Below are 245667 nucleotides of genomic sequence, written 5' to 3'. Positions count from 1 at the left end.
CCCAAGTGTTGGTATTACAGCTATACATTGCTGTATTAGTTAGGTTTCTCTGAATGAACTGACAGAGTGTACATGTATATTATATATGGGATTTATTAGAGTGACTTACTGACTGTGGTCCAGCTAGTCCAACAACAACTGTTACCTGGGAAGTCCAGGAATCCAGTAATTGTTCAATCTACAAAGCCGGGTGTCTTAGCTGGTCTTTAGTGTGTGTAGGAATCCTGAAGAAGTAGGCTGTAATACTAATGAAGCAGTTGTCTTAGCAGCAGGATATATGAACTTACCAGGGAGAATGGAGGCAAACAGGCAAAAGGCAAAACTTCTTTCTTCCATGTTCTTTATATAGGCTGCCACGAAGTGGGGCCCAGATGTTGGTTGAGTATTCCCGTCTCAAAGGACCGTGATAATATTTTTTTTTATTTTTTTTTATTTAAAAGGTTTTTTTTTCTCATTTTACATACCAACCAGAGTTCCACCTCCTTCTCCTCCTCAGCTCCCCCCTACCTTTTCCCACTCCACCCCTGTCCATTTCTCAGGAAGGGTAAAGCCTCCCATGGAGAGTCAACAAAGTATGGCATATCAAACAGAGGCAGGACCAAGCCCCTCCCCCGTATCAAGGCTGAGGAAGGGGCTCCAAAAAGCCAGTACATGCACTGGGGATAAATCCTGTTCCCACTGCCAGTGACCCCACAGACTGCCCAAGTCACAGAACATTCACCCACATTCAGAAAAAGGACCTCAATTTTAAGGTGAGTCTTCTTACCTCAAATGATCCAGTTAACTAAAAGTCCCACACACGTGTGCACCGCGGTTTAGGATTTTGGATAATTCCAGATGTGGTCAAGTTGCCAACAAAGAAGAGACATCACAAGCACCTTGTTGTGGGCTAATGGCTATTCTTGGCTAACAGTGATCTCCATGTAATATGTTGTAACAACCACGTGTAAAAATAATGTTCCCATTTGCCTGTCATTTTTACCTGAAAATCTATAACAGACATATAAAGTTTTGGAACACGAGAAGAACCTTTAACTAAAAGTTAGGACAGAATTGCTGAGACTAAACACACACAAAATAATCTAAAAGTGAGCTTATTTCCAGGTTAAAATTCATCAATATTAAATATTTTCACTGTGCAAATTATACTGTTAGTAAACAAAACAAAAGCTTTTAAACTTCAAGAAAATATTTGGGGTGTTACTTTTGAGAAAGACCTTAGATTCAGAACATTAATTAACTCAAATGTCAAAAAGACACAGAACCCACTTAAAATTTAAAATAATGATAATAATGATGCATGTTATAATAATGCTGTTGCAATTGTGATTGTTATTGTGTGACTGCTATGGTAAGGTTAGTGGGTAACTTTGTGGCATCGCCTTTTGTCTTAGTGTCCTCTTGCTGTGAAGAGGCACCGGGACAAAAACAACTCTTATAATGGAAAGCATCTAATTAAAGGGAATTTAATATAAAGGAAAGCACAGAAGACACTGGTGTAGCTGGAGCTCTTCCTCGTGGCCGGTGACAGAGTTTAATAATGGTTGGGAAACAATTTATTAGTTATGTATAAAGTTCAGCATAGAGTGTCATTGCAACCCCACATCCCATACCATATGTAGGCATTGACTAAGAAATAAAAACATATGTTGGTTTTGTGTCATGACATTTTGAGACTGGATCTCACATAACCCCAACTGGCCTTGACCTCACTGTGAGTGTGAGGCTGGCCTTGAGGATATGACCTTCTTGCCCACGTACACACCCCCACAACCCCAAGAAATGAGATTTGCAGTGATCTACACCTTGGATAACTTAAACATCTAGGCTTATAAGAACAAAGCAATCTTATCTTCTCTCTTATCTTTCTTTCCTCCTTCTTTCTCACATTGTCTCCTTCATAATTACCAGGATTTCAGCTTTTTGAAGTGTATTCCATCATTTCCCCTGAAACCATGTTCTAAAATTAATATCATGACTTAAGTTTCTTTGCTTAGTATTTACACAGAACAGAAAAGACCCAACTACTACACTTCTAAAAATAAAATTAAGAATCTCCCTAAACAAATCTGTACAAGACTGTGTCCTAGCTTTTTCCCCTAGTGATGAACAACTGAAAATACTCAAAATGTCCCACAACTGGATAAACAAACCGGAGTGGCCACACAATGGGATATCATTCATTAATAAAAACTAACGAATGATTGATATATGTTATGAATTAACCTCCAATTCTTTTTAGTAAATGAAAGAAGTCAGATTCAAAAAGCACAGCTGGATTCCAGAATACAGTGTAATCTGGGAAAACAAAACATAAAGATTTGAGAACAGAAGATGAGAAACCAGGTTGTGGGTGGAATGCAGAACCCAAAATCATAACCCAACCTAATTTTGAGGAGTTGATAGAACCACTTCCCACTTTGTTTGTACTGACATAAAAGCAACTCTGCTCACTGGTTAATTCAAAGACTTGCACACTGAAGGCAATGAGATTTAAAGTTTGTCATTTAAAGTTAAAAAAAAATATTTTCCTTTGTAAAGCTAGTACCAGGTACTAAACTTAGGGTCTCGTGTATGCTAGCTAAGAGCTTTACTGAGCTATATCTACAAACCGGCTTTTCTTTTTCGTTAGTAACTTTAAAGTTCCTCCCTGGCTGATTCCCAGGGTAGCTTTTCTGGAGTCACTTCCACACTTTTCAGTTTACAAATGACTTTACAGTGATATAACCAGAAAGGATAGCCAAATGCCACTTTGAATAATGAAGTTGAACTCTATTTAAGTGTGTTTTTATCTCTACTGCAACATACACAAGGTATATGAGTTTGGACATGTTCCATAATTCCACTGGCCTCAGTTGTCTGATCTCTAGAATTAAGATAAATATAGAATTATCTATTTCATGGTGTTGCTGTGAGAATAAATGCATTCATTCTTCTAGAATCCCTAAAGCAAAGGAAGGCCTGATAGGAAGTGTGCAATGTTAGGTGTTAATACTGTTATTGTCAACCATGCTTAGCAAGGCTAATTGAAAACTAGTTTGGGTCCAACATTGTTGATCCAAGAAAAGATTTTGAGCTATGCTTCTAGCACAAATAATAAAAACCCAGAGAGATATATTGGGGTCCAAGCTGAAACTAGAAAAGCAAAGCAGCCAGCCACTGGCTCTAACCTCTACCTTAGACTGAAATGGGCAATCTTACCTCTACAAATCCTCAGACTGAGAGTGAGACCTGTCTCCACCCATCTTATATTCCTCTCTAGAGCTGGGATTAAAGGTGCACACCACCACTGTCTGGCCTCTCTGGCTAACTAGTGTGGCTGCTGGGATTAAATTTGTATACCACTACTGCCTGGCCTGTATGGCTGACTAATGTAGCTACTTTGCTCTCTGATCTTCAGACAAGCTTTATTTATTAAAACACAAATAATATACCACTGTATTTCCCCTTTTGTGTCTAAAATAGAAGAAAACTGTAACTAATATAAAAATTATATGTAATAAGTACAATAACTATATATAATATATACAGGGAATAAGCACATCATCAATGTCTAGTTCATTTTCATTTGACAAATTCAGAGAAAATACTCCGTTATCTATCCTATCTTGGTGAGCCCAAAGTCTTGTACCTAATTTACTTTCTATTATAAAGCATGCATTATCAAAATTCTTTTAATGTCTCACAACCTTTTACGTTTTATATGTTTTCAGTGAGTTTCTTTTCTGAGTCTGGTAAACAAGGTAAACTATAACTATCTAATCTTCAACTCTTCAACTCCCCCAGAGACCTGAGAAGGAAATAATAGTAACCGAATAAGCAGGAAGCGCACACAAGCAACTTCTAAAAAATGTGAGAAATGACAGAAACAGCTGACCACCTGGACAGTCACCCAAAGTTCCTCTGTGATATTGGGGCATTCATCTTCAGCCTAAAGGCCTAGAATATTTGACAGATTTTTCTTGAAGCAGAATTTTTGAAGAACTATCTTACCTTGTTTGGCAGTTTGGCAGTCACTCTCTTTTGTGTCCTGCTTATTCAATTAGGACAGCTGTCATAAATAAGTTCGTTTTCTTGCCCAGTGGCTTACTTTTGCCACAAAGAAAGTAAACTTGTGGAGTTTCTTTGATGCCCATTATTTTCTCTGAAATAGATTGGTGCTGCCAGGAGCAGACAAGTTTTATTGCCCTTAAAAAGAGCCTATGTTATTAAAACATCTTAAATGTCATACTCTGTAGATCTCTGAAGTGTTTGAAGATGACCTGTCTATCTACAATATATCTTTGTTTGACCTTGAAAACATATGCAATATGACCATAAGTTTGATTGTTATAGGTGACTAATTACTAACCTGCATTTTCTTAGTATCCTATACAGTTGATATTAATAACTTTCAATACCTAGAAATTTGCATTGCATTTCTAAATGAACTGTATAAATACAATACCTTGAACAAGATTAGAAATGCATATACAGTATGTTTAAACAAAATTAATATCAAATTTGTATCAATACACAAAATTTATATACAATATACAAAAGTTCAATCCAGTGAAAAATATTTAAAACTAGTAGTTGCTTTTTTAAAAGGTAGATTCAATAATCTACTTTTTAAACCTTATATCTACATCCTGCCTTTTTTTCTTTCAGAGTAAATTCAATAATCTACCCTTTTATCCTTTCATGTCTATATCCCTCTTTTTTCTTTCCAAAACAAGAACTCTGAACCCAATCTTCTTTGTTCAACTTTCCACGTGACTGTAACCAATAACAATTTATAACCAATCTCCCTAAACAATGACAAATATCCATAACCCATTGAATGACCAAAAATCACCCACCCCATCTCTTGAGAATGTAGGCATCATATTCTTAAATTTACTTCCTGCTGTCTGGAGGTGATGGTATCTTTAGGGGATCCTGAAAAGAAAAAATTGGGTTAATTGCCAAATCCATTGAGAGGTAGCTGTATCATGTGTCCATCTCTGCATAATGGGAAAATGCAGGACTTGTCTCAAGTCCTGGCTAGATTAGTCTGTGAGGATGGATCATCTCAACTAAACACCTCGAAATTGTTCTAAACAGTTTCTAGCCCAAAGCCCCTCATTAGGTTGTGTTTTCCAGCTTAGTGGTATTATCATAGTCCTGGAGGAATCATTATTGTAGAGCCCCATTCTCCTTTTGGAGACTTTAAAGGTCACTGTTAGGTGTGCTCATGGTTCTCTATAGAAAACTTGTAGAGACTCAAACCCAAAATGTACAGAAAAGTAGATAAAATCTTTTTCTAGAATTAGTTATTACTCTATATGCTCATTAATATCATGACAAAATATTTAAAAATTATATATATATCTTATAAATTTTAAGGTAATATTATTCCTTAAGAAAAGCTGTTAAAGAGTCAATATAAAACCAAAGGATTATGAGATTAAAGACAATAAAACAATACTTAAATATTTGTTTTCTTTTGTCCCTTATCAGGTGACTCTTCTGACATGAGACAGAGATTTTGGATTTCACTTTAATAAACATGCTTGGGTTTAGGGAAGGCGAGAGCCACACTCCAACTCCAAAGTCAGCTTTAATCTTTAACTGGACAGGGATTACTAAAAGGTTCTTTGCATGTCTGTAGAGAACAATAGAAACAAATATTTGGGAAGATTTAGAAAAATTTTATCCTGTTGGAAATGTGATATACTAATAGGCCAATTTGCTCTTTTTCTTGGGATACATTTTCTGGATGATTTGTCCTTTTTCTTCAGATGTCTCATTTGTCCAGTGGTCTTTGGATTCCTTAACTGAATGCCTTTATTCTCCTGAAAATACAAAAACAAAACCATTCCCCAACCCTAATTTTGTGGAGGTCCTCTTTTGGCAAGTTATTTCTAATCAAATGAAAAACATTTGTTAGTTTTATAAGTTAGTTTAGATTAAATGACCATGCTGCTTGTTGAATTATCCTCTCTTGTAATTAAGAGGTGTCTCTTGTTCAAATCAAATCTTTATCAATTTTGATGGTATCCATAGTTTTTCTTCTCCTATGGAAACAAAAGCAAAACCTCTTCCCCACTGTCACACATTTCCTGGTTTTCACTCTGAGGTCAGTACATCTTTAAAGTATACCGGCTGATTTAATTCTGTAGTTTTCTCTACTCCCCAATGCCTCTCTGTGTTTGCTGTTTCTTTCTCATTAGCATTTAGAGAATTTAAAGTTTATTTAACATATCCTTTAGAGTTCGATTTGATTTTTCTATAACTGCCTGTCCTATAATCATGCTTAAGAGTATACCGGGTAGTATTGAATTTAAATTTCTGTCCCTAAGTATTCAAATTATCTCATTGATTAATGAAGATACACATTAGTATTTCAAAGAATGACAAAAATTGTGAAGGCTGATGGTGAATATCTGGGAAGCACTTAATACGTGTGAACAAAAAAGGGCAGCCTCATGAGCAGCAAAGTGACTATGGAGAAACAAAGGCTTACAAAATGAAGAATAAACACTTGCAATATAGTGAAATAGTACAGTGGATTACTAGACAGTGAAGCACACTCACTAGTTTTGCTTTTATATTAATGCTGGTGTATGTCACAAACAGTACAGAGAGAAGTAAGCAGTTCCCAGAAGAAAAGCTTAAATGTCTCTGTTCCTGTAAAATTCAGAGGCAGGCAAAACTAAATTGGGTTGTTAATTGATATCATAACATCGTAGAGCCAGTAAACAGAAAATCATAGAGCCATCTCTGAAAGTTTTACCCATGTTGGGTTACTTTTCAATGCATATGTATCTGAAGGCAGAGAAAAGAGGTGTAACTTTATCAGGCATATTTAAAAATAATAAAACCTCTAAAAGTGTGAATGGGGTCTAGAAAGCCACCAAGCTCCAGAAGAGAGTCCTCTGTGTTGTGGATAACAGAGATTAAAATTAATAAGGTTAATGCTCACTTACTTTTTCAACACTGAGTGGTATCAGGCTGGCTTTCACCCCTTCCTGTAAGCTTAAAAATCTCACCTTCTTCTGTACACAAAGATAAATAATCAAAGTCACAAGGTGCAGACAAAAGGTCACCAGGGAACGTATTGAGTCCTCCCAGAGGAATGTTACCTCTGACACCTAGCTACCAGGGCTACAGGATCAGGCACAAGAGAAAAGTTTGGTGTTGATAGCCAGGAGTTGTCTATCAATATTAAAGGCTTTCTTCTCACAATTGAAGCCCTTATTCCAGTTGACAAATGACACCCCACTGAAACAGAGGAAGGAATTCCTTCCACGATTCAGGATATGGCTGGAATAGAGTTTGCTCGGTCATCAGTTGGGAAATGGAAGCGATGGAGTGAGGATAAACCAAAGGAATGTACTTTATAAAGATCAGAATGAGATAGAGGCTGATATATTGCAAGTTTAGACACACGGAGCTTATCTCCTGTGTCTGAGATCTGCCCCAGACATTCCATTGCTTGTTGCTTTCTTTTAAAACTCCTGTCATGGAAATAAAATGCCAGCTGAGTGAGGACGAGCGAGACTCAAAGAGGTTAATATCCTATTTGACTGCTTCTAGAATGTATGCGGCAAGAAGAACCTCTCTAAATTCCTTCTAAATTAAGTCACTCTAAATTAATTAAAAAAAAGTTACCACCCAAGGATGCTAGGCATGAGGTAAAGGTCTAAGGCCAAATCAGAGGAATAATAAATACTGTAGCTGATAAATCTTGGCCCTCAGCAGCCTGGTGAAACTGACTTTAATTTGACCAAGAACGTATAATGGAGCTAGGATGCCAACTGGATTCTGTCTGAACACAAACCAGGAGTGACAGGTAAGAAAGACGTTCTGAAAAAGGCTTGTACCAAAGCTAGTCAGAAAAGATAGGTATTATCTCAAGAAGCACTTTCTAGACTAATGAGAGGCAGGTAGGGGAGGCTTTTCACTAGTAGGGACAAGACTGTTGCAGCTTCCCGAGAGAAGGGGGAAACAGAGCCTTTGAAAAAGCAAAGAACGGGACAGTATGTTTGCAAACTGCAAAGACTCAATTAGCATGCTTGCACTTAGTTATCTAGGCCATCAGTTAAGGTCCCAGTTTTGTCCCTAACTCATCACTGAATTGGGCCATCTCTTCATTAACTTGACTGGTATAAACTGCAACAGTGGACCACTGAAGTTGGAGACCTGGGTGAGGCTGCTCACACCCGTAACAGCCTGTCATTAGGGTCTAGATAGCATGTTACTTGTTAAACGTTTGTAAATCTCTGCTTCCTTCTGTGACATTAAGGCAACTATAAACAGGTCTATCATTTCTTTTTGCATTTATTGGTTTGTCTTATTACTTCATGCCTTTACATCCAGAACAGTTAGTGTTTCCTCTCCAGCATATGTTCCACAAAAGGCTAGCAGAAAGTATTTTGGGATCCATTCCTGGGACAGAATGAGACTAGGAGTTGACAGTTCCAGCTAGAAGCCTCTTCTGTGAAAGGCCAGTAAGGTTAAACACGTTAAAAAAGTTTTTAGAAGGTACCGTGGGGGTGGGGAAAGGCCATTCAGAGTAGGAACTACAGCTCTCCTGTAAGAATACCCTTGAATGGTGAAATGCAGAGACCATGACTTTTCCAGAAAGTGCCTTTGTGGTGGACCTTAGGACTCAAACGTCTCCAGTGCTCTCAATGAGTGAAGTGGGCTGTGTCCATTTGTAAACGGACATTAGTTCTCTTGTTTTCTTGTCGTGATAGGCAATGCATTTTAATATAAGCAACAGCAGGCATACCTGAAGACAAACGGCTTGCAACTCAGTCTCGGCGGAGGGTGAGTGGGAGATGTTGGGAGTGATGGGAATTCTATAAACTGGAGAAAGCCTGTGTTGTCTAAAGGGGACAGTGACTACTCACCTGTTGTGGGATTTCAATCCGTTTAGCCAATGACTTTTGGGGCAGCAAGCTCTCAGGTGTGGTCTTGTCTGCCTGCCTGTGGAACAATTTCTAAAGCAAGGAAAAGGATCTCTGACTCTCTTGTGCTGGCGCACTCTTGGGTGGTCAGAACAGAGCAGTGACTTCCTGTTGGTGCTCTTCGCCCCCTGGGCAGAACAACTGGACGAAGACCATTTTGTATCAGAGAGGTTTTACCCCTATTTAGGTGTAAACAAATTCTTGAAACTCTTTCCCAGTCTCTCGTGGATTCATGCTACACTCATCTTGCCGAGGACAGTAATTTAGGATTCCAAAATTTTCATTTTTCCAAAGGCCTGAAACCTTTCTTTTAAATGAAAATTTCTTGATATTTTTTAAAGGTTACCCTGGGCCAAGTTTTTTATAAAAGAATATTCATGCTGTCAGCATGAATTTGCCATAGAGTCAACAGGTTTGAACTGTGCAATTTACTCCAATATCAGAAACCTGGTCTTATAGGTGGCTCTGCTTTTATCCTCCAAGGAATTGACTAACTGCCACCCCTGGCTGAACTCTCTCTAGCCCTTGGGTATCTCGTGTTCTGTCTCCACACACTTTTGTAATTACATTTGATGTATTTCTTTCCTGCTAGACTATAAATCCATTGGAGGAGGAACTATTTCTGCATCGGTCGCTGCTGCTCAGTGCCCTGCAACTTGACTCCAACTGTCTGGGAGTTGTATAGAGGAGGATCACTGGGCAGTGCTCTTGGGAGAAGTGGAGTGAACAGATTTGGAGAGATTCAACATGGGATGTAGTCATATAGGCATATGATAAAAAATCATATGTATCATTACTTCAATAGAAAAATATCAAAATGAGTAGATATTTGAAATCTGCATTACCACTTTTCCTACAGCAAAAATGCTATTACTTAAATCCTAAAATAGAACTAGTTGACAGTGGTAATTAATTTTAGGTCTAGTTAAACAAATAACGTGCATAAGCAATACTTAATAGTTTCATAATATTTCTTCTTGATATGGTTTTGTGCTCATCACTTTATTGTTTATTAAATACTTTTTAGGATCATGTTTGTCTTAAGTTTCATGCTGAATAGATGATACTGTTTCTAATAGAAATAGCAATTAGGTGAGAGAGATGACTCTGGGCAAAAGTAATTGCTGCAAACTTTAATACCTGAGTCTAGATCCAAGCACCCATCGTATGACCATGTGTACATGTGTAACCACAATGCTCTAGGAGGAGCGAGGGTGGGTATAGGAGGATTCCTGGGAGTGCCTGGCTCAGGTTCACAGAGACCCTGTTTCAAGGAGATAAGGGAGAAACTAATAGAGCATGTCTTAATTATCCCCAAAGTAATTTTAATTACTTAATAACTGTCGCTAGCATGAACTATCCCGACCAGCAGCTTAAAGGGAAGCAGGGTTTGTGTTGATTCACAGTCCAAGTGTAGAGCCCACTCTAACTAGAAGGTCTGGAGTCTGCCGCTTGAGAGAGCTAGTCACGTGGTGTCACCAGTCAGGAAGCAGAGGATGACTATGGGTGCTGAGCTACTTTTCTCCTGTTTACACTGCCCAGGATCCATGCCCAAAGAATTGTGCTGCCAACCATAAGGGTAGGTCTTTCATCCTTGGCGGGGCATAGCATACCTAGAAACCAAGCTACTGTAGATAACTTCCACAGGTGTGCCTAGAAGCTTGTCTCCAAGGTGATTTCAGCTCATCCTGTGACGCTGACAGTCAGCGGTAATCTTCACGTAGTGTCTGTTGTTCTTCTTTGGCCTCCACATACGCATGAACGTGCGTGGACAACTGAACATACATGCATACACTCCTGTCTTTTGATAATGTATGGGCTTTTTTGTTTTGTTTTTGGTTTCATTTTCCCCAATAATGCTTCTCTGCTTAGCCTACTGCCTATACTTCAAACTTTCTTTGTTTTTCTCAGGCCCATATTTCACTGATTCTCAGTTTCAAACCAAGGTCATGACACCAATCTCCATGCATATGTATCTTCTCAACAAAGGAATTTTTACAATTACACCTTGAGATTTTACTCACCAGCAACAACGGTGTTGGTTTAACTTAAATACCGGGATCACTTCTTTTTACTTCCAAATCCTAAAGAGTAGGCGGGAAACCCCTTGTAGGCCAGCAGCTATAGCAGGCATGACTCTTGGCCATGCATACTTAACCAGTGGATGGGGAGGGAGATGAAGTATATGAATTCTGAAGACCAAAGCTTTATTGAGGTCCTGGGCATAATCCAGAGGGGTTTCTTTAGAGCTCTAATTGTTGGATTTCAGCCAAACAGATCCCAGTCTTATGGAGGGGGCCTGTGACCTTATAAGAGGTGTTTCTGGCAACATTTCACAATAGTAGGCTGGTGGCCTTGTGAGGATTGCATCTTAGCTCTCTAACGCTATTGTTTTGTGTTTGCTGGTGTTTTTTAGTAGACTAAGTGGTTACCAACCAGGTTCTTTGCATGTATAAATTAAATGTATAGGTTACCTGTGGCCACGCTCTTCGTTCCTAAACTCTCTCTAGTACATTGGGTAGAGCAGTAATGAGTTAAGTCTCCTTTTACACCCCCCCCCCAGTGCTAAAAATGCTCTGAACAACTGGTCAGAATTCGGTTTTGGTCCTTTCAACCACTAGGAAATTTCCTTGTAAGCCGACAGTGGCAGAGTTGTGGTGTTCTTACACTGAACTTTTGTTAATGCAATTAGTAATGCGCTTTGAGTGCATGACCATAAATCTTTGAATTATACAACTGGCAGAAAAATAAAGCTCTCTTTCTCAAGGAGAATGATTTAAAACTACATACTGTTTCTTTGTATGTGTGTTTGTTGTTTGGGGTTTGGTTTATTGAGACAGGGTCTCAGGTAGCCCAGTCTGGCCTCAAACTTGCTATGTAGGCGGTGCTGGCTTTGAATTCCCAATACTTCTGGACCCATCTTCTAAGTGCTAGTCTTACAGCTGTGTGCCACCGTTCCTGCCATAGAGATATTTTACCTTGTGACACTGGAGATGGATTACAAATAAGGGCCAGTTTTGAAAATAAATGGTTATGACCTGCATAACTTGACTGTTCTTTTTTGAGTTCCAGGAAAGACTATTTTCTAAACACAAACAAGCAAAATGAGTCTTCTTTCACTTGCGTGAGTTTTAGTGCAGGCCATACACGGCCTTGGACAACTGCAGCATAGACATTTTACCCTTCTTTGGGTTTTTTACTATTCTTTTCCACAGGCTGTAAGTTTCATGTGTCTGTGTTACTGGCGTCATCCATTGTCCTCACTCTCAGCACGCTGCTGCACTCAAGAGGGACATTCCTTTTCTCCTGAATTTCAAAAGCCTAATAGCAGTATTATCTGCGACTAGCAACAATAATGGAATGCATATGTCTAAAGAGGTAAACCCCTTCCTTTCCCGGGAAGTCAGTGGTCTCATTAAGTGCTTGTGTATTCTCTGTGAACATTAAAAAAAAAATCACCTAGGTTTTTATTATGAAAGGTTCAATGTTGTACATAAGTACAAGACATACTCATCTTTTAAAAATAACACTGTGTACAAAGTATGCATAGCATTTTCAAATTTAACATTTTTATTTTTATGGTAGTGTTTTCATAGACTGAACGGAACTTTTTACCAATTGTGCTTGTACAATTCTGGGTGCATAGACAAATGAGCAGAATCTGGTATTATTTGAATATGATACCAATACTCTTTGGAATTTTCTGGAATTTCGTTAAAATGTTTGTGGATGCCAAGAAGAGGTTTTGATGTTCCATTTTGTTTGTTTGTTTTTTGTTTCTGTTTTTGTTTTCCAAATCAAAATTCCCACGAACCAAAACCCGAATACTATTGTGGCAACAAAGTGACTCCTGATGACATTCCTCTGTACTCATAGATCTGTGTCTTGTTGATCATCAGAGAAGATGGGAACAAATACAGAGACCCACAACTGGACAGTGTACAGAGAGTCAGAGCCCTTGGAACACTCAATGTGAGGTGTCTCCATCAAAACCCTTCCCTCTGTGCTCAGGGAGCTCTGCGGAAGAGGAGGAAGAAAGATTTTAAGAGCCAAATGGGGTGGAAGACACCAAGGAAACAATGCTTTCCAGACGTAGCAGGACTGATGCACATGTGAACTCACAGAGCCTGTGGCAACATGCACAGAGCTTGCCCAGGTTCAACCCAGATGGAGTCTCACTGGGTGACACTTACTAGAAGCCACATCAAGGGAAGCCCATGCCCAGCACTATATGGCCAACACAAAGTGAACTCAATAGTGCTTTTGGAGATGTTTCGGTGTACTGTTTGTTTGGGCCGTTTCTTTTTTTCTCTTTCCTTCTTTCCTGCCTTTTTTTCTTCTTTCCTTCTTTCCTTCCTTCCTTTTTTAACCTAACTTGTCTTTTGCTTATCCATTCTGGTTTCTGATTTTGTATATGGGTTTCGAGTGTGTGTATGTGTGTGTGTGTGTGTTCCTTGTATTATTTTTTCTTTTTTTCTGTATATTTGTTTGGTTTGTTTCATCCTGGTTTGTTTGTTTACCTACTTGTTTTCTAAAAAGGGAGAGAGAAAAGACACAAGCAGGATTGTGGGGAGAATCTGGGAGGAGATGGGGTGATTGTGGCCAAAATATAATATATAAAACTATTTTTAATAAATAATTCCAAGTAACCACAAAGGACATTTTTGGCATTGATTTAATTTGACCATTTAAACATGACCATTGTGAAGATCTGACAGAAACAGTGCAAGTAAAAGGCCAGCACGTCTACTACCTAAATTCTCTCTTTTGTTTGCTCCTGGGACTTTTTGCTGAAACCTGTGAGTTGAGACGTGGAATTAAGCTTCATGGTCTACAGGGAATGGCATGATAATTTATTGATGTTATATGCAGCCATTGTTTTCAGCTAAGGGTTGGTGTGTTTTTGAAAGAGTGAACAACTTTGACGGACGTAGAAATACTTGCCTGTTTTATAATCCTTAAACTTTGGGATTGTGTGTCTTCGTGTGTCTCACTTTTCTTCCTCTCTTATGCCAAAGTCCAAATCACTTTCTGTATTTTTATCCCAACAGGATACCTTTGTTTTTGTTATTTAAATCTCCAATTATGTGCCTTATTTGTTTATTTTTGATGAAATTTGGATTGTATTGGGAGTGATATTATAATTATTAAATCACCAGTGATTAACGTTTAACAAAGTATAGCCAGGACATTCCTATTAAAAATTAAATTAGTACTATTTTGATATAAATCCCAACAGTTAATTCAAAAGTCAAAGATGATTATTATCACCACCCCTAATTTTGTGAACCTCAAGTCCCGGCTGCCACCACCAGTGGCCAGGGAGAGAGAAAAGCCCCGTGACTGTGGAAGGCAAAGACACTGTTTCCGTCTTGGTACTGAAATTCAGTGATGTTTCCAGACCCAGCTTTGGCTGACCTTTGTAATTTCCCCCAGGCTTTGCAGTCCTTTGCTATTGGCCTCCTCCAGGAGACATCAGGAAGCATGACTGTTTAACGAGGTGTAATTCCCACTGTGAAGACTCACTTCCGCTGTCGGTCCATCACTTACCTCAGGTCAATCTTTTCTCAGAGCTACATACTTACAATGAAGTCATCATATGCAAATGAGTCTTCAAAGAAAGAAAAAAAGCCTTTTTGCAAAATGAATGAATGTTTCCTAACTTTATGGCTTTTCACTTGATAGTTTTTCCTCCTAAAGCCAACTTAATTTGTGTCTGTTATATGTTATCATTTTTTAAAAAAAATTCATTATCCTATTATGTATAAGTGTAATATTCAGAGACATTTGTTTGATAAATAGAATTCTAGTAGCTTATAGATGATTTTGCAGGGATAGTAAAACCATAAAAAGGTAGTTGAATTATTAGCACAGAGAAAGATTTTATTTTTATTAATTTGTTTCCTACCTGAAAATCTAAATTTTATTCTACATTAGTATTTCCAGAAGCGTTTGAATAAAGAAACTATGCTAATAAGGCTAGAGCTCTACAGAACAGAAGAAAGGTTCATCTTAGGGCTTGCGTTTGCCAGACTGTACGTAGCTCTGCATAATACACCATGAATATGTTAGGAAATGCAAAACGATATATCACCTATGAGAAAATGCACTAGATAGTGACATAATTCAGATGCGCTCTATAAAAGGACACACTCAAGGACACAGAGAACATAATGGTGAGAGAAGCAGAGATATCAAGGTACCTGGATCATCTGGGCAATGAGTCATGGTAACGCAAGGGGTAAGAGGGACATAATTGGACAGGAGAGGAAGCACACCTCTTGCCTCTTTTCCTGTCAGTTTCTGAGTTGAAGACCTATAGCCGCTCTGGCCATGAGAGACAGTCATTATGCGCCAATCACTGAGGACATGTAGAAAGTATATGGGTTTAAAGTCATGGCTTTCAAGAATGCTCCTGAGCACCAACCAGGGCATAAATTCATGTTTACAGACCCGAGTAACAGAGAAACGCACCTCTGTCTCTCGGAAGAAGTTCTTCTTAGAAGCTTTCCTTTTGCTCTAAGGTGGTGTTAGTCCGAGAACTAAATGGCATGTATCGGTATTCAGTGTGTCCAATCTTTCCTAAGTGCTTCTAACAGTAGAAAAGTCCAGCCTCGAGCCATAGCCCATAACCGTACCTAGAGATTCTGACTCGCCGATTCATCAGCAGCTGCTTAATGGAGTCTTTCTGATTTTTGGAAGACTTCAATCTCCCTCCGTGGCGCGTGATGACTAGGAAGCAGTAGTGAAAGGGGGGCCCTAATGGGACTGCAGTGAGTCCCAGAGTCACTGAGCACAGCACAGTAGAAACAACGCTCATCTCCCTTCTGTTGTTTCTTTCTCGCTTTTGGATAAACAAAAGAGAATCATCTTTAGGGCATTGTGCATTCATTGAGGGGCTGTGACCTTAATCCATCAAGCCCTATACAGTTTATGCTTTGATTACCTTAAAGCCTGCCTCCCCCTATACAGTGTCCCAGACAATCAAGATCACCCCACAGTATGCCTCCTAACACCTTACAGTTACACTGGACCCAAGTCTGGGCCATCTGCTCGATAGAGTTTGGCATAGGGATTCCCCTGGAGGTAATCAGACCACAGCACAACTCCTCCCTTTTCTGCCATAATGTGAGGCCAGTTCCTAGGACTCTCCTTGAACTATTGGACAACGAAATAATTAGCAAAACTAAAATGTTAACTTTTTGATCAACTGGAGAGAAAGCCTCCTTGAAGAAGTCACCCATGTTTTTAAATAATGGAATTTATACACTTCTTACTATTAAAAGTTTATGTAGGAAAGTAATATTTGAGTTCACTTGAGGAGCACTGGGCTCAAACAAATATTTTGGAAGTAGCTGTATTGTGTTGGGAACCTGACATGTTTCCCTATTTGAGAACATTATCATATAGAAATTGTGCTTGTTTTGTGAACAAGGAAACCACCCTTGGAAGGGAGAACCACCTGTACAGGCACGCAGAGACAACATGGTAGACTTGAGACTCACATTTTACTGTTTGGGTCCCAGTTTCTACATTTCACTCTTCCAGCCCATGTCTGCATTTCCCCGTTTTCATCTAGCCGTGTTCATTCTTTCTCCTCTTCACCATCTCACATCACCTGCTAGCTTCTCACATTCGTTATTCCTCCTTGTGAGAATCTCTCTCTCCCTTTCTCTCTCAATGACTGCATTTAAAATTGCCTTTCTGGTCTTTAGCACTTCAAGTCATCCTCACCTCTCTTTAACTAATGCCTTAATTTTCTAGTTCTCGTATTCGTTTGGTTTTGATCTGTTCTCTGTACGTGGTCATTGCAAAGGGGAGTGATCTGAGCACGTTTGCTCCAAAGCATGCAATTGGCCGACAGCACAACTAATAGGAGAGCATCCCTTCAGGTGACCCGAGTCTAGTGTGATCTACCCAGAGTTCCACCTCCTGCCCATGTCCTGCACCTGCCTCTCAGTCTCACGAAGCTCCAGCTGCTGATTTTCTCAGGATCCCGAAGGCCAACAACTGATCTTACTTTTGTTGTTCCTGAGATTTCTTCTGTTCTCTTCTTGTTTCATACTCTGACCCCATTCAGGACTCTGAAGAACATTTGTTTGTAAGAAAGGCCTTTCTTGACACTCAGTGTTTAAAATAACTGTTTCTCTAATCTCTCACCCTGACTTACTGTTTTCTATAGAACTTATCCAAAACGACTTGAGATATATTTCAATATAAATTTATTCTCCTCCCCCTTTGAAAAAGCACAGGATCCCTCAGAAGAGTGTTCTTCTCTGTCTTGCTTGTGGCTATACCAAGAGCCCCAGTGCATGGCTTTAGTAGACAGCGGACATCTGTCAACTAAATAGAGGCTGTCTTTCACAAGTGGTTCAGTAATACTCAGTGAGATGTTAGCAAATTGCTCCTCTGGTCTCTGCATTATTTCTTCCTTTGTCTTCTTGAATTTCTTAGTAACATTTGAACTCTAGGAATTGATTACATACTGGCTCTGATGCAGTTTGCAAAATCCAAATAATCTTCCTGCAGTTTGTTTCAGTTTTCATCAAGGTGAGAAGTACCATAGTAGCACAAAAATGATATATAATGCTCTCTTATAGTATGTAAGTATAGCAAATACTGTGTAGCATTTCTTCCAGCAATATAATTCATTTATACTTTATAGAAGAAATCAATAAATGTCAGAGTTAGACTAATGACATATTATTAACTACTATGTGCAATCCAAGTGATTTTTAAGAAGTGTTGTTTTTGAAAGGCTCAAGAGGAAATTCTCATTCTGATTTTGTAAATGAACAAATTGGTGATGTAAAGAGAAATGGTTTGCTTCATTAAGGTCATTTACCAAAGAAAGGGGAAAATGGGTCTAAACCTTGATACTACCATGAAACAATTGTTCTTCTCTGTAGATGCTATAACTTAGTAGGAAAATGGCTCTTACTATGTAGTCTTTCCTAAAGCATCATGGTTCCCAAGTGGCTCTGAATTACCTTGCCTCCTTGCATAAGAGGAACAGGTGTTTCACCTCTGAGTCAGGTGCTCAGTGGAAAGGATGACTGGAAAGTTAGATAGCTCTTCTCCACAGGAAGGAGGCCCTTGAAGGTGCAGAGCAAATGTGTACAAAGGGTACAATGTGATTTTGATTTGGTTTTTGTTGTTTGGTTGTGTGGTATTTGAGCATTGAGAAAAGCTAGGAACCCAGTTTTCCCAATCAAGCCCGGAGCCTCGGAAAGAGCTGCTTTAATTAGAAATGCCAAACTCAGGGCGGAACCTAAGAAAGAGGCTCAGTCACCAGTTAACCACATTTCAGCTCTCTGTTTTTGTCCAAAGCAGGCTCTGTCCTTGATTTCTTTGCAAGCATAGCATTGGACAAGATACCCAGCACAGCAATAGGGTAAAAACCCCACTGAAAGGCTCATGATTGCCAGCACAAAGTAGGTATCTGGTCATTTGAGCAACTTGCCATTTTTTGAAAGCTTTGAATTTGCTGTTCTTTATGATCAAAGCTGAAATACGTGATTGTTAATTTAAAGAAGTGACTCAAAGGTGTTTGCTTGAGAATCATGCGGTATTCTGTAAAGGCAGTAGACTGGCTGCTTGTTGTCTGAGATTTCAAGGGCTTGGGTGGGTGTTTAAGAACTTTAGTCTTGACTAAGTGCCTCCAGATGGGTCTGACGATACATTATCTGTGGAGAAATCAGCCTAAATAACCTTTTCCTTTCCTATAATTCAACTCCAGAGTTGTTTTCTATCTCTGAATAATACGTTCTTTCCCACATGAACACCGAGGACAACTGAATGTACAGTTGTGTTGATAGTAGAGACTCAAATCCAAAACAATAATAATCCAAGATCTTTCTCTTGTAATGGTTTATTTGAGGCTCTTTTTAAAAAGTCTTCTAGGGCTTTTAATGCACAGTCAATTTTTTAAATTAGACACCGGCCAAGCATTAGCTCACAATCTATACTGCTAAGTACTAAAAGCTGGCCCAGCCTTCTGCCAAGAAGGATGAGCTGCGAACTGTGAGGCTTGACAACCGAAATGGTGTGAAGCGCTTAGATCACCTTGGGGGCAGCCTTGGCAAGAATGCTAATCCCTATTTCCCAGAAGGCTCCTCTCGTGTCACACAGTGGGGAAACCATTAGCAGATTCATTGCAAGAGGGCTCTGGCCACTGCTGCTCCGTGCATGCTAAATCTTGTTTTACTACACTCAGTTCTCTTTTCGGGCAAAACTGGAAGAGACCCCAGAAAAAAGATGTGTATGTCAGTCCTTTCTCCAGACACCCTGTAGGCGACGGGTAGAAGCAGACTGGAATATTGTTAATTATAATGGGATATGAAAAGCACCGTACAGAGGCTTAAATAAAATGTTGAGAGCCTGGAGGCTGATATGTGAGTTCAGCCTGATAGTGTAAGTGGACTGCAGAGATTGGAGAAAGGGCCTTTTTTTTCCTTTTCCTTTTCTTTTCCTTTCTTTCTTTCTTTTCTTCCTTTCTTTTTTTTTATAGACAGAAAGTACCTTCTGATAAAATAACAATAGCAACTACCAGTTTGCTGAGAGTTTTTTATTAGGCATCATCACAAGAACTTATGTGTTTTATCCCATGTAAGCCTCAGAGACCTATGCAATATTTGCTGCTGCTGCAATCTGTTGCATATAGTTGTGTGTGCATGTGTGTGTGTGTGTGTGTGTGTGTGTATGTGTGTGTGTGTGTGTGTGTGTGTGCATGTGTTCGCATCACTCCTGTTGCCGTATGTCAGCCAGTAGCACCTACTCAAAGGAGAAAACATCAAAAGGAAGTTGGGACAAGGAGATAAATGCTTTCATTAGATGGTGATGTTTGCTTTCATCACATGAAAGATTTTTTGTTTTAATCAGTTTCTTATTACAAAAGTAATTTTAGCATATGATTTTAAAAATATAGAACATGTGATAGAAAGAACATGTAAAGAACACGCGATAGAAAGAACATGTAAAGGACATTTGATAGGAAGAACATGTAAAGAACATGTGATAGGAAGAACATATAAAGAACATGTGATGAGAACAACATATAAAGGCCATGTGATAGGAAGAATATATAAAGGGCATGTGATAAGAGAAACATGTAAAGAACATGTGATAGGAAGAACATGTAAAGGACTTGTGATAGGAAGAGAAGATATAAAGAACATGTGATAGGAAGCCATCCCAGATCTTCAGTTGTTCTACGTCTTCTATCCTGGAAGTAATCACAACCTTAACTTCCTATGCGAAAGCACAGACATTCTTTGAACAAGTAGTACAAGTGTGTCCCTTCTTCATCCTGTGCTGTGCACACAGGAGGGCACACACTGTCTAAATCCTGATTTCTATTCGAGGTTGTTTCATATCAGTGTATTGAGCTCATTTAGATCTCGCCCATTCTTTCCCACTGTCCCATGTTTTCCAATTATGTGGTTGAACCATGGTTTATTTAACCAGACCCACTAATGATAGACATTCGGTGTCTTGCCAGTCAATAAGCAATGCTGGTTTGAATAGTCCTGACTTGAGAACATGTGGCTGTTATTACAGAAGATACTCCTTAAGGTGGAGTTTCTGTGGCTTGAAAAGGAATTTAAGCAGAGGAATGACATGAATGGCTTGGGGTTTTCGAGCTGTCAATCTGGCAGCTGTGTGAAGGAGGGAGGAACAGGGGCAATAATCTGAAGTGAGCCTGGTCAGGAGTCTCTTGATTTCTTCAGGAGCATGTCAGTGAGAGCGGCTAAGCACTCCTATAAAGAAGGGAGAAGACAGATGGGAAGAACAGGGGCTGTGAGGATGAACAAGGGAGGCACGCATAGATATAATCTACATGGGAAATAGAAAAAGACAAGATCTGAATAAATTGGGAGCATAGGGACCTTGGGAGAGGATAGAAGGGGAGGGGAGAGGCAGGGAGGAGAGCAGAGAAAAATGTAGAGCTCAATAAAAATCAATTTAAAAAAAGGTTGCTCACGACTTCAATTGCCTATATGGTTTCCATGCCTTAGGGTTCTTCCTAAGCCCTTATTCATGGCTACCTACCTGTGATCAGAATGTAGGTGTGCAAACATGCCGTCTTGGCTTTGAAGGAAAGGACCTTTTTACTATCTTGAAATTAGTAACCATTAAGAATTTAAAGAACCAAAGAGCAATGGATGAAACTCTTAAAAATATAAGAGAGAGAGAGAGAGAGAGAGAGAGAGAGAAAGAGAGAGAGAGAGAGATCCCAAAGTGAGGTGAGGGTGAAGGTATATTAGTGTCTGGGGTTTGCTCATTTCTGGTATTAGTGGGTTAAGATGTGAGCCTGTGCATCCCTAATTGCCATCTTTTTCTTTTCTTCATACCAAGAAAAGAAAAACGTATTATCTTTCTGTTTGAGGGTATCTACATTACCCTCATTAAGGCCATAATTTCTTTCATTCACTGTCCAGTCGTAATCTTAATCTCTCCTGCTTAATAAAGCTTAACCTACTTAAAGAAGCAATAACAAACTAATCCAGGCTTGACAACACATACGCATCGCGTCTGGCATTGGGAACATCTTTCACTGCCCAGCCACTGAGGGGAAAAGGGAGCCAGGGAAGGCAAAGGTTTGCAGGCGCCCTTATCTTTACAAAGGCTGCTTTTGGAATGCGCTCCTCCATGCCCCAGATTCAGAGTGCACTGCAGCCCGGGTGCCCTAGGACTGCTCGCCTTTACATAGAACAAAGCCGAGCTAGCCCTGGTGTGGTCGCTGGGCAGAACTAATGAAACATAAAAAGCGCGAAAAGACGGGCTGCCAGTCACACAGTGTGCCCTCCTGGCAGGGGACACCTGACCTTGATATGTGATCTGACAAAAACGGAAACAGCCCCAAGCGGCAGGGTCACAGCATTTTGCTGGGGAGAAGCCCAGCGGACCAGCACCCAGTGCTGCACATGGTGGTGGTGTTGGGGGGGGGGGGGGGGAGGCGGCAGGACAGGGATTGGTGTTCATTTGGGAAGCAAGAGTAGATTCTGCTGTCTTTTAGGGAAAGATTTAGGCACGTTATCAGCAGTGTGCCCTGGGCCTCTTCGAGCTTCTATTTTAACGACTCTTGTTCTGTTTATGTGGAAGAAGAAGAAAGACATTTGAAGCTGGAATCTTCCAGGTGGTGGGCCATAGCTGTTGGTGTTTAGTCCTGGATCTGCCTCTGTTTGACCCGTTTCTCCTGACTCTGGAGAACACTGGCACTCACAGCGAGTGAGTGAACACAGTAGCGGTGGGAAGCGGGCAGAGAGGCGCTTCGGGGTGCAGGGTCTCACTTTACTTCTTATTTACATGCCTGGAACGTTCTTCTCAGACAGAACTTTCCGAACAGGATTGATTTCAGGTGAGCCAAAATATTGACCTTTCTGCTCTCAGTCAGGAAGGCGGGGTCAAAGGGGCCTGGAGCGGCCTTTGCACGTGACCCGTGACCCACGTCACCATCAAGTGCTTTTCAGCGTACACCAAGATAAGGACAGCTTCCTTAGCCTCTGTATTGTAAATTCTTAGAAACTTCTACTTTTCTAGGGCATGTGTGGAGGGGTGGGGTAAGGTAGGGGTGGGTTCCAACATAGATGCTGAGCGTCCATGGAGCCAAGTCCCACACTGTTGCTTTTTAACTCTTTCCCATCTGGTCTCACTGTGTGGCCTTGAGTCATAGCCTCCCTTAGTATCGTCAGGAATCTCTGTCCATTTTTTAGGTTGTACCTTTCAGCTGGTAGCTTAAATTCCTTGTTCTTTTTTTTTCCTTTTCAACTGTAAAATTAGACAGTCATAGCTGTCTTTCAATCATATCCGTCACAAAACATATAGTTTTGTGGCAAGGACGGATGCACTTGCGCACATAGTAACATAAGCACATACCACCTGTTAGGTGTGCTGTCGGTGTGGGTCCGCTTGTCAAAAGTAAAAGTTACCGTCGGCCATCGTCGTTGAAAGCATAGAGTCGCAGATATGCGGGAGGGCCACTGCCATCACTCTTATTAAAGAATTACTTTATGTTTAAGAGTGTGTCTTTGTGTGTGTGCATGTATGTGTGCATGTGTACCAGGAGAGGCCAGAGTTGGATCTCTTTGGCGTTGGAGCCACCTGACATGAGTGCTGGGAACCAAGTTCTCCACAAAAACCATTTATGCTTTTAACTACTAAAGTATCGCTCCAGCCCCCACCATCAACATTTTGATAATTAGCATTGAAGAAAGGGGATTTTTGCTACCAACAGAGATAGGGGACTGGGTGGAGCTTTGACGATGTGTTGATAACTGTGGAGAAACGTGGGAGATAAGACTGTGTCCTGGGAAAGACTAAAATGTACAACACAAGCCCCCTAGTCATAGAGGGTGGGCACCCCCCCCCGAAGTCTTCTTCCTCTCTTTCTTTGAAGTCTCCCCTCATCAGCTCCCTGTTCTCGTTAAAGCACTTATCCAGCAGTTCTGCCAAAAAGAAAAATTAGATTATTTGCGTTTTGGGAGCCCTTTCGCGTCCATTACCAATTGAAGAAGCGGTGCCAAGGGAGCGCCGGCTCTGCAGCCTTCTGGTGGCTCCCCTTACCAAACCTTCCCGCTCTCTTTTGCATGGCGGCAGCTGCAGGGTGCGATGATTAAGAGAAAAGGTGTGCAGACGTTTAAGTTGGATAAAGTGTCAGAAACCAGAATTATTGACGTGAAAATCATGGCCCTTGAGACAGGAAAACAAAGCAATCAAGGCCGAGTTCCAGTTCATTAAGCCTTCTGTGGGCCTAGGAGTCTTGGGGTAGATGTATTGTGTAGCCGGCTTTGGCAAATGGCCCTCTCTATTTTTGTTTGCTTGTTTGTTTTCTATAACTTGTCTCAGCTTTAAAAATAGAGCAAATCTGAGCACCCCTGGGAGATGCAGAAAGCACACATGGTTTCAGTTTACGTGTCTTTCCTTCTGTACATGAGCTTAAAGGCAGATGGTGGCCATCAGAACAGAGTGGGCCCTGGGTTCTCCACGTAGAGGCCACATCTAAACTCCTGGCCTACACAGAGCAGGGATGCCAGCCTGGCAGCCAGACAGGCCTGAGTTATAGCCCCAGCTCCTTTTCCTTGCCACTAGCTGACAAAAATGATCAAGTTCAGGCTATAAATCTCACTTCTCGGGGCCCTCACCTGATAGATGAAGTGAGAGTCGCTGTGCATATGCAATTGTGTCTGTCTGAGTTAGCGGATGGCGAGAGGTCTCTTCCATTGGGCAAAACAGGTGCTGGGCAAGAGGTGGCTATTGTTCTCCTGTCTTTCTTATCATCAGCACCGAAGTCAGAGGGGCTGCTCAGGAAGACCCCAAAGACCCAATCCTGTTTCTTTCCCTCTCCCAGCTCCTGGCAGCATCCTGTTGGTGTTTCTGGTCAGATGCTAATGGTTTTGAGTTTCAGCTAAATTTTAAGTGTGTCCAAGTGCTTGCTCTTATATTCCCTGGACTCATGACTCTCCACAAGCCACCCTCTGGGGAAAGAGTCAGGCTGGGAGAGAATTCACAGACTCCCATCCTTGTCTCCTGTTCTGATCCCTCCAAAGTCCTTTCCTGCCACATCCAATCTGACTGAGGAATCTTATAAACTACAGATGCATTCAAAGGGCACTTGCTAGGGGCAGGGTAGAGGAACTGATCCTTCCCTGTGGAATGATCTCTGGGAGGGAAGGTGAAAGGGGGGCTGGCTTACACAACTGGGAAGAATGCAGCCGAATCTTGCATTGGGAGGTTCCTATTGGCAGTTTATTTTGGTTTCTGCTTTAGAAACTGCTGTGCAAAGTCAGCTACTGACAGTTTGGGTGGCTGTTTGTTGATATAAGAGGATTATAAACTCAACCAAGTTTCCCCCCAAACCTCGTCTCTGGAATTGGTCCGAAGAATAATAAAAAAAGGAAAAAGTTTCTAGTGGTCTCATCTCCCCCTTAAGATGGACTAGTTTCCCTAGAAAAGAACTCTGACTTGGTACTTGTGAGAAGACTCTGGGGAGCAGGCATGCAAAGGTGATAGATGCCAGGAGATGCTGCAGACAGGAGATGATGCTGCAGCCAAGAGATGCTGCAGGCAAGAGAAGATGCAGGCATGAGATGATGCTGCAGGCAGGAGATGATGCTGCAGGCAGAAGTGCTCACTGACACCTCTGTCAGCTCAAGCCCTGCCTTTCCTGGTGCCTGTGAACCAGGATCTCCATAGGTCAGAGGAAGGTAACTGTGATTTATCCTTGTAATGAACCTGTCAAGAAGGCATCACGAGTCAGAAAGTGACTTTATAAGCCCTGGGTCCTAATCCCTTCACAGATAGTAGATATCTTTGGTAGGAAATTTGGTTACCTTTAAAAAGAAATAGATGAAGCATTCAACTTGGTTGAGGTATCAGTTTTTAGAGGATGATTAAATAAGTGCCTGGGTGACCATCCAAGTCTGTGGGTTTCCAAAACAGTGTGCGTGTGTGTGTGTGTGTGTGTGTGTGTGTTTGATTTAAAGTAATATCATCTGCTAATGTATTGAAATGGCCTCAAATATAATTACACTTGTCTATTTGGATCCCTGTCTCTCTTTTCATCTAATGATTTCTTGCTATTAATTTAAATTCCTGGAACCAGGTAGCTATTAAAATGTCTAAGAAGTTCTGTTGGACTTGAAGAAGATGTTGGAGCCCTGGTCCTTTCTTTGTCTCCCCCTTTTTTTTTTGCTTCCTGATGGTCATAGGGTGAGGATACCCTGTCACACACTCTCACCCTACCCCTAGAGGCTATGACCAACCAAGCATAAACTGAATTCTGCAACTGCAAGCAAAACAAACCTTTTCTCATTTAAAGCTGATTCCCATTTTGTTACAGTGGTGTACAGAAACCTACTCACATAATGCTCAGTTTCTTTTGAATCTCGATAAAAGAGCTGAATTTGGGGATGACAGAAACTCTTCCCCCCCACCCACAGAGATAGAGAAGTTTAACTCCTGATGAATCAGCACACAGCTAAAATGAACAAAGGACCATTACCTAGAGAGCTGGATGTCAGGAAAAGGTCCCCTCCAGATGGAATGAGAGCCACGATTTTACACACCCCTGTGCAGACAAACCCTGTGCTCTTCGCACGTTAGAACTGATTATACAGATTCGTATGCTCTTATTCTTCCCTAACAAGGCACAATGAAACAGATATAACTACCTTCATTTTACAAACGAGGAGACAACAGTTCATCGAGGTTAAATATGTTATCCACAAGCATACAACCAAGTAGAAGTCTTTGTGTTGGACTTCCAAGGCCAGTGCCCCCACCGCTTTGCCAGCAGAAGTCAAGTTCTCTACTTCTGAGAAACCCCAAGGGTGAGATTGCCCAGGCGGAGGTGTGGCCTGAGATGGATGACATTGGCCCACTGGCTGATAACCCTGAAGAAACTACACGGCAGAAAAATAAAGGTTGAGAGAGGGGGCAGAGTGGCAGTATCTTTCTGACAGCGAAGAAAGCTGGGCCTCCTCCTCCCTCCGCCTGGCAGGCAGGCGCAGCACAGTGGTGCCCAGTGTTTGGCTGATCTGCCTCAGCGGCTGTTCCCCCAGGTCTAAGGTTGCAGAACCAGGCTCTGTTCACCTGACACTATTGAAAAGAGGAGGGAGCGGGTGTAACAGTGGCTTATCACGCGGCCCCGGAGGTCTCCGTTTCTGGCTGGGTTCTGCAGAGCACTTGGCATTCAGAGAGCCCTTGTAGAAAAACTGCCAAAATACTAGCTTTATGAAAAACTCCAAGGTAGGGTCAGGTTTTCTCTCCAAGTTCCCTCCTCTGCCTCCCCCGAGGCAGTAATCACACCGCAGGGAAACCTGAGCTCCCTTCCTTTTCGCTGCCTGCTCCCCTTTGCCTGGAAGAGACGACAGTTACTGGACAAGACTCGGGAGGAACTGCTGGGTTCTGATTTATTGCTCTTTGCTGGAGAAGTTTTGGCTTCTGAGAATTCTATTGTGTCAGAGCTGGGGTGGGATTTGAGTCTTGCTCTGAAGGGATTGAGTCTTGGTAATGAGATTAATAAGAGGCCTGGTCTGGCCTCTCAAAGAGCTATGATGTGGCAACTTACTAAGGAGACCAGAGAGGGGGCGGTTGGTGACACTGCTGCGCTCTTCTTGAGGTCCTTCAGAAACTGTATTGATGCACATGGTGGGGCAGCTCCTGAGTGCCGTGCAGGTTGGCTCTCCTGTCCTCCCCTGAGCTCCGGCTGTGTCTCACTATACCGTCAATTGTTTTATATGCACAACAGCAAGAGGTTAGCAAGGGAGAGCAGGAGAGAGTGTGTCCTTTCCTTTAGTGACAAACACCCTTGTCGACGCAGTAGCGCGGTGGCTGTGTGTTAAGCAGATGGACTAAGATTTGTGGGCACAGTGGGTGATAGTAGGAACGGACCCTAAGGTGTGGGAGAGAAAGGAGATCTAGCTCCTAATCTGCTCTCTCCAGCCCATAAATCTACTGCCAGTCTTGTTGGAGGGACCAGAAATGGGCTTCGAATGTTTAGGTTTGCGTGATCTTCCTCTGCGTGGAAACAGAGACCCCCCTCAGTGAAACTTATAATCTGTTTTTACCTGGATGTTCCAAAAGGGACTCAAACCCAGGAACGTTTTCTCTTTTGCGACGGGCGTGTAGTTCACTACCTGTCAGTAACGCTGTGGGATGAATTTCTTTCACTGCTGTCCCAAAGGCTGAAGGAAAGGACCTTATTGTAGTTTAGGTTCAAAAACTATATTTTAGTAGCCAAGAAAGAAAGGGTATCTTTCGCAAATATGTGAGAAGATGAGACAAATATTATTTTTATTTTGATCATTAAAACAATACAAATGCTTGTGTGAATGTGTGTGTAAGTATGCCTCTGTGTTTTGTGTACGTGTGTGTATACGCGTGCGTGTGTATGGAGAGCTGAGCTTGGTGTCAGGTGTCTTCGCTGACTGTTCTCCACTTGATACTTTTAAAACATTTTGGGCAGGTTGTTTTGTTTCTAGTATTGTGTGTGTGTGTGTGCATGTCATGGTGCATGTGTAGGTGTCACGTGCAGACAACCTGAGGAAGTGGGTTCTGTCCTTCCACCCTGTGGGTTCTGAACGTCTAACTCAAGCCGTCTCCTGTGGCAGCAGTGCCTTCACCCACTGAACCATCTTATTAGCGCCCCAACATATTTCTTGATTTAGTCTCTTATTAAACATGGAACTCATGCTGGTGAGCCCCAGGGACTCAACTGTCTCTGTTATCCTTTGCCCCGACTAGGGTGGCAGACCCAGGCAGCCCTGCTTAGCTTTATGTAGATGATGGAACCTGGACTCAGGTTCTCAGACTTGCATAGCAACCTCTGTGTGGACAGAGCCATCTCTCTGGTCCATACAGTGGCCTTGGCATGATAAAATGCAATTCTCCCATCAGGATTTCTGTATGTGTGGGAAAACATGCATGTTTGTAGTGGAGCTGGACTAAACTCTTGAATAGCAATTTAGCTACTAAAAATGAAATAATTTTCTAAGATGCTCCTGTTTAGGGATCAGAACAAATTTTTTTTAATGCTTCTCAAGTGGGAAAGACAGTGAAAATACTTTCAGATTAAATAAAAAAGGAGGGCCGGGAGAACACTAACAGCAAGGTATCATTTCTAAATTTTTTCTCTATACTCCGAGCTCTAGTGCTGACCAAGATGCTTCAACCGAAACATGCTGAGCCATGGAGGAGCAGGAAGTGGCCCTAGTATCCCAGTGCCCCGCTTGGGACAGCAAAGCCTGCTTGGAAGGTTTCCCACTGAATCCTGAAACGGAGTAAGACCTCAGAGGTCAAGAGCTATTTCATGATAGTATTGATAGCTCTAGATACAACTCCCAATTCGGAGCTGTTTCTCCGGGAGTATTCAGTAGCTGCTGAGTAGATCAAGTAAAATGAAATGGGAAAGTCCACCAGAGACCTGCTAGGTTAACTGTTCCAGGCTATGGGCCGGTCTGCAGCAAGAAAAACAAAAACAAACAAATGAAAACAAGATAGTTCACTGTAGCACGATTAATAAAAATCCAGAGATGGAAATTGGGGTTCAACCTGAAGGTCAGAAAAGCAAAACAGTCAACCACTGGCTCTTACTCCTACCTCAGTCTGAAATGACGATCCTGCTTTCGGGAATCCTCAGAATGAGACTGTGCCCGAGAGCTGTCTCCTCCCATTTTATAATCCTCTCCATTGCTGGGATTAAGGGTGAGTATCACTTCCGCCTGGTCTCTATGGCAAACCAGTGTGGCTACTGGGATTAAAGGTGTGTGTCACCACTGCCTGGTCTGTAAGGCTGTTGTACTCTCTGATCTTCAGGCAAACTTTATTTATTAAAATACACATGGAATATCATGACAGTCCACACCTGTTGTTTAGCTAGGTGTTTTTCTGAGTTGAGAGAGGCTGGTAAGACTTGGGAATTATCAGGCCCAGGAAGCCCCGTAAACTCAGATTATGGAGAAGCTCAGAAATTTAGGGCTTCATAAGAGCACATCTAGAGGTTATATATCGGGTAGATCATTGCTGGGGAAGGTGCCGCTGCCAGCAGTTCACATAGGGAGCTCCAGAAAGGCAGCTTAGAGGGATCATCGTCCAGGCTCAGGCGAGTTCTCCAGGGATGTAACTGCCTTTGAGCCACCTGTGCGCCCGTGAGCCCTTTCCTCCTGGCCCCTGTAAGAAGCCCCAGGACACATTGACTCACCAAGCTAGAATGGGTGGAGTTGTTTCTTTGCTCTGTCTTGAGTGTCCTGTCTGAGGTCTGAGGCAAAGTCACACACCATCGCTTCTACCATAGTGTGTTCATTCTTACTTGATAGTGCCAGCATGGAGAATTTCATCAGGATTGTTCCAAGGCGATGCTTCCCCCGCTAGAAAATACTTTTTCCTGTAGTGAATTGTATCAAATCAATTGCTTCCCTGACCTGATAGTCTAGAGAAGACACTGAAACCACTCATAATATTTCAGTTTTCATTCTTATTTTCTTATTTCTGTTGACATCTCTTTCCCCTGTGAGAACAATGGATAAAATTTGTTTTTGTCATTTTTTGTTTGTTTGTTGTTTATTTCTTTGGTCTATTTACATTCTTTTTCACAGTCTTAAGCTTGGTCCCACTTTGACTCATATTTTTTTTATTAAGTTTAACTCATAAAATCTCATATTTTACCAGTTGCTAATCTTCTGCTAGGTAGACTGATTCTGTTACACGTCAATAATGAGCTCTAAGGTTCTTCGTGTTTATGTCCTTGTAACTCTGACCTACCAGGCTGCATGGCTCCGCTGTGAGGCACCGGCCTTTCCCATCACTGCATGGATGGCTCCCTTCATCCCCTTCTGTGCTGCTTACCCGTGGGGAGAGCGCTGCTCCTCCATCCTGTTTCATTTGTATCACCTGCCAGGACGTCCGAGAGATGGCTGTCTAATGGATGTTGATGACCCGAGGGATGTTGTCGCTCAGGATTTTCTTTCTTTCCTGCTTAATATTATTCTGCTTATAGAAAACTCACCAGCTTTTGTGTTTTATTTTTTGTTTATCGAATTCTGGAAGCAAGATCGTCATTAGATAGTCCAGCATTGCCTGCAACTCATTCTATAACCTGGGCTACCCTTCAACTTATAGTCCCTCTGTTCTGGGGCCTAAGATGATTTTAAAGATCCTACACCCAGAGAGTTTACTAATCTTTGTGGTTATCCAGGGGAATGTTACTGGTTCTTCTCATAGGAATTCATCTGTTTTAGTCCTCACAGGCACCTAGCTTTGCACGTGGGTTCTGAGGATTTCAACCCAGGTTCTTGGGCTTACACAGCAAGTGCTTTTGGCCACTGAGCCGTTTCCCAAGGCCATACCTGCAGTTATTTTTAAAAATTAAAATGAAGCCCTCTTGAAACACAGTTATTGTGATCTGAAGGGATGGCATGCCTTTTGTTTGTTTGTTTTTTAAACCATCTTTTTACTGTTCCCCTCCTGTCGTTGGTCTGCCTGCCTCACGGCACCTTTGTCCCTGCTGCTCTAAGCCTATCAACTTCTGTAACTGGTTCCATCTGCTCTTTTCTTGGGGTGAGAAAAGCTCAGATGCCAGTAGCTCGTGGGCTTAAGTCTCTTGATACCCCGAGAGCTACCTCCTCTGTTGTCTTGTCTAGTCCCAAGGATGCTCCCCTTAATGGTCTTGGCTCAACATCTTTTGCCTCCTGGAGATTACGTCTCTCTCTTTTAGTGTCTGAAGAAACTGAATATAAAATCATTTTTTCTTTATTTTTAACCAAACAAGAATGCTATCTTCAAGAAATTTCACATTTTCAGAACTATTCTCTGTATCCGGGAGACACGCTAGGCCTAGAAAGCTACTTGTACTAGTAAGAAAGTGGGAAATACAAATAAAAATGAAGAATGAAAATGTATCTATAGTGTAACAAAAAATCCTTCCACAGCTAAAATGTTGATAAGCAGGCCCTGAGAGATCAGTATTTTCAAAAATAAAGGGTAAGTCTGAATTAGAGTGTAGTCAGCTGTCTAAAAGACTTGAGAGATCAGACAGATCCGAACAGTATGAAGTAGGAAATAAATCAAGTGAGACCCTAGAAATTTACTAAAGAGAAATAGGCGAAAATGCCAGCAGGGAGGTGGAAAGCATCAGGAAGCCTTGGCAGAGCAGGGATAGACTAGAGACTTGGACACAGGACATTCATCATCAGGATGACAGATGGCATCTAGGTAGAACCTCAGGACTAGAGAAGCAGGGCACTGGGGTAAGCGTCACAACAGATCACTCAATGAAGAAAAGTTCCGTGAGAATCTACTGTCCAGAAAAGGATTTGAAGAACAACCCTGCTCAGATACAAGGCTGGCTTCCTGTCTGGGTTGCTGAGTCATTGAGCTACTAGATTATGGTTTCGATATTTCTCCTGTAATAGAAGGAAGGAGGATTCAGTCCAGAAACTGGACGTGAGGATAAACCCTAGCCTGTAGCAGAAATCCGAGTTGCCCCAGGGATAGGGAGTGGAGGGGTAGGCAAGGTGCAGACAATGAGTCAGACAGGCCATTAAGCCAGATTCTGGATGCACAGCTTTTGAAATGGACACCAGTGAAGCTATTAGTCTTCACACACCCGTCCACACATGGGTACTGTCAATACGTAACCTTAAACATGTTGGCCAAATATGGCCTGCTTTTAGAAAAATCATCATTTATATTTCTTTCACAAAATAAACATAATTGCCACAATCCAAGGTAGAGAACACTCCATATGCTGAAAAACAAAGCAATAGCATTGCTCTGGTGGCTTGGTGATGTCTCAAGAATAGATAGCACATTGTGGAGAAGGTCCAGAGCCACACCAGGGAGGACTGACAGTTTTTGAACCATTAATCTGTAAACACTGTTGCATGCTTCTCAGACCATCAGTTGAGGCAAGAACTATAATTGATACAATGCAAGCATGGAACATTATTCGGTAACTTCATATGCAAATAGATCCAGTCTCCTTCCATCTAAATGTAGGCCACATTCCACAGCCAGGAGAGTCTCTTCAACTGCTGGCTCTATACATCCGCCCTCTCACTTCATAGCATCCACCGACTCCGTAATGTGCCCCGGGTTATGTCCAAATCCTTCATCCCAGTGCTTTTTGCAACTCTGATTTACTCCACCAGCTCAGTCATAGTCTCCTCTTTAACTTCTTTCTGAATGTGTCAGACAAACCTGTCTTCTACTTATGTTCAAGCTTCTGTGCTCAAGCTGTTTCCTCATGGGTATTTAATCCCTGCTGTAATTTTAAGTCTAGCTCCTTTATCCTTTCCGGCATAAAAACTTTGGCAATAACCCATGCCATGAATTTTCTTGCCTCCTTCATATCTCAATATTTTGGGCACAAATGATCATCTACCTAACATCACTCTCTCTTTCTTCTTACAGAGTCTAGATTTTATTCTGGGAAACCTTGTTGGAGTAAAGGTGGTTAATATGTCAGACAATGAGACAAGTGAATTTCTGGAAATCGAGTTCCTGGGGATCAGAGAGATGGCTCAGAGGTTAAGAGCACTGGCTGCTCTTCCAGAGGACCCAGCACTCCGTTACAGCTAATAACCACCTGTAACTTTAGTCCCATGAGATGACACCCTCTTTCAGCCTCCATGGACATTAGGCACACATGGTATGCATAGACCTACAGGAAGGCAAAACACCTATGCTTATAAAAATTATAAAATCAATGTCTTAAAAAAAAAGAAAGAAATTGGTTTCCTGATATTGGCAAAACTCTGCATTTTCTCTTGGATGTCTCCCCCCTCCACTGCTGAAACTTGGACCAGAAGTTCCAGGGGAAATAGTCATAAACAAGTCATCACTTGTTCATAAGGTAAACAAAATAATGGAAACCAAATGCTATGGATATCAGTGTGGAAAGGGAGGGGTGAGATAGTGCTACTACCATGGATCTACTCTACCGTCTTGTATTGCCTTTATATGATTAGCATTTTTATATGAAAAGGAAACTTCTACTGGATAGTTCATAGTAGGTTAGTAGGTAATCCATGCAACTTCATAAATCAAAGTCAACAACACATCATACATTATTGCTTCTCTTGTCCTTTCGGGTTGCTTAGTTTTCTCTCACCAGCTAGAGACTCCCTTATCCAGCACTACATGTGCTGGTATATCTTTCCTAGGGTCTCATGACTATTCATTCCCTTTTACACTGACGTTTCTAGCCAGTGACTGTTAGTGCAAATATTATTAGCATTAGCTGCTCAGTTTGCTAATCAATATATAATAATATGACTGATGCAAACCAAATGCTAGACATGGTACATTCAGGAAAGTTTGGGTTGTCACAATATCATTGTGACACTAAAAATCAGATCCTTTCATGTAGATTTTAAAGATATTTGCTTAAAAATCATATCAGAGTTGGCTACATTTTAGTATCTACTATCTTTATATTTTATTGTTAAAAAATACCTGTACCTTAACCAGTTAATGAAAGCTAGAATAGTTAGATCCATGATAGAGATAGCAAAACTTACAGGATACATTTAAAATTTTATCTTAGTAGGCAAGTTACCACGGAATGGATGATAGAATACCATGAGAATACTGAGAAATTAATTTTCATCACAAATTGAAAACAAGTTGGGCAGCGGTGGCACATACCTTTAATCTCAGCGCTTGGGAGACAGAGGCAGGCTGATCGCTATGAGTTCGAGGCCAACCTGGTTTACAAGAGCTAGTTACAGGACAGGCTCCAAAGTTACAGAGAAACTCTGTCTCAAAAAACAAAAAAACAAAATGAAACAAAACAACGTAAAACAATATTCTTTCTTTAACTATGAGAAAGCCAGCCTTGAAACTGAGGAAGTCAAGGAATTCCAGGATATTAGGCAACTTATCTACATAAAGTTCATCAAGAATGATGTGAACAGGAAACAGAGAAGAAAATGATCAGTCAAGACCACACTAGTAAGAACAGAGACTAACAGTAATGAGGTAATGCCATTAAGGGCATTGCTGTTGATTTTATATTGATATACAATATTGGTATTAAAGAATTGTTCAGTTACATTTTCTAGATTAATGGATTTATTTATCCTGAACCTAAATTTTTATTATATTTTAGCTAAACAAAATAACCCATTGAATTCTGTTTTATATAATTTATCAAAGTCTTTTTTTAATGCTTTAATATGTGTTCATGTTTTTTCAGTGTTTTGTTGTTTAAAAAAGTGTACATCCTCATACCACGAGAACATTTACTCAACTATATTCATAGCAGCATTATTTGTAATAGCTAGAACCTAGAAACAACCTAGATGCCCTTCAGCCGAAGAATGGATAAAGAAAGTGGGGTACATTTACACAGTAGAGTACTACTCGGTGGTAAAAAACAATGACAGTTTGCCATTTGCAGGCAAATAGATGGAACTATAAAATAAAAACATCCTGAGTGAGGTAACCCAGACCCAGAAAGAGAAACATGGTATGTGTTTGCTTATAAGTAAAGTATTTGCTTATATATAAAGCAAATGATAATCAGCCTATAGTCTGTGACCCCAGAGAAGCTAGGTAACAAAGAGAACCCTAAGAAAGACATACATGGATCCTTTCTGGAAAGGGGAAAGAGACAATAACTCTTGAGAAAATTGGGAGCGTGGTGGGGGAGGGAGGAAGAAGGAAAGGGGAGGAAAAGGGGAAAGGGGAAGTGGGGAGGAGAACATGAGGGAAGGGGATAGTTGAGAGGGGAAAGGACAGAGAGGGAGAGCAAGGAAAGATATTTTGATTGAGAGAGCCATTATGAGGCTAGCAAGAATCCTGGTGCTAGGGAAATTCCCAGGAATCCACAAGGATGACCCCAGCTAAGACCCTAAGAAGTAGTAGAGATGATACCTAAACTGGCCTTAACCTGTAATCAGATTGTTTACTATCTTAATTGTCATCATAGAAACTTCATTGAGCACCTGATGAAATCAGATGCAGAGATCCACAGTTAGCATTGGGCTGAGCTCCCAGAGTCTAATCGAAGACAGGGAGGAGCGATAATATGAGCAAAGGGGTCAAGACCACGATAGAGATACCCACAGAAACAGCTGACCTGAACTAGTGGGAGATCATTGTCTCGACACTGACAGCGGAGATCCTGCATAGGGCTAAATTAGGCCCTCTGAATATGGGTGACAGTTGTGTGACTGGGGCAGTCTGTGGGCCCACGAATGGTAGGAGGGATACCTTGCTTAGCCTAAATATACTGGGGACGCCTTTGGTCCAGCCTCAAAGTGATGTTCCATCCTTTGTTGACTCTCCATGAGATGCCTTACCCTTTCTGAGGAGTGGATGGGTGGTGGGGTGGGTGGAAGGTGGGGGAGGACCTGGAGAAGGGGAGGGAGAGGGAATTGGGACTGGTATGTAAAATGAGAAAAGATTGCTTTAAAAAATAAATAAGTAAATAAAAACAAACAAAAAATAAAACAACAACAACTACAACAAAAAGAGTGTACATCTTGACAGAGGCTGGCAGATGTCCGTAGCAAGCTGTAGGCTACCCAGGTCTACATAGTGAGATCCGGTCTCAAAGAAAACCCAAACGTGAACCAAGCAACAGCTCAACACACACAAACAAACAAAACTGCCGAGAAAGACCAACATAATATTTAGAATATTTTGGGGGCTGAAGAGATTGCTTTACGGTAAGTCACTCTTATTGTTCTTGCAGAGGACTGGGATTCCGTTCCTGGGACCCACATGGAAACTCTAATTTTCTTTAATACCATTTCCAGGAGCTCGCAGGCCCACTTTTGCATCCCAGGGCACAACGTATTCAAGTGGTGCATGTATATCAATGCCTGCATAACATTCATGCATATAAAATAAAAATAAATGTTTAAAAAAGAAATTGCCATAATAAAGGATTTAAAATGTATCTCTTCAGTTTGGGGAGTCTGACATTTAATATATAACTTTGAATTCATTGTATCAATTATATCACTCAGATGCTGAAATCAATCCCATATTTTAAATTACTCTGTGCTACAATAAGGATAATCTGTATGTTTATAATATAAATAGCTTGTAATGATGAAAATTTGAAACTCTAGAGCATATGTAACCTTGTGATTAACCTTGCAATTCCATTTTTTAAAAAAAGGTAATTGATACTAGATTGGTGATTTAAAGTGGAAAGTTAATGGAGTTTGCCTAATTTTTAAGGAGAATTAAGAAATGTAAGAACTTAAAATTCACACATGCACACACACACACACACACACACACACACACAACTCCTTATACACTCATACAATTTATTGGGGAAAGAGTTGTACTGTACTGCATACTTGTCTGGCCAAACGTTTAAAGTTCTTCAAAAGAAAATAAAATAGACTCATCTAAATGATTACGGAAATTAATTTCATCAGCTGAAGCATTAGAGTGGAATTTCATCCATTCTCCTTTCGTTGACTAATCGCTAGTTAGTAATTCTCTTGAAATTCATCGTTCTTCTTGCAAGTTGCTAGTCTTATAGGTAAAACAGATTTTCCCTGTTTGATAATGGGGTGAAACCCAATACCAGTGCTGTGTGCACACAAGCTACGCAGCTGGCCATGAGCTACAGCTCAGTCTTTTGTTAAGTGTCATTTAGAAACAGTGTCTTGCAGAATTGTCCAGCCTTGCTTCAATTTATGATTTTCTTCCCTTCCACTCCCAAGCACCTGACATTATAGTTGTGTACTCCCATGCCCAGCAATAGAAAACAAAACAAAACAAAACTTTAAGCAAGATTGAAAGGCTTAAAAAAAAGGTTTATACTAGAGAAATTTATTATGTTGGGCAATTAAATCCCATGTAATTATAAGTACTCTTAGCTCCTTGATCATCAGAAAATTGTATTTCATTTATTGAATACTTCAATAAAAAAATCCAGGACGGGGAAATTTGTGTAAATATGAGACAGAAGAAATTTCTGTGAATAGCTTGGGGCATGAGCACAGGCTTTGATGGACCCCAATGGAAATTAACAACTAGCACAAGAGGGTCTGTGTATATATAACATGGAGGCTACCCACCCATATACTACAAGCAATTTTTATGTCACACCTACAGAAAGAAGATGGGAATAAACTTTGTAGTCTCCTTTAATTAGTTCTATCTTCAGCAGATGTGGTAATTCCCAATAGATTGCAGGGGGTGTTACATCCCATATACCTTCTCCTGGCTCCATCAATTCACAGTCTAGAATACTGATGCAATGAAGATTAGCATCTTACTGCAACTGCAAAGTCACGGAGAGTAATAAATACTGTATTGAGTTTTCTAGTATATAGAAGCTATGTGTAAAAATCCTAGCAGTAGTAGAGCTTAACATTACTTTTGCCTCTGAACTTTCCTTGTTGAGAAACTGAAGAGTTTCACAGAGGGAGTGCCCCTTAATTTTGAGGGGACAGGATTATGTAGCATGAGGGCCGGCTTGATGGGGTTTCCGTCCCGCCCGGTACCCCAACAGCCGGCAAATCCCAAAGAGAAATTACACACAGGACTCCATAAGGTTATAAACTGATTGGCCCATCAGATCAGGCTCCTTATTAGTCCTTGTAACTTACATTAATCCATTATCATTATCTACGTTAGCACATGGCTCCGTACCTTTCTCAGCTGGGCAAGTTACATGTTGCCTCTTCAGTGGTCTGCGCAGGAGTGGCGAGAGAGCTTCCTGTGTCCCAGAAAACTCCCAGTCTCTTTGCTCCACCCCTACTTCCTGTCTGGCTTTCCCGCCTATACTGCCTGCCTGGCCAATCAGTGTTTTATTAAAATATGATTGACAGAATACAGACAATTCTGCCACACCAGGATTAGAATCAGGACAGGAAATCTATGCATGGGCTGACAGGGTTCCAGAATGTGAACTAATAGAGAAATGAGGCCTGTGTGTGGGTGATGGCACTTTCCCAATTTCTCTTGATCATGGTCCGTTTTCCAGTATTGATCTGAGAACCCGAGAAGGCAGCATATCTCTTGCTTTCTTTTCTTGCTTTGTTTTGTAGAGTCATGGAACTTGCTGGATGGAAACAGCAGGCATACATCATTACTTCTGTATATGCATTAAGTAATGTATGTGAGATGGGTGGTGCATGTGGGTTAAAAAGGCGGCTGGGCTAAGAGCAGCTGGGGGAGATAACTCTGATGCGGTGATAGCTGGTGGTAAGAGCAGCCAATGGCAGTTTACGTCTTTGTATTGTAAAATGAAAACAGGTCTGATCTTCACTCTGCTTCCCCAAAGCCAGCTGAGTCCTGAAGTACATTCCAAGAGAAAACTGTGGTATCTTACATTTGTAATTACTTGCAACTCATAAGCACTTTACCCTTAGTCTTTGCAATGACTATGGCCAAAGTAAGACTGTAGTTTTGTTAATAAAAAAGGGTCAGACACAACTGTATTTGAAGTTAGTCAAGCTCCTGGATTTATTCTTTTGGTTAGAATTTGAGAGGCAGCTGAAGCATCGATGTATACAATTGTGACTGGTAGGTCAGGGTTTGCTCAGTGTCAGGGGCACTGTAGGGCCAGCAAGACAGCTCAGCAGCCAAAGCGCTTGCCCCCGCACATGACAACCTGAGTTCCATCCTGAGGACCCACAGAGCGGAAGGAGAGCCCCGACTACGTCAAGTGTTCTCTGACCTCCACGTATGAGTTGTCACTAGCATGCCCAAGTTCATGCTTCCCCACACCCCTTGAATAAATAAAGAGGCAGTGTGGTCTAGTGAGAGGAGGAAGGGCCCAGGTTTTTATAGGCCCGAGCGTGTGTTCCGTTCACTGTGAGTTGGTCAAAGTAACTCGGTTTCCCCAGGTCTGTTTCCCGAGGAGAGATGAAAACAGTAGCCCCAGATGAGGTGAATCGTCGGACACAGTACCTGAAATGTAAAAAACTCCATTGATTTAAGAATTGTGCTGATCCTGGGACGTGTGTGGTGTGGCAGAGTGCTTGTCTGGAATGAGCAAGGCCGTGGGTTTGCTCTCCAGAACTACAGGAAAAACATATAAAACTCTACAGACCCCAAACTCATCTCTGAATTACCCAAGAAAAATGATTAGAAGGTATGTGGAATCCTTTCTACTCGAACTCCCTTTCCCAGTCTAGTGTATCTGGATTTGGCTTTATACCTTAGGGCATAAGGTCAGCTAACTTAAGAGCAAATGATAGTAGCACTTGGGAAACTGAGGCAGAAGACCCACAACTATGAAGCCATCTTGGAGTGTGTCACCCAACCTTGTCTTAAAAAAACAACAGAAAAGAAATGACACACTTCCTCCAGCTTAGAGATGTTTCCTTTTATTATTTTCAAGTGGCTAACAGTCATGCTGGGCATTGCTATGTTCTAGTTGTACACAGGAGACAGTGTTAGACCACGTAGATTGCAGATGACAGGAATTACGTCAATAAGAAAAGCGGAATCGATTAGAAACACTCTTTAAAGGAATGCTATTACATCTTAAGTTATAAATGTCCACAGGCTTCTGCATCTGTGCAATTCAATAACGTAATGGAGCTGGGCGAGTACAAATCACAGCCAACAGGCAGAGCCAGCTCCCTGGGTATGCCAGGGAATCAGCAGCTAGGATGCTAACCGAGCCTTTGTCTGGGTGGAGCTGCGCATGGGAGCTTGGGAGAAGGTGGGGCTGCACTGCAGCTGTGGGAACGGGTTTTTAAAAATCACCCAATGGTAGTCTGAACTGTTGTTCAGTGACTCTCCACAGTAGACTTTCAGATTACTTTCCCATAAATTTAGTTCCTGTGTCAGACTCGCTGAGTAGGTCGCATATTCCCTGAGGGCAAGTGTGGTGTCTCCTTTCTCAGTATGCACCCAGCCCCTTGCAAAGCCGCTGGATAAGGACTTAAGGGACCTGTGAGTCACAAGTGAGTAGTCACGAGATGACGTCGTGTGACTGCAGCAGACTGGCTGGGTTTGCAGTTCTGAAGAGGCCGAGACTCGAGTCCTTGAACAATCGGGAGATGTTAACGTTATTGCCCACATGTCTGAAGACAAATGGCCACTTCCCATCGTAAACTGAAAACTCCGAGTCGTAATGTTTGTGCGTTTAATTTTGTTAAATTTAGTGACTGCTGATAGGAATTAGGATCTGCCATAAAAATGGGTTTGCCTAATTTTCTTGATTGGATTTTTTTTCTTGAAAGGTGGAAAGATTTGACTTCAGTGTGGCAAATGCTTATGCAGAAACAGCTGATCATAGGGAGTAGTGCCTGCTCTCTTGGAATAGGGTGCACAAATTTTAACTTACTGCAATCTGCTCCTAGTCACTACTGATTTAGGTTGTCGCTCAGACCCCTTCTCACTGGTGGCTTATTGACCCCTGCACCAGATGAGGGCCTGGTACATGTTTTTGCTGTTGTTGTTTTAACAAAAGGACACAGAAATAAAAGAGCCTCTCTCCTCTTCCAAAGTCCCCGAGACTCTAATTGGGCCTGGTCGGGTGCTGCGGTGGCTGACCAGAGGGAATGCAATTCTGCAGTGTCGCCGAGTTGGGGGGCACAGAGCAGATGGGACTGTACCCTGAGAGCTGGAGAGAAAAATGCTACAAGAATCCAAATTCCGTTCCTGTGGAATAGTGGTCCTTCCTTGGTAAATGAAAACTAGCCTTTCCGAAGTCAGGGGCTTGTGATTACAGAACTTGGTTCCTGAAGGGGCAGAATGCAACAGGGGAGGACTGAGACCGCGCTAGGTCCAGCAGGGGAGGACTGAGACCGCGCTAGGTCCAGCAGGGGAGGACTGAGACCGCGCTAGGTCCAGCAGGGGAGGACCGAGACCGCGCTAGGTCCAGCAAGGGAGGACTGAGACCGTGCTAGGTCCAGCAGGGGAGGACCGAGACCGCGCTAGGTCCAAGCTACCTCAGGCGGCTCTCTGGTTCTTAGACGTCAGCCAATTCAATTTACTTCCATTTGGTTTCCACTTTCTAAAATACATACACTGGATGACACAATCTGTTATATTAGATTTACTCATATTTTATAGGGATATAGTACAGTGAGAGCCAAATATTGTAGACACATGAGATTTATGACCAGTAATTAATCTTGTAAAATAATGAATTGCCACCAAAAAGGGGGAAAGAACAGATTCTTTTCCCCATAGGAATGGAAATCATATCCACTCTTTTGATGGGTGAATATTTCATCTCAAACACACACACACACAGACGCACACACACACCAAACAAATAAATAAAACCCCAGAATCTAGAATATCTTATAGCACCCAGGAATCATCCCCTACCCAAACCACCTTGCAGGGTACGGCTGGCAGACCATGTTTCTCTAGCCTCACAAATCGTAGCAAAATTCAAGAGATCCTCTGCTGGTGAAACTTGATATTCTTGCCCTGGGCGAGTTGGCAGGATCTGACCGACACTCACAAACAGGCCCAGTCTGAAAGATGAAGATTCAGGATGCAGAACACCACATTTTTCTTATGATTTTATGCATATTTAGCCTTTTGGGGGAAAAAATGAGGAAAAAGTCCCTGGACTTGAAACTAAGAAAGAAGTGTAAGTGCCACCCCTTTATGATTTCTCTGTTTCTCGCTTTCTTTTGTTTTCTGATTTAAGAGGAAAGGGAACAAACAAAAATGGAGACTTTTTTTTTTTTAAATTTAAAGAAGAAATAATGGTTGTTGTTCGTTTTTTTGTTTTTAAGGAAGAAGTCCATGTAGAAACCCAGCTATATAATTTTCTTTTTGGGGGAGGGGGTGGGCAAGATCTGTAGCCCAGGCTGGGCCTGAACTCATGGCAACCTTACCACCTAGGCCTCTTTTGTGCTGGGCTTGCAAGGCGAGGGCTATCATGAGTGATAGCCATGTTTTTTTGGAACTCTATATGAAGCTACACTCCTGGTGGCAGTATGGGTCTGATGATTACCTTTTTAAAGTGTAGCTTCCTCCTTCTCTGAATTGGTTTTTCCTTGTAGCCTGTGCTTCTCTCTCTCTCTCTCTCTCTCTCTCTCTCTCTCTCTTTCTCTCTCTTTTCCTTTTGAGTTTTATGTAAAAATCTAGAGGAGTCTTTTTCTGCTGTTTTTTTTTTTCATGAAAGAAAACATTCTCTTTGCAGCGCGGAATTAAAAAAATGTGACCAATGGGCTTGTTTTCCCTTTCCTTCTTCTGAAACCAAGAAACATATTTTTCTTTCTGTACTGAGACCATCACTGAACTATCAGATAACCAGTTGGGTCCCGAAACCAAGATATTTATAGTCTGTAAATATTTTTATGGTGGCAGTGGTGAAGGGGGGGTGTGTTCTCGTCTATATACACAGAGTACTGTATGATTTTTATTTTTTAATATTTAAGAGTAAAGTCATTTTTTTCCCTGCAGTGATGACAAAGCAGTTTAAATCTTTGCTGGGAGGAATCAGGCTGATTTTTTTTTTTTAAATCACACTTGAGGATGATTGTAGATTTGCAAATTATGCAGATTATGGGTTTATAAAGGTGGACAAAATTGTACTTCAAAATTGCCCTCGTCACTTGTAGTTTAGGACATTTGGTCTCGAGAACAAAGTAATTCTGAAATAAAGAAAAAAAAATGCTTCTGTTTGTTTGTGGCCTGGGTCACGCATGCTGTCAGCCAAAGCAAGTCACACAGCCGAGGCCGATGTCACTATGGAAGGGAAGCATATTTATCCCAAATGAAGTTATTGCAAGTTCCATGATAATGGATAAGGTAAGTACCTTACATGAAAGAGCAGACAAATGGGTTAGTGCAGGGTGACTTGACCAGGAAGATCAAGGGAATATCTGTCCTTTCGTCTAGTGTGTTCTAGTCTCCATCCTACTTTCATGGTTTCAATTGTCCTCTTATTAAATAGTGTAAACTCACAATAAAGCTTTTTGATTTTTTTATTGATTTTTATTGAGCTCCATATTTTTCTCGGCTCCCCTCCCTGCCTCCCCCCTCCTCCCTCAACCCTCCCCCAAGGTCCCCATGCTCCCATTTTACTCAGGAGATCTTGTCTTTTTCTACTTTCTACTTCCCATGTAGATTAGCTCTACGTAGTCTCTCTTAGTGTCTGCATTGTTACCTAAGTTCTCTGGGATTGTGGTTTGTAGGCTGATTTTCTTTGCTTTATGTTTAAAAACCACCTATGAGTGAGCACATGTGCTAATTGTCTTTCTGTGTCTGGGTTACCTCACTCAAAATAATGTTTTATAGCTCCATCCATTTTCCTGCAAAATTCAAGTTGTTATTTTTTCTGCTGTGTAGTAAGTACTCCATTGTGTAAATGTAGCACGTTTTTCTTATCCATTCTTCGGTGGAGGGGCATTTAGCCTGTTTCCAGGTTCTGGCTATGACAAACAAAGGTGCTATGAACATAGTTCAGCACATGTCCTGGTGGCATGATTGAGCATCCTTTGGATATATACCCAAAAGTGGTATTAGTGGGTCTTGAGGAAGGTTGTTTTCTAATTTTCTGAGAAATCGCCACACTGACATCCAAAGGTATTGTACCAGCTTGCATTCCCACCAGCAATGCAGGAGTGTTCCCTTTTCCCCACAACCTCTCCAGCATACATTGTCATCAGTGTTTTTGATCTTGGCCATTCTTCCAGGTGTAAGATGGAATCTCAGAGTTGTTTTGATTTGCATTTCTATGATGGCTAAGGATGTTGAACATTTCCTTAAGTGTCTTTCAGCCATTTTAGATTCTTCTGTTAAGAGTTCTCTGTTTAGGTCTGTACTCCATCTTTTTTATTGGATTATGTTTTCTTTTGGTGTTCAATTTCTTGAGTTCTTTGTATATTTTGGAGATCAGATCTCTGTCTGATATAGTTTTAATATGTATTATTTGTGCAAGCACAAAAATAAAGGAGACAAGAGCCTAAAAGACTCTTAACACAGCCTATGAATACAAATATAAACCCTCAAGTATTATTTGGTTTTCTTAAAGTTTCTTATTCTTTTTTCTTCTGTGAATTTCAAATTTTATTTTTTTCTACAAGTATTTTTCTCCTATTTTCTGTCTTTTTCTTACCATCTTGCTTATCATCATTTTCATCATCAGTCTTACCATCATTTTCCCAATTTTTTTAATCCCTTGTTCTATTCATATGACTTTACCTTCTTGACACGTCTAGGATATTCAGCTAAAACATGGTTCTCAATGTATAAGATAAGAAAGTTCTATTAAGTTTTCCTAAGGTCCTTTCAGTTCTGAAACCTTATAATTATTTCTTTCCAAAACAACTCAGGTTTGTAAAAGACACAAGGATAGACAATGTGTGCTACAAAACAAAGTGAGGTATTTTAGTTTATATATTTTGGTTTTGTGAGACAAGGCCACGCTACAGAATTCTGCCTATCCTGAAACTCAGGATGTAGACCAGACTGGTCTTGAATTCACAGAGATCCCTTTGCTGGGATTGAAGACATCACCTATCCAACTGAAAAATGAAATATTTGTGACACTTGAAATGGTAATTGGCAAAGTATTGTGGAAATGTAGTAAAATATTACTTAACAATAAATCAGACCTATCATCTCAATTTTTATGATTTTCTGTTTTTAAATTTTCAATCTCCCTTTTCAATAGACTCTTCCTGTTACTTTTATCTTTAGTTCCTAGCTCAGGCTCTGGATATACCAGGGCTATTTTGTTTTCAAAATACATACAGAAAAACCAATTCAAGTCTACCAAAGGAGGAAAAGGGAAGGCACAACAGTCTCTAAACATTTGTCTTTACAACCACAGATAGGTGTAGCCATCATCCCTCGTCAAGGAAACTTCTCTTTGCAACAGGGGAGACCATTAAAGAGAACAACAACCAGTCCACATTCAGAACTGTGAAAGCCAGCCCCACTTTATACATCTACATGTCCATACCCAAGGCCCAGGGACCATTATAGAGGAGGGGGTGGAGGATTAGAAGAGCTGGAGGGACAGCGAGCTTTGCTTTGAGATTTTTGTCCCCTAGTAACATCAGAAGCTCTACCTGTGAAATCTGACCAACAGGATTGTCCCACTAATGTGAGCTGAACAAAGAGGACACCAGGTGTGAAGTCCATGCAGCCTCAACTCTACATGAACTATTACAGGCAACTGAGTAAAGCTTGGAATTGGAGAGGTGATCCTCCTCAAGGAAGAGTACAACAATTGGTTGCCCAGTGCCAAATGGACTCAACAGGTTACATACACACACACACACACACACACACACACACACACACACACACACACACAAATAATTGATGGCAAAAAGAGGCCATAGATTGAAAAGAGAATGGTAATAGATATAAAAGAGGGTTTAGAAGGAGAAAAGGGAAGGGGAAAATATTATAGTTAAAATACAATCTCAAACCCACATTTAACATTAGGTGGACTATGGGGAGTCTTGTAGAAGAGGGGAAGAAGGATTATGGGAGCCAATGGGGCCAAGGAGACCACAAGAAAACCCACAGAATCACTAATGTGGGCTCATAGGGGCTCACAGAGACTGAGCCGACAATCAGAGAGCCCGCATGGAACTGACCTAGGCTCTCTGCACATATGTTACAGGTGTGTAGCTTGCTCTTCTTGCGGGATGCCTAAAAAAGAGCAGGGGCTGTCTCTGACTTTGTTACCTGCTTTTGGAACCCTTTCCTCCTACTGGGTTGCCTGGTCCAGCGTTACTAGGAGAGGAGGTGTCTTACTGCAACTTGTTAAGTCCTGGCTGGCCGACAGCCATGGGAGACCTGCACTTTTCTGAAGAGAAAGGAACAGGAGTGGAAGTGAGGCAGGGGAAGGGACTGAGTGGAGAGGGGTTTGGGGAAACTGTGATCAGGCTGGGAAAAATTCATTAATTAATGCCCCCAATACAATCTCAGAAATAAACAGAAACCAAAATCATGCAAGGCACTATGTGTATGTCTTAATTGATGTTCTGCTGTTCAAACAGAATGTCATAGCCTGAGTCAGTTACAGGTTGTTGGAGTCATGGCTCTCAAGGCTTCAATATGTAAGAGCATGACACTGGCTTCTGGCACTGACTTATGATGTGACTGCCATTCATGGTATGCTGGAGAGGCAAGTGAGCTTGAGAGAGGTAGGAAAAAAAATGGGCTGAATCTTTTCTACTCAAGAACGTTATTTTTACATGAAAGCATTAATTCCTTTATAAGGATGCCACTCAAGACTTGGCCAAGTTCATAGGTTCCCGTTCTCATTGCCATCATGGTAAGTTTCTACCCATGCTTGGAAGGGCATAGTCAAGCGACAGCAGCACAGGCTCCACACTGCTGTCTCCTGTCACCTGTGGTTGGCTTAGTGAAGTTTCAGTTACCAGTTGCCAAACAGAACTGGAACATATTAAATAGAAAATCCCCAAAACAGTTTATAAGTTCGTAAATTCTGAACACCGGCGTGCTGTTCTGAATAGAATGGTGGCATCTTCAACCATCCAGTTCTGTCCTTGCCTAGGATATGACCTATTGTTTACTTTCTCCAGTGTGAGTCCATGCTATTGTACATAAACGACACTCACTCTTCACTCATTTTCTTACTTACGGCTATCAACTATCTGTGCCCCATGAGCTCTCGTTCAAGTACTACCTGTATAGTAGTCTTGTATCCAACAGCAGTGATGCTGTCTGTGTGGAAATCTCAAGCAGAAAAAAAAAATCCTCACAGGTATCATATGCACAGGTGTGGTCATTGTCTATGCAGGTTTTGGTATTACTCATTGTTTTGGGTATGTCCTGTCAGAAGTGGAACACAGTCCCGTGAAAGTCAGAAGAAACTACTGTGTTTCAGAGTTATCACCCCAAATCTGTCTGTATTTGCTGGCTGTTATAACTAGCAATCCATGACTCCAATACAGTCACCTGATTTGAAACCTGTGGTATATCAGCTTGGGTGTCTCGATTTCTTCTGTGGTTTGGGAAAGTTCTACTTCCATAATTTATCCTTGCTCCAGAATCAGTCGCAGTGAGCAAGGGAAAGGAATGCTCCCACTAGTTGGGATGGGATCAGCTTACCACTCAACAGCCTGAGAGAAGGGAATCCTTACTTATAAATGGCCTAAGACTGTTGACAGTGGTGATGCCATTATTTGTGGTGTTGGTATAGAAACTCAGGGACTTATGTTCTCTAAACAAGCATACTATTGCTGAGATACATCTACAGAGAGATTTTCTTCTGAAATTTAATACAAGGCAAATTTGCTGACTCCCTCTATTCTTATTTAACACAGTGTCTTATCATGGGAGTAGCCAAACACTTTATGATTGGATTAAATCCCACTCAAAAATAAAAAAAAATAGAACTCATGCCTGGTACTGTTATCTGGGCCAAGAACTTCTAGCTGGCTTAGATGATAGGCCTAAGTGGGGAGAGCCTAATAATATTATTCTGCTAAGGGGACACAGTAAGTTTCTCTGTGCTTTTATTTTTGTACTTATATATCAGAGAAAGTTTGTGTAGAAACTTTGTTGTAGAAGATGGTGATTGATATAGTGACCTATAGCTGGTCAAGTGCACAGAATAAGACTCCCTGGGAGCTAAGCTTTAGTTGGGACATTTGTATCACATGCATTATATATACATGTGCTATATATATATATATATATATATATATATATATGAAATTCTTAAGTAACAAAAGGAAAAAGAAAACAGTTAACAGAGTCCCCAAAACAATCTTCAAATTCAATGTGACCTCCAATTCCAGACATTATTCATAAAAACAGAGAAAATAATCCCCAAATTCAAATGAAAACATAAAAGACTCCTAAGAGACAATGTAATTCAAAGCAAAAAAGGGATGTTGGAGGCATTATAACACCCAATCTTAAATTACAGAGCCATAATACCAAAAGCAAACATGAAGAACAATGGACAAGAGGATCCAGAAATGCAGCCACATGGTTACAGATACATAACTTCTGAAAACAGGGTTGTCCAAAATGTCCACAGAAACTCTTTAAACAAGTAGTTCTGGAGAAAGCTAGAGTTCAACATATAGAAGAATGAAACTAGATTCATATCCTTTGCTCTGCACAAAAGTCAATTAAAAATGGATCAAAGAGTTGAATGTAAAAACCTGGAACTTTAAAATGTTAGAACAAAACCATATGGGGAAGATTTCAAGGTGTGGGTATAGTTAGGAACTTCCCGGTGTACCACAGGAAGTCATCTTGGGGATCAAAAAAAAATAATACATGAAAGTAAAGCTTTCTGCAAATCGAAAGAAACAGGCTAGTGCTTGGAGAGACGGTGCTCAGAGTGGGAGAAACTCCCACCAACTACACATATGTTAGGAATAATATCCAGGCTATGTAAGTAACAACACATTAGTAAACACTAGAAAAAACAAACCATCGAACCAATATAATAGGCTGTTGACAGAGGTTTCTGTCCTGCCTGGTCTCACAGCTGTTCAGTCCCAAATAAACACACAGAGGTCTACATTAACTATAAACTGGTTGGCCTATTAGCTCAGGCTTCTTATTAACTTTTATAACTTGTATCTTAACCCATTATTCTTGTCTATGTTAGCTTGGCACATGACTTGGTACCTTTATCAGCGAATCATTCTCATCTTGCTTCCTCTGTGTCTGGGTGACGGTGGCAGACTGAACCTTTCTTCTTCCCAAAAATCTTCTATTCTTATCACCCTGCCTATACTTTCTGCCTGGCTCCTGGCCAATCAGCATTTTATTAAAAACAATACAAGAGACAAATCTTTACAAAGTACAAGACCATTGTCCCACAGCAATAGGCCAAGGAATTAAATAGGCTGTCCTCTGCGGAAGAAATACAGATGTCCAGGAGATATGTGGGCCATCAGGAAAGTGTAAGAGGAAGCTGCTTCATGGTCCCACCTTATCCCAGTAGGAATGACTATCATCAAACAAACAACAAATCCCGTCAAATGTGTTAGGAACGTTTGTTTACTGTGGGCCAGTAAACTGTAAACTACTGCAGACACTGGAAGTTAACATTGATAACAAAAAAACTGAAACAGAAACTACTTCATGACTCAGCTGTACACACACTAGTGGGTATGTACCAGAAGGACTTCAGGTCACAGAGCGCAGAGACCATGAGACACCCCTTTCTTTTCTGAACTATTCACCAAGAAATGGAACCTGCCTAGGTGACCACCAACAGATGAATGCACAAAGAAAACGAGGTGAAGGTACACCATGGGATTTTTATGGAGTCATGAAAAACAGTGTAGTCATGCCATTTACGTCAACCAGAAACATTGTAAGTGAAGCCCGCCAAACCCAGAAAGGAAAATTCTACATTTTCTCTTTGTATGTGCAACTCAGACTTAAAGTAATGGGTGTGTGTACTTAAATATGTCTGTGCACAGGTAATGGGTGCATGTACTTACATATGTCTGTGCACAGGTCTTGAAACCAGAGAAGGATTATGGGACTGGAAGAAGGGAGTTTAAGGGAAACAGAAGAAATGAGAGGGTAATGAAACTCTGGAGAAGAAAAGAGGAGGAAGGGACAAAAGAGAAGGCGCCAGAGGTGGGAAGGGTGCTCAACAAGACCCAACAGCGCCTGTGCAGGAACGTGCCATAACTAACCAATTCCTGCTTATGATAATCTAAAAATATGCTTAAAGGTTTAAAAACTGGATCAAAATAAATAGTACTAAAATAAAATAAAAACTTTGGGGAGCAAAAATAACATCTTATTTTCTGTGGTTATCTGCAATCTATTTTCTTCCTATTTCATAGGTCATCTCTGCTCATAACACTGGCAATACAAAGCCAGTGCAGAAGTCCCAGCAAGGGTTTGTTAGTGACTAAAGGAAAGGGCATGGAGAAAAATAGCGATTGAGTGGACCTTCGGGGCTCTGATGTGATTCTCTCCTGAAATGACAATGGATATAAAGTAAAACAATTATCTTACAAAGAAATCTGTGAGAAAGAACAAGAGAGAAGATGAACCATGGTAGCAACCGGGCAGCCCCGTTCTCCTTGTCTCTCCAGAGGCCCCTTGCTGGCAAAAATATGAACAGTTCTTTCTGCAGAAAATCTGTTTTCCCTTTGAAATAATTAATAAATTATATTTGGTTCCCTAGGCAATGCCTCCATCAGTTTACTTATGTTCAGTTTTTGCCGTATAATAAAGTGCAAGTTGGAAATCAAGTTTCAAGTTCTAAATATCAACTTTTAATCTCATTTTTAATTACAATCAATTTCCCAGACATTGTCAAACATCAAGGAAATCCTTATAAATTATGAAGATAAGACACAGGAAAAATTATGCTTCAGAGAAAAAAATCAATATACTATATTTTTTAAAGAAAAAGTAAGATTTTGAAATAAAAAGAGAGAGACAAGAGAGATAGGAGAGGGGGTTGAACAATGGAAACCCATGAAATGAGTTGGAGGATAAGGCTGAGGGAAGAGTTAGGGAAAACCGACAGAGATGAGAAATAAAGCAAATATAGGAAAATTAGACGGTGGAGTTCAATATTTGAATAATAGCTTGGAAACCAAGCAGTAAGGAGGGGGAAATAATGTATTACTATTCGAATATTTTTAGGTATACATACATTTTCTGGTTTAAAAGGCCAGCTAGTCCCCAGAAAATCCAACGAAACAAATAGCCACACCAATATCTATTCAGTGAAATGGTAGACCTTTAATCTTCCTGGACTGAACTCAACACAGGAGCCTGACCCAATCAAAAAGAAAAAAAGGAAAAAAAATTATAATTAGAATGCTTTGACCTCCTAAAAGAAATAACTGGAAGTTAAAAGCCAGTACTTGAATAAGGGCCAAATGAAAATGAATTCAGTTTTGGCATTTACAGTGAATCAAACAACCAGTTGTGAGGGTAGATTAGGGACATTTTTATACACACACACACACACACACACACACACACAAAATCAAAGCATTTATTCTTACACTAAAACAATTTCAGTGCTTATGGAATGCCCTACACTGTGGTGAAGGTTTAAACAGGAAAGAGGAGGTGGTGAGGTTGGTGAAGGGACAATCCGAGAACAAAGATACCAAAGCCAACTCCTCAGCAGTTGCTTCTGGAGTCTTTAAAAGGGACTTTATGGGGGTGGGGAAGGAGGAGAGATGGTGGTAGAACCCAGGAATGGAAGAGACAATGGGGGATGCAGGGAATCAGCCAGAGTGGGAGCGAGCACAGGGGAGGATGGTAAAGGAAGATGACTTAGGACAAAGCCCAATGACACAGATATTTGAAAATACTATAATGAGATGCATTACTTTGTGTGTTAACTATTATTTTAAAAAATTAGAAGATGAAACCAATGTCCTACTTGGTCCAAATAAACACAGCAAATGGTAATTTGGTTGCTCAGAAGAGCATCTAGATTGAATTTATGATCTGCAAAGGTGATAATAGCTCCAGAGGAAACAAAATAAAGTGTAGGAAAGCAACGGTAGCCCTAGTTTGCTACATGACTTTGCTGTGAATAGCATGGTTGGTTGAAGTAATAAAGCCACTTAATATTGATCTAAGCATACTCAAAGGATGAACAGATGATGTGGTCAGAAAGACAGGGAAAACGAATATATTTTCATTCTGTGTAGTGAAAAAAAAATCAATGGATAGTAACTCGTACCAGTTATAGCATGCTCCATTACTGATGCTGTGGATAAGAATCTCACCATGGGCATTAGATCATACACTACTACAGCAGAAACTAAGGACATGAAGCTCTGGAAGGAAAAGGGAAGACCAAGCAAGCCAAAGGTCTGAAGAGGCGGTATAAGCACCCTAATGTGGTGACAGAGCAGAATTTGTGGTCACAGCTAAGGAACACTACGGTCTTCACAGCTGGTCTCTGCTGATGGTTCTGGTCTCTGGTAGTTTTGGAAGATGGTGAGTCAGGAGGAGAACTGGATGGAGAGGCAAAAAATTTAGGCTACTCCATCTGTGGACCTCAGCATTTCTCCCTCTTTGCCTCATGATAGAAAGAGCTTCAAAGAGCATTATAGATTTTTATTTCTGCTCCATGGGCTCCAATTTCCTCTCAATCCCTCTTTTTTTTTAAATCCAATTCTTTCTCAAATTGTACAGGAGGAGATTTGCAGAAAACTGTTTCCACCTTAATCCAGATGGCACAGTATGGATCATATCAGTTCATCTCTTGACCGTCTGGCACGTGACACATGCCTCTTAATCACATTTAATTTCTGAACACAAACGTGAATTTGTGCTTCCACAACACATAAGTCCCTGTCAACACACAGATGCGCCAGCTCTTCCAAAAGCGGGCACGTCATGCACACCTCACCCTTTGAGATTTTGGGGGTAACTGTCTTGTTTAGCCGAGCCACACTCACTGCTTCACACCCTTAAGTTTATTGATTTGGGTTTATTAAGACAAGGTATTGCTACTTAGCCTCGCTAGTATGACACTGACTATGTAGACCAGCCTGGTCTCAGACGAGTGACTGTTGTTCTGAGTCCTGGGAAGACAGGCATACACCACAACACGTGGACAGAAAGTTAGGTACAATCCACACATCTGTATGATCTAGCGGAGAAATAGGAACAAGCAAATATTGATATTTTTGTTTGCTTCAAACTATTTATGGTCATTTAACCTAGTTTTATATGTATAAAATGGTTACATCTGGTAAACTGGACAATTTATCCCTTACCTGACTTGTGTAACTGAAAAATGGTCAGTGTGGCTTCCAACTAAAACTTGACTCACCACAAAAAGTGAGCCAGGCTTGAACCAATTCACGGCCCCAGAGTTCCTTACTGGGTGAGGTCAAGTCTAGAACTGTAAATCTTTCTCCTGACCTTCCTCAGGAAGACCTAGGGTCATTTACTTAGATGACCGTGTTCTGGGAAGGGGAAATAACAAGGCTTTGGGGGACTCTCAAATTCTATTTTAAACTCTCACAAATTTTCAGTGTCCCTGAATTTCCCTGAGGTTCACCAGTGGAGGGACTTAGGAAAACTGGATGGGGTGTTTGTTTATTTGTTTGTTTGTTTGTTTCTCTGTTTTTGTCTTGAGTCAAAAGTTTGTCTTGAGTTCTGCCAACGGGATTTGGCAATCCCTTGTTTTTCCTCATGCTAATTCCCTCAGTTCTATCCTAAACAGAACAGTTGTCTTCAGGAACTCAAAGACTCCCACCTTCTGACTAATGTGTATATTTTTTTCTATTATGTTTAAAAACATTCCCCCATATTGGTCCAATGCAGTAGCTTCTAGAAACATATTTAACATTATCAACTAAAATACACCTAAAAAGTAAGAAAGTCATGACAAACTTAAAGATGGAGACAAAATGGAGCAAGCAATGAAAGTGGCCGGGGCCATGCCTTGTGACAAGTTCCCGTTTGCTCGCTGAGGGTGAACCCCAAGTCTGCCCTTGAGCACCAGCAAAAACTGCTATAGCCATAAACCACAAGATGGGTGTTTGGAAAAGGTGTGTCTGTTTCAGATGCCGAGACTGAGAAAAGTCTGTGGAGGATGCTACCTGTCGTTTATCTCAGGCATGCCACGAAGAGATTAGCGATTGTCCAAACAGTGAGAGAGACACCCATCCACAGCAGTGAAACCGAACCTACTTACATAGCTTAAATAACTGAGAATCTTCATGGCTCTCTCTTGGTCACAGTGGCGTTTGCTTCTGAAGCTACATTCGCACAAGAAAATTGAAGTATTACATGGTATTTTAGTTCAAAACTGTTGAGGGCACTGAAGAGTATGTAAGGGAAATAACATTAAAACTTTAGGTCAGATCTTGAATTTTCTCTGTTGAGCTGTTTTGATCTGGGTTTCCTCTGGAATGAGCAATATGACCTTCTGGATTTTTTTTTCCCCTGAGGAGATGGAGAACAAAAATCAAGAAAAAGGTGTTCTGATATCCGCGTGGAAACAGTTTCTCAAGTGACAGAACACAGGATTAGCTTTTAGAAGACAAAATATTTACATGTTTTTAAATACTGAATAAGTGACTATGATGAGGCTTTTTAAAGTAACAAATTGGGCCTGATAAGGACTGATCTGTGACCTTGGTGAAGATTTTCCTTATTAATTTAATTTCCCTACACAAATATAATAAGTGAACACATACTATCACATGGAGCTAGCAGAATGATCATTTACCATATTTAAAAGGAAGATTTTACATAGTTAGTATAGATAAAATGTCAAAATTGTTCTAGCCTATAGTACTACATGTGCCATTAACAATTATCAACAAGGAATAAAAACACCGTGGAAACCTTTAGTTTGAGGACATGAATATCTGATAACATAAGAGATTAAAAGAGTCTACATCAGTGAGCCAGTGAGCTAATGAAAACAAGAATCAGTGACAAATTCAACTAAATCTGTGAACAGGAACACTCAAGATTTCGAAAGTGCTAAGTATATTCTACTCTGGTCTCTGTAGTTCAGACGTGAGATCAGTCACGAGTATTCATGTTCCCTGTGGAATCCATGCGTCTGCCACCTGCTGAATGAAAACGTGACGAGCCCGCCACGAGCCACAGTTCTGTCAGCTGTGACCTACAGGAAAGACAAATCCCGCTCTAGGACATGCTTTCAAGTTTTCTGTATGCTAATAGGCATCAAAAACACAGTTAAAAAGACAGCTGATAAAACTGAAATGAAACACATTTTCAGTTCACATCACAAGACACGGTACGTAGTAACAGACTACGTACAATATATCAAAACACAGCACGAAGACAATAGAAACGGAACACATTTTATACTTAGAGGGTTCATGGAAAAGGAAATACAATGATTTAAACATGCCAGAGGAAGACAACATTGTTTGAAAGCAAAGAATTACTATTTAAAACTTTACTCTGACGCTCTTTTGCCTACTAGTATTTAATAAATAAATTGCTTGATTTTGAGGGAGAAAGAATTTTCATACACTGGAATATTTTCAAACCTTTATGGAAGGCAATTTGTGGGAACACAAACACACACACACTCACACACACAGGGGATGGGAGAGAACACAAAGGCATGCACAAGTGTTTGATTCTACTTTCTCAGTTTTAGGAATTAATGGTGTAAAATCAACTCAAGTGGTGCTTTAAAAAAAACAAGAGAAAAAGAATGGCAATGTATCCATAGGGAGCTGACTAAATATAAGGAAAGGATGTGGGATGGCATGCGAAGAAGAAGAAACGCTGAAGTGATAAGGAACGTACTAGAAAACACACTGAACATATTGAGGTTTGCATCTGTGACTACAGTATCCAACTAGCTCCACAAAGAGGGGTTGGGTGAAAGAGAGATGAGCAAGGACACACGTACATACGCATACTCTCACATTTGTGAGTAGATACATACTGACTGTAAAGCACAAAAAAAAAATGGTTAAAGTATTTAGAAGTATTGGATGTCGACTCAAAACTTGGAATTATACAAAAATAACGCGAAGAAAGAGAACAGGCTGCCTGGGGGAGGGACAAGTGAGAGCTGTTTACATAATGCTCTTTTGAAAGAACTGAAAATTTAAGCTATCTGCCTGCCGTCTTGGACATTTCACACTCCTGTTCTCACAACCTTATAGCTGGGGGTGGAGAGAGAGAAGGAGGGGAATGTCCTTTAAAGATAAGAATATAACATGCACAAATACACACACTTGACTGACAAGTGCCATTTTTTTTTAAAGGAATATTTTCATCTCTGGAAATCTACTCAAAACTCAGAAAGTTATTCAAGAAGGAATTGTTTCCAAGGAAAAGAGCTTTTCTGTCACCAGTAAATGGTGTGGACTGGGCCTTATTGGTGTGCGTCTCTGTAAACAAACACTGGGCATATATATACCTAGTTACAAAGCTCCTTAACCGAACCACCCTATAAACTTGGTTAGAGGAAAAGTTCCATTTGGTCTCCAGAATGGAATGACCGTGAGCCATGAGCCCCAACAACAGCACATTCTAATCTTAGGGATGAAAGGAAGCTAGGATATCAGGTGAAAATCCAGAAGAGTTTCAGATCCACCAAGGCTGTCATTTCTAAGTGGGAACAAGCTTAGATTCCTGAAGTGAACACCCGGGGGCGGGGTGGGGGGCAGGGGAAAGAATGTGTATAAGTAAGTGATGCCTGAGATTTTGAATACCACATGTGTGGCAGACTGTAAGCTTCCCCTCTATCCTTTTCTATCATTTACGATGAAGAAAGAGACCAGAATATCATCAAAAAGTACTCAGTCACTTTCTCTTCTTCTGGAGTCTATTTTAATATTATTAAACACATTTACATGTTAAATTCTTTTCTTGTGCATTGAACCCAGAGGTTCACCATTGTAAAAATATTTCTGGTTAAAATGGGGCGACCCAGAGGAGTAAAATTCTGAAATATTGGAGGGATACAATTGAAAGTCGTTCACAGATTTAATCCAGGATGGCAATACCTCTCTCCTATGGAGAATCCATTCACTGTTGGTTTTGCTCTCAGACTCCGTAGATCTCATAGCAAATTCCTCCAAAAATGGATTTTGACTAGAAGAGGTAAAAGAGAACTTAATCTAATTTCCTGAAAACACTGTCAAAGTAACTGAGATCCGGATGATTGCCTAGACCAACCCGGGCATAGTAGCTGCATGATTTCAGGCCGGTGCTCATTTCAACGGATGCTGATAAGTTCGTTAATCTTAGTGTGTGTCAAAGCGATGCTGGCATCTAGGGAGTTATTGAGGAAAGCATTTTTTCCTCCCTTGAATTTCAGCCTAACAAGTGCAGGAGTTTCGGTGTGTGCGTGTGAGTGTGTTGGAGGAGAGAGTGACATTTGTCAAGCTGGGGGGGGGACTATGAATGCTAAGTTGTTTCCAGTCATTGCCAAGGTTTGTGATAAAATGTCAAGGATTGGGAATGGAGAGAGGGCTCGACAGTTAAGAACACCTGTATGCTCTTCCAGAGGACCAGGGTTTCGATTCCTAGCATCCTTACGTTGGTCAGCAACTGTCCAACTCCAGTCTCTGGGGATGTGATACCCTCTTGTGGCCGTGGCAGGCATCAGGTATGCAAGCATCTGCATACATGCAAGCAAAACACCCATACATTTAAATATATATATATATATATACATTTAAATATATATTTATATGTAAATATATATACACATTTAAATAAAGGAGTCAAAAATTAGGTAAGCTGGATCAAAGTAACTGCTTCTATTATATGTCTGATCAGAAGTTTGTACTCTGTGGACAAGTGTCCTGGTTCAATTTTCTTATCAAAGAAATGGCACCAAACCCAGGTTTACTTAGTTCTCAGGCACCTGAATTTTCAGAATAGGAATGTTACTATGCAACAGTGATGTCAGTAAAATTGTTGTGGAGAAGGCAATAAATATGGCTACTCATACCCCTATTGTGTCTATGTGGTTCTTCAGGTCAAATTTCAGAGCGTATGCAGAAACTGAAGGAATAAAAAAGGGAATTGAAATAGGATAAAGTGTTAGGCTTGGGCTAGTGGCATGTATTTGTCACGCTGGCTCTTGGGTGGCGGAGGAAGAAGGATCAGAAGTTCAAGGCCAGCTTTACCAGGATGAATTCCAGGTTGGCCGGGGCTATAATACAGTCTCAAAAATAACACCAATCACCAGCCACTAAAAAGCTACTGTAATAATGTGCCTACAACATGTCTAAAGAGACAGCCATCTTGCCGCATTTAGCATTATAAGTTCTTAGCTTTCGCTCACAGGAGAAATAGACAATTTCCAATAGTAATGAATAGAGGACAGACGAGTTCACTAGAATAAAATAGGCATCACCTAGCATATTTAATGAATGCTGTCCTAAGTGTTTTTCCAAAACCAGGGCATCTAAAAGTTTAATTCAGAGCTTGGAAGGCACAAGAGGAGTAAGGATTAAAATAAAACATATATCAGTGGGCAATAAACTTTTCTTTTTGAGTATTGCAAAGTATCACACGTCTTCGTGAAATTTCTTAGGGGAAAAGTAATGTCAAGAAAACACAAGTTGTGAGGAAAGGTGAGGAGAGGAGAAACACTAAATCTTACTCCCTAAACTGAGTGTGTGGGTTTTAATTTCAGCCTTGCAGGGAAGTCCGCCTGCAGACTGAGATTAAACTTTAAAATGGGCAGAGGTGTGTCTTCACGTTAAAAAAAAAAAGTGGTTGAAGTTTAAACTCTGTTTATCAGAAGCAGCAATCCCAGCCAGGAGCTCAGGAAGCAGTGTACAGAAGGCATCTTCAGTTTCTCATCAGATTCTCTTGTAGAGCGGCTAATGGTGAGGTGAGCCCAGAGCTTCTGAGAGGACGCCTTGGGCATCAACAGCAAGGCAAGGCCCTCTCCCTCACTGTAGGTACTGTCCAGCTTGCACAATCGCTCTGTGAAAGCCTGGTGAGCATTTCTTCCTGCATGAGGCTCTCTGCATGCTGTCAGTGCTCTTTAGGACCTCAGGGAAACCCGAGCGAGCGTTTCTGGCTTTAGGACCCAGGAACTCTGAGGCAGCCTGACTTTAGAAGCTTTGGACCACAGCACCACCTACTTATAGAAGCATCCCGAGCCTTAGCTTGTCTGCATCTCCATCGGAAAGTGCGCTGGCCACATCCCTTCGGCCTCCGGGCAGTGTTCTGTCTTCCCCAGCGCGGGCAGGGTGAAACCTCAGCTGTGAAGTGGTGGTGGAGAGATCCCTGGAAGCAGCGACTGGACCCGGACGCTGTGAGGAGAGCGGTCGCGCCCCTCGCCCGGGAATCGCTCTCGCGGGCGGAGACCCAGCATCCCAGTGCTTGTGGTCGCGCTTGCCCGCCTGCGCGCTCCTGCCAGGCGCCGCCAGCCCTGAGGACCCTCGGGGTCCGCGGACCCTGCTGCAGCCAGCCAAAATCTTATAGCTGCCAAGAGCTCCCGGCGGGTGTTGGCAAACTTTTTCCGAGCCCACGTGCTGACCAAACAGCCCGGCTCGCTTTCCGAGCCTGGGATGCAGCGCCGCGCCTAGGCACTCCGTGCAGCCTGAGACACGCGCGCACGGTAGGCGATCCACACCTGGTGCCACGGCACGGGGATAGCCCACCCCGGGCGCGAAGGGCTCCAGAGCGCCCCTTTAAAGCCCTGCGCTCCGGTGCTCTTCGGACGCCCTTTCTTCCGCACAACGCCCTTTCCCCAGGGTCAGAAGCCGCTGCGCAGCAGAGGTTGCTAATTCACTGATTGTAATCACCTTCCTCTCCGAGTCGCCTGCAGCTGTGCCATCTGCCCTGCCTTAAACTGTTCCGTGGCTCGTGCCAGTGAGTTCGCGTCCTCCCGCCCTTCTTTCTTTAAACCAAGAGGCGCGAAGGTGCCGGTACCTCCTCTGGGTTCTCTCGATCCCCCACCCACCCTGCTTCTCTCTCCCCATTTCCCAGGTTCACGGCGACGGAGGGAGAGATGCTCAACGAGCCAAACTGATCATTGCAGCTACAGGGCCAGTGGTAACTGTCTCCGAATCCTCCCTAAGGAGTGCAACCCGCACTGTCTCCTCGCAGGAGCCCCACGTTTCCTCGACTTCGAGAGGCGTCTCTCCCCAGCCCGACCGTCCAGATGCGTTTTCGCCTCTTCTCTTTTGCCCTCATCATTCTGAACTGTATGGATTACAGCCAGTGCCAAGGCAACCGATGGAGACGCAATAAACGAGGTGGGTCGCTCTCGGTCGAAGGTGTGTGGGGTTCCTAAGTAGGTGGGAGTGTCGGGAGTGCTCATTCACACCTAGGCTTTTGGGACCCCAAATTTGGGGACCCTAATTCTTGTGTGGGCTACAACTGTCCACTCTCAGGGTCTCAGTGCTCCGCAGAAGGCTTTCTTCTGCCCCTAGTAGGCGCGGTGAGACTCGGAAAGAACTGGGAGCCCGGTAAATTGGGCTTTTCTCCCGCAAGCGCTCAGGGATTCATCATGTGGTCCACAGTCTGTGGCATTTCTCTTGAACTCTTCTTTGGATCATATTTCTTATGTGACATCCATTTTTTTTCTCGTTTTCTTCTTTTGTCTTTTTAATTATCTTCCTCGAAGTGCAAGAGTCTTTAATTTCCCGATCCACGTGCGCCCTAAATCCTGCCCAAGATAACTTTAGACATGGTATGGTGTGGGGGTGTGTGTTTGGGGCGTGGGCGGCGGTGTTGGGGAGGAATGGTCAAGTTGCTTGGTAGAACCTGAGTTGCTAAGAAAAAAAGCAACACTGTTCTCTTTTTCTGGAACCTGAGAAGAGATGGGAACTTAATGAATTAAGTAGCAGCTCCTGCACTGGCTTTCTCCAGGAGTTCTCCCCTGCAGCGTGAATGTTTTAAAAAATAGACCCATGTTGCCCAGTTTGTTTGCTTTCTCAAAGCAGCTATTTCGGAGAAGGGTTTTTGTCCTCAATGAAATTCACTTGAGGCTTTCTAAATGCTCACTTCTCCACCACTTGTGTGAGGGGTGAAGGCAGATGGAAGCCTCCAGAAAGATTTCAGAGAATTCGACTTTAGAGTGCTAAAGTATTTCTGTACTTCTGTCTTCCAGTCCTTCTGGGGGGCGGTGGCTAACGCAAATGCGTTTTAGAGCATGTGCCGCCAGACACAATGCAGTCTTCTGGAGGGACTTAAACGTAAACCACACAGGCATAACGATGAAGTAACAGCGTAGAGTTCTCGTACAACAGCCTTTTGTTAGCACCTGAGGAGAGTCAGTTGCTTCTGACTACCAGCTTGGTCTTTCGCGCAGTGAGATTTTGTCATGGTTTGGAGACCTTCGTTTTGTTTTTCCAGGCTATGAACGTCTCCATTTCTGGTGGGTTAAGGACTCTGGCCCTGTAGCTAGTTTTGAAGACATTTATATTATTATCATCACTATTATTGTTACTGTTGACAGTTTGAGAGGCGTTAAGCTGTTCTCATCAACTGAGGAGCTTGGCCTGTGCCCGAGCAAAGCTGTGGGTCACTGATGATGATGATGTATGACGATTCAGGAACCAGTGTTTTTAATTGTTGCTATGTATCTCTGGCTTATTAAAAAGGACACACATACTCAAGCCCATGCCTTTATCTGCTTCATTTATGACACTTGTAAAACATTATTTTCAGAGATTACTGAATATAGAAGCATTAAGAGAGAAAGTCCTTTCCAAATTGTAAGAGCTTCATGTTGATACCTGTCTTTGCAAAGTGGTTCTCCAGCTCACCCCTTCCAATGGGCTCTTTTCTCCATGCCATTATTATATTTCCAGGCATTATTTGGCAGACTTGGCGAGTTTTTATTATACTGTATTCTAAAGTGTTTGGAGAAGCCACCCCCACTGTTAAAACACTGGAGCTGTAATCAGTTTCTTTGGAAACACTAAAGTGCATCAAGTTTGCAACATCTAGAAGTATCTAAAGTTCCTTGGTACATTCTTGATTACATGAGTTACTAATTCAGCAGTGGTGTTCTGCTTCCCACTGCTGGCCCCTGTGGCTGAGTGGCCAAGAGTTAAGTACATTGTCTGAGAACTTAAATGCAGAGATGTTGCTTGGTGGAGAATGGCATTGTAGCACTCCAGCGGCCAGAAGCGATACTGCATGCTTTTACGTCTCCTATAGGGCCATCTCCTTGGCTCTCTGCCTGTACTTTTTTTTTTTTTCTTGAATATTGGAATTGGAACCTATTTTCTTTTTCAGAGCTTGCTCTAGCAAAATCACTTGTAGCCATTGCTATCTACTGTCCCAAACTCTGACATTAAAAAAACTCAAATTAGACAGTGTGCAACAGTAATTTGTGCCAAATCAACCTTGTCATTTCACAAAGTCTGAAGGCTTTTGAGTGCGTGTCGATCAGGATGGCTGTTTTAAAAATGCCCATCGAAATATGTTTCTGGCTTTCTTCTCTCCCGCAACAGATGTCTCTTCCTGAATCCCAAGTTTATGCCTAAAATAACTACAGCTTTTTTTTTTTTTTAAAGTGACCACACTATCTGTGCCAACAAAGGGCGCACTGTGTTTTTAATTAAAAGTGGAACTACTTACAGGGCTGGCTAGACAGTGCAGGGTCATAGTAGCCTTTCTGCCCCGCAAGGAAGCTTAAGGCCTGTATTGTGAGAATATTGAAACGAATAGAGATGTAACTCAAGTTGTGTTGACTTGCCCCTCTTCCCAAACTTAAGCTGGTTTTAATTGATCTCATGCCCACTGATTGATCCTACACCAATTGTCGTGCATACCAAACAATTGCCTTTTCCAAAGGAGATTGATTTAAATTAGTTTTCTTTTTCTTTTTTTTTTTCTTTTTTCTCCTGTGAATGCCTGACTACCAGCCCGACGGTTCCAGGAGTGACGGTTGACATGCTAGAGCCCATTGTGGTACCAACATTTCCCCCTTGGCCCTTTGTTTTGCATAGTGGCAGTTAAATATTACCTTCTAGGGGAAAAAAAAGTGATTACTACTTTAAAGAAAAAGGCGTCGTGGCATAAAAGATGAGTTATTTCCTTGGCTTTGTGCTGTGATGCAGGCAGCAATGGTACCAGGGTTGGTTAGGCTTGCCCCTGGGACCTGAGTTTTCTTTTTCCCTTTCTTTCTTTTTCTTTTCTGTAGCCCATCTGCAAATAATCAAACCTTCACTGTGGCACGTTCTCAGAACTCCTCTGGCACTATGTTTAGTCTGCTCCATGATCTCAGATGCTCCTTAATATCATTTTCTTAATGAAATCAAATCCCTGGCAGAGATCAGATCATTTAGTCAGTTAAAATCAATTGCATCCAGGCTGAAATGGAGAGCAAATGTATCATTTTGCCCTATGTCTTATTTCAAAAAATATCCAAAGGATTGAGAAAATAAAAATATCGACTTTGTCAACTTGGGGGCAAGACTTTGTCCCGTGAAGACCATCGTAGACTGCTGCTGGATTTTCTGCCCTTTGTTTTGTACAAGTGCATTTGATGGTCACTAATAGGGCCCAGCTGAAATAATGCTATTAATTAGGCACAAACACAGTGCTGAGAATGTATATCTATGTAGAAGGGATACACGTGCCGATATTTGGGCAGGTTGATCGGCAGCCCATGTTTGGCCTGCATGGTAAGTGTCCACACTCGTCAGCCCGTTCATCCCCCTTCACGCTGTATGAAGACCCCACTAGCTGCTGTTAGTCATTGCTGTCTGTATCTGCCTTGGGGTCTTGTAATTTATTTCTATTCTTAAACGGGGTTCCTTAGTTTTATTTATTTACTTTATGGAGTGACTGTAAGTTACATTTGGAGCCAAATGACTGAAAATGTAAAATATAACTTTATTATGGCCTTTCAGAATTTCTTGAGCTTGGAAGGCGGTGGCAACTCTTACCACTTACTTCTACTCCACGGATCCGAGTGGTGATAGCAAAGTCGGGGACGAACCTAGGAAAGATCTCAAAGTTTTTGCAAGCAGCCAGGCTTAGGGACCTGTAACTGGTGTTGCTGGTGGGAAACTCTAAGTGCTGTTGCTTGTAGCTTCTTCTCTCAGAAGCTTCCAGTTTCTTTCGTCCTTAATGTCTTGTGTTCACAAAATTACATTTGGTTTCTTCTACAAAGACGAAGTGTTTATCATAGAGTGTTGTGTTTCTGGCAGCTGGGGTTGGAAGAAAAGATAAACACTTTCTCTTTAACTGTGTAGAGATAAATTAATTAGTTTGTCATTTATAATTTAATGAAGAGATTTGGAGGTATTTGTTTTCCATAAGTACTTTTTAATAATGGCTTATTTCTTCTAGTAGCCTTTCAAAATACAAGCTAGCACATGGAGCGTATTAACCTACATTTAAAAGCTTCAAAATACATTTCATGTGCTTGCTTGCTTTCCAAAGCTCCGAAGTAGTTCAGAAAAGTTGATGTGATGTTTAACTTGCAATGCAAACAGGCTCTTTCTTCTCTTCACTCTTATTTTTCCCCATTGGTTGCTTTTGCTTCCAGCATGATTGCATCAGTTTTCTGGCCAGTGTTTTAACTGATACAAGGCAGTCAGAAGATTGCTGTGCACACACCAGCATCTTATTTGCCACTGACACTTGGAAGGGATTCAGAATAGGTGATGTTCTCCTAGTCTTCCATTTAATTCTGGCTTACTCTCTGTGCTCTGAAAAGCAACCGTGAGTAACGTCCAATATTCGCAGCAATCGCAAGTTGGAGATGGCACTTCTAATTCCTTAATGCAAAACTACCTCTTGATTTATTCAGGAGCTCGTCAGTTCATAGAGAATCTAGGTTTCTTGTCCTTTAATTTTTTTTAAATTTCAACTGACTGTCTTTAAATCTCATCTCCAGCCCCCCGTTTCTAGATATATTCACTCATCGCCCCTAGTCCAGGAAACAGAAACAGATGACAAACAATCTTTGACTAAATACTTGGTCAACACTCTGCTGAAAAGAACTGGTAAACTTTCGGATGATAATGAAGTACTTTTCAAGATGTCAGTGGGGTTATTATCCCACCCTTTCCCTATCAATAGCAAATTAAGGATTAATTTCTCGGGGAAGACAATATTATATTTTCAGTTGGAGCAAATGTACAAGATGCTAATTATGATACTAAAATGCATAGAGAACATATGTATATGCCTGTATCATAATGAAGGTACATATGCATGTGTACTTTCATGTGTGCGGAGAGCATCCAGTAGAACAGATTTGATAATGGAGATTGCACTTTTTAGAACTGAATTTCTTTCAGCCTCTGTTTTCTTGTCTTTCATTTCCTTTCATTTTCCCCTTAGGATGTAAAGATCAGTACTGTGGTTAGGGTGGTGAGAAGAGGGTGTTAATCTCCTCCAAGGCCTGTCTCACCTCTCTTCTCTCCCGTGGGACCTTTCTCTCTGCTGGACTCTTTAGGTAGGCTGCAGTGCTGCGAATCCCAAGTTTGGTTTTAAGTTATTCTTGAGTTAACACGCACAGCAACGGGCTTTGTTGGTGACCCCTCCACACATATATGTCATCACACTTAGTTCATGTTTGACCCCTCCCACTGGCCTTTCCCATTCCTTTCTGCCTTGCTAGCAACCTGCTTCTCAGAGAGTGGCCCCTTGTCTTTGTGTCCCGTGTATTCCTTTGCTTTCTCTTGTCCCACACCTCCCTCGTCACATCTCTGTCTAGTCGCCTGTCCTTCACTTGCCTCCTCTTCCTTGCCGGGCTTGGTAATCTTGTGGGCTTCCTTTCCTGGGCAGGTGGTTACAATCTGGCTTCCACTCCATCCTTTTTCTGAGAGGATGTGTTCTATTCCAGATGATTGGGCTTGGATTTTACGGTAGCTTTAGGTAAACAGCGAAGTGGTTGATGAGAAAGTTACTTTTAGAAGGAATTTTTATAACTTTATGAATCTGCTCAGGTGTTTTGCCTACAGTAGGCTTATGTACAACCTATGCAGTTTGAGCCTAGTCCCTGGAGACCAGGGATGCAGATCCCCTGAGAGTGAACTATGGATATGGACAGTTGTGAGCTGCTGTGTGGTTGCTGGGAACTGAACCCTGGTCTGCCAGAAGAGCAGCCAGTACTCACTAGCCTGGAAAGGATTTACTTGATGGCCTTTCAGACTCTGTGCTTTCCGGGTGACATCATTTTGATCCTCCATTACTCATTCTCAGGAGATATCTTTGAGGATATCTTTTGAGGAGGGTTTCTTCCTCTACCTAGTAATACCGTAACATAGAATTTGGCTCCAGTTTCCTCTCCATTCCTATTTGTCGGCTCTTCTTCAGAGCTGGTAGAACCCAGCATTATTTGCCTTTCCTCTCTCCATTTCCTTCCGATTCCTGTTTCTTCAACTCTGACTTCCAGAAGCAGCCGTCAGCTTTAGTTCTCAAGTTTTCATTCTGAGCTTCAGATTACATCACAGTCCGACTTCCCAACAGCCAGTAACACTTGGATAGATGTTTTATGTAATCTCGAGCTTGGCAACTTCCTTCCTTCCCGTGGCTCTCCCCTGGATATGTGCCTTTATTTATGTTCCTAGTTTCCACTCACGGGCTTTCTGTGTGCTGAGACTGTGAGCCTTGCTCTTGTTTTGATATTTCTGTTGCCTTCTAAAGTGTTCATTAGTTCAATAGAGTTGAAACTGTCCTTTATTATAGACCAGTAGGTTTCAGCCTTCCTAATGTTACAACCGTTTAAACTACTCTTTCAAACAGTCCCTCATGTTCTGGTGACCCCTCCCTCCAAAGCATAAAATTATTTTCACTACCACTTCGTAACTGCAATTTTGCTACTGTTATGAATACTAATGCAAATATCTGTGTTTTCTGATGGTCTTAGTAGACCCCTGTGGTGTAAGGGTCATTCGACCCCTGAAAGGTTACAACTCACAGGATGAGAACTGTTGTTGTAGAGTATGCCTTAGATATATTTATGTTTAACAGCTGTATTTTTTCTAGGTCCAAACATTCCCTATCTTGGACCTCATAGTCTCTTTATCTAACAACATCTATGCCTTCTATACTCCATCCTTTTGAGTGATAGCATGTGTGCTATCGTCAGCCACATATCTACTTAACGTTCTTTGCTCATAAACCCCAAACACTCCGGCCTCATCTTACCCACAGAGACAATGTCAACCTCTCACACATGGTAGTCAGTGTCTCCCAGCCTCCTCCCAACCCTGCAAACCCCACGTAGTTAAATTGCATCAAGCTACTTCACCTGTGTTGTGGGGTGTGGTAGGTTACCCAGCTAAAATGCCGTTGCTTCTGGGACTCCTTCGTGGAATTACCTGCTTGCCTTTCCTGAGGCCCAGTAACGTTTTCCCTGATTAATTTCTTAGCTTTTCATGCTAATCCTAAATGGTTCTTATTTTTTTTCCTTATTTTGCTGTGTGTGTTATCCCGTTTTGAGCATCTTCAGATCAGCATTATGGTATTGCCATCTTGACAATCCTTGCTGTACCCAACAGAGTTTTCCCTGCATAAACTGGCGTTAAACTAATAGATATCCAAGAGATTTCATTGTCTGGTCTTAGGAAATATTGGTGACTTAAGATGTTAATACAGTGTTTTGTACATAATTGAAGTTAGAATGCTTCACTTCCAGTTGTGGTTTCATTATTTACTGTGAATGTCTGAGCATTCTCAGCCATCACACATTGTAAGTCTTAGAAATTCACAGTATGCCAGCACCTGCCTATCACTTAAATGACAGACTTTCCTAAGTAGCTTTTGACTAGGGGACAGAGTAGGCAAATCTCTGGGACAGGCATGCCTACATTTCTAAAATCACTTCTTTTAGAGAAAGGGGCAATAATGGACTTGTATACCCTACATAATTCATGTGAATGAATAAACCATCAAGGAGAAATTAAATGACAGATATATAATGCTTAAAAGACTTGTATACTAATAATATAAATAAATCAGTGCACGAAACATTTAACCTTTACTTTTATACCTGTGACTTGGATATGATACATTCATGAAATCATAGCTCTGAGAGAGACAGGTGTGCTCATGTGTGTATGAAGCCAGGTTCTTCCAGAGATGTGAAGAGGCCAAGTAGAGTTGGATTAGGTAATTCCTTTCAGAATCCTGGCATTTCGTTGCTGTGTGGAGGTGGGCTTGCCTCACGAGGAAGATGAGCTGCTTAGTAAAATAATATGTGAGTTTTAAAGCTAGTCAGTCAAGAAGGACATGAGTAGAACCAAACCTTCTAACCCTTCTGAATTAATCATCATCTCCCCACACATGGTATAGTATGCCTTTATAGAAGTATGGTCTAAAAATAGCAGTCAATAAAGAAATGACATTAAATAAATGGAAGTTAAGGAGCCATAACTATGTTGTAGTCAAAATTTACATAACTGGTATGTTTTCACCATTCCAGTATATGAATTATAGCAACTTATTTCTGATACTAGAGCCAGAACATGTGACTATGAGTATATATACATATTCATATTTGCATTTCTCTATATACATGCATTTGTGATAGCATGTATTTTATGAATATACATACATTATAATCAGAATAACCAATAAAGAGTAGATAAACCTACCAACTTATTTCTACTTTTTTACTCTAAAATGTAGTGGAACCCATTAGAATTAGCTTTTCTTAACTTGTCATTTGAGGAAAACAAAATTTACCTGAAGCCATTCCATTTTTATGATATAGTGATAAAAAGGAATACTTATCAAAGAGAAGTTTTCTTGCTCGGCTAATTTCCATTGAGCAGAGGTGGTTAATTTGGGGTTTGAGAGAGGGGAAACAGCTTTTATATGCTTCCTGAAATTAAAAGAGATTTGTATCCTTTTGGGGGCAGGGAGAACAAACTAGACTCGACCTTTCCCAAAAGTGTCCAAGTGGTCCAGGTTTCAACTCTTTCTTTTAATAGTTTAAGAAATGTTGATTAATTGCCTAGTGGAGAAACTTTAATGAACATGGTGTCTAATGACTGCTTCAAGATGATGCACATTTTCTTTTCTAGAAGCTTTTACTTCCTGTGTGGGGTTTCAGCTGTTCATTAGGGAGTCACCTATCATAACGCTACATCAGAAGCCACATTAGATGCTGTGGGTGGCACAGTCACCTCCCTCAGAATAGTTCACCTTCCTAGTGGAAAAGCCCTCCTTAAGAGAGCACAGCTCTCTCCTTCATCTGTCTACAGAAAGACAAGAAACAGTACCCCATGTAAAGACCCAGTTCTAGTCCATGAATATGCAATACCCAGGGTGCTATCAGTTTCCACATTTTTTAGCTCTGCAGAGATGTTAGTTTGTGTGTTGGTTGCTCCCCTGGCTTGTGTCAGCTTCTGGTATGAAAAGAGCCAAACTTAAAGATGGTTGTTCCTTCCTGAAGAAGCAACATTAAAACCATCATATTTGGACTGAAAAAAATGATAGTTGATAATTTTACATAAATCTAGAGAGCTTATAAAAACATACTGAATAGAAGGGGTTTTGTTAAAACCTCAAATGATGTAATTTCATCCCAGTAACAAGGATTATATCTAATTATCTATTTCTGTCTACAGAGAGACAGTTATAGTGATGTAAATCTCTGTTTTCAGCCAATGGTATTGAGCACCAGTTACATTATGGCTGCATGCATCAGGTTATCAGTATGGAATGCTTAGAGCCAGATTTGGTATGCCTGCATTCTGGAGTGGGGTGCTTATGCTTGACCCTAGCTTTTATGTCAACACATTAAATGAGTTTTGTACCACAGTGGCTTTTGTCCCTTACCTGTTGCCACAGAAATACAGCTTGTGAATCAACCATCTCAGCAATTAAAACGTATAGACCAATAGAGGGCACACTTCGCATTCTTTTCCTGCTTTGTTCTTGCGTTCCTGTAGGGGAGTTATACCTATTTGATGCCTTGACAGCCCTGCTCTGCTTTCTCTGTTGATACTGCAATTACTGTGATGTCATGAGACAGAGGAACAGAAGCAATGAGGACCCGAAGCGTTAACTGATCCCAAGCCCCTTTGGCTTTGTTTCCTCATCTTCTCTCCAGATAGGCAGTCCAAAGCTAACCTCACAGTTTTAGCGCCTGTGATAGGGATATTGAAGTTAGACGTGGTCCTAGTTTGCAGTTAAATACTAACTTCTATACTCTCTTAGGAAAATTTCAGTTTAAAAATATTATTTAGATGTTTTCTACTAAAGTATATGCTTAAAAGTTTAAGCTGGCAATGAAGTTTGAAACTACCCCAAAGACCCCAAATTCACATTTCTCCTTAGTCTTAACAGCTGGCTCCATCACCACACATGCACATGTACCCCTCATATTTTAGTACTTACAGTAGTTATCTCATCTTCTTGAACATATAAAATTTACCTTTATCAGAAAGGATACTTTCACCATCTTGTCTAATAAAATGCATCTGAGGGTTTAAAAATCTTGTTACTTCCTTATTCTCCTCACGTGTTATCAACACCTTCCTGGTGTTCCCAGCTAGCTTTGAATGTAGAGGGGTTTGTGCGATGTCAGCATTACCCTGCGCAGTTAACCCCCACTCTTTTTTTGCTTTGCCCCATCAGGATGTTCAACCTGTTCTTCTCTCTCCATGAGGATGAATTGAATATAGTGCAGTGTCTATCCTCTGATCAAATGACACATCTGTGTGCACCCTCCAAGATAGCTCCCTTTGCGATAACTATGTTTGTTCTCAGCTGTTCCATGGTCACTCCACTGGTGGTCTTTGAATATCTGTCAGAGAGAGATTTGTTCAAGGCCCCGTTAAAAGGGGGAGAATTTCAATTAGGGCTCCCAGGTGCCCATATCTAAGTGGTATAAAATAGAATAGTCTTGGTCTTTGATATTTTTTTTCCGATGATTGACAGCGATCTAGCTTCGATCACTATCGAAGCACCAAACGGGACTCGAACCCGTGTCCTCTGGCACTAGAGCAGAGCGTGAGGCGCTCCTAGCCGCTGAGTCACGGCTCAAGCTGCTGGTCTTTGATATTTCTTATATGTGTGCTATAGACAAAAAAGTAACTTATAAAAATTAAAGCAAACTTTTGGCACTTTTTCCTGATGCTGTAAAGGCTTTCTTTCTTACATAATTATCTTTGTGTGTGTATGTACGCTCTCTTTGTGTGTGTCCATATGCTTCCGGGTCAGTTGTAGGGTACTTTGAGGGGCTCTTGGGTGTTAGTTCTGGACTATGAATGAGAGGGTGGTAGAAAACAGATGAAAGTTAGACGAATCGAATGAACGAACTTGCTCCGATTTTCTATTTCTCTAAGGATCTTGATGCCTACCTAATGGTGTAGAGGGAGTAGACCTCTTCTTCCTGGAGCCTTCCTTACACATGACGTTGCTACCCACCTTCTCCAGCAGAGCATGGTGGAGAAACCTTGCTGGGGTTAGGGGACCAACTAAGTAGGAAACAACAACAACAACAAACCGCGGGTGCCTGTCAAGTAGTCACTGGTCATTTCTCGGAGCACTTTGAGTGGGCCGGTGGAGATGAGAGTATTGTCGAGTTGTGGAAGCATGCTTGACTTCTACTGACGGCAAGTCGTGCCATAGTCAGCATGACGCCCGGATGAATCCTGCCAATTAGGAAAGGTCTTTTCCTCTTCCTTTAAGGTGCTATCTGAAAATAGCGAGAAGGCTTGACAACTACTTCTGGAAGATGAGATGCCTGCATTGGGGCTTCGGTGGGATTTACTTTCTTTCTCCTTTATGCAGAAGTCAGAGCATTAGTCTTCCATAGCTAAGGGTGACCTCAATGTGCCTCTGACTTGAATTGATTTCAGTGCTGTTCTCCAGGCTGCTGTGCATCCCACACTCACGTTTGGTTGAATTCAGAAAGAAAGGTTTGAAGAAACGGGGGGGGGGGGCAGATAGTCGAATTGGTTTTAATAATAAAATCTCGGAGTCAGTTATCGGGCTGACAGCTGAAGGCTCAGAGAAGCAGAACTCCCAGCCACTACAGAGTTCTTGCCTCTACCAGTGCTCAAACCAAAGGAGCGATCCTGTTCTCAGACGCCTCCTCAATCTGCATCCTCAGACTGTCTGCCCCAGATCATACTGCTCCTCAGACTGCATTGAGCTCCCGTCTCCTCCTGCCTTACAGTCCTCTCTCTGCCCAGCCATATCACTCCTGTCTCCACCGCCCTAGTGCTGGGTTTGAAGGCGTGGGATCCCAGGTGCTGCGATCACTTCTGTACAAGCTCTGTCTTTCTTTTAGGCAGATTTAATTCCCTGTAGTCCAGGGTGGCCTTGAACTAACAGATCCCTCTGCCGCTGTCTCCCAAGTCCTGGGATTAAAGGTGTGGGCCACCACTCCCTGGCCTGTAGTGGCTCAGCTCTGCACTCTGATCTTCAGGCAAGTTTTATTTGTTAAGAACAAACAAAATACCACTGCAATCTCCAGAGAGTGGGGCTCTTCAAGAGGAAGGAGAATGCCATTTGTTTTACTTTTTTGAATTAAATATAAAATTAAAATATTTCATAAAGAGGAAGAGAAATGTTGAAATTTATAAAACTATCCATTAATTAAAGAGGCACTTAAACACCCTGACTTTGGAATTTGCTTTTTCTAAGAAACAGGGAGCCTTATGGGAGTGCCGAATAGGTGTGTGTCCAATGCAGGATGCTTGAGGATCATTCACCCAGGACAAGTCAGAATGTGAACAACTGAATACATGTGACACCTAATAGCTACTTACATAGTACATATTAATTACAATTAATTACATATTCTTGCTTATGACTGTTTGAATTCAGATGATGAGACTCTTGCCATTTGAAACAAAGAACATGAAACAACATTGCTTCTTAGAGTATTCATCAAACGCCTATGTCATTTGTTTGGTCTTCAGTAATAAGTAATGCACCTTAATGCTTGGTCAGAGCTACTAAGAGAGGAGCCATGCTTGTCAGTGCTTATATGTCAGTGCCACCAATTTTGAAGAATTACAACCGTAACCAATAAGTTGGTACCCTATAAATATTCTCTATAATGAAGTAACTAGAATAGAAGATCAATACTTGGAAAATATTGATTAACAAACAATTTGAAGCAGCACAATGGGTTTAAAAATCTGTTTGGAGAGAGCAGTATGGGTACACCCTTTTCAGTCACTCACTGCAATCATATGCCTGATTTAGTGAAGAAGGAATTGGCATTCACTGGCGAGAAACCTCTGGCACAGTGGAGGGAGGTCTCTGTTTTCAGCCTTATTTGAAGCAATGCTTTCTTAGAGATATCATCAAAGACACATTGAATGCAAACCAGATTTTGTTTTTTAGAACATGAATTAGAGTAGGACATTTACTATGTTGGATGACTTGGGTGACTGATCCTAGAAACCAAGCAGTGACTGGGAAGGACGGGATGGATTGACTGATGAAATCTTAACTACAGAACACAGCATTTTTACTTTTTAAGGGTAAAGAACTAATTGGGGAGAATTGGGGAGAAATAGGGGGTTGGAGACGATGGATATTAGTTGGTTTTTTTTTTTAAGAAAGCCTCTTACTATATAGTCCCTTCTCACTTCAGATCCTGATTTTCCTGGTTCAGCCTTCCTAGTGTTTGTGATACCACATTGAACTTCATTAATAATCGGCTTAGCCTAAGATTACAATATGACAAAATAAGAATAGGATTTGTGCCCCTGGCTCCTCCTGTACTAAGAGACACTTCTCTCTTGACTCAAGAATAAAGCAGATTAAGTCTCCAATCTATAGCAATCTCCTGCGCTATTCTGAATATTACCCCCTTCAGAAATGTGTTGGAAGCACACATTATGATGTATTATGTCCTAGGGCTGTGGTAACCAAGTGTCATTCTGCTTGGATGAAAACACCAGAAATTTACTTTCCCACAGTTTTGGACGCTGCTTGTCTAATATGAAGACAGCAATAAGTCAGCAAGTTAAAGCTCCTGCTGAGACTCTGTGGGGTGGGGGAGAATCCCTTGTCTTTTCCTGCTTCTGGTAGCCCCAATATCCTTAGGATGGCTGATAGGATGGCACTAACCCCTGTCTCCTCCTTCACATGTCACCTTCCCTGGTTGCTCTCTTTTCTGATGAGAACAATAGAGATGCTGAATGTACTTGCACAAGCCTGTTAATCCCAGCATTTGTGAGACCCAAGAAGGGAGGACCAGGAATTCAAGGCCAGCCTGTGATACATGCTGAAACTATCTTACAACAAACTAATGACAGATAAGGAACACTGGTGTGGGAGATCCTCTGTCTATTTGTTGCTTTCATTGGTCAATGAATAAAGAAACTTCCTTGGCCTGTTGATAGGGCAGAACTTAGGTAGGCAGGGAAGACGGAACTGAATGCTGGGAGAAAGGAGGACCGAGAGAGACACCATGGATCCGTGGCCAGAGATAGACATGCTGAAACTTTGCTGGTAGGCCATAACCTTGTGGTGATATATAGATTAATAGAAATGGGTTAAATAAAGATGTAGGAGCTAGCCAATAAGAAGCTAGAGCTAATGGGCCAAGCAGCGTTTTAATTAACACAGTTTCTGTGTGGTTCTTTCAGGGCTAAGCTAGCTGGTCGACTGGGAAGAACAAGTGCCCTCCTCCTACAGAACACCAGTTATTCCATATTAGCATTCAACTTACTTTTATGTTATTAGCAAATATGAAAAAACTGTTTCCAAATTAGGTCACAATCACAGGTTCTGAAAATGAGGTATAGTTTTGGAGTACACAGTATTGCACATAACAGACTGACTGCACCAAATCCTGTAGTCCATAAACCCTACTTCATTTTCATAATAGCCGCATAGAACAGATATCATTGTGTGGTGATAACAATAACCAGTAGCATCCCTTATGCGGAGTGGCAGTGATGGAAGTCAGGTGTTTTACACACGAAACAAGAGTGACCCCAATAGCAGTCCATGGACTTGGGCAACAGTGACCTTGGGGATGGGATGCTTTAGAGAGATTCCATGCATGTTAGTGTTTGGAGTGTGCAATCTCTAGTTCCTCTCTGCTTGTGAAGTCTTAGTTAACTCCATGAATCTAAAGATTCACTCACTCATTCCTTGGTAGACTAAATCCACACATTGATTTTCCTTCTCATTGCTTATCCCTTTTCTGGTGGCTGAATATTGGGTCCAGCTCTTCCCCCCGAAGCTCACTGTCCTCTAAGAGCTGCGAGTTCCTTTTAGGGGATATTATAGCCACATCTAGATGGCCTGCCGTCAGTCTGTGGTGTTAGAGGCATCTTTTGGTCCCTATGATGATGAGCAATATCTGCCATTGGCATTAGGAAATACATGGGCCGTTCCTATTTATATGCTACATCTGCATTTCTTGTGTGGCCATCTGATTGCTTTGAGAATGTTAGGCATGAATACTTTATTTTACCCCATTTCCACCCTTCCCTTTCTCTCTGCAACTTCTGTGTCCTCTTTATTCTTGCTTCAGTTGCTGCCGTCTTCATTAGCATGTGTGTGTGCATGTATATAAATACAGCCCATTGAGTTTGTCTAATGTTGCCTGCATGTGTATTTGTTTGGGGCAGATAGACCACTTGGGATTCAGTAAACAATCAGGAGATTTGATCTAAAGAAGACTGATTCTCCCTCTCTCAGCAGCCGTTAGGTTCCTTGTGCCTCCTCATCTTAGGGTGGGACCTTTAGAGATTTACCACATCGACATGAGTGAGCCCATTGGTGGTGTTTATAGGTCTTGTTCTTAAGTTTCTGTACACTTTTTTAAATGCACAGCAAGGAAGAGGGGGAAGAGGGGTAGAGTAGTATATAAATATTCATGAAATATGTGAAAATTAAACAATGGAGAATTTTCTATACTTAATGTTCTGCCATTTTATTTTTGTTGGTTGAAATTATATAAAGCAAATACCGGGTTCATATTATCTTATGCTGTATGCCTCTGAATGCATTTTTTGTAAACATGAACTTATTTTCTGCCAGAATGTAATGCCATTCAGGTACCTAAAAATTAGTTATTCCTTGAAAATACCTGTTATTAACCATATATAATAGATTACCTCAATTGTCTCAGTTCTCTTTGTATAGCTGGCATGTATGAATCAGCAATAAAAAAACACTACCCACTCATTTATTTGGTTGAATTTTCCTAAAGACTCTTTTGAGTAATTTGTTATAATATTAATTCCTGTCAATTCTGATGGTTAATCTTGATTATCAGTTTGACAAACCTGAGAAGAGGGACCATCAGTTGAATTATCTCCATTAGATTAACTTGTGGACATAAAGAGAATCATTTTCTTGATTGCTAATTGATGTAAGGGGCCCTAGCTCACCGTGGTAAAACATTTCTGGGCAGGTGGGCCCAGGCTATACAAAAATGCTGGTTGAGCCAGCCAGAAGGAGCAGGCCAATAGGCAGTGCTCCTTGGTGGTCCCTACAGTTCCTTCTTGAAGGTTTCTTCCCTGACATCCCTCAGTGGCGAAGTGTGATGTGTCAATTGTAAGATAAAATAAGTCACTTTCTTACCCGCCTTGCTTTTGGTCATGATGTTTATAACAGAAGCAGAAAGCAAACTAGACCATTATTATTCATGTTAATCCATCTACCTGTGAGATTTCCACACATATATCACATTTCTTCAGGGTTTCTGTATTCTAGGATAGCATTTTTTGCCGTGTGTGTGTGTGTGTGTGTGTGTGTGTGTGTGTGTGTGCGCGCGCGCGCGTGTGTGCTCCATTGAAGGTCAGTTTTCCATAGAATGTTTAGCCTTTGGCTTTTGTCCACTTACTTCTCCATGTGGTTCCTTTAACTTCTTCCTTTATCTTCCACAGTTTTGGCCAACTTAAAGATTTTTTTTCCAGAAGCCTTGAGTAGATTCAGGTTTACTGTTCTGGCTAGGATACATCACAGGGGTTTCTGTGAGCTTCATGATGCCTTACACGGGGCATAGCACACATGTCTTGTGATACTAAGGACAAAGAAATGGGTTCTTGTGGTACCAGCTTGATCCCATCGTTGTCGGGTTCCCCTTAACCTCTCATCGAATGCTTTTCTTCGATTGATGATCTGTGTCTGAGTCATCCGTTTCATTAAAGATTGCAAAATAGTGTGGCTTTATATGATTCCTTCTACATGTATTAACTGAAATTCTATTAAAGCTGTTTCCTTCAGCCATAGATATTTTATTGCAAAAGAGATTCCCTAGCAAGAGTAAGCCAAAGAAACAATCTAACAAAACCAAAACCCAAATAAAACAAAATAAAGCTCTAGTTTCCCATTAGCTACTATATTTTCACAGCATGAGTTGATCTGGGTGAATCAAGGCAGCAGGTTGACTTCACAAAAGGAACATCAAATGCTTTGTGTGTGTCAGGGCACTGCTTGCCAAAGACAGAAAGTCACATCTTCTGGCTGCTTTCATCTCCTGGAACAGTAGCTGTAGAACAATTTCAGAATAGGTGTTGTGCTCACAGGGGTGAAATGCTAGCCTTCTGCAAACCCGAATTCTATTAGCCATCTTCTCATGAAGTTTTCTGTTAACTTTGAGAGAAGCCTCTAAGTGAACAGGCAGCTGCTTCATTCATCCAGGTGTGCTTTGAGGTTCATTGAATAATGATGATGATAACCCCGCCCCCCCCCCAAAAAAAACCTGTTTGGTGCAACTTAAACACCTGGAGGAAGGTTCAGAGGGAAGAGAAAAAACGTCTTGGGGATCAACTGCATGAATACAAACCATGCCACCTGACAGGAGTTGGTTTCCTTAGAACTGACGTGCATGGCAGCTAGCCAGTTAGAAATTGTGCCTGTAGCTCCTCCATGGTCGATTTTCTGCTAGATACTTTACCTTGTAGACATACAGAGAAAAGTGCTCGTGATTTTGTCTTTGGTGATTGATAGTTCTTTTCTAGTTTATAGTTGCAGCTAGTTCTTTCTGATTATAAAAATCTTTATCTGGCTAAAAACTGAACTCACTACTATTATATTATTACTGTATTATTATTATTACTATTATAATAACTCATGTCAGAACTGGTATAGAATTTAAAATAGTTTTTTTCTATCTAACAGTTAAGTCCAGATTTTCTCAAACTATTGAGAAGATTAAGTAAAGGAACCTTTTATTAATTTTGAATACATACTGTGAAAATTTAACTGTATGTTTGTCCTAAGAACCCTGTTTCCAGAGAAATAACCATACTGTTGGTATCATTTTATCGTCCATAATGTACTTTCATAGTCCGTTTTGTTTATGCCCACAGTACAGCATAGTACATACCGCAACAGCACTTTGAAAAATGGTGCTGGGAGTTGAACCCAGGGCCTCAGGTTTCTAGAGAGGCTCCCATTCCTGAGCTACATTCCAGGCTGTGTATGTTTTTAGCAGAGCAAAAGTATGACAAACTAAAGAAGCTGGTTATACCGTGAAGCAGAAAATTAAATTAGGAATGTGTATGTATTCATTTATTAAGAGAAAGAATAAATTATTTTCTTCAACCTGTACAGTATTTTTGAAGTAAGTAAAACAGATAAATGACATTTAATAACTGAGTCTAAAGACTTGAGCCATTCATGCTGCCCTTGTAAAATAATTTTGATTCTGAAAATTGTTTGCAATATACCTTCTATTTGTCAACATGTTTAGGTGTTTGGTCTTGGGACCAAATGATAAGTTTTTTTTTATACTTAGCTTTTTTAAACATACTTTCTAAAATGAGTATGACTCCCAAATCCATTAATTATTAAGAGGCAAATAGATCTATCACCACAACAAAACTACCGTAATCCTTCCACTAAGGCAATGATCACTGTTAACATTTTAGATTTCTCATCCAGTTTTTTCCTTCTCTGGCAGAAGTATATAATTCAGAAAAAGTATGACAGACATGTGTTCTTAACTATTCTAACAATTTGGAATGGCTGCACAATGAAATATTGATTATATAGTTTTAAAATCTATTTTCTGTTGAACTGCTAATGCTGAAAATTATTTTTTTAAGATTTAATTTTACCTTCATAGGGCTATCCTTTATTTTGGGAAAGTTTTTCTATGATTTTGTTAAATATATTTTTTGTTTCTTTGAGCTGGATTTCTTCTTTTTCTGGCCCTATTATTCTTAGGTTTGGTCTTTTCATGGTGTCCCGGATTTCCTGGATGTTTTGTATCTTCAACCCTTGAGATTCTCTCTTCCATCTCTTGTCTTCTTTTGTTTATGCTCGCCTCTGTAGTTCCTGTTTGTTTACCCAGATTTTTCATATCCAGAATTTTCTTGGTTTGTGTTTTCTTTATTGCCTCTATTTCAGACTTCAAGTCTTGAACTGTTTGCTTCACCTGTTTTTTTTCTTGTTTTTCTTTTGGGTTTTTTTGAGAGATTTATTAATTTCTTCCAATTTTTTGTTTGTCTTTTTCTCCATTTCTTTAAGGGAGTTTTTTTATTCATTTCCTCTTTAAAGATCTCCACCATCTTCATAAAGTTACATTTAAAATCATTTTCTGCTTCTTCTGGGTTAGGATGGTCAGGTTCTGGTGTTACCATGTTGCTTTTTAGCTTGTTGGATGAATTCTTGCATTGGCGCCTACCCATCTCTTCCTTCAGTTGATGCTGGCAGTGTCTTTGCATCTTGGCCCAATGGTCCAATCCTTGCAGTGTCTGTCTGTGTCTTGGTAACTGCTCTGTACTGTCACTGTCTGTGTCTCAGGGGTTTTGGAGCAGCCTACCTCTTGGTCCTCTCTGTGTAGTAGCAGGATGTAAGATTTAATTTTAATTATGTGTGTGTGTGGTTGTGTTTGTATGTGAGCACAGGTGCCTTCAGAGGCCAGAAGAGTGTGTCAGATTCCTTGGACCTGGAGTTGCAGGGCCATGTGAATGATTCCAGGGCCTGATTGCTTGGAACCCGGACTGGTTCTGTGGAAGAGCAAGAAGTGGTCTTAAATCCTGAGTCATCTTTCTCACTTTAATACTGAGAACTTTAATACACTGAAGTGTTTATTTAAAATGCTGCTATGATGAATAAATATCCTATGGGTTTTCCCACATTTTTTCTTACATACCAATGACAGAATGGATACACTAATTTATTACAGTGTTTACATTTATATTGACCACTTAATGTGTGCCAAACATACTTTCTTGTTGCATTCTCTCTTGGTCAGTGATCCTGGGGACTGAACTGAGAGCCTCAACTGAGAGCCTCAGGTGTGCTAGACAAGTTTTCCACCGCTGACTTATATTCTCCAGCCCCTTGAAACATAGTTAAGGCTATATATTATTTAGTCATCCAAAACCCTCTTGACAGACTTTATTTTTTCCCACTTTACAGATGCAGCATCAAAGGCACCAGTGACTGAATGGTATTTTCCAAGGTCACAGAGTTGGCAATGGTGCAGGTAGAGGTTCATTCTAGGCATCTTGGCTCAACCATGCCCTTTATTTACCATCAAACTGTCGATGTGAGGCTCTTGATTTTACTGCCAGTGGTTTTCTAAACATTGTGCTGTTTGTGGTTCTTTAGGAGAGGATGGTGGATGTAATTCTTTGGGCCCATGATAATATTTTTTTTTAAATGAACATCTTGTTTAAATCTGTTTCCACTAAGAATAAAGGCATCTCCCTCATCTCTAAATAACACACATCTAAATAGGAAGATACGTCTTGCTCTCCTATTTTCCCTCACTTCAAGTAAGGTTAGATGTTATTCCATTGCTTAAATCATTTCCCTTGTTTTTTCAGTAATGCATATACCCTTCTCTCGGATATATCATGGTTTTTTCCCCCTTTAAATGTGCTACCATCTGGAAGTAACTCTTTGGCCATGTTCTTCCCTACCCTGTAACCTTCCAACTCATCTTGTGCTCTCTTCTTCACTGGGCATTCAGAGTGATTGCTATAAGACAAGTTAGAGTATTTGGTTTCCCAACTCAAGTGCTTCAATGGATCATGTCCTTATCTCCCAAATAAATCTCGACCTCCTTCCACAGTCTGCAGGATAATGAGACCTGAACCCTATCTGCGTCCTACCTCTCCTTTCTGGTTTCTATCCTGATTCTTCTGTTTCTTAAGCACTCAAATTGTGTGCTGTCTTCTGTGCCCCGTGCACTGTTGAGACAAGAAGCACATTTTTTTCTTAGGTTTTTTTATATTAAATTCTCAGGGCGAGAAAAAGGCACAAACTGGGATGTGTGTGCCCATCCATGCCGGTGATGAGAACCTCGTTGAGCTTTATATCCTGAGAGCCTCACTTACCCTCCCTCTAGTTCTAGCTCCATTATGCCAAGTCTACTGCCTGTTTCTTCAAACATTCTACAAATTTCCTGTAAGAGACAGCACTGTGCATTCATTGACCTTTTTTCCTTTTCTATTGCATAACTAGGTAGTGTTTCCCAGCATTCTTTGGCGTGGTGGAGATCATAGCCTGAATTTTGATTGTGAAATAATATGTTCTACACCCATGCTCGTCTCTCGTACGCCCTTTGCGGGAGCCACTCAGGATGCCATGTCCTTCTTCCCTTCAGTTACTGAGGCAGGAGTCCTGCTTGTGTTCAACGTGATGTTGGCTAAATCTTAGTTAATAAAGGGAATTCAAGGGAAATAGAATTGATATTTAAGATGCCTTAAATGTGAGTCACAATAATGACTAACAAAATAATGTCAATATTGCCAAGTCTACCTAGTCCTTTCGCCTTGGTCTCTGGCTTCCATATGCTGGAACTACATGCCACCACTACACCTGTACACGCTTGGTTTTTATGTGGATACTGAGGCTCTACACTTTGATCCTCATGCTCATGTGGCATATGATTTATCCACTGAGCCATTTCCCCAGCACCCTCCCCACACTGTCCCGTATGTGTCCTACATCACACCTTTAACAAGACCTTTGTAACCCTGCGTCTTGTACCACGTCTTCCACCATGTCCTCCAACTACTTGCTTATTTTCTCTATACATTTCAATTTTGATCGATATTTCTCCATGTATTTCTATGAGATGTGTGGTGGTTTGAACATAATTGACTCCCATCATCTCATGGGGAATGGTGCCGTTAGGAGGTGTGGCTTTGTTATGCGTGTATATGGCATTGTTAAGAGGAAATGTGTCACTGTTGGGGTGGGCTTTGAGGTTTCCTATGTTCAGGATACCACTCAGTGTCTCAGTCAAACTCCTGTTGCTTGCAAGATGTAGCCAGCACTACACATGCATGCACGCTGCCATGTCCCGCCATGATGATAATGGACTGAACCTCTGAAGCTGAAAGCCACTCCAATTAAATGTTTCCTTTGGAAGAGTCACCATGGTTATGCCATCTTGTCACAGAAATAAAAAACCCTAACTAAGACAAGGTGTTTGGAAAACAGACCGTTGTCAATACTTTCTCTAAATCATTTAACATCTTTTTAGGACCCTCAATAAGAAGCAGCCAACTTGGATAAAAAAAAAATCATTGTTTTTGTACCACCTCCTTCCCTGCTGATGGAGCCACACATCTCTGTTTTAATTATGCTAAATTTATAGTCTTAATTTAGACCCCACCTCGTTCTTTCCAATTTTCTTTACCATTCTCTGTCTCAACTTGGTGACCTTCAGTGGCATGATGTTTAGACTATTCTGTAGCAATGGAATTCCATTTTAATATTCAGATTTTATTCCTTCCACCATTTACGTTTTTAGTTGTTTTTCTTTTTCTTCATCAAACGTGGTGGCCGTGGAAGGAGAAATAGAGAAACTGGTGAAGATACTGTTTATGGTTCAGGCAGCTTTGTACAAGTCTTGTGCACATGCTTAACACATAGTTGGTTTTAATATAATTTATTTTTATAATTGAGTCTTTTCTTCTGGTGTATTGGAGGTATGATATTGTTGCAATTACTGTTATTTCTCTCCCAGGAAGAAATCGGGAAGTTCAAGCCAGTTTTAGTGAATCTAGGACTCTCTGGATGAACTTAGATGACTTATTGTTCTTCCTGGTCTTAGCATAAGCCATACTTGGTTCTCTGCTCAGTGCCGAGAAGGCCAGTGAGATGCAGACAGGTTGCCAGTTACTGTTCGGCTTTGACTTGGTAGAGGTGGTAGTTAATCCCAGAGACTTGGTTATTTTTGTTTACAACTTAATTAATTGCCTTGCTTTTTCATTACAAGTGGAGTTTGTGTTAAAGCTACCTTGTCTCCTTCAGATGCTAAAGGAGAAATCCCTTTCACTTTCCATTTTTGTTAAAACTAGAAATAACCATGAATATAAGTTGGAAAACAAAATAAATACTCACGTACATGTAGCCTAGAATAAATGATTAGCATCTTGTCGCATTCGCTCCATCTGCCTATACTGATTATTAAACATTTAGTAGGTAAACAAGGTATGTAGAGTTGTCTTTGAAATCTTTCAATGGGATGTATTTCACTCTTGCATAAACTCTTTTGCAGGTAAATTTTATTACAACCCCCTATTATTAACCCCATCAGGTCCAAAATCTTATGAAGGAAATTATTGCAGCATCTGTGGACTTGTAACTTAAAAGCATCTCATTTCCACTGGACGGCTCCTCTGGGGCTGTGGAAAGAGTATTTGAAAAAGCAACAGATATAAAAATATTTAAAAGAAGTAATTTGGAGGGTGCTAACTCTTTTCCAGTATTGATTAACTGTGGTGGGGCAGAACAGGGAGTTTTCTCATGTCTTCCCAGATCAAGGAGTTATGTGCATGATGGAAAAAAATGCTGAAAAGTAATTCGAGCGTGGGATGGGAGGGTAGAAAGAGCTTTGTGTGTCCTTCCTAAATGTCAGTGCTGGAAGCGGGGACAGTAAGGCCTAAGTTATTTGTCACTAAAGCATTTCGTTTGGGAGGCCAAAATTCCAGGTAAATGAAAACGAATATCTTAAATGTTGAAAATTTAAGAAACAAATACATAATTTTTAACACATTTATTTTCCTGGCATAGATTTATTTCTGTAATTTTGCTGTGGCTTTCTCACTTTCTCTCATTTCTAGTTAGCGTTTTCCTGTTCTTGTCCTGTTTGTATGACCCAGAGTGAGGAGGCATGGATGGGCTGGCTCCACTCCCCTTGCTATTGCTAGAAAAGCTCCTTCTGATTTTCTTCTTCACAAGTTTCTGCGAAGTGTATCATGAGAGGAAGGCACTAAATGGGGATCCCTAGAGACTGAAGCAGCATATTCTGAGAGAGTTGCCCAGTTCCTTAGGCCTTAGTTTTCCCTGCCTGTTAAATGGGTACTCACAGCACCTACTTGCTTAGGATAATAAGGACTAGATAGATAATACTTCAAGAGTGCTTGCCATGCTTTTTAGGCACATAGTGTGTTTTGTTTCTGATTTTCTGCATAATTAAGAATCTGACAATAACAAGTCCTTTTAAAGAATGAAAAATCTTACTGTGCTAATCACTTAACTTGCCCCAACCTTGAGTGGACCCTGTTGTCACTGAGTGACCCAACAGTGTACAAACCTCTTTTCTGCTTTGTCATCAAACTTAGATAAGAAAGAATGGTAGGTGGAAATAATGTGTTTGAGCAGGTATGGGGGCTATACCTTCATTGGTAAATTGCAGAGGATGTGTGGGAAGACTGTGTTTGAGAGAAGGTATGGGGAGAGCCTGTGTGGGAGAGCATGTATGAGAGAACATTATGGCGGAGAACGTATTTGGGGAGGGCGTGTGTGGGGAGAGCACATGTGTGGCGAGGGTGTGTGTTGGAAGAGCGTGTGTGTGGGAGAGCATGTGTGTGGGGAGGGTGTGTGTGGGGAGGGCATATGTGGGAAGAACATGTATGGGGGTTATACCTTTGTTGGTAAAATAAGAAGTCACAAATTTCCCAGAGTTCCCTGCAATGTACATGACCTGGATTCTGATGTAAGATCAATTTTGAGGGTCAATTAAATATTTATAATAATATTGAAAGTCTTGGATTGTGTTTCTGGTCACATTGCTCTCTAGTACTTTATAGTTTGGATGATCTCCATGAGATTCGTGAAGCACAGTGGAAGCAGGAAGGTGGTGCTCAATTACTGTCTTACTTCTTTGGGGCCACTGCTGAGAGGGAAACAGCGGCGTTCACTCAGCCCTACTGACCACTCCTTCTTCTTCTTTTTTTTTTCTATTTTAAGTCTGTTTTTTAAAATTTAATTTTACACTCCAACCCCAGTTCTTCCCCCTCCCCAATGCCTTCCCCCTGCTTACCCCCATCCTATCCACTCTTCCCAATAGGTTTGTTGAGTCTCATGGGGAGTCAACAAAGTCTGACACATTAAGTTGAGGCAGGGCCAAGTCCCCTACCCCCAGCCCCCGCCATGAAGGCTGAGCATGGCATCCCACCATGGGGAACCATTCTAGTCTCATGGTGCCCTTGTCAGCTTGTGAATCACAGTGGCCTTGGCTTCATCTTTGTACCACCCTTTACTCTTTTTGAACTTTAACTCTCTTTTCTTAGATAACTATTATCTTCGTACATAAGATTTTCTTTGATTGCTAGGTAAAGGCTAAGTATTTCATGCAACTTGAACAGTCCATTCCCCCCCGCACCCCGGAATATACAATGGATTGTCCTTCCCTGTTGCGGGGAGAGGAATTTCATAGAATAAATAGTTAATTTATGTACATTTTCTGTGTATTTTGGCAGGATTGTGTAGGTATACTGGGTGTGACTTAAATTACGGTCCTGACTTGTGCCATGGTCAGGCTTAGAGGTGCAGGAACAGTTGCTGAAGGGGTGCTCTGCAGATAATACTTATGGTTCACGGAACCTAATTTTAATCTGAACACTGATCTGGCCAGATAGTATACATCTGCCCCTTTCCAAATTGTTTCGCTTAAAAACTGCTCACTGACTGTCTTGACTGTGAGTCTTAGCTCTTTATTTCCCCACTTTGCCTCATCTGTGTCCACATCCTAGTGCTCCATCTGACACCACATAGACCATTTTCTTCCTTTCCAATCTTCTAAACAGCGTAAAAGAAGTATTGGTTAAATGTTTCATGGTGTATGTGGTGAGAGAAAAATCTATAATTGTTCTTGATTTGGATGTTTCGCAAGGCAATCAAATCCCAGATATTATAATCCCAGATAAATGATAGCACATTTTATCTTTGCAGTTGTGAAATCTTATTATGCCATTCTGCAAATGTACAAACATTTTCTTTTCATAAAGCCATAGGCCTAAATTATGACTGCTCATTAACAAATGGCTTCCATCCTTGAAACATGTGTGGGCGAGCCTTATTTGGGCAGAAACTGACTTGATTTGCATTGTCTGGAATAGAGCTAGGACTTTCACATTGAACTATACCTCTTCTGTTTTTTGGCCTCTAGGAGATATTTTATGATTTGTTACATACTTACTTATGTTGATCTGACACAAGTGTTCTTCACTTCCTTGTATAGGAATGGCAAAACCAAAGGGAGAGAATAGTTATGTAGCTATGTTTTGTATTACACAGTTTAATTCCAACCATATATGTGGATACACACACACACACACACACACACACACACACACACACACGCACACACACACACATACGCACACACATATACACACATACATACATACATCCTTGAGCTTGACTCTGTGGCTGTTTGGATATAGTCTGCAGAGCCAATCCTTCATGTTTTTCCTTCAACTCTCTTATGACAATGGAGGAAAAAAATTTAGTGTTTAAGAACCATTTGCCAAGATAATATATAGAGGCAAGATGACTGTCATTTGATATCTAGAATAAATGAACAGCACAATTGAGATAACCTTGCATTGCCTGACCTATGGGTCAGGCTGTTCTGCCTTGGTACCCTGAATTTGTAGTACTTGTAAGTACTTGGTATTTATAGAGTGAATAAAATATCTTGCTGATCTTAAGTATATCGTGTCATATAATAAAAGGAGAAAGAAATTCATATTTGTTTGCATTTTGAACCCATTTCTAATATATGCAACCAAAATACCAGCGTTATTGTGTCTTCTAGAATCAGACTCTTTTTCCGTTCGATCACATCCTAAATATATTTTGCTTTCTCTTTGGTCTGCAGGGAGAGTGCCTTTTTATGACCTCATGCATCCACATTAGAATTGTGTTGTGACATGTCTTGGGACCTGTCAGCTTCTTGTGGGACTTGTCTTCACAGAACAGAGAGCCCTTGAGTGCCCACTGCATATCACGCATTATTTTTAAACTAGTTATTCTTTCTAAGTTAGTAAACATATTGCTTTTGTTTTATTTTTTTTAAGTGGGAAACTGAGGTGATTTTATTTTTCTTTTTTCCTTTAAAGTTGGTTCAAATGTAACCAAAGCTGTATAAGTCCTGTAAAATTCCTGGCCATTAGCACAATGTTTTGCAGAAATGAGTCCCCTTGTGTATTCTCCTCTGTTCCTTGGGGACATCCTTCCTTCCTCATGCAGACTGGAGGAGCTGTCACCAGGCTGCAGAACATTCACATTCCATTGCTTCTTGCCTGGCTATCATAGTTCTACAGTTCAGCCAAGTTGTCACGGGTATCTCTTTAATTTTCTCTCAAATTATACGTGGAATGAGAGAATGTTGGCATGCTTCTCCAGAAGAGGTGCTAAGACTGTGTTCTGGGTTTTTTCCAAGATGTATAATTTTCCTCCTCAAAATACATTAGCGAAAAGTCTAGGCAAAGACAACCATTCTCCTGTCGCGGCTTACCAAGAGGGTGATGTATACTTTGTGGAGGCATCTTCAGAAATGAATTCTCATTTGGTTCCTCAGTAGGCAGGCAGCAAATAGTCCCTGTTAAGCAGTGCCCCAAAGACCAAGCAACTGAAAGGCGCCCACCCTGTGCTGGCGAGGCTGCAGAGCCTGCAGTGGGCATCTAGTCCTTGGCACACTGCTGTTTCTCCCCAGGCTTTTTATCTCTTGAAAGCTTTTACCAAAAAGAATGCAGATTTTTAAGTGACAAAACAGGAGTAGTATATGTAAATAGAGGGAGTATTTTAATCAAAACAAACTTCCCCCTACAATGGAGCACACTGATGCCTAAGGTTTAAAAGCTCCATTGGTCAAGGCCTTTGCTGTTGTGTGATTGCTCTTATCTCAGTCTCTTGCTCACCACTCACTGACTGCCCCAGGCTGTTTTCACTTTCCTCAGCAACCGTCCAGGACCTTCCCACTCAACGCCTCTTCCCTTTGGACAATAATAGCTGCAGTTCATCACTGATTTATTGTTTCTTTATGCTTAGTGTGTTTCAGCTGTGCTCTGTACCAGTGGTTATTGCGTTACTACTTAGCAGCAGCCTGATGCAGTTGGTGTAAATGGTGGAGCTTATAGGCCAGGGCTTGAAGGGGCCACAGGCTATTCCAGCTGTCCCGTGATGTAACCAGCAGTTTCCCGGCTTGGGATACTGCCACTCTGCCTGCTTCCAACTGCCTTTTGCCTCTTATCGCTGGTGTCCTGTCAGCCTGTCCTCCACGTCTCACAGTGACCAGCCCTTGGACTCAGAGTCTCCTTCCACAGACTCCTCTCTGCCTCTGGGTGTCTTGAAAAAAGCCGTGGGGGAAACCGATTGGTTCAGTGTCTGGACTGGCTGCGCTCCTCATCTTGCCCTGCAGTGTTCAATGCGTGTCAGTCTTGAATCACAGTGAAGTTTGGGCTGCAGATAAAAGATGTCATTTCTGGAATCTTCCTCCTATGGATTCGCTTCCTCTCTTTTCTAGATTTCTCAAGAAAAGAAAAGGTTCCCCTCCCCACCCCATGTGCTCTTTTGGCTATTTTCTCTTATTATTTAAGAGTCGTCTTTGCCATCCATATCTACTCCCTTGTCCCTTCTATCACAAATCACCAGGTGCTGACCCTGCCTCACCTTCCCCCAGTTTCCTTGGGGTTCACAGGGTTAAGCTCTGGACCCGTAAATTCCACATGGGTGAGCCTAGAGATCTTATTCCTGAGTTTGTCTTCTCAGTTACCAATATTCTGACCGCAGCCTGGGATCTTTCTAGTCTCAAGTGAGTGTCTGTCTCTTCTTGAATATTATTCGTGCTGCAAAACTGTTCTTATTGTCCCTTCACTGATTTGATTTCATTTTTGAGCTTGTAACCTCAGGTCTCTAATTCTCATCTGGTAACTATTATTATATTTTTAGCACTGTCAGTGTAATGATCGGTCTAAAATTTTAAAGGGATTTGTGCGAACAGGCTTCATAACCAGTCCTCCTTTGAGTGTTATGATAACAACTCCATGGTGTATGCTCTTCAATGGCGTCAAGCTTGTCTTCCGTTTTCCTATCTTTTTTAGCAGCAGGGATTTAGTATCTTTTGCATGAATCTCCTATTTATACTCTTTATTATTTGACAGGGAGGGAAGGTGGCTTAGCTCAGGCTGCCATAACACTACTATGGTCTAGGTGACTTCTGAACAGCTGGACTTAATATTGTGGAGGTTGAGCTTAAGCAGGGTGGCCGCCCAGTTGGGTTTTGGGCTGTTTTCTTGTGGGCTGCAAACCTCTGCCTGCTTATTGTGTCTTCTCCTGGTACAACAAGTTAATGAGTTCACTGGCCCTTTTGTACAGATGGACTAACTCATTTAATTTGGCTGCCCTTCATGATCCGGATCTTTCCTCCCAAATCTATAACCTTAGAGATTAAAGTTTTAACATAGGGACGAGAGTGGTGAGGATACAAATGTCAGATGCCTACAGTAGAGGAAGAGGATACGTGATAGAGACTGAGTAGATGTCAGCCTGTCATCTTCCTTAATGTCCATTAGGGGTGACAGAGACAGGGCCATGACAGTGTGGCGGCTAGATGGATGCAATCTCATGGCTCTGTTTTCCATGTTGAAAAAATCTTTATGACAAAACTACCTTGCAACTCTGGCATCTCTTAACTATCTTGAGTTCTCCAAGGCAGTTCAGGTTTCAATGTTACAGCTTCGTGGAATGGCCTCTCTACTAGGTCTCCATTCTGGGACACCCATGACACATGCCTGGCCTCAGTCAGTGTCTTTCTTCAGGCACAGAGGTAAATTCCCTTGAAGCATTCATTTGTTCTAAGCACTGAAGCCAAATTGCCTGTGTCTGAGTCCTGGCTTTACTATTTAATGATAGAGTGGTTCTGGGCCAGACACTTAAACAGGCTTCACATTTACTCTGTGTATATCTGGGATGATAAGAACATCTCATAGGATTTACAAATATTAAATGAGTCAATACATGTAAAGTAAATGAAGTATGGCAAGTAGTACATTCTTAAATGCTAGAAATTGATATTACTTTGCCAGGCAATGAAAATTTGCTGAGTAAATAGGTCAAGTATTACTACGGTTTATAGGTTCTGACTTACATGCTGGGTTACTACAAAGCTAAAAGCTATGGTTGAATACAACTAAGATTCAGGGGCTCTTAAAACATAACAGTATAGTGAAAGAGAGGATAACTGGAAATGTGGGCCGATTACAGATTCAGGTGTCTCATATAGGAGCTAACAGATCAAGTTAGTCAGCTAACCCATTCAAAACTGTGAATAATAACGTAGTTAACATATTACTATAAAGCAAAGCATTTGTACAACACTTCCTAGGTGACAGGAGCCTGTGGCTTTTGAGGTATTCTCAAACGTGTGCAGTAAACTGCGATGCATAACTACAGCCTCTCGTTGACAAGTGCGTGGATATTGATGGTATGTACCATATGTAAAAGTATAAATCTCTCTCCTGGCATCCCAGCAGAGCATTTTCCACAGTCAAATGTTAGTGCATGTAAGTGATGTGGGCTGGGCTCTGTTGGCTTTGCTGAGATCGGTGCAAATGGTAACATACCTGTTATTTGGTTCATTAAAGGGAAGTTTCTGTGCGTTTACAAATATTGAGAATTTGAATGCAGACTTCTTAAAAATGTTCCTTATGATAGTTGCAGGGGCAGTTTTCACAGAATCTAAGAATAATTCTACGTCTTTCTTTGTAATTAAAAGAGTCAAGATAACGGAGCTTGCTTTAGGCAGCCATGGGTAGATGTTACGGTTTCAGAATCTGATTTGGGAGGGAATGGCCCGAGAGGGGACTTAGAGATATGGAAACCCTGACCCCAGTACAGCTAAACAGAAACAGACACCTGTGGGCAAGCTTGGAGCAAGTGCCAAAATCAGGAGAATAGAAAAGCAAAGAACTAGAGAGAAATTGGAAGTCACTATATGCTTCTGTAATTGTGGGAATCGAGTGTGTGATGCTAATTTATACTCCAAACTGAGACTAAACAGTGTACAGACACAAAAGGGAGCTGACGCATGCAGGAAGTAGCACCAGGTCTCACTTGACACACACCATCAAGGGGATGCACAAGGCAAGAAGCACTAATTTGAGGAAAGTATGGTTTAGAACCTTCATTTTTGCTGTGGCGGGGACTGAACCCAAGACTTTACACATTCTGGGCAGATGCTTTACCACTGAGCTGTATTCAGAATCTGTGAAGTTCTGGTCGCAACTTCTATTGCAACTGTCAGACAAATGATGATCTGCTTAGACACACACACATACATACACACACATACATATACACACACATACATACATACACACAATACATACATATACACATATACACACATACATACACATATACACACATCCATACACACACATACACACATATACACACATACATGTACACACATACATATACACACACATACATACATACACACACATACATACATACACACACATACATACATACACACACATACATACATACACACATACATACACACATACACACACATACATACATACACACACACATACATACACACACATACACACATACATACATATACACACATACATACACACATACATATACACACATCCATATACATTCATACACACACATACACACATATACACACATATACATACATACATACACACAAACTTAAGCACTGACCTTCACTTTCCAAGCTTTTTTTTCACCTTTCTCCTCTTAGCAAAACTTAGAAGGCAGGTGATATTGGAGACAATTTTCAGTTTGATTTAAATATTTCTTTTACATTATGAGGGGTGAATAAGTAGAACAACACTTGGCAGGAAATTCGGTAATTTCAGTCAAATTACGAAGAAACTATGACTTAGCTCCTGTGAAGGAATCTGGTCCTACAAGGTTGTTAGGTGTTTCAGTGTCCTGTGCACATGTGGGTATCTTTATTAGACTTCATAGTGTCAGTATATTTTCCACTTCAGATCTGATGTGTTTGTGGTAGCTCTGGTGAGTGTATGGGGTGGTGTACTTGCCTGTGCATGCCCAGGCTAGAGGTTGATGTCCTGTATCTTGTTTCTTTCTGTCTTATCTGAGCCAGGGTTTCCACTGAGCTTACTGATGAGGCTGGTTTTGCTGGCCAGTGAGTGAGCTTCAGAGGCTCTTTTGATTTTCAGGTGGATTTGAGCAGTCTGAGTGCAGCAGTGATGTCCTGTTTTGTCATTGCCACTGTAGCTCCATCCTGTGACTGCAGCTATGTAGTCACTATTCTGAGTCTCAAATAAAGGAGGGGAAACAGACATCAGGCTCTTTCACTTAAGAGCTGATAATTAAAGGGCAAATAAAGGCGTTAGCCCCTGTGGCCATCACAAAGGTTTAATAATTTCAGATGATTTGGCATAGGCTTCCTCTGTCTTTTCTCTCATCTTTCCCAACAGCATTTGTTATTTTCCTTCTATATCAGTTACTAGTAAATCTCACAACATTTCCAGGTGTGTGTGTAATGTATTTTATTCTATTCACCCCATCTATCTTCTACTATCCCCTCCCGCATTCCTGCAGGTTCCGTTCCTCCTCCCAGCTGATTATCCGTTTTTACACACGTGCACACGTGTGTGCATATCTTTTTAGGGTTTCTTTTGATATCTTGGGTAAAGACTTCTTCATAAGCTGTGACTTCCATACCAATGGTTACACCTTTGGTAAACATGTCTCCCCCAGCAACCATTATAAATATTTCAAAGCAAATTTCTGATATGTATTTTATCCTAATGGGATGGTTTGTTCATTTATAAGATGTTCCTACTTAGCAATGCTTTTCACATTCACCAAAAGCAGTAAGTTCTCAGAATCACTGAGTATTTTATCCCCCAATTCCTCAGATTGTCTCAAAAATACTTTACAAAATTTTGTCTAATTAGCATCTAGTTAGAAGAGGGGGCCTTAGAGACACAGTTCAAGATCGCTTTAGTTTTGATATAGTTAGGAGAAGTAAGGAGGGAGTCAAGAAAAGAGGAAAACACAAAGCAAAACTTACAGCCTCCTGGGATTTCTTAAGCATTTTGTGGAAGGAGACAATGCTTTCTCTCAATTTTCTGTCCTTAATGGGCACTATGATCTGTCCCCCGAGAATGAGCGATCCGAAGCAGTTTTTCAACAACATGAACTGCAACTTCTGGTTTAATGAGGGATTGCTTTCCTCATTGCACCTCATGTCCATGCAGATGCAGTGATTTCATCTGCTAAAGTTAGTACCCCAATTGCTGTTTTGATTGCTCTTAGAAAACACACACAAAGAACACAGTGACTCAGCAAAAGGTGTTGCCAGTGGGTTGTCATTTTTAGCTTTCCAGATATGATGGAGGGGCAGAAAGAATGCACGCTTGGTGCTGCCTCGCAGAAAGTGATGGACTTGTGCCCAGGCCTTCCACGTATTCCCAACACAGCACGGCAGCATGGACTGCTGACTTCATTTCTTTGTTGTTTGTATGCTTTTCTTCCTAAAATAATGACCAAGATCTGTGGAGTATGGTATACAGGTGAGCTGCCTCTACCTACAGCTGCCTCCTCCTCTTCTTGACAAGGTCTCTTGCAGCTGAGGCTGACCTTGAGCTCATGGAACCAATGATTGACCTTGAGCTTCTCATTCTGTGGCCTCTGCCTCTTGAGTTCTGGGACTGCAGGTGTTTGCGACCACAAAAGGTTTTAGGCAGTGCTGGGAATGGAACCCAGGGACTTGGTTGTTATAGCCACATACCCTATGGATTCATCTATGTCTCTACCCTATGAGCTACTTTTAATAGCAGTAGCGATTAGTAGTTTTAGTAATTCCCCGTAGTCACAAAGACCTATAAGGATACATTTTTTTTAAAGATTTATTTAATGTGTGTGTGTGTGTGTGTGTGTGTGTGTGTGTAGGTCAGAGGACAGTTTCCCAGAATTGATTTTCTCTCCCTACTTTGTTTTTTTGAGGCAGAGTCTTCCTGTTTCTTTGGTTGTGGGGCATAGCGAGGCTTCCAGCCGAGTCCTCTCTTTCCATTGCCCACCTCGCATGAACGCTGCTGAGATTATAGACACTAGCCATTGTGTGGGCTGTCTTTATATGGGTCCTGGGGTTCGGAGTTATCAGGCTTACATTACAAACACTTTTATCTGCTGAGCTGTCTCACTGGACCCAGGATTTACTTTTTCTTAATGAGAAAAATGGACACCAGAGAAGCTTAAGTTTGAACATTAATTGATGCCTATGTGGTATCTTGAATATTCTTCTCGTGAATATTTGAGAAGATACCCAGTCAAATGTGACATCCTCCATATCCTGTTCTATGAAGGATATGGAGGATGAGTGCTGTGGTGGGGACACTAGGACCAGACAGAGTTCTATAAGCAATACAGCCCTCCCACAACGGTCATAGTTGACAAGAGATGCTAGAGAAGCTAAGATCCAACACTGTAATTTGGGGACATAATATATCCTTGAGACAAAAGAAGGTAGTCATCAACAATTTGCAGTTTGTGCTGTAGCACTTAATAAGAAATGTTTATTTTTCCAAAAACAGCCAGGAAGATTTGTAGAGAGAATTCAGTTTTTATTTCCATATCTTAATCATTAAGTCAAGAACACACACACACACACACACACACACACACACACACACACGTAAAAATCACCTTAAAAACAGTGAATCAAAACAAGACTATGTTTATATATACTTTATTGTCCTCAAAAGCCAGAAACTTCCATCAGGAACAATGATAACACAGAAGTGTGTCTGCTCTCAACATGTTTATCATTTTCAGGAATGAAACTCAATGGGTAAATCTCAGAGGGTGTGCTATACAGGGACTATAATATGTTTTTAAATTCATGTGACTATGTTGGGTAAAGTCAAAAACTGGTAGACCCCATCACCATCACTTCCTTGTTTTTCTGTGCTATCTTTGTTGCCTTTAGAATAAACTTCAATCTTTGGATTGTGCAAGAGACTTCAAAATTTGGATTTTAGTGGCAAAATTCAGCCAGTACTTGCCCTTGACCTAATGCCTGTGGTCCAGTCAAGGTTCCTGGATTAAAGTTCTCACCTGTATAAGCTGTGCGTTAGTGACAGCTGTCGCTTTGTCCTTTCCTTTACCATTTCTTGCCAGGTCGGTCATCGCCGTAGTCTCTGGGTCACTTACACCGCAGTCAGGATGAGGCATCCACCTCACTCTAGTCTGTTGCCTTTCTTCTTTCACAACTTGTGCTAGAGATGGAGGGAGCTATTTGTTGCCTCCAAAAGGCTGCATCTGAGCTCAGCAAGCTGTTGTCTTTCCTGATGCAAGGCCATGTTTCCCCTCTCTGCCATTTTCAGGAAGAAACAAAAGAAACAATTCCAACTAAACCTCTAACCTTCCACATTCCCACTAAATAGTATTTCCCCATTTTCATTCATGTTTGATCTTGAATTTTCGAGATAGAAAGATATTTAGAGTTTCTGGCATTTACTCTTCAAGTCCAGGTGTCAACATGCACATCTTCTTACACTGAAAGATTTTGCATGAGCCTCATCTTGTGGAGTAAACTTTAAATTTAATCAAAAAGTCATTGGTCAGTCCCACAGCACTGATGCTTCTATCGGTCCCAATGGGCATAGCTTTCCAGGCCTGTCATTACTGTAGCTCACAGGGCTCACAGCTGGGTGAGACTGCTGAAGCCTCTCTTCCTGTGTAGTGTGTGCCGACACCATAGAAGCTGGCCAATAGGAGCAAAGTGTCAGGTTTGGACTAGCTTGATTTCCTCGTGTCCTGAAACCTACGAGTGTGGTATCATCAGTAGTAGGGTCTTAGCATCAAGTTCTGGACAGTAACCGAGAGCAATCGTGTCTAATGTTCAAGGAGGGGGACATGTCTATCAGTTTTGTTGCAGAAGTAGAGAATGGTTAAAATTGTACAAAAATTCTGGTATGCCACTTTTTTTAATTTCCTAAATGCTAATATTTTAAATGGAGCCCTGAGCAGACCACACTACCTTTACAAGGGGAATGTATAGGAGACTGTTAGCAGATCTACAGATGTAATACCAGATAGACTATATTGGTAAATGAAGTAAAAAAAGTCAGTGAACTATGTAAGAAAATATAGTTTCTTATATGTTCTCTTTATGTGCTTATACATTCTCTGTAAGAAGTCAGTCTCTTATAGGCACTCGCTGTAGCAATTACTTTGACATAAATCGGTATCTACAGGTATTCACTGTAGCAATTACTTTGACATAAATCGGTATCTGCAGTTCTTGTCTAAACTTGGATCATATTATTTGATTTTTATTGCAAAATAGTTTTAGATTTATGGAAAAGTTAAAGATTCTACCAAAAATTCTTGCCTATCATCAGCTTTGGTTCTTTTTATTTTAATTCTTAATATTTTATCATGCTTAACACTTGCAGTCTCATATTAGCTATTTTTTTCCCAGAAATTTTACAAGTTAGAGACATGTTAGTCTTTACCTCTGAAAAATTCCATACACATTTATTTCCTTAATGTCTTGTAATCTGTAAATCAGATGCATGTATTAAGACAGGGAAGCTAAGATAACTCAACACTGTTCAGTCCATTGAACAGTCTCAGACTTTGTTGCTGCCCAGTAATGTTTAATTGTAATAAAAGGGGAACTCCCTGACTGGGTTGTAGCCCCAGTCCTCCACCAGGCTTTGGGGCTTAACATCTTGTTTCTTTATACTCCTTATATCTGGATCACTTCATGAGAGGGCGTTGTCTTTCTGAACCTTGACATTTTTCTATTTTTGTTTTATTAAAAATTTATTTTGATTGTGGTTTCTGCTCTGCCAAGTCCTCTGAGATCCTCTTACCTTGCCTCCTATCAGAATCCATACCCATTCTGTTTCTAGAGAAGAAACAGGCATCTAGAGAATAATAACATAAGAGAAAACAAACAGAACAGAAAAAACAAGCATCAGAAAAAGGACCAAAGTAAAATCACAGGAAAACAGAGATGTAGAGACACACATGTATGTACGCACAGGAATCTCATAAAAACATAAACTAGAAGCCATAGTACATATGCAAAAGACCTTTATTGTTAAAACAGATACACACACACACACACATGCACACACACACACACACACACACACACACACACACGAGACAAAGATCCTCCAAAGATGCTGTTCAGTTTGTTTTGTGATTACCAACTACGTCTGGGTGTTGGGACTACCCCTTAAAAGTGGTTTGTATCCCCAGTGAAATTCCATTAGAAAGAACTAATTTTTCATATGGGATTGGTTCTCAGTTGGTTCTCAGCTTTTGGATTAGGAATGGGGGCTTCTTTCCTCTCAGTCCTAGGACCCATCTGTGCAGGTCCTGTGCATGGTGCCACAGACTCTGTGAGTTGATCTGGTCCCTGTTGTATTTGGAAGACCTTGTTTCCTTGGTGTCCTGCATCCTCTCTGGCTTTTACAATCACTGTTTCTGCCTTCTCTTCTACAGGATTCCTGGAGTCATTCGGAAAGGGATTTGATGGGAGACATCCCATCCCAGTTAATGTTCTAAAGTCTCTCACTCTTTGCACATGGTCCAGGAGCAGGTCTCTGTATGTGTTCTCATCGGCTGTAGGAGGAAGCTTCTCTGATGGGGACTAAGCAAGGCGCTGATCCATGAGTGTAACAGAATGTTAGGAGTCATTTTGAGGCTAGCTTCCTTTAGCAGAACAGTACTATTTGGGTTTTTTTTTCCTAGATCTCTGGCCTAACTAGTCTCAGATTATTGGTCTTCCAAGCAGTGACAGGGATGGGTTCCATCTCCTGGAGTGGACCTTAAATCCCATCAGATATTGACCGGTTGCTCCCACAAACTTTGTGCCACTGTCGCACCAGCATATCTTGCAGGCAGGACTCCATTGTAGATTGCTAGGTTGGAACCTGGGCTGGTGTTTCTCCTTTGGTAGCATGCGTGGTACCTCTAGTTCTGCGAACAGTAGTAGTCTGTAGTTGTGAAGGCTCTATGTAGGTGTCAGCTCGACATTTCCATGTTTTGTGAATTGTGTAAGTGTTGTCTTCAGCAATAGGGCCTTACTTTGTGGAAAGCAATCAGCGGACTTGGCAGTAACATGGGTTGGAGGGTCCTGTTGTCAATAACTCCAATAGATGTAACGCATTCCCATCACTGTGAGCTTCCTTTGGTGAGGAGAGATGTCTAGTTGGAGCTCTGAATCCCCCCATTATTTAGTAATTTCATTTAGGTTGCCTTCTAACCTGTGTATATTTTAGGAAACTTCTATTGTGTTATGTTTCCATTGATCTATTAAATGACCCCAAGTTTTAGCTTTCCTTCCCCGTATTCCCTACCTTTGCCCACTCTTTACTTCCCCCCCCCCCATTTGATCCTCCTATTCCTGCCTCCCTGTGCTGGAAAGATTTATGTCAACTTGATACAAGCTAAAACGATCCAAAGGGACGGAACTTTGAGAAAATGTCTCCATAAGATTGGGCTGTAGGCATGCCAGGAAGCAGCACCCTTCCATGGCCTCACATCAGCTCCTGTCTCCAAGTTCCTGCTCTGCTTGAGTTTCTGTCTTGACTTCTCTGATGATGAACAGTGTTATGGAAATGTGAGCCAAATAAACCCTTGCCTCTCCATGGCATTTTATCATAGTAATGGTCTCCTAACTAAGACTGTCCCCAATCCATAAATACCGATGCAAGAGGAATGCTGGTCTGTACAAAGTCTTCTGTTTGGGCTTCTCTCATGATTAGAATGAAGCCTTTCATCTCTGCCTGAGATATGACAGGAATGTTTTCCCTCAGTGGGTTGTATCAGGCAGCACCTGGTGCCACCTTGATCCCGTTATGGTGGCGTGTAGTCTCAACACTGCAGTGAAATGTCTTAGTTGTACAGTCACCGGTTTCCCTTTGTATTGCTGAATATCTTTATAATAAGGCACGTGCCACCTTGTCACTCTATGAAATCCTGTTTCTTTAAAGGGGCTTTTATGGTAGAGTTTAGAGGGGGAAAGGAAAAGGAGAAATGGGACTATTTTATATCAAAAAATAAAAATGTATTAATTGTATTACATTCTAAATCGCGCGCGCGCGCGCGCGTGTGTGTGTGTGTGTGTGTGCGCGCGTGTGTGTGTTTGAGGGCATGTGCACGCAGTGGCACACGTGTGGAAGGTCAGAGGACTAGTTGCTGGAGCTGGCTCCTGTCTTTGCTCTATGTGGATCCTAGGGCTCAGACTCGGGTCATCCTGATTTTCTTGGCATGTGCTTTATCTGCTGAGGCATCTTTCTAGCCTGAAATTTTCTTTCTTATCACACATTCATTAAATGCTTTTAGCTAGAGTGAGAAACTGTGACCATGGCGATTTCCAGCAGTCCTTCAAGTTTCTCATTTACTTTGTCTTCCCTGAATGGGATTTTATAGTAAGGAAGAACTTTTCCCTTCTCCCCGATTTATTTATTCATCTGTTTACTTAGGCACGACTGAATCGTGTTTTGTTATTTTCTGCTATGGATAGTTATAATCTGCTGCCATTTATCTTGTTGCTCAAATAGTCTCTGATTGGACACGAGCCTCTCTGGTCTTTATGGCACGTTCTTAGCATTCTGGGAACATTGCACTGCTCTCTGGAACCAGATGTCTTCAGCAGACTTTGTACTTTCCCTGACCCAGCCGTAGAGTCAGCATTTCTTCACAAGAGTCATTTGGTTGAGAAGAATAACTTAGAAAACAAAATTTGTATGCTGGGTAAGTTCATTGCTTCTGGGCTTTTTCAGCAAATGGAGCCCGGACGTAGACGTGTGTCTGTGTGCATACCTATATAGAAGTTCACATAAGTCATCTCCTGTCTTTATCCACTTTAGGTTCCCCTTTCACAATCCTTGTGATTTTTCTTGATTTCAGTATGGCAGATAGTAACATAATTATGAAAAGTGATGTTCATATTTCCTGAAGCCCACCACGTTTATACTCTTTACATTTTCCTTTCTTTCCTGTTTTGCATATCATGGGTCTTTTTTCACAAAGGAGCCCACATGAATATTTTTAAATTTATCTTCTGTTTTGGAATCAAAAGATAGCAGTATATGATATTCCTTAGCATTAACCTTTTTTTTTTTTTGACTTATCCGTATATCCTGAATATAAGCCTAGATCAGTTTAGGAGTCCTTCTAATTTTTTTTTTTCTGAGACAGGTTCTCACTATGTAGCTCTTGCTGTCTTGAACTCCCTATGTAGTCCAGGCTATCCTTAAACTCCAGAGACCTGCCTGCCTCTGCCTCCCAACTTCAGGAATCTCACTCATTTTTAATGATGAGTGTATTATACTCCCCCATGTGGATGCACAAGAACTTTAACTACTCTCCTACATATGGGTATTTATACTGTGCCCAGTATTTTGAAGTCATAAGTTGTGTAAAATTTTGCTGCAAAAAATCATCTTCTGCAAGTATATTTTATGGTTAATATTTTTACTTTTTACATAATCCAGCTTTTTAAAAGCTATCTTTGGTGAAGAGTTACATTTTGGATCTGAGTTACTTTGGTTAAAAGTGTTTGCATTCCTTTAAAACTACTCTCAGTATATAAAATTGTTAACTTCTACTTTTAAACATAGAAACGTACTATATTAGGACTGTACACCGTGAAATTTCAGTAATTTAATTCATGTTTAATGTGTGGTCAAAAGAACCCTTATGCTTCCTGGCTTTTTATTATCTTAGGTAATCTGAGTAGCTCCTAACAAGAGGTTCTAAAAGAATTTGGGTAACTGGTTTTATAGCGGTAATTGAGACACACGCTGCATAACTCGTTCCGTCTACCACTTCCTCCCCTTGAACAGGAGAGAGGCCTTAAAGACCACGGGCCTGACTGCGTGTCTTGCCGGATTAATAGCTGTTTTCATTATCAGGAGTTTCGGAGACACATTTTTTTAAACATGGCTATCAATATCTGTTGCCTATAATCATAACAAAATGTCCTATTAAATACAGCCTAGCTATTGCCTCTTTAATATAAAGATGTCACAGGGCCACTGTGTCACACCTCCAGCGTTTCCATTTTCCGTTTGATTGTCCACCTATGAGGAAGCCAGTCTTTATTTTATGTGTATATCCTTTTCTCTTAAGCATTCAAACACTGCTGGTTGCTTAACTTTTAATCTAAAAATCAAAGCCTGTCATTGGAGTTCAGATGCCATGTGTTGCATTTTATCTGATCCTCATGCACTTGAACTCAGGTTTCCACCACAAAGACCCCGTTGTTTCTGGTCTGATTTACTTTAACCAGAAGCTGGTGGTTTTGGAGCTTTGCTTTCCGATGGGCTGTGGGGGCAGTGTGGTGTGTGCCTCCAGGATGCTGAAAACGCTTCATGTTTTCTCGACTCTGAATGCAGAGCATTTGATTAAAGGAATATAATTTTGTCTCACAGTAATGATGAAGAGGGGTCATCTTTACGGATTGTAAAGAGTAAATGAATGAGTATGTATGAATCTGAATGAGTTAAGGAAGTTAATTTTAAAGTGATAAGTAATTTTACTATAAGGAATCAATCTTTTTTCACTGTCTCTTTCTCTCTTTCCTCCCATTCTCATTTTGGCTATATCTCTAATATACAAATATATCTTTATAACAGAGAGAGGGAAAGGCCAAAGCATGTTTCCTATGCTACTTTTATTGCTTTTCCCTTAATACAATTGTAACTTATACTTCTCTTTTGTTGTATGTATTGAAGACATCCAGTATGGGTGATTACTGTAATCAAAGAAATTTGCATGCTCATCATTGATCACGTTAGGGAATAACGTATATTCTGGGAATAACTGTATATATTAAGAGTACCTAAGATGACCAATTTCTGTTTTTTCCCTGTATTTATTAGCTACCCAACATGGCATTCCACATAAACTCATATAGGCTTGGTTACAGACTAGAGTGTTATTTCTCCCCAAAGGGAAGTCTGCAGGGCTGAGGACATGAAGAATGTTTTTAGATTTTGGTGCTGTGGATAGAAAGCAAAGAATTATGTCTTGCATTCTTGAAAACTTGTTTCAACATGCCACCTTCTCATTTTCTCATGTCTGGCTTCATCTGGCTCTTTCCTTCACTCCTCTCCCCCACATCTCAAGAAGAAGAGGGAAACTTTATGAGGTACATTCTGCCTCTGTAAATTATTAAGAATGAGACGAGACTTCCTTTAATGGGCTGCCAAGGCTTAGAGAACTGGGGTAGGTATTGGGTCTGCCAGGCAGAGTTCTGTGAGATAATGAAGGTGAGTGAGGCCATCTTTTTTGCTGTTAACAATATTGACCACTGACCATGAGACTCTTAAGGCCAACGAAAGAGAAGGCTGAATCCTTAGTCTTTAAGCCAGTGGTTCTCAACCTGTGGGTCGAGATCACATTGGGGTCACATTTCAGATATTTACATTATGATTCATAACAATAGCAAAATTAAAGTTATGAGATAGCAATGAAATAATCTTATGTTTGGGGGCTCTCATGACCTGAAGAACTGTATTAAAAGGTTGCAGTATTAGGAGGATTGACAACCACTGCTTTAAGGGGTGAACATCTCTGCTCTCTTTTGACACTCTGGGGAATTATCATACCCCTCCAACATCCATGTTCTCCAGGCTCTCAAAAGCAAGGCAGTTTTTACCTGTGTTATGTGACGGGGACTATGGAAAAGAGGTTTTATGTTTAAAGACACCTTAGACAGAAAAGAAATGGGGTTTCCACATGTAAGAACTATATTGTATTTCTATTTTCTTTTACTTACGGAATCTGTGTCCTGTACCTATGGAAGTGATGTCCAACTGAAACTGAGGTCTGGGGTATCTGAAGAAAGGAAATCTTTACTCAGAAGACATTGTTTGTTTATACAACCTGCTGAGTTAAACTGCTTCAATAAGTTAATGACCCATTTGATAAGGAGATGTAGTTGATTATTGTTTTGAAGAGGTGATCCATATATTTCATGATAAAATGATTGTGAGACAGCCTTAGGGATAAAATGATCGTGAGAGAGCCTTTTCCACTAGATGTTCTACTAAATTTGGCATGCCTTGCAGATATATGGTGTCATACTGTATGTTCCTGGTGACACAGAGTCTTATTTTCGTTTCTAAGGAGCCAAGTTGAAAGGGTATGTGGTGGAGAGAGACTGGGAGGAGTGGAGAGAGGGGAAACTTAATTAAGATATATTGTATGAGAAAAGAATCTATTTTCAATAAATCAAAAAAATCCAAAACAACCTTAGTTAAAACTCCCTTTATTTTGGTAATATTATTGTACAATAATAGCTGAAGTCAATATTTGATGCTCTGAGTTGTACTCTGGGTGTGTCAGGGTGCACAGGCAATGACGTTCCCATGGGATGCTTACGCTCTCCTGGGAAGATACATAGCACAGTTATATGTTTTTTTTCCAGATTGTGAGAAATATAATAAAAATATCTTGGGGGGGTTATAGATTTATATAGATCTTTATCTCTAAAAGTGAGAGTGTTGGAGAACTATTCTGATGGAGGATTTAATGTTCTTTGTGTTTCTCTCCTCTCTTGAGTGAGGTAATTGTGTATTTGTTTTAGCTCACCATTTGGCCATCCCAGGATAGAGTAAATAGCCAATAGTTTCTTAGTGGGCATATTAATAAAGTGAAGACTATATGAAACATGAATTTGAATCCTAACTAAAAATAAGGGCATAAGGATTGGGTGTATTTTTATAGTGGATGAAAAGCATAAGCAGGAACTCAGTTTGTATTTTATGCTTTATATACACACCGAAGTCAGGATGCTACTCAACATTGTTTGGAGGTGATAGAAACCTTAATGGATTTTAGAGTGATATCAAGGGATTTTATTTCTAAATAAGCCCTTTTGATATTTTTTGTGGTTAGAAAGACAGGAGGGTTTGGAGCATGAAGTTACGAAGGCTGATGTATTCTGGGGTGAGAAATATCTAGCATTTATGATTTCCTTTTCATGATTAAAATCAATCTACATATAAGAATTTGACTTTCTCTTTTTCAAATTCGAATGTTCTTATTCACTTGTTTAATTGGTTTAGCAGTAATTCCATCTTACATATGTACACACTAGAAGTCTTCATGTCAAAGAGACATCTGCACTTCCACTACAATTTTACAATTATTTTCAGAATCCATAATATATAGTCAGTCATAGTGCCCATTAACTCTTCTTTGTGTGTGTTTTGTGGCATGCGTATTTGTTTGTGGTTTGTGTAGGATACTATTCAGTTATAAAAAAAAACCCAAAATTTCTTGCCTTTTGTTGCAAGATAGATGGAGCTGGAGGACAAAGTAAAATAAATAAACATGGAGAGATAAATATCACATGTTGTCATTTGTAGAAATGCGAACAAGAATCAGTCTTTTTGGAAGAGGGGGAAGTGTAATGAGAGAGGGGATGGAGAAAGGATGGAAAGAGGCTGAATTTGGTAACTAAAATACAGCTAGGTAGGAGGAATTACTGTTGGTGTTCAGTAGCCTAGAATTGTAGCTGTAATATCATTCATAATATATTTAAAATACCTTAAAGAATAAAATTTGTAAATAGGTAGAAATAATAAACGTTTGAAGAAAAGAGAATTCCTATGATCATAATTTTAGCATTGCCATTGCATATGCACCAAGTTATTTTTCTGTACTCCATAAGTATGTACTGATATTTTGTGCCAGTTGAAGCAAAGGCAACAGAGGAAATGCAAAGGGAGTGAAAGAAGGCGTGCATAATGCAGACGGGTGAGCATTGGCATTGTCTCTGGTGAGTGGATGCGTCTGCGATGGAAAGATGGTTTTTGATGGGTGAGATGTAAACATAAGTCTCCAAGACAGGACTTCTAGTAAGGTTGTTGGTTTCTCATCACAACCAAGAAACTACACTGGTACCCATCACATTTCTGCTTCGAGCAGTAAACAACAAATCTCGCCTAACCACCCAGAACCTGGAGAAGTGGAGTTTTAGTCATCAATGTTTCTTAGATTTGTGATCTTAGATATGTTGGCAGGTAGTAATATATGATGCTGGTCTTATTATTAAGATTCTAAAACAGCCTTCCCAGAAACATATTGTGATTAACATCACGTACCAATAAAGGATTACATATTTTTAGGAGATGTGTGTATAATAGCCTTAATATATGGTCAATCAGTAAGACCTTTGATACTTCCTCAGACTGTTTATTGCTCTGATACATGATAGCAAAACAAGAACAAAGCAATAAGCTTGGTTGAGAGAGAAATGAATAAAAGAATTTATAAAATGAAAAACAGACAACACAAACAGCCAAGAAAATAGAAAGCATTAAAGGAAAGTTTAGAAGTAGTATGTGAACGTGTTATTGACAGTTGGCTTTGGCTGAATGTCTCTGGAAAGCCCACAAAACTGAGAGCCTGTCATGGAGTATGGGTCAGCTTTGCGAAAGATGAGATAAAGATATAACTAGGAAGAAGATAAATGAATCATACTCCTTTTACTATGAAAAGAATCACATTGCAGGTTGTTCTTCCAGAGGACCTGAGTTTGATCCTCAGCATCCACGTGAAAGGTAATAACTGTCCATTACTCTAACTTCAGGGAATCTGACACCCTCTTCCGGCCTCTGAGGGCACCAGGTGTACAGATATACATGTAGCAAAACACCCAGACACACACACACACGCACACGCACACGCACACGCACACACACATGTAAATATTTAGAAAAGAATCAGTGTTGGATAAAATACTGAGTTTTGAATTGAATTCATTTTGCACACCTGAATATATCAAAAATTATGAGATTCACAGACCTGAAATAAAAAATTAAATCTATCAAGTTTGCTTCTCTGTTTGTAAATATTTTATAGAGGAATCTATATTTGCTGCATTTAAGTATACCATAAGCTGAGTTTTAGAACTACTGCAAACATGCATGCAGTAATAGATAGAACTCTTGAACAGGCATGAAATCCATTTTAATATATGAATCATTCAATGTAAGAGCCAAAATTACAAGAAGATGAAGACATGGAATTTAGAGTATTGGCACTTTCAGATTTGGGGTATTTTACAGACGAAATCTTAGCACTTGGTGATATATGCATTTAGTTTTAATGCTTAGTCTGGGTTTTCAATCATATCCATACCTCCTTTCTACCCTATTAAACACAGACATTTGGCAAAGAAGAACAAAGAGAATTAATTCCAACTAAATATGAAATTCCTCAGGCTTGAACGATGTCTTTATATTTTGCTAAGTCTAGAAAGATGTCAGTTTTAACTAACAGTGGAAGGACTGGGGCATTTGAAAACATGCATGTATTGTGTTGCATCATATGTAGGAAAGTACTTCTGTGTGGCCCAGTTTTATTCGATGTGGTTCTGATTAAACTGGTTGACTGTTTGAGGTCTCCCTGTTATCCTAACAGAGGTTTGGGAAATATCAGTTAAATACCACAGTGTGAAAGAATTTATTGCAAATGTCATGTATCATTAATATAGGCGTTCTTCCCTGTCAGTCCAATTTTTTATTTAAAAAAGCATGAACAGCACTTGAATTAATTTTCTAGGTAATGAGACCCACTCTTTCCCAATGACTCACCTTACAATGAATTGATCTGTGCCTTCCTCTCTCCATCCATTCATCTGTCCCTTTCATTCCAGGGTCTCTGTATCACAACATGGTCTTGAACTAACTATGTAGCTGAAGGTGACCTTGAGCTTCTGGTTATGCTGAATGTTGAGTTCAGAGGCCTGCATCACTGTGTTCAATTCTGTGCTGCTGGGATAAACTCCAGGGCTTTTTGCCTTCTAGGCAGACACTCTACCAACGGAGCTACATCACATCCCCATCCCCTTGTGTGTATTTCTTACATTTTTTACTTTATGACTCATTTTCTCGGGAATGGTATTTCCTTTCTAAGTGTATCCCCAATGAAACTGAAAAATCTTCAGTTTGTCTGAATCTGTTCAAACTATTTTATCCTTTTGAGGAAAAGAATTCTTATTCGAAGGCTCTGATCTGCAATCGGCTGTACTGCCTTAAATCTTGCTTCACAGTCCTCTTGGGATTCCTCTGAGGTAGCATGTTGAAGATTCCCTCCAACTTCTTTCTTGTGTTGGATATCCTGTTCTCTAGATCCCCTTAGCTTTACTCCCATGGGACGTATCCAGCAGCAGCCCATTGAGAAAAGATAAATGAGTTAAGACCATACATTACAAAGCACATTTATTCTATGTCATAGTTGACTATTTTGGGTCATGTTGCTATTTACTGGATTTCCTCTCTCTAAGGATGGACCTCAAAATGAGGCTTCCTGCCTCATATTGTTTGCTACATCTCACTCACGGTGTCTTTTTTTCACTCTTTTTGCTCAGTGCTGGTAATGAATGGTACCTAGAGCCTTGTGTTTGCTAGGCAAGTGCTTTATCAAAGAACTATATCTCAACCTTTCCTACTTTCCTCATTAGTTCTTCTGTAAGAGATTAAGTATAGTGTATAAGTTCAGAACTGGTTCTTCTCTTGAAATGTGTAATTCTTCCTCTGCAATTGAGTTCTTGCTTTTGTCTTCAGAAATTATCACAGTTGTTGATAATTAGCATCTTGCTTTTTTCTCTTTTTTTTTTTTAGAGAATATTAAGACTGGATAGTGTAGTTTCAAAAACAGAATTTTTTCCCCCCGATTTTTTCCAGTGGAAGTAAAGAGTCCTCAGGGTGGCTGGGCTAACTTTTTTCTGGGTACAAGAAGTAAAAGCAAGGATATTTTCCCAATGTGTATCAGGGTTGGCAGGCAGAGATGGCAGTATATAGAAAATTACTTAGAGAAAACATGAGACGGGGAGATTCTAAACAGTTTGAACAGTCTTGCTGACTTTGTCAGGACCATCAGATGTCCAGACAGGGAATGGGCAATTCTATCAGACATCCAGAGAGAATTCCCTCTCAAATCTTCTAGTCAGTTTAAGCATTAATCCTGCACAGCAAGGGACCACGTTGGAGGATTATGAAAGAGGAGGACTCAGAGGAGTTTGATGAATGTTTGTTTAAGGAGAAAGTCTTTGCCATGGTTCAAGTTCTTGGAACAATATCACATGCAATCAAATATTTAGCAATAATTGTCAAGGTAGTCCTTATCATATTTATCAAGAATATTGTCATTTTTGTATGTATAGAACACAGGCTGAGAATTTTTAATAAAGAATAGTACTAATCTAGTAAATATAATAAATATTGCATCTTTTCATCTCATTTATAGGTTCTAGAATTCCTTCCAGCTATGTAAGTGTGTGAGAACAAGCACATGTGTGCATGTACACACACAGACACACACACACACATACACACGAGATATGATAGCAAAAAGAAGGGTAGGAAAGGGAGAATGGAGAAAGATGAGGTTAGACTCAATGGAGAGGATGGGAAAGGATGAATGTGGTCAGCATACATAATGTTCTTGAAATAGTTATTATGTAAAATTAACACACACTAGTAAAATGATATAAAAATTGCTATGGAGAATAGTTATATAGATTTGTGTCATAAGCCTAGTCATGCCTAGATGTTATAAACGTGTCCAATTAAACCAATTAATCTATATCACAAAAGTGATAGAATTTTCTATTTAAAATAAAATTGCCACTATGGGTTCACAGGTTGCATTGTACTGCTTCAGTTCTGCCTGACAAATTGTGTCAAGATTTTTAGGTTACATAACTTTATTCAGAGGAAATATATGGAGTATTTTGGGAATATTTAAAAGGATCAATTAGTCTTAAGTTAGAGTATGTACAGGTTGCTCTATTGGCTACAGGTACCAATAAACTCTGCTAAGAAGAAGTCTGGCCCAGTGGGGGAAATTGTTGACTCTTCCTTCCTCAAGTGTGCAGAGGCAGACACTTTTCGTGTTACCAGTGGTGAACAGGAATATGTGTGAATGTAAACCTAAGCCAGTGAAACAGAAAGCTTCCCAACTGCAAGATTAGTTAGCTTTCCAGTATGTTGAAGTTACTGGTATTGATGTCAGATTGCTGACTCTCAGGAATATGAGACCCTGAACTCTGGAAATAATTTTTAAGATTTAATACAGAATATCCTATTACCTTGAGCAAATAAAATATATATAGTAGACTGTTAATGCTCTAGAAGGATAATGACATAAGTCAGGAAGACAGAGAAAGATTTAAAAATGGTCAGGATCGGAGGCATCTGCCCGTGGAGTAAAAAGAGGGGCAAGAGTAGAGACTGGGGTGCTGGGGGGAGATGTGATCATTTCTTCTTGACAGTTTGGTGCTGTAGGTGATGTGCACAGTGCCATATTCCAAGCTGTAGTCAGCCTTAGGTAAAAGAGCAGTCAGTCACCTTCCTTAATAGGTCATAATCTCACAGAACTGGTTACTCAGGAGGAAGCAGGTGTGAAAAATGCAGATAGTGTCAAATGATTTAACTCTGTGAAGACTCACAATGGAATGTTACAAGGGGCATTCTCTTAAACTCTGAGGTTGATAGCAAAAAACAGCCCTGTACCCCCATAGCATGTGCCTCTGAGACATCATCAGAATCCAGGGTGGAAAAGCTTGTGAAGTCTGATCCAATGCAGATGGACCGTTGGACTCAGATCTGGGCCAGATATGGACATTTCGGGTAAATCCCAAAATGAGAGTTGTAAGTTCTGATGAATAATACTAATAAAAAAAACCTGAGAAGCTTAACTTTTCTATTTCCTAGTCTTTGTTAGTTCCCTTTTAGGTAGGGTACCCTCAAAGTTCATTTCTTTACTTTTTGAGAGGATGATTTATTTATTACACAGACCATACTTGACTACGATAATAATTAAGTCATCTAGGATGTTGGAGGTCGAGTTGGATCTACTAATTATCTCCAGGAACTGAACATTGAATTTGAATTTCTCTTGGACATAATTCTATATTCAGTTTCTGCTTTCAGATAATGATGTAGAAAATCTCTATTATTATGACTTCACACACACACACACACACATATTATGTATAGAGAATCACAAAGGTAATTATTTTAGGCTTCTCAAGCACCATAGATTGTTTTACCTGTTCTTTTTTTGGAATATGAGGTGGGGAGTAAAACTTTAGTATGCATGCCTTAAAGGAGAGTGTTGGAATCCAGTTGGGAATCTCTTCAGTGGATGGAAGATAAGGCCCAAGATGGAGCTTTGGGCTAATGTTGATGCTACAGGGCCAAAGACCACACTTTGAGTAGCCAGGCTTTGAAGCGCCCTTTGCTAATTTAGCAGCACAGTTTATACGTTCAATCTTGACTTCAGATTTCCTACTTAACATGTTGCTTGAAGGCTGGAGGAATAAGGAAAACAAACTATATGAACAAGATCTAAATATTGGTTATTTGGGTATTGAATTAGTTTTAAGTTCATTTCTACCTATTCTAAATCTCATTCTTTCTCACCCTCTCTCCCTTGCCCATCTCTCTCCCTCTGTATTTTCATTGCATTGAAAAAAATGAGGAAATGAAGGTCCCTAAATGACACAAATGTTTCTTGATACTGTTAAACTCAAACACACAGGGTTCAGCTCTGTGTACTTTGTCTAATTGCTAGCAGTAAAAATGAGCAAAGGGATTTAAGGCTTACGAATGTTCTACTTAGAGAGAATTGTAATTAAGGTTATTAAGGTCTTTGGGTTCCTGTATATTTTAAGAAAATTAGGATTTTATGTCTTTAAAGAGACAGTATCACTTCACAATATTTCCTAGCCATGTGCAGTCAGTCCATGTGGATCAAACTGTTTGTGCCCTGCTTTGTTCTTTCAGGGAAATAATAGATCCACGTGAGACTTCTTTTTCCCATTTTGTTTTCAATTAGTTCTGTATTTGAAATGCTGGACATCTTAAATATGGGATTTAGAAATGGAGAGAAATGATCTGTGTACTTTGATATTAAAATTATTCTTGAAATATAATTATTCATGAATTGTTTAAAATATTTGGCAGAATAATAACTTTTTTTTTGAACAAGATAACTGGTTTTGTTAATCATAATGTTACCATAAAAGCAGTAAGAACAGTTTGTTTCTTGGCCTTGCAGTAACATGCTTGACATTATTACAAAGTATTTACACACATGTATGTAAAAGGCAGAACTTTTCTATGAAATGCCCTTGCTCAGTGGTGCTGTCCCTTTATTATTATTGTTGTTGTTATTATTCTATACTTAAATTTGGTTTTTATTCCGAAGGCCTCATTCTAAGTGAAAAATTAATTCTAGTAAATTGTGTCAACTAATTATGTTCTCATTTCATTCCTGGGTGAGCCTTCCCCTTCCCCACCCCCTCCCACTTTGACACCAAGCATTTCATCATGTTTGGGGAGGGAAGGCCGTAGAGGGCCAGTGTCCTGGGATGCTACTCTCTCCTGCTGAGGGCTGTCATTGCTCATCGTCTGTCTTCTTCCTTACCTAGTGCATGTCATTGCACGGCATGACACATGTCACTGGGGACTCTGTTCCCTGTGCTGACTCTGCACTTCTGTCCTGGCTCTGTGGTTGTCTCTTGTCTTTGCCCTCTCAGTTTATTAAAGACACATTTTGGATGGCCTTCTATACTGCTTCAGGCTAGTGAGGCCACCCCAAATCCCCTCTGACCTGGGGTCCCCATCTGTCCTTTCCCCAGCCCTCTGTTTCAGTCTTAGGAGAAAGAGCACTCCTGGTGGGTGTTAGTACTGTGCGCCTTGATTTCCGGTTCTCAAACTTATCACCAGTAGATGGGTTACTTTTGTGTCATTTCCATAAGGTGAGAACCTGTGCTCCCTCAGAAGGACCTATTAAATCTGTCTTCCCAGCTCTTTTCCCCAACATCCTTATCTTTCCAAATAATTTGTTCTGGTAGATAGCTTTCTATGTTTACCTATGAGCACATTTATTGTTCTGAATCTTGAGTTTCTGGTTTTAATATTGAAGCCAAGTGTCTTACAATTCAGTAAAATTAAAGGAAAGAACAGAGTTATGCCTGTTCCAAGATTTTAAAATTCTGTTTGGGAACTCAAAATTTGAGCCTCTATATTACTTTCTTTGAGCAGTCTTCCCTGAGCCAGTGAATTCCACTTGTGTATTTGAGTGTAGAAGACTAAGGGCCAAAAATGGAGTAAAAGAAAAAAAAATACCCTCTCAGTTAATACTCCAAAGTATCATATCACCCATGATGTATGTACTTGTTTTTTTAAATAAAGAGAAATAGGAATGCTACCCTATTTTATAATTTATTCTCTGAATCTGTTATGTAAAGAGCCTTCTGAATATGTTAACACTTCTATGAATAACCAATTCATGGGTATTTACAGTCAATATCAATAGTTAATAGATATATGATAGTTTATTCATGCATGTTATATTGTTACCTATCCTGACTACTTAAGAGCATTCTATAATCTAAGCTGACTTTATTTGTGCATTTTTCCACCTGTATTCTTAGAAGTGATATTATTGGGTTAGGCAGAAAGTTCAATATTGCCAAGTTATATTCTAGAAGAATATATTTATATTTATGATATAATTTAATCATATATATAATAAATATAAAAATATATTTATATTTAATATATTATATATTTATGCCAGTTTTTATTACCAGGATAGATATTTGAAATGCCCTTTTTAAAAATTTACTTTTATATTTTAAAATATTTTTATTAATTTTTTGAGAATTTCACATAGTCTTCTTGTAAGGATATTCACCCCCACTACTTCTGGATTCCCGTGTCCACTGTCCACTCTCACCTATGCTCCCAACTTTAGTTTTGTTTTGTTTTCAACTACTCTTGACAGTAGGGCCTTCTCTGTGGTCAGCATACAAGTGGTCTCACAATTAAAGACAACTGACTCTTCCTTTCCCAGAAACCATCAGCCAGTAGCTCCTCAGCTCGTGGTATGATTTTATGTGCATTGATACCTACCTACTCTCCCATGCTGGGATTTTTGTTTGGCTTGATCTTGTATAGGCTTTGTGCATATTGTTGCAAGTGCTATGTGTCTCTATATGATATTTTCTTGTTGTGTTTGGAAAACCTTGTTGTCTTAAAGATATTCACCACTTCTGACTCTTATAATTTTTCCAACACCTTTTCCATGAATATCCAGGTCCCATTTAGCACCGAGGCCTCCCCAGTTTCTTAATTCTCTTCACATGGGTCAGTTGATTGTCTGTCAGTTGATATTTCCTGTGAGCAGTTACTTCTATGATGAGGGCTGAGAGATAAACTGATCTAAGGGTGTAGCAAGAAGTCATTAGCAGTGATTTTTTAATCTATAGTCATTTAGCAGAATAATAGTATTAAGTACTCCCCCAATACTTACCACCTATCTATCCACAGGTTCTTGGCCCCATTAACAATACAGGTCCACCTTGTGAAGTGGGCCTTAAATTCAATAATAAAGTGGGTGGTTACTTCCATACCTTTTATACCACTATTGCACCACCAGTAGGCCTAACTCACCAGGCAGGTTTTTGGGAATTGTCTGATCATTGCAGGGTAATTACATTAAAAGTAATGTTTTACATATTTATATGTGTCTATTTTAGGAAGCTTCTAAGAGGTAGGTTTTGATATGACTTGTTTATAAGACCTATAGTATTAGCTATCCCTCCCCATATTCCCTTTTCCACTCTCCACTCCACCCATGGTTAAAGGTGAATAACAGACAGAAAGAGTAAATGTTTACTTTTTTAAAAAAAGACAATGTCCTTTGTGGAAGGTTGAAGGGGAGGGGGGAGGCAGGGAGGGGAGCAGAGAAAAATGTAGAGCTCAATAAAAATCAGCAAAAAAACCACAAAACTACAAAAAAATCCCGAGACAGTATCACTTTATGTTACCTGGCCTAGAACTTGTGATTCTCTAACTTCATTGTCCAAACCAATATTTTTTTTAAAATAATCAATATTCTAAACCTCAATGTAGGACACAGATAGCTCTCTATTTGGATTCATCTTTTCTGACTCATCAGATTCAATACATCTCCACGTGTACTGTAGATGAGTGCGCTAAGTAGTCCCAGGCTAGCTCAGAATGGAGTTTAATACAGGGTTCATTATTTAGGGGTAGCTTCACTGATCAACAGTCCTCTGCGAAAGTGGGTAATCGGAACTGAATCCAGCAGCGGAGAGAGACTGCTCAAGCTTTACACCTGCATTTGCAGTACAAGAGACCATGCCCAAGTGGGTTGATATCTTAAAGGCAATTGGCTGGAGGAGTTCCCAGAGCAGTGTGCCTCTTCAACAGCTTATTCATATAGTTTTTAAACTTTTCTAGAAGATCTTTTTGCTAGACGACTTTCAAATATTCTTTATATAAAAATTGTTATTTGTTGATGGAATATTTGTAATTTGTTGCTTTTTTTGTGATTTACCTTTCTTTAGTATTTATGACTTTTTCACATAGTGTATCAAGTAACATGTGCTCTATGAAATTAGAATTAAAAAGTTTCAAACATTGTACATAGTCATTTGTTTGACATTGCTATGAAATTAAGAAATATTTACATGTGTTTATAATAGTTTTATATGTGAATCTAATTTGCTTTTTATTAATATTATTTATACGATAACATCTGTTTTTTCATGCCAGTTCTACAAAGTTTCAGTTAAAAAGCAGTATGTTGTGGATTAACTATTCACACTGAGGACATTTGCCGTGGTTTTTAAGATGACTCAGACATCCTTGTGAGTGATTGAGTTGAATGTCGGTTAAAGGTTATTGATGACAGCATGAACTGTGGTGTCTTGTCCTCCGTATGGAGGGTGCTCCTCGGAGCCCAGACAGCTGTTTAGTGTTGTGAGGGAGGTTTGGCCACAAACTTAACAGAGAGAGATGGATTCTGTTCAAAATAGATGACTTTATATACAAGGTCACTGCTACTCCACTCTGACTGGTAACTTAAGCAAGGATGTGGGAATGCCATTTGAATATGAGCACGAAATTGAGAATTTCTCTTCGAACCTATTTCTGTGTGGTGCAAGTAAAACAAAAATGAGGCTTTGTGGTAGTTCAACAATCACATGCTAATGCACAGATTTCCCCAGAAAGCAGCGAATTCTACTTATTTTCATGCCGGGCGTGCACGCGTGCATGTGTGTGCAGACATGCTGCCTCTGTGGATCAGTACAAAGATTTTGTCTTGTACTGGACAAAACCAGCAGTTAAGGGTCTGTGTTAACATCAGTGGCCCACGTTGCCGCCAAAGCCACACAGAAGCCCGGGATCTGGGATACAACTTATGGCCCTGTTGGTGTCTGAGAACCATGCTATAGCTGGTAACATACAGATCTGAATGACCTGTTCCACACCACCTAGTGCCATGGTGACATCTGAGTCAGACTGCAGCTGAGGGCCACGTCTGGGTCTGCTGTAGGGCCGTGGACTAAGACACGGCGCTTGACAGCAGCTCAGGCTTGGACATGGCCCCATGTGGCAGCACAGGACACCTAGATCAGTGTGGCTCTGGTGGAGGCCCTAGAACACCTACATGGCTATAGGTGACAGCCAAGACACTTGGCATTCTTCTTGACTTTTGGTGGTAACATAGGGCATGAATGTCCTCACAGACCCTGGCTGCGGAAGGACCATGGGCCTAGACATGGTCATTGGCAGCGGACTGGGCCTGGAGGTCATCATGTCCCTGGGTAGCAAACAGGTCTCCCACACTGGTTCTCAACACCTTCATCTCTTCTGTTCTACCTCTTTCCACAACACATGCACCAGTCTGCTTTTCATTCTCTCCCATTTCCCCAGCATGTATTTGCTCATTGTAATGGGCCTCACCTGTTACCCACGGTGCTAGTTACCCACAGGCCAGGCTGGATGCCTTTCTGCCCGAGTTTATACTTTTAGAGTCACAGTTTCTCTATTTTCTTCCTAAAACACTTCTGATAGCATCGTGATTCCGTGTTATCAACACTTTCCCCTCATATTAATGTTACCAATCTCTTTTATTTTCGACAGTTGTTGGAAAAACTGAAAGGGTTCTTACGTAGGCTGGGATATATTAGACACACCAACCTCGTGTTGTTGTCTCCCGAATTCCTATGTATCCAGTCATCTCTAAAGTCTATGTGGATAATTTATCTTCACCTGGAAATTCATGTCTAACCCGCAAACTCTTGCTTACTGAAAACCCAGCTGACATTACCTTCAAGATGAGTTAGACTTCCTCTCTACACCAAGGTACTTAGTTGTCAGAGGCTGCTCATTCGTTTTCCGGTCTCCCAGACCCCAAATAATTACACAGAGGCTGTATTAATTACTATACTGTTTGGCCAATAGCTGAAGCACATTTCTAGTTAGCTCTTACAACTTAAATTGACCCATTTTTATTATTGTATGCATTACCACGAGTCTGGTGGTTTACTGCCAAGGTTTCTGCTAGTGGCTTGCATCTTTCTCATCTGGTAGCTACATGGCGTCTCTTTGACTCTGCCAACTCTCTCCTCCTACATCTGCTTGGAATTCCTGCCTTGTCCTATTCTGTGCTGCAATAGGCCCAAAGCAGTTTCTTTATTAGCCAATGGTATTCAAAGCATACAGAGGGGAATCCCACATCAGGACTTAGTAGTATGCACATAAATTCTATATTAGAATCCCCTCCCAAGGATAATTTAAATGCTAAATTAAGACAATAATAGGAATCAGTCAACTAGATGTAACCCACGCCTCCCTATTGACAAGGAAAGTGAGGTGGTAAATATTAGCAAGCATTAGGAAGAACTACTTCCTCTATTCTAATAAAGGAATGAATGGTTCCAAGTCATAGGTCACAATACTGCTCATCTGAGGGGAGAATTACCCATAGATGTGAAATTTTGTACTGATGAGGATTCTGGGGGATCCCAGGATGTGGCCCTGAGAGGCTACTCACGCTTCAGCAGATGGCCTGACATACATGTGTGTACTGCATGGCCCTAGATGGACTGGGCGGGTCTAAGACAGGGCACACAAAGATGAGAGAGAAAGGTGGTGGAAAGGGTGTAGGAAGAGCTGGAGAGGAGAGAGGTAGGGGGAGATTTGATAAAAACATACAGTGGTATGGAATTCTCAAGACATAATTTAAAAAAAACAATTATTTTACAGTTGTTTTGCAGCTTTTCACAAACAATACTTACTAATTACAGATGCCTAGCCACCATGAGCTTATCCAACTGATCAGAGGTGGTCACACAAACCTTGCAATGCAGATTATCATGTCTCATTCAGCATGACACAGAAGAAGACAGTGCACCACCTCATCCCTTATCCCCAGGACAAGACCAGTTGGGGAACATCAACTGTGCCCAAAGGAAAAGTTGTAACTAACTCTTAGGAAGTGTGATTGCCACGATAACAAGGCTCTCCAAATCAACATGAGCAAAGCGCCTAGGAACTCATAGAGACCGAGGCAGCATGCCCAGGGCCTGTGAAGATCTGCACCAGGTCCTCTGTGTTTATATTTTGGTTTCCAATTTAGTGTTTTTATGGAATTTCTGAGCATGTGAACGAGTGGGGCTCTGTTTTTGTTTTTTGAGAAAAAGACTTAAACTGGAGTGGTTAGGGAGGGGAATAGGATCTGGAAAGATTTGGAGAAGGAGAAGAACGTGATCAAAATATAGTTAAGTTTAAAGCTTGTTTTAAATAATAAATATATAATAAGAAAGAAAAATGTGATACTCACGAAAGGGCTATATCAGATTAGAGATGTAATGTATGATGTAAGCTGAGCATCTAACGGGAAAAAGATGTGAAGGACTAAGAGACATTATTAGAATAACTGATAAGGACAGTGGATTAAAAAATAATAGATAAATAGGTTTGAAAGACATTTTTTGGGGGGAATGTATATTGAATCCTGAAAACTTGAGAGATTAAGGACCTAATGTTTGCAAATATACAAACGATTCAGAAAAGTTGTATATATGCTTCCTTTACATTTCTGTTGCCTTGTATATTTGTATTATCTGTGTCTACTTAGATTATGTATAGGAATACTTTTTGAGAGTAATCAAATACTATTACCAGTTTTCCACTAGCGCCTATTAGGGATACTTTTGGATTCCAAGCTTGATGAGATAGAGGCAAGTCAGGTCACAGAGCAAGCCATCTGTTCTGTCCACACTCCCTCATTGGTGCACCCTTGAGTCCAGTTTGGGTCATTTGAATGGGTTCTGATGCTGTTTAATTACATAGGTATGCTTTCTGTGTGACTTCAAAGGCCCCGTAGCCAGGATGGTCTCTGTCTTCAAAGACAGTGAAGAGAATGGCCCATTTGCAGGAAATTGCATGGTTTGAGGGTGATTTTTGCTTTCTTTGAACTTGTCAAGTGGAGCTCCCTGCTTAAAAAGTTCTGGCCTTTTGCTATCTAACCAAACAGTTAGACTTTCCCTTTATAGTTTTGGAGGTTTCTCTTTAACTTCTGCCAGAAGAAACCTGTAACTCAGTTTCCCTCAACATGCTCTTTGATGTACCAGCAGTTTTATTTGGAAGTGTTGCTGGGAGTCGTTGTAATAATTTTCACGATGCTTAATGCATTTCTTTCTAGATGCTGTATACATTTTACTTAGTGGGAAACAAAAACCATGGCTTTTGAAGTAAAAGTGAGGGCTAGATTCAAGCTCTATGACCTTAGGAAAGTTTCTTAGTCTTTGTTTGTCCACCCATGTGCGTAGAGATTCAGAATGATAAGTATTGTCTTCAAAAGTACAAGGACATGTGGCCTGTCTGTCATGTACCACATTCTCCAGTGGCAATTCTTTACTTTTGCCCTCTGTGTTGACTTTCTTCTTTTCCTTTGTCTGAATTTACAGAATCGTCTTAGAGTAGTTAGATTGCATTTTGGGTGCCCGGTATGAATTACTATGAAGCAAGCATATCTACCAAGTAAAGTATATTAAAATGCTTTCAGAAATTGCAAATGTAGGCCAGTTGTTGAAAAAATTGGAAACAAAATCTTTTTTACGTCTGGAGATTTAGTAGTGAATCCACCTGGTGCTTACGTTCACAGGTGATTATTGCCAGTAATGACCACATACTGGAGATGCACAGGAAAATACTATAGTATTAAAAGTGAAAGCCATAACTCTTGCAGAATAATCTTTGCCAAATGTAAATGTTGTTAGTGGTTTTCGTTAAAGCTCAAAACTTTACAACAGAGCTAACAAGGCTGTGTTCATTCATACTTTAAAAGTAAGAATTTTCCCCTCTAGATCACAGGGCGTCTAGAGTTAGTTTCTTTTTGTGGGTTTTATGTTTGACATCAAATAGCCATTTAGTTTGTTTCCCATTTATTGGTCTAAAAGTTAAGATGGTGTGGGCAGGAGTTAACAAATACTGCGTTTTCTAGAAAGTAGGTGGCGTGTATAGAGTTGTTGAATAGACTCCATGATACCTCCCTTTTCCTCCCTTTTAAATTAAATTTAATCCTGGCCAAGGAAGAAGGGAAGCTTTTGCATATTATATGGCAATTATTATGGACCAGACATTGACACATATGTTGCAGTACTTATGGAGACTGCAAAAACTGTTTTCACATAGAGATGGTGTAAGAAGCATTTAAATATTTTATGGAACACAAATTTTGGTTTGTGAGTACTTTTGACTATTTACATAATTGGATTATGTCCTTGTATAAACATGGGACCATGTGAAAGTATTGGTTTCACAGTCTTCATCAATGTATATATTTAGATCTACTCGTGTTGGGGTTACCATGAGCACAACACTGTGTCTATATTTTGTCATGGGTCTTGTTAAGTGTGTTGCTAAAGCATCAGCCAAGTTTGTGTGAGTAATTCGCACAGCACAGCAGTTTCTAACCATGGCTTAGAGGGTCACACGCATTCTAACTTTATGATTTTCCTTTGGCGTTAGAACAGTTTCATGGAATAAACTATTTTTTTTCTTGTGGATTCCAGCAGGTGGCTTATTTTATAGAGCATATGATAGGATTCTTCCTTTCTTTTAAAAAGAACCAGCTTCCACACTTTTTCTTTGAAAAGACCAGCAGTACCAGCCCAGTCTGTTTCTTTATTTAATCAATAATTAATACTAATGGTATCTACAGCTGAAGACCTATGCTGTTGGTGGTTTGTTTTTCTATTTTCTTTCCGTGTGTGTGTGTGTGTGTGTGTGTGTGTGTGTGTGTGTGTGTGCATGTCTTAATAGTGTAGTTTGGAGTAAGTGTGTTCTCATCTTTCATGGCACATTTTCTGTGATGTTAGAATTAACATCCAGTGTAGGGATCTGTAGTTGTATCAGGTGGCAAAGAAGAATAATTTAGGCTTGGACTCCTTAATTAAGCCTTAGTTACAGAAAGTACTTAAACATTAATGGGTCCTGTGAATATTGAATTGGGGGGGTTTATTGTACTCTGTGGGTCATTGTCCCTCTCTGATGTCTTTTAACTTTAATTTTGATATCAACTTTTAGAAAATGTTTTCTGAAGTATTTTTCTTCTTGTTTCTTTTTTTTAAAAATTAGCTTGTATTCGTTGTATACGGTGTTGGGTTTCATACAGACCTTTCAAGTATATTATGTATTCCTGTCATAGGCACCTCTTTCCATTCCCTCCCAATTTCATTTCTATTGCTATGATAAAATATCCAACAGAAAGCAATTTAGGAGAGAAAAGAGAAAAGAATTTATTTCAGTTTATGATTCTATCATTGTGGAGAAATTAGGGCAGGAACTTGAGCTAGCTGGTCACATCACATCTACAATCAAGAGCAGAAAATAGTGAATCCATATTCACCTGCTTGCTTGCTGTGTTCAGCTTAAATTTTACACCCCTTTCGAGCTCAGCTTCGCCTCTCTAGGGAATGGTGCTGCCCACAGTGAACTGGGTCTTGATTCAATTCATTTAAATAGGGCAATCCTCGCTGGGTGGTGGTGGTACACGCCTTTAATCCCAGCATTTGGGAGGCAGAGGCAGGCATATCTTTGTGAGTTCGAGGCCAGGCTGGTCTACAAGAGCTAGTTCCAGGACAGGCCCCAAAGTTACAGTGAAACCCTGTCTCGAAAAAAAAAAAAAACCAAAAGGCAATTCTAAGTGAATATGGCCACAGTGTCACCCAGTGCAGACAATGACCCATTGAATATGTTTTTCGAAGTTATTCTAAGTTGTTTCGAGTTGACAATTAAAGCTAACCGTTGTGAATAAGTATGTGCATGCACACAAAATGTCTTTACATATCTACAAAAGAATCCCAGGATACACAAATGAGAGAAAATATGAAATATTCATACTCGTCTTTTGCATCTAGTCCAATTTGCTTAATATGACCTCCAGCTGCATACATTTAAAAACAAATGGCACAGTTTTATTTTTCTTTATATTGTACTTATACCATGTTTTATTTACCCATTCTTCTGTGTATGGACACTTGGATTTCTAAACACAATTTACTTCAGTTGAATATGTACAGACGAATTGTGCTCCTTATTCTGGGGAAGCTGCAGTATGACTAAATGGTGCTTAGCTGATCAGTACATAAATCTGTCACACCAAAGCACTGATTTTAACTTCTCTGAAGTGTCCGTTCTTGAGGATCTGAATCTGATTGGTACAGATACAGTACTTAAAGTGTTTGGTGTTGCAGACCACATGGTTTCTGGATGCTTGTTCACATTTCTCACGCCCCCAACACAATGTAGGCTTCTCTCCTTTGCTTCTGGTTTTTGGGAAATACATTGAAGGGATGTTGCTTTTCCTTGAGGTACAACAGATTGTACCAAAGTTACCTTTGCTCTGACACCTGCTGGCATAGCCTTCCCATCTCTTCTAGTCTTGAAGCTTGTCCTGAATGTTAATAAAGTATGTCAGTTGTAAGTTAGAAAAAAAAGAACATGTCTATCACGTCCTGAACAGGCCTGTTCTGCCCTTAAACAGAGCCATGTAAGGCGGCATCTCATTTTTTCCTGTTGTCTTTCCTAGCTCTGCACTTACTGAGTGTTCTGAACTTCTTGGCGACATCTTAGCTGACTTGCAGTAAAGCATGCTTCCTGAAGACCTTCTGTTTCCCTGAACTGTATTAAAAAAATCTTACGCGATGAGCCATCCTGTGGATGTAGTGCATCATGGCTGTCCATGCTCCCCTGTGGTACCAATTTACGATGCTTATGGCTGGAACAGGGCTGCTGCTGGAGGGTGATTAGGGGTTTATAATTGGAGTGATTTATGTTTTGGAAGATTATTAGCACTTCATGTGCTTAAATAGATTTGTAACTGTTCAACCCCCTCATAATTTAAAATCTACCTTCTTCTAGTGTTGAATTTTTCTACAGTGACATATATTTTGTTAGAAGAAATATGATATCATTTAAGACCTTTAGCTCTGCTCTAGTTAAGAATATTGATTTCTGAAGAGGGTGTGGAGCACATCCCTGTTCTTAGCACTTAGTGGGGTGGAGTCAGGTGTCTAGTCTGGGCTATCGAGTGAACTGATCTCAAGAAGCTAAAATCAAAACAAACAAAATAAAAAAACAAAACATTTAGTTCTGTAAAAAAATACCATATTTTGGGGGGCTGTTCATATTAGAAACACTATTTTCTGAGTGAATACTTCTAGAGATAAGCACAACGCAAGCTTTATTAATAACTGACATACTTCAGGTGGCTAAAATAGATTTATCAAACAGTAGTATTTCTAGTTAACCAATGGACACTGATTTCCAGTACTTGTGTGTGAAGTCACAGCTTTGTAAATGTTATTTTAATTCTTTTTGTTGTTTAGTTTTTCTTTATATATCCTATTGAAAATGAATTTTTATACAATTTATTCTGATTATACTTTTCCCCTTCCTCAACTCCTCCCAGATCTTCTCCCTCCCCACCTTCCCAAATACACACCCTTTATTTTTCTCCCTCATTAGAAAACAAGCAGACATCTAAATAATTAAATGAAGTAAGATAAAGCAAAAGCAAACAAACTAGGATAGGACAAAACAAACCAGCAAACAAACAAAAAAGAGCCAAAGAAAGGCACAAGAAATACATATAGATAAAGAGACACACGTCTGCACACATAGGAATCCCACACAACTCAGAAACCATAATATATAAGCAAAAGACTTCTAAGGCTAACAGTAAAATAAATTAAAAAAATTAAAAAGCTTCAAGTATTATGAATAAAACAAACAAAACAAAGCAAAGCACCTCCAAAGCACCAGTGAGTTCATTTTGTGTTGACTGTGTCCTTCTGGGCTTGGGGCCTGCCTCAAGAGTGGGTTGGATGCCCCAGGGAGACTCTGTTGAAGAAAATTAGCTTTTTCTTCATTAGTGATTATCAGTTAGAGACAGTAGATTGTATCCACTTTCCCTCTCAGCACAGGGACTCCATCTGGTCTAAGCCTTATTTTAAAAAATACTGTTGAAGAATCTGGTGGTGAGAAATAGACAGAAATCCTGAGAAAATATCATTTACCTCGAGATCAGTAGTTCTCAATCTGTTGGGTTGAGATCCCGTGGTTGAATGACCCTTTCACAGGGCTCGCGTGCCAGATAGCCTTTGTATCAGATATTTATTTACATTATGATTCATAACAATAGCAAAATTACAATTATGAGGTAGCAACAAAAATAATGTTGTGTTGGGGGTCAGCATAACATGAGGTACTGTACTAAAGTGTTGCAGCCTTAGGAAGGGTGAGGACCCATCTCTAAAAGTTTAACAATCTTGGAAGTTTTCGCACAAGATTTTCCCTTGTTTATCCATTTTTTCTGTATTAAATTTATGTTTATCTTATCTTCTAAAACTGTACTGGATGACATTTAGTAGTGTCTATCTAAATTTTAATACATTTTCAATTTAAGCTATTTAAAACATAAGCTTATGTGATTCTGATGTAAGCATCCAGTATTAAAGTTTGTTTTTATATCCGTAACTGCATTCCATGTTTTATGGTGTTTTTTGGGTAAATATTTAGTTTCATATAAAATAGCGAAGTATCCAGATAGGAGTTATGAATTTGAATCAAATCTTACGTGGCTCATGGCTTTGGGTTCTTCATGGAGCTGCGTTGTGTTGTGGGTTTTCACAGCAGTGTTTTCAAACTCATGGGTACAAGTTAAGTTGTATTGGATTTCCAGAAAATTGTTAGTGCCACAGATTTTCTTTATTTCTAATATACACCCTGGACTTATGACTGAGTGTGCACAATGGCAATTTTATTATTAGCTTCATTAATAAAGTCATGCTGACTGTTGAGTTAAAAGTTTGCAAAGCTGATATTATTTTAGCAGCAAATAGAAAGTGTGGTTAAAGTGCCAACAGCCCATTTTGTTGAGTTCCCTCATTTTCAGAGTAGATATCTGTCCCTTTGTCAAGAACGATGCCTTTACCTAGGAATTTTGGCCTTGTCTTGTTTGGCAGAGACTAACTCCAGAAATAGTGGAGCTCTTTTTAAAAAGTGTCAGAAATATATTGGAAACAGATGGCTACTCAACACCTACATAGGAAGTGAAAATATGGATAACTGGATATATTTATTAATGATAAAGATTAATAAAAGGGCTAGACATAGTTTGCAATTTCCAAAGAATACAATTGGATAGACAGAATTATGAACAAGTTCTAACTATATTGCCTTTTCTCATGATAAAATACTCAGAATGTTGTATTGCTCCTTGGTTCAGACATACCAAGGATATGTGTTTGACCTCATACAGAACCACCATTGCCTTGTTCCATCTTCTCCATGATTCATGCGATGAGTTTTATCTTTCCAGTCTTGGGTGGGTCTAGATTTGGAAACATGTTTTGGTTGGAAGTATGAGGCTCTGGAACTCAGCAGGCTTTGAGGTTGGAGGAGTTGAAGCTTACAGAAAAAAAACAAATAAACATGGTCATCAAAGCTGGGAATTAAGAACTGTTTATCCACCTGCACACTTGAATTAAATCTCACAGCAATAGGCAAAGCCATTTGACTTATGACCTTGATAAAGTAGTCACGTCCAAGTATCTGTTTTGCCTGTGTTTGGATACAGAGTTAGGATAGTGGCTATATAGACCGAGTGGACATATTCTGATTGAATTGTTCCTGAGGTGTTGATTTCCAATGCGCAGAAGTCTTTGGAGATAATTGATATGGAATGAAGGGCAATTAAACTAAAAATCTATTTGAGGATTTGGTCAGGAAGCTTCAACTTGCAGTAGGCACTTTTGCTCTTGTCCTTTGTTACTGAGTGGTGTTAGAAACCCAGGACTGGAGGAACTCTTAACAGAGCACTTACGTTTGGGTGTGGCGTAGCACTTCTGCTTTAAGAGAGTTCCTTCTGGGTCAGGTCATAAAGATAGTGAAGATACAGACTATGGTAAGGATTCCCTAATTCATTTTTATTGTTTAAGTCTGTCAAAGTTCAAGTAACTGAAGCAATGTGTTTGAACAGTTTTAAGAATACCTTTTAAAAAACAAACACAGGGGCAGCATTTGTTGACGCTGAAATCCTTGTGGTCAAGATGAAAGTAGGCTTCCGAAATCCAAATCCAAAACAAAACAAAACAAAAGCCTTTAATTTGTGTTGATTCTCTTCGTTCTGCAATTTTTTTTTTCCTCTTGACTTCTTAACTATGGAGTATGATTTGTGATGATAATGTGCTCTTGGTTTGACCTGTGAACTCCAACTACAGCTTCTCTTGAGTTGTGATCAGTGTGGGGGATAGACAAGCTCCTTAAACATTCTTTCACGAGTACAAACCTTTCAAATTCTCCGCTCGCTTCAAAGCCAGCTCTGAGATTGGAATAACCTTTTTCAAATCTGTAATTAATTCCAACAGGAGAAGGTAGGCAGCACACTCCTCCCACTGGTTGTAGAGGGCCTTGTTCTGGGCCCCGGATGAAGCAGCATCTGCCAGCAGCTCCTGTTTTTGCCTTAGTCTCCTAGTTGTGCACACAAGAACTTTTAAATGCCATTCCACAGGGTGCTGTGCTTTAGATGGATCCCATTCTTGGGCAAGTCTCAAAATGAGACAGTTGGCTTTTTTCCCAGCCAGTTTTTCTTCTCCACTGCAGCTTCTACATTCCATCTCTGTTCCTGTTCCCCAGCTATCTGGACTCTATTACCCATGAGTTTTTCCTTAATTATACAGTAATGTTCAACTGGATCTAAGATTGCCAAAACTCATACTTGTTCAGGACACCAAGAACAATATTAGAATAAATCCTTTTCCAAACGTAACTGGGAATGTAGAGAAGCTATATGGAACTTCCTATTTATTAAAAGATATCACAAATAAATAAAAGGAAAAAATTAGCCAGGAAAGTAAAGTGAAAATAACTTACAGGTGAGGATCTAATTCCTACAATCTTAAAGGAGATGTAACCCTAAGTCATTGCATTATAAAATTATTGTATAGCCTTCTAACAGTTTACATATGAATCATGCACATTAATTATAAGGATGCAAAAATATATGCTACATAGTCATGTTAACTTTGTAAATATACAGCTGTGTAATAAATCCCTGAAGATGGAGACTATTAATATTACCTTATAGTGGGCTACTATTCCCTGCTAAATTCATGTCTACCTAGGGCTTTAGAAAGTGACCTCAGTTGAAAACAAGGTCATGGCAGATGTGAGGGATATAAAAAATAAGCCTATCCTATGAGATTATAAATACATGTGAGTATTTATAGGAGACAGAAAAAAGTTATGAAGGTGTTGGAGCAGTCAGTCAGGAGAAGACTAAATCAGAGATGGAGTTACTCAACCAGAAAATGCCTGGGGCCACCAGCAGCAGGGAGAAGGAAGAAGGGATTGTCCAAGAAATTTAGAAGAAACATGCTGTGTTTAATATCAGGGCCCTCATCTTTACCATGTGGAATGAGTTCCTGTCACCTAAACCACATTGCGATATTTGTTACATAGAAACTAACTCTGGATATAGAACTCCTTCTAGGTCAGCTCTCCACCTTCAGAGGCCCGAGGTGTTCTTATTTCTACTTTGTACAGCATTTTTATGCATTTCCAGGACACTCCTTCTTTCCTAAGTGTCTTGATTTTTCATCAACACACAGTGTCTTAATTTTGTTCCTGTTGTGGCTGTGTTTTGACAATATTTGTGTTCTAAAATCCTGTCTTCATTATAACTTTTATTTAACATGTTTTTTGACAGTGTTGTACTTGTATATAACGCCTTTTAATTGTACTCACCCACCGTTGTTTCTGTCTTCCTCCTCCCTGCCTTTTCTACAAGTCTCTAAGTTTTTGTTGTTTAGTTACATTCATAATGTGAACATCCCAAAATATGTCCATTTCATTCCTAGATATCTGGGTTCTTTCTTCCTGCTAATAAGATATGCATCTATTTTGTTTATTTGTTGGTTTAGCAATTTTGTGTCTTATAGAGTTTTGGTAAATACCTTAAAGTTATAGCAAGTGCATTTTAATTTAAGATTGAATTTATTGGTCATTCTTTCTTTTCTTTTTCTTTCTTTTACTTTGATTTTTCAAGACAAGGTTTCTTTGTAGTTTTGAAGCCTGTCTGTCCTGGAACTAGCTCTTGTGGACCAGGCTGGCCTTGAACTCACAGAAATCCACCTACTACTTCTGCTTCCTGATATTGGGATTAAAGCATGCATCATCACTGCCAGGCTAAATTTATTGGTCTTTCTAATTGGTAATGAAGAACCTTAGGAGATTTAATTTTGAATTCTCTTCTGGTCTTGTGTTAATATTAAATTCAAATATTGATTTTTAAGCTCTAAAAATGAAAATATTGTTTTTTCTTACACTCTTAAAATATAAGGGGCTTTGCAGTGGTGGTGCACACCTTTAATACTGGCATTCAGGAAAAAGAGTCAGGCAGATCTCTGTGAGTTTGAGGCCAGCCTGGTCTATAAGAGCTAGTTCTCAGACAGGCTCCAAAACTACAGAGATACCCTATCTCAAAAATAAAAAATAACATTAAAGTGTTTCCTTCTCTATGGTGAGGATATTTGTTTATATTTTATGTGAGTAAATCAGAGACTTCTTTTTAATAGTTTTGTTTTTGAGAATTCCATATATGACCACTGCATCCACATAACTCTTGCTCTCCTTTTCTATATTCTAACACATCTGGTGTCCATCTTCTCATGATCACAGTCTCTTCTTTAATTATTATTATTGCATACTCACATGCATATATGTACTCATATGCATATTATATTAATATATTAAATATATATTACCACAACATTCATTTAGCTTTGTTCATGTATATATGTTTGTGTGTATATGTATGTATGTATGTCTAGGGCTGACTTCTTGGAATTGGACAACCTATATGGAATTATTTCCCCCTGAGGGCAACTGAATCTGGCTCTCTCAGAGGCTACTGACTGCTTGGATCCTCTAGGGGTGGGGCCATGTGGAATTCCCTCTGTCTGCTCTGGTATGTCAACTGGTGTTATGATGCTGGCTTTATTCAGTCAGTCATATTGTTGAGAGTTCTTTGATGAACTTTCTCTGTCATATGTAGGGGACATGATCTATCAGCAGGTATCCTTGGCCTCTTGTCTCTTAGAATATTTCTTTCCTCTGTTTCATGATGTTCCCTGAGCGTTGAGTATAGGACTTGTTTTGTAGATGGGCCACGTTGAGTTTCTCAGTCAACAGTAACTTAGTCTCCACGTTTTGGCCAGTTGTGGATCTCTTTAATTAACAGTCTTCAGCTGTTTCAAAAAGAGAGAGAAAAAAACTGTTTCTTTGAGGGAGAGAGTTCTATACATCTGGAGGTGTAAAGATGAGTATTAAGAAAATAGTTAGAAATGATTTTGGCTTAGAAAGCTGACAGTAGGTGACAGTTTCACCTCTTGTGTCTGTAATATAAGACATCTTTCTTTCGTGATAGAACGTAGACCAAAAGTCTAAGCACAGTTATACTTAAATATTTTTGTTTCTTTCTCTGTTACAGCTAGTTATGTATCAAATCCCATTTGCAAGGGTTGTTTGTCTTGTTCAAAGGACAATGGGTGCAGCCGATGCCAACAGAAACTTTTCTTCTTCCTTCGAAGAGAAGGCATGCGCCAGTATGGAGAGTGCCTGCATTCCTGCCCGTCAGGGTACTATGGGCATCGAGCTCCAGATATGAACAGATGTGCAAGTGAGTATCTGACTTTTCTCCATCCTGTTTTACTGATTATGCAATTTAGATATTGTGCTAAATATTTCAGGGGAAATATTTGTAACAGTCTGTAGATTAGTCTAGACTAAAGCTTCCAATAATGAATAGGGTAGGGTAAGAAAACTTTTACTTCATATTTTATGTATGTGTATATCATACAGTCACACACGTTCTTTCAGTGATTTATGTTAAACATTTTTCATTACTTTGCTCTGAAAAATAAATGCTTGCTAGATAGAACTTCGTAAGAAGAAATTATTGCTTGCAAACAAAATAACCAACCAAGGAAAAAACACAAAAAATTTTAATAAGCCTGGGAAATAATCTTTGATTTAACCTTAATTTCAGTTTCTTCTTTTGTATTGGATTTGTAATTTCTGCTTTTGTTTGATCTCCAACGAAATGTACACACACATATAAATATGCATATATATAAATATAAACTTATTTAAAGCACCATTGCTGTTGAAGATGCAATTGAGCTGTTTAGTGTTTTTTAAGCCTTCTAGTCAAGTAACTGGATGAATAGTTTGTACCAGTTGCTAAGATAGAAATATTTAGTCTGAGATGAAGATTGGGTATACCTTTGTTTCATGAAATTGTTTGGACTTTTAGAAGGACATAGCTCACAACATGGTTTAATAGTTTGATGAAAATTTTAAGTACATCTTAAATCTCGAAGGTGTGTGATTTGATGATCCATCATAGGATAATGAATCCACCTGGAATCAATTTTCTGTCCTGATTGCCTCAGGCAACCTCTGGTGGGATTTGAGTATCTGATTCTCCTGTGCACTTTTTTTTTAAGTGCTTGTGCACACTTTTCAGTGTGTGCGCAAGGTGATAAGGCTGGAAGAGGATAGTTTGGAGCATGTATTCTAAATTTTAGAGCTATCACAGTATGAATTGTGTGTGGGTGACAGTCTGGCTCTACAGTGTCCTATCCAAACTGGGATATTTATTGAGTGAGAAGGGGTGCTGTAAGTAACTGTTTGAGGGTGTGCCCCATAATTCACCGTGTTCTTTGACAAACTGGTGTAAACAGTTATCTCTGTAGAAATTCCTGCTGTGTGAGCAGCTTCCCTCTACTCTAGACAAAGGTTGACCATGCTGACCCCTTTTCTAGGAAGTGGACAGCAATGATCATATATCAGGTTTGGGAAGGAGAGTCTACACGTGAGAATGGACTTGCTATGGTTTTACTTATTGTAAGTAAATGCAATCAATGCTGGAGACTTCTGACCTAGAGGAAATCATTACTTATATGGTACAACAAGCGGGAAGTGCTGATTAGGGAAACTCTGCAAAACAAAGAGAAAGCAGGCAAACATTCACCCTGCTGTACATGCCATCAGGTCATTATGGCTCTTCCATGCTGTTGTCTCGTTTCCAGTCTCTGCGCATATTGTGCTAGTTTTTATCCGGCGTCCAGAGGACGGGATTAAATTAACAAAATTTGCTAGAGACAGAATTTGAGATTACAGCCACTTCTCACTGAGATTATTGATCATAGACGAGTATAAACTTTACACAGTAGCTTGGAAAATTCTCTAAATGAAATTTGCTTCTTCATTGTGCTGTTTTGTGAAGAGCAATGATGCAAGCGTCAAGTGACTATCTTCCAAACGAACACTTTGCTCCCTAGGTTGGCTGACATTGGCTTCTTGGGATGTTCAGTGTGAGGTTTGTAAAATTCATCCACGCTCATGAAAATCACTCAAGTAGCTTTCTGAAGTGAGGTCATACAAGCGTCTGTTGTCCTGGATACTATGTTCCATGATGTTCCTGTCAGAGTTTCTTTTTCTCATTTGTTAGCAAATTGATTTGCGCAGAAGCTCCAGGTTTACGTTGTTGTGTATTCCTCGTTTAGGAAGCTGAGAAATGAATTTTAATACAGTGCATCTGCAAAACCAAAAGTAAAACATTTCCCAAAGATCCCAAAAGTGAACGCTTGGGCTTCTGTCTTTGAAGACATGCATTTCTCTGCACAGTGGTGTCTTCCCCTCCTTAACAAAGTGTCACTTTCTTGTGACTTATTTTAGCTTAAGTTATGGACTTTTTCATGCTGTTTCACAGAGTTGTACATACATCTCTGGGATTGGTATACAGCATTTAGCTATTACCTCCTGGCAACTCACTTTCGGCCTTTGCCAGTTACAAGCACACTGAGCGATGTCCATTTAAAAATGTTTCTTGATTCCATTTCCATACATACTTTTACATATTTGTCTGATTTGTCTTTGCATACTTTTAATTATAAGACACATCTTGAAATCTTGAGGCAAATATTACCCTAATCTTGTGGAAATTTGGATAAGTATGTAGTACAGGTGTCAGCTCATATCTTAACTAACAGCAGACATTTTTGCCTCATACCTACCTAGGAATTAATGAAAAAATGTATAAAGTGATATTTTTTGTTTTAATATGCTTTTATTTTGAATGAAGCTAGACATTTGTTATTAGTGTGAATACTCGCACTTAGTATAGTTGCCAGAAAATGTAAACTCCCTTCTTTCTCCTATTTTAAAAGTTTTTTTTTTTAAAATTAAGTGAAATATCAGATTCAAATCCAGCTTGACAAAAAATAAACATAGATTTGCCACAAAGAGAAGTGGTACATGTAACCATGGGCTTAAAAAGAATGTTTCCGGACTCAGTCCCTCTTATTCAGTATTCTCTCTTCACTAATCCTAATAACCATCCTGATTTGTAACCAGTACACAGCTATCTTGAGGGTAAAATCATCTCGTTTAGTTAAAGCACAGGTTAATCAAGTGACTGTATGTCATATAAACTCTATTTATTGTTTAGTATCTGTTCTGTGCCAACCTCTCTGATACATATTTTTTTCCTCAATTGTTTAGTAAATAGTGAAAAGCAGATTGTATATTTCCATTGTCTGGACGAAGTTACCTAAACTGGTTACCATTCCTTTTCCAAAGTTTGGAGGAGGCGATGTGTAGCGACCAAGGGACTGGTATATATAAAGAGTGTAGGTGTTTTCTGTGTTTTTAGGAATGAGTATTATGAATAGCAAGGAAAATAAAGATATTGAGAAATTATTATCCATCCATAAATAAAATATAAGTGGTTAGGTACTCCTGTTTTACTGCATAATGAGAAGCTATTCTGTGTAGATTGAATGAGACTACCTAATGACAGGCTTGCCTTAGATAGGTTTTCCTTGTAGCCCAGGTGAGCCTGGAACTCACTGTATAACCTGGATTTACTCTTGATATCTTGGTAGGTCCTTCTACCCTTACTTATACCTGCCACCCATGCAGGTCTTACAGGTGTGAACCACCTCACCTGACATGAAAAATTGATGCAGTCTAAACAGCTGTTAAATATGTTATATAGAAAGATAATAACATAAAAGCACCATGGAAGGCACAATTTATCAGGTGAAAACCCCTTTACAATATCTTTTTTGCCTTTCATTGAGTTAGTAGAGTCAATGCTAATAATGTTATTTATTTTCTTGATCACCTAATAGGAAGTAGTTTACAATATACCTCAGGTATTCATTTTATAGATTGAGTAATATAAACATTAGCCATTCTTTTTGCATTATGACAGAGCTAGCAAGTAATAACAATACATTTCAAAATAGTCTTAGATATAGTGTTTTGTGAAAATAAAAATACTTTCACTGATAAATTTCTCCCCTCAATGAGTGTTTGTGTGTGTGTGTGTTTTGTATTGTATTGTATTCAAAGACATAAATAGCCTGTTCAAGGAAGGAAAAAGTATAGTTAGATTAATTAAAAGGTAGAGATTAAATAGGTAGATAGATAGATTGATAGATGGATGGATGGATGGATGGATGGATGGATGGATGGATAGATAGATAGATAGATAGATAGATAGATAGATAGATAGATAGATAGATGATAGAGATAGATGTATTGATGGATGGGTCTGGAAGAGTTTGATCTACATTCTCCCTGTCTTCCTGTCTCTCCTAGTTCTTTTCCATTTCAACCTTCTGATTCTGTTTCTCTCCTCCTCCTGCAAACATCATGTATAGATCTTGTGGTTTATAAAGAAATGTATGGCTCCCAAACTATCCCAGTAGTCAGCAAGATGCCCACCCTGTTTGAAAACACTGACTTGAATGAAAATATTTTTTCATTGTGTTGTTCCTTAGAAAATGAACATGAGCTGGGCAGTGGTGGTACATACTTTAAATCCCAACACTTGGGAGGCAGAGGCAGGAGGATATCTGTGAGTTGAAGGCCTGCTTTGTCTACAGAGCAAGTTCCAGACAGTTAGGTTTATTGTACAGAGAAACCCTGTCTCAAAACACCAAAAAATGAACAATAAAGTACACACAAAATTATTGTGCGCAATTATAAATGAAAGTATTAGGAAAACTTAATTGGTTTTCAGGAATAAACAGCCAGTGTGTTTCAAATTCCATTAAGTATTTCATGACAGTCTTGCCAGTGTGTTTCAAATTCCATTAAGTATTTCATGTCAGTCTTATTTTCTAATGGTCAAAATCAATTTGTGGCAAATCACATTTGAAAGAACATTGTACTAGGAGGAATCCTGGGTTCTGCAGTGTGTTCTGCCAGTAACTAGCTTTGTAAGCTAGAACAGTTTACATAACACACTGTGGAATGAGAGTTGGCTCGTGCCCTTCATGAGCCTATCTATAAAACCGTCCCAGTAAAAGAATGAAATCTTTTGGTAGTTCCTCTTAAAGATAGTCTTCTCATTGTAACTTACTGTTCTTCAGTCCAGTTGCTTTAGTGTTCTGTTCACTTTTTCTTTGTAGCTGTCATATCTACATGGTTGATAATTAAGGAATATGCATGAATAAAGAGTGGGGCATGAGCTCTTTACTGTATTATACAATAAACTGATGTCTAAGTTGGAAATATTTTATAATCTAAAGTGAACTGTTTGCAACGAAAGCATGCGCTTGCATTAAGATACACAGAGAGGATCCTGCTTCAGTATGTGTTCTGAAAGGGTAGAAATTGAATCTCAAATGTGCTGGTCCTTCAGCAGACATATCTATCGCAGTACATCATTGTATCAGCTCCCAGTGTCATGTTAGACACTGAAAACATGGAGTGTCCTGCTCTGGTTTCTTTATTGAATACAGGTTGGGGAGATAAATGGAATACATGAACATAAGCCTAGAGACAGATGAATAAGTTTAATAAGATCTAATACCTGAACATAAGCCTAGAGACAGATAGATGAGTTTAATAAGATCTACAGCTTGTAAGTCAAGAGTCTAAGCTTGACTGTAGATGTGAAGTTGAGCTAGTAAAGGATTTAAAATACCTCCACATGTACTCATGCACATGTGGCATGCATGCATGAGCGCACATACACTCTCTCTCACACACACATCCACACATAAAAATAAATGTTTAAAAATTGAAATACTTTAAGTTGGCACAAACCTTGTACATACTTACAGCATATTATGCAGAACATTAATATACATTATCTGTTTATCTCAGTGTGAGATTATTTATCCCCCCCAGTCATCTGTCATGTTGAAGTAAAAAAATTAAAGCCCTTTGTGTTCTGTTACTTTTCAGTATCAACTTATCATGAGCTAGAATTACCTGGGAAGGGAGTAACAGTTGAGTAATTTTTTTTTATATCAGGCTCACCTGTGGACGAGTCTGTGGAGGCCTTGTCTCAGTAGTTAATTAGTCTAGGAAAACCCTGTCCATCGTGGGCAGAACCATTCCCTGTATTGGGCAGAAGAAAGCTAAGTGAGAGAAGCAGTCTAGCAGACAGCAGGAGTGCATTCATTTCTCTCTGTTCTTGAGTGTGGATGTGATGTGAGATTTCTACTTGAATTCCCACCTTAATGTTCCCCATAAGGATAGATTGTAACCTTGAATTGTAAGCCAAAGAAATCCTTCAATCATCTTAGTTTCTTTTGTTAGAACATTTATCACGGCAACAAAAATGCAAATAGAATTCTTTCTCTTTGCTATTTCAAATTATAATCATTTGATAATTGTTTAAAGTACTTAAGTTATATAAAAATGCATGGTTTTGAAAGATCAGAGTGGTTTTCCTACCAGTTATACTTTCCTGACTGTGACCGGAAGCAGTATGGCTAAACCACCAATAATTTGATAGGATATATTAGGGTTTATTGTAATTATTTGTCATTTGTTTTGAGACAGCATATCCCCACATAGCCCAAACTTGATGTGCGATTCCTTTCTGTGTGCTGTGAATGTTTATTACCATTGGTTAATAAATAAAGCTGTTCCAGCCAACGGCTTAGCAGAGCAAAGCCAGGCTGGAAATCCAAACAGAGATGTCGAGAGAAGTAGGTGGAGTCAAGGAGACACCATGTAGTGCAGAAGGAGAAAAATGCCAGAACAGAACCTTACCAGTCAGTCACAGCCTTGTGGCGATACACAGATGAATAGAAATGGGTTAATTTAAGATGTAAGAGCTAGCTAGAAATATGCACAAACCATTGGTCACACAGTGTTGGAATCAAAATAGTATCTGTGTGATTATTCAGGTCTGACCATTCAGGAAACAAGCGAGCAGCCTCTACTTAGACATACTTGTCTCAATTCTTGCACTTCTCTTGCTTTAGCCTTCAGATTATTGGTTTTATGGGAATCTTTCACCAAGTATGGCACCCTCAGAGTTCTAATTAGCAGTTTCCCTCCAGTATCTTCACCTGCGATAGGACTGCTTGGAACTAAACTTAGGTCAACTTGAAGAGCGATCTCTTTGACTCCAACATTATTCATTTCAAAAGGCTCATGCTTCCTTGGATTCTATGCTTCTCTAAAAAGTAAGGCATTGACTGGACATGGTTTAGTTTCCTAAGGCATGTGTGGAACTTCTCCCTTGCTGCTCAAGTTCTTAGAAATGTGGTCAGAGCATTGTCATGGACAGTGAGAATAGACATTCGGAGGCATCTCCTGACCAACCTGAAGATTGGCTTCTACTGTATGGTGTGGTTAGAGTTTCTATCTCCTTCTGTCATTGAACTGGATGGTTACACATAGCTAAGCCATCTTTAAACAGAGCTAATTAAAGATAACAGATGACAGATAGGTAGTTAAAAATAGCAGAACTAGAAGTAACTTTATATTGCTTTCACTCTAAACATTTTGTTTTTAGCTTCCCCCCTTTTCTTTTTTATCAACCAGCTCTTTCATTCACATGCCAGTGACATAACAAACAGAGGATGAGACACTCACTACAGCAAGACAATAGATCTCCTGCTGATGGCTGATCAAAGTCATTTTCTTGTGTGGAGATCACCAGATCTCTGTGTGTCTTCACTATGTGTAGAGCTGATGGTGGATTTCAGACTCATTCTGAGTCCTTAAGTTAAGATGCTTCTACTTGATGTTTACAAATGAAACTGTTCGCTAAAATCAGAACTCAGTAAAATTCAACCAAGGTCACATTCTGGCCTGCCATTGTGTGCGTCAAGGCCTTGGTTAAGGGATAACTTTTAGAACTTTAAGTGCCAGAGAAAGAAAATAGACATGAAGATGATGCATGGGACATAACTTTCGCTTGTGTTCATGTGTCCATGAGTGAAGTTGTGTTGGAAAACAGCTATGCTTTTTGATGCATGCGTCATGGCTTCTTTGTGTTCTAATGGAGTTGAGTAGTTGACAGAGACCTTAAGGTCTATATATATTCTAAGATATTTACTCTCAAGCCTTGTACCTCTGCCCTAAGCCTGTTTAGAGTGTGAAGGTATTGAGAGATTCTTCTTGTTTGCCTTGGATGGAGGTTGAGTGGAGGGTAAGATGTATATAGCATTTCCTTTCAGCTGGGCAGAGAAAATTGCCTTTTCCAACACTTGGCAAATTTCAATGGGGACTCAGGTCTGAAGTTTATTACACTGTTAAGGTTTTACCTTAATATGATAGGGTTGACAAGTTACCAAAATAGGAAAAGCACAAGGAGTAACGAAGATGAAGAACCTGCTGCTGGCAAGAATTGGAAATCTGATATGAAATATGAATTTGTTTTATAATTTAAAATTGTCTTCCTGTCAATTTTACTTTGAGGTTGTTGTCTCTCCTATTTTCCTTAAAAGGAGATACAAATCCCTTTAAAACAAAGCATTGCGTTCCCCAGAAGATAGGCTCTTTCATCTCATTTGTTTGCAGGACAATTTTAAATACGCAACACTTGAACCATGAGAGAAGGAACCCTTGTCTGTATTTGACTACTAAGCTTTTGATCACACTCAGGGTTTATTTTGTTTTCCTTTTTTGCATGTAGAAAAGATACACTGTTTAAGATACAGAAAAGGTACTACCAGTATAATTCAGAAATTTGAATTTGGTGCTTATACACTGTGAATTTGTAAGACTTAATTTAAAAATGAACCTGTGAAGAAAACTATTTTGATAGCATTTGTATTTCTAGGCATCAAAACAAAGTATGCCTAGCATGGGGGTGTATGCCCGTAACTCTACATCAAGAGGCTGAGGCTGGATAAGGTCAAGTGCAAGATCAACCTTGGCTACATAGGAAGGTACTGTGTTGATGGGGAAACTCTTCAGTAGGTGAACCCATCATAGTCTTGACCTATTTGCTCATATTCTTACTCTTCTCACTCTTCAACTAGACTTTGGGAGTTCAGCCTATTGCTCGGCTCCAGGTCTCTGCCTCTGTTTCTCAGTTGCTGGATATAGGTTCTATTGTGATATTTAAGATAGTCATCAATTTTACTACAGGGCAAGGTCAATTCAGGCACCCTCTCCTCTATTGCTCAGGGTCTTAGCTGGGGTCATCCTTGTGGATTCCCGGGAATTTCTCTAGTGTCAGGTTTCTTGCTAGTCCCATAACTACTCCCTCAAACAAAATATCTCTTTCCTTGCTCTCATATCTGTCCTTCCTCCATCTAGACTATCCCATTCCTTCAAGTTCTCCTCCCCACTCCCCTTCTCCCTCCTCTTCCACCCCTTCTCTCCCTACCCCAAGGTGAACCCTAAGAGAGACATACATAGATCCACCTGGAAAGGGGAAATAGACAAGGTCGCCTGAGAATATATAATCTTGTTAACTTAAAGATTTTTACATAGGGATACCTATGAGCTGTTGCTAGTCTGGAGAAGAAAGGCTATACAGCAGAGACAGCAGGTTTAGATGCTGTCAGGGATTTCTCCATGGAAAGTCCCCCTAAGTCTAATTTTGTTGCTTGGGGGTAGGTTGGTCCTTTAACTTCTATTTGATGCTATCCTGTAACCAACAGAGAAACCTCTAAGTATTCCCAGGGACAGAGTGTTCTTGGATTGATAGAGCTGCAACTTGGGGGGTAGGTGCCTTCTGAAGGTGACAGTGGCTCTGTCCTCAGAGAGCAGGTGCTGATGTGAAAGAAAGAACAACACTGTCATCCCAGCATGCAGCAGGAGGTGTGAGTGCCTGCACTAAGAGGATGACCTGGGAAAGAAGAAAAGATATGGAAAGGCAGCAGAGGGTCACCAGGCAGTGAGGTTCGAGGGCTGCTTTGTCATCAAAGCAACATCAGAAAATAGAGAATTCTTTTTCAGTGTCTCTCTGAGGCCCTTATAGTACTCAAGTTCTTCCCTTCTTCTCATAATAGATTGCAATATACAGAATTATATTTTCACTGTTAGACTTAACAAGTCTTGATATTTCTTTGTATTTAAGATTTTGATTTTCTTGTGTTCGTTAGTCATGTTGAAGCACTCAGGGGGTTTAGATTAGACTGAGAAGAGACAGAAAATCTCTGTGTACCTAGGCCCTGAAGCTACTGAGGACTGCATGAAGAGAGAGGGCTCACTGGCTTTTCCTCTGGTTTCTGTCTTCTCTACTCAATGTGTTCTTGATTGCCCCTGACAATGCCCTTAGAATGATTAGGGTCCTAAATGCTTTCCTTTAAACTTGTCTTTCAGTAAGGTTAACTTTCTGAAACTCTCCACGCACAGACCCAGAGACACAGACATACAGACCCCCTCCCTCCCCACACATTCTATAGCCCTTCTAGTATTAGATAGTCATGTTATTACTCAGTTGCTTGCCAAAGTGCCTTTTTTTTTTAAAGCAGGCTGAAGATCCTGAGGTTACTCATCTATCAGGTCTCCAAGACCCTCTGAGTTTCTATTTGTCTAGGCACTATTTTGGTCAGTTTGCTCTTGTGCTTGGGTAGCTAGCAAAACCAGTCCCCAAGGCACATCAAGTCCCTAATCTTTAACCCAACCCATTATTATTTTCTTAATAATGTCAATTGCTATGTAAGTATTTAAAACCCACATAGATAAAAGGAAGCATCCCCATCTCTGACCTGTGCCCTATTCAGCCTACTCTTCCCTGGGCCAGTTACCAGCCATGAGGATTTTCTCCAGTGCTTCCACAACCTTACCTTGTCAGGGTTCTAGGTTCCTCTGTCTTTTAAAAGTAAATTTAACTGAAACAGCCCAATATCCACAGGATGTATTACCTTTACTTGGGTCTTTGCTTTCTCTATTCTAATTGTTTTCAGATATTTGTTTGGTATTCCTGTATGATTTACAATTCTCTATGGCTGGTGGGGTAGTTTGTTTTGTTTTGTTTTGTTTCTCATCTTTTTCAAATCTGAGATGCGTATAGTATACATGCTAGTAATCTCATACTTAGTATGCAGATAATAAAGAAATTGAGTTTGTAAATGGCATTTGTGATTTGTTCACTTGGCATGTGCTAAAATTCCACTCCATGTCCAGCGCTGTGCCAGAAATGGAGATTTCATAAATTGAAACAAATAAAAATTTAATGGGAGAACAGCAATGGGCGCTTGGTCTTCGCCTGCAATGCAGCCAGCAGGCACCTCTACTGTGTATTTTATTATCTCTCGATACTGTGTTAGTGCCGCGTGGCTGTGGCCCATCACTTTGGCATTGGCATCCCTGGGACTGAGGGATGGGTGTTAACGAACCATGTTCTTAGGGTCTGGCAGCACACTCAGCACATATTAGGTTCTTGGGGAATGCCTGGAATGAAGTAGACTACAGTATAATTTGAAAAATGTTACTTTAGAGCCTGTATGGGGTGGTGTTGGAAAGACAGGAGAAGGGGGTTGCCCAGCATGCTTTTCTACTTCTTGGCTAGGATAAGCCCTTGTGGCTAAATGACAGCCCTGTCAGGCTGCGCCTGGCCACAGATTCACTTGGACAGTAATTTTACTTAAACCGACATTGGCAGTTCTCACTTGGTGGATTACATTTTTGGGGAGGCACTGTAATGAAGAAGCCTGTAAGTTGGCTAAAGTAGGTTCTTACATTCTGAACAAAAACTTAAAACACATACTTTCATGCCAAAGGCCCATCCTTAGTAAATTTTGATATACCTGTTACACAGTATAAAATTTTCAAAGGTAAAACCAGCTATTGTATGTTCCTATTGGCATTTAAATGGTGTTTAACCCATTAAATTTGTGTTTTACAAAGAGGTTTCTGGAAACACATATGAGAAATAATTAAGACAGAGATCCTTCCTATGGAATGAGCCTAATATGACTTTAAGGAAGAAAGAAAATTTCTGTGTGTCCCTAAAAGCTTTTTAAAATGTTTTAAAATTTATTTACAATGACTTTTGCATGTGAGAGGACAAATTAATGAGACTTGAAATGAATCCTAGTAAATTGAGGGTAACAAACTTATGGCTTAGGTATTTCTGGGAAAAGCCGCTCCTGGCTGAGTACAGGATTATGAGCCCCCCACCCCCACCCCAAGAGATTACCCTTCCCTTTGGAAGCATTACCTCTCTGAGTCATGGTCAAATAGGGTTAGGGGATCTGGGGCTAATGAGAAAGGTTCCGAGGTTCCGAGGCACATCAAGGGGTAATTTCTGGGAAAGTGGCTCACACATTGCTATTTAGGTCAAAGTTCAGAGTTCTAAGATGAGTCTGTGATGCAAACTGTGAACCCATAGGATCCAGGAAGACCGGCAGAGCTCTAGGTGTGTGCACTTAGCCCCAAACAAACTTCTTAAAGGGCGCTTTAGTGCATAGATATTATTTTAGGGTGTTTTTTTTTTCTTAGAATGGAAAAGAAAGTTGCTCACAGAACCCTAGGAAACAGAGAACCTGACAAGAAATGGTTAAACAAACATGAAGTTAGTTTGAAGGTTAAAGCAGGTTCAGCAATATTAAGGGTCTAGGTTGGGCTTCCAAGTCTGGAAAGGTTTGAGACGTGATCTGCAGCGTTATTTGTTTTTCCCTGTTGAAGTCCAAAGAATTGTTTCATAGTGTTAATAAAGAGGCTTAAAAAAACATAAGTAGTTTGTTCAGTTGCATATATCTTTTTCATCATGTAGCTAAGTTGTAATTATAAAACTTTCAAATGATTTTGGAACACACAACACTTTTTGGCATTTCACAGTTCTGCTCTCCTACCCTCACATTAACTTCTCTATGCACTTTATACACACATATATACGCACACTGTTCTATATATGTCTTTGTTATATCATGTTCCATATAACTTGTAACCTGCCCTTTTCTTTTTCCTTTCACAATAGGCCTTAGCCCTCGCTCTAAGTCATTGCTTATAATTCCCAGTGTGCTTTTTAATGGTTATAGTATTCTGCTATCAATGTATCAAATGTATCAAATTTGAGAGTGCATAATTAAGCTTTTCTCCAGCAGGATTTATGCCTGAAATAGTCCTGAGGGACTCTACGGAGAATGATAGACATTTGAGAAATTCTGCACTTGAGAAGTGGTCTCAGAAGTGAGGAATGGAATGAGGAAAGGAACTCTAAGTAACAATAAAGATCAACAAAAAAATCTTGTAAAATTAATTCCAAATGCTGGTTGCTATAACATTTTGGCCAAACGACTTAACTGTGCAGAACATATTTAAAAGCCAAATCAGACCTTATAGGTAATGGCTGATTGATGAAGTGTGGAGTCCTCACTTCTAAAACAATATAGTTTCTTTTTTTATTGTTGTTCCCTTTACCCTCTTCTGTTTCATCCTTTGGAATGCTTGTTGTGTCTTGGAAAATAATTCTGTAACAGAGAAGGCTGCTTGCCTCTTCAAAAAATGAAGCAAGAAACCTCACAATTTGTAGACATACTAGTCGTGTAGTTTGAGCATGATTGAGAGTGTCTATCCGGCTATAGGCCTCTGTTTATTAAAATGCAGGCTACAGCATTTAAGACTACAAATGAACCTTTTATGGGGTGACAAACTATACTTCTGTGCCCATTATTTTCTTCCCCCAGCAAAGAAGCAATGTTGTAATTTACTGGTGGACCCATTTGGTGTTCTGGTTCTGTATTTGCTGGTATTCAGTTAGGTGCTCCATGGTGGTCACTTCATGCATAAAAGACCCTTGCAGAGTCAAAATGGAAAGGCAGGGACCTGCCATTTTATTTGCTTATGGCCTAGAAATTAACATTATATAGTGTATTTTAGATGACTGTTTTGCCTTTTGCTAATTTCTGGAATCATTTTCTCAATGTTTAAACTTTTAAGCACAAAGGGATTTTTTTTTAAATTTCAGTTATATTTTTCTATTACAATTACCTTTTAGTTTGTGGGAAATATATGACTTGCGTCTTTCCAGAATCCTTATGACACTGAAGATAGTGCTGGGGACTTGAGGAAGGATGGATGTGATGCTACTGAGTTTACATATCACTCTGGGTACTGATGATCACCAACAGTTAAATCTGCTACAACTAACCATTAACTACAGCCTGTTGAAACCCTGGCCTTTCAATGAACCAACCTGCCAGCTCCTTTGCTGTCCCCTCCAGAAAGCAAACTCATTTCTGCCTGTGCCTGCCACTGATGTCTGGCCCAGATGTCACTGCCTTTTCCAGAGACGCTGATCTAGAAATCAAGCCTATTAATTGCTTTCTTTAAACACCTTGTTGGAACATTTTATCTTTTGGTTGGGAGATGTTTCTGATTGCTCATTGCTTCTATCTGCAGACTTCATGTTATGTGTCAGTGGATTTATGTACGTTATTGTACGTCTTTACCATAATCTTGAAAGGAGACTGGGTTTAGGAAGAAGCCCAGTCCGAACCAAAGCAGCCAATCCTCCCTGTATGACTTACTGTCTCTTAGATCCCAGGGTCCTCATTTACAAATTAAGGGTTCCACCCAACTGGGAAGAGTAAATGGAAATGTATACAAAGGTCTTCCTGCTGTGAGGTTTCCACAAAGTGACCTAATCCTTCCTTTCCCCTACCCTTGTCTCTATAAAAATAAGACCACGGACATTCACCAGTACTTTGAGTGATTCACCAGGCATTTAAAATTTTTTTTGAAATTTGAATTCTTAAGTCACTGAGTATCTGGAAACAGAAGATACGGAGTAGAGTTCCCACTCTGTTTCCCATTGTGAAACTTTGAAAGGCAGCACAGATTTCAGTCTTGGAGGCGATGTAATTTGTAGCTAAGGATATTCTTCATAATCATCTGCTTAAATCCCATTTGGACTTCCAAACATTACTGGAGTCCCCTGCTGCCTCAGGGCCTTTGTTGGCATTCTTACTTAACTTATTAATGTGGCATGCTGTTGGAAGAATCAGGGAGTGAATTAGAATGCTCTAACATATGAAAATAAAAGCTTTGGACTTTTTAAATCATTAATGCTTTGGCTAAGGTAACCAATGCGTTTATGTAATTGATTTGTAAAATGCACAACTTTTTTTTAACTCTCTTTTTCTCTTTAAAATTGTAGGATGCAGAATAGAAAACTGTGACTCTTGCTTTAGCAAAGACTTTTGTACCAAGTGCAAAGTAGGCTTTTATTTGCACAGAGGCCGCTGCTTTGATGAATGTCCAGATGGTTTTGCACCATTAGATGAGACCATGGAATGCGTAGGTGAGTATGTCTGAATTCAACTCTCCTGTTGAAAATTTTCATGCCTGTTTGTGCACATATTCATGTTGGAGATAGTCAGCCTAAAAGTAAATGCGTTCTAAGGCTCATTAGAACCAAAAGGTTTTAGTTTCTTTGCTGATTCTAAAGAGTTTAGGCATTGTGATGATGGTTTCCTTGTTCCAAAACTTGATAGTTATGTATTTGCTGAGTTAGCCTACTTAAGAAGCGATAAACTTTATCATCACAAATACACCCATTTATTATTATCATAATAAATTATTGGTATTTGCCTTAGTTTGGGTTTCTGTTGTTGTGAGGAGACCATGGAAACTCTTATAAAGGAAAACATTTAATTGTGGTGACTTCCAGTTTCATAGGTTTAGTTTATTATCACTGTGGTGGGACACGGCAGCATGCAGGCAGACATGGTGCTGGAAAAGGAGCTAAGAGTTCTGCATTTTGGTTCACAGGCAGCAGAAGGAAACTGTGTGCTGGGCATAGATTGAGCACATAGTATAGACCTCAAAGCCTGCCATTACAGTGAGGCACTTCCTCCAGCCAGGCCACACCTACTCAACAAGGCCACACCTCCTGTTATTTTGGCTCCCTATGGTCCTAGCATTCAAACACTGAGTCTGTGGAGGCTGTATCTATTCAAACCACCATAGTACTATTAAAATATTTTATTTAGGAGAAAAACAAAACTTCCAAGCATTATTTTGCCATTCATGCTATTGCCTTAGCCTTGCACATAAATGAACTATGGAGATTCTTGCTTAGACATCTGAGAAAAAACAGAAAAGTGAGAGAATGTTTTTCTGCCCAAATATATTTTCTTGATGATTGGCTGCATGTTACAGAGTTTATTAAAATAGCTTTGGCGTTAACTGAATTTTAGATCTGTAGAATACCTCTTAACATACATATTCTGAAAAAAATAATTACCCACTTTAGAAACTTCATGTGAACTTTATACTGTGGTGTTTATAAAATACTGTGGGTTTTTTCCATAGGTGTGCTATTGATTAGCAGGTAAAGTGGCTACACATGCAAATATGTAGATTTGATGTTAGCTGTAATTTCATGCCCATCTCCCTCAGATTTTACTAGATGCACTATACATCTGATTTGACACCCAGTGGAGCTAAGAATCATCAGTTATGCTCCCTATTCCCTTAAATGGAGTGATTTCAAAATGGAACTCGACAATTACTTCTTTAGAAATATTGCTGAACCATTTTGAAGTTATATATATTTGAAAACTTAGACGTGAGTTTTGGAAAGAAATGTGTTAATTTACAATAGTATTAATGTGTGAGTTAGTACATGAATTTATCACCCAGTTAAAAAATGAAAAATCTACCAAAACATATGAATGCTGTTTTAGCTTTTGGGAGGCAAGAATCACACCTATTACAAATTATAAATGGAAATGTAAAGAATATTCCATGGTAGAATCCTGTGTATATATAACCCTATATAGCAATTTTAAATGGGTTTGAAAAAATTCTGGACTTGGCTCTGATGCCTCCTGGGATTGAAAACACAGTGTGCTCTGTGTGCACTCCAGGCTGGGATCCTTATGTATCATGTGAGAAGCTTCTCAGTACAAAGCCGATGAGGAGGTTCAGCTCTGCACAGTGTTACTGTCCTCTTCCTGCCTCCACCACTGCTCAGTCATCTTACAAAATGGGCATCAAAAGTTTTTCATGACTAGGAAAAATAGATACTGTGCTTTGCCACAGCTGTCTGTTAATTTTCAAACGTGTATTTTATGGCATGGGTACAGAGGGTAAGAAATGCAAGATTAGATAGAAAAGCAGAACCAGAAAACACACACACACAGACACACACACACACTCACACTAACACTAACACTTCACATACTGAACTCCTTGCCGACTCCCAGGACTTGTGAAATAAAGCAAACACAGTTATGGATTTGGAAATGTGGTAGGGAACATGAAACTAGCTGATAGATGGTGACTTCCACCGTGGCATGAAAACAGCACCTTCTCCTTAGCTTTGGCCTGTTTCGAGGCCGTCTTTTAGAGATGACAGAGCGTTGCATTTCTGCCTGGCCAGCAGTATCCCTGCAGAAATGTGACAGATGGAAGGCAATGGCTCCCTCATTACTTGTGTGGCATTTGTTTGTCTTAGCTATCAGTACTCTTTGACTTAAGCAACTGTAGCTCTAGACAGATGACTTCAGCTCCTGTAGGCTACATAAGCTGTTTTTTTTTTCTTTTGCGCTAGAGGTAATAGATAAACAAACACTGTATAAGTTTTATATCAAATCGAACAGTGGATCCCCAACTGTTGTCTATGTTTGTGTTTTTTTTTTTTAATCTTCATCAGAAGGCTGTGAAGTTGGTCACTGGAGTGAATGGGGAACATGTAGCAGAAACAACCGCACGTGTGGATTTAAATGGGGTCTGGAAACCAGAACACGACAGATTGTTAAAAAGCCAGCAAAAGACACAATACCATGTCCAACCATTGCTGAATCCAGGCGATGCAAGATGGCCATGAGGCACTGTCCAGGAGGTGGGTCTAACTAAGCGCTCTTGTGTGCTGTGTGCTTTCTCAAGTTTTCTCTCCCTCTCTTCCCTCCTTGCCATAAGTGCTGTTTATCTATCCGTGATGGAGACCTGATACTGACAATGGAGAGGAGACCAGAGTCTATTTCAGAAACAAATACTTAAGCCGTGCTTTATGTAGAGTGCACATTTCATTTGCCTTTATAACATTCTTTTAAAAACTTGAAAGAATATGAATGTGCCTTCTCAAACGAGACTTCTGAAAGTGTGAGGTTTTTTTATTTTTGTATGTGTGTGTGTGTCTTTTTTCAACTCTACCATAAAAGTGGGTTCTTATGAAATCGGGTCTTTGCAGAAGGAAGGGGCCCGCTTTCGTTGAGAAGCGTTTAGACTAGAGAGGTTCATGGAATCTGTAAAATCATCTGCATCATTACTAGTTGCAGATGACAGCTGAAAATAAACTTACCCAAACACTGGGAGGAAAAACCCGTCTCACTGTTACCACAATCAGCCCCTTTTCTTTGTTTGGATACTAATTTGTAGAGAACAACTACTGGTTTGTGTGTGTTTAACTCTTTGTAATAATTATACTGATTTGTAGTCATTATTCTATAATAGCCGGATTAGGCTCATTTAGAAATTAGGAGTCCTTAGCAAGGTGTTGGACAACACAGAATCAGGAGGTCAAAAAGCAGTTTTTGTGTGTATGTGGGTCTTGTGTACATATGTGTTTATATGCATGTGCATGTGTATGTGGGTCTTGTGTACATATGTGTTTATATGCATGTGCATGTGTATGTGGGTCTTGTGTACATATGTGTTTATATGCATGTGTATGTGGGTCTTGTGTACATATGTGTTTATATGCATGTGCATGTGTATGTGGGTCTTGTGTACATATGTGTTTATATGCATGTGTATGTGGGTCTTGTGTACATATATGTTTATATGCATGTGCATGTGTATGTGGGTCTTGTGTACATATGTGTTTATATGCATGTGCATGTGTATGTGGGTCTTGTGTACATATGTGTTTATATGCATGTGTATGTGTATGTGCAGACTAGACAGCAACATTGGCCATCTCCCTTTATTATTTCCAAACTTTTTAAGACGTGGTCCCTTAATGACCTGAAACTCACTATTTTGGTTAGGCTGGCTGGCCCCCAAAGCCTTAGGGCTCTCTGTCTCTGTGCACTTTTCCCAGGGCTGGAGTATTGACCTGACTAATGAGGATGCTGGATGTATGAACTTAGGTCTACGGGCTTGGGCAGCAAGCATATAACTGACCGAATCATCTCACCAGCTTCTTGACAGGGAATTTTCACAATGCTAGTATGTTTCGTAAAAGCAGTAATCACTTGTTGACATTTATTGTATCACTGGCCAAAGCCATGTTGCCGCAGATGAAACTGAGAGATTTTTTTTTTTCAAAAGTGTACAAATAGAAAACCAAAGCCGAAAGAAAGTTGTGTTTGGAAAACTGCCTCCTAAAATAGCCCAAACCTCGGTTGGCCTCTTTCCCCTCACCCTCTGTTAGTGTGTAGCTTCCTGGCTTCTAACTCTAGCCCAGAAAGAGGACATGTAGCTCCTAAAATGGGTTTCAATCCACACTGTGCTGCCGTGTAGAGAAGGTCTACGATCCGTGGAGGCCAACGACACTCTGAAGACTGCAAGACTGCAGCCAGCCTCTGAGGACGATTAGATCCAGATTCAGAAGCTCCCGTGGAGGAGGCAGCTTTTCCTCTTGAATTAGTCGTGCTTCTCCTTACTGGGCCTTTGAAACAAAGTTTTTTTGGGTTTGCTTTGCACTAACAAGGATGGTTTTGTTCAGTTAAAGTGGGTATTTTTCATTCAAAATATAAGAAAATATTTTCTTACAAAGCTAATAAGCCACTTCTTGGATAGCTGAGAGCATTTAACCTGCAACCTTTTGCCTAAAAGCAAACCTGATGTATTCAGGTATCGAAAAGAAAGACGTCCTTTGTTGTATATTGTTTATATAACTGGACCGTTCCCCCCCTCCATTCCCTTTTTAAGCATCATGGTCCTGCAAATTGTGGCTTACATTAATAGCAAAAATTAGACTGAAAATATTCTTGTAACAAACATGCTTATGTGTTCGAAGAGTCCACACACTTCTCTATCCCTTTCTAACCTTTCATTTTGTCCTAACCTCAGTCCTGATTGAGTTTTCTAGAGAGTTAGATAGGTTGTTAGCCATAATATTTATCGCATTTCTGTTCTTCGTGCTCCTGACAGTTGCCACCATCATGGAAAATGTCTAATTCTATTGATAATTTCAATCACACCATACACATACACACACACACACACACACACACACACACACCGCATCACATAAGCCCGAGTTGCTAGTGTTCGTCTCCTAACAGATCAGATATGGATTCTAGTTTAAACTGTATTTAGGTCTTAACCATATTTTATCCATTAAGCATTGTTCTCACCCCTGTTGCTATTTCATTTTCAGTTTACTAATTTTTTTTTGTCTAAATTTAATCAAATAGTAAACACGCTTGGGTTTACATTAAACAGGGTTTCAAAGAAAGGCTGAAACTTGTTTTCTTTGATTTAAAGAAAATAAATGAGTAGACATTAATGGTTCTGTAATAAAGTGACTTCTAGTTACAAATTTCGGATATAAGAACTAAGAAACTGATTTTGGAATTTGGGCAGTGGTTGTTAAAAATTGGCATAACTCCCAGTAGTGAGTCCCACCTTGCCTCAGGTGAGAGTAGGAAAAGTCCCCTTCTTCAGCAGGTCACGCTGATTACAGAAGAATGAAGAAGAAAACCACTTTATCCCCTTTTCCATCTTGATTTGATTTCAGTGATCTGCTTTGACAAACCATGCAAAAATGTAAGTCGTAATCAGGTTGGGAATACAGGCATTTTTTTTTCAGATCTTTTCAACATATGTATGGATTTTTTTTCTCCCGTTGGAGCCAATCTTAACCTGATTGCACTCAAATGCAGTCTTAGTCTCCTTCACACTGGAGCGCAGACACATTAAAATCAGCTGCTTTTGATTAAGGAAAGGCCCGAGCTAGAGGTCAGCATCGTGGAGTGGCTAAGTGCGTAAGATGTTACACTGAAAGCTATTAAGTAGGAGAAAATGAAAAACTATAAAAGTAAAAGTAACAACAAAAACATCGTGTTATAATGACTTCATCTATTTCTTTCTTTACCCATCACACGCAATTTGTATTGTGAGGGGAAAAAATAAGGAAGTTCCATAGCGACTTCAGTAGATGTATTTATACTAAAGTCCCCTCCAAATTTTTCGTTCTGGTCAGTTTCCTTTTCTTTCCTTGTTGATGAAACATGTAAGATTTCTTGGACTTTTAGATATGCCCTTAGAGGTGTGGTCTGTGATTTGGACGTCTACATCCTGTCAACTCATAACTTTTGTGACCTCTGGCAAAGTTGCTTAACCCCTCTTGGCCTTTATTTCCTCATTTATAAGCTGAAGGTACCAATGTCGGAGATTTCTAAGGTTTAGTTTTCTTCTAAACCCCAGTGACAGGAGAATTAATTGCTGAGAGGAACAGGTATGGTCCGTGGTTAGAAGACAAGAAACAGAGCTGGGGTCCAAGAGCACAGATTGACCATAGAGCTGTTCCCATTTTGGTGGTAGCATGTTCTCAGTCTTCTCTTCACTTTTGCTCTTCTGCTTCAAAAATGAATTTTATGTTGTCAGCCTTCAAAGACTAAATAGGATTTGTTTTAAATGTAGGTGTTACCTATGGCATAGCTACCAAAAAAGAAGGGCAAATGAGAAACAGAGGGAAAGGGGGGGGGGATCACAGGAAACCCCTGGAGGTAAATGACAAGACAGTGAATTGGCAGTGTGTTTGCAAGACACGTGGAAAGAACAGATCCCTAAAAAGTAAAAGCTGGTCAGGTTGCAGATACAACCACCCCTTCCCACCTCCTGAGTGATAGATTTCATCCTTCTGGGAATAATTTAGTTTAGTAATAGTCCAAAACTCTGAATGGAAGGAATTTTGAGTCTAGTTTAAATTGTATACTAGGCAGTATTTTAAGAGAAAAAGATAAATGGGCTATTATATATTTGAATGATCAATGGGAGAGCAATATCAAATTGTATGGTGCTGGAAGATACCCATGTATAGTGGGGAAATATTGTTATCTGTAAGTTTGTATGATTTTCTCCTCTTATAAGATTAGCAAATTTTCTTTAATATATGTTTTTCACATTATTTTTTCAAGTTTAAAAATTATTATTGTTAGTAGCAGTAGTAGGTATGTGAGGGGAACTTTGTGGACTTAATTTTCTTCTACCTTTATGCAAACAAATTTATGTTCTTAGGCTTGTATAGCAAGTGTGTTTACTTGTTTAAATCTCTCTCTAGCTCTTACAGCAAGTTTTGCTGGATGTTTGTTGACTAGTGTTCCATACTGTTTTTTGTTCTGTTGCTTAAAGAATTTGAGAGTTTTTCTTAGAAAGAATAACTGTAGTGAAGAAGAAAATGGTTGAGCATCTATCATTGGGTGCACAGACAGACATGAGCTGTGCAGAGAAGTAAAGTAGGATCGTGAAGGAGGGCTAGGGCTGAGATATGCTAACTTATATTTGATATTCAGAAAACTGTGAAAGTGGTGTTTGGTCAGAAATCTGTATAGTTGAAATTTTGTTTGGACTGCCAAGCATCCCCTAAATAAAGATATGGAGACTTATTATTAATTGTGAACGCTCAACCTTAGCTTAGCCTTGTCCTACCAGCTCTTTTAACTTAATTTAACATGTTTCTCTTTATCTATGTTTTGTCATGGGGCTTTACACTTTTCCTTCACTCTGTATGTCCTACTTTCCCACTTCCTCCATGCCTGGCTGGCTCCTGGGATCTAATTTTCTCTCTTCCCTGCAGTCTAAATTCTTCCCCCGACTTACTCTCCCTGCCTGGAAGTCCTGCCTATACCTTTTCCCTTGCTATTGCCCATACAGGTTTTGATGAGACCAGTCAGGTACCTTAGGCAGGCAAGGTAAAGCAGCAACACATCTTTTCATAGTGAAACAAATATTCCGCAACATAAACACATGGAACAATATTTGCATAGTTAAACAAATATTCTGCAACAAGTCTGAGTAGTGGTGAGCATGTGAATATCAAAGATATATTTGTTGTAGTTGTTGACTCAATGACCATTTTAGTATTCTTGATTCTCCCACAAAATTTGGGGGAAAGAGGAAGTCCAAGTGAGTGACAACAAGGCTCTGATTTGTCCTTAAAAAGTTGCTAGTGGTAGAGTGAAAAGTAGACCAAATCTTGATTCCTGGAAAACCTGCGTTTTTTTTTTGTGTGTGTGTGTCTTTTCCTGATTCCTGTAGTGAAGATTAAAGGTGGCACCATGACTGTCTTGCATAGTGATGCACCCAACTTTCATCTTTCTCTTTTCCTACATACAGAAATATCATTCTATTTCCTTACTAATACTTGAAAATACAACATGCTACCTCCATTCCTTCTTTGATACCTTCCTCTATAGACTAACTGGTGAGGTGAGCTTCAGAGGTCATATTTCATATGTCCTGAAGCACAGAACCACTAACTGTGCTTTGACACTTATCCTATGAAGGTCCTCCTGTCCTTTAGTTTTTGGTGGTGGTGTTCAGTTTGTGGGGTGTATATGGCTTCAGGAGAGTCTCTTTAATATTTAGACCTTCAGGGCCAACTTTCTGGATGAGTCCCCTTGATGTGTTAAGCCACATTTAACATTCGTTGCACTACATATGATCGCCCTTTGCCTAACATCATCATTGTTTCTAAGACATTTCAGTAATCAGCCTGTTATGTGATGCTCTGACAGATGCTCAGTGGCTTTGTGCATTTGATGCTGTGACTGCCTCAGCTACTGTTAGCTCATTACAGGGTAATTCTTGGATCAGTGCACAGTTTTCCTTAAGAATATGCAAGCAAGTTAAATATAAATATGAAATCTGCTACTATATACTATATCTGCTACTATATACAATTTGGAAATAATTCATTCATCTTAAGATTACCTAATTGTGATCCAATCAAAATTGGTTCTTAACTTGGGAGGAAACATAAGCAAAAGTCTCTTAGCCGCTTAGAACTTCAATCTTGTAAACATCTATTTTTAAAGGATAACAAGCAATAAGACTTATAACAAGCAAAAACACTTATATCTGTTTTCTGTACATAATCTTACAGCATCATGTGGACTAACCATTAGATAATAGAACTAAAGATGGCCACCAATTGTGATGGATTAAACCAAGAACAAGAAACAAGCACATTTTCTGTAGGACAGGGTCAAGAAAATACACTTTAGACATATGTTCTCTATTTCTCTACATTTTGTTTGCATTTGTGCTACAATTTATGTGGTCTACTTTCTAGTGCCAGCCTCACTGGAAAAGAGGATAAGGGAGAAACATTTCTCTTGTGTGACTTACTGTCTAAAAATGTCATTAATGAAGTTTTTCTCTGAGGATTCTTTTGTCTTTCTCTGTGTTCTACTCAATACTTTGTTATATTTCGTTGGACAATCAGTGATTTGTGTTAGTGGTCATTTTCAGTTGCACTGCTCTTAGGGACTCTGGATACATAGATGGCGTACATACTGAATGTAAGCCTGAATAGTTACCCTGAGCTGCAACTCTGTAAATGTTATTTTATCCTTATTATATAAAGCGATGTTTTACAACTGGACACCTGCTTCCAAAAATTTCTGCCAGTAGAGTGTCTAAAATTCCTGTTTCAGAGGGCTTAATGGTGTCTTGAGAAATGTCCTTTTCTGGGCCCTTCTCTGATCACACCTTACTTTAAAGTTTTTTTTTTGTTGTTCTTAGAAAATGAACAGAGGATAAACATTGACTCCCACTGTTAGTGGTAGTAGGATTTCCATTGGTGTGTGTGTGTGTGTGTGTGTGTGTGTGTGTGTGTGTGTGTGTGTGTGTGTTTGAGACAGTGCCTTAGGAAAACCAGGGTCTTTTGAAGTTCCACCTTCCAACTGTAGGGATCACAGGTTTGTGCCACTGTATCCAGCAGTAGCACACCTCTTCTTGTTGCAGTTCTTAAACAGTTTAGTTATTTTCAGGTTCACCGACTCTCACATAGCAGAGTGTCAAATCTGAGGATGTCTAAAGTAGCACAGCAGGTTCCTGTGGTGTGTATGGAGATCATAAAGTCTATAGGTGCTAAACTAAGTGAAGCTTTGGGCGTGGGCACGGACACAGAATTCTAAGGAGAGCAAGGCACATAGATATGACAAGGGAGGAAAGTAAGAGAATGTCTTTTCCTAGTTTCATTGCGAGTTGGTCTTGATGCCGTTCTTCCTTGCCCAGAGGGGAGAGCGAATGAATGAATAAGCGAAAGAAGCTACACATTTGTGCCCTTCTCTGAGGTTCCCATCTGGAAGCTCTACCAGACTGATTCAATTATACTCCGGGGCACCATGTCCTCATCTCTTTTATGGGTACTTGTAAAAAGAATTTCTTAACTATATGCCACCGAAGGCATTAGGTCTGCTGTGTAACAAAGCAAAGAGGAAAATCCGAGTGCCCTTCTTTTATGAATTTTGCTCAGTAATAAACTAGTTTGATCTTAATGTGGAAGATGGAAACCATTTTATGACTATCCAAAATAACAACAACTTTTAATGGGACACAAATGGTGGCAGAGGTAGAGTGTCCCCTTTTTAGGAAACACTGCCGTACCCTCTGCAAGGCAAGACATAAAAATCCCCTCATGATTCTTAGAAATCCCCTTCTCTCCACCTCCGATGCCTGTGATCTTCCCGTGGTGTGGAGGAAGAGGAGGATTAAGTTGGTGTGCTATGCCAGCCACGTCTCTAGCTACTGGGCTGGTCTCCGGCTGGGCTTGTAATTTTTGTCCAGGACCAGGGGCAACAAGAAAAGATTTTGTTGTCAGTTTTACTATAATCCCAGTGTGACTCAGGTCGTTATTATACAGAAGTGTCCGAGGTGACAGGATGATTTTGTTTATAAGAGGCCTGGCAAACATTTTCACTAGTAGCCTGCAGCTATGGAAGCAACAGTTTTAACTGCACAAAACAGCCTCTCTGTGATACGTAGATGTAATCTCCATAGGACTAGCATTGTTTCTTCTATGCAGGGACTTTCAGAGACCAGGAATAAAAAGTATGTAAACTTACCTAATAAAGGGACATTTAAGAATTAACACAGAACCCTTATATTTCCTTGCCAGATGTCCACAGTACTTAGTGACGGTGTAAAATGAGACATGGTAGCATGATGAGACAGAACCCCAAAATGTAAGACCACGAGGACCAAGAAAGCTGGAGGCAGAACAAGAAAGAGCTCAGGACTGATGGAAAAGACATGTGCCCAAATATTCATGAGAATAGCTGAGTAAAATTTTAACTTCCACCAGAGTTTAAAATAAGTGTTATCAACTGTATTACTGATTTAATAGTAGCTTTCCAAAGAAAAGTTTGCAGTGTGCATCTATTTATAAGTAAAAAGTGTACTGGTGCATACACAAACATGTCCGCTCATATCTGCACACATAGCAGTGTGTGCATTTAATTTATGTGGGGGGAGAAGGACTTTGATGATAGACTAGAGCTGGAGAACTTGATAGTTCTCACAAAGTAGTCTAGTTCCATAGGGAGAGGAAAGCTAAGCAGGTTACAGTCAGATGAACTAGACTTCTCATGGGATGCCCGTTCAGAGCAGGGATCCTGTTGTAGGTGGTGTACTCAAGACTGTCTAGTTCACATCCAAGTTCCCAGAAGGCAGCTTCATCCTTATCCCTCCATGAAAAGTGGAAACTATGATCCTGATCTGACTCCACAAAGTCATGGAAGAGGTGGATACAGAACTCTGGGAGTTACTTTATCATCAGCTCTATTTGTCTGGTATCATCCAGAATGTTTTTAGTGAATTTTGGATGTGTGTGGGGGGAGGTTTGGCATCTCAAATATCTATATATGGTATAGCTCTATTTTCCTGGGTTTGGGCAGCTACCCTTGAAATCTGTCAGTGAATAGTTACAAGATGGTAGGGAAGATCTCCCAAGAGACCTCCCTACACTAATATTTTAAGGAGCCTTTTGTGATTTTTGTTTCTTTTCCAAGGCTGTTTTTGGATGATTTTAATCTGTATCAAAATTATTACTTATGAGAAAACCAAATAGAAATTGAGTAAATTCTTCCTGAGTTGAACTCGCTTTATTAAAATGTGTTGTGGAGACCTTCCCGTTTCTCTGCTGAACTTAGCTGGTGCATGAGAGCTGCTGCTTTCAGAAGTCCGTGCTTCTATCACTCTAGCTATACTGTCCTCCATGTTCTGAAGAAAGGAATAGCTGGAGCAAAGGGAGTTTTAGAAGTAAAACTGATAATCCAGTCAGTGCAGAGGGAAATGCACACCACACAGTGGCAAAAGAACCAAAACATGAATGTCAACTGACTGTTATTGTAGACTCTGATAGATAATTTTGTGTCTGGGGGGGATATTTTTAGCTATTAAGAGCCAAGGAAAGTCTTCTAAAGAGCAAGAATGGGTAAAGTCTTATATTAAGATTTGTTTATTTACTTTATGAGTGTATATATGTATACACACCTTGGGCATGTCTGTGACTAGTTAAGGCAGGGACCTAGGGAAAAACCAAACACTACTGTTCTGCTAAAGGAAGCGAGCCTGAAAATGACTTCTCATGGCTGCACTCAGAGCAGACATCATTCAACCACCATCAGAGACACTTCCTTCTGCAGCCGATGCGAACAAATACAGAGATCCACAGCTAGATAATAAATAGGATGTGAGAGACCTTGGAACAGTCAGTCCTAAATGGGATGGCTCTATCAAACCCCTCCCCTGAGAATTTGTGGTACAGGAGGCGGAATGATTCTAAAAGTCAGAGGGGAAGGATCTCATCACAGAAACAAAGTGCCCTAAACACAGTAGGATGGATGTAGGTATGCACTCTGGGACTGTGGCAGCATCCAGAGGGATTACATGGGTTTCCAACAGTTGAGGTTCTAGATCTGAGAAGTGGACACATGTCCCCACCCCTAACCCAGAAACTAACTCCAGTTGATAACCACTTGCAAGTGAAAAACTAATTTTGTCCAAGGAAGCCTCACTGGGTATACAAACCCCTCTTATTAAATATAAGTTCTATACACCCATCATAACCAATACAAAATGAACTGGACAGCATCTTTTGCGATTCTCTGATACTGTGTCGGGCATTTTTTTTTCAAATGATGATGGTAGAAGCTCCGTGTTAGAAGGCCAAACCCTACATGGCAGAAAGTATAAGCTGCTGACCAGAAACCGTGAGTGTGACAAGGGCGACTTTGGACTCTTTATCTTGTCCCAAGTGGAAAGTCCAGGAGACCTTTGATAGTGCGGGCATGTTAGCAGAAAGCCGGCTGAAAGCTAAGTGGCTGAATGTTGTGTTGGGGAAGTGTAGTGGGAGAATAAACTGTCCATCCTGGATTTGGGGCCCAGTGTTGAGCAGAGGCGGATTTTAATGGTCGAATTACCAGCGAATACTTCAGAGTCCTGATGTTTACGAATTTTTCTGTTTGCTTGCTTTTCTGATGAGTGTAGGATTTTGTCTTGGCCTCCAGTCTGCTGTTCCCCTCTATCTCTGTTTGCCAGCTTCCTAAGCCAGGCCGGTCCCTGGCTATTTGTGCGGTGTTTCCTCCTCCTCTCTCCCCTCTTTCTGCTTTAGTCTAGGCACAGTTTGCTTTACCCCAAGTGAACTCTATCTGTTCTCACTCTCCCATTTGCCATTTACCCAGATTCTTGAATGGATTAGTCTTTTTTTTTGTTACTTTGTCATATTAATGTCCTAATGTATTTTCCCTTCCAGTGTATTTCCTTAAAACGCATAAATAGTATTCAAGTCAAGGATAACAATGTTCCCACAAGGCCCGATTTCAACTGTACATTCTAAAATGATCTTATCTGACACGGTAGAGACTGGACTAGGGGTTTTGAAGGAATCCCAAGTGAAATGCTGGATTCGGGAGGAAAGGATGAAGTAACAAATCTGCTACATTTGTAACATGGGGCAGGGGGAAATGTCAAGCTTATTTGTTCTTCCCTTCCTCTTCCCCTTTAACAGCCCCCTCTGCTCATGGCTCTAGAGCTGTGACCCTCCACCTTCCCAGTACACACCTGCACGTCCTTGATACCTCATTACCTTCTAATTGATACCTTCAGCCCTCGCAGACATAAGTATTGTGGAAAACGCAGTGCAGGAAGTGAGTCGATTTTTAAACTTGCTATACACTATCCTTGTGCACCTCTAGTTGAAAGACATCAAGTTTCTTAATTTCCCAAAGCTCGGCAATGTGTAAAATGGGGCTAGCAAGCCACGGCATGATTTAGTATGTAAACAGGTGAGTTCTTTGCCACATTTTATTCAGGTTCTGTTATTTCACAAGACTGCCTCCTATGAGCTAGCCTACTCTCGGCTCTCACTGTTTTGCTTTTAGCCCATCACATAGCTTCCTCTGATGTGAACCAACTTCTTTCTGAGCTCCAGTCTTACAGGTTGACTCATTCTTAGGCATTTTTCCCTAGCTATGATGCCAGTGTGCCCACTTTACCATGACTGTTACACAATCTACACCCCCTTTCCCCTGAGGTTGGTCATCCTTTTAACAAACCTCACAGCTTTCCTTTGGTCTGTCCCCCTTAAGACAGTCCTCACACTGACACATCAGGACTTAATACAGTCCTCATACCAACATATCAGGACTTAAATCTTTACGCAACACCTAAAAGCCAGCAACTTTGCAACGTTTCTTCAGTGCCAACATCTATGTGATGAAGATAACATGTACCTGTGACATAGGGTTGTCATGAAGATTAAATGATACCATTTTTTCTTATTTTATATAATGTGAATAAAAAAATAGAGCGCTGGCATGAAATCCACTTGCTTACCTAATTCTTTATCACAGAGCTACATTGCCCAGCTCACTGTCCTCCACCCTTTAAAAAAGGAACTACTTATCTAGTATTGCTTCTCCATCGAACACTCCTTTTCCTTACTGTTATCTGTACTCGAAGTCTTTATATCACTGGGCTGGGCGCTCTCTTTACATTCCTGCTAGCTGGTGTGTCAGTGTAGCCAAAACTGAATTGATTTCCCTTTGCTGCCAGGGACTGGCGATGAATAAAACACTAAGTTTAAGAATCAGCGGAGGCAGCTACTGACCATCCTTATTAGGACGTCAGCCTGAGGAAGCCTTACCTACTGAAAGGGACGCAAGTGGCAGGGTGAATAGCATGGGCTGGTGGTTGCAAAGATGTGCAGACCACGAGTCCGGAGAGGACTGCACCAGCGACAAGGAACAGAACTGAGGAGCGAGTTTGAAAAATGGGACACAGGTGTGGATTAGCAGACATAAATGTGCATGATCTGTCTGAACAAATCTGTGTTTCAAGAGAGTGAAAAGACAGGCGTTTGCGTGAAAGGTGTATATAAGGAGAAGGAAGGAAGTGGGGAGGCAGTCAGAACACCAGTAGGAGTTGGTTATCAAATTGAGTCTCGCAGATTGAATGTTGCCTGGCAGATTTGAAGTTGGCTAGACAATGATCACAGAGAGGATGATACACTAATGAACTCAAACCCGAGTGTGTATGATATCCACCTAGCAAGCCATTAAAGCAGGGATGTGACATATAGTTTAAAATTATTGCCTCACCCTGAATGCCATGTAATGAACACGATGTAAGAATGAACACGATGTAAGAAATGTATACACAATTGATAACAGATTCAGTAAGCACAGTACTTCTATGTTACATTCGAAGACACTTGAGCTTTGGGGAGTCAACCCTTCGGTTCATTATATAGTACTGATTACACCTTGAAGGAAGAGGGAGACTTGGAGAAGACAAGAATCTCTAGAGACCTGCATTCATTCAGGACTGGTCAAATTAGGTTCTCTGTAGTTTCCCATGGTGTGTGGGATTCTCCCCAAGGATTGGGACAAAGCCAAATAGACAGGACACAGGCTTTTTGTCTTTCCTTTCCCACATTTATAGTCTGGAGGTTCTGCATACATGGACTTTGCTTCAGGGGAACAACAGAGGGCAGAGGGCATGCCTGTTATAAGGCTAAGGTGCCCAGAGACACCTTAGGGTGCATGGCTACTGGGAAAAGTAAATGGTTCATGACTAAGCTTGATTTTTGCATATACACAAAGCCTAGCACTCTTTCAGCTCAAAACCTCTCATCATGTGGTGCACAGTGATCTCTGGAACATGCTCATAGGTGACGCAGCTCCCAGTGTTCATCTTATGCCTTCCCTCTATAGGGATACACCTTCTGTTTTCACAGTCTTCATGCTAGAATAGTGGTGTGAAAGTTAGCCTGGACTGTCCTCAGTAATGTGTTTCTTACTTGTGGTAGACTCTGCAAGACTGTAAAGTGAACCAGTAATTTAAAAAATTTCTTTAAATTTAGTCCTTTATTGGAATATACAAATCATATAGCTGAACAGTATAGTGAGGGTTAGTTGTGTCAGTGTTACAGAACCTAGGATCACCTAGAGGCAGGCCTTTGGAAATGCCTGTAGGGAAAGATCTTGGTTTTACGTAAGGAACGGCCCACTGTCTGTGGCTAGCATTATTCCCGGTCTGGGATTCTGAACTATAGTAACGGAGAAAGGGGGTCAAGTAGAAGCTTCTGCTCACTCCTCCTTGCCTCCTGATTGTGACGTGGCCAACTGCTTTGAGCTCCCGGCATTTTGATTTCTTTGTCATGGTGAACTATATGCTGGTACTATGACCAGAATAAACTCCTCCTTTCTTGACTATTTTTCCTTTTGTCAGCGTGTATTATGACAACAGAAAAAGATGAACATAGAGGGCAGAAAATCACACAGTAGGCCTCAGACAAAGCTTACAGTCAACTTGCATTGCCTCTAAGAATATTTTATTTTAAAATTTACCTGTTTTCCTAAGAGACATTTCTCACAGGTCTTATGTTTTTTTTTCCGTTCAGGTTTGAGACATTATTAATTTAGTTAGTAGAATATCTAGATTGAGACAGTAGCAAAAAGTTGATACTTGAATTAAAAATCTCTATTTTTATCCTTGTGGCCTTAGGAAACGGACAACAGACTGGTTGGTCTGAAGGATCTAGTTCCCTAAATACCAAGCCCTCCTATATCTTCCTTGAAATATACATCTTATGCAATAAATGGTAAAAGCAATTTAATACCAACTTAGGTCAGCCCGTAGCTCATAAAGGTTCCTATTCCCTCCCCCCTTCCCTTCTTTTCAGCTGATGTCACATCCTATATAAGGAAGCTGCATGCATCTGTCTTGCATCTATACATGGATTTTACATGTTGAGTGAGGTATTGCTATCTTGAGTAATTTAAAGTAATTTCTATCTCAAATGTCAAGCGTCTGCTGCATTTCAGCTCTTCCTCCGTTTGGTATAATTGTCAACTCCATGTGCACAGATTGACTTAATACAGTCATCAAATGTGCTTTGAATTAAGAGCTATTTGGCCAGCTTCTGTAGCCCCGTTTGAAGCGGGGCGTCCTGTGTTGCTGTTATAATTTTGCCTTTACTTTATCAGAACCATAAGAGCCATATATTCCAAGAGTCACTATGAGAAATCTTTCCACCAGGTGGATGGCATGTGCCCACATCTAGTTTGAAAACTAGAACAATGGTAGTACCCTAATTTGAACCATTCCTTCTAGAATCGCTTACATTTATTAAGAATTTGCTTGAAGGAGTTCAAACAAGGGTAGTGACCTCTCAAGCGCTGCCATTTAAAGAGGATTATTTTTATTCACACAGTGTTGAAGTTGGTGATATCTTATGCAACTTCGGTATTTATTAACAAACAGTTCCAGAGTCAGTATAATGTAAGGAATCCATACAGGGTACTTGAACATTTGAAATGTATCATAATTTATTGCCCTTGCACATGTGTGTTTACACGAGATTATGTGTGAGAGAGAATGAGTGGCCCCAGCATTGCATTGAGGGAACTGTGCCATGTTGTGCTCAGCACTTTGTCTGACAGTTGTCACGTTGTTCTTGTCCTTTCTCCCCTATTGTTTATTTTCCGGCTGCTTCCACAGCCTGGTGAAATCTCAGCAGCTAGCTGGGACTCAATTTTGATGAGTGCCAAGATGCTTTGATGAAATCTGGTATAATTATCTTAAACTCAATTGTATTTGGCTTTAATGCTGGCATTTTCCATATTCAGGAGATTAGTGTGTTCATCTGCTACTGGAAATAGATGTCCGGACAGAAACAAAGGTAGCTGAACTTAAAAGGCTACAATTTTAGTTCACTTTATGCTTTAGTTTCAGAAACAGCTTGGATGTGCGTTCAAACTTTTTTTCAAAATGTTTAGCACTTGTTTCTTCTAACAGTAACAAAATCAAAACAAAGTATTAGCCCCAAACACCTCTCTCTCAAAAAGGAAGTAACATAATTCCCTTTGACCAAAAATGACTTTGGGGTTCTGTATTGTTTTAAACTTTCCTGAGAGGGGCAGAATATTATTATGTTAAATAAAACGTTTTTATTTTATCACCATGAAAAAATGAGCTGAAAAGCCATTTTGGTTTAGATGGCAGTACTACAAAAAGGCTAAAGCATCTCAAAAGTTAGTCTTTCATTTCTGATGCTTATGCTGTGAGGAACTTAAGTTTATTGACATTTATGTGAAAGCACCATTTTATTTCTGAGATGATTGCAATGTTATGATTTATGGATATTTGGCTGTCTGATTATGGCCCTGCAAATAGGGTTTTCAAAAATGTTCACACAGGCAAAAAAAAAAGACATTGACCTATTCAGTTAGCAAGCTTCTACTGTCCTAAAGGTTTCTAAATTTAATTTGAACTGGAAAAGTTTTTGCTTGCAGTTGGAATCTGGAATTAGGGGAGAGGTTCTGGTTTTGGAATAACAGTCCTCAGCCTGGACCCTTTGGATGGTCTTGGGAAGACTAGGTGGTTCTTTGGACATGTAGAGCTTAGACTGAGGTTTTCTTATTTAAACTTATTTCATGAAATTATTACAGAATTTTAACATCTTCCCTTAACTACCTGACATATAGCATCCCCTATGTAGAATATTGCAGGTACTGGCAGTTGAATTAACGGCAGAAATTTGATGTCAGGTAGTTGAAGATAGTTCTATGGCCCTGGGAGAACATGATGTATGTTGTCTTTTGTCAAAATCATGTGCCTCTGTACAACCTTGTTCAATTGCCTTTCCCTTTCCATATATTTCTTTGGTAGGTTTTTCAGTAGCTGTTACGTGATTTATTAATCACTGTAAAGAATTTGCTAGTTTTATTACAGTGTTTATAGACTGTTCGGTCTAGTATTACTTCAAAATTACACCATTGCTGAGTTCTGCTAACTGTCAAACTCGGTAGACTTCTATGTGAACAGAAAATGACTGGAAAATGCTGACTTCCCGTTTGTTGTGTTTATGGTCTGGATGCTGATGATACCCAGGAGAATGATTATTCATCAGAGGGATGTGAATCTCATTTCATATTCCGCATGCTCCCTAGTAGATTTTACTTGTGGTTAATGGAGTATCTGTTGAAGGTTATCAAAGTAAAGACAATATGGGAAGCTCTCAGCACACAAGGTTGAAAAAGAATCAACAATTGTTATGCACAGTGTGGTGCACATAAATCATTCTCACATACGTAATTTCACAGTTCACGCACTAAGATTTTTCCATGTGTTTGCTAGCCAATTGTCATTGTAATCATAACCTGGAACAAGGTTCAGAGACGCTGTTGAATGTTGTGCATTGCTAGATGTTCTCTGGTTGGTTTAGAGTAAGCCTTCCATCCAAGGTAGCTACTAGATGAAAAAGACAACAAAAGAAGTATCCAAGACCTCTGTTTTCAGACTTCCATAAAGGGAAATTTGACTTTTTTTACAAAAGAAAAAAGCAAGAAGATCAGAGAGTGAGAGTTGACATCTCGGTGCTGAGCCTTGAGTTCGGACTCAGGCTGTAGTCTACATAAGACTCCCAAGTGCATCTCAAATGGTTAGCCTAGAGTCTGGAAATAATTGCTGTGGCTCTGTTGTAAGTGTCTCCTGATCCACAGCCTAGGAGGAAATGAGTAAAATATGTGCTTTTTCTAGTAAGATACTTGATGTTTTTGCTAATAAGTGTTGTACAAACCACAAACTTTGCTGATAAGGTGACTCAAGATTTGAAAAAGTATCAAAGCTGCTATAATTGTAATGAAAGCAAGGACCAAACACCAACAGCAAGGAACACGGACATCTAAGAAAAGCATGGGCGCCAGCTGCTTCTCGAGTTCTGTAAAAGATCCATTAACCCTTTCCACACTCTTACCAAGAGAGAGCTGTGATTGGTGCTCATATCTGTGGTTAAAGCATGCCAGTGTATTTGGCTTTCCTATATTTATCCCTTGACCAGATGTTTCAGCTAGCTTTTTGTATTAAATGAATGTTCTCCCAGATTCATGCTGGGAAGGGCACTTCAGATTTCCAAGACTTCTTTGACCTATCCTGAATTTGTGTGAGTTGTCAAATTCCACTTCAGACAGAAGCCTGTTGAGGTAGAGGCTAAGTAGCTATGGCTCAAGGAGCTGTGTGCAAAGCATCCTGGGAGCTCTGCATTTCCTGAGAGAAATAGGGAATTCTAAGTTAGGGAACTGTCCTTTCCACACCTATGGGTCATCTCTCGAGACTCTGAAACTAGAATCTAAGGGTAGCTTTACCCTTTTTTACTACTGTTTCTCTTTCTTAAAAACATGCAGTAAAAATGTAGAAGTATAGCCAGGGGAAAGATGAAGGGTAAAAGGTCATATCTCAATGAATTAATAGCAGGATTAGAACTTTGCATTTTTAGCTAGTGTCTGTTTTAAAAACACATATACTTACCGTGGTCAGTGTTTAAAAAACTGGGTAGTTTACTTTTCAAGTTCGTTCTAGGGAAAACCTACCTCTTTGTATGCTAAGGAGCAGTGATCACCTGTAAAAATTTCAGAATTATCTCTGGGGTACTCGGTCCAAGAAGAGGCAGGCTAATGTGAGAAGCAATTTACCCAAAACAAAGTTACTTTACTCGTCAGTTTAGTGGCAAAAGGCAGAATGCTCTTTGCATTTTTGCTGTGGAAGACTGAAGATGATAACGACAGCAGAGCCAGAGTGTGTACCAGAGAGCGTGTAACAGCAAAGTGTGTACCAGAGAGCGTGTAACAGCAAAGTGTGTACCAGAGAGCGTGTAACAGCAAAGTGTGTACCAGAGAGCGTGTAACAGCAAGTGTGTACCAGAGAGCGTGTCACGGCAAAGTGTGTACCAGAGAGCGTGTCACGGCAGAGTGTGTACCAGAGAGCGTGTCACGGCAGAGTGTGTGCCAGAGATCGTGTCACGGCAGAGTGTGTACCAGAGAGCGTGTCACGGCAGAGTGTGTGCCAGAGAGCGTGTCACGGCAGAGTGTGTGCCAGAGAGCGTGTCACGGCAAAGTGTGTACCAGAGAGCGTGTCACGGCAAAGTGTGTGCCAGAGAGCGTGTAACCGCAAAGTGTGTGCCAGAGAGCGTGTCACGGCAGAGTGTGTACCAGAGAGCGTGTCACGGCAGAGTGTGTGCCAGAGAGCGTGTCACGGCAGAGTGTGTACCAGAGAGTGTGTCACGGCAGAGTGTGTACCAGAGAGCGTGTCACAGCAAGTGTGTACCAGAGAGCGTGTCACAGCAAGTGTGTACCAGAGAGCGTGTCACGGCAAAGTGTGTACCAGAGAGCGTGTCACGGCAAAGTGTGTACCAGAGAGCGTGTAACAGCAAGTGTGTACCAGAGAGCGTGTCACAGCAAAGTGTGTACCAGAGAGCGTGTCATGGCAAAGTGTGTACCAGAGAGCGTGTAACAGCAAGTGTGGAACCTTCGGAAAGACGGCTTCTACTGTGTTGGCTCACGGGGCCTGAGTTGAAATTTGCTGAGACGTCCCCAATAGTATGTATAATTAACGAGGATACTAAGCAATTATAAAACTTACCTAAAATAGGCATTCTGCCTTTTAAGTAACACTTCAAATACTAAATATTATCACGGCACTAGCACACCCTGCACTCTATGATTGAGTCTAGAAATTTTTTTTTATTTTAATGTGGATAGAATGTGTACAGCATATTTCCAGATAATTAACTTTACACTGTTTACCTTGTATTCTTGGAATGATTGACAGGATGCTTTGCGGGGGTCAGTAATGCAGAAAAGACCTACCTGGTCACATTTTCAAATGTCACTACTGTCAGCAATATTGCCTTGTGAATGTCCTATGGTTTGGGTGACTGAGCTGCAAGACCAAGAGGCACGAGAGGCAGCCTTACTAGGGTGTCCTGTGTCACCGTCACATAGTAACTTCTTCCATCACTGTGTCCCTTTGTTTGATCACCTTTCCACCCCTCTTACCCCCTTTCTTTCTGCTAAACACTGTGTGATGGATCACACCACCAAGACCATCAGATGCTTTCAGTTTGGGAGGCAAACACTTCGTGGTTGTTGAAGACTGCATTCACACAGGGAAAGCAGGGGCGGTTTCAAGTTTCCGAAATGTTCTGCTGAAAATGCAGTGATAACAGTTCCTGCCACTGGCCATGTGACTCAAGAATAACTGGGAGGAAAGAATGTTTGTTCAGGGCATGACCTGGGTTAATAACGAGCAAGAAGTATTACCTTTTTGTTGTTGTTGTTGTTTGCAAACGTATTTTCTTTCTCCACAATTTCTTTCCTCGTATTATAGATATTCTATGACTTTTTGATATCTGACTTTGTTCTTGGGAATATTTTCAAAACATCTTTTGTGCTGACTTAAGGCTTTGTCTGTGAAGTTGACATTTATTAGAAACACAGTAGAAAAATCTCAACTCTGCAGCTGCTGTACCACCATAGGCTGGGCTGTGACTGCTGTGCCACCATAGGCTGGGCTGTGACTGTGGCCCCACATTGGTCTCTGTCCTCCCAGAGAGGTCTAGATTTCCATTTTGATTCTAGCACATTCTGCCTCAGTTCATCCACACTCGTGCCTCTTTAAGCATGCAGAGTACATTTGGCACCAACGTGTGCTAACATGAGCTTTTGTTATGTTTAAATTTCCTCCTCCCTTGCCTAGCCAGATCTTTATTTTACTTTGGTCCCTGGGCACATCTCTCCCCTGTCTTCTAGGAGGCTATATGCTTTAGGGTGGTGAGAGGACGGTCTTGTTTTGACTGAACCTGTGCTCCGTGTTTAGCTTCCCAATACTTTCCACATTCGTATAGACACCTCAGGTGAGACACGTAATTTTTAATCCAGTTCGTTGGGGAGCTGGGGAGGTATAGTCTATTTTACTGTATTTATTTATTTCCACTAAGTGGGTGGCATATTATAGTTTTAATAAATGACCCTTTGTGATGACAATGTTGAGGACTGAGACGATGTATATTTTTACAAGAAAACCTTTCATTTAAATATGCTAAATAATTCTGCAGGAATCATCAATGAGAGGTTTAAAAGATAAGTGCATTTTCATGAGACGTGACTGAAATGGTCTATGAAATGGGTAGGTTGTTAGAACGTTTAAAGGTAGAAATTACTCGAGCATTTTTGAATTAATTTTAAATTCTTCTGAATATTTTTATGCACAGACATCATAATGACTACTGTAAATAAAGTCAGTGTCTTTAGATATATAAAATATAGGAAATTATAAACTTATCATTTAGTATTTAATTTTTGGATGACTTTTGTTAATTTTATTTTTATTAGTATGCAATAAGTATATACAATAATCGGTTTCATTGTGCAATTTTAAACAATGTATGTAATATACTTTTGTTTAAATATTCCTTTTAATATCATATATTAATCACAACTTCAGAAAACTAATTTTCACCCGGGTGGTGGTGCACGCTTTAATCCCAGCATTTGAGAGGCAGAGGCAGGCAGATCTCTGTGAGTTCGAACTCACAGCCTATTCTAGAGAGCTAGTCCCATTCATATTCCCTCTGCATGTACTGTATGAGCAAAGTTTCCATTTTCTTAGCTGGCCTGTTGAAGATTGTAAGGCAGCGTTTTCCCTTATAACCTGGATCGGATCCATTCAACGAAGAACCTCATTAGCAACACTCTTGCCGAAAACTCACTTTATACAAGTGAAAATGTAGAACTAACAAGTTGATATTCAGGGATTTTGATACTCCAGGGGTATTTGAGTATCTCTCCTAAGAAGTAAGTTCCTTGGTGTAGCATCGCCTGCAGATGCCTGCCCTCACATCTTCTCAAGATTCCTCTGTTGGCTTGTTGTGTTTCTTCTTCCCATGTTTCTGCTTGTCAGTAACTGAGGGCAAAAGAGCAAGTGGCAAAAGAGAACAGATCTTGATGAAGTCTCCTTAGAGCTAATACTTGTTAATGCGGGTTCAGGATGCATCACCAATAGTCTTTCTTTTCTGTGAAGTGGGAGCAAATGATGTCATCAACCTTACAGTCTTATGAGGTTTAATGAGAATGTAGCGACTACATTTGTGGGGATATTTATGGCTGCTTAGATGTGGGGGTGGTGTTCCCTTCAGCTGTGCGTGTCACACAATGACACAGGATTCTTTACAGTGTAGAAAGCTGTAGTGCTGTCCCAATTCCATGGCTCTCTTGCTAGCCATGCAAACCTCAGTCTTACTTTCCTACGAGTGGGGTTGATCCAGCAGCCTCCAACTTTTGTCTTCTCCTTTCTTTCTGTCTTCACTAGCGCTGTCAGTGTCCTCCAGTCATTGCATTTGGAGACCTGAAAATGGTTTCCTAAAATCTGGACAATCTTCCCAGGAGGACTAAGGCTTATGGTATCCTAGGAGGATACCATAAGATTGAAAAATTCTAAGCCAAATATTTAGATCACATCAGTTTTGATCCTTATTTATGATAGACAGCGTTGGGCTTATTAATGTATTTTTCTGAAACAAGTTTTAAAATTATTAGCTTAATGATGAATGATAGCCCATAATTTAAAAAAATCTTTCCAAATATTGTCTCTATATAAGTCTGAACATTGGGAAAATATATACTAAAGATAATATATACAAGCCTAATCCTTTTATAGATATGTAAAAACAGTTTGCATGGAAGGAGCTAGGATCTTATTTTTTGACCATGTCATATTGTTACATTTATGCACTCAAGAGTTTTCTGTACTTTGGGTAAATTGTTTCCTTTTGTCAAGGTTTCTCAATAAAAGACCAAGATAGAAAATATGCAATAAACAACTTAATAATATAGTAAGATTATCTTTATTTCTTCTTTTACTGTTTTAAAGATTTTTTTTAATACAACATAATTTAATCACATTCTTTCCCTTTCTCCACGTCCCCACAGATCCTCCTGACCTCCCGGTCAACCCAACTTTCTATTCTCTTTCTCTTTCTCTTTCTCTTTCTCTTTCTCTTTCTCTTTCTCTTTCTCTCTCTCTCTCTCTCTCTCTCTCTCTCTCTCCCTCTCTCTCTCTCTCTCTGTGTGTGTGTGTGTGTGTCTGTCTGTCTGTCTATCTGTCTCTTTCTCTCAACAGGATAATTTAGACAAAAAATAATAAAAACTTTAACTTAGAAGGATATTAATAGTTGGTTTTGGTGGTGGTAATTTGATTTTAGATGGGAAACTGGCATGCCTCCTGTTCAGTCTTCAGAGTTTGACACTTGTGGCAGGGAAGTATCATATCTTTAAATGCTTGAATATCCATAATATATAGAATATACATAAGAGTACACTTTTTATATTCTTGGCAACTTAAAAATTTGGTGCCAGTATTTTCATTCAAGGATCTTCATCAGATAACAAGTACAATAATTTTATAAGACAGTATTTTCATGATTAACTTAGGAATAGAACATCACCTACTTTTAATTACTGCAACAAGTAGAATTACTGTACCAAAAGAAGATATAATCTTTTGCCAAAATACCCATATTTCCACGTGTTTGTCCCTGACCTACCAGCATAATGTAAGTACCAGCCTTATCGCATCTTCCCAGAACTGTTTTATATTTTAAAACACAATCTTAACATGTTTTTTAAAAATACATTTTATCTTTTTTGGCTATATGTATCTGTTTATTAGCAAGAGGGATCTTTCTTTTATTTCTTGCTAGAAAACTATGTAATCTCAGGCTATCTTTGACAAAGAACATTCTTTGAAAAGTTTAGAAAAGAGGAAAAAATAGAATTTTTACATGTTAAGATGAGGGGCCAAGACTTGTACATTGGCAGTGTTTTGAAATTTTCATAGTTCAATACTTATAAATAAATGGTCAAGTCCAAAGACAAGGTCTTTAATTTTCAGATGAATTGAAATGAGTCCAGGGTTGCACAGAAACGCTGGATTTATAACTTGTTGTATTGTACAAGGATAGTTTTAGCTTCTCTTCTTGTCTCCTAAGTGTTCTACTAAGTCTTGACTGGCGCCAGCTAAGGCAAATAGAATTAAGGGCATGTCAGCTTCTTTCTGAAAATGAATTTTGAAATATTTCTCAGAGGTGAAACTTGGCATGCATGTTCTCTCAGAAATGAGTTCATGGATTTTGTCATTTTTAAAGGGTTATTAATATGGCTATACTTAAAACACTTTCACATACATGTATGGGCATATATATTTTATCTTACACACATATACATGTATATGTGTACATATATAGTAAGTGGGTAATAAACTTAAGAACAGCATTTTATGGTCATTAAAAATAAAAGGAATGGATAATATAAGTCCATGTATATTTTATGCAGCATATATGTGATCTTTCTGGCCAAATTTGAATATTTTAAATGATCTTATAGCTACTTGTGTAGTAGGCCCAGTGTGTATAGGAACTATGTTTTAATACTGGAAAAATACTGCCTTTATTTTTTTCTTTCATCATGAGAGTGACATTATTGATGAAAACTTACCATCAGATTGAAGAGCTATGTGATGTACCAGGAAGACTCCACTGGGCCTTGCTCATGGAAAACTCACCATAGATTGTCATTTTTGTGTGATGGGAAGGCCTAGGAAGATAGGTTATTGCTTTCAGGAGTCGATGTGCTTTGAGCCATGCACATGAAGTAAAGAAGATTGCACTAATTACTCTGTGACATTCTGAGCTTTAGCCTTTCCTGGTATACCACTCATCCTGTTGAAGGCTGAAGAAATCAGAAACTAGGTGGTCAAGTGTGCTCATAATCTCAGTTTATTTCTTAAGTCAGCTCACGGGTCCTGTTATCTAGCTCAGATCTTTCGCTCCATATACTTGCTATTTTGACCTTGACTTTTTCTTGCCAAAAGATGATGCCATCTTCCCATTATAGTAGGTAACCAAATTCAGTTCACTCATCTTTTCCCACTCAGTGCATCTTCATAAACTGCAACTACTTGTAATTTCGTATAAGAGATGACTACCTATTTTGTTCTATCTTTGGGGATGGTGGCATTGAAACCCAGGTCCTGTTCAGTAAATTCTCTACCGTGAAGTCCAAACATACTCTTGGGAGCTCTTGAATCTTTGATCAGCTCATCTTCTTCAGAGGCAACTTAGTCAGCTTAGTGGTCTTCTCTTTGTTGTATTTACAGCCCTGTGTCTTGCTGTTCTGCTCGATACCTTCATGCCCTGTTCCCGACCTTCACACTCCCATCTAGTCATCCCATACAAACGCCAAACTCAAAATATATGAAGCAGCTTGTAGTTTTCACATAAAATAGACAATTCAACACATTTTGGCAAAGATCACCTCCTCGTTTTCTTTAGCCACAGTCTAGAGTTAAAGGTGAACTCTTCTGTGGTTTTGTCTTGGTTTCCCGTATGCACGTGGTCACAGACCCCAGTTGATTCTGTCCTCTGAGCATCATGTACCTGCTGTCCTGCCGTTGAGTCCTGGTCCAGATTCTCTTTGCTCACTATAGTTTCTTTTTAAGATCGTTCCCTTGCGCTTTTGAGACAAGTCCTGTAAGAGTACATGTTTATTGTGCAAGGTAATAAGTTTTCATTTTATTTAGGTGTCCTGTCATTGAAACAAGCTGCTATGCACCTACCAATATTCAACATTTTCAGGCCTCAATGTTTTAAATGATTTGTAATTCCTTTGTTGAAAATAAACTATTTTGTATATACTATATCTTGATTATAGATTCCCCTCCCACTAGTCCCCCCAGTTCCTCCCCACCTTCTCTTTTCTCTAGATCAACCCCTTTCTGTCTCTAATTAGAAAAAGGAAAAAAAACAGGCTCTTAAGCGATAACAACCAAACATGACAAAATAAAATATGAAAAGATGAAGCAAAAACTGTATCAGAGTTGGAAATGTCAATCCAACAAGAGGAAAAGAGTCCCAAGAGCAGGCACAAGTGTCTGAGACCCAATGATTCTCAAAATCAGGAGTTCCATAAAAATATTAAACTAATAGCTATAGTATATACACAAGAGTACCTAGTGCAGACTCATATAGGCCCTGTGATTGTTACTTCAAAAATGATATCCATTAAAAAAACACATGCTATAATCTTTCTTGTGTGATTACTTTATTTTAATGTTCATCCAACTTTTTACTATTTTGCCAATGAGGTACACCAGTGTGGTGACTGAATGTTGTTGCTAAGGCATTATGTGGTTGATTCATTTCCCAGTCCAAATTCCCCTTCTTCCAAGCACCGCCTTCTTCCCACATATACATAAAGGAGTAGCTTATGTTTGTATATGATACTGCCTCTCTTCAGTACTTAGGAATGATAGAGTTGGACTTCAGATATAATATCTGGCTATATAGAGATTTCTCTTCTGGACTGATAAAAAGAAAATGGGGTAAATGCCATTTTACTCAATAGTATTTCCTAGAATTTGTCTTATTCTGTGTCATGAAGGGGTATGAAGTCTCTGAAGCGTATTTCAGTTGCTTATTTCATGTTTGTCATTGTTGATTCCTAATCAAATCCCTCTACCAATTTTATACAATGATGTTTTAGCTTTCCCTTTTTATTTTTATAGTATTATATTATGTAGTATTATATATATAGTATTATACTATTTTATAGTATTATATTGGTTTCAGCAACATGATGCAAATATATGATTCAGTTAGTTTTGTGAGCACCAAGCATTCAAACAGAAAGTCATGTGGAGTGATAACATTCATGTCCTTTGAAGGCATGGAAAGGAAATAAAAGAGGTTTGTGTTGCATGGACATTGCAGACCTCAAATTACCAAGGGCATTGCTAGATGTAGGCTGTCTTGAAGCCAGAAGGACTGAAAATCTGTGATTTGGAGGATATGCAAATAATAAAGACATACTTTATATCAATCTTTTTACTACAAAGGACATAGCATTAATTTAAACAAAGTAACTCTTGTATATTGCTGGTATAATTTTTAGTACAAGATTAATAAATTCAGCAGTTTAAATCTTAAATTTTGTCTTGTAGTTATATTAATTTTATGTTACAAGATTTTATGAGAGTAATCTAATTTTTTTGTGTGTGCTGGCAAAATACTAGTAATTTTCCAGCCTGTGTAGTAGAGAAATGTTGGATTTTATGTATGCTCTGAAACAAATTAGCAGCGTTTGGTTAAAACAGCTGCCTAAATGATGAGAAACAAATTGGATTATAAAATCTTCCTTGGTAGTTTAGCATGTCAATTAGTTAAGTGAGGATTTGAGCCATATCATACAGTCATGGGGTGAGTAATGATGCACAGTGGTCAAGTCAAGTATCTGGTAATGGCGCCAACCTCAGTGCCTGGGTCTGGTCTTGAGATATGTGGGGGAGGGCAGGGATGCTTTTGAAAATAAGCCCATTTCTTCAGTGTTAGATCATAACTGCCTATTTAATAAGACTTTATTGAGGGCCCATCATGAGTTAGATGACTTATTTAGGGACGAAACAGCATAGTTTGAAGTCATTACACAACCAAGGCTGTGTAACTTTAGTGCAGGGACATTTGTTTTTCAACTTTGTGGTTCAGAATGTATCTTTATACCATGAGAAACCCTAGCAGAATTTGGTACAAAGAAGGATGCTTATTAGCTCAGATGAAGAGTAGAGTTGTAATGTTTGAGTTACTTAGTAGTTGGAACAGCCTCTTCATTACAGTTAGAGTAATAGAGATTTGATAGTAGAGGCTGGGATGTTTTGATTCCTCTTCCTTAACATTCATTTCTCCTGCAAACTTGATTGCTCAGACCCAGTCCTACTTTGCTTCTCACTCTCTAGGCAGTTGTAACAACAGGAAGTGCTTCAGATTGCCAAGACTAGAAGTTTTAGAGTTCGTATCCCAGCTACTTGCTGAGTTGACTGATGTTTTTTTTAGCATTCAGTAATGTCAACCAATCCTTAGTCTTTCCATTTGTAAAAGAATTCCTCCATGGAAGATCAGAACAGATCCTTGGCTCCATCATTCAAGTGCAATGCTTTCCAGAGTATTTGTATATGTATTTGTGTTAACTAAAAACGTTGTTGATCAGGTCAGCACACATAAAAAGTAATGATAAACCAATCTTAATGACCTGGAGAAGTGGTTTGCAAACCAATTAAACCATTAGCAACACCAGGAAGATGGCGGATGGGTAATTGACTTCAGTCTTTCTGTATCTACCTGACTGACTGGGCTTGATTAATTCTACCCAGCAACATTTCTATACATTATATCATGGAATGTTAAAGATTTTAGAATTAGAAATATGGACAATCATTTTCCACCCCCTTGTATAGTGAGACGCTGATTTTGGGAGAGGCAGAAAAAAAAACTGGGAAAAGCAGCTTTCGAACTTTATATGTGTTGTAAAATTCTCATTATTCTTGCAACACAGATAGTTTGAAAGTACAGTACAGGAAGAGAAGACAGGAGGAAAGGAGGGGGGGCTGACGTGGGCTAAAGGATCCCTCAGTGATTTGGAAGGCTTCATTGAATTCCTGTACTTGAGCAGACGCTGAAACTATTTATCTGAGTAATCTCTTCAGGCTTGTTGTTGTTGAAAAGCTTCTCTGCTCTCCCTTGCTTCAGCCCGGAGCAGCTCGCACATGGTTGGCTTTCTTGGGTGCTGCTCCGGGAGTGCGTGTATTTAAGGCCTGCGAGGGAGCCAAGCCGCAGGATCTGGCAGGCTTTCAGCTGCTGAACAGGGGGCATGGAGCTTGCCGTTGGTCTTCGACTGAGAGAACTGTGGCTGTAATTTCTTTTTGGTAAACATCCATCACGAAGTGAATTTATCTCCTTTACGCATTTGTGTTCCTTTGGGTGTGTGATCCTCACTTGATTGGACATGAGTCCTTCTGTAGCATTACTTAACCTCTAAAAACATTGAAAAGTTGCTTTGGCAAGTCAGAGGAACGTAGGATATATAGTAAATCTTACCTGTACCCGTGGATACCAATCAGATGCGGTAGTAAGAGGCCTTTCGGATATCAGTGTGACGACCAAAAATCTGTGGTATGGCTGATTTGGACTTCATGGTGTCAGGGCACATGGTCAATGGTTTGGCTCCGACTTAGATTATTTAATGTGGTTGCTTTAAGGAAAGTTAAGATCTGTTTTGGCTCTTTTGACCTCTTTGACATTCTTTTTTGCTTGTATTATCAGTGACAGCCACCATTACTACTAACGTGTATTGAGTGCTCATGGGTACCACGAATAGAGCTCAGCTTTCCACTTATTCCCAACAGCCGCTTTAACTCCCAGGTCCCCGTTGTCCCTGTTCTTCCTCACATGTTAGGTACAGCTGTGGCTTACAGCAGATACCAGCTGTGAGGCTTTGAGTCAACTTAGAATGGGAACTTAAACTAGGTCTTAGTCTCTGATACCAAGTTCTTAACCTTCTTTCTGTCCTGCTCTCCTGTACCAAGATGATTGGGAGACCATCCACTCTAAGGCCTCACTTTTAAATGTTTTACACAAAAAAACTCCAAAATGGCATTGATTCCAGTTCTGTTCCTTTCGTTTTCTGAGCATCTTAGTAAACGAACCCAAAGATGAGGCTGGAAAAGTAGTGTTGCAGAAAGATTTGTCGTGAAGTTTGGGAGAATTTGTCAAGAATAAATTTTGAGTGTCTAAAATAAATATGACATTTCAAAAGATGAATGAGCACGGCCTAGGTTTATATATGCTAACTATTTTTGCAAACTTAGTCAGCTAAGCGGTATACCTGTTAACTGTAGGCTTTCAGCAAGGCTAAAGGGCAATCTAATACGATTTAAAGAACATGTAGATTGTTTGGAACCTGATGACCAGTTCATTTTCTCATGTTCAGTAATCATACTTGAGTAGCCATAAAAGGAGGTTTGGGGTTCAAAGAGTCAACAGCTCCTTGGTACTTAAAGTTATTAAGACTACTTAAGTATTCTCTTGAGTCTTTAAAATAGTCTTTCTGCAGGAAGTAGATGGAGATGCATTTGAATGCAGATAGATGGAAGAGATGAGCCTTGAGGTCCTGTCCCATAGATGTTCAGGTAGAATTCTTAGACTTTGTCATTTTTTTTTGTTGTTGTTCATGTAAAAAAGATGGTATTGGACTTGTGTGTTGTCCTCAGCCAACGTTAGCTGCATGTTCTCTTTGTAATGGAAATCTGATGAGCTAAGCATTAATGATCCCTAGCTTCTGACTGAAGTGGTATCTGAATGGATTTGCCTTGGACAACACTCCTCTCAATTTCTTCCTAGAACACTTACACTGATGGAATGGATAACACTATAATTCAAAACCTATTGGCAGAACCTAGGAGGGCGCTCCAACTGCTAAATGCTGTAAGGGCTGAGTGGAAAACAAAGGCAAATCTTCTGTCTGTTTGGCTGCTAATTGTGCCCGAGTGGAAGCCCACAGACAAGCTCTGACTCAGGCCCCTGGTCTTGCTGGGTGAAACCCAAATTGAAAATTTATAAACCCCTGCAAATGTCCCCTAGATGTGTTTCCTCTTTGCTTTATCGCAGTAGAACGACACCCTGTTGAATTATTAATTTATTTAATCACAGCAAGAGCTATAATAACTATAATTTTTAGTTTTGCTTTTGAGACAAAATGTCACTCTGAAGTCCAGGTTGGCATTGCATTCATTCTTCATCCTCCTGTCAGTTTGTGGGGACAGTGACACAACTCTACACCCTGGACGGGCTGAGAAACTTCTGTAGAATTTAGGGACATTAACTAAGGCCAAGTAGGGATTTTGACTTGGATGGAGAAGAAAACTTGGGAATTTCAGGATGAGGCTGTTTTTGTGAAGCAGCATTTGGTGTGTTATTAAAGAGAAGAGGCCATCGATTTGGAAGGAGAGCAGGGAGGACTGTATGGGGAGGCTTGCAAGTGGAAAAAGGGAGGGAAAAAATTTGTAATTGTTTTCTAATCTCAAAAATTTAAAAAATATTATAGGCTTAATTAAGTACTAGGATTAGAAGAAAAAGGGTATGAAAATAAAATAAGACCGATCCAGTTTGAGAGTGTGGGTGTTGGCTTCTCATAGAGAGAGAGAGAAGTCTGTGTTTTTCTACATTTGTGCATGTGTGCATGTCTGTGTTTGAGTATGTGTGTGAAAGAGTGTGTCTGTCTCTGTGTTGTGTTTGTGGCTTTTTGTTGTTTTGCTTTCCATTTCCTTTTTCCAATAGTCATATATAGGATTTTGGTGGAGTTTGGCGTTACTGTTCATAGAGTTGTAGACCACAGGGTATCTCTGGAGGGACAGGAGCATAATTGATACAGTTAAAGTCTAGTGAACGGCGAGAGACAAAAATGGGGTATCTCGGCTATAGACAAAGTTGAGTTTTATGTTCTTATTTTTAGGCCATGTTGGGGGGAAGGAAGGAGGCTCTGGGTCAAAGCTGCCATGACGTAAAACGTAAACTGTGGGAAACATTTACCATCTTCCTGAGAACATATTAGAAGTAGGAAGCGCACTGCATCCTGGACAATGTGCTTCCTTAGAATGCTGCAAGCCAGGCGTTCAATGAAACGAACCCAGAGAGGAGTGAGAGCTAAAGATTGTAGGTGAGCTTGTTTCTGTCTGGTGTTCTGGAGGTGGAGACCACAGCCAAGAGCCTTGCTTCTTATTCAGTCAAATACAAACAAACAAACAAACAAAAAAACCCCTCGCATGGAGGGCTATGTTTAATACAGTGTTAATGGACTGCTAGTCACCTGTTGGGAAATGGATTTAATCCTTACCTGGTGAGCACAGGCAGTCTCTTCCATTCCTTTGCTAAATATGAGCTGACAGTTGTGGAGGAAACCGACTCTAAACCTGTGTAATATCATTTGAGAATAAGAGTGAAATCAACCCAAATTTAGGAAAACTCAGGATTCTGATATTCACCTTATAAATACATGAAAAATTCATGGAAAAGTTTGTCTCCAGTAGGATGCAGGGAAGACATTCCTAATCTAGGTGAGAACAAAGTAAACAGGCTGACATAAAGGGACAGTGTGTTCAAATCTAAAAGAAGGTCAGTGAGGCACGGAATTGAAAGGACCCCAAACTTAGCAATTGTTTTTAAATAAGGGGCTTGTCAGGCACAAAGCTATCGCTTTGGGTGTAGCACAGTGACAAAAAAGGAGAAACTGGGGAAACAAATAGAATTCTAGAAGACAAAGACAGAATCTAGAAGGTGATGAAGGAGAAAAGGATTGGTAAAAATAATGGACATTTGAGTTGAAAAATGTTTTGGGTTTATTGACTAAAGAACTCACATTTTAAAAAAGGGACCAAAAAGCCTTGACTGTGGAGAAAGATAAACCTTCATAAGGAACAAAAAATGCTAGCCTTAGATTTCTTAATATAGAGTCAAAAAAAAAATCAATCAAGGTCAATCCGTCAAAAGACTGCATTAGCACATAAGTGTTAAAGGAGAAGTCTGTTACTCCGTAGTGATTCTGCATGTAGTGAGGTGGCCATTGCTGGTGCTGTTTCCCACCTGAATTCTTGCTATTACGATATTTGCATGATGGGTATGATAAAAGGCACACATATGCTTACCAATAAAAACTTAGAATACAAATCCGAGAGAACCAAATTCTTATGCCCTCTAGTCCCACGTCTAAAATCTTCCCAACACCACGGTGCTATCCTGTCTCATACTACTGCACAGCCACCCCCTCAGACACCGTAGCTAAAATCAACAATTTTTTTTTTGCATAAGTCACACGGGAGTCTGCTGGGTGTTTTACCCATTGTGCCAGCTCACTGCTGAGGATCAGTTCATCTCAAGGCGGCTTTGCATCTTGTCCCGCGCTGGACCATGAAGTCTGGACCTGGTTTGATGTGGCCCCGTGTTTCCCTATCCAGTGTTTCTGCATGTAGGTTGCTTGCCATTCCTTGCACACTCTTGAGTGTTTTGATGATTATTCTCATCATTTTCATCACTAATTAGCATTCTGACTTCAAAGCCTTGCTAAGTGTTGTATGTTTCAAATTCACACAGTTTGTGTCTTTTCAGAGTTTTTTTGTACATGTTAAAGGTTTCCTTGTTTCCTCTTTTTGTAATTCAACTAGCTATAACCTGATACTGTGAGCATTTGCGGTACACAGAGAAAGAGGTACTTCTCCATCTCACCTCCTTTTCCTTGTCTTTATTTCTCTCTCTGAACTGTTAACATATGTTCATGGAGAGCTACCATGTAGAAACCATTACTTTAGTTCACTTGTATGGCTGAGCAACAGGTGCCACAGAAATTGTGTTGAATGTGAATAAAATGAGCATAGCCCATAGGATGACAGTATTAAATATTATTTCTTGAATATCTTATTCATTTACTTAATGGCTATTGGTTTAAGATCAAAGAAAAGACATTAAGTCCTGTAGTTTTGGGATTTTTGGTTATTGTGTTTTTTTGACACAAGGGTTTCTCTGTGTAACAGTCTTGGCTGTCCTGGAACTTGCTTTGTAGACCAGGCTGAGATCTGTCTGCCTCTGCCTCCCAAGTGTTGGGATTAAAGGCATGCACCACCACCACCCAGTAAGTCTAGTAGTTTTAAAGAGAAGTCTTTAGAAGGAAAGTTTTATTATAAACTAGCTAGGAAGGAACCTGAAATTAATTTCTGATGACACCCCAACTCCCAACCTAATATCATTTTCTTGGCCGATTCTAATAATCTTTTCATCTTGATGTAAAACTGCTAAATGAGACCGATCATTTCCTGCAAATTCTTTTGAATAAATGGAGAGTATGTTGCCACACAGTGTTTTGGGCAGTATGGTTTAAGTACTTACCTTTTCCCCAGTGCTCAATTAAATAAGAATTTGCAGAAGCCACATAAAGGGTGTGGTAATCTTACAACCTACACTCTCAAAATGTTACTGAGGCAGTTTTGTAGACTCAATTTTGCTAAACAATAAAAAAAGTGAAACAATGCAAATTCACAGAAGGACCGAATGGCTGACGAGTAAAGAGTTTGCATGGTTGTGATCTGGCAGTGACATTTCTCATAGAAATCACTAAGAGCAATAGTGTCGTCTTTTGTCTTTATTGAAAAATGACAACAGCATCTGTCTAGAGTGACTTTTCAAGGCTGTAACTAGGTAAGAGAGAGAAAAACTAAAGCCCATGCTTGCAGCCTGGTCCGGCAGCTAATTATTGGATTAGATGGCTAGGTCCTCCAGACATTTGGTGCCTCAATTTCCTTGCCATCTAATGTCCCTTGCAGAGCTGAACCTGAGCAACATGTCTGAAATGTCACTTGCTGCCTTTTGACTTGCATCCTTGCAGCTAACTCACTGTGGCTGGAAGCTGGGGGGCTGGGAGGCCAAGTAGGTCAGAGTCCTGTGTCCGCCGTCACCATTCACCATCAGATTTTACTCTGAATGCTAGTCCTCTGTGCATCATGGGAAATAGAAGGTGCTGATCATGTGTAGTCTTGAGTTCTTATAAACTAGAGATAAAAGATTGATTCTTCGCTGTAACGTGTGTTCTCTTCCTCATAAGAAAATATCAACTCCAGTCTGGCATCAACACTATTTCCCTCCTAAATGGATGGACATTAGGATCATCTTAATAGTTCTTTTCTCTTGTTCATAGTTATCTTTTTGACAGAACAGTGATTATATTTTTTGCATGTGCTGCATTTGGGTCTTGCTACTGTCTTGGGAAAAACTGAGCCTTAAATTGAGGTTAAAATGTATTTAAGAAGTAAGTACTGTAAAGCTCCCCTGCACAATTAAGAACAACAATAATAAAACAGAACAATACACAAATGCTTCTCGAATAGTCTTAGAATAAAAGCAAACTACTGCCCCCTTGTGGTGGAAGCATATATTCCTCACCCCAGAACTTTGCCCTTTACAATGAACACAAAGTATTTATGGAAAAGAATTTTTAGCCATTTCTCCTTGTTCATTCTTCGCTATCATTAAACAAAGAGAATCATGTCTTTGAATGTTTTCTCTGCTCTCTGTGAGGTATATCTGAGAATTTAGTTACCTAAAGTGGTAAGTATTACAGGAAACCAAACCAAATTCCATTCCTGTCACTTCGCTGTCGGCCACATTGCGTTAGGTAGATGTTACAGCTTGGAATTATCTTATTGGTCATACAAAAGTCATATTGTACAACCAAAGAAACCCAGGAACATTGGAAATACCACATACAGGAAATGTTAGCAGTAGCATAATTCACATAGGAGTGAGTGCTTTTTGGATTTAACTGTTTTCTGCTTCTACCATTTGAATGTCAAACAAGATCTTTAAACCAGGACAGACAGGTAATGGATCACCTATCTGATATAAGGGCCAAAGAGGCTACTTTAATGTTGTCTTTATCACAGTAAAAGCTGGCACGGAGATAGTGACACGTATGTTGTCAGCAACTCCTCTCTCCTTCAAGTCCCAGGGCTTAGTGAATTCATTCTTCTACACTGGCAAAGGTCGTAATTTTTCTAGATTCTGGAATCCCGAATAATTTTCATGTTTGTATGGTTAGAGAAGTCTGTTCCATGCATCAAGATTGATTTGGGCGATTGTCATGCTCTAACACTAGTGGCATGAGAAGAGAAGCTACTGGAAAGTTCCATGAAGTTTGCATGCAGATTTTGTTAGCACTTCTTTCTATTTAAAACCAGAGTTTTCCTATTTTTACTCTCTGCCAGTTTCGGGTACACATACAATGAATTGTAGTCACTTAACCTCCACTTCCTTTTATTAATTTTTTTATTTTGAGTTCATAACGTAATTACGTCATTTCCGCCTTCCACAAGCCTCACCCACATACCTCTCCTTGCTTTCTTTCAAATTCATAACTCTTCTTTCATTGTTGTTGCACGCACATGCATGTGCACACTTACATGCACACACACATGCATACATGCCTAATGTTACTTACTTAGTCCATATAATGTTACTTGTATGTATGCTTTCAGGGTTGACCTCTGGTATTATATAACTAACTAATGTTCTTTCCTTGTGGGAGACTATTTCTCCATGACTGCATGCACCCTTAGTGTCCGGCCATGCTGGTCATTACTGTGCTTCATACGTGCTTCATACGTGCCATAGCTGGGCGGGACTGTTGCTTGCTTCTCCTTTGGAAGCTTGCATAATGTCTCCTGATACCAGGAAAGCTAGTCCTCAGAGAGGAGACTTTAGATCAGCTATAACTCAGTAGTCTCTGAGCCACATCTCCAAAGTACCTGATGTCTTCAGAAGTAGAGACTTACCTTCTCCTTCTCACAGAGCAACCAAGGCAGTCAGCAGCAGCCGGGAATGTTTTGGGAACCTCTTGGGTAACTCTGACCCACACCTCAAAAGGGGGTTTCACATGCCTGGTGTCAGAATCTGGATGGTCTTTGACTCTTGGAGGAAGCCCTGTCATCCCAGATGGGAGAAATTGCCTTTAAACTATGTATGTCTTTAAATACCGACTTACGTGTGTTATAGGTATTTTTAGGTAGATTATATTGTGGTTCGTTTTGGCTTTTGCAGACTTACTTTTGCCTCCCTCCCTCCTTTTTCTGTATTTGTCTCTCTCTCTAACTTAATACCCCCCCTTCCTGATATCCCAGATCAGATCATCTCTATTCTGATTGGTTCTCCCATACCCTAGAAGAAGTCACTTTTGATGTCCTTGTTTCTGTGATGATTCTAGTATATGCATTCAGATCTGAATATGTAGAGCTAAGAGCCTCGGATGAGAGAGAGAATGAAACATTTGTCTTTCTGAGTCTGGACTACTTCAGTCAACGTTATGTTTTCTAATTCCTTCTGTTAACCTACAGATTCCATTTTTCTTTTTGCTGAAGAGTATTCCACAGTGTAGATGTACTACAATTTCATTATTCATTCACCCATTGTAGAGCATTTAATTGTTTCCATTTTCTACCTATTGTGAATGAGCGGCAGTGAGCATGGCTGAACATGTGTCTATGGAGTAGGGTGTTGAGTCCTTTGGGTATATTCCAAAGACTGATATAACTGGGTCATATGTAGATTTATTTTTAGCATTTTAACAATTCTCCACATGATTTCCATAGTGGGTAGACCAGTTTGCAATCTGACCAAGTGAACGAGGATTTCCTTTCTTCCTTCATTCCCTCCAGTGTTTGTTGTTGTCTATTTTGTTGATTTTTGCCATTATAACTGGGGTAAGATGACATCTCAAAGTTATTTTGATATGCATTTCCCTAGTTGTTGAGGAACATTTTTTGAACTATTTCTTATCCACCACTGTTTTTCTTTCTTTGAAAATTCTCTGTTCAAGTTCCAGGGCCATTTTTTAAAAAAAAATAATGAGTTTGGGTAAGTTTGTTTGGTTTTGACTTTTATTTTTTAGTCCTTTATAAATTCTAGATATTAGTCCTCTGTTGGATGTGTAGCTGGCAAATCTCTTCCCTTCTCTTCACATGTTTGGTTGCCCTTAGCTGTGCACAAAAACTGTGCTTTTGTTTTATGAAGTCCTGTTTGTCAACTTTTTGCCCTAGTTCTTCAGCAGATAGGCTCCAATTGGAAGTTCTTTCCTATGCCTGTACCAGGTGGACCACTGTCTTATTTTCCTCTAGTAGTTCTGGGCAATTCGGGTCTCACATTGATGTCTCTGATCCTGTTGAAGTCAGTTTCTATGGAAGGTGAGAACTATTCATTGACATGTGGACCTCCAGTTTTCCCAGCTCCATGTTTTAATTTCTTCAGAGTGTATTTCTGTTGTCTGTGTCTAAAACGAAATGACTAGAGATGTGTGCACACATGCGTGGGTCTTGGCTTTGTTCCACCAGACTACACAATCTACATGTCTGTTTTTGTGCCTCTACCATGTTGTTTTCATGACTAGAACTCTGTACTATGTCTTGAATTGCAGAATGGTTATCCTGTTAACATTATTACTTATACTAGGGATTATTTTGGCCATCGAGGGTGTGATGTGCATCCATATAAATTTTAGAATAGTTGTTTCTATTGGGATTGTATTGAATCTGTAGAAAGCTTTTGATAAAATATTCAATTTCACAATACTAATTTGATCAACCCACGAGCACAGGATATCTTTCCATCTTCTAGTCACTAGAATCTAGTGTTTTTCTCACTTTCTTTCTTCAGAGATCTAAATTTTTCATTGTAAAGTTCCTTCACCTCTTTGATTAGGTTTATTTCTATATATTTTATTTTCTTTGAGGCTATCATGAATAGAGATGTATATATGATTTCTTTCTCTGTATGATTGATTTATGCTATTCATAAATGTAAGTTGATTCCACATCCTGCCATATTCTTGAATTTGTTTATAGTGTTTAGAAAAAGTTTTCTAGTAGAATTTCTGGGATTGCTGGTGTATTATGTCATCTACAAAAAGCAATAGTTTGATTCAATCTTTTCCTATTTGGTTCCCTTCAGTTTTCTTCTCTTGCCTTATTGCTCCAGCTAGCAAATCAAGCACAGTGTCAAAAAGGAGTAGGTATAGTGACAGCTCTGTCTGATTCTGACTCCGATGATATTGCTTCTAGATTTTTACCATTTTGGGTAATGTTGGTTGAGGTTCCTCAGATTTAGTCTTTATTATGTTGTGGAATGCTCCCTCAGTTCTATATTTTCTAGAGCTTTTATCATGAAGGCATGCTGAATTTTGTGAAGGGCTTTTTCTTTTCTGGCTATGGTCCTGGGGCTTCCTTCTTTATCTCCATGTATGTAGTTTATTACATTTACTGACTTATGTATGCAAAACTATCTCAGTTTCAAGGATGCAGCCAACTTGATTATGCTGGATGATCTTTTGGGTGTATATCTGTACCTTGTTATAAGTATTTTATTGAGCATTTTTGAATCTGTATTCATCAGTGAAATTGGTCTGTAGTTTTCTTTCTTGTTGCATCTTTACCTCGTGTTGGTATTAGAGTGACACCGGCTTCTTAGAAGGATACTGGATGTGCTACTTCTTTTTGTGAATAGTTTCAGAAGGACTGCCTGTCTGACCTTTTGAAAGTCTGACAGAATTCTGCTGTGAATTCACGTGACCCTGTACTTAATTCACAAGAGAGATTTTTATCGTTATTTGGTCTCCTCATTTATTATAGACCTGTTTAGGATGTTCATCTTTTCGTGGTTTAGTTTTGGTGGTTTTACTGAATCTAGAAATTTATCCACTTCTAAGTTTTCCAGCTTAATGGAGTTCAGGCTTTTAAAGTATTCTCTTATAACATTCTGAGTTTCTTTGGGTTTGTTGTGATGTTTCCCTGATCATCTATCAATCTGTTCACTTGAGTCCTCTCTTTCTTTTAGTTACTTGGACCAAGAATCCATCAAGCTTGTTTATCTTCTCGAAGAACCAGCTCTTCGATTTGTTGTTTCTTTGTATTTTTCTGTTTCTATTTGCTTTTCTGCATATATATTTTTCATCATTTCTTGCTGTTAACTGTATTTGGATTTCATTGTTCTTCTTTTTCCAAATTTTTAAGTTGCTTCATTAAATCATTGATTTGTGTTCTCTCTAACTTTTAATGCAGTCACTTAGAACTATACATTTCTCTTGGAGTATTTCAATATGACCCCGTCGATTTGTTGTGTTTCCTTTAGTTCCAAATTTTCTTTTCTTACTTTTTATCTAACCCATTCATCATTTAGTACCGAGTGTTTAATCTGCACGAGTGAGTATTGACTAGCAATTTGTTTACTATTTGAAAATATGTTAGGATATCATATAGACACAATAAAGGCAGTCTTCATTTGCCATTTAAGTTTTATTTAATTATGGTCAGGTAATATACCCTGAGTTATTTCCATCCTTCTGAATTTGTGGTATATTTTAGAAAAGCTTCCATGTGTTATAAATAGAATGTATGTTCTTTGTTGATTGTGCTGAATATTCTAGAGATATCTGTTAAGACCATGTGATCTTTGATATCATTTATTCTGATTTTTCTTTGTTTACTTTTGTCCATATGTTCTGTGTATTACAGAAAGTATAGGATGGAAAGCACCCACTATTAATGGGCATATGTTAACATTTGTCTTTAATTCTGGAAGAATATTTTTATGAAATTGCATGCACTAGAATTTGGTACATATATATTTGGGATAGCAGTTCCATCTTGGTTAACTGTTCCCTTGACTAGAATGGAATGTTCTTCTTTATCTCTTCCTGTTAGTTTTAGTTTGAAATTTATCTTGTCTGATTTTAGGATGATGAAACCAGCTTGCTTCCTTATCCCATGAGATAGGTGTGCTTCCTATTGTCCACTCTTGTAATTTAGTGTGGTGCCTATTTTTAAATCTAAGTTGCATTTCTTGTAGACAACAGACATAGGGATTTTGTTTCTTGACCCGTTTAGCCAGTCTGTGCTTTTAATTGGAGAATGCAGGCCATTAATATTTAAAGTTATAATTGAAATGTGTTTGCTGATTGCAGTCATTGCATTGTTGACATTTGGTGTTGTTTGCGCTCTCAGTGGTACTCTGTGGCTTAAGAATTATAACTTTTCTTTTCTTTCCACAGTGTCTTGGCTTTGCTTATTCCCCTCTTCAGTCTCCCTGTATTTTATTTTGGCTTGATTTGTTGAAATCATATTTTTTTGGATTGTTTGTTATCATGGAAAGTTTTTCTTTCCCCTTCAATTATGGCAGATAGTTTCGCTGGGTATTAGTTTAGGTTGGCCCTCACGGTCTTTTAGAACTTGGAATGCATTGTTCTAGGCTCTTCTAGCTTCTAAAGTTTCCACTGAGAAACCAGCTGTTATTCTGAAAGGTTTCCCTTTTTATGTGACCTGCATTTTTTTTTCTCTTGCAGCTATCTGTACCCGTCTCGTTTTCGACACTTAGTGCTTTAACTATGATATGCCATGGGCATCTTCTTTTCTAATCTTGTCTTTTTGGTGCTCTGTAATTAAGATATGATTGCATCACTTTTCCCCTTCCTTCCTCCCTCCAGTCTCCCTTAGAACCCAGCCTGTGACACCCTTAACTTTCTTTCAAGTAATGGTTGCCTTTTCTTTGTTATTGTTTTATGTACAGAAGTTAAAGCATCTGCTCTTTTGTAGAAGTGAAGTCACTAAGTGATTACCTGGAAGCTTTTCGGTCCACCCTTTGAAGTTCAAGATCTCCAATAAACTCTAAATGGGTGGCTTTAATAATCTGGAAACAAACAAGTGAATGTTATCATTGATATTACCCTTTACTTCCTCTAACTCTGAACCCAAGCTCATATAAATAAGAGTGTACATGCAGAAAAATTTTAAAAAGAGGGACTTTAAGTGTTTTCACTGTGGATAAATATGTGAGGTGATATGCTAATTAATTTGATTTAGTCATTTTAGAAGTTGAAAATATGTTAGAGCATCATATGCACACAATAAAGACAATCTTCACTTCCCATTTAAAATAGTAACTATGAGCTCTTAAGACAGATTGTGGTAGGTCCAAGATTGTTCACTATATTTGCCAACTTACATATCTTTCAAGATGGAACAATGAAAAAGCTGGCACCTTATTAATTAATAGCCATTTTTATATCTAAAGGGTTTACGTCAGTTATTTATTCATAAACATTTATATCTTATATCCACTTATGTGTGATCACTCAATGAATGAATTTACTTATGTTCATAGTAAGAGTATTTTATATTAAAGGAATTTTTCTTAGACTCCTTAATGATACATTTTGGGGACATGCAATAGTAGTACTCTTAGTAATGAGTTTAATTGCTGTAGCCTTAAAATTTTAAATGCATCAGTTTTGGTGTAAGGATATTTATTGCTTCCGTAGTCGTAAAAAAAGAGGTAATGAAAATTCATACTAGAACATTGAGGTAATTTACTCTTTGTCATTATCATAGTAAACATCTACATACATAAAGCTTTGCCCAAGGTTAGACTATTTTCCCAATAGATTCCTAGTTGAGAGTCAGCAGTTATGAATATTGCTAGGTGGGTTTGTAGAAAGGCTGTATTTGAGTTATACTTCTGTAATGCATCCGATGTCTGCCTCTCCATATTTTTAACATATTTAAGGATTTTTACTTATAAGGATCCTGCATCAACATCTCTTTTTATTTGGCAATTTTAATTGTTAAATATATTTTAAGCCATTTTAATTTTCTTTAGGAACTGTATTGAAACCTTTTGTATATTTTTATATGAACATTTAAAATATTTAAAGAACCAATTGGCATCGTTCCACAGAATCATTCATCACCCTTAAGAAAATAAATATCTTGCTAATCATTGCTTCTATAAACTCAGCTCGCCCATGTGAGCAATAGCAATCACCAGTGTGCCATTTATTGTCTGCAGCCCAGGCTCTCCGACGTCTTCCTGTCCTGCCTCCAGACACCTTCTGAGGTAGTACAGGGTTCAGTAGGACAGTTGTCTAATTGATTTGACATCCTTCAGTGTGAGTTGTTTGGAGATTTCATGAATTCACAAAGTCCTTGAATAACACAAACCTCAAAATTTGTATTTTGTTCATAACTGATTATTTTTGCAAAGTTGTATATATAACAATAATTATACTTAATTATAGAGTTAGTTACATTTGTTATAATGCAGATTTTCCCATTCCCATGTATATGTATAGACATATATGTCATATATATCTTTAATATATATGATGTTACACACACATCACACATGTATATGCAGACATGGAGAAGGTTTTCTATTTTACATTTACAGCTGTTCTTTTTCCCTTTTAGTTTACCTCTGTTTTATTTACTCTTAGAGAGACTTTCTTTGGACAGATAGTAGTCAGTTTGGAGACCCTAGGCAGCCTTTGTGCCTTACTGAAAGAAGTACAAAACCATTGCTGCAGTAATGCAGAGATTCTTTTTGAAGTGTAAGGAAAAGAAAATGGTAGGAATTGATAGTTTGTAGGAGAATGAAACAGTGGAACCAGTAGATTCATTGTTTTTAGATACTGTAATTTGTGACTCTTACTCCTATTTTGCTTTAAAATCAAGTACTTTGTTGTGAATGTAATAGCTGTAACCCACAGCTAATAGTTAGGAATATTTCCACAAGCATTTTCTCCCCTTTCACTGTAGAAGAATGGATAGCATATCTTTTTGGACCATTTCCAAATGTTTGTAAAGATTATGTTGCTTAGCGTGTGGTTTTGATAATACCTTTCTAGTTTTGTTCATTTTAATAATTTGTTTTCTTTTCATCTTAGCAGCATCTTAGCATGGTTTCTCATGTAGCATTTCATAACTCTCTGGTGAACAATGACCATAGATGTAGAAATGAGGACTCACAATGTAGTGTTTTATCATACACATCAGTTACAATATCCAGATTCATTCTTCTTTGATATAGCTTTTCTCCATTACACCACATTAGTTTCCTTAAAGACTGTAACATACAGGCAAGCCATTATCATGTACCCATAGATTGGTTCTCAGTAGATCTGTTCTGCAGAGTATGCTGTCTTACCCTGACGGATTCATGCCATAGCAATGGGTCAAGGCCACTGTGTTCTCAAAGCAGCCAGGATAATGATGTGCAAAATTTATCAGTTAGAGTTGCATATGTTGGAGGTTGCCAAACTCATAAACCCCAACCTTGATTTCTGTTCTTGTGTAGTAAAGAGTCTGAGTCTTTCCTTATTAATAAGGAGGAAGAAAGTTAAATCTGCTGGATTTCTCTTAGGGTAACAGGTATTATTCATGCCTTTATATCTGCATAAATATGTTGAGAATATACAATGATGTACAGAAAGTCATTCTCCAACTTTTATATCAAGCCATATGGATACATGAATATATCTACATATAGAGAAATTAAGCGGGAACAAAAAATGGCACATTTATGTCCTATAAAAATGAGCAAATAGATAAGAACAGGGTTAGATGCTTCCCAGTTTGAGCCTAATTCCTTAATGTCTGAAAATTTTAATTTGGAAGAAAATGTGTGTAGAATCATTTCTATAATTTATCTTTTAATATATTTCTATTATTTCAAGTTGAGCATGAAGTCAGAACCATCTACTGTGGATCACAAAATATTTTCAGTTAATTTAGTCCTCCTTGTGGTCAGATTTTGGCTTACTATCTTAATTCTTTGGTATTTGCAATATATTTAATATCAGAAATGATATTGGCCTGAAACAAAACCAACCAACCAATCTACCAAACAATGGCAAAGAGTTTATATTCTCCAGTCTTCACATGAAAATAATTAGGGTTATGACCATGTCCCCAAATCATTATCAGTTGGAACTTGGGTCATCAAAGTACAGGTTGAAAAAATATTTCATAGTTCTCAGAAGCATCACTGAGTAAGCCTATGATACCAAGAGTTTCATGCAAATGTCGGTAACTGCCGCATTACAAAGCCAAGACCATCTGATACTAATACTTTTATTGGAATAGTTATTAGATGACAGAAAACAAAATTAGATGTATTCAAAGTGTAGCTATGCATGGCTCATAAATCTCCATAGCTCAAGCTCACATTTTTTACAACTCGGGTCATGGATGGTTGTGAGCCACCATGGGAACTGAACTCAGGTCCTGTGTAAGAACAGGAAGTTCTCTTGACCACCAAGTCCTCTCTCCAGGCTCATCTATTTTATTTTATAGTACATTCTCTACATGAAGAGTTTGAACTTGTGAGGGCCAGAGGCTGTCTTTAACATTTCCAATCTAGTAGAACAAGTTTAAGCAAGAACTGCTGGTTTTCTTCTCCATTCGCTTAATTTCCATCGACTCTTAGGAGAAATGCCAAGATTTAGATAAAGGAACGGTAAACTAAATGAAGTTTTAAAATACAGTCAGCAATGATTGTTTTGAGCTTCGGATATTTGTTTATTTAGGGACCATGTTGAACTGAGAAATCTTTGTAAAACTTTGTAATTGACACTTCTCCTTAAATGTGCCGTTTTCTCTTATGTACTCTTTGTACTCATCAGACTTGTCTTCATTGGAGATAATGGACCTACATAGTTATAACTTCACAGCTGCTTGGATTAATGATGACTTGGACTAGGGTTTCATTGGGCAGGATTAACTATGTTTAAAGATGGCAAAATGCCATTATAACATTAATGCCAAATTTTAATGAGAACCAGAAGTTAACTTCAAGGACCTTTATAATTTAATATGGGGGGCATGATCATGTTCTCATTATTTTAATGTAGTATCTATTAAAATAAGTTTATGTTATTTCTTCAGATTTTTATTTTAACCCAGGCATCATTTGTTGAATGTTGATTGTGTTCCTATCACTTTGCTGGGGTATCGAGAAGTAAAACCACTTCCCTTCCTCAACCTGAACAGTGACCATTTGATCAGAAATCTGAAGGAATGGGAAATACTTCCCTTAAGAAATTTAAGTGTTCTCTTTGGTTTCCTAAGACATGTATTTTCTTTATCCCTTGCTTATTTTTTTTAAAGATTTCTTTCATGTGTATGAGTGGTTTTTCCTGCATTGATCTATGTATCCTGTGTGTTTACTACATGTGGAGGTCATTGAGAGACACTATGGGAACTGAACCCAGTTTCTCTGCAAGAGCAACAGGTTCTCCTAACCACTGAGCCACCTCTCCAACTCCATCTAGTTTATTTTGAATTAGCTCCCTTTTGCATTTGGGGGTTGTAATGAAAAGGATTAGGACACTGAAGTGTGACAGGTAGCAGATATTTGGTAATTGTATTTTTTTCTATAGTAGTCCTTCTGTGGTGGACGTATATAGTGATGACTTCCAGTAATAAATAAAATTATAAAAATAATTATAAATATATATTTTATATTTATATATTAATTTATATTATATAATATATAAATATATATTTATATATTAATTTATAAATATAATTATAAATAATTATAAATAAAATTATAAATAAAAAATAAATCTAACATTTATGAAGTTCCCCTTTTTTCTAAGTGTGTCATTTTTCTATATGAAAATAATGAACCAAACCCAAGTGCTTCCTGTTTCTTTTTTCATAAACTTGTTTATACATGTATGTAGAGAAATGTTGAGACCTTCAAATCACAGCCAGAAGATGGAAGAAATAAAAGATGGCAGAGGAGAAATTGTATCCAATTACCCCTGATGGAGGAAAATTTCAAGTATTCAGTTTGTGGCTCATGCATTCTAGTGGCTAAGGAGAGAAACAGAACTGAATGTGGTTTTCTGATAGTAAAACACATATTATCCACCTGTTTTATTAAGCAAGCCTTCTTCTCAGTGTTAATGAAAATGACGTGTCTAGGCAATTTGGATAAAAACTGACGAAACATATAATGAATAGTTCCTCAAGAGTTTTTTTAAAAAGAAAAAAAAATCAGTGCACATAATTATTTCTTTCATTGGTCTGTAGAGAACCTGTTGGGGACGGTGTCAAAATCAAGACCCACCCTCCCGAGAAAGGGAGTTTGAAACTTCTGGTATATTTACTGTAGAGAGAAGCTTATTTTCTTCTGACTGACAGACATGTGGATCAGCTGAAAGAGGCAAAGGCCGCTATTAAAGTTAGTATTGTTAAAAGCAGGAGAATATAAATGAAATCTTCACTACACCATGATATGTGTAAGACTGATCTGGCCTCTGGGAAGTTTTTAAACATGCCAGTTCCCTGTAACAGGAAGATCTGTCTCTGTTCTGGACAGCATATCAAATTTAGGAAATTATTATTATTTCATCAAAATGAATGTGAACAGTTTTCCCTTTGAGGCTGCCTTTTCCATAGGTGATGTTTTCCAGATGGGCTTTGGACAAAATTCTTAATGTTTTGTATTCTCCTTCTTTGAGAAAGGAACTTGTCTGACAGCCTCCCTTTTCCCTCTTTCTTTATCCCTTCCTAGGGAAGAGAACACCAAAGGCCAAGGAGAAGAGAAACAAGAAGAAAAGGAGGAAGTTGACTGAAAGAGCCCAAGAGCAGCACAGCGTCTTCCTAGCAACAGACAGAGCTAACCAATAAAATTACAGGCAATAGATGGGGAATTTTGAGGGGGATTTTGTTGTTGCTGTTGTTTATATTGCAAAAGTGCACAAAGCTACTCTCCAATCCACACTGGTGGACAGCGTTCCCGCTGCTCCGACCAGTATCCGTTTTCAGTAACATTGCGAAGGGAAGCGCCCAAGCATGGTCTCTGGGTTATTTATGCTTTGATTTGAATCTGGAGCCTTGTAATAGCAGGAGCTTGTTGACCTCATCAGTGGGAGCTGTTGCATGTACACTCCTGTGATGTGTCCTAAGAATCGGCCCCGGGCACGGTGAACCTGCAGGAGGCATGCGGCTGTAGATCACCACCGGAGAATGCACCTGTGCCTACTTTCCTGCAAGAAAATGCAGAAACGAGCAAGCGCTGTTCACTCATGACTTTTGTTTCTCACCTTGAGCATCCTCAAAGACAAGTGTGAGTGGAAATAAGGCCAAGCGTCACCGCCCAATGTTCCCATCATTGGTGACTTTAAAATGATCTTGCGATGAGACTGCTTTTAGCTAGGGGTGTTCTGTGGAAATTCCTGCTAGATTTCAGCCTCGCGCTGACATGTACACATTCTGCTGAGCTATCTGCAAAGCTCCATACTGTATATTTATGCTTTTTGTGTGTAACAAGTCATACCTGATGAATAAGATGTCACTTTGTTTCGAATGGTTCCTACCCATGGTCTGGTACATGACTGTTCTAGTTTTGAAAATTGACAAATGTTTTGTTACCATTTGGTTTCTTCTGTTTGTATTATTTTTTTGATGGGGGTGGGGTGGGCTTGTTTCTAATTGTAAGTTTAGAATAAGCTAGTTTGTACATAGAGTCAAATGACTGAAGTCAGAATTTCAATGCAGATAGAACTTCCCCAGTTTGTATCACACGTGTGCATACGTGTACACACACACACACATACACACAGACACACACACACACACACCAGAGTAAGCAGCATGTAGCATCTTGCTATCAGAAGCCCAACTCTTTCTGAGTCCAAAAAGTGGACTTAGGAAACACAGCTGAAAACAAGAAGACTTCTGTGCAGTTGCTTGTATTTATTACACAGTTCCCAGTTTCATTTTTTCAAACTTAAAGTAACTCATGACAATCAATGATAGGTTAGCTGGTAAATTCTTGGGTCACTGGAGTCACTGGGGAAGCTGCTATCGTGAAACCACCCAGAAAATGAAGAAGAAGATAGAGGGCTTCCCACAACTGAAAGTCACATTGCTCAGTTCTCTATTGAGCCAGAACGCCTTACACGAGAAGGAAGAACAGGATGGAGGCTACCCAGCCAACTCACACAGTAGTAATGTCAAAAACATCATTGTCCCCCTTGGGTCAATCAGTCCTTTGATTTATGAATTGGCGGGCTCTGAGTGCATTATCTTCTTGGCTGATCCAGGAGAAACTTAGAACAAAAGAACTTGTAGAGTTTTGAGGGAACAGCCAAAGCAAGGTAAAGCCTTTTCCTCACCTTGCATTGGTAAAACTACCTCTTCAGCATTTTGTTGAGTCAGAAGCAGCTTTCTGATATGTATAGATGTCATAAGCTTCATTATGAAAATATTGATGCAAGATAAGCCATATATGAATGTTGTATTCAACCTTAGGGCTTGCACTTAATCCTACAGTGTTTCCATCCCTTCTTGTCTATTCCCACTATATTCCTATTTACTGAATGGGGAGGGGTCTCCTTAATATCATACTTCATTGTTAATAAGTCAATGCCTGTTATGTTTCTGGGCTGTTGTTTTTGTGCATTAAAAACTCAAAAGTTGCTTTTGGGCTATTTTTTTTTGCTTTAATAGTACAATTACAGGGAAGTGCAATGCTTTACCCACACTACTGCCTGCTTGTGATCCATAAAAACACGAGAGAATATATTGATCACAGTGTTTCGGATACTCATTTCACTAAAAATTATTGCACAGTAGTAAAAAATCGGATTTTCAGACCTAGACTGCCCAAGTTCCAATCTAGCTTAAGTAGCCTGAGAGAAATTATTAACTCTCCCAGGGTTCTTATCTACCTGGAGGGCATTAAGAGATGTACTAGGAGATTAAAGGAATGCATTAAGAGATGCACTACACTCTGGTCCCTTTCTCCCTTCTCCACTCCTCTCCCATCCTCCCACTCTTCCCCCCATGCCACCAATATACTAAAGGAGATCTCATCTATTTTCCCTTCCTGGGGGAATCCATGTATGACTCTCTGAGGGTTATTGTTTCCTATCTTCTCTGAGGTTGTGGATCGTACACTGGTTATCCTTTGTTTTATGACTAATATCCACTTATGTGTGAGTACATACATAAGTATCTTTCTGTGTCTGAGTTACCTCACTCAGGATAGATTTTTTTATAGTAGCATCCCTTTGCCTGCAAATTTCAAGATGTCAGTAAATATTGGGCAGGTCGAGTTGGGTAAAGGACTGAGACGGGAGAGCAAGGAAAGAGATACATTGAAAGAGGGAGCCATTGTGGTATTAGGGAGAAACCAGGCACTAGGGAAATTCCCAGGAAATCGCAAGGATGATTCCAGCTAGAAATCTAAGCAATAGTGGAGAGGGTCCCTAAAATGCCCTTCCCCTGTAATCAGATTGATGACTACTTTAATTGTGATCATAGAACCTTTATCCAATAAATGATGGAAGCAGATGCAGAGATCCACAGCTAAGCACTGAACCAAACTCCTGGAGTCCAATCATAGTGAGGGAGAAACAATATGAGTAAAGGGGCCAAGACCATGATGGGGATATCCACAGAAACAACTGATGTGAGCTAGTGGGAGCTCACTCACTGACCCTGAACTGACAGCTTGGGAAGCAGCATAAGACTAAAGTAGGCCTTCTGAAGGTGGGTGAGAGTTCTGTAGCGTGCGCAGTTTGTGGTGCTATTAGCAGTGAAGCCAGTGTTTATCCCTAGTGCATAATCTGGTTCTTTGGAGCCCATTCCCCACAGAGGAACACCTTTCTCAGCCTACAGACGGGGGAGGGCCTTGATTGGACCTGCCTCTAATGATGTGATACACATTGTTGACTCCCCTCACCACCTCTGATGTATTGATGTGGGATGGGAAGAAGCTCGACAGAGTGGGAGGACAGGAGGGAGAGAGAACTGGGATTGGTACGTAAAATAAGATTTTTATAAAAAATAATATAGAGATGTACTATAGCCCTCTGTATCTGCAAGATGTACTCAACTATATATCACAAATACTTAAAAACATTACATTATATCCATACTGAACATGTTTACTTTTTATCATTTCCTAAACTTAAAATATTTAGCAAAATTTAAAGATATGCATATTAGGTATTTTTGATATTTTAGTGTATCAAAGTTTGTACACATAGTAAATTATGTGTAAATACAACATGATTTTTCTATGTGAGCATCTTTGGGTTTAGGTGTCTGCAAGAGCCTCTTAGAACCAATGTCATGAGGAAACCAAGACATCCTTGTACACACCGAGTTAAGAATTCGGTGATATATAGTGTGATCACTATAGCAGATTATTAAGCATTATACCAATTGTTTTCTGTTATTTCTCCCATTAACCATTTAGGGTTTTTTTTTTTACAAAAATATTAACAAAATGGAACCCAACTTGTTCATTGGTAGAGAATTTTGCAAGCATCCATGGCATCCTAGGTCCCGTCTCCCATACTGCAAATAAACAGTTGAATAAACATTTATGAAAGTATCAGACAACTTCAAGATATTGAGTGACTGCTAGACATTGATTACATTTTATTCTTATGAGCATTTATTTATAGCCACTTATTTCTGAGTTTTCTTCTCAAAAAACCATACATAAATCTAAAACTGAATTCATTACTATTTTGAACCAAACTCAATATTTCATATGGACTTTAATATGAAGGAAATATTAATTACACAGCCAAATGAGTTACCAAGACAAGACAGAGTGGAGCAATAGTACCAAGCCACTATCATGCTTAGGGTGAAGAGGATTTGAGGAAAAGGTGGAATTTCTAACGTCTAGATTTCAAGCCCCCATCACCCAAAGCTTAAACCTATAGCTGAGAATATAGCTATAGCCAGAGGAGCTGGGGCCGAGGACAGAATACTTATTTAAGAGGAGGTGAAATCTCAGACATAACCTGGTAACAGAGAAATGTTGCAATTTCAGAAATGTCCAGACCTCCTCTTCTCAACAGCTTTTAAGAGGGCTCGCCATCATCCAGATCTATGGTCCTGTGAGCAAGGGATTCTGAGTAATGCTATGTTCCATGATATTGAAGACATCTAAGCACCAACTGGTCAGCATCCCCACGATGGCCTGACCCTAGAACTGGTCCTCCTTCCTCATCTAAAGCTCACATTCTTGGTTAGCAAGGGCCTTTGTATTTCTCCTTTACTCCCATTCTTTACACCTTGTCAGCTACTAGATTTCAGGAAGACTGTCTTGAGATGAGTCTTTAAGTTTCTTGCTGCCCTTTCTTTGCCAAGGAACTGATCTTTCTGGCTCCATTCTGGACTTTGTTATCATTCCTAAATGTTACAGTTTGCTCACTACAAATATTCCTTAGTGTTTTTACCAGTTCTTTTGGTATTAACATACATACTCTGCTACTCTCCTGTTGAATACTCTCCTCTTCCTTGTAGACTCTAATTTTTTCATACTGAAAGCTATGTCCCTTTTGCATCTTCTGAACCCAAGGTTCTTACAGGGATCTAGAAAGTCTCAATGAGATGAGGTTAGAGTGGATGTCATGTCTTTCAAGATGCTGTTTAGCATGCACTCCCTTAGTGTCTTAGTTAAGTAGATGGTTCTTAAAGCAAAAGAAGGGGTTGGTAGTCTGGAAATGTGTGCTGAATAAATATTTAAGCAGATTTCCAGACAGATGAAGGAATCATGTTAGCAAACTGCCACACGCTGCTCCTCCAGCTTATGTAGATGTTGTTGACCACATTCTTGACTTCTAAGCAAAATACCTAGATCCTTTCCCCAAAGTGGAGTTCCTGGTTGGTACTTCTAAAATATTGAAGTTGACAGAGTACTATTAGCTTCTAGCTTCTGCAGTACATGTTAATGCCCTGAAGAAGATGTTTCCTAAAAATGACTGCCCAAGGGCTCCTAACTACTCCTTCTTTGTGTGTCTGGGGTACAGAACTTCATAAGCCAGCCTCCAATAATGGTAGTATATTTTCATTATGAACATTTGGCCTCCATTTCTGTCTTAGCATGACTAAAAATTACTATGGACTGCATGTCTTTTAAGAGTAAAATCCTGTAGACAATGTTTGCTGTGCCTTTGTTCTCTGGGTGACTTACTAGTACCATGTGATAATATCCAGACTGAAGTTTGGTAACATTATGAGTCTCTTTGTTGTAGAGACAGTAGACCGTGTGTCAATGGCAGGGATGTCAAGGAAGAATCATTATAGGTGTATTTTGGCATGACACCTAAATGATGAACATAGGAAGTTTCAAAAGAACAGCCGAAGTAATGGAAAGTACCAGTATGATGATCCTGAGGAACAAAGAAGATCTGGGTGGTCGGAGTGAACAAAAAGGAAAATATGATAAAAGTATAGTAGGAGGCAGGTGGAACAAACAGCCAGACAGGGGTAAAGAAGACCCATGAAGTGTGGCGGGAAAGAAATCACTGGATTTTTGTCCTGCTTAAGCAAGAGAGAAGTGTGCTTGAATTTCTGCACACTGTTCTCTAAGTCTTCTGTGTGAAAGGTAGATTTCTAGAGGGAAGGCATGGAGACAAATTAGTAGGTCACTGCATTAACCTGATGATAATTCACACATAATTGGTGAGTTGATAGCATTGGGTAAAAGAGGAGGAGGGACAGCGTCTAGGGGCTACAGGAGTTGGGTAGAAGGAAAAGGAAGACATGGAGACAAGATGTTGTTCAGATCTCTTGTTCCGAATAAAAATATTTATGGGACAGAACTGGCAATAAATGAGTCTACGTTTCATTCGCTGAACTTGAAATGGTATTAGGTAGCTAAGTGGACACAGCAAGTAGGCAGTTGGTTATACATATAGATATTGGGGGCAAGGTCAAGGCCAGAATATAATTTGGGAACATACTGGGATGTAGCTTGTTCTTTGAATTATAGACCTTTGTGTCTATGAAAGAATAAGCTGGGAGAACAATGGCTTCAAGGTAGTTAAACCTTTAATTGCAACCAGAGGGTGGGATGGAAATAAACAAGAAAATGTATCCTGAGAGGAACACCAGAAGCAGTTACTAAGCATGATCAAGAAGAATCATACCGGGCATTGTAACCCACATCTATATAATCCTAGCATTCACAAGGTTAGGAGACTGAGGCAAATTGGCCAAGATTGCAAGTCCTGCCCCAGCTCTAAGAGACCTATCTTTATAACAAGGTGGAGTTCAAGGCTTTATGTGACTACATTCTCTCATGATTTATAGTAAAAATATTTGGAGAAATAGGGATCACTAGAAAAAATATAATAATGCAATAATTTAAGGTTTATTGTGTCTTTTCTATTTTATTTCTGAACTATATACTCCAAGAGTGAAATTTACCAATAGCTTACAATCCCTTGAAAAGGACTTTGATATAGAGAAAACATGAAGTGTGTCAATGCTTAAAACACTTGGAAACCACTCTTCACATAAATGTGATAATGATACCTAATTTCAGGTTACCATATCATCTACCAATTTCATCCACATTTATGATGAAATAATTATCTCGATGGCTCTACAAAGGTTTTTCTTTTATTGCTTTCAAAATCAATAAAATGTATCAAGTGAGCTACAGAACAAGCATTCTGTGAATTATAGGTCCTTGAGTTTGTAATTTTCAGCAATGAGGATTTTTCAAACTTGTAATTATTGAGTTACTTTGGTAGCAGCTCTCTGATGTGAGCGCATACATGTCTGAACAGAATTAGGTAGTACACATGCACGCAATCATAGTATTTAACTAAAAGCATGATCATGGTAAAAGTACTTCTTTTTTTCCATGCTTTTCTGTGTAAAATAAAACAAATGAAAGCTTTAATTACTTGCACTTCAATCTTAAATTAAATAAATATGTTATTGTTTCCCCATCACACATGCCTCTCCTGGCTATATTCTCTCTTGTATGTGATATCTGGATAACATCTGTGGTAAAACCTAGGAGAACTGGTTCCCTCTTCTCTTATCAATGACTATTCCCCAACCTTGCTGCAGGTAGATGATCCTTTTGTCTGATTTTAACTCATGGGGTTTCAGGCAAATTGTGTGCATCCACTTGAGAACTAGTGTTGGCTAGCTAGCGGGTGCACCTTCTGCATGATATTTGCTCCTTGGGCACAAAGACAGGTCCATGGGGTAAAATAAATCATTTTCAGATACTGTATGGAAGAGAATTGGCTCAAATAGTTGCCCAAGCTACACAAACAAAATATCAGTATTTGCTTTATTGAACCTTCATGGCCCTACATTGCTCCTTACCTTGAGTCAATACCTTCATCATGGACATTAGAATGGTGAGAAATATATTCTTGTTCTTTAATTCTTCTAGTCTTGAATATTCTTTCATGACAATCTACCAAATCAACCTATGGACTTTCACAGGGATCTAGGGAGCTATGAATCCTTTGAAGGAGTATTCAGCCCTGACTTATTAATACCTTCCTCTAAACTGATGCAGCAATTATAAGTGGAAGCAATATTTTTAAATAAAATCTTTCAGCTTTTCTTCAACAATTAGGCAATTATTTTGTTTATTTCAACAACTGAGCTGTAGCCCCTTGAAATGAGACCCCATGCATCTAGTGTGTAGCAGCTATTCTGCAAATGTTTGATTAACTTTACAGGATTAGTTGTTTGTTTGATAATGGTTCAGTATATCCTCACAGCCTACAATCTTGAGAAGAAAGCTTTTTAAAATTACATTTATTTGGTGTGTGTGTGTGTGTGTGTGTGTGTGTGTGTGTGTTATGGAATGCTTGTGGAGGTCATAGGACAACTTCTAGCAGTCGGTTTTCTCCATCAAACATGTGGATCTCAGGAATCAAACTCAGATCATCAGGCTGGGTGGCAAGCACTTTTACCCACTGAGTCATTTTGCCAGCCCAAGAAGAAAATTTTATGAGTAACAGGGACAACACTATTGCATTTATTTTTATTTTATTTTGGTTATTTGAGACAAGATCAATAGCTATCCTAGAACTTGCTTTGTAGATCAGGTTGGTCTCAAATTCACAAAGATCTGCTTGCCTTGACCTCCCAGGTGCTGGTATTAAGGTTGTGCACAATGTCCGGATTACATTTCTTTAAAGGATGAGGTTGTTACACTATGAATTATATTCATGTATGTGATTATAATTGTCCTGCTATGACTTAGCCCAGTGGGCAGGAAGAGGAGTCAGGGGCATCCGTGTTAATTGCCTTTGTAATTTATCAGGTGATAAATTCTATGTGGTGTACAAACTGACACACGGTCAAAGTTTAACCAAAGTGAAACATCTGTTTTAAGTGACACCCTAATTTTGTGATGAGCTGAGTGACTAGAACGGGATTGCTGTAGGTTTTATTACCACATGGAGATGCATTATGCTTGCCCATCTTCATTCACAAGTCACACACAGTGATGTATGTAGCATTAAGCTCCATCATCCACACACCCATAGGGAAGACCCGGCTCTTGTGTGTGTTTTCAGCCTTACTCCTATCTCTGACTCTCTGCTCCTTCACTGCTGCCCACCTATGCCTGCCTCTGACAACATAAATGATTCTCTCTTGGATTTGTTGGCAGATATCCCCGGAAGTTCTTTGTGTTCTTTAGCTTGTTCTGAAGTTACATTAGTAGAATCATACTGAGCAATTGTGAGCACTGGGCAAATGGAAAAAGGAAGCACCAGGCTTCAGCTACAAGCAAAACCCCTTTATGAGCATGTGCCTGGGGTGCACGTTAATAACGCCAGTGCCCAGGTGGCCAAATTTATGTCCACCCTCTTGATCTGATCATACAGGGCAGGAGGGTGAATTGGTAATGACCCAGGCTCAAAACAGATGGTGACTCCCTGTGTCTATGTTGTTGAAAAGCTACAAAGGGGAGACATTAAGTGTGTGTCTTTAAATTTAAACTAGTGCATTTCAAAAACACAGGCTGTTGAGCTTTGAAAACAGGGTAGCTGAATGTGTTTCATCTTATAGGTTTGAACTTTTGTGTGCTTTGGGGAAGAGCAACAGACAAAATGGATGGTATGTTCGTTACCCTTTCGTTAGTCCTTAGGATCAGTGGCGCACCGCTATAATTAGGAGCTTGTGTGCAGTTCTTTGTCATTAAATTTGCTACACCCTAATTATGGATGTTTAGAACGTTCAAAAGACCACCATCTAAAAATTGGCATCCATTATTAAATATATTTCCTCAGGTCAGATGAATTTTCTTTTACTCCGTAATGCTGATTGAGTGCTGCGCTAAGTGATTTGTCTTAAAGCATTTTGCTAATAATTTACCCATACAATGTTTTATCAAAATGCACTAACTTGCATAATTTCCTACTGACTGAATATGTTCTTGGGATGTGAGGAGGTATTCAAGTTTGAACTTTTTCAGGGATGATTATTCCTTTGATTTGCATTCAGAGACAAATAAAGCTGCTGTTCACAGTCAATCCAAACATATCTTAGAATGATTTGGGGATAGGTTACCACAAACTCACCCTATGATTCTGTGAAAGTCTGGGATGATTTAATGTAAAAGTACATAAAAATGAGTAGAGCTGAAGACTGGGTACAATTTACGAGTCATTCCAGAATTTGGCATGGGCTCCCTCAATCGAGTTACAGGAAAATGAGACCCAGGCAAAGGCAGGATGAGAGAGGCTCTCTATCAACTCCACGTCTCATACCTGTGCTAAGTCCAGAGAAATCATCCATGTTCTTCCTTGTAAATTGAAGTGGTCCAAATTCAAAACTGCTTCAGCTGATCTTGAATATACTCTGAGTTTTTTTCCAGAGTACCAGGATTTCTCACTGGGGCCTATCCCACACTACTCTTTGGACAGACCCATAAGTCAAGAATCTAGTCTTCTTCCTAGGATTCATACCATTGCCCTCATTTCTTATGTGTTTCAAAACTAAAAGGAAGGGAATGTTTCTATTATCTTTTTCCATCTTTTGACATGAAAATGTGGTTCTACTTAATCACCTCAAATGTGTTGATAAAGCATGAAATAATATCTAATGTCAAGCTATGTGACTTGCTTTAAGGGAAATGACTGGATTTCAAACATTCTTCATTTTTTTCTAAATTTGTGGTCTTTGGGTGATGCTCCAGGTTTTGTTCTGTGCATTGGGAGGGGACACAGGATATAATACATAGGTCAAGCTCTCGGGAAGTTAGACATTGATTTACCAAATAGGGCTGAAGAGACACATGGGGCTCTTGGAGTACAAAGTGGTGAAATTATAAAACTTTACTTCAATAACATGCAGAAAGGTTGTGTTAGCATTTCTGTCAAGGCCAGTCTTCATTAAAAACTACCATTCTAATGTCGTTCCTACGGGGAGGATGTATGACCTTCGTCTACTTAAAGATGGTTGTATGTGAGACTCTAGATTTGAGTAGATGGTCTTTCCCCATTACACTGGTTCCTAAGTAATATCATCTCTGAGACTGGCACAAAGAAATAGGTGCCATGTTTAACATCATAACCTCAAAGATGTTCTTAATTCCTCTTAGAGATTTCAAATATAACCAAAGCTCTTTCATGGTCTTAAATATAATCTTTAATATAGATAAAATTTAAGCTAATATCTTTAATAAAATTAGGTTATAAAAACTGGCATTTTGGTACTATTTTATGTTAATACCCATGTTATTGCAGGATTATTCACAGCAGCCAAGACATGCACATCCTAATTGTCCATTGCCTGAAGAATGGGCAAAGAAAAATGTTCACATTTACACAGCGAAATACTACTCAAACATAAAAATGAATGAAATCCAGTCATCTGTGACAGATGACACATATGGATGTAGCAGTCACTGTGTAAGGAAAATACAGCAGGCAGCAAGGGACAAATACTGCAGCCTACTCGTGTGTGGAAACTAAAAGGGAGAGAACAAAGGGGGGTGTGAGGAGCTAGAAGAGGGAATGGAAGCACAGTAGGTTCTAGAGTCACATAGCACAGTGCAATCACCACAGCAGGAGTTCAATGTGAGCTTCAAAATAACTGCAAGGCAGGACTGGGAAAGTTCCTAAATATAAATAAATGGAATAGCGACTGGCTAAGGATGTGAGTGCCCGTTATTCTGATTTAGTCATGATACATGGGATTTGTCAAAATATCACACTGCACCCGAAGCATAATGTATAATTATATGCAGCTAATATGCAAAAATATTGAGCTATTGTTATAGGAAGGCTGTGCTTGGCTGCTTGTTTGTTTCCTGACCACCCAAACTTCCGAAATAATCACACAGAAACTGTATTAACTAAATCACTGTTTGGCCCATTAGCCCTAGCTTCTTATTGGCTAACTCTTACATCTTAATTTAAGCATTTCTATCAATCTGAACATTGCCAAGTGGCTGTGGCTTACTGGGTAAAGTTCTAGCGTCTGTTCTGTGGCGGGGCTACATGCCTTCTCACTGACTCTACCTTCTTTCTCTCAGCATTCATTTTAATTTTCCCTGCCTAGTTAAGTTCTGCCTTGCTATAGGCCAAAACAGTTTCATTATTTATTGACCAATAAAAGCAACACAAAGACAGAAGGACCTCCCACATCGGGCTGTTTTACATAAAAAAGAACAAAAGATGATCCATGATCTCTTCTCCCAAAAGAACAACTGCCCTTTAACATTTCTGGAATATTTATACCTTTAAACATAGTTGTACATTAACAAGAACAGAACCACAGAGTGGGGATACATCTCAAGAGTACAGCCCTTGTTTATCTTTTGAAAGGTCTTGCATTCAATCCTTTCCTTCACACTCATAGAAAGAAATTATAGTTATGCTGATTTAAATATGATTTGATAGTTATAATGTACAACAGTTTAAAATTCATCATAGAATTCATCTATATTGTTAACAGGATACAGAGATTTATTATTTCAAAACAAATTATTTATTGCATGCTTAAACTGATTCCAGTGTTATCAGTCCATGCGCAGAACTGGAACTGGAACTTTAGGTTCTGCCCTCAAATGATTTCTTCCTCCCTCCCTCCCTCCCTCCCTTCCTCCCTCCCTCCCTTCCTCCCTCCCTCCATGCCTCTCTCCTTTTCTTTCTGTTCCTTCCTTCCTTCCTTCCTTTCTTTCCTTTCTTCCTTTCTCCCCCTTCTCTTAATTCGTTAAAGATTTAAAATCTTTTGCTTATGCATATGCTTATGCTTGTGTGTATGTGCTTATGAATGTAGGTGTCCTTGGTAGCCAGAAGTGTGTGTCCTGTGGCACTAGAATTACAGGTGGTTGTGAGCAACTCCGAGTGTGTGCTGGAAACAGAACTCGGCTCCTCTGCATGGGCTGAGCACACTCTTAACTAGGGAGCCATCTCCTTAACTCTCAAATGGCCCTTTTCCAGAAGACACCAAAGCCTTGTATATAAGATCTGTTACATAACTTTTGGACCCTCTGATAAACAGAAATTGCGGAGAAAGGCTGATTTAAAAATTAGAAATTTTAAGAAAACCGCAGTGTGGCATTAAAACCAGTATCAGTCATGAAAACTGTGCCATCCCATGGCCCCATTCCCATTAAGTCAGCCCTAGATAGAAGAGTAATTTTAAATCAGACCTGGATGGTGAGTGCCTTAGGCGAACAGTGTTTTATGCTGTCCCAGGAACACAAGGGACTTCGTGCTTCCATCTGGACAGTCCGTGTGGCTTTACCAAACAGCATGGAGAAACCAAGAGAGACCTGACTGCTGTTAGCAAAAAGTGACAGCCCATGAATCACACCTGGGGAAAAAAAAGGAACGAGAAGAAAAAAAGAAAAAGAAAAGAAAAAAGAAAGCCACAACAAGCAAATAAAAAAAATGCTTGTGTTGAATCACATAGAACATGGTGTTTCTAAAACAGAATCCAACATTTGGAGAGGGCAGTCATTTTTATACATGAAAAATTATGGAGCCAACATAGTGTTCAACACCAAATGTTTGTGATTTTGTTCCCTACTGTGGGAGCCAAAGAAACTCATACTACACTCTTTTGTGTGTGTTCTAACCCAGTCAAGACAATATAATTCTAAGAAAGCAAAAAACTTATTCCAGAACACGACATCAATCGTTTCTCTTTTTCTTTTTCTTCTTTCTTTTTATTTTTTCAATAAGAGTGAACAGACCAACAGGCCTGGTGGCTTTTCTTATTTGGAGTAACTTCAATGTCTAAAAGTTGCTAAGTAACACTTTTAATAATAAGAGATTTCAAGGCCAGGAGATTAATGATCCATGACCCCATTTAAGAGAAATATGAGTGCATCGTGAGGCGAGAGGGCTGAACACAGTCATGGGAACTTGGGGTAATGCGTTCAGCCACATTCGTAGTTTCTTTTTCTCTGCTGTTCACAGTGGGTCTGGCATGGCGCTTCTTTATTAGACCGTTTGTGGAGATCATCTCCTCATCTCAAGTTCACTAATAAGGACATTAGAAAATGGTGAGATCTGTGCAGAGTAACCGCTGCACATCAATTATCATTTTGAAAGTTAGTTCTAGATCTGATAGAAACATATGTTCAAAGCCAACTGTGATGTACAGCTCGTGGGCTCCTTTCACCAAAGCCAGCCCTCTGTTCCTATTCCCCTACAGTCTCTCCTTCCACGGGAAGCACCGACTCCTTCTGCCTTGGACGTGAACAACTTGGTCCTCCCCATGAAACCTGAGCCTTAAGCTCAGCCACCAGCACAAGAAGAGGATACAGCCTGGGCGAGAACAACTCCTGAAGGTCTCCTGAAGCCAAACTCGGCTACAACCCTGCACGTCTGGAGTGGAGACTTCAAAGCAGCAAACAGCTTCTGCGGATTAGTGTCCATGAGAGCTTTAAGGGGAAGTAAAACCCTCGACTGAAGTTTAAAAAAAAAAATTGGCACTGGCTCATTCTGCTGAAAGCACAAAGCGTTTTAGGGGGAACACATCACCTTTTAAAATAAATGACTAATATCTGTACAAAAGAAGTGAGTCATTCATCCGAGAAGCATCTTCGGGGCAACATAGAGTCCAATATTGCCAGGTTAGTGCAGCCCACATCCCCCTCTCTTCCCCATGGCCTCTGATTGCCAAACATATGAAGAGCTGGAAGAGCTGGGAATATTTTAGGGACTCAGAAAGAAGCCCCCAAGGGTTGTTCACTTTGACCCAAATAGCAAAAGTTGGTTTCCAGAACTAGCTTTTTTCTTCCTCTTCCTCTTCCTCTTCCTCTTCCCCTTCCTTCTCTCTTCCTCCTCCTCTTCCTCCTCTTTCTTCTTCTCCTTCTTCTTCTATTTCTTCCACAAAAGAAATATATAAATCACTTAATACTGGTGCTCTGGTGTTTCATAATCTCTGTGGTAAACTCAAAGAGTTCTTACTAGAAAGAGAAGTTTCAATATCCGGATGAGGAAACAGAGGGTTGCTGCGTGGACGGTTATAACTTGTCCCACTCTAAACCCCAGGTTCCTCATGCACAGGACAGCTTGACAGCCTATTGGGAGTATTGGAAGAGACAGTGAGCAAAAAAGATACTTCCTATGTAGCAAAAAGAAATTAATGACCACACAGAGGCAAATGATGCTGAATAAATAGAGCATGTTAACTGTGTCAGAGAACCTTAGAGCTTGGGCCAGCATTGCTCATGACTGACCTCATGGAGGATGCTTGCCGAGCAAGTGGTGACTTCCCTTCTCTTTGAACAGTGCCTGATACAGTACCCTACATTTGTAGGTCTGTATTGTAACATTCATTTATAAAATGGAAACTTTTCCGCATTTGCTCGCCAATCATTCTCTTACCAAATCTACTCCTGAGGAATTGACATCCCAAGCCAATGGATTCCAGGACAGCCATACTCAGAAGCCATACTTCCTTGCACCCTTCTGGGGAATACTTCCTAGTTTCAGCTGTATTTCTGATCTGCAGGCATTAGTTGTCATTGTGTCTCCACTCGGAACCTCTGGATTGGCTCTTGTCTCTTCAGCACTTTAAAACATGTCTTAAGATCCTAGATTTTAATGTCTCCTGTACATAACCAGTATTAAGAAAGAATAAGGAGGAGAAGGAGGGAAGGACAAGAAGAAAAGGAGAAGGGGAAGGAGAAAAGAAGAAGGAGGAGGAAAAGGAGAAGGAGAAGGAAAAGGAGAGGGGAGGAGGGGGAGGAGGAGGGGGGAGGAGGGGGAGGAGGAGAAGGAGGAGAAAGGAGAGAAAGGGGAGAAGAGGGAGAAAGGGGAGAAGGGGGAGAAGAGGGAGAAGGAGAAGAAGAAGGAGGAGGAGGAGGAGGAGGAGCAGGAAGAGGAGGAGGAAGGGGGAGGGGGAGGAGGGGGAGAAGAGGGAGAATGGGAGAAAGGGGAGAAGAAGAAGGAGAAGAGCCCTCCATGATATAGGTTTCAGCTTTCAAACCTGAGGGGATGTTTTTTATCAAGAGAAAAGTTGTGTAGTTGAGGATAAAGGCGGCAAGGAGATATACTGTTTTTAAGATTTTGAAGTTTCAAGTATGTTCTAGTAAAGCGTTCATCAAGACATGGCTCTTCTAGAAGACTAGAGTTGTATTGCCTGTACATATATTAGGCAGCTCATACCACATGTAACTCCAGTTTCAGGGAACCTAACATCCTCTGATCTTTTCAAGTACCGGCATGCATGTGTATGTTCTCACATGCCAATACATACAATGAATTGCATAATGATAAACATTCAAAACACTAGCTAGATTTAAAAGTGAGGATGATAAGGTGAGCTGTTTTGATAGAAGGCACAAAGAAAATAGAATTTCGGATTTCAATGACCACTGAACATGAAAAGGTGCTTGATGCCAGTGACAATAAGAAAATGTAAAATCAAACCTTATTGAAGTGCTGTTTTGTAGAAACATAGCATATGACTATGTCAAGAATTAGAAAATATAAGAATTTATATACTGCTGGTGATAATTTACATTCCTATGCTCATTTGGTAATGTTCATAAGATGTAAAGTTGGCATATTTGATGATTCCCAATATACTCCTGAGGAATTCCCCCTCATGTGTTCATGACACCCTACATAGAAAAGTTTAGAGTAACACTGCTGAAACAGCCTCATTAAAAATCTATCAACCAAAGCAGAAATAAATTATGGAATGTTCACATATAGAAAAAAGAAATGGGAAAAACCTCACTTGCTTTAAGCATACCAACCAAAAGAACCCTACGCATTAGTTGGGAAATCTGGTATTTTAGAGCTCTCAAATATGATGCCACTTACAGAAAGTTTTAAAACACTCAGGCAAGAGTGTAAACAAGCATAATGTGTGTGTATGTAAAAAAAAATAGAAAGAGGAGTTGGGATGGAAAGATGTCAAGTTCTGTATGGCCGTTTCTTCTTTGGGGGGACATAGCAGGAAGGAAGGTGAGAGTTGGGTACATGACAGATTCATTTACATTTTGATTTGTTTCATCTCTGTAAGACTTTTAAAAATTATTTAAACTTTTTGTATTTGAAATACTCTACAATATATTTCTAAAACACAGGATATAACAAGGTTTTGGCTGAGTGCAATGAACCCTAAAGACCTAAAGACCCTTCCAAGAAGAACAAAAGACTTACAAAGGAAGGTATGCACCCGATAAAAGAAAGCCTGGCAATCCATTTCCCTTCTTCATCTTTACTTTGAAGCTAATGCCCCTTGCAGCTTTTCATTTTCCTGAAATTTGTTTACATGGTTGTATAGCGCTAGCCGTCAATAAGGTATTCAGGATTAAGGCCTGGTTCACTGACAGCTTCATTCTGCATTCAGTTAGTACTCAGCACACAACATGTATTTTGTTTGTGCAGGGTTGGTGAATGAATAGGCAACAACAGAGATCGGCTAATAAGATAGTACAGAGACAGCCTTGCTGTTTGTTTGGACTGAATTGATATCAACATGTAAAAGTCAGCATAGACAAGAAAAGTTAAATAAACAGAACGCTTACGTTCGGCTCCAAAATGAAAGGGGGCGACATGCTCTATTCTGGAGGCAAGATAGTTCCCTTCAAAGTAGTAATTATGAGAGATGATTCTAATTTGAAACTGGTTTTCTAATTGGTGTTTGGCTTTTAGAAATCTCACAGGCCTTTAATTTATATACACATTTTTTAATTCACATCGCTCAACCCTATCACCAACAAGCCCCATTTTTTTCCCTCAAGACAGGGGATATTATTCATATAAAAGGGGTCAAAGAATAAGCATTACCAGTCAGAATATTATTTCTATGATCGAAAAATATTTTAAAAATTGAAATTATAAATCTATGTGCATGAAGACATTGGTGCAGTGAAGGGGTTTCTGCTATGTCACCTGTGAACCTTCTTTGAATGTCTGAATCAAAATAATACCCCTGACCCATGTTCTCTGTCTCCTTCCCCTGCCTTACTCCTCCTGGCAATGACAGATAGGCCTTCTGATTCTGTGGAGCATGTCTTCCTCAGTGTCCACAGAATTTAAAGATTTTTTAACATAAGTTTAAATGTGTGTGTGCATATACATGTGTGTGTGTGCGTATAAGTGCACATGCCCCGAGTCTATAAGAGGGTGTCAGAACCACTAGAGCTAGAGTTACAGGTGGTTTGTGAGCCACCTGAGGTGGGTTCTGGAACCAAATTAGGGTCCTTTGGAAGAACAGCAACTGTTCTTAATATCTGAGCTGTGTCTCTAGGCCCTGAAATTCAATGTTGTGGTAATTCTGCCTGCCCTGTTCATATAATAGTATTTAGAACATAAAAAGTCCCAAATAAATGCATGTTAACTGCAGGAATAATGGAGTTAATATTTCATTTCTTAGAAACTTTTAGTCAGATATTAGTTTTTAAATGTAAGTTGTTCTCTCTCTCTCTCTCTCTCTCTCTCTCTCTCTCTCTCTCTCTCTCTCCTTAAAGAAAAACAATTGTATTTATTTATAGTCAGCAAATAAATTTATTTTGCAAAGCAGGGTAAGCTTTGACATATAAAGGCCCACAAGCTAGTCACAGTAATTGAGAAATTAAACATCCATCATTTGCAACAGCCAAACGCCTCCCGAGATCCTTCTAATCCTCTTTTGTTTGCTTTCGGGTCATGGGCAGACATTCACCTGTGTGCTCACCCTCCACCCTCTCCCCTCACACACACAAAATATAGGTGAGTTTATATTTACAGACCATAACCATAAGTGTGTACTATATACTTTTTATTTCTGGCTTTTGTTCAATCAAATTTATTTTGAGACCTACTTGTATTCTGAGATATATAACTAATTCATTCCTTTGTACTCCTGAGTGTTTATATATCTATATCTACATATAGATATATGTGTGTATGTATAACCATATATCTATAAGGATGTGAATACACACACACACACACACACAAAACCATTTCTTTAGTTTTTACAGTTCATGGGCATTTGTATCATTTATTTCTTAGGCCTGCTGTTGTTAGCAACATCACACATGTGCACACTTGTTGACAGTCTCACTAACACATGACACGGTGAGACAAGCTCTCCCTCCTGACAGATATGTAGTATGTAGCATAATACCTTACTTTTCGTTAGAATATGTTCATGTGCTTATTTGTTATCAATATACCTTTTCTGGTAAAGTGCTTAACTATTTTACCCATTACAATTTTGTATTTCATTCTTACTGGTGGGTTGTAAGAGCGCTTTGTGAATGGTGGGTTGGGTGTCATTACTGAATGACCTAAGTCATCATCACTATTTTCACTATTTTCCCTTAGTCCTTAACTTTTCATGCCATTCTTTTTGCAAGGTAGTCACAGAGGTGATCAAGGTGTTCGTAATTGACAGATTACTGAATGCAATTCTCTTTGCTACTAGTTAAGAGTTAAATACTTATTTGGATACTATGTCTCAGACTTTTGGGAGCTTACAGCTTTGCAAACTATGTAGCTCCCTTTAGCATTGTAGGGAAAGTATTGTTATGAAGCACCTGTCATGTGCTTAGTCCCTAAGGGAACAATTACATAACAGACAAAGACATGGAGGAAACAGAACTTCCAGACGAATCTTCCAAGAGCTCGATTGCACCAGAGAACGAGCACCTTCCCCTCAGTGTGTATGCACAACAAGGACCTAGAATATCTCTGTCTAGAGGGTTTCTGAATTGTAAACGACCTTCACATCTTAGAGACAGACCTGTAGAATTTCACTGTACAACTATCTGCTGAATGTTTTATGTTACCTGACATGGAGAGAAATGGTGTCTTTTGTTAGCAGTAGCTGGAGATGAAAATGATCCAAATTCATTTATACCTTCTTAGAGCATAGAACTGGCATCAAGAAAAACTTTAAAAGGAACGTATATGCTAACTTGGGGAAATGGAAGAGATGGCCTAGATTGGGAATACTGTGCCTCCTCCTTGCCTATATCCTCTAAGACATAGAGGCACAAAATGTGTGTGAATGTGTGGGTAGGTTACAGATTTTTTAAAAAAATGTTGAGCCGGCGTGATCTCAGAATCGGTCCTATATACTCTCTGGGAGACAGAACTACATTGAAGGTAACTGCATGAGTCTGTGTCAAAAGAAATGAAAGACTAGAAGGCCATTGTTGGATATGTAGACTTTAGTAAGGAAGAGTATGTGGTTTTCCAGTTAGGGTATGTTTTACTAAATTGTTCTTGGGTAGAAGGCAGGGCCTACAAATGAAAATGTCCTGGGTACTGCTAAGCATGGCTGGTTTAGCAGTGTCCTCAGACTGTGAGATTTCTGCACATCCTTAGCAAAAAGGTGAATTGGGACAGCAGGGTTTCAGAGGACTGTGGAAGAGTGCTGAGTGGAAAGTCAGTACTGACAGAAAGACCGACTGTCATTCCATAGAAATATGAGTTTAATTAGGCTATTTTCACCTCTTCCACAATAGAAAAAAATAAAGTCATTTTGTAATATATAATGTGGCCATTAAGTATATGGTTAGCAAATGAAGTATTTATAAGCCTTTGTGATAGCCTAGCCTAGTCCATTGTCTCAAAATTCAAACAACTTGAGAGAGAGAGAGAGAGAGAGAGAGAGAGAGAGGAAAAAAAAACTTGCTTGTGCTGAGTTCCACCAAGCTATTATCTTCACCCTTGGTTTCAGTTCCTGGCACAGAGTAGGCACTCAGGCAATGTTTGTTAAGGGCCAGATGGTCCTTCTTATATTCTCAGCCAACTCAGTTAGTTTGCTTTCTTCCATGTGTGAGCCAGATGGCCGAACAGTTACATGAATCTTTTAGCTATATAAACCAAAGTTACTTACATCATTTTAATTGTCTATTGTATACCCCATTTTTCTTTTTATTTTCTAAAGTAAATATTCTGAAGTTTCGAGCTAATTTCTCTAATGATATGGTATTGAGACAGATATTTGAAGAAGATAAATGAAGTAATATATTACTTGTATCCCTTCTCAATTTGTTCTGCACGGGGAAATTTGAAGAAGCTGAAGGTTTGGTGTAGTGGCCTTGATGTAGGGTACTTAGCAACCAGAAAAAGATAACAAAAGGACTGCAACAACCAGATTGCATACAGCAAGGGTCTTCAGTGGACCAATGATGGCTCTGTAATTTTTTCTGAAAGAATTTTATCACTACAAAAATTATGGAGATGGTATAAGATCATTGTTGATTAAGTAGAGACTAAAGAGGCCCTGACATGCAAGCCCCAGATCCTGAGAATTCAATTCTCCTTTTTGAACTTTCTGCACACACCAGAATCATATTTATTATTCATTTGTAGTACTGCCAGCCCTGCAGCAAGTTGACTTGTGTGGATCAGTGAACTGGAAAAATCCAGAGCTTTCGTCTCTGATGAAAAGTCTCAACTTAGGACAAACTCACTTTTAGGTTTCATAGGTAAGAAGACTTAACATTGAGATTCTCACTCCTCATTCAGGAATGGTCTTAGTTTAACAGTCTTTCATGGGAAGTTTCTGCTATTTAGAATTACCCCAAACCATGGGGAAGACGGTAGATAAACAATCATGTATAATTTTAATTCCATTTATGTTGTGTAATAGAGGGTAGTATTTAGAAGAGTAGCATTCATGGGTCATGAATTTGTGTTTATGTTTATACTTTTATGGCTTATTCACTTATGGAAGCCATAGTAAATTTCTCTAGCTTCTTGAGGTACCCATGTTTCCACTGAAAATATCTATAATAATTTATAAACTAGGTATAAGATTAAGTGGGATAATATACCTATCATATCTCGCAGCTATAAAAATAAATGAAAACCAAAGTATATTAGACCAGGCCACCTGCTGCTAGACAGTGTTGTCTGTGCATGACAGGGAAGCTAGACCAATGAAATAGCAAGAATATGGCTATCTAAGCAAAACATCCTTAATGATAATGCCAGTAATATGCTAACATAGATGGGGGGAGCCTCACAAAGCCCCACCCCTAGATGAAAAGCTATAGACAACAAATGACTGCTAAAAGACTGAGAATCTGTCTTCTTCAGGAATAATCCCTCCTGATAAATTATATAATCCCACATGGTCATCCCTAATCATACATAAATAACAACACAACTGAATGGGATCAGTAGGTTGTGTGTGTGTTGTTGTTGCTGTTGTTGGGATCCTGGCCTTGTAAACATTATATTACATGGAAATGATTTTTTATCAAAGGTTTCTTATAATGTGCTGGAAATTAGAAGAGCACAGTTCAGACTGGCAATATGCTTGAGGAATAATAGAAAACTATTATCTGAGAAGGAGTGAAAATTCATCTGGGAAAGCAGCAGCGGTTTAAGAGACAGAGAAACCAGGAAACGAGATAGTCATGCCTACATATAGTTGACGACATCAAAGAAGCTAAGCTTACTTACATTTTCAGATAGAAATCCCTGAAGGGCTGTAGAATCCCCTGCATCCATACCCATTTGTCATGGCTAGTTCTAACATTTCCATAAGAAGTCCAAGAGAAGACACTAAAGCAGAAAAGAGTCTTGATGGAAGACAATTAGCTATGAAACTCTCTCAAATAGGCCATACCAGTGGGAAATCACACATGTAGTGCTCAGTCTTTTCTCCAGTATCCATGGGAAATACATGTTTTTATTTTAAACTTGGAAAAGAATGATTTTTATCCCCAATACATCTGATGGGGAACATTACCTGCCTTGTCCCTTGAAGCTCCATGGAGAACCTGAAATGAGGCTCTTTCCTGTAACTATGGGACCAGGAAGCTATTTCACACCCAAACCATAACATTCCCATAAACACCAAATCACTGAACCTCCAGAAACCACACTAAGAGAGCAGCACCTACACTTCTGTAGCTGTTTCTTTATCCTCACCATGACATATTTCCTGTTCTCTAGATTCTATCTTAATGGTGTCATAGATGGAGTATACCAACAGAGCATCTTGGATAATAACCACATTAGTGTTATTCAGAGAACTAGAACTCAGGAGAGTTAAATTGGTATAAATTTGTATCCATCCTAGAATTATATAGATAACAAAAGATATATACCCTCGAAATATAACAGGATTACACACACACACACACACACACACACACACACACACACACACACACACACATTAATTTCATCCCACTTATACTGTGGAGGATCATTTGCTTTACTTAGTCCATCAACTAAACTGCTACTCTTTCAGAAACACTCTCATACACTCAACCAAAAATAATATTTAGCTAGCTGACTAAGAATCCTGTGGTCTAGTTAAACAGACACATTTACCATCACTGCAGCTAATACAATTAAGTTACCTGAAGCCCTAATTATCTACTAAAATGTTGCCTATAGATATTTGGGAGTTCTCTACTTCTAATTCATAAATGAGTCTTCAGATAAGTTGATTTGAGGAAACTCAAATGAGGAAAATGTTTAATCTTTCTCTCTGCAATAGGATTCTCAGAGATGCCCTTGTATATCCAAGAGAACATTTGCTTTTTTTTCCAGGGCTAGTAATTTTTTTTTCTAAATGGACATGGAATTCAGTCAAAGTGTACTCCTCTCTCTATTAGGATTATCACTTGACTTTCTCCTTTTATTATAATGTAGATGATAAATTAGATGGCAAAAGACCTGGATTGACATATTTCTGTTGTGTTTAAAGTAAGGAAAGTTCATACACATAACCATGGCATAATTATTATTCAATAATTTGCTCAATTTTAGATGCTAATATGTTAATAAGTATTTTTGTGTCTGTGTTAATGAGGGTGCTAGCATAAGGCTATTATTTATGTATTGCCCTTCCTCCTGGCACTTTGTAAATATTTGTCAAATCAAGAAATCAGAACATATGACACAGAAAACAAAACTATGGCTTACTCCGTTAGTTAAATAGAGTAATAGAGAGGAGATCTGTGCATTTAAGGAGATGGTTCAGAAAGACTTGCCTGCTTCCCGTTGTGCCCAGCTTCAGACCACTCCTCAAAGTGTAGACAAGATAATCAATTCTATTTTAACTCTGACAATGGTTATCCATCACCTGAAAGAAAAGTTTAAATATCTTATACTTTTAATTTCCCTATCTTTTATACTCCAAAGGACCAGCAGGCAAGACTAATAACTAGTAATATACTTTGTTTCTGGACTTTTTACTTGATAATCTCTTATGGAGAACATCGTCTTTTCCATTCATTTCCTTTTTCTCAGAGAGAGAGAGAAAGAGAGAGAGAGAGAGAGAGAGAGAGAGAGAGAGAGAGAGAGTTCATTTAGTCCCAGATCGATGTTCATGAAGTACTGATGATGACTATGGTATCCATTCTTGGTTGCTTACTTGATATACCTAGAAAAAAAATAACCTCAGTTGAGAAAATGCTCCATCAGTTTGGCCGGTGGGTTTGTCTGTGGACATTTTCTTGATTACTAATTGATATAGGGAGACCTAGCCCACTGTGTGTGGTTCTGCCACAGGCAGGTGGTACTGGGCACTGTGAGAAAGCTAACTGAGCACTAAACAGTATTTCTCTATGGTCTCTTCTTCAGTTTCTACCTCCAGCTTCCTGCTTTGATCTTTTGTTCTGGCCCCTTGATGATGGAGCATTACCTTGCTTCTTCAACTTACTTTGGTTCCTGATATTTATCACAGCAATAGAAAGCAAACTAGAACACTGGCTCAGTATAAAATGGGACAGGATGAGACAGCCTAGTACATCTGGACTCCAATCCTACCTGTCACTTAGTATCTTATTATGTTGGAGCAGTGTACAAGTTACCTGTTTTGGGTCGTCTATACCCATTCAAGTATCTAAAATGATTTATTATTACAAATAAATGAGAAAGGTTGTATACTTTATATTAATCTCTGTGTCTGACATAATTCCTGGAATAGCATACTCTCAATAAACATTGTTGGTGTTTTGCTATTGCTTTTTACCTTCACAAAACTTAACTCCACATATCATAGCTCCCATTGCAATTTTGTTTTGCTTTAGCAAATACCTTAATCTATTCAGTCATGTAATTGCAGTTTTCCAGTATAGTACTGAAAAGAGGTGTTCACTAGATATATACCCCTGATATTAGCACTGGCATACAAACTTCATAGCTGCTTTTTATGGATTGTATGATCTCAGAGATCTATTTCAGGGGTTCATAAATTTCTGCTTGACATTGAGAAGAGTAGCTCCTAGGACCCTGAAGGTGGCAGGAATCAGATGAGTTGACAGTCTATAGACAACATGCCAGGACCTATGGCACTCACTAAACATTGTGGCTTTAGAAGCATTGATGAAGATCTCAATAGCTGATTTTTGTATAGGAAAGAGCTCTTAGGTGAAACACAAGGTCCTTGTGAACCAGAAATGTCAAAGTATAGTCCGTGGACATGACTTCTTCAACGGGAAGATGAAGAGAATTCTGTGGCAGAACAGAGAAGTGGCCACAGTGGCAGATCTTCATCATCTTGTTGATGCCATGTGCAAGACACTGTACATGACATTGGCTTTCAAGGTCCTCCTTTTTTTCATTTAGTCTTCATAGTTATCCTTATTTTTCAGATAAGGAGAGACAGGATTATATAGGCAAGGAGATTCTAGGATCCTGTTGCTCACATGCTATGCTCAGTGACAGTGATGTGGCAGTTATGGTGGGTGTCCTAAAAATTTGGATCAGAATGTGGGTGTCCTAAAGCTTTGGGTCAGAATTGAGGATGTGGTTCCTTTTCTGGTTATTTGCACTAAATTCCTATTAATAGGAGTGTAGGGGAGATAAAAAGTCTCCCATTTGACCTTAGAGTAGTCCTACTTGTCTAGCTTTGGTACGGAGATGTCTATCTGTGAGCCAGGCTACCAGTAATTAGCTTAGAGGGTCAGGGAGATGAACGGTGAGAAAGCAGGCAGTGCTGATAAGAAGCAGTTTGGGTATTTAGGTTTTTCACCATTAGAGAAAGAATTGGGAACTGTAGTTCTGAACGTTTTAAGTTGAATATGTCTAACAATATTTCAACCGAAGAGCCCGTTGGACGAGAGAATAAGAAAAATGTTCTGCACAAAGGGTTTTATTTGGATCACAGACAGGAAGGGATTTCAGAGCTATTCTGAAATTATGCAGCCCACCCAGGGATGTGACTGAGCCAGACATTTAATGGATAGTTGGAAGCTGAGACCCAGGGGTCAGGGTAGGATTAATCCTCTTTCCCTGAGAGCCAAAGACTTGCCCCACCCCCTCCTTCCTAGGAGCATAAAGTTTTGTTGCAGAGTCCAGGAGACAATTGGGCATCTGTCTGGTGATCTAGTTTGTAATTGGAACCTTTAAGACCATGGCTTGTTGACCCTTGAAATTTTACCCATTGACCTGGCATGATGAGCTATTATATTTGCCTCTTGGAGTTAGAGTGGCCTTGTCCCCAAGAGCAGTGGAATGTCCCAGACAATTTTCCTTTTGATTACTTCCTCACGTATTCCAATGCCCTCCAATTTTTCTCCTAGCTGCATTTCAGGGCATTGTTTCTAGATTGGTCTTGAAGTAGCTTTATAGTGAGTAATACGTGGTTCTTCTGAACACTCTCATTTACCTTTGGAAGAAGATCCAGATCAAACACGCTCAGTCACAGAGCAATCCAAAGTGCCTGCCCTTCTTCCGTGATGACTTTACCTGTAATGGTGTGTGTATCTCTGGTTGGGGGTGGGCCTTGCGGTGCCCCATTATCAGGCCCACAGAAACCGTGAGTCTTCTCTTTGAGTTTGGCAGAGTGCTACAAGTGTTGCTTCCTCATGAGAAAACCAGAATATTACAAAACACTGGTGTCCTGCAGCTTACCGTAGATTTGTGTGCCTACAGAATAAAATCCAGAATGTGTTAGAATCACTTGGTTCATTTGTTTAAACACAGACTGCTGGATCCAGTTTCAGAGTTTCTGATATTTTTAGAGCTATAATAGACACACAGAATTTTTATTTTTAGTAAGTTCTCTTATATTCTGGTTATTGCTTGCTAAAGAACTGCACATTGAAGAGAAAAAAGATTGAGAATTAAAAAGGACTAAATGGAGACACCATAGACTATGAAACTTTTAAACTGAAGGTTGTGTATTGATGAGTTAGAGAAAATAAGAACTGATTTGGGCAAAGCACAGAGTAGTTCCTGTAAGGAAATGAGAACAGGACAGTGATGATTTGACTTAACTCCCGTAGGCCGTTGCTAGGGAATAACATCAGTATCCCTAAGCTAGATAAGTGAACATCATCCCAAAGTCTTCATTCAAGCATGAGATCCAAGCAATTCTATTTCAAAATGTCTCTTAAATCTGTTTTCTCTTCTTCATCTGTTCCTTCCTACCTTCCTCAGTCTCTGATTCTGACAGTACAAGCTCTTGGCTGGTTTTCTGCTTCCTCCTTGATTCTGTTCTCGACACCATAACAAATGTTGTGATCTTCACATAAACCTTGATTTCCAGTTTATATGATTTCTAAAATCACTAATAAATTGAATTAATTCCACATACTTGAAAATATTACGCTCCCCACTCTGTCCTGCACTTTCCTTTTGTTCAGCCAGCGTTGTTGCTGCTTCATCTTCCTGTTGGCTGGAAGTTCAGTATCTTGGGAATATCTCTTTGTATTTGTGTAATAGTATCACCATCACCCAATAACATGACAAGAATAGAGTATTAATTATATTTCTTCACAATATAGGAAAACCAGATATTGTGAACTTTTTTCCCAGTAGAGAAAAGAGACTTGGAGACAATCAGAAATGTATACAAAATTACACAGAGACTACAAAACAAAGTTGAGATTTCAGTCCAGCTATCTGAGTCAAGACAGCAAAGTCCTATAAACCTTCTGCCTGCCCTCATCAACAGAGACAGAGGTCCTTCATGTCCTGAGCAGACACAGTTGTCTGTACTTAGTCTGGCAGAGAGTAGAGCTTCTTGTCATCATCTACCTGGTGTTCTTCCACATGTGTAAGCTGTTGAAAAAGTCAGTCCTTTCCCTGCTTACACTTCGTCTATTCCATCAATGGTTAAAGTTTTCTGTTCCTAGAACCCTGACATTCCTTTCTTCTTTTTCCACAGCATCTTATTAAAGGTTTTTCTTTTTTTTTAATGTCAAATGCTTTCTCCCTACCATGAGTCACTGAGGCTTTTTTGGGGGAAGTCAGTTTAAATCTCTGTGTCTGGCATAGAATCAAATCAGCTTAAGTATTTCTGGCTGTGAAAAAACAAAAGCCAAACTCAGTAAGTCTTATAAATTTAAAGAAAGAGTAGATTTATATATTTGGAAATACAAAAAAGCTTCATGGGTATTATAAAGCTTGAGTACATGTGTGTGTATTCATATATGTTTACTACACGTGTACCAGTGAGTATATACCAAGTAAATATGGGCTACCATTATCCTTGAATATACTTTTCACTTATATATATCTAGATCATATCATTAACGATTACTTGTAACTTTTGTCAAACTCCAGGCTAAGTCTTACATTAGCTAGCACAGTATTACTCAAAGGATGAGGGTCACGCTTTTCTGAAGGGAAATGGAGGGAAAGTGGATCTGAGGGAGAGATGAGATGGGTGTTTGGAGGAGTAGAGAGAAGGGAAACTGTGGTTGGAATGTAATACATGAGAGAAGAATAAATTAAAAAAAATCATATGTAGGATGGCTAAAGAACACTCTTCTGTGTCCCTCTTGTCCCCCCCGAATCAACTTGGAAACTCAGTAACCAATGAAGGAAGACAGTTAAATTAATAAGCTCTTCAGACAACCCTTAATCAAGTTTGTTTAATAATGTTTTGTATTACTACAACATCTCTAGAATGATCCATGAAAAATTGACTTTATTAAAATTAAAACTTTGCTATGCATGAAAAAAAAAACCTGTTTTGTAGGAGACCAAGGATCTGGCCCCGTAGACCAAATCAGTAGTGTTAGTCACAGCAAGGGAGCTTCGGTTCCCTGCAGAAGACACTTGGTCACCGAAATGACAAACAATTGACTATTTAAGCTGTGATCAAATGACTGGTTAACTGAGTAAGCTGTAGACACTTAAGTCGCTCTCCACATTTTGTGAGCATTTTTCTCTAATGCAGTATGGTCAGAGTGTTGGCTAGTGTCCCCAGAACCTTCTTTGGGGAGTACATTGCCCGAGCTGTGAAACTGATTTTTCCCCTCAGATAAACTAGATTTCCCCGACCTAAGGAATTTTTCTTTTAATGTGTCTCACGGCCTTTTCCTCCTTTCCTAGCCCACAATAGAATTATAGGCTCACTCTCTTACTTAGGGAGAGCTTCTGGAGGCCCTAGTTACTCAACACTCTCTGTTGGATGTGACAACATGGACATGCGACATAGAGAATGACTTCACAGTCACTTCTGCCCCCATACCCTCAAGCATCAGTGGACCTGAGAATGTTTTAACTGCTGCTGGAGGTCTTCCTACTCTAAGTGAAGGCCGAGCCTCTTAGACGAGCATATCCTTACAGACCTCCGGGACCCACAGAGCTGGACTATGATGGGTGACAGGTTCAGGCTCCTTGTGCCACTTACTGAACTTGGGGATCACCACTTTAAGATGCTTACCTGAGATTCATTGTGACTTTGAGGCTTGGCACCCAAATGCACACCTGTCAGCCGTGACTTGGGTCATTTTTTAAATCTTTGCCTTGGCTCCCTTCTCTGCAAAATGGGCAGTATCTACATCCCACAACTCTTGCAAGTATTAAGGGAGACAGTAGAGAGAGTATCTGGCATGTAGTTGATAGCCGAGGAATACAGAGGATTATTCTTTGTCTATAACACTGGTGACACTGACTTCATCTGTCTTGCATAATTTTCTTGATTTTCCAAGGTTCCCCTCCAGTTCCATGACCAAACAGCATTATATTTACCCTTATCGTGGATAGCCCCATGCCTTTTCTAACTTAAACATTTAGTTGCTCTATTTAATATTTGTCAAAGGATGTAGATTTTCCTATATACTCAAAGACTTCTTACTCCAGAGAATCAGATGATGTCGTTGAATAAAGTTCTTACTTTGGGCAGAATCTTCAAAAGAGCACGACATATGGGCAAAGGCCCTAATTAAACACTTGTTTAAAGTAAATTAGTTAATTAGAGTTGACCACTACTTCCCACAGAGGGCAATCAACACAGGGTCTGGTTAAACCATGTACATCCTGTGGGGGCAGAAACGGGACCGGCTTGAAGGCAAAATCCTGTCCTTTAATAAGTGCTTTTATGTGCCTCATCCTGTCCATGTTAGAAAAAAAGAGGCCAATATGTAAATAAATAAATAAATAGATAGATAGATAAATAAATAAGGGGGACAGCAGGTAATTACTGGCTAGCCATGTGGTCTTGAAGTGCCACTCACAAAGGGCACTGAGTTTTTTTTGTCAGTACTAAGTTATTTTTCTGGAGTTAAATTCCCAAGGTTTAGTTCTGTTTCAGTCTCCATAGAAATTTCATTTCATGACTGGACCCCTTACCAGTTATAACTGGAAATAAAAACAACAAGAATATGTCATGAATCACTGGAGCTTGCCTACCATTTGATGGAGTCGATGGGATTTTTGGGTAGCTCTTGTTTAAAGAGGAATGTCATTCTACCAGTACGGTGACAACTGTCTTCATGTGAAAGTCAAGGGTCTAATACAGATAAAACCAAACCAATCTGAGCTGCCAAACACTCAGTCTTCACACTAAGTCCTGGCTGCTTCTGAGGGATGATGATTTATGTTTATTTTCATCTGGGTATGAAGCCTGGGTTTTGGCTAACACCAACAGTGGAAATACTGGGAGAAAAAAAAGTCCCAAAACATTTTGGCCTTGACCAAACCTGTTGTTTCGTGAAATTGAAGTTTTGACATTAAGCTTTTTTGAGAACAAGTGCCAAACAATGCTGATTTGAGTCATAACAGAGCAATAAATACTTTCCTCTTGTGTTTTTCTTTTTTGATTTATGTAGTACTGAGGGCCTCACAACCCAGGGTCCTCACGAATGCTCTGTTTTGAGAGTTTGTGCTCTCTAGCCCCAGTCCCCGACTTCCTTCCTCTATGTTGACTAGTCGGAGGTACCCAGGAGAAAGGAGAGCTCCAGAGCTGAGCCAGACTACACAGGTAGTCAAAAGATGTGAACTAGTGCAATGTTGTCTGCTCTAACTGGGTTGACACCAGTCTGCCTTTAACAGAGGTCTCAGGTCACCAAACACGGACCTTTGTGACACCACTGATGTTTAATCTGACTGTCCTACAGAAGATCTCATTTTTCATTCTTCTCTTTCTCTCCTTCTTCCCTCTCTTTTGGTTTTTCCTCCCTCCTTGCTTTCTTCCCTTGGGTCTTTTTATTTTTTATTTTTTCATGAAAATCTTCTCAGTGATCTCATACCTCAAGAGCAAATAATAATTGAAGTTAGTGACTAGTCTGCCTGACTGTTTTAGTGTCAAAATACATTATACTTTGCATGGATTAAGGCTGCCCTAAGATAAACGGGACCACGTTCTAAGTTGAAGAAACCGATGACCCAATGAGTTTGGAGTGGGGAGGCTGATATTCGGTGGTACCACGGAAGCATGGCAGTCTCCTACCTGAAAGTCTGGAGTAGTTCTGAACATGCTGCACATTGCCTGCTCATCAGAACAGCACACAGGCTCGGCTTGAGTTCCTCTTCACTTACCCCAGCCACAGAGACTCATGCTGGAAACCGCAAATGCTATTTGTACTGAGCACAGTCCATGGCTTTTGAAACCCAGCTATTTCGTTGGCATCTCTTCATCGGTGTGCTCTTCCATAAGGAGCTGGTTCTTCCATTAGGGCTGGAAAATGCAAATGTGCCTCCTAATTTTCTAAGTCAAATGTAAAGAAGCCTTTCAAGAGTTGAAGACAGCTTAATGTCGAATGATTTTTTTATTTTTTTGATTCAGTCATTTGACCCTCAGTAGCTACAGTGATCACATGTGAAAACTACTTTTCAGTGAAAGAATCCCCCTTTTTAATGAAATACAAGAAAAAGAATAGATGAGATCCTCTGCTGTGATTAAAACTTCAATATTTGTATAATAAAATGTTAGATTTTTACTTAGATTATTTAATTTTGAATTTTAAAAACTCAGATTAATTGAAAACGTCTTACTCATATCTGTCTCCCGTTCATTGCCCCAAAAACCTCTGTGCCCCCCCACTTCCCCAATATATCTCCCTTCAGGTTAAAAATCCTTTCTTTTTTAAAACATAGTTTAAACTTCTGTTTGCCTCAAGTAACAGAACATGGAAAATAATTGCTTCTCTGTTGCTTTGTAGTCATGCTAACCTTACTCACTGTCTTCCTTTGCATTGTCCTCTCGACCTCTGATGCCAAGGACATGGTTGAGCTTTGAGAGAGAGCGCCATCATTTGGCATCAGAGCTGAGGCACATGTGGACTCCAGGATCAACTCTATGATTCTTGAGGCACGTACCATAAATTTTAAGAGTCCAAAGAGGTGTTTCTTTTAGGGTTGAGTTTCCTCCACACACTGCGGTGTTCCAGGTGGGATTTTAATACGAGATATTATAGCAATCTCTGAATAAATAATACTAGGCAAGTAAGCATCACAACTCACACCCACAATCTCCCTCACCTGCCGGGAAAGTCAAGTACAGCCACTCAGATACTCATGGTTTCCTCTAGATCTGTGTCCTTGGCTTCTGGTAGGGCTGAACAATGGTCCATTGCATGTGTGATTTGTATGACACCACTGTATTAGAGGTATTTCCTCTTTTGCTTTATTGTTTATTGACATAATATTATGTGATCTGTCTGCAAAACTTATACAGTTTTGCTGCTTTAACTGATGACTACTTCTTCCTCTGCCTATTGATTTTTTCTAGAATTCAATGCCTTCATAATGTAGCCATTAGATTTGTCCCATGACAATCACAGTTTTAATCTCAGTAACGTGACAGTTTTGAAGAATGTTTCATGAAAATAGTTTCTGAGGCACAATTATATACAGAAGTTTACTAGAACACAGTCATCTTTTGGACACAAATCAGGGTTCATGTATCTTGAAATATTCCAGATATAGTACTTATCACACAGAAATACTCAATAATGACTTATCACCTTTGTTTGATTTCTGTGAATGTGTTACTACTGTGTCATTGTGATTAAATGATAGCAAAGTATTAGGATAAAAATAAACATGTTCAATCTTTTGTAAATGTTTTCAAATTTCATCACAGGTAGATATTGCTTAGTGAATCTGTTTGAAATGCATATTTTCTGACTTCATATTCTCAGACTTTCATTCAGCAGGATTGGGCAGGAGCAGGTGTCGACATCTTTAAGAATCCCTGAGATTTGTAATGTAAGTGGTTAGTAAGCTACAGATAGACAGAGCCTAGCCTATAAGGTACTCAAGAATATGTGTGTGCAATGATGAGGTATTTAAAAGATCAATCTGCAACAATCCTCAAGTCCATTGGAATTTGAAAATTTCATATTAAGCATATCCTTGATGCAAAATGAACTAGTGTTGTAATATTTACAAGAAAGTGATCATCTGTCAAAATTACTGTCTTTGTTCTTTTAGAAGTACTTCGTGTGTGTGTGTGTGTGTGTGTGTGCCTGTGTGTTTGTGTCTGAGAGAGATACAGAGAGACAGAGGGAAAGAGAAAGATAGACCCATCAACTCAGCACTATTAAAATAGCAAATATTTATTAAACTCTAATAGGTGCTATACCATCGTCAATATGCTTCAATTTTTTTAACATTTTTTATGTTATTTTTTTAAAACTTTTCTTATGTTAACTTTTGTAATGCTCAAATAAGAGTAAAATAAACAATTCTCTCGCTATTCTCATATAACAGTTGAGAAGACTAAGCTATAAATAATTTATGTAATTTCTTTAAAGTCACTTTGTAGATTTTGGATAAAGTAAGACTTTCATTTAACGAAGTAGGTACGAAGTTCTTGTCAAAATAAAGATAAAAGTGCAAGAAAATTTGTGAGTTCATTAGTGTGATATTAATTAAAGTTTCCAGTGTTAATTTCATAGATAACTTACCATCATGCTACTTTTTTCAGTGTAGTTTGTGGAATGATTTTGATACTCATTTTTTATAGTAATCAGGGCAAAACAAAGGACAGTAGGAATTCTAGGTGATTTGATAATATCATAGAGGGAATTTTAATCTTTTAGACCCTTGTGACTTCACAAACCACAGGTAGAATGAAATTCCCATTGCAGCTGGAGCTCAAGAACCCCAGAAACAGAATCATAGGGATTGACATCAGCCTTCTGCATCTTGAAACAGACTGCTTGATTTGGGAAACCTTCTATTCAAAATTGCTATTGGACCACTGATTTATTTATTTCTAAGATTTGATTCAGCAATCAATAATTGTGCTAATTAGTTTTATCTGCTGATGACACAACCTGCAAATGACAGGAAAGAAGTCTCAATTGAGGAATAGCTTAGATCAGATTGTGGACAAGTCTTTGGGTAATTGTCTTGTTAGCTGACTAAGACCACTGCAATGGTGTTATTCTCTTGGAAGCAAAAGAGACTAGCTGAGTGAAAGCGAGGATCCAAGCATTTATGATACTGACTTGACATCACTATTGTAAGACAGACAAACCCACTTTCCTTATTGTTTCTTGTCAGGTTATTTTTATCACAGAAACATGATATTTTAAATGATATTTAAAAGGATACTGTCTGAGAAATTTGAGGCGACCACATTAAACGGAAGAATAAAGCAGCATTCTTCAGAGAGATTTTCCTCCACATTATTCCTCATTTTTTTTCTGCTCTAGCAGATTGCACAAGCAATTTTGCTTACAGTGGGAACAGATTCACTCTAGTCCATGTGTGTCTGTGAGCTTTCCCGTCAAAGTTCTATACAAAGAGGATCTAGGAGCCAAACAAAAGGAACGGGGGAAGCTTACACACATTTCCCCTGCAAACCAAACATTGGCATGCACATCAAATGCACCACTTCTACCTGGAAGAAAAGTTCAACATCTAATTTAATTTTTATTTTACTTTTGAGGTCTATAAATCTTCATTGTACACTTCCCACATAATGCAGCTTAATTCTCTTGATATTAAAGGGAGCACACAAATTACACTGGCCCACTAAGTGCACAAATCAGAACAAGATGGAGGAGTGGCCAAGGCTCAGAATTTCCATTCTCTTCCAAGGGAAACCAAATGAGAAAAATAATACACCCAAATGGCCGCAGTTCTGATTACAATCCTGGAAAGAAGGATGCAATAAGATATTTCACAGTTGGGGGGCGGGTCTTAAATTCCAAGTGTGGACTCGAAGGTTATGCAAAGTGCAACCTGCCGCCATCCTCCAAGTTCTACTAAGGTTTATCAATGAGTCCCTGGAGGCTCTGCACACACTCATGTAGACAGTAGGTAAACAAGGTTAGGGACCAGGCTCATTAGTCATCTGGTTACTATAGACCTCCCTCTATGTTAAATTAGGATGTTCACAAGATTTGTTTAAGTTCTCCAAAGACCCATCTTTCACCTGCAGCATGCTGTGAACCATAACTGTGATGGGCATCCTGGGTTACCAGTTAGGAGATGAGAGTCCTGCCTCAGAAGTAATGAGGTTTATAAGAAACACAAAACGAAGCCCTGCACATTATACTCCTATGGGTAGCTTTAATGAACAAACAAACAAACAAAAAACCTTCCGAAATCTTTCAACTCACATTCCAGTCTCAGGAACTTTGGTTTAATAGGCAGTACTGTGTCTAGGCAGGAACAGTGCCTGAACTCTTTGATGTAACGATTCTAATGGACAGGCCTGTGTGAGAGAAACAGTGTTGTATGACTTTAGAAAGTTCCTGAGCAGTCTGGGCCTTTGTTTCTCCTTTGCAAATTGAAATAATTCCTAAAGCATCTTTTTTTCCCCCAAAATGATGAGGAGATATACATTATAAATGTGGTCATAGTTCAGAAATTTCATATCCCACCTTTTTAAAAATGTGTGTATGTGTGTGTTATACATGTATACATATTTCAATACCAGATGCCTACTCCTGTGTCTTCTGTTATTGTTCTGTTCTTTAGATTTTGGAGACAAAGTCTCTCGCTCAATAAGTTTCCACTTCCTAGCACTGCTACTATAGGCACATGCCATCACACCAAACTTTCTTTTTCAAAATCTTCTGGGTATTCAAACTCTATGCACCAGATTTGATCAACACGAGTTTGTTCTCTGGTCTCCAAATGCGTGAGCCCATAAGCCCATACACCCGTGAATGTGAATCAGCAAATACATGAACACACACATATACACATGCATTAAAATGACTCAGAATTTGAGTTTCTTAGATATTGATAAAACGGAATTTAAACAAAATGAAAGGGAGAGGTTTAGCTTGGAGAGCAGCCTGTGAGAAGTCTTAATGCTTTCTCTGCTGATATTATTGAAAGAGAATTTATTTTAAACATAACCTGGCCATCTGTATCTTAAAACTTGAGGCAGAGAGGGAAGCAGAGGAAAATGCAGAGCTCAATAACAATCATTAAAAAAAAAGAAAAGAAAACTTGAGCTTTTTAACTACATGTGTTGAATCACTTTTTTAAAAAATTTATGTTATTGGTAGTAGGAAGAAAAATTCTTAAGACCCTGGGGTGGGGGCAGAGCCCAAACACCAGACAGTTTCTCCCAGGGCCTTTTCCCCCAAGCACTTTGCTTCTCTCCAAAAGATGCAAGATAAGAACTGTCAAATGTCTCCTTTTCCAATTTGTTTCCATTTATTTAATTTAATATTCAATATACTTATTTAATTTAGTATGTTTAATGATTTAAAGAACATATTTATTTTCGTAATGGTAATTCTTAATAAGAAAAATTAAATACAGCATGTTTTCTTTCTTTCTTTGAATCATGGCTTAAAGGTAAGTATTCTCCCTTGCAGAATCATGCATTTTAGCATAGTTTTGCATACACATTTCCAGGATTGCTCTTATGTGGAGTGAGATGCATTTATATCATCAACAACATTGAAAGAGAACAAAAGATATAAAAGTAATTAGCATGTAAGGATGTTGGTATAGACATGGATCCAGTTGGAATTTTAGGATCAGGAGACTTGACTCTATGCTTCTCAGCATGGAAATAGACATTGCTAATGCCCTTTTCTTGTTTCCTAGCTAGTATTTCAGAGAAGTTCTTCGGTGGTATGATCTAGCAAGCAGCAGAACCCTATAACTGACACAGGTAACTGCCTGGGCTTCAGTTATGATGTCTCCCAGGCCAAATGAAGAAATAAATTGAAAGTTATGTGTGTCCTTGTTAGCTATTTTCTGAGCCAAACGTTATAAAATGGATCCAGTAATTCTCGCTCATGGATACCTGGATTAATGCGTATGAATTTTGAGTTTTGTGCTTATCTTCTCTCTCTCTCTCTGTCTCTCTCTTTCTTTCTCTCTCTGTCTCTCTTTTTCTCTCTCTGTCAGAGGTGTCTTTTTCTTCTTGATCTTTATTGTGACTAAAAATGTATGCAAAGCAATTAATATTTTTTCACTGAAATTTTTTAAATAAATGGTTTGTTATAATAAGTGACTTTACAGAGATGGTTCAGTGGTTAGGGGTCTTGCCCTGAAGGTAAGAGGACCTGCATTCAGATCCAGAGAACCCATCTAAACACTGGGGGATCACCTGTAGTTGAAGTCCCATGGAGTAGAAACACGAGATACTCTGAGCAAGCTAGATACTGAGATGAGGCATATCATTGAATTCTTGGATTGACTGAGACCCTAACTCAAAGAATAAGGTTGAAGAGTGATGGAGAAAGACCCCACACATACACATGCAAACACATACAAAAATGTACACTATACACACATAAACACGAAGTGAAAAACAAAGCCAAAGAAAAAATACTTTCTTCATAGTCTCAACAGGGGATAAAGAAACATTTCATTAAATGGGGTAGGATTTCTGTGTCTGTTTATCAAATCTAGTGACCTATGCAGATGAGTTGAGAGAAAACTCCAAGGTACTGAAGATTTACTACTCTGGAAAATACAGCAGGGGAAAGTCCTGAGCACTAAGACAAGAGTGGTGTTTAGACCAGCTACGCCTTAGGAATGAGAAACCTAAATACATTTAACCACATTTTGAACAGGAATGCAGATTGCCTGTCAGGACTATGAGTTTGTGCTAAATGAATTCAGTTTTTATTTCAGATCTCAAAAATGGGCTAGATTGAAGGCATTTTGAGTCCCTGGGTCTTCAATTTACAAATACCTCAAAAAGTGGCTTGCTCCGTTTGACCAAAACTATCTTCTTGTGTTTATCCACCAGCAATTTGTATTGCCAAAGCAAATTTTAGCAACAATCCGAGCTCCACTCGGTGAGTCCAGAGTGTAACTATGTGAACAGAGCAATTGTGTCCTTTGCAGGCAGGACTTGCCATTGGTTTCTGAGGGAAGAGAGTAAAGGTGTAATTGCCTCTTGCCCCCTCTCCACTTTGTCCAGACATCAGTCTGCTGAGAGAGTTTCGTTCTGGAAGAGGAAAACCCTGCACTTCTTTTTCAGGCTGTCTAAGAAGTTGGTAACATTGCGCGGGAAGTGGAAACAATAGTACTCAGACTCAGAGGAGAAACCCCAGGCCAAGAAGAAATTTTGGCAATGGGGAAGTTGTTCTCTTGGAAAATGTTAGGATTTCCAAGAAACAAATTAAATGTGATTTTTAAAAAATGGGTATGTTCTCTAATTTAGACATAAAGGAAGAGTTGCAATCAGGATTACATACTGTGGATGAGGCATACAAAGATCCACAAAAATATTGCCTTCTTTTGGTTTTCAGTAAAGGTCCCAGATGATATTTCTGTGCTTTTGCTTCCTCAATTGGCTGGGCTCTGTCTGGTTTGCTCCACAACGTGAGAGCTTTGGGACTTACATTGTTTTCTAGTTTCTGATGTCTGATAAACAAACGAATACATTTTATCTCATAAACTTTTAAATTTATGTCAAACATCACAAGATGTCTTGTTCACAATTTGTGGTTTATGTTAAATGACCCAGACATCCCCCACTGTAGGGGATATATTGTATTCATTAACTCCTTCAGAATCTGGTCCACTTGATCTTCAGACTTTCTTCAAGCAGTGAAACCCATTCTTCCTTCCTGCAAGGAGGGATTGAAAAGTCCCTGAGTCTGACTAATAGGGCAACGAGGAATGACTCACAATGGCATGTTTGTTAGTTTTGTTTGATTTGCTTTCTAAACTACTAAGTTGTATCATGCAGCCTTTCTGTGAGTACTTCCCTGAGCTTGTGTGATAGCTCTGATGGCAGGACCCCCATCTCGAGTTTTGTTTTGATAATCATTAAAGATGATACCTCTTCCTGTCTAGAACCCAATTTCTCTGCCTTGGTGTCTTTTAGTCCACGCAGAGCAACAACCTCAAATCTGTCATGATCTTGATCTCCTAGTGTTAACTTAGGAAAAACCTTAGCTTGGTCAATGGCTTTACCAAGTGTTCCCTGTCATTAGCAACTCAGGAAACCTATGGTAACTTCTGCTCTATACGGTTCCTCCTGTTATCTGCCTGAAATCTGCCTGTCAGCTGCAGTCCCTCATGACAGCTGGGAATTTTTGGTCACCTGACTTTAGGTGATTTTGTTTAGCACCCCAGGAGTGTGTTTAATGACATTTTTAGAAGTAGTACAAAAGGGGTGGAGACAGCCAAGGCAGTAAAGTTCTTACTATGTGAGCATGAGGACTTCAGTCTGGACATCCAGGAACTGTGTAAAAGCTGCACCTGAGGGTAAGTGCTGGGAACCAGTGCATTGGAAAGGCAGAGGGACATAAATTCCTGGACCTTGCTGGCCAGTCAGTCTACCCAATCAGTGAGCTCCAGCTTCAGGGAGCCACCCAGCCTTAAAGATTAAGGTCCAGAGAGATTGTGGAAGATAGCAGCATTCATACACAAAAAAGAAAGAAAGAAAGAAAGAAAGAAGGAAAGAAAAGAGAGTAAAAGAAAAGAAGAAAAGAAAAGAAGAAAAGAAGATAGAAGACAGACCTTACCTTCTTGCTCCTAAATGGGTTCTTTTAATCAATATCAGCATGTTTGGATACTGATCTGCAAAGCACATCCTTATGTCATAGAACAAGAAAAAATAACATAGAATGAATTAGTCAGGGAACAAATGATGTCAAAGCTGTAGTGAGGAACAAATGCCACAGCCCAGAATTTGAGGAAGAAGTGTTTCCTAGTCTCATAGATGAACATATCATTCCCTGACAGGCAGAAGTTTGCAATTATTGAAAGTTACCTGAACAGAGAAGCAGTCATTGGCCCAGGAGAGGAGAAAGCTAAGACTCTGAGTCTGGAATACCACTGTGATGTCCGACTAGCCCCTACCAACTTTCTTATCCTTCTAGTGTTCAAAGGTTGCTCATAGTACGGCTCAAGGAAAGGGGAAAAATGTAAAGCGAAAAACAAAGCAGGGTGGGTTTGTTGTTGTTGGCTTGTTTAATTTGTTTCTTGATTTTTCTCACAAAGATGTACTGCATACTTAATAGATTATAAATTACACATGTTTTATCTAATCAAAACACAGTTTAGATTAGAATACATGACTATCCTCCAAATTACTGCTTTAAGACTTAATACAGCTCAGATAACATTCTACATGAACACACGTCTTGGGGACCAACACTCACACTATGAGCTACATCATAAGATGTAGCTTTATGTAGATCATAAGATGTACATTTAAGATCTGGATAGTCCAATTCACCAATATGTTATGGATTCTAAATTCAGAAAATTACAGAAGGTAATAGATTTCAGATGTCATCTGCCTGGAGATGAGCTGAGGCAAGGGCCTGTACTCCTGAGTTGATCTGTGTCTCAGCCTACCACTGAGAAACCCAATGCCCGACACAATGAATCAAAGAGAATTGTGCTTCTGATGAGAAGCAGGGAGGAAGGGAGTGGTCATTCAGATCACAGAGCATAGTGGGGCGTGTGGTCAATTTCAGGTGAGTTGCTTTTTCATTTTCATGATGCTTGAAGGTAGGGATACGTTCATTCTTCCAGGCACCAAGGACAGAGTGCCTCTTATATCAAGAGAGAGCAGCAAAGGCTTAGGTCCCAGAAGATGTCTTTATTTATGTTGTTTGTGTGTGTGTGTGTGTGTGTGTGTGTGTGTGTGTGTGTGTGTGTGTGTGTTTATGAGATGGGGAATGGTCTTGCTATATAGCCAGGAAAGCCTGGAAATCATGAAGTATAGCCATGTTTGGGCAGGATTTTCTTTTACATTGTAGCCACATTGATGTTATATGTTATGGTAGTTTGACTAGATATGACTCCCATAGACTCATGTATTTGACTGCTTGGCCCATAGGTCACGACACTATTAGGAGGTCAGGACTTGTTGGAGTAGAGATGGTTTTGTTGGAGGAAGTATGTCACTGTGGAGACAGACTTTGAGGTTGCCTAGGCTCAAGCCACACCCAGTGTGACAGTTCACTTCCTGCTGCTTGTGGCTCATGGTGTAGAACTCTCAGCTCCTTCTCCAGCACGTCTGCCTGCATGCTGTTGTGCCTCCCACCATGACATTAATGTCTTTTGTAAGACTGGCCATGGTGGTCGTGGTGTCTCTTCACAGTAGTAAAACACTAAGACAGATGAGATAAACCAAGACGAGATTTCATTATAGGTACAAAGCCATATTTCTGTTCTAGACACCAAGACTCTAAATTCTTATTTTAGGCCCTTTTAAATAGCTGATCTACAGCATTTTTAAGTCTCTAAAAGAGAGGTTTTGTTCTGAAAGAAGCTGAAAGCACATAGCATCTTCCTGTGTGTCAGCATTCTACATTAGTAGATACCTGTTGGCAGCTGTGTGTCTGCATTCTGAATTAGTCCCTGTTGACTGCTGTATAAGCTCAGCTTTAGGCAGAGAGCTCTGTGTTTCCTATGAGCAGTGGGCATGGGTTACAAATCACAAGGAAGTAGCAGCTGGCTGTGGCAGGAAATAGAGTCATTGCTTGTACTAGTTTGGACACAATTGTCCCCTTAAAGTCAAGAGGAGTGGCATTATAGAAGGTGTGGCTTTGTTGGAGTAGGTAAGGCCTTGTTGGAAGAAGTGTGTCACTGTGGAGGTGGGTTTTGAGGTCTCATATATGCTTAAGTCATGTCTAGTGTCTCAGTTCATTTCCTCTTGTCTTTGGATCACAATGTATAATTCTCAGCTCTTTCTCCAGCAACCATGTCTGCCTGCACACTGCCACATTGCACTATGATAAGGGACTAAACCTCTCAACATGTAAGCCACTCCAATCAAATGTTTTCCTTTATAAGAGTTGTCATGGACATAATGTTTCTTCACAGAATAGAAACCCTAACTAAGACTGTAGTTGATATATATATTTGAGGGCCCACTACCCAGCTCCCAAATAAATACACAGAGACTTATTCTTACTTATGAAAACCTTGCCTTAGCTTAGCTTGTTTCTAGCAAGCTTTTCTCACTTAAATTGGCCTATTTCTTTTTAACTATGTTTTGCCTCTGGGCTTTTTACATTCTTTATTCTATATATCTTTCTTTCCTTCTTACTCTGTGGCTGACTATGTGGCTGGAGGGTTGGCCCCTGGCATCCTCCTCTTCTCCATTTCTCAATCCTTACTCTTCTCTGGATTTCTCTTATTTACTTTTCTGCCCACCAGCCCAACCTATCCTTTCTCCTGCCTAGCTAGTGACTGTTCAGCTCTTTGTTAGACCAATCAGGTGTTTTAGGCAGATCAAGTAACCCAGTTATACAGAGTTAAACAAGTGCAACACAAAAGAATTCAACACATCTTTGTATCACTAAACAAATATTCCACAGCATAGACGAATATAGCACATCTTAAAGTATTATTACACAACATAAATCATTGCTTTTCGTTATTTGTCCACATCTTCAACTTTGAGTTTCTTTTGTTTCATTTTGTCTCAGGTCACCTTCTAACTAGAAATAATGTAAAAAATAATGCATCACCTATAGTAAGAGGGGATGACTGGAAGAGGGGGTTTACAACTTTATTTAAAAATCCAAGGAAATGGTTTCAAAAGAGTTTAAAACAAGTGTGAATAGTTTACCAAAAGATACAGGTTAAGGATGAAGTTGAGAGCTTTATGCCTGTAAGGGTGGAAGGGGAGATACTTTATCAGAAAGTGAGATGGTGCTGGCAGGAAATATGCCATCATTTGTGCAGATTCCTTCTATTTATAGATTCTATTCCTTCTATTTATAGATTCCTGTTTATAATGGTCAGGATTCTAGGGAAGGTCACCAGAATCACTTTCACCCTGTCACTGTTTGTAAGACCTGCTTCCTGGTGTGTGTGTGTGTGTGTGTGTGTGTGTGTGTGTGTGTGTGTGTGTAAGAAAAGAGAGAGAGAGAGAGAGAGAGAGAGAAAGAGAGAGAGAGAGAGGGAGAGAATGGTCAAGTCTAACTGTATTCAGTTATCTACAAAACCAAAGAAGACTCTAAATCCCAAATGATCAAAAAAACTACTTCCTCCAAGGTCAGTTTCAAGTTTTCAAAGCAGTGGGCTGGTCATTTGACAACTGTAGCTTCTCCACTTTCATGGGAATAAGAAGAATCTCAAAACAAGGGGCCAAGGTTCATGTCTGGACTTTAACTGAAAGCAATTTGGAGGAATTCAAGATCTCTTGAGTTCACATTGAATCTGCCTCACAGGTCAGTCTTGAACCATTTTATTAACAAGAAAACAGTCCATGACTTGTATCATCTCATGGAAATGACCTTTTTTAATTGCCTTGGGTGTGCAAATGCATTCACTGTTGTCTGATTCTGGATGGCTTTTGGTGAGACCATTGTGGGTAGCAGGACTTTATTTAGTTTGGCATAACTTGTTGTTTTTTACTGAGCAGGATGGAAATCAAGATTTTCATTTTAAAATACCACATTATATTCTGAGAATATCCAAATGTCAGTGTAAAGGAAATGTAGGTGGTGTTCACAGCTCAAAAATAATTCTTTATGCTTTACTCTTAGGAACTCCATTGCCTCTCATTAACCATTGATAGTGTGCTGGAGAATTCAGGTCGTAGATTCATACAGGGTGCCATCCAACTTCCCTTGTAACCCCGTCGTGCAACTTCAGGAAGATTGGTTGTCTGTGTGTTCACCAACACAATGGTGTTTTGTGTCACACATGGCAGGGCATCACAGTGTAGTGTCCCTTTCTTCTCTATCTTCCCTCATTGGCAGAGTCTCATCAATAAAACTGAATTTCCAAGATAAACTTTAAATATTTAAGTCCTCTCTTCTTCAGACATAGGATACAGTATGGCAGTGAAGTATCTTTTTTTTAATTTTGCTACGTCCATTTGATTAAACATCAAAATGAAAATTAAGTAGATTTGTAAAATTTATATACATGCTAAAAGCTTTCTAACTCACACCAGGTGCGACAGCTCTCAAAGGAATGCAAGTTGGATTTGAATAGTCCTCAGATGGAATTGTGACTAAGTGTCATTATCTGTGTGACCTTGGACACATAACTTAGCACAAATATGTATCATTATCTGGGAAAAAATGACCGGGGGCATTGACAGTGCTGAGGCAGTGGTCATGCGGTGATTAGCACACTCTAAGAGTTCTTACTCTTGTCAGAACAGGAAAGGGGCAAATGCTGCCTTCTTCAGAGTTAATGTTTGAATAGGAACAAACAGAATGACATGACAGTCAAATGAAGAAAATGTCAACAATCCTAGATCAATGAAGAATATCAATCAGGGTAATGGGTTTGAGGGTGACTGAGAATAAGGGTGACACTGTGGCGATCAAGTCAGGAAGATCCAGAATATTCTTTAAACAGAAGTGGCATTTAGGTTGAACTTTAATAGTGCAACAGAGACAGTCTGCAGAGACAGTTTGGGCAAGAATAGTTCCAGGATGACAAAAAACCAAGTGCTAAGGTGTTGAGTTGAGAATGTGTTGAGGGTTGCAGATAGATAAGGCAAGCAGGTATGAGCAAGGAAGACAATTAAGGTTAAGGAGTTGGGCCGATGTGTGAAGGACTGTTGTGGAATAATGCTCTTGTACACTGTCAGATTTGTCACTTGCTTTGGTTTAATTAAATGCTAATTGGCCAATAGCCAGGTAGAAAGTATAGGTGGGGCAACCAGACTAGGACAATTCTGAGAAGAGGAAAAACAGAGATACAATTGTCTGCCGGAAGTGGATGAAGCAAGATGAGAATTCCTTACTGATAAAAGGAACCAACCCATATGACTACACATAAATAAGAATTATGGATTAATTTGAGCTGTAAGAGGGAGTTAGTAATAAGCCTGAACAACAGGCCAGTTTATAATTATAAATATATAATTATAATATAAGCCTCTCTTTGCTTATTTGGGACTAAATGTGTGCCTGGGTGGGACAGAAACTTCCATCTACAAAGGACTTTGTATATCTTAGTAAAGGTGCTAGATCTTAGAGGTACGGTTAATTGTCAGTAGTGGAACACTTGCCCAGTGTTCTTAAAGTCCTATGTTCAAACTCCCGCCTGTTTTAAAAAAAGAAAGTCAACTACATTTTACTCTAAGAAAAATATTTTAAGTAAGTAATAGATTAATAGATTTATACTTACTGTCATTAATCTCTTCCTGTGCTTAAAATATGTTACACTTAATCATAGGAATGTGTAGGAGGAAAATAATATAGTACTAGTTTGATTTCTGATATCAACTGGAGAGTTTTGGAACTTATCCCCAACACATATGGAGGAGTTATGCATAGATGCTAATGTTTTAAAATGTCTGGTCCTATGAAAAAGATGCATTTTAATTTTATATTGTGAACATCTCAAAATTACTTGACCAAAAAGTAAATAGAGCTCTTTCCTCTTCTTTGTTTGTTTGTGTCTTTCTTTCTTTCGTTCTTTCTTTCTTTCTTTGTTTCCTTCTTTCCTTCTTTCTTCCTTTTCTCATTTCTTTCTCTTTTGCCCTTGTGCGTAACTTATGTGGGTCTGAGGAAACACTCATCACTGTCAAATTATCCTTTTTCTGAAAACATTTTGGAAATGTTGACCCTTTGAACATAATCTGAACCTCCCCAAGATAGACATAGCTTTCATTAGTTGATTATTTCTTGGGTGGGGTAAATTCATTTCTACTTCTTTCCCACTTTTCACAATGGATTTTAATTCTCCCATCATCCAGGCAGTGTTTTTATCTTTTATAATCCACACTGGTCTCAGCTTCTCTCATCCTCTCATATAGTTCATTTTTCTTAGTCCCTACTCAGATATTTTCCTACTTGTAACAAATTGTGTCTTTCCAGGGACCATAGTTGCCAAATTAAAACTCACAACTAGGTTTTAAAGACATGAACATGATGCCATACTGTGTAAGGAGCTGGACACAAAGCAAAGTCAACAATCTGTTGCTGAATTTAACTGATAAAATCAATAGAGCATTATTTCATTGAGCACTTTTAATATGCACAACTTCATGCTAAGCAAATAATAATGTGCATTATCAAATTATGCTTTTAAGCAACCATATGAAACACAAATGGACTTATTTTACAAATGGTATTGTTGAAATTCAATGACATTAGGTAACATACTCATGTGCAAGTCACAATTCAGATCCTGATCTGACTCTACAACTAGGATTGCTTTTCCTGCCATGCCATATTGCCTCCTAATTACATTCATTACGGTCCTGCCTATGATAACCTAATTGTTCAGCATTACACATAACCACAGATGTCTGCACTTACCTAAATAGACATGATGAATTTGTGCACTATTTATTGAATTATCAGAAATCCCAACCTGAACATTTGCTTACTTTCTTCTTAAAAATGCTATTGCAAAGTAGAGTCACAGCAGCCTTGCTCAGCGTCAAGGTCACGGGGGGACAAAAAAGCAAAAGGAAAGCCCTCCAGGACAGAATTAGAGTAATCATTAAAATCATTAAGAAAAGCATTAGCAGTTTATTCTGAGCCATACCAAGGAGTGTCACAGCCTGCAAGCTGAGCAAACAGTGCTGTATCCACTATAATCATATTAGGGATGGTGACGGATTGCATATTTATTGCATTATACTTTGAGATCATGTACAGCATTTAAGCAAGGGAAGTATTTTTTTTAGAATGATATTAGTTTCAAGTTAAATTTAATTTTTGAAAAGCAAACACATCGCAGTATAGCTAAACCGCAGTTAAAGTGAAATCTTCACATTGTACCAACAATACCATTTCTTCCAAAATTTAGAAATCCATCCTCCCACCACTCCAGCCTAAAAACTGATCTTGATTCAATGGTGGCTCAGGCGCTCCGCTCTTTAATTTGGTCTTTGCTGACAGCTGATTTCAATTTTTGCCTGTTTATGGAAGTAAATTAAAAGAACACACTCACTGTGATCCAGTGGTTCATTGTGCAGTGAGTTCAAGTCAGCCCTAAATCAAAACCCAGACACTTGTCACAAGAAGTAATCTTTATGTAAACATGACTACATTCACAAGGCAGAGCCTAGAGAGACTGCAAGACAGAATATGGAAGTTGGCCACTTTCCTGGACACTTCAGGGGTCAATGTCTTTGTTATTGCAATTCCTAAATAACGAGTTTAGAATAATACACAAGGGATCCAAGAGTGCCACCTGGTTGGCATTTGGGCAGTAGGCTTCTGCCTGTGGAAGCAGACTTGTTTAGTGTGTACAAGAGTGTCTCCTAGCTTCGAGGCTTAGGAAGCCTGGGACGAATGACATATCTAAAAACAAGTCAGTAGCACTTGTCTCGTATAACTTCTCTCAAGTTCAAGAATTCTTTGACAAAATGTATGATTAAGTTGCATGAAAGGAGACTTGATTTTAAGAAAAACTAAGCTGACAGGATAGCACATGCTATTTCTAGGCTTTCAAAGCAAGCTGGGAGTGATGTGTATACATGAGAATAATACATGCTAACAAAGAATCAAAGATAGGAACCTGAAAGCATATGGAATGGGGAACCAGCCCATGTAGAACTACATACTGATGGAGGAGGGTCATCTGTCTATTGTTATTTTCATTGGTTAATAAAGAGACTGCCTTGGCCTTTTTGATAGGCCAGCCCTTAGGTGGATGGAGTAGACAGAACAGAGTTGTGGGAGAAAGAAAGCAGAGGCAGGCAGACGCCATGATTCTCCTCTCCAAGACAGCCACAGGTTAGAATACTCCCGGTAAGCCACCACGTCGTGGTGCTACACAGATCATTAGAAATGGGTTAATCAAGAAGTGAGAGTTAGCCAATAAGAGGCTAAAACTAATGGGCCAAGCAGTGTTTAAAAGAATACAGTTTCCGTGTAATTATTTCAGGTGTAAGCTAGCTGGGATCCAGGCAGCGGGAGCACAGCCTGTCGCTCATTTTACAACATACGAAATCTTGACACCTACTAGATCATCAGCTATATATTAGAGAACCTTGTGTCTAGTATGTGTGTGTCTCTGAGTTTATTGATGAAGAAATGAGTCCTGAAAGGTTAAACTTCTGTCTTGCCCAAGAATGTGCAGATGGGTAATCAAAAAATCACTTAAACATTTAATCAATAATGACTTACGCTGTGTTCGTAAATAAGGACTATGTATCTACTCACCATGCATGCCTAATTAAGAGAGGTTGATGTTGACTACAAAGTTTCTTGGTTGAGTACCTGTTTGGATGGTGATGTCACTGATTAAAATAGGAGAAACACTGTAGGAGAAACAGATTGGGGTTGGAATAAGTGCACAAGAATGGAATGGATTAAATTTGGAGATGCCTGTGACATGTTCAAGTGCTGTTATTAGCCAGGATAATCATTTTTAATAAAATAGCAACATCCACCTAATAACACCAGTTTAATCTCATCATCTCACTTTAATTCCCTGTACAAATTAGAGCTAGAGACAATTTGTTTCCAGATGAAATAGTTACTTGAAATAAGAGATGTGTTTACATTCTTACATGGTTTAGCTGCTTCCAAATGAGGCAGCTTGGTGTTCTTTCTCTGAGGGGCTTGAATAGGCTATCAACGGTACATAGAAATGGGATATCATGTACGGTTTTCACACATGTTTTCATACATGACTAAGGTTTAAATTAGGGTAAGCATATTATCTACTGGTATTAACTATTGCTTTACAGTAGGAAAAAAACTCTAAAAATTCTTTGTTCCAGCTTTTAAAAACAAAGTAATTTTTTGAAGAGTCAGAGTATAGGATTGAAACTGAAATAAAACCAGAGCAAACAAGAATATTTTATTCATGCCAAATGAACTAACAAAACTAAGACCAAGAAAAAAGTACCATGATTTTTGTGGAACATAGCTGCGATGGACTCTATTTGTAGTTTGAGGTAAATTTTGTCACTATTAAATTATGAAATCATAGGGCTGCCTTGTGACATCTTCACACCGGATTGCGACAACATAATGCACCCGTTATGACATCAAAATGCTGAGTTGCTGTATCCAACCACCTCAAAGTGACTTTTGACGTCATCATGTTCCATTGACATCATAGCTCTCCATTGTGACATTACACTGTTGTATCACAATTCTTTGACATCACAATGCTCCACATATTATAGTCAAATCAAATATATTGACTTAATGAGTAAAGTGTGGTGGATAAAAACAAAACAAAGAACTCACACAGTTCACAGTGTTCACTACATTGTCCATCCTACAAAGCCGCACAGACTTCTTAGTCCTTCCTAACTATAAAATCAGCTATTGGTCCACACTCCCCTCATCCTTTGGCCTAACATCTCTCCTCTTCCTGCTCCCTGGTAGCCACTGTTCTGTCCTTAACTCCTGTGAAATTGGCTTCAATAGATCCTGTCGCATGAGATATCCTGGTTCTTGACTTCCTGCCTGTGGCTTATTTCACTTCCTGTGATGGGCTTCAGGTCTATTTACATTGCCACAAATGACAAGATTTTGTTAACTCTGTAGCTCAATATCTCTCCCATTGTGTGCAGTTATATTTCTTTCCTCATTCCTTGGTCCATAAGCACTTATCTTGTTTTTATTTGTAGCTATTGTGAATAGCACTGCAATGAATATCTGAGTTCATGTAACATATTGATTTCACTTCTTTGCTGCATAAACCCAGTAATGGGATTGCTGGATCATGTAGTAGATTTATTCTTAATTTTGAGAGGAAACTTCATGCTGTTTTCCAAAGGACTGCATTAATTTACATTCCTTCCAACAGTGTGCAAGTTTTTTATTACCTCTAGATCCTCACCAGCAGTAGTTATTGTTAGTCTTTTGATAATACTCATTCTGGATGGAGGCAGTATCTCCCTGTGGTTTGGATTTAGATTTCCCTGGTGGTTAGAACTATGGAATGTTTTTTTATGTACCCATTTATTCACTGGCCGTGTTTATGTGTCTTTTGAGAAACATCTATTTAGATGTACTTTCATTTATTTCTTGGGTTATTTGGGTTTTGCTATTGAGTTTATGAATCCCTTCTATATTCATACCAACTGATGTGTTATTTGAAGCTAGCTTCTCTCGTTTTGTTGGTTGTTTTGTTTGCTATGAGTAAATGAAATCCACTGGAATATTTTTAGGTGTGTTTCCTGTGCTTTTGGTGTTTTGTCCAGCTTTTTGTTTGCCCATCTCAGTATCAGAAAACATTTGCCTGGGCTCACTAGTTTTAATTCTTTATGTGGTATTTCTTTGGTAATTTTATCTTAGAATCTTTAGGTTACCGTAAAGCTTTTATAAGCATCATTTATTTTGAATAGTAGCAACATAACATAATCAGAAAGACAGGACAAAAACAAGATGGTGTCAGGTAGCAGGTGTCAGAGAGCACACTGATAAGCCCACTGCACCTGCCTTGCGCCCCCATTTCCATGTTGGATTGTTCATGCTCCCTTATCCTTTCCAGGCAGCTCATCTCTTCACACAGCAATGTTGTTACTGCAATTTTGTGCTTTAGGTATTTTTTTTAAATGAAGCAAATGTCTGGTGTATCTTGTTTAATTCAGTGAGCCAACTCACTGAGTTTTATAACTCAGCAGTGAGTTTTAGACCTCACTGTGTCCCTTTAGTCATTAGCATCCCTTTCAGTTTGAAGAGCATCCGTGTAATCTTTGTAGTAGAGGATTCACACACACATGTGCATGCACACAAACACACACACAGACATGCACACATGTACATATACACATCTTGTTTTGTCTGGAAATGTCTTTGTCTTTCTTATACTGATTTTTAAATTTTTTACTTACTTATGTTTTTCTTTCTTTTTTTCTTTGTGTGTGTGTGTGTGTGTGTGTGTGTGTGTGTGTGTGTGAGAGAGAGAGAGAGAGAGAGAGAGAGAGAGAGAGAGAGAGAGAGAGAATACAGGTGTCAACTGAGCCCAGAAAAAAGTGTTGGAGTCCCAGAAATTGGAGTTACTGGTTGTTATAAGCCACCCAATTTGGATTCTAGGAACCGAATTGGGTCCCTTAATTTATCTCTCTACAGCCATCTTTTAATTTTAAAGACTGAATTGGGTAGGCACATTGCATTCATCTGCTAGTTTTCTTCTGTCCTTTAGCACTGTAAAGATCTCTATCACTCTCCTTTGGCCTCCGAGACTCCTTCTAAAATGTCGACTTCCAGAAAAAATGCCAAAAATTGAATTATTTCCTTTTCTTAGCTGCCTAGACAATCTTTTCTTTATCATTTACTTTTTTTGAAAGTAATTTTATTAAATTATAAAAGTTTCCATTTCTGCCCCTCCTCCCAACACCCTCCCACTTCCCCCCTCCCTCTCCTCCTCCCTCTTTGTCCCTAAGGGCAGTCAGGGTTTCTTGCCCTGTGGGAAGTTCAAGTTCCTCCCCCTTCCCTCCAGGTCCAGGAAGGTGAGTATCCAAACAGACTGGATCCCCAAAATCCAGTATATGCAGAGGAAACAAGTCCCAGTGTCATTGTCAATGGCTTTTCAGAAAGACTCCAGGCCAGCCACATTCAGAGAATCTGGTTGGATCACGTCCTCGTTCAGTCCCAGTCCAAATGGCCTTGGTAAGCTCTCATTAGATCTGTCCCTTTGTATCAGTGGGTGATCGCATCCCTTGCAGTCCTTATTTCCTTTTTCATTTTCTTCGTCCTTCTGCTCTTCATTTGGACCTTGGGGGTCTCAGTTCGGTGCTCCAGTGTGGGTCTCCGTCTGTATCGCCATCCATCGCCAGATGAAGGACCTCGTTATAACATATCTTGTGTTCTTCGCTGGGTTTAATCTGTTAACTTTGACCTTTTTATACCTGGTTATTTGCACCCTCTTCTAGAGATAGGGAACTTTTCTGTTACAACTTTTTTGAATAAGATTTCTACATTTATGTTCTCAAGACTTTTGAACTTCCAAAAATGTGCTATTTAGACAATGTCTCCAAAGTGTCTGTCAGTTTCTTCTATTCTCATTCTCATTTTCTTCTTTTCCCCCAATTGTACATTGTGTTTGTGATCATTATTTTTCTCATGTTTGATTAATCCTGTAGTTAGTGACTTCCATCATAGTTTTTTTTTTTTTTTTAATTCACGGAGTTTATTCTTTTTTTTTTTTTTTTTGAGATAGGGTTTCTCAGTAGCTTTGGAGCTTGTCCTCGAACTATCTCTTATAGACCAGGCTGGCCTCGAATTCACAGAGGTCCACCTGCCTCTGCCTTCCTTCTTTCCTTCTGCATGCTGGGATTAAAGGCATACGCCACCACCACCTGGCTCCAAGTTTATTCTTTAGTTAAAATAAATATTTTTGTCTGCATTTTAATTGCTGTAATACCTCTGTTAATTGTTATTAGAAGATTGAAGCATTGTTCTGTGTTTACCTCAAGCTTGTTGAATTTCCTTGAGATAGTGGTTTTAAGATGTTCTATCTGGTCAGTCTTTTATTTATTATTTATTACTATTTATTATCTTTGCCCACATTTATTGTTCTCAGGTCAGTTCCTCATACCTTATTAAGTGACGCAAGGCTTTCCAAAAACCTCTTGCTTCTCATCCCATGCAACCCTCTTAGGCTCTCCTACAGTAGGCACTAGTTCTAATATTCCTGCTCTGGCTTCATTTGTGTTTATTTTTCCAAATCATGTAAGTTATGTATTCACTTTCTCTGAGCTTGGAGTTACTTTCTACAGTTTCAGCACTGCCTGGAACAGCATTAGATGGTGGTTTGGTCCAGAGTTGCCAGGAATGGCTTGTAGTATAGTCACCAACTCGGTACTAGAAGGCAACCGAAGCCCACATTTATTTTAAGTACACCATCAGTGTGCTGTTCAGAAAGAACCAGTAGGGAACCTAGATCCCCAGTCCCAGGTGGGCT

General features: G+C 39.6%; 1 protein-coding gene across 3 annotated transcripts; it reads left to right on the top strand.

Annotated features, from left to right (window-relative positions):
* The first annotated feature begins 58885 nt into the window (after positions 1-58885).
* Positions 58886-194535, top strand: Rspo2 (R-spondin 2). Of its 3 annotated transcripts, none has more exons than XM_085679004.2 (6): positions 58886-59382; positions 59754-60022; positions 128823-129011; positions 143715-143858; positions 146217-146405; positions 192627-194535. In XM_085679004.2, the coding sequence occupies exons 2-6, from the start codon at positions 59929-59931 to the stop codon at positions 192740-192742; spliced, it is 732 nt and encodes a 243-aa protein (XP_085535130.1). In that variant the 5' UTR covers positions 58886-59382; positions 59754-59928; the 3' UTR covers positions 192743-194535. The 3 variants fall into 3 exon arrangements, with proteins under 3 accessions (XP_085535130.1, XP_085535133.1, XP_048313392.1); XM_085679007.2 differs by lacking the exon at positions 58886-59382 and adding an exon at positions 59410-59636 and having other exon boundaries at positions 146220-146405; XM_048457435.3 differs by lacking the exon at positions 58886-59382 and adding an exon at positions 59414-59636.
* The last annotated feature ends 51132 nt before the right edge of the window (positions 194536-245667 follow it).

This window comes from Myodes glareolus, chromosome 19 (genome assembly GCF_982192425.1).
Source record: "Myodes glareolus chromosome 19, mMyoGla1.1, whole genome shotgun sequence".
NCBI lineage: Eukaryota > Metazoa > Chordata > Mammalia > Rodentia > Cricetidae > Myodes > Myodes glareolus.
This window is presented reverse-complemented; position numbering and strand designations above follow the sequence as displayed.

What these genes read in the sequence shown, in the direction of transcription:
- Rspo2 (XM_085679004.2), top strand. Translation starts at nt 59,929, where the DNA reads ATGCGTTTTCGCCTCTTCTCTTTTGCCCTCATCATTCTGAACTGTATG. An exon ending in ATGGAGACGCAATAAACGAG is followed by an intron (nt 60,023 to 128,822) that starts GTGGGTCGCTCT and finishes TCTCTGTTACAG; the next exon opens with CTAGTTATGTATCAAATCCC. An exon ending in CATGAGGCACTGTCCAGGAG is followed by an intron (nt 146,406 to 192,626) that starts GTGGGTCTAACT and finishes ATCCCTTCCTAG; the next exon opens with GGAAGAGAACACCAAAGGCC.